Source organism: Physella acuta, unplaced genomic scaffold, assembly GCF_028476545.2.
Source record: "Physella acuta isolate Inbredline_101_S28 unplaced genomic scaffold, ASM2847654v3 ptg000219l, whole genome shotgun sequence".
In the NCBI taxonomy this organism is placed as follows: Eukaryota; Metazoa; Mollusca; class Gastropoda; family Physidae; genus Physella; species Physella acuta.
Genome location: NW_026731738.1, coordinates 2708 through 291065, shown reverse-complemented (window position 1 = coordinate 291065; position 288358 = coordinate 2708). Strand labels below are relative to the sequence as shown.

At 39.1% G+C, this 288358-nt stretch overlaps 8 protein-coding genes and 1 long non-coding RNA gene across 18 annotated transcripts; 5 read left to right on the top strand and 4 right to left on the bottom strand.

The window, feature by feature from the left end:
- Positions 1 to 90008: 90008 nt before the first annotated feature.
- LOC131937718 (uncharacterized) lies at positions 90009 to 107969 on the top strand. 3 transcript variants are annotated; one of them, XM_059295328.1, is made up of 11 exons: positions 90009 to 90141; positions 91725 to 91915; positions 91986 to 92020; positions 93311 to 93481; positions 94937 to 95068; positions 98878 to 99075; positions 99917 to 100041; positions 100978 to 101032; positions 102463 to 102547; positions 104773 to 104910; positions 107626 to 107969. In XM_059295328.1, the coding sequence occupies exons 4-11, from the start codon at positions 93322 to 93324 to the stop codon at positions 107840 to 107842; spliced, it is 1110 nt and encodes a 369-aa protein (XP_059151311.1). In that variant the 5' UTR covers positions 90009 to 90141; positions 91725 to 91915; positions 91986 to 92020; positions 93311 to 93321; the 3' UTR covers positions 107843 to 107969. The 3 variants fall into 3 exon arrangements, with proteins under 3 accessions (XP_059151311.1, XP_059151309.1, XP_059151310.1); XM_059295326.1 differs by having other exon boundaries at positions 98875 to 99075; XM_059295327.1 differs by lacking the exon at positions 90009 to 90141 and having other exon boundaries at positions 91915 to 92020; positions 98875 to 99075.
- A 2010-nt stretch (positions 107970 to 109979) lies between these two features.
- On the bottom strand, positions 109980 to 140863 carry LOC131937708 (uncharacterized). The gene is made up of 9 exons (XM_059295309.1): positions 140022 to 140863; positions 138770 to 138924; positions 137038 to 137117; positions 136330 to 136476; positions 134210 to 134402; positions 130771 to 130905; positions 130596 to 130611; positions 129802 to 129954; positions 109980 to 110293 (listed from the first exon to the last, which is right to left on the bottom strand). Exons 1-9 carry the CDS (start codon positions 140861 to 140863, stop codon positions 110122 to 110124), a joined length of 1893 nt encoding a protein of 630 aa, XP_059151292.1. The 3' UTR covers positions 109980 to 110121.
- LOC131937713 (tubulin alpha-2/alpha-4 chain) lies at positions 111739 to 120190 on the top strand. 3 transcript variants are annotated; one of them, XM_059295316.1, is made up of 3 exons: positions 111739 to 112187; positions 117471 to 118407; positions 119082 to 120190. In XM_059295316.1, exons 1-3 carry the CDS (start codon positions 111905 to 111907, stop codon positions 119215 to 119217), a joined length of 1356 nt encoding a protein of 451 aa, XP_059151299.1. In that variant the 5' UTR covers positions 111739 to 111904; the 3' UTR covers positions 119218 to 120190. The 3 variants fall into 3 exon arrangements, with proteins under 3 accessions (XP_059151299.1, XP_059151300.1, XP_059151301.1); XM_059295317.1 differs by lacking the exon at positions 111739 to 112187 and adding an exon at positions 112405 to 112421; XM_059295318.1 differs by lacking the exon at positions 111739 to 112187 and adding an exon at positions 112536 to 112556.
- On the bottom strand, positions 121260 to 129082 carry LOC131937712 (tubulin alpha-1 chain). Its single transcript, XM_059295315.1, has 3 exons — positions 128576 to 129082; positions 123260 to 124196; positions 121260 to 122179 (listed from the first exon to the last, which is right to left on the bottom strand). The coding sequence occupies exons 1-3, from the start codon at positions 128856 to 128858 to the stop codon at positions 122041 to 122043; spliced, it is 1359 nt and encodes a 452-aa protein (XP_059151298.1). The 5' UTR covers positions 128859 to 129082; the 3' UTR covers positions 121260 to 122040.
- Positions 140864 to 142832: 1969 nt separating the features above from the next.
- LOC131937716 (golgin subfamily A member 6-like protein 2) lies at positions 142833 to 154502 on the bottom strand. Of its 2 annotated transcripts, none has more exons than XM_059295321.1 (8): positions 154379 to 154502; positions 151708 to 151803; positions 151199 to 151348; positions 149898 to 150086; positions 148894 to 149008; positions 148419 to 148513; positions 144721 to 144867; positions 142833 to 143141 (listed from the first exon to the last, which is right to left on the bottom strand). In XM_059295321.1, the coding sequence occupies exons 2-8, from the start codon at positions 151732 to 151734 to the stop codon at positions 142899 to 142901; spliced, it is 966 nt and encodes a 321-aa protein (XP_059151304.1). In that variant the 5' UTR covers positions 151735 to 151803; positions 154379 to 154502; the 3' UTR covers positions 142833 to 142898. The 2 variants fall into 2 exon arrangements, with proteins under 2 accessions (XP_059151304.1, XP_059151306.1); XM_059295323.1 differs by having other exon boundaries at positions 154387 to 154475.
- Positions 154503 to 154550: 48 nt separating this feature from the next.
- LOC131937715 (calponin homology domain-containing protein DDB_G0272472-like) lies at positions 154551 to 173725 on the top strand. Of its 2 annotated transcripts, none has more exons than XM_059295319.1 (7): positions 154551 to 154796; positions 163659 to 163706; positions 164991 to 165145; positions 169203 to 169506; positions 170020 to 170169; positions 171196 to 171324; positions 172323 to 173725. In XM_059295319.1, the coding sequence occupies exons 2-7, from the start codon at positions 163677 to 163679 to the stop codon at positions 172896 to 172898; spliced, it is 1344 nt and encodes a 447-aa protein (XP_059151302.1). In that variant the 5' UTR covers positions 154551 to 154796; positions 163659 to 163676; the 3' UTR covers positions 172899 to 173725. The 2 variants fall into 2 exon arrangements, with proteins under 2 accessions (XP_059151302.1, XP_059151303.1); XM_059295320.1 differs by lacking the exon at positions 154551 to 154796 and adding an exon at positions 157677 to 157799.
- Positions 173726 to 174769: 1044 nt separating this feature from the next.
- LOC131937710 (uncharacterized) lies at positions 174770 to 233892 on the bottom strand. 3 transcript variants are annotated; one of them, XM_059295312.1, is made up of 11 exons: positions 233712 to 233892; positions 198306 to 198417; positions 184472 to 184569; positions 183619 to 183762; positions 182561 to 182621; positions 182197 to 182396; positions 180517 to 180705; positions 179742 to 179933; positions 178986 to 179288; positions 178536 to 178586; positions 174770 to 178184 (listed from the first exon to the last, which is right to left on the bottom strand). In XM_059295312.1, the coding sequence occupies exons 2-11, from the start codon at positions 198404 to 198406 to the stop codon at positions 178087 to 178089; spliced, it is 1437 nt and encodes a 478-aa protein (XP_059151295.1). In that variant the 5' UTR covers positions 198407 to 198417; positions 233712 to 233892; the 3' UTR covers positions 174770 to 178086. The 3 variants fall into 3 exon arrangements, with proteins under 3 accessions (XP_059151295.1, XP_059151296.1, XP_059151297.1); XM_059295313.1 differs by lacking the exon at positions 233712 to 233892 and adding an exon at positions 227899 to 228076; XM_059295314.1 differs by lacking the exon at positions 233712 to 233892 and adding an exon at positions 200318 to 200342.
- On the top strand, positions 190163 to 193512 carry LOC131937711 (uncharacterized). Its single transcript, XR_009386246.1, has 5 exons — positions 190163 to 190526; positions 191068 to 191211; positions 191659 to 191771; positions 192059 to 192116; positions 192355 to 193512. It is a non-coding gene; the product is annotated as an uncharacterized LOC131937711 (long non-coding RNA).
- Positions 233893 to 258048: 24156 nt separating the features above from the next.
- Positions 258049 to 267935, top strand: LOC131937717 (putative serine/threonine-protein kinase samkC). Of its 2 annotated transcripts, none has more exons than XM_059295324.1 (7): positions 258049 to 258154; positions 259108 to 259300; positions 259757 to 259886; positions 260409 to 261959; positions 262535 to 262641; positions 264067 to 264094; positions 264403 to 267935. In XM_059295324.1, the coding sequence occupies exons 4-7, from the start codon at positions 260921 to 260923 to the stop codon at positions 264630 to 264632; spliced, it is 1404 nt and encodes a 467-aa protein (XP_059151307.1). In that variant the 5' UTR covers positions 258049 to 258154; positions 259108 to 259300; positions 259757 to 259886; positions 260409 to 260920; the 3' UTR covers positions 264633 to 267935. The 2 variants fall into 2 exon arrangements, with proteins under 2 accessions (XP_059151307.1, XP_059151308.1); XM_059295325.1 differs by having other exon boundaries at positions 258049 to 258183.
- Positions 267936 to 288358: the final 20423 nt, after the last annotated feature.

Here is a 288358-nt window from a genome sequence, read left to right as displayed (position 1 = left end):
CCACGATGCCAGCGCCGTTGCCGTCTTTGTTTAGCGTGGACGCCCGTGCGACCTGTGATTATTGCTCACTCGAGTTATCGCGGTGCTCACGGGGCAGTGGCTGAACGTGCGGCACGTGCGAGGATTGGAGTATCAGCACGGCCTGAATGATCGCTGCATGTTTGTTGTTTGTGTTTTTTACGTCAAGCTCACCTCCAAGGTAAGCGTGTACTACATTTTTACCTGATCATGTCTACACAACCTTACCTGTATTCCCGTAACCAAACTTCCAATAGGTCCGTTTATCTACATTTAATTTCGCCATTTCTACACAACTTTACCTGTTTTCCAAATTCCAATAGGTTCGTTTAGCTCTATTTAATTTCGCCATTTCTACACAACTTTACCTGTATTCCATTAACCAAACTTTCAATTTGTCCGTTCAGCTCTATTTAATTTTGCCATTTCTACACAACTTTACCTGTAATCCATTAACCAAACTTTCAATAGGTCCGTTTAGCTCTATTTAGTTTTGCCATTTCTACACAACTTTACCTGTATTCCATAAACCAAACTTTCAATTTGTCCGTTTAGCTCTATTTAATTTCGCCATTTCTACACAACTTTACCTGTATTCCTTTAACCAAACTTTCAATAGGTCCGTTTAGCTCTATTTAATTTCGCCATTTCTACACAACTTTACCTGTATTCCATTAACCAAACTTTCAATTTGTCCGTTCAGCTCTATTTAATTTTGCCATTTCTACACAACTTTACCTGTAATCCATTAACCAAACTTTCAATAGGTCCGTTTAGCTATATTTAGTTTTGCCATTGCTACACAACTTTACCTGTATTCCATAAACCAAACTTTCAATTTGTCCGTTTAGCTCTATTTAATTTCGCCATTTCTACACAACTTTACCTGTATTCCTTTAACCAAACTTTCAATAGGTCCGTTTAGCTCTAATTAATTTCGCCATTTCTACACAACTTTACCTGTATTCCATTAACCAAACTGTCAATTTGTCCGTTCAGCTCTATTTAATTTCGCCATTTCTACACAACTTTACCTGTATTCCATTAACCAAACTTTCAATTTGTCCGTTCAGCTCTATTTAGTTTCGCCATTTCTACACAACTTTAACTGTATTCCCATAACCAAACCTTCAATTTGTCCGTTTAGCTCTATTTAATTTCGCCATCATTTATCATAATACAACACCTGAACTGTATTAAAAGCTTAAGCATGAGCTTAACATAAAAAACGTATTAAGCTTAATTAATTTGAACAACTCTGCGAAATTTGAACAACATTTGTAATTATCTTTAAAACATGTGTAAATTATTCAGCGAGTAGACGGGTTTAGCTGTGGTAGTAGATGTGTGAGTACTTCAATAATGTGTGGCTTTGTGATGCTGTAAACAACGATAAATTGTCACATCAGAAGGCCATCGATCGATTTAAGTCTGAGAACGTTGATAAAATATGAAAGTCTGAGAACGATGATAAAAAGTAAGTCTATGAATGATGATAAAAAGTAAATGAGAACGTTGATAAAAAGTAAAAGTCTGAGAACGATGATAAAAGGTAAAAGTCTAAGAACGATGATAAAAAGTAAAAGTCTAAGAATGATGACAAAAAGTAAAAGTCTGAGAACGATGATAAAATGTAAAAAAAAAAGTCTAAGAACGATGATAAAAAGTAAAAGTCTGAGAACGATGATAAAAAGTAAAAGTCTGAGAACGATGATAAAAAGTAAAAGTCTGAGAACGATGATAAAAAGTAAAAAAAAAGTCTGAGAACGATGACAAAAAGTAAAAGTCTGAGAACGATGATAAAAAGTAAAAGTCTGTGAACGATGATAAAAAGTAAAAGTCTGAGAACGATGATAAAAAGTAAAAAAAAAGTCTGAGAACGATGACAAAAAGTAAAAGTCTGAGAACGATGATAAAAAGTAAAAGTCTGAGAACGATGATAAAAAGTAAAAGTCTAAGAACGATGATAAAAAGTAAAAGTCTAAGAACGATGGTAAAAAGTAAAAGTTTAAGAACGATGATAAAAAATTAAAAGTTTAAGAACGATGATAAAAAGTAAAAGTCTGAGAACGATGATAAAAAGTAAAAGTCTGAGAACGATGATAAAAAGTAAAAGTCTAAGAACGATGATAAAAAGTAAAAGTCTGAGAACGATGATAAAAAGTAAAAGTCTAAGAACGATGATAAAAAGTAAAAGTCTAAGAACGATGGTAAAAAGTAAAAGTTTAAGAACGATGATAAAAAATTAAAAGTTTAAGAACGATGATAAAAAGTAAAAGACTGTGAACGATAATCAAAAAAAAAATTTAAAAAAAAACTGAAACCGATGAGAAAAAGTAAAAGTCTAAGAACAATGATAAAACAAATAAAAAAAAAAACCCACTGAAACTGATGATAAAAAATTAAAGTCTGCGACCGATAATAACAAATAATGATCCGAAACAAAAGTCTGGGCCAATTATTATAAAATAAAAGTTCAAGCCTTTTGTGTTTTTGAGAAATTTCCTAGAACTTTACGTTAGACGGAAACAATTCAGTTTCACTGGATTCACAAGTAAACAACTTAATTTGCGCGAAACTTCTGTTTGTTCTTCAACAACACTTAACGAAGTTGACGTGTTTAGCTTTTACCAAAAACATAGATTTATGTAGTTTCACAATATCATTTATTAGTTTTTAAAGGCGTTTTTTTTTTAAAACAAAATAAGCAACTGGATTAGAGAATATGTAAATACATTTATCAGCAGTTGCTCTTATAACATGTCTTAAAACATTTAAACAGCAATACTAGAATATGCGTAAGCCAAAGTAAAGTAAAAGTTCCCTTATGGTAAAAGTAAATATGGCAGATAAAGCAGAGTTCATATGTTTCTTGACTTCTGCACATGAAGGGGATGGAGCGGTCAGCACTATGCCCCAGAGGCGTAGCGACGGGGAGGGGTGGTTGGGCAGGGGGGGGGGTACATATGTACCCGGGCGCCGACCCTAGGGTCGCTATGCCTCTGCTATGCCCAGTCGCATTACCTGTCGCTAACGTGAGTCAAAAACTCATCCGATTTGAGGGGGGGGGGATGACCCAGGAACATCGTACAAAGACCGGAGCGAAATTTGAGCTTGAGACCTTGAGTTAGAAGCCGCACCAAAATATATGCATATGACCTATACGGCTTTAGTAAAACACTCAAGGGTGTCCATTCTCCCTGAAATGATTTTATCCTAAACAACTTTGATAACGTTTTATTTTCCGTCCCCTATTTGATTAAAATAAGTATTTTAGTCGTTATATTTCTATGTTAACTAAATCGACTTCGCCTATGAAATCTAATTGATATTTATAAGTCAATACACGCCAGTCAAACGATGTCTTATTTACCTAATTATCGTGTAGGTATTTTAGTAGTTGTATTTCCTTGTTAACTAAATCAACTTCGGCTATGAAATCTATTTATTAGTCAGTACACGTCAGTCAAATGATATCTTATTTATCTAATGGTCGTGATAAGTATTTTAGTCGTTATATTTTCTTGTTAACTAAATCAACTTCGGCTATGAAATCTATTTGATATTTATAAGTCGTTACACATCAGTCATCTGACATCTTGTTTACCTAAATGTCGTGGCTGTTGAGATTTCTACATGAACAAGTTCCGCCGTCCATCATCTTTCTCCGTCAGAGCACAGGACCCTTAGGGCCGTCCACAGAGAGTTAGTTTTCATATCAACCGGTCTCCGTCAACTTTCTTTGGCATTTCTCCAAGACGGTCCGCATCTTACCGGTTCCAGAGTAATGATCAGAGAAAAATATTTTCAAAAGCTCAGGGCCATTGATTTAGCAAACTGGACAAAAAATAAAAAAATACGTGTAATTAATTAATTATTCTGAAACAATATTGTAATTAGTTTTCTTTGATCGGCTGTCTTGTTGCTATAAATAAATCATTTTTTTTCTCCGAATTTTTAGAAAATTGTATTCCATTCTTGTTGATCGGGAAGTTTGTATTCCTGACGTAATTATATTTTCTAAGCGGAACTCACCTGCAGAAAAATTAATTAATCACTATCTTACCCTGCGGTGATAATAAATCCCAATTATGATTTCTCTTTTGAGCTATACGATTCCAGTTTAGAATGCTTGTGTATGGGACTACCACACTACCCCCCTCCCACTCACAAAAGGACTGTTTTAAAAACAACTACATTGATTTTTTAATTTGTGTCAAAATTACTGTGTTGTTGTTTTTTCTGCTTTGGTGGACAATACAATTGACTTTAAAATTATGATAGCCGGTTAAAGTTACAATCGTAACTAAAACTTCATTGTATTTTATCACCCCCCCCCCCCACCATCCCGATATAACTGTGCACAAAAGTGACGTTATGTACCTGATAAAGCTTATACAATAAGTCACATTTACCTGGTAGAACTATCACGTCAGTAACACGACCGGGAATGTACTACACGCACGATCTATTAGAGAAATACAATTTTGTATGATATTTTTTTCCCATTCTATTGGAGTTGAGCGATCTCTCTTTCTTTTATTTTTTTTCCCAACCCTAAATCTAAAATTTGACCCCAAACGAAAATGTATATAAAGGTTAACAGTGATACTGTACATAACATCCATTGCATCACACAATGCAATCCCCTACTAAAGACCCCCCACCCCCGGCCATCGCCATCGCCAACACCAACTAACCTGCATACGTTAATAAGCTATCCTTAACCCAGAGAATCTTTACCTTTCCTTCGGAATTTCCCCGTAATAGTTAGTTACTCATCTAGCACGAGCTTCTCACCCCTCACCAAATATCACGTGATAACCCCCCCCACCAATATCCAGTATCACATGACACTCACCCTTAACCACCCCTACCCACCCCCCCCCCCCCCCCCCCCCACCGTGTGAACCTGTAATGAGCGAACACAAACCTGGCATTAAAAATGTAGCGAGGGCATATCGCGGGGGCATCCATCATACATCATGCAGAAAATTTGCGACAACAATGCGCCAAGTCTAATGGAATACCAAAAAAAAACCTTCGCTTCTACTGGGGTCTGAACTTGGCATCTTAGATAGCAGCTTTACATGTAGGGATAGAGGGTGAAATAGAATACGACCGTATCAAATATATAAACGTTTAAACTGCCGTATCAAATAAATAAACGTTTTAAACTGTTGTATCAAATAAATAAACGTTTAAGACAGTATCGTCTATATATATATATATATATATATATATATATATATATATATATATATATATATATATACATATATATATATATATATATATACATATATATATATATATATATATATATATATATATATATATATATATATATATATATACATATATGTATATATATATATATATATATATATATATATATATATATATATATATATATATATATATTAAAGACCCTTAAGATATATATTAGTTTAAAATACCATATAATAAAGAGTCTGCAAAGAAAACCTGCAATAAGAACCTGTAATAAGAACCTGTAATAAGAACCTGCAATAAGAACCTGCAATAAAAACCTGCAATAAAAACCTGCAATAAGAACCTGCAATAAGAACATGTAATAAGAACATGCTATGACAACCGGCAATGAGAACCTGCAATGAAACCCCTAAACGAGAACCTGACTAGAAAACCTGCAATAAGAACCTGCAACGAGAACCTGCCATGATAACCTGCCAGTGGAAACCTGCAGTGGAAACCTGCACCACTTAAGGACAAGGTAACCCATTAACAGGGACACCGACAAATAATTGCCTGGACTGCTGATCGATTTTTTCCATCACGTGATTCCCGACTAATACGCACGGATTAGTAATCAGCGCGCTAAAATTGTTACTAGCGCGTGAAATTTCAACACTTTTTATTTTTTAACACCGTCAATCCAGCCTTGTGACTTTAGACAAAGATGCAGAATCTAAACAAAATTACCTTGCTGAATAATTTTTGTTTGTTTTTATTCTGCTGAATCAGGCTTAAAAAATAAATAAATTTCTTTTTTCAGGAGCCTAAAAAACTATATAAAAAACAGGATTGCGGAGTAAATTGTATTGCTTTAATTTCAATCCAAAATTATTTTTGTGTCAATAAAAGACGAAATTCTAAGAAAGCAATTTGCCATTTTTATTTTTGGAAAATTCAACCAGTGGTAACAATTTCTGTATTTGTTTACACTTGCCAGGCCGTATCACGTGGTACAGAAGATGTAGCTAATAGGGGTCGGCGTGGTCGAGTTGGTAAAGCTCATGGTTGCTAAACCGAAAAGTCTCGAGTTCGAACCCTCGGGCAGATGAGGCTCGTTAGCTGGGGACAGCCACTCTTCTAGGAGAGACAACTCCAAAATTAAACAACTTCTGCCTTGTAGTTTGTTCTTGGTTGGACAAAGGCTATGGAAGCAAATCCAAAAAGAAAAGCAGGCTGAAATCGGAGTCAATGGCCTCAATGGCGCAAAACCAGTTGACACGTAACGCTTAATTGTGTTGGAGGCGTGGTCGAGTCGGCAAAAAGCTCATGGTTGATAAATTCGATAAATCTCGATCCCCTTCAACACTAATAATTAAGAACGAAGAAGAAGAAGAAGAGGATGCCACGATGTCGTGTACAAGGGGACACGACTAGCATCACTCTAGGTCAGGAATCGGCAACCTTTTGTGTCGGAAGAGCCAAAAGTTACAATTTATCAAAGTTCCCAGTTTTTAAAGAGCCACCAACATTCTTATTTCAATAGTATATTTGATTAGTACTAGGTATATATATATATATATATATATATATATATATATATATATATATATATATATATATATATATATATATATATATATATATATATATATAATACAAGGGTGTGTATCACCGTACTTTACTAACATTATCATTGCGTTAAGTAATAATTAACGAATTGTTGATATGTTATATGTTTCTTATTTTTAAAATATTTATCTACATTTTCGTACACTAAGAGAAAAAGCTGCAAATGTAATTTTAAATTTTGGAAAAAGAAAAAATCCGCTTTGTAATTAAGCATTGGGAATAATTAAATCTAATTAAGGCTAATGGAGATCGGGAAGATTCAATCCTTGCTCTCCGTCCAACCTAGAGCGAGATTCTTTTCTTCCGTCGCCGCGATCTCTCATTCTCGTTACCATGACAACCATTGTTATCAGTGAGCCCGACCCGCACTGATAGTAATAATAAAAATAAAAAAAAGCAAAGCGACAATGCAAATAAATTATAAGATTTTTTCGACGTTCGTTCAGTACTCATTCACAGGGGCAGACGACTTTGAGATTAGTTTTCATTGTGTGTGGTGTGCATTTATTTTCCTTACTGGTAACTCACTTAGCCTGTAATAACAACAGACGCAATACAATTTTATTTTTTTAATGGCAAGTTGAAGTTAAAAAAATACAATTAAAAATGACATTTTAAAAGTGCATTATTCACTAACATTTATAAAAATTGCTACTTCATTCAAATAAGCTGGCAGACATTAACATAAGAGAGGTAATGTCGTGGGGGGAGGGGGCTGAAGGGGTGATATCACTAGTTTCATCTTCTCCTTTTCGTGCTTTAGACACTTGAGGCAGATGAAGTAGAGTTCATCTGATTCAATGACCTCCATATGGTGAAGTGATAGTGTGATCAGCCCTATGACCAGACGCCTTTGTTTTCCCTAACTTGAGTCAGGTACCCATAAGAGCTGGGTGGTCTCAGGGACGCCCTACAGAATGGTCAAAACAATTGTAGTATAAACTTTAGCCCACAAATTAAGTGAAAAACCATGTATGTAAATCAATAAATAATTAGTACCAGCTTCTACCGAATGTACTAATGTAAACGCGAAACATTTGTGATTAAACTAATACACACATTTTTCTCAATTACATCATGAATTAAATAATTGTAACATAAACGACAAATACAGAAAAGCATGAGATAATGATAATACAAAGTGATTTCAGCTTAGTAAAATACCCACAAGAATACAAATTACAGGCTACCCCTCCTTAGATTTAAGGATACAATGTACAGTCTACATACCTGTTCTACATCTCAACATCTGACCAGGAATTATAAACCGTCCTCACTGTCCTCCCGCTCACACTCACTATCCACCCATCCACCCACACTCCCCTCCAGAGGCGTAGTGACCTCTCCCGGCGCCACGGGACGGACGAACTTTCGATTTGCACCCCCCCCCCTCAAACTTTTGATTTGCACTCCCCTCTCAAACTTTCGATTTGCACCCACCCCCCTCGAACTTTCAATTTGTTTTTCCAACCCATTTTGGCGCCCCCTAAGGTCAACACCCGGGGACATATGTCTCCCCGCCCCCCCCCTCGCTACACCTCTGCTTCCCTCCCACCCACATTCCCTCTCCTCCAGACCCTCACAAACTTAAGTATTATCTTTGAAGTGGTTTTATTTTTATTTATTTTTTATTTTTTATACGCCATAAAAGTTAACGTTAAGTTTTCCATCTTCGGATAGTAAAGTTCATTTCCATTTGTCGACAAACAGATTTAACCTTTAATACAATCAATGATTTGACCTTCTCCATTTGTTGAATATTTTTCAAGTACACATTACAGTAAAGTTGCACTTTCGGAACTGATGATTAATTAGCTAGATTTCTCCAATTTAAGTGATCTCAGAATATGAATAAATGGTGTGTGACGCTCTATCTCCATCCGCATTAGTTTTTCTTCTAACTTGAGCTGGGTATGTTTCTGAGCTGGATAGACTCAGCGATGTCTGAGAACTGAACTCGATACTCGTGGACAGTGGTGAACTGGCTACGTCCACGGGGCCTGGAAAATTTTAACTGGGTCCCCCATCAACAGAATGATGATTTTTTTATGCATTATTCCTTTATCAAAGCCTGCATTCTTTGCCTTTTTGTGAAGGAAAAAAATAGTATGTTGTTAAAATACTAAAACATTATTTTTTTAAAAATCAAAACAGTTATAGGACTATTAGAACACTATTCATGTTGGCCCACGGAGATTTTTTTTCCTGGTGGCCCACCGGGACTTTTTTCCGATAGATCGGCGGGCCAGTCCACACCTGCATGTGGAATAGTCGATATAGCCACCACACACCACCCACCACACACCACCCACCACACACCGCACACCACACACCACCCACCACCCACCACACACCACACACCACACACCACACACCACACACCACACACCACACACCACAATAATGCGTGTAAAAAAAAAAGATTTGATTAGTTCTAAAATTATACCCCCCCCCCCCGGGTGTCAGAAGATCGATTGTTTTAAAAACTTAGTTCTGTTGATTCAAATACTGTGCCCTGTTTTATCGCTCCCGCCTGCGTTCGATGATAAAGTATTGAGCACCATCGCTCGACAATATCTAATGTAATAATGAAGGCAACACCACAGCTTATACGATTCTACGGATGTCCGTTCATAAGCTTAACTGGTATCGCCAGTCTTCAATCAATTGTTTAGACGGTAGGCTGACTCAACAATCTTTTCATTCCGTCAAGATTAAACTTGAGCCTTTTTTTTTTACATAAAATATCACGTTGAAATAACAGCATATTCATAACATTTCAGTTAAAATTCTACAGCAGACAACTCGCTCCCCCTCACCACCCCGTTGGCGCTTATAGTATACTTTCATATATTACAAATCCAGATTTTACCAAAACAAATATTTAAAAACAAAGATGCGTCTTTGTTAATATCGACCTGTTTCATTAGTCTTCTGAATTAAGCATGCATATGTACTCACTCAACTGATGAGCACTGAATACTCCAATCACACAAACAATAGTTCAGCGCATAAATACTTCAATCAAAGATTCAATGATTGAGTGCCTGAAAACTATTATCACATATCAAATGGATGCGTGCCTAAAAACTCCAATCACATGTCCAGTTGATGAGCGCCTAAAAACTCCAATCACATGTCCAGTTGATGAGCGCCTAAAAACTCCAATCACATGTCCAGTTGATGAGCGCCTAAAAACTCCAATCACATCCAGTTGATGAGCGCCTAAAAACTCCAATCACATGTCCAGTTGATGAGCGCCTAAAAACTCCAATCACATGTCCAGTTGATGAGCGCCTAAAAACTCCAATCACATGTCCAGTTGATGAGCGCCTAAAAACTCCAATCACATGTCCAGTTGATGAGCGCCTAAAAACTCCAATCACATCCAGTTGATGAGCGCCTAAAAACTCCAATCACATGTCCAGTTGATGAGCGCCTAAAAACTCCAATCACATGTCCAGTTGATGAGCGCCTAAAAACTCCAATCACATGTCCAGTTGATGAGCACCTAAAAACTCCAATCACATGTCCAGTTGATGAGCGCCTAAAAACTCCAATCACATGTCCAGTTGATGAGCGCCTAAAAACTCCAATCACATGTCCAGTTGATGAGCGCCTAAAAACTCCAATCACATGTCCAGTTGATGAGCGCCTAAAAACTCCAATCACATGTCCAGTTGATGAGCGCCTAAAAACTCCAATCACATGTCCAGTTGATGAGCGCCTAAAAACTCCAATCACATGTCCAGTTGATGAGCGCCTAAAAACTCCAATCACATGTCCAGTTGATGAGCGCCTAAAAACTCCAATCACATGTCCAGTTGATGAGCGCCTAAAAACTCCAATCACATGTCCAGTTGATGAGCACCTAAAAACTCCAATCACATGTCCAGTTGATGAGCGCCTAAAAACTCCAATCACATGTCCAGTTGATGAGCGCCTAAAAACTCCAATCACATGTCCAGTTGATGAGTGCCTAAAAACTCCAATCACATGTCCAGTTGATGAGCGCCTAAAAACTCCAATCACATGTCCAGTTGATGAGCGCCTAAAAACTCCAATCACATGTCCAGTTGATGAGCGCCTAAAAACTCCAATCACATGTCCAGTTGATGAGCGCCTAAAAACTCCAATCACATGTCCAGTTGATGAGCGCCTAAAAACTCCAATCACATGTCCAGTTGATGAGCGCCTAAAAACTCCAATCACATGTCCAGTTGATGAGCGCCTAAAAACTCCAATCACATGTCCAGTTGATGAGCGCCTAAAAACTCCAATCACATGTCCAGTTGATGAGCGCCTAAAAACTCCAATCACATGTCCAGTTGATGAGCGCCTAAAAACTCCAATCACATGTCCAGTTGATGAGCGCCTAAAAACTCCAATCACATGTCCAGTTGATGAGCACCTAAAGACTTCAACCACTTGACCACGTACTTTACGAATCAGCAACTTAAACTATACATTGGCCCCCTCACACTAACAAATGACGACTTACACTGCAGCAATTGTCCTTAAACAACTTGATGTTATATCTTTAAACTCCCTGTATTTTTTTCCCCCAACAAGTGACCCAAATTTCTATTCTGTTCTCTCTCCAGTCTTCAACAAATTGTACACCACATTATTCTTTGTTCCTCAGTGTTCCTTGTTCCCCAACCATTGTTCCTTGTTCTGCTATCATAGTTCCCTAACCTATAAACTTTGTTTTCTGTAGGATTTATTGAATACGATTATTTATTAGGTTGTTTTTTTCAATAGAAAAACAAATCCAAATGTCCGTTCGATATTAGTTTTATGAATTGGTCTTTTATTTGTGCATCGTGTGTATATGTTGTAATCGTTTGACATCCGCTCTTAACCTGACTAAGAGAAAGGGGGGCGGTGGTACTATCCGACCATTAATCTCTGTGAAGACCCCTCAAGAGAGATGGAACTTTGTGTATACTGTGCAAAGATATTCCGCTCTTTCAACAAATGCTAAGGTCAACCCATTTGGCACCATACACACAGTGTTGGTGAAGATCAGATATACAGACTTAGGGCACACAGAGACGGGTACAGCTAAGTTACTTACTTCCACACAAGCAAAGCTATAGCGCTTTGTGTGATCCTTTTACATTTCTCACTCTTTCTGTCCCTCTTTCTCCCCCTCTTTCCCCCATTAATTTTCACTATTCCTCTCTCCCTCTTTCTCTCTCACCTCCTATCTGTCTCTCTCTTTCCGTCTAAATTTTGTCTCTCTCTTTTTTCTTCTCTCTACCCCACTCTCACTCTCCCTCTCTCTGTCCCCCATCTTTCTCTCTCTCTCTCTAACTAAATACTATCTCTCCATTACCTCTCTTTTTGTCTCACCCTCCACTCTCTCACCATTCCCTACTGTCTCTCTCTTCCTCCCCTCCCACGCGCTCACTCATTCTTCCTCTATCTCCACCTCCCTCCCTTTTTCTCTACCAAATTCATTTCTCCTCTTACCCCCCCCCCCCTCCCCCCGCCCTCTCTAGATGAACGGCCACCCACCCACCAAAGAGACGGAGACCACAAGAATCTCCAATCAACCGCACGTGAATTTCTCGGCTGGTTGCCCATCAGAGCCCAACTCTCGACAAACTCTGACCAAATCAACTTGACTGACTTCTCAGTGAACTTGACATAATCAACTTGACATACAACTCAGTACAATTTAGTACAAGTTAGTACACTTGACAGAGACACGAAGACAACAAAGTTCTCTTTTCTACGCTAATTTCTGTTACGTTTTTTGTCAATTAGCTCTATTTCGCGCAACCCAATGAATAATGGAAAATTATTTCGCTGACTGAACATGGGATGTTCCTAGTCCTAAATCGGATATCCCCTATCTTAAATGGGGGTATTCCCCATATCGCCTAACCATATATAGTTGTTTATTTAGCATCTGTTATTGATTGAGTTAATGAGTTACTTCCAATGAGTTCTCACCATTATCATGAAGCGGTCTAAAATGGCAAAAAAAAAAGGGCATCGCCTTACCCCCTACCACCACACTCACAGCTCCATACCTCCCCTTACCAACACCACCACACTTACAGCTTCTTACCTCCCCTACCATCACACTAACAGCTTCTTACCTCCCCTAACTACCAAACTAACAGCTGCTTACCTTCCCTTAAAACCACACTAACAACTACTTACCTCCCCTACCACCACACTAACAGCTCCTTACCTCCCCTCACTACCACACTAACAGCTCCTTACCTCCCCTACCACACTAACAGCTCCTTACCTCCCCTTACTACCACACAAAAAAACCTTCCTTTCTTAACGCATGCGCACTCTCCATTCGGCTTTTAGGGGATTTAGCATTTCCTGTTTAAGACTTTATATTGGGACAGTTGAGGATTGGCTCAGATTTGGATCGGATATTTTCCCCCATATCACGTTTGTCGCATTAAAACAAAATATCTCCACTAATCCAGATCACTAAGACGTGTTATTTCTTAGATTGATTAGTTGTTTTTTCTAAAGTAACGAAAACAAAAACATGTTTACTGTTTTTTTAGAAATTCAAAACATACATCAAACACACTCTATCGTCATTACAATATTGCAATATCAATCTTTAAATTTTTAATATCAATTCATTTAACGTCAAACACATGTTTTATGAAAAGATAATGTATTGAAATATAATGCAAATTGAGATGTTGAGTAAACAAAAATAATTCCAGATATTAATTTGAAGCTCTAAAATTTTAAACAATGTTGAACAATAATTTTTTTTTTTTAATCTCCACAGGTTTTGGTATTAATTCGTCAATTCATAATTTTTAAATCAACTTAATTAAAAAAATTGTAATTAAATTAACCTTATAATTTCATGTTATTTTTAGATCAAATTTAGCCTTAAAGAAAACAATTTTATTGCTTTAAAAAACAAAATCGTTTTTTTTTTGTATAATCTGGAGATTTTAATCATAAGAATTTTTATAAAGTAACACCGCCCCCCCCCCCCCCTAAAGATGATTGGCAGGTCAGTTACACGACCTGTTGACTACGTCACAGCTGAGTCGCGCGCGGCGCTACTTTTTGTTTATGCGCCACGCGCCATAATTTACATCCATTCGTCTAATGAGCTTTGTGATTGGTCCATAAAAATAACTTTTTTTTTTAACCCATGTCGTGCCACCGCTAGAGTTAAAGAATTCCCCAGATATCCGTCAAATTATTTCTGGATTTAGCTTGTCTTTCTAGGGAAATTCTTCTTTTTGTGAGTTGTTTTTTTTTGTGGTCACATTTATGTATATTTAGTCAATGGATTTGATTTCAGTTAGATTTCACGTTAGCATTACCGAATTAATTGAATACACAATCCTCATCTTTTCCATTTTGTCCCAAAAGTCACACAGGGCAGGTGAGATAGAGTTGATCTGTTTCAATGATCTCGGCATACAGCTGTGCAGTGTTTCATCCTGACTCTTTTCTCCGAAGAGATGCCTGGAAGAAACTCTGCAGTTGTGATAGTTTAGTCAACACTATGCCCAGCCGCCGTAACTTTCCATAACGTATGTTTGACAAGACACCAGAGTTAGATAGACTCAGGCACAAGCGTAGCAACCCATTCCGGAGCCCTGGGAGAACTATCTAATTCCCCCCCCCCCCCCCATTTATATTCATTTATTCCACCATTTATTACCCTTATGAAATAGGCACCCTTCCCACTCTAAATGGTAAACTTGGGGCGCTTTTTACCAGTTACATTATCTTTTTATTACTTTGTCACCTAACTGATTAAAAAAAAAACAGTTCGAAAGGTCTGTAAAACTAAATAGAAGTCAATTTTCTTGACATCGACTGTGGATTTATTCAGTAATTCATCTTAGAATGAGCTTTTAATCTATTTTTATACCCTATTTGACAGCTCCAAAAAAAAGGGGGGGGGGGGGTTAGGGGCGGCTACTTCCCCCCCCCCCCTCCCCCCCCCCCCCCCCTCCCCCGCTACGTCACTGAGAGGTTTAATTTGTAATTGACTTTACAGCAATTTTAGACCGTTGAAGTAATTGCCCAATGTTGTAAACAAGCTGACGTAAGCTCTCGTCCACTAGACTAATTCTCTAATGTAGAAAACACCATAATGTAAGTTCTCGTCCACTAGACTAATTCTCTAATGTAGAAAACACCATAATGTAAGCTCTCGTCCACTAGACTAATTGTCTAATGTAGAAAACACCCTAATGTAAGTTCTCGTCCACTAGACTAATTGTCCAATGTAGAAAACACCCTAAAGTAAACTGTCCACTAGACTAATTGTTTAATGTAGAAAACAGTCTAAACTCTCGTCCACTAGACTAATTGTTTAATGTAGAAAACACCCTAATGTAAGTTCTCGTCCACTAGACTAATTGTCTAATGTAGAAAACACCCTAAAGTAAACTGTCCACTAGACTAATTGTTTAATGTAGAAAACAGTCTAATGTAAGCTCCCCTCCACTAGACTAACCGCCCAATGTCCCCGTGTGATTGTTGGCACGTATATAATGGACATCCAGACACCGAGCCTAATGGGAGACAACTCTCTGGGACTAATTTCTCCGTCAACTTCAGGGATCAGAGAGCGGGTAATAGAAAATCTGCGTCGCTGTGTAGGCGATCACTAGACTACATTTTCATTCGAATGTCGTTGGTCAGAAAATGAACTAGGGCTGGCGTGGGCGATTTTATAGGTGTTTGGGACTCAGGGTGTCTCACCAAAAAGACTTTTTTTTTATCACAGGGGACGGCGTGGTCGAGCGAGAGAGCGTAGGTTCGGATCCTAGTGAGGTGGGTCAGTAAATTTGGGAACAGCAAACTATCTAGGAGAAAAAATTAGGCCGTTGACTCCAATTTCAGCCTGCTATTCTTCTTTCTGGATTTGCTTACATATCATGTGTCCAACCAAGAACAAACTACAAGGCAGCAGTGGGTTTTTTTTAATTTCGGAGTTGTCTCTCCTAGAAAAGTTACTGTCCCAAGCTATCGAGCCTTATCTGCCAGACCATGAGCTTTACCAACTCGACCATGACGACCCATCCTCAAATATAAAATATCTCAAATTTTAGTTTATTCTTCTAATTACAATGTATTATCTATTTTCGTCAGTATCTAATGAAAAAGTAGTTATTCTAAACAAAAAATGGAGGGAAGGGGTTAAAAATGTTTTGTTGACATTGAATTGTGATCATGCGCCCTGTTGCTAAACTGACTATCAGTAATTATCTATTTATCGTTAGATCTTACAGACCAATGTTTACATTTTTTTTTCCAAAATTCTTAACTCGGCATCCTAAACAGTGTTTCTTTCATGCATCTCTTCAGTGAAGCACGTCTACCACCCTCCCAACGAACGAAATATGTATAGAAAATATATACTTTTACTCGTGTTCGGCCCCGCCCCCTCCTCTCCGGATAGTTTAGCCACACCCCCCCCCCACCCCGAAAGTTTCAAGTAAACCCCCACCCCATGATAAAAAAAAAGTCTGAAAGAAACACTGATCCTAAATATTCCATCTAAACCTTCTCGTCACCAGAAAACCTAAGGCGTTCCATCTCCATTAACTGTCATCAACAACAGCAAACATCAGCCATCACGTGTAATTTTTTTCTCTTAACATTCGATTAATTAACATCACAAATGATGCGATAATTATTTTCACCAAGTACAACCTAAAGTACAGGCATATTTTTATCCATGTGTGATGGCATCTCAGTAATTAGATTCTAAACAAGCGTCTAATTCGTGCCGTGGGCAAAATCTCGATGAGCTCACGTCAATGGCACCCTGCTGGACATTTCTATTGTAGCTTTACAAGAGAGCTGCTCTTGTTCCAGAGTTTTTTATCTCATTGTTCCAGTCAAGGAGTCAGAGATCTCGTCTTGTTTCGTTATTTTTATCGCCTTATTCGATTCTAGTTATACTTTTTAAAGTGAATCAGGGATATCGCATTGTTTCGTTTTTTTTTAAATCTAATTCATTATTCTAGTCATACTTTTAAAGGAATAAGATATATTGCATTGTTTCGTTGTTTTTATTTTTTTTAACTCATGATTCTAGTCATACTTTTATAAGTGAATCAAAGATGTCGCATTGTTTCGTTGTTTTTTTTTATCTAATTCATTATTCTAGTCATACTTTTATAAGTGATAAGATATATTGCATTGTTTCGTTGTTGTTGTTTTTTATCTAATTCATTATTCTAGTCATACTTTTATAAGTGATAAGATATATTGCATTGTTTCGTTGTTGTTGTTTTTTATCTAATTCATTATTCTAGTCATACTTTTAAAGGAATAAGATATATTGCATTGTTTCGTTGTTTTTATTTTTTTAACTCATAATTCTAGTCATACTTTTATAAGTGAATCAAAGATGTCGGCTTGTTTCGTTGTTTTTTTTTTTTTTCTAATTCGTGATTGTAGTCATACTTTTTAAAGGAATCAAAGATGTATTTCCTTATTCGATTCGATACTTTGAAGGGAACCAGATATTTTGTCTTGTTTCGTTTTTTTTTTCTACCTCATGATTCCAGTTTAAAGGGTACTTGAAATTAATTACTTAAACATTCCATTAATGACCCGTGTTAGAGCCAATAATGACCCATGTATGTTCCTATACTTACCCATATCCGTTCATAGCTGTGTACATTCCAAAAATGACTACCGATAAAAGCATATTCTGTCTATATAAATTCTATTTCGTGGGGGGGGGGGGGGGGGTAAAGGCAGGGTGGTAGACGTGCTTCCCCCACCCCCTTCCCCCACCTCCACTCGAAGCGATGCCTGAAAGAAACTCTAGCTGCATGTACGTTTTTCCTGCAGCACTACCCGGATCTGGGTGTCTTGTTTTGTTTAGTTGTTCTAGATCACGTGGGCCGTGATAAGAGAGCCTGGGTTATCTAACCTCCCACCCCGCGAGACAGGAATCAGTCTGGCACTGACCGTCCCCCTCCCCCCCCCCTGATGATAGTGGGGTGTAGCTGTCTAGGAGGGCGCACGTCCTTAGGTCACGGTGTGGGTCAGGTCAACCCAGAGGTCATTTCCTTATTCCTTATTTCATCTTACCCTTGTTTTTGTTGATTTCGTTTTTTTTTTTGTTGTTTTTTTATGAGTGTGTGCGCTGAAAATGTCTGGTCCCTAAAACTACAATTTAATTTCCTGTTACACAAAAAAAAGTGTTTGAACTGGATGAAAAAACAAGTTTTAAAAAAATAAACGGAAAAAAAAGAAAATACAGTTCAAAGAATAAAATCTAAATTAATAGAAAATTTATTCAAATTTTCATTTCCTTGACTGTGAGAAATCCAGAGTACAAATAAGGAATACTTCATTTTACAGACTATCTTCATTCCTATTTCGTTGTTCCTTTTTAAAAAAAAAAAACTATCGACCTTTTGCTTTTAAAATAAATATCGACCTAACCTTTTGATTTTAAATTATCTCAGTTTTTAAAAGTGATTGCGTAATTTTTAAAAAGGCTCATTGAAATTCAGATACAGAATATCATTAGCCGATCAATAAACGTCAATGACTGTAAAAAAAATGTTTAAAAGACAAATGAAGTCGATAGTTCAATAAAGTGGGGCGATGGATAAAAAAGGGTCTATAATTAATGCAGAAATTTGACACGTATTTCGAGGAAAAAGGTTATCGGATGAAGAGATTGCGAAACACTTCAGAAACTCACTTAAATCACTTTCCAAATAATTTAGCGGCACGAGAACTCACTCCAATCAACAAGACAAATCTTGTGCCATTGATCTAAAAATTTCAAGAATAAAATTAGAATTCTTGTCAGGATTCGTCAAAAATAGTTTTTTTTATTCTTTTAGACAACGCGGGTCATTAACACAGTTATCTTTAATTAAGTTATGGACCCGACTAAGCTGATTGAAGAAAGTAATTAACGTTAAGTTTGTAATTATAGAAACTCGGTTAATTTGATTTGACCGGTGGTATCCAAATCTGGGGCCACTTCGGGTTGTAATAACTTATTCACAAGCTTAATTGTTCGAGATATTTTTCCCCAGAAGTTGCTGGCTACAATATGGATTCTTAACTCTTGTGGTTCTAGGAGAAAGTATAGAAATGCAACGGGCTTGAATGATAAAGATATTTTTTTTTAAAATCGATTACGATTGCATTTTAGCAAAGGAATAATTAAGCGTACTGAGAAGAAACAATGCCGAGATTGCAAGGCAAGAGTTGGACTGGAACCCACACAGTTTCTTCCAGACGTTTTTTGTCCAGGGGGGAGGGGGGTGAGGGTGGCACATGAAATTTTCGGAGGCCGGACTAAAATTTTCGGGGGGGGGGGGGGGGGAGGAAGAAGAGGGAGGACACTGTTAAACATATGTATTTTTCTATATAATTAAAAAAATATGTATTTTTCTATATAAATTCCATTTCGTTCGAAGAGATGCTTGCTGTCCTTAGTTAAAGATCTAGCTGCTGCCCTTGGCTAAGGCTAAATATGTAGCTGCTGCCCTTGGCTAAGGCTAAATATGTAGCTGCTGCCCTTGGCTAAAGATGAAGCAGCTGCCCTTGGCTAAGGCTAAATATGTAACTGCTGCCCTTGGTTAAGGCTAAAGGTGTAGCAGCTGCCCTTGGCTAAGGCTAAAGGTGTAGCTGCTGCCCTTGGCTAAGGCTAAATATGTAGCTGCTGCCCTTGGTTAAGGCTAAAGGTGTAGCTGCTGCCCTTGGCTAAGGCTAAATATGTAGCTGCTGCCCTTTGCTAAAGATGTAGCTGCTGCCTTGGCTAAAGATGTAGCTGCTGCCTTGGCTAAGGCTAAATATGTAGCTGCTGCCCTTGGCTAAAGATGTAGCTGCTGCCCTTGGCTAAAGATTTAACTGCTGCCCTTGGCTAAAGATTTAACTGCTGCCCTTGTCTAAATATGTAGCAGCTGCCCTTGGCTAAAGATGTAGCTGCTGCCCTTGGCTAAAGATGTAGCTGCTGCCCTTGGCTAAAGATTTAACTGCTGCCCTTGGCTAAAGATTTAACTGCTGCCCTTGTCTAAATATGTAGCAGCTGCCCTTGGCTAAAGATGTAGCTGCTGCCCTTGGCTAAAGATGTAGCTGCTGCCCTTGGCTAAAGATTTAACTGCTGCCCTTGGCTAAAGATTTAACTGCTGCCCTTGTCTAAATATGTAGCAGCTGCCCTTGGTTAAAGATGTAGCTGCTGCCCTTGGCTAAAGATGTAGCTGCTGCCCTTGGCTAAAGATTTAACTGCTGCCCTTGGCTAAAGATTTAACTGCTGCCCTTGTCTAAATATGTAGCAGCTGCCCTTGGCTAAAGATGTAGCTGCTGCCCTTGGCTAAGGCTAAAGATGTAGCTGCTGCCCTTGGCTAAAGATGTAGCTGCTGCCCTTGTCTAAATATGTAGCTGCTGCCCCTGGCTAAAGATTTAACTGCTGCCCTTGTCTAAATATGTAGCTGCTGCCCTTGGCTAAAGATGTAGCTGCTGCCCTTGTCTAAAGATGTAGCTGCTGCCCTTGTCTAAATATGTAGCTGCTGCCCTTGCCTAAAGATGTAGCTGCTGCCCTTGTCTAAATATGTAGCTGCTGCCCTTGTCTAAAGATGTAGCTGCTGCCCTTGTCTAAATATGTAGCTGCTGCCCTTGGCTAAGGCTAAATATGTAGCTGCTGCCCTTGGTTAAGGCTAAAGGTGTAGCTGCTGCCCTTGGCTAAGGCTAAATATGTAGCTGCTGCCCTTGGCTAAAGATGTAGCTTCTGCCTTGGCTAAGGCTAAAGATGTAGCTGCTGCCCTTGGCTAAAGATGTAGCTGCTGCCTTGGCTAAGGCTAAATATGTAGCTGCTGCCCTTGGCTAAAGATGTAGCTGCTGCCCTTGGCTAAAGATTTAACTGCTGCCCTTGGCTAAAGATTTAACTGCTGCCCTTGGCTAAAGATTTAACTGCTGCCCTTGTCTAAATATGTAGCTGCTGCCTTGGCTAAAGATGTAGCTGCTGCCTTGGCTAAGGCTAAATATGTAGCTGCTGCCCTTGGCTAAAGATGTAGCTGCTGCCTTGGCTAAGGCTAAAGATGTAGCTGCTGCCCTTGGCTAAAGATGTAGCTGCTGCCTTGGCTAAGGCTAAATATGTAGCTGCTGCCCCTGGCTAAAGATTTAACTGCTGCCCTTGTCTAAAGATGTAGCTGCTGCCCTTGTCTAAAGATGTAGCTGCTGCCCTTGTCTAAAGATGTAGCTGCTGCCCTTGTCTAAAGATGTAGCTGCTGCCCTTGGCTAAAGATGTAGCTGCTGCCCTTGTCGAAATATGTAGCTGCTGCCCCTGGCTAAAGATTTAACTGCTGCCCTTGTCTAAATATGTAGCTGCTGCCCTTGGCTAAAGATGTAGCTGCTGCCCTTGTCTAAAGGTCTAGCTGCTTCCCTTGTCTAAATATGTAGCTGCTGCCCTTGTCTAAAGGTCTAGCTGCTTCCCTTGGCTAAATATGTAGCTGCTGCCCTTGTCTAAATATGTAGCTGATGCCCTTGTCTAAAGGTCTAGCTGCTTCCCTTGTCTAAATATGTAGCTGCTGCCCTTGTCTAAAGGTCTAGCTGCTTCCCTTGGCTAAATATATAGCTGCTGCCCTTGTCTAAATATGTAGCTGCTGCCCTTGGCTAAAGAGGCATTTGCTGCCCTTTGCTCCTGAAAGCTTTCACAAAATTTAGTTTGAATGCCAATTAAGCGTCCATCGACTTGAATGTATAGAAAATGCACTATAACCCGTAAACCGTTTAATTATACATCACCGCCACGCTCATAAATTTCACCTGTTTTTTTTACTTCACTAATTAAAAAAAAAACCCAAGCCGTGGGCCAAAGCGTCATTATCCTGTTCCTAATGAGGGACTAGCACGTGACAACCGTAATTACGTCAGCAGATCGGGCGACTCTTTAACTAAAGACGAAATTAATATCTCAGTAATTATAGATCGTTGTCACGCACCTCAGTTATTTAAAATTGAAACGTTTTTCACACAGCTATCTGGTTCTATTTTTTTGTGTTTTCCAGTCTTGAGGACTTCGTTTGTTACTTAAAAGAACGTATTTTAATAGATAAATGTGAAAAAAAAGTTTTAATATTATAAGGTTTATTATTTTCTAACGAGGGCAGTAGAAGAGAAGAGGTAGAAGAGAGAGGTAGAAGAGAAGAGGTAGAAGAGAAGAGGTAGAACGTGTTGTTGCTATATGGATGGTCTAGTTCGGCTCTCGCGCTTGTTTGTGGTTGAGTTTACTCAGCATCTGATGCGCACCTGGCTCGGATTAGGGAAGGTCCACACCATTCATATGTCGAGGTCACAGAAACAGGTGAACTCTACCTCATCTGCCCTATTCACGTTTCGGATCACCGATGCCGTGTTACTCTAGCTTAAGCTCGAAAATGGCCTATAAATTATATAATTGTGATTCTGGCCACACTACCTGTAAGTATGGAGGGTTGTTCAGTGGTTTATGCGGGGGTCCCACTACATCGGGGTTCATCGTGTGCTGGGGTCGAGTTAGTACAGGGTTTGTTTTGTACTGGGAGTTTATTTTTATACCTTGGGCTATTTTGTGCTTGGTGTCCAATATGTGTTGGTCTCCATTTTCTGCCTGGTTCTACCGCTTTATTTTGCACTGTCGTCAATGTTTTACCGGGTCCCATTTTGTGCCGGGTCCCATTTTGTACCGGGTCCCTTTTTGTGCCGGTTCTCATTTTTACTGGGTCCCATTTTGTACCGGGTCCAATTTTGTACCATGTTCCATTTTGTACCAGGTCCAATTTTGTACCATGTTCCATTTTGTACCGGTTCCCATTTTGTACCAGGTCTCATTTTGTACCGGGTCCCATTTTGTACCAGGTCCCATTTTTGTACCGGGTCCCATTTTGTACCGGGTCCCATTTTAGTACTAGGTCCCATTTTTGTACCGGGTCCCATTTTTGTACTGGGTCCCATGTTTGTACCGGGTCCCATTTGGTACAGTGTTCAAGTCTAAACCGTGGCCCAGTCTGTACTGGGCCTAGATCTATTTCACCCCCCCCCCCTCACCACTTCTCCCCACCACAGTGTACGACCGAGTTTAATCCCCAAGATTTTCATCCCAGTAATAGAACGACCAAGTTGTACATTCCAGACATGCGCAGCGAGCAGACAGACTGCCGGACCGGCATCGATCGTCGGTAATGAAATTTGTCACCGTCAGGTCGGGGGGGGGGGACTACGTTGGTTAAGAGAAAACGGAAGTGATGTAGCAAGTCGGTCGGGGGGGGGGGGGGTGCTCGCAAAAAAAGATTACGGTAACACTTCAACATTTTTTATTTTACTCGTAAGGATTATTGTTCTCTCTCCAAGAACAATCATCTGTTTTATTCTACAAACTTTAAGAAACAGACTTCGTTTTTTTTTAAATATATTTAATCACGGTTAAAAATATGAAACTTTTGGCTACAGTACACGGATAAAGTAGAGCAAAAGACAGTGCTTTAATATTAAAGCAAATACATATTGATTTTATATTGATTATTGCAACGTTAAAGTCTTTTATTGTCAGATAAACCAGTGTCAACCCCCCCCCCCCCCCTGAATACATTTCGAGTGCCCCCCACCCATCCCCCCACGAGAAAAAATGTCTTAAAGAAACCCGTTTAAAAGAAATGCTTTTCTCAAGGTTTGACTGATGGTTCTATACGTGTAATTATTATTTACATATTCTTTTTAATTTCAAGATAGGAATGGTGAGGTAGGCATGGTGAGGTAGGAATGGTGAGGTAGGCATGGTGAGGTAGGCATGGTGAGGTAGGAATGGAGGTTTAGGCATGGTGAGGTAGGCATGGTGAGATAGGAATGGTGAGGTAGGCATGGTGAGGTAGGCATGGTGAGGTAGGCATGGTGAGATAGGAATGGTGAGGTAGGCATGGTGAGGTAGGAATGGTGAGGTAGGCATGGTGAGATAGGAATGGTGAGGTAGGCATGGTGAGGTAGGCATGGTGAGGTAGGAATGGTGAGGTAGGCATGGTGAGGTAAGAAGGGTGAGGTAGGCATGGTGAGATAGGAATGGTGAGGTAGGCATGGTGAGGTAGGAATGGTGAGGTAGGCATGGTGAGGTAGGAATGGTGAGGTAGGCATGGTGAGGTAGGCATGGTGAGGTAGGCATGGTGAAATAGGAATGGTGAGGTAGGCATGGTGAGGTAGTCATGATAAGGTAGGCATGGTGAGGTAGGCATGGTGAGGTAGGCATGGTGAGGTAGGCATGGTGAGGTAGGAATGGTGAGGTAGGAATGGTGAGGTAGGAATGGTGAGGTAGGCATGGTGAGGTAGGCATGGTGAGGTAGGCATGGTGAGTTAGGCATGGTGAGGTAGGCATGGTGAGGTAGGCATGGTGAGGTAGGAATGGTGGGTTAGGCATGGTGAGGTAGGCATGGTGAGGTAGGCATGGTGAGGTAGACATGGTGAGATAGGAATGGTGAGGTAGGCATGGTGAGGTAGGAATGGTGAGGTAGGCATGGTGAGGTAGGAATGGTGAGGTAGGCATGGTGAGGTAGGAATGGTGAGCTAGGAATGGTGAGTTAGGCATGGTGAGGTAGGAATGGTGAGGTAGGCATGGTGAGGTAGGCATGGTGAGGTAGGCATGGTGAGGTAGGAGTGGTGAGGTAGCTATAGTGAGGTAGGCTTGTTGAGGTAGGAATGGTGAGGTAGGCATGGTGAGGTAGGCATGGTGAGGTAGGAATGGTGAGGTAAGCATGGTGAGGTAGGAATGGTGAGGTAGGAATGGTGAGTTAGGCATGGTGAGGTAGGAATGGTGAGGTAGGCATGGTGAGGTAGGAATGGTGAGGTAGGAATGGTGAGGTAGGCATGGTTAGGTAGGCATGGTGAGGTAGGCATGGTGAGGTAGGCATGGTGAGGTAGGCATGGTGAGGTAGGCATGGTGAGGTAGGCATGGTGAGGTAGGAATAGTGAGGTAGGAATGGTGAGTTAGGCATGGTGAGGTAGGAATGGTGAGGTAGGCATGGTGAGGTAGGCATGGTGAGGTAGGCATGGTGAGGTAGGCATGGTGAGGTAGGCATGGTGAGGTAGGAATGGTGAGGTAGGCATGGTGAGGTAGGCATGATGAGGTAGGCATGGTGAGGTAGGAATGGTGAGGTAGGCATGGTGAGGTTGGCATGGTGAGGTAGGAATGGTGAGGTAGGCATGGTGAGGTAGGAATGGTGAGGTAGGCATGGTGAGGTAGGAATGGTGAGGTAGGCATGGTGAGGTAGGCATGGTGAGGTAGGAATGGTGAGGTTGGCATGGTGAGGTAGGAATGGTGAGCTAGGAATGGTGAGTTAGGCATGGTGAGGTAGGAATGGTGAGGTAGGAATGGTGAGGTAGGCATGGTGAGGTAGGCATGGTGAGGTAGGCATGGTGAGGTAGGAATGTTGAGTTAGGCATGGTGAGGTAGGAATGGTGAGGTAGGCATGGTGAGGTAGGAGTGGTGAGGTAGCTATAGTGAGGTAGGCTTGTTGAGGTAGGAATGGTGATTTAGGCATGGTGAGGTAGGCATGGTGAGGTAGGAATGGTGAGGTAGGCATGGTGAGGTAGGAATGGTGAGGTAGGAATGGTGAGTTAGGCATGGTGAGGTAGAAATGGTGAGGTAGGCATGGTGAGGTAGGCATGGTGAGGTAGGCATGGTGAGTTAGGCATGGTGAGGTAGGAATGGTGAGTTAGGCATGGTGAGGTAGGAATGGTGAGGTAGGCATGGTGAGGTAGGAGTGGTGAGGTAGCAATAGTGAGGTAGGCTTGGTAAGGTAGGGTTGGTGAGGTAGGCATGGTGAGTTAGGAGTGGTGAGGTAGCTATAGTGAGGTAGGCATGGTATAGACATCAAACAAACGTATGCAAACAATAAGTGCTTTAATCGATATAATATCGGCGTGACTTTCCATTATCAGAAGGCGTAACTGTAGCACTGTCTCAATTCTCTGTCATTTGTTGGTGTGATGTGACTCTTCATGTTAGGTTGCAATGTCGATGTGACTCTTCATTTTAGGTTGCAATGTGGACGTGACTCTTCATTATAAGTGCGCAGTTAGGCGTTACACGGACACACGCGGCATGACTTTTCACCATAGAATGCATGTCTGTATGACTCTTTACCATAAATACACATTTCGGCATGACTCTTCATTATAAGTGCGCAGTTAGATGTGACTCTTCATTACGAGACGCAGTGAGACACAACTCTGCACGTCTAGATGCCTCTTCACTATAATGACTCATGTTGGCATGACTCTTCACTATAGAGACACACATCAACACGACTCTTCATTATCGGGACGCATTTTCATATCGCATTTTGGCTTGACTCTTAAATTTTAGGACGCAATACCGGCACAATTTCACATTAAGTACGCATTATGGCGTGACGCTTTATTTTCCAGCCCTGAGATTGACTTAACTTCGGTGTCCACGTTTGATACTGTGCAGGCATCAGCTAATGGTCTCATGTGCTCCTTGCCGTGAGTAAATAAACATCTAACTCGCCCACCGAGGCTGAGTTCCTGACCCAGACTGTATTGGACATTAAGCAGATTTGTGGTCAGATAATGAGGTTAACCAAAGGTCGAGCTGACCTTACCGGCGTTATGATTCACCTGCCTGGTGTCTGTGATCCACTCGCTACCTGTAGCCAATGATCCCCTACCTGTAATCAATGAACCCTATCTGAAGTCAATGATCCCCATGTAGTCAATGATCCCCTACCTGTAGTCAATGATCCCCTACCTGTAGTAAATGATCCCCTACCTGTAGTCAGTGATCACCTACCTGTAGTCAATGATCCCCTAACTTTAGTCAATTATCCCATACCTGTAGTCAATTATCCTAAACTTGTAGTCAATGATTCCGTACCTGTAGTCTTCTTCTTCTTCGTTCTTAATTTTTGATTATAGTGGAGGATTCAGACAACAAGTCCAACTTCGTGGACAAACCGGACTGTGGTCTCCAGTTTGTCAGGTGATCCATATAATTTTTCCCTGAGTGGGGTGGGCTGGGGCCAGTGTCTGACTCTTGCCTGGCCATACAGAGTACATTCCTGGAGTACGTGCTCCGTGTTTTCCGGGGCCTTGCCACAAGGGCACATTTCGCTACACCCAACCTTCAGTTTTTTGTGCATGTGTTGATTAAGTCTGTAGTCAATGATCCCCTATCTGTAGTCAATGATCCCCTATCTGTAGTCAATGATCCCCTACCTGTAGTCAATGATCCCTAACCTGTAGTCAATGATTCCGTACCTGTAGTCAATGATCCCCTATCTGTAGTCAATGATCCCCTACCTGTAGTCAATGATCCCCTACCTGTAGTCAGTGATCCCCTACCTGTAGTCAATGATCCCCTAACTTTAGTCAATTATCCCTTACCTGTAGTCAATTATCCTAAACTTGTAGTCAATGATTCCGTACCTGTAGTCAATGATCCCCTATCTGTAGTCAATGATCCCCTATCTGTAGTCAATGATCCCCTACCTGTAGTCAGTGATCCCCTACCTGTAGTCAATGATCCCCTACCTGTAATCAATGATCCCCTACCTGCAGTCAATGATCCCCTACCTGTAGTCAATGATTCCGTACCTGTAGTCAATGATCCCCTACCTGTAGTCAGTGATCCCCTACCTGTAGTCAATGATCCCCTACCTGTAGTCAATGATCCCCTACCTGTTGTCAGTGATCCCCTACCTGTAGTCAATGATCCACTACCTGTAGTCAATGATCCCCTACCTGTAGTCAGTGATCCCCTACCTGTAGTCAATGATCCCCTACCTGTAGTCAATGATCCCCTACCTGTAATCAATGATCCCCTACCTGCAGTCAATGATCCCTTACCTGTAGTCAATGATCCCCTACCTGTAGTCAATGATCCCCTAATCAATGATCCCCTACCTGTAGTCAATGATCCCCTACCTGTAGTCAATGATTCCGTACCTGTAGTCAATGATCCCCTACCTGTAGTCAATGATCCCCTAGTCAATGATCCCCTACCTGCAGTCAATGATCCCCTACCTGTAGTCAATGATCCCCTACCTGTAGTCAATGATTCCGTACCTGTAGTCAATGATCCCCTACCTGTAGTCAATGATCCCCTATCTGTAGTCAATGATCCCCTACCTGTAGTCAATGATTCCCTACCTGTAGTCAATGATCCCCTACCTGTTGTCCATTATCCCCTACCTGTAGTCAATTATCCTAAACTTGTAGTCAATGATTCCGTACCTGTAGTCAATGATCCCCTATCTGTAGTCAGTGATCCCCTACCTGTAATCAATGATCCCCTACCTGTAATCAATGATCCCCTACCTGTAGTCAATAATCCCTTACCTGTAGTCAATGATCCCCTACCTGTAGTCAATGATCCCCTAGTCAATGATCCCCTACCTGTAGTCAATGATTCCGTACCTGTAGTCAATGATCCCCTACCTGTAGTCAATGATCCCCTATCTGTAGTCAATGATCCCCTACCTGTAGTCAATGATTCCCTACCTGTAGTCAATGATCCCCTACCTGTTGTCAATTATCCCCTACCTGTAGTCAATTATCCTAAACTTGTAGTCAATGATTCCGTACCTGTAGTCAATGATCCCCTATCTGTAGTCAGTGATCCCCTACCTGTAATCAATGATCCCCTACCTGTAATCAATGATCCCCTACCTGTAGTCAATAATCCCTTACCTGTAGTCAATGATCCCCTACCTGTAGTCAATGATCCCCTAGTCAATGATCCCCTACTTGTAGTCAATGATTCCGTACCTGTAGTCAATGATTCCGTACCTGTAGTCAATGATCCCCTATCTGTAGTCAATGATCCCCTATCTGTAGTCAATGATCCCCTACCTGTATTCAATGATCCCCTACGTGTAGTCAATGTTCCCCTACATGTAGTCAATGATCCCCTAGTCAATGATCCCCTACCTGTAGTCAATGATCCCTTACCTGTAGTCAATGACCCCCTACCTGTAGTCAATGATCCCCTAGTCAATGATCCCCTACCTGTAGTCAATGATTCCGTACCTGCAGTCAATGATCCCCTACCTGTAGTCAATGATCCCCTACCTGTAGTCAATGATCCCCTACCTGTAGTCAATGATCCCCTACCTGTAGTCAATGATCCCCTACCTGTAGTCAATGATCCCCTACCTGTAGTCAATGACCCCCTACCTGTAGTCAATGATCCCCTACCTGTAGTCAATGATTCCGTACCTGTAGTCAATGATCCCCTATCTGTAGTCAATGATCCCCTACCTGTAGTCAATGATCCCCTACCTGTAGTCAATGATCCCCTACCTGTAGTCAATGATCCCCTAGTCAATGATCCCCTACCTGTAGTCAATGATCCCCTACCTGTAGTCAATGATCCCCTAGTCAATGATCCCCTACCTGTAGTCAATGATCCCCTACCTGTAGTCAATGATCTCCTAGTCAATGATCCCCTACCTGTAGTCAATGACCCCCTACCTGTAGTCAATGATCCCCTAGTCAATGACCCCCTACCTGTAGTCAATGATCCCCTACCTGTAGTCAATGATCCCCTAGTTAATGATCCCCTACATGTAGTCAATGATCCCCTACCTGTAGTCAATGATTCTTAACTTGTAGTCAATGATCCCCTACGTCAATGATCCCCTATCTGTAATCAATGATCCCATACCTGTAGGCAATGATCCACTACCCTTAGTCAATAATCCCTTAATCCTCTAGTTAATGATTCATTACCTGTAGTCTGTGATCCACTTAAAGACTAAATAATTATAGAAAATGTAGAAAGCAACAGTCTTTTAGATAACTACTTTATTTTAATACCAATAGCACCCTATATCTGTATTAAAAAAAAAACATACTATAAGAATGATTCTATGAATAATTTTAACGACGAAAATTCTGGTAATGCACTGTTTTTTTTTCCCGTTCATTTGATGATGCTGCTAAGTCACACTACAAAAACGTGTACCAATCTTCTCAATCTCTCTTAACTAATGTAACAACGGCTCTTCTTCCCTGATTTAGTCCCTGTAACATCCCACACACCCTCCCCCTCCCCAAATTTCCAAGTGACCAGACGTAATAAATCAGGGCGACGATTGAGTGGGGGCAAGTCGCTCACTTTGATGTAGATTTCCATTTTTTACTGCTGCTCTTACATGTGCATCAGAGGTCATTGACCTGGCGAGAGGAAATTGGATTTCTGATGGTGCCTTGTATCCGTGAAGTGGTTAGTAGTTTTAGTTCTTTTAGTAGTTTTAGTTCTTTTAGTAGTTTTAGTTCTTTTAGTAGTTTTAGTTCTTTTAGCAAGTGTAGTGTTTCTAGCAAGTGTAGTGTTTCAGCAAGTGTAGTGTTTCTAGCAAGTGTAGTGTTTTAGCAAGTGTAGTGTTTCTAGCAAGTGTAGCGTTTTAGCAAGTGTAGTGTTTCTTGCAAGTGTAGCGTTTTAGCAAGTGTAGTGTTTCTAGTAAGTGTAGTGTTTCTAGTAAGTGTAGTGTTTCTAGCAAGTGTAGTGCTTCTATATGTGTAGTGCTTCAAGCAAGTTTAACTGGTAGATTGAGTTAGTGCAACTTGAAAGTTTAACATTGGATGAGCTAGCGCGTCTAGAAAGTTTAACATTGGATAAGTTAGTGAGTCTAGAAAATTTAACGTAGAATAAGTCGGGTAGAAAGTTTGGGTGGTAGAATTAGTTAGCTCTAATAGAAAGTTTAAGTGATGTAGTAACTTTGGAGTTTTACCTGTAGAAATAATGATAATAGCCAGTTTTTTTCTAGATATTCTTAATTTACTAACTAGTGTAATAGTCAATATTAGTAAGTAGTTTTAGCTAGTTTAACAGGTGAGTTGAAGCGATCAGTACCAGAGGTGAAGCGACCCATCCCGGCGCCCGGGGACAAACTTTCAATTTTGCGCCCCCCTCCCCCACCCCCATATATTTTTAAATTTATGATTCAAAATATCAGCTAAAATGAGCTTATTTCGGCGCACCTAGGGTCGGCGGCCGGAGATATATATATCCCCCCCATCTCTCACCCCTCCCGTCGCTACGCCTCTGATCAGTACATGGATTTGGTGTGTACTTCGACGTATTGCTAGGAAGTATCGATACTCCAACACTCTAGCTAACCCTTAACCTAATCCTAACTCGCGAAAGACAGAAAACAACTGTTTACGATATGACCTGGAATTCCCACAAGTCCCATCAATACTACTAGACAGTACTTAACGTCAGTGTCATTGGTTACTATCGGGTGTCCGTGTTGCCGTCAGAAAAAAAAATAGTAACCATTTTCTGTCAACACCAGCTAAGTGGTATTTCTGGTCAATTATGTAGTTTGGTTTCCATTGGTTGTTACTGTTGAGGTACGGTGTGGTTGGGTAGTAGAGTACACGACCGCGAACCCGAATATCTCGGGTTCGGATCCCGGGCTTGAATCCGTAGGACTTTCCTCAGTACACCCATCTCTGATGGGCACGTGAATTATTTTATGGAAAATGTAGCGGCATCTGGGCATCGTGTTGATCACAATATCCTTTCATATGCCGAGGTCAATGAAGACTATGAATTTTAATTTGCCAGCCGTAAGAACCGATACTTTCAAAAAGATACTGTATCACATCAGTCAACATTGCTGATGAGACAGGACGACACTCAGCTGATGAAGTGAAGAAACGTCACGTCGCTCAGTTTACATTTCAACCTGGTCAATGCTAGAATTTTCACGCGGTGTTGTCTTATTTTTTTAAAGTTAGTTCCCTTGATGTATCAAATGGGAGACAATTCGTGCCTGCTTGTAGATTCCTTAGATAAAGACGACTCAGCGAGCTGTTGGCAATCGGGGTCGTCCTGCCCATACACACAACATAATGTTGGCAGTTGGGGTCGTCATACCCATAGACACAACGTAATGTTGACAATTGGGGGTCGTCATGCCCATAGACACAACGTAATGTTGACAATTGGGGGTCGTCATACCCATAGACACAACGTAATGTTGACAATTGGGGGTCGTCATACCCGTAGACACAACGTATTTGATTATTGGTGGTCGTCATACCCATACACACAACTGAACCTTGTACTATACACTAGGTAAATAACACTGCTCTAAAATTCTACTAAAAAACACACCACTGCTGATTCCTCACAACTCATCTCATGTAAAATTCCCCCCCCCCTCCCACACACACACACCTACACACACTCACACCACTGCTGAATCCCCACAACTTAACCAACGTAAAACCCCACAACCCCCACTCACACACATCCAACTGCTGAATCGCCACAACTTAACCCACAACCCCCACACCCACTTCTGAACGCCCATTCCCAACTAAACACACAAACCCACCCCCCTTCCCCCACTTTTAAAGCTGAATCCAGACAACTTAACCCACTTAAAAAACACCACTAAAAAAACCACGGATAAATCGAACTTTAAACGAAAAAAAAATTAAACCGAACGTTCTATATTGCAACTCAACATAGACTTGTTTTTATCAATTCGGATATAATTTGTTTCTCTTTTAATTAAACGTTGATGCCACTTCTCCCCCCCCCCCCCCCTCTCCCTTGTTGGAGAATAATTTTGGCGTCTATTGCGCAACCCAGTCATGAAACATAGACATCCGCCAGGAACGTTAACCCATATCAAAGTTTTTTTCGATTACGGAAAGGGCCGCTACTCGGTGATGAAATGCTAGTCATCTAGAAAAAAAACACACAGAATGCCATCAAGGTGAAGGCCGTACCAATCTGGGTCCGGAGATATGGTCAGCTGGTCACCATGACAACACGGCAGCTTAGGCCGTAGATGGTCTAGATGTAACCAGGGTTAATATAAGATTCTAAACATTCAGGCCCTATTGTTACCTTTCTGTAACAGTTATTCCGCAGTAAACGTAAGATTATAAACATTCAGTCCATATAGTAGACATTCTGTATACATAAGTTCATAAATATTCAATCCCTATAGTAAATATTCTGTAAACATAAGATGCATGCAATCCCTTTAGTTTTTGTATACATAACATTATAAACACTCAATCCCTTTAGTAAACGTTCTATTTACATAAGATGATAAGCATTCGACCTCTCTAGTAAACAGTATTCACAAAAAATATAAACATTCAATCCCTCTAGTCTACATTATGTATACGAAAGATTATCACCATTCAATCCTTCTAGAAAACAATCTCTAAGCAAAAGATTATAAATGTTCAGTCTCTCTTGTAAGCCATCTGTATATGTGGGTATATAAACATTTAATCTTTGTAGTAAACATACTGTATGCAATCAGCCCTCAAGTTAAAAGTAAAAAGTAAAGTTCCCCTTCCAAACCTGACGGTCTATGTGGCAAGTGAATTAGAGTTCCCCGCGTTCAGTTGATCGCGGCATATGAAGAGATAGTGTGGTCAGCCTTATGCCCAGCCGCCTTTTCTTTCTCTAACGGGTGGACTCAGGGACTGCCGTACTGACTTGATCCCGGATTCGAACTCGAGACTTTAACGTTAGAAATCTAGCTCTCTACCGCCACTCCGTCCCATACCCCCCCCCCCTAGTTACCGTTAAGTAAACCAAGAATCACTAAATATAACATTTTATCCTATAATGTTTAACCGTGGCTTTACCAGACAAAAACCACAAGAACTGAGAGACAGCTACAACTTCTGAATGAGATCAACTCGGGTACTGAATAAAGCTGCTGACACTAAGCTCAGCTGGCAGTGTTCTCCTCCACCCTACCCACCCACCCCACCCCAGAGATTGATGAAAGATGTAGATGATCTAACCTAACCTACACTAAAGCCGAACATGTCCTAGATCAACCAGAAACTTTACACACAATACCACAATAAATCAGCTTAATCACCTGTAACTACGGTAGATGGATCCCACACATTGTATAGCTTCGTTGTTTAAAGCATTCGTATAATGAACTACTAAAATGTTGGATTAAATAATCGTAGAGGGTATTTATCTCGTTATCTCGGTGAATCATCGCTTTGTGATTGGTTGCTAACGACAACAAGCTTCAGCAGTAAACATCCGGTGCCATTCAGTCTCTAATGCCTTTAACGTCTCCACGTTAAAGTGCATATGTCTGCCTCCTCTGCTATCAATATGTCACCCCCCTCCACCAGCCCCACTCCAACTTACCCTCACATACCCACGTCTCCCATTAGACACCAAACCTCCACCCACACCAAACCCTCACTCAAACCAACCCTCCACCCACACAACACCACACACACACCAAACCTCCACCCACACCAGACCCCAACCCACACCACACCACCACCCACCCCAAACCTCCACCCACACCAGACCCCCACCCACCCACACCACCACCCACACCAAACCTCCACCTCCACCAAACCTACACCTACACTAAACCCCCACCCACACCACGCCACCACCCACACCAAACCTACACCCACACCAAACCTCTACCCACACCACGCCACCACCCACACCAAACCACCACCCACACCAAACCTACACCCACACCACGCCACCACCCACACCAAACCTACACCCACACCCACACCAAACCTACACCCACATCACACCACCACCCATACTAAACCCTTCCTCATACCAAACCTCCATCCACACCACATTTCACTTCACACCACACCTCCACCCATATCAAACCTCCACCCACACCAAATCCCCACCCCCACCACACCATCCCTCACACCAACCATGTAACTATTTTACTCCCTGATCTGCCCTTTATTCCAACACACGGTCGGCGTCATGTTTTTTCTCCATCGCCCCGGTCCTCGTTACACCAGAGGTCAAGGTCGATCTTTCAACTTGCTAGTCGATCTCTACAGCTTAAAATAACGTCGTCTGAGTGGCGATACTTTAGCCGAATTCAGTTACAATTATTTTTTTTAAATCTGCCTTGTCACTAAACCCATCCCAAGTAACTTAACACGCCATGGTACTTTTATTAAGTAGTACCGTATTATTTTTTAAGCTGCTTTAAGAAGATTAAAGAAGTAAAACACACGGCTTATCCAAAGGGATTAAAGTAAGTGTTAACATTTCTTGTTATTCATCACTTGGAATAAACAGAAGACCTCGAGTTAACTTGAAAATTTTATCCTACCTACATCACAGACTTAATATCACACGTCGTGTCTCAAGCTTTCGTCTTAGACAACTCACCTGACATAAAAAAAAACACAGCTATCAAATACACTGACACTACACAGTCAAGATAAATATTATACAAGGGACGTAACAATAACTACCAAGACACAACAATAAATAAGTAAAGTTCCTTTTCGATCCTGGCGGTCTATGGGACAAGTAAAGTAGAGTTCGTTTGTTTCTGTGACCTCGGCATATGAAGAGATAGTGTGATCAGCCTTATGTCCAGCCGCCTTTACTTTCCCTAACGTGAGTCAGGTACCCATCAGAGCCCACTAAGGGGCGTTTTACTGACAAAAACCCGGGATTCGAATTCCATGTTAGCAGTCGTATGCTCTACCACCCGACCACGCGTTCTTTCGTTTAGTAGAACCGCATTATTTTTTTAAGTTGCTTTGTGAAGATCAGAGTGGTAAAAAATATAGACTTAACCAATAGCGTAGCCAGGATCGTCAGATGGGTGGGGGGGGGGGGTTCAAATTTGTACCCGGGGACAAACTTTCGATTTGCACCCCCCCCCCCCCCGCCTCAAACTTTCGATTTACACCCCCCCATAATTTATATATATACTGAGGGGTCTATGGGGGGGGGGGGTTATGACTCCCCTAACCCCCCCCCCTTGCCTACGCCACTGGACTTAACATAAGAAACTAAACCTGCAACATGTAAAGTTAACAAGCACACACATATAACACACATGTATTACCGTAACAGACCACATGAAACGAACACACATATAGGCAAGTCTACACACTCTACACATCGTTGTTATTGCCATTATCCTCCTGGACACAAAAATAGATTTTGACATTCTCGTTGAAGGCGACGGTAACATTTATTGAACAAAGTCGGTTTAAAATTGATTTTTTTCAAAATTATTTTAATTTTCTCTCAGCACTGTATACTGAAAATATACCAGACAGGGTTTTATTTATAATTATCTCTTTTATTTTTAGCAGTATTCAGTTGTTCAAATCTTTAGTTTGTTCATACATTATTTGGTGTGTTTTTCACGGTATACAGCGACCCTTTTCATCTTTCAGCTAATTCTGTATAAAGATACTGTTTGTAAAATTATTATTTTAAAATTAACCCGGCATGCAATCTCTCACATTTATAAAATAAAAATTCTAACAGTAACAGTGGTAAAAAATGGATGATCCTTGAAGAAAAACGTTAAGAATTAAAACATGTGGGGTCCGCGTTGTCGTCAGTGAAGCTTATGGTTGCTAAACCGAAAAGTCTCGAGTTCCAACCCTCGGACAGATGAGGCTCGTTAGCTGGGGACAGCCACTCTTCTAGGAGAGACTACTCCAAATTCAAACAACTGCTTCCTTGTAGTCTGTTCTTGGTTGGACAAAGGCTATGGAAGCAAATCCAAATAGAAAATCAGGCTGAAGTCAGAGTCAATGAGACGTATCCTTAATTGTGTTGAAGGGGACCTTCCAACACTAAAATTAAGAACGAAAAAGAAGAAGAAGAAAACATAAGTGGTAAAAAGTGGATGGCAATTGAAGAAAAAAGTTAAGAAGAATGAAAACAGACAGGCGGATAAAAAGCGTATTATTTTAGTAAAAACAAAAGGAGAGCTTTGAAGTATCGGAAATTTCCATAAAACCAGCAGTCTGTCATGTGATTTGTCATGTGATCTGACAAGCGCGGGAAAGATTTCCATCGGACATCTCAGAAATATTGACGTATGCTAAGTGGCAGAAGATCCCTTGTCCGCTTTTAGAAACCAAAAGAAATAGATTCTATCCTGACATTGAGCTTTTTATTTTTACTTTTGGGAATTGAAAACATGACGCATTTAGATTTATTTTTTTAACAGACCTGAGACATGGTATATTTCTCTGTACAACGTGATGCCCTGTTGATTGGGTAACTTGGTACAAACTAACACAAACAATTTGATTGTACCGAAGTTTTCCCTGAGTCTAGATCAAGTGTAAACGTAAAGCAATTAGAGATTAATCACATTAACTCGTAGAATAGACATACCAAAGTTTGCCCGGAGTCTAAATCTAGTATAAATGTAAAGCCATTAGAGATCAATCACATTAACTAGTAGAATAGACATACAAAGTAGAAAAAATATTTTTTACATGGACTGAACTAGTTATATGATAGGGGTTGAATCAAGACTGATGTGCAGGGGGTGGGGATGGGGACAGGGGAGCAATTAACGAGTTTTAAAATGTATAATTTCAAAGCGTTTTCAAAATCATGCAAATTTTAAAATACACATTTTGTCTTGTTTTGAAAATACTTTTTCGTTTTGTGTAACATACACAAGTGCTACAGAAACGTAACTTTTAAAAACCAAAATTCTATTCTGCATCGAATCATTTCTTATGGGGTGGTGTGGCCTAGTGGTAGAGCTAACTGGAAAGTTCGAATCCCGGTTCAAGTCAGTAGAACTTCCTTGACGCCACCCAGCTCTTATGGGTACCTAAGACATGTTATTACAAGGATATTAAAGTCAGCTGGGCATATTGCTGACCATCCCTTCACATACCGAGGTCGAGAAACATGAAATGTACATCATCTGCCCAATGGCTCGCTAGGTTTAAAAGGAAATCTTTACTTTAAAAAAATAATCAAATCTTAAAGCTTAGAATCCGCTAATTTAAATAAAATACTTTTCTATTCTAAATAACATATGTTCTAAATTACAACTAAATCACTTGAAAACAACGTATATAAACCTGTATTTACTAAACCTACAATGTCTTAAAACCGATCTGAAGTCAAAAGTCACAAGCTAGTTATCAAATTAAAAATAAAAGATTTTTTTTTCAAAGTAACTTTTTTTTCAACAACCTTTACCGCTTTTATATTTAGTGGTGTGTCAACAAGCAGAATAAGAAGGTGGAAGGAGAAGGGGAAGGGTGGAGGAAGGGGTCAAATCTAGCGAACGTGAGTTGTTTATTGAATGCTGCTCAAAGTTTTGTCAGGGCAGTTCCTCCGGTGCGGCGTGGTGCTACACGGTCCCCGAGGAAATTCCACCTAGTGCCGGTGGCTAGAGAACTCTCGTAGACTCGCAGAACGTCTAGACATCACACGAGGGCTGCAGTCACATGGGGGGGGGGGGGGGGGGGGGTGGGGGGGGGGCGCAAGACAAGGGGAGTAGGATTTTGGGCTTAGGTCGGATACACGGAGTTAAGTCATCATCGGTACAAAAGTGCATACATACATACTCACACGATACATACATATTTACATATTTACACACACACACACACACACAATATATATATATATATATATATATATATATATATATATATATATATATATATATATATATATATATATATATATATATATATATATATATAACATTTTGACTTTGGTTTATCCGAAGAAAACAAAATATTTACGTCACCCCCCCCCCCCCCCCAAATTGTTTTCAAAATTCAAATTTACATATTTACACACACACACACAATATATATATATATATATATATATATATATATATATATATATATATATATATATATATATATATATATATATATATATATATATATATATAACATTTTGACTTTGGTTTATCCGAAGAAAACAAAATATTTACGTCACCCCCCCCCCCCCCCCCCAAATTGTTTTCAAAATTCAAATTTGTCATGCAGAATCGCGATGACATCCATACAAACCAGACCTGGTAGATGTAAATGTCTTAATGTGTGATCCCCCCTTCATCCTGAACAGGTCTGCTGCCAATGAAATTTGAATACTGAGATTAAAGTAATCCAAGTGGTTTTCAGACAGAAGCGCATGCGCGGCACGAGACAGTTGAAAATTGCAACAACAACAAAAAAAGGGGGAATCACTCTACATAGATTTGTGAGGTAATCAGGGAAAACTCGGGAGATCGCTGGTTGTCTGTCCCTATGTAAGGATCTGCTGAGTCGAGATTTTTTTTTTAGTTTGTGGTTGGGGCAGCTTGACTTGTCAAACGTCAACAGCAGCTACATCAACAACAACAAATGCAACGACAACAACAGCAGCTACACCAACAACAACAACAACAGCAGCTACAACAACAACAACAACTGCAACAACAACAACAGCAGCTACACCAAAAACAAACAACAACAGCAGCTACAACAACATCAACAGCAACAGCAGCTACACCACCACAAACAACAACAGCAACTACAACAACAACAACAGCAACAGCAACAACAACAACAACAGCAGCTACACCAAAAAAAAACAACAACAGCAGCTACAACAGCATCAACAGCACCAGCAGCTACACCACCACCACCAACAACAACAGCTACAACAACAACAACTGAGACGACAACAACAACAACAACAGCAGCTACACCAACAACAACAGCAGCTACACCAACAACAACAGCAGCAGCAACAAATACAACAACATCTACAACAACAACATCAACTGCGACGACGACAACAACAACAACAGCAGCTACACCAACAACAACAGCAGCTACACCAACAACAACAACAGCAGCTACACCAACAACAACAACAGCAGCTACACCAACAACAGCAGCAGCAACAGCTACACCAACAACAACAACAACAGCAGCTACACCAACAACAACAGCAGCTACACCAACAACAACAACAGCAGCTACACCAACAACAACAACAGCAGCTACACCAACAACAACAACAGCAGCTACACCAACAACAACAACAACAGCTACACCACCAACAACAACAACAGCTACACCAACAAAAACAACAGCAGCTACAACAACAACCGCTACAACAACAACAACAACAACAGTAGCTACACCACCACCATCACCAACAACAACAGCTGCTAAACCACCACCACCAACAACAACAGCAGCTACAACAACAACAACAAAAGCAGCTACAACAACAACAACAACAGCAGCTACAACAACAACAAAAGCAGCTACAACAACAACAACAGCAGCTAAACCAACAACAACAGCAGCAGTTACAACAACAACAACAACAACTCTGACGACAACAATTCGGCACGACATAAACTATTAGACACCCACGTATCTGAAGAGTGTTGGGGGTAGCTTTAAAGTGCAGTGAGAATCTGATGAGGATAAAATGTAAGATAGAAGACTGTTCTTTTAGATGGAACGGGGCTTCAGTGCGCTGCGAGACAGAACGCACTGTTGCGGCCCTTATCACATAATCTAACGCGTGCTAGTCTTGAAGTTTATCTTTGCCTGACTTAAGCTTTTTGCGTGTCACATATACAGTTATGCTTTGTCTAATATACCTTGTATAGAACTTGACTTTAAGTGGAACAAAACATAAAAATTTCCTGCCATTTATGGTTCGACCTGAAATGTATTGCTTTATTTTTGGCTTTCTGCGACAGTGTCAGGTGAATGATTTGAACAGTTTCCAGATGTCTCTAAAACACGACAAAAATTGTCTAGCACATGACACATGACTCTAGCACATTACTGTGAGACACTTTTTTTACACATCGCTTAACTATTACGTCTCTGACATATACCTCTTACACATGACTCTAACACATGACAGATGACTCTAACACATTACAGATGACTCTAACACATGACTGGTGACTCTGACACATGACAGGTGACTCTAACACTTGACAGATGACTCTAACACATTACAGATGTCCCTTACACATTACAAATGACTCTAACACATTACAGATGACTCTAACACATGACAGATGACTCTAACACATGACAGATGACTCTAACACATGACAGATGACTCTAACACATGACAGATGACTCTAACACATGACAGATGACTCTAACACATGACAGATGACTCTAACACATTACAGATGACTCTAATAGCTGACAATCATATACATTACAGTCACAAATCCGGTACATGAAACTGAAATTTACCCTTTCAAGTGGTGTACCCTGAGTTTTAGCTATTATTTTTACTCATGGCTGATTCATGACTTTGACTTTGGCTGCTCTTCATAACAGTCATGACTTCCAGTGACGCACATGAATTTAGTTTTCCCACATAACTTCAGATGACATTTCCGACTTTAGATGACATTTAGGACATTACATGACATGCATGACATCGACTGGCACACAAGACCTGTCATCCCAATGACATGTGACACGGTACACAAGCTAAAACTTCAGACAGACTGTCAAATGCCACTTAATTTAAGACAAACATTCAATTGGAATCGGTCACGTGTGAGCAACAAGCCCCACCCACCCGTCTCTCCCTCCCCACCCCACCCAAAACAGCATCGTAAACAATATTCGTTTTTTTTTTCCACCTCTCTTTAATTCAATTTCAAAATAATTGCTTGCCACGCGGAGGGAAAATTAGGTCACGCGGTTCTATTTTTATCTTTTCGTCATATTTGTTTTGATCAAAATTTTAAACACAGCGCGGCTTATAGCTTATGGAAACGCATGTGTTGTCGTAATGTCGACAAAACCCTAGAGACGTAATGACGAACATTTTTTTCGTTAACAAGGGACGCCATATTTTTTTTTTGCTGACCGGACGTGACGTGGATGTTGTTTACTTGTCTGCGGTTTTATTTTTGTGTGTTTACATCTAGGGTGTAAAGGTCAGGATTGGAGAGATGGATTTTTTAAAAACGGGGTAAAGTTGTTGGGTGACAGAAACACGTATGGGGTTAGGGAAAAGTGTATACAAACTAGAATCTAGCAATGGTTGCCAATCGTTTAGTCTGTGATTCGATGGAGGGGGGGGGGGGGTGAAAACGAGGCTGACGACGTATAGTACAGGAGAAAGCCAACTTGGATGGTGTTTGGTTTGCCTAGAAGAACAAAATCCTGCTTTCACGATCCATGGAGCAGATGAAGTAGAGTTAATCTGTTTCACCGATTTTCGGTTATTCTTATCAGTAGTATGCCAAAAAAACTTGACTATGACCGACTCGAACCAGGTACACATAATGGCTGAGTGTGCTCAGTGAAATCCTAAAGACTCAAACTCGTGAATTGAACTCAAAACTTGCAAACTAGCAACCGAGTACTCTACGACTCGACCACACCGCCCCATGTCTCCATTGCGATATCCCTAATGTAATGTTATTTTATTGTTGTTTTTTTTTTGTAATTTAATGAGATTTACGCTCTATCAACCAGCTAATTTAACAACACCGAATGTTTGATTTAACCTTAAGGCTCATATTTCGACATGCACCACACCACCGGCAATCTCAAAACACTTTCATTCTATCTACCTGTCAAAATGATTGTATGTAAAGGCAATTTACCCTCACTTAACACAGTTCACCCATAAATCTCCCAAATTACGATACCTCAGCAAGATAAAGAAACATCTTTCATTTCACCAAAATCAACACGTTAAAAGCTGATCCCCCACCCACACAACCCCCACCCCCGCTCTCCAAACAACGTGATACCTTTTGTTACGATTATTGACCCACTCTCGTCTGCCACACGCCATTAACGCGCCAAATATAACGGTGTTTGCCAGGTCACAAAAATGGGGTCAACACCAGTAACACGGCCAGGTTGGACTATTATCTCCCTTCTTCAACTATTATCTCCCTTCTTTAACTATTATCTCCCTTCTTTAACTATTATCTCCCTTCTTCAACTATTATCTCCCTTCTTTAACAGTTCGTAAGGTCAGGGAAGTAACCGAACACGTCTTCTTCATTGGAGATTTGTTTTCGTTTTAATTAGGCGCCACCTTTTTAAGGAAACACCTTTTCCACTAAACAATCAGTCGGTACATTTTGGGCAACAGGGTGTTTCCGCTTCATCAGCTAGCACGTGGATACATTCACATCACGACATTTTTCACTTCATCAAATAGCAAGTCCCTATATTCATGAAAACATTGTTTTTGCTTAATCAGCTATTCAGTTTTTTACAACAATCATCATGACAGCGTGCACTTGATTTTATATGTCAATAAAACTACTGACAAAAACTAATACCTAGTTAAAAATTATATGCATTATTTTAAATACACGTATAGTACATAATTCTCGAAGAAATCAACCCCCCCCCCCTTTTATCATCTTCTCCCGTTCGTGCCCAAAACTTATAGGTTTAGTAGTCTAGCTCTCTACCGCAAGGCTACGTCGTTCCATCCTTCTTCCTTTATTAAACTAGAAATACACTGTATAAAATTAACTTATGTATGTTTCTAAAACAGAAAAACAGCCATAGCTACGGTATAATATTTGATCTTAGACAAGCAACAGACATAAACCCCCGACCCACCCAGAGAATTCCACGCCAGACAAATTTGCTGGCATCTCGAGGTAAGGGCGGTGCTTGCATCGTCGCGATAATTTACCGTTTTGTCTGGTGGCCTCCCCTGCTTGAACGCCGACACTTCTAAATTTAGCCGTGACGTCATTGGCTGAATTGTTGATCTACGTCCGTCACAACTCAGCCGGCGCGTCATCATTCCTCTGTAAAGGCGCTGGACTCTTTTCTATAGTGTATAGCTAGTATGTGGTAATGTAACTTTTTGGACCTAAAACTCCATTAGGGTAGGTGAAGTAGAGCTCACCTGTGATATCGGCGTATGAAGGGGTAGTGTGAACAGCACTATGCCCAGCCGTCTTTATATTCCTTAACATGTGTAAGGTACCCATAAGACGATGAGTGTGAGTGGACTCACAAACTTAAAGCAACAGTCGAACGATCAACCATTCGACCACGCCGACTCCAGTTTATATATATATATATATATATATATATATATATATATATATATATATATATATATATATATATATATATATATATATATATATATATATATATATATATATATATATATATATATATATATATATATATTTATTTATTTATTTATATATATAAAGTGTAAGTATAGAGTAACAAGCTCCGCTTATTTTAAGCTAATGAAGGCTAGTATAGCCCAGCTGGTTTCTGTTGATATGGATTGTAAATTCAATAAAGCATACAGAAAGCTTAGTGTCCAACAAAAGCTGGTGTTTGTCTTTTATCCAACTTTATACGATTTCTCCAACTTTGTCATTTTAAAATCTAAATTTGTTTAGTTTTATCACATCAATAAATCTTTCAAAAAAAAAAAAATCCCACACCAGTCCCACAATTATCACAATACTCGCTTTATCGTCTGTTAGCTCCGAGCTAAATTATCGAGGATTTAGCTCCTTCTCAGGCCGGGCCGTGTAGAGATAAGCTGGCCTGTTGGCACTTGAATACCTCCACTTCCCTGGCCACTAAGACTTGCCGGAAGTTGCGTACTGCCATTTTAAAAATAAATCACCATATATCGATTTAAAAAACTAAAATAAAATACTAAAGGACTAACATATAAGAATTTGGAGTTGATGTTTTTCTTCTCACATCAATTAACCAATAAAAAAGTTCTCATTTCTTGAAAGGATTTTTACTTTGGTCACAATATCTTCAATGTTTTTGGTAAAATTTCGTAATTCAACGAATTCTGACTCATTTCTAATGAATCGATTTTTTCCAAACCCTCCAGATAAGTTTCTTTCGATTTCCTATTACTAGAAAATTTTATATAATTAGATATCTAATTAGTTATATAATATTGATTTAAAGATTACATTGGTCAATATCAAAAAGGGGAAAGAACTTGTCAGTACCGATAACTTGTTCTCGTCAAATATTGACAAATCTTAGAATGGAGATAAGGAGCAGAGATTTTATATAAAAGACTATTTTGTACTTTTTTCTCTCTCATATATTGATTTTTAAGAGTATCTATGTGACATTTAGTCGATCGAGTATAATACAAACAATTAGTCTAGACACGAGGGCTATCGTCTCAAGAACTGCTCACCTGAAAAAATAAATACAGTAAACATATTATTTTTTTTTTTTAAATGTTACGTTTTGACTTACTTTTATATCCCTACATCTATATACTAAAATGTATATATATATATATATATATATATATATATATATATATATATATATATATATATATATATATATATATATATATACATGTATATATATATATATACAATTTTTAAAAAATTATAATATTTATTTGAAAATTTAAAGCACTTCAAAATAAGAAATAAGGTTTTTTATTTTATTTTGCTTTATTTTCTCTGATTTAAAAAAAAAATTAATTGACAAAACGGACGTTTAATTTTTACATTATTTTTGATAACCCTTGTAAGGAAATATGTCTGGCGTTGTGTGGGGGGCGGGGGGGGGGGGCGGTTTGGCAAAGACAGAAGGCCCATAAAGTACAGGCGTTCTTGACCGTCACTGAGTTATGGCCGCGTTGCCATGTCAACAGGACGCAACGACGCTTCCCACGGGTCGGGCGTGTGTGTTAGAGAGAGAGAGAGAAGGGGGTGTGGGGGAGACGGTGGATGTGTGAGAACAAATTTTGTTTATCATTAATATAAGGAGAGAATTGGCTCTCCGTTAAGTTCTTTATAAGCCCGAGACGGATGGAACACGATATAGAGGAAGAGTGCATTGCTTTCTAGTTTTCGAATCCGCCTTGTCTATAGAACAGACCGGGAATAGACAAGATTTTGAACATTGTCAGAACAAGCTGCTACACGAGGAACAGAATATTTTTGATGGGTAAAGAATTGCTGCTCGGCTATTCTGGACATGGTAAAGAGATGGGCAGCTGACATAAAACACGAGTTAATGGTGGAGCCGATTGGCAGTAATGGAAACCCGGCCGTAAAAGGAAGACAACGGGTGGTCGCTAATTAGTGGATAATTCGGTGAGACTAGACTAGTGCAAGAAGAAAGATTGTCGGATGTTTAAGGCGTGTTGTTGATTTTTTTTTTTTTTGGGTCATATGTTGTCAGCCAATGGTAATTTTTGTGCAACCTCTTCCGGTAAGACATGGTCGTGTGGTTTTAAGGATTGTGTTTTTAGGGAATTGTGTTTTAGGGGAATGGGTTATAAGGGATTGAGTTTTAGGGTAATGTGTTTTAAGGGAATAGGTTTTAAGGGAATGGGGTTTAAGGGAATTATTTAAAGGAGGTTGGTTTTAAGCTAATAGATTTTAAGGAAATGGGTTATAAGGGACTGTGCTTTAAGGGTATGGATTTTAAGGGAATAGGTTTTAAATGAATGGGATTTAAGCGAATGGATTTTAGGGAAATGGGTTTCAAGGAAATGGAATTTAAAGGTATAGATTTCAAGGGAATGGGTTTTAAGGGAATGGATGTTAAAGAAAAGGGTTTTAAATTAGCTTTAAAAGTAAGGGAATTCATTTGAATGGAATAGGGTTTCAAGGGAATGGGTTTAAAGATTGTTTTAATTTTTAAAATGCAGCAGTGAATCCTCACGACACTGTCCTGTACAACCTTTTAAACACATCAGCACCAACATCACGCGCTGAAGAGAATTTAATTGTTACGTTTTTCTTCCAGATTACAAGAATTCATGATCTAAAAATACATTCATCACCCCCCCCCCCCCTCCCCCACCCTTTCAACCTATATTGTCGGACATTCAACCCAATAACCCGGACAAAAAAAAACCCGGTCATTTGCCGGTTTGGCCTACAGGGACACAGGCCGAGTCCAGTGATTGTTATGACTAATTGCGCGGCGAATATCCCCTCCCCCCCCCCCCCATGTAGCCTGTAAGATACTCATCATGACCTAATGTTTGGGATCAAGAACTCAATTCATCTAGTCCAGGGGTCTCCAAACTACGGCCCGCGAGGTCCTCTCATCCGGCCCACGGAGATCTTTTTGTCCACGGAAAAAACGTTTGTTGGTGATGGCTGAGAAACTTTGCTAAGAAAAATCAAAGACATGTCTGGAAGAAACTGGCCCCCGAACTGAAATTTGATAGTTAATGCGGCCCTCGGACTGAAAAGTTTGGAGACCCCTGATCTAGTCCATCTCTCTAGGGTTATTTATAGGAACGGTCTTTGATGGCGATGTATAAAGTTTGGTTTAAATCAGCTTTCATAGAGCTGAAATTGTTGTTTTTTTCTTCTTTGTTATTGTTATAATACTTGAGAGGATTTCCTCCTATACAATAAAGTTTTGCGTGTCAATATGTTATGCACCATATAACCAGTCGAATCCGATTTCAGCCTGATTTTCTTTCTGGGTTTGCTTCCGTAGACTTTGTTACATAACAATATGCAGTGCGGCAGTTTTTCTTTTCATTTTAGAGTTTTTCTCTCCTAGATGGGATGCTGTCCCCAGCTATCGAGCCTCATTTACCCTGGGGACACAACTCAGACGGGGGGGGGGGGGGGGGGGTTTGAACACGAGCAACTATAATACAAAGACATGCTTGTCATTTGGAAAACATGGGGATAGGTATCGTAAATATCGATAAAGGTGAAATACTGATAAAGGTGAAATATCGATAAAGGTGAAATATCGATAAAGATAAAATATCAATTAAGGTGAAATATCGATAAAGATAAAATATCAATAAAGGTGAAATATCGATAAAGGTGAAATATCGATAAAGATGAAATATCAGTAAAGGTGAAATATCGATAAAGATAAAATATCAATAAAGGTGAAATATCAATAAAGGTGAAATATCAGCAAAAGTGAAATATCGATAAAGATAAAATATCAATAAAGGTGAAATATCGATAAAGGTGAAATATCGATAAAGGTGAAATATCGATAAAGATAAAATATCAATTAAGGTGAAATATCGATAAAGATAAAATATCAATAAAGGTGAAATATCGATAAAGGTGAAATATCGATAAAGATGAAATATCAGTAAAGGTGAAATATCGATAAAGATAAAATATCAATAAAGGTGAAATATCAATAAAGGTGAAATATCAGCAAAAGTGAAATATCGATAAAGATAAAATATCAATAAAGGTGAAATATCGATAAAGGTGAAATATCGATAAAGGTGAGATATCGATAAAGATAAAATATCAATTAAGGTGAAATATCGATAAAGATAAAATATCAATAAAGGTGAAATATCAACAAAGGTGAAATATCCATAAAGATAAAATATCAATAAAGGTGAAATATCGATAAAGGTGAAATATCGATAAAGATAAAATATCAATAAAGGTGAAATAGCGATAAAGGTGAAATATTGATAAAGGTCAAATATCGATAAAGGTGAAATATCGATAAAGGTGAAATATCGATAAAGGTGAAATATCGATAAAGGTGAAATATCGTTAAAGGTGAAATATTGATAAAGATAAAATATAAATAAAGGTGAAATATCGATAAAGATAAAATATCAATAAAGGTGAAATATCAATAAAGGTGAAATATCGATAAAGATAAAATATCAATAAAGGTGAAATATCAATAAAGGTGAAATATCAACTAAAGTGAAATATCGATAAAGATAAAATATCAATAAAGGTGAAATATCGATAAAGGTGAAATATCGATAAAGGTGAAATATCGATAAAGATAAAATATCAATTAAGGTGAAATATCGATAAAGATAAAATATCAATAAAGGTGAAATATCAACAAAGGTGAAATATCGATAAAGATAAAATATCAATAAAGGTGAAATATCGATAAAGGTGAAATATCGATAAAGATAAAATATCAATAAAGGTGAAATACCAATAAAGGTGAAATTTCGATAAAGGTGAAATATCGATAAAGATAAAATATCAGTAAATGTGAAATATCGATAAAGATAAAATATCAATAAAGGTGAAATATCAACAAAGGTGAAATATCGATAAAGATAAAATATTAATAAAGGTGAAATATCGATAAAGGTGAAATATCGATAAAGGTGAAATATCGATAAAGATAAAATATCAATTAAGGTGAAATATCGATAAAGATAAAATATCGATAAAGATAAAATATTAATAAAGGTGAAATATCAACAAAGGTGAAATATCCATAAAGATAAAATATCAATAAAGGTGAAATATCGATAAAGGTGAAATATCGATAAAGATAAAATATCAATAAAGGTGAAATATCGAAAAAGGTGAAATATCGATAAAGATGAAATATCAGTAAAGGTGAAATATCGATAAAGATAAAATATCAATAAAGGTGAAATATCAATAAAGGTGAAATACTGATAAAGGTGAAATATCGATAAAGGTGAAATATCGATAAAGATAAAATATCAGTAAAGATGAAATATCGATAAAGATAAAATATCAATAAAGGTGAAATATCAATAAAGGTGAAATATCGATAAAGATAAAATACCAATAAAGGTGAAATATCGATAAAGGTGAAATATCGATAAAGGTGAAATATCGATAAAGGTGAAATATCGATAAAGGTGAAGTATCGATAAAGGTAAAATATCGATAAAGGTGAAATATCGATAAAGGTGAAATATCGATAAAGGTGAAATATCGATAAAGGTGAAATATCGATAAAGGTGAAATATCGATAAAGGTGAAATATTCCACCAATAATGAAGGGTGTGCGGAAATAAAGGTTAGTGAAACGATTTTGACCGTATCGACTACATTTCAACGTTTGTTTGATTCAGCACCATTAACAATGTTTTTAAAATTAAGACTGTGTGGTCATACAGTAGAGCTCACCATTGCTAACGTGAAAGTCTCGAGTTCAGATCCCTGACTTAAGTCCGTAAGAATTCCATGAAATCGCATAGTAATGATGGGCACCGGTCTCGCGTTAGGGAAAAATCAAGTGGCTGACCATACTACCAATGTTCCCTCTAGGCTGTGCGGTTGCGCGGCCGCGCAGCACTTTTGAGCTGCCGCGCAGTCATTTTATAGCACGCATTTGGCCTTACATAAGACCTTTAGAACGACACACTACCCTACTGTAAGCAGAGGTAATTAAAACAGACAAACTCTACTTCATCTGCGCCATGATGATGATGATGAATATTTTTAATACCAACATGCCTATTTCAAAAGCTTAGGATGGACGCACTTGTAGAAACTTATTCCACTTAGTGTAGTACTTTATTTTTTTTTTAATCAGCCTAATTAAAAAGGAGATATTACTTTGCCACATATGCGAGTAAGAGCATTAACACCGGCCAACATATTCATCTTTCAGACATAGACATCGCATTGAAGCGAGATTTTAAAATCTAAGACGTGTAATTAGTGTTCTGTCGCTTTTCTAGGAAGAAATGTTCACTTTTCCCCACCATAATGAATCCTATCTCAGCAAGCCTATGTTTATCTGTCCGCGCATGCGTAAGGGATTATTTTCTACATTCATTTCCGCTTCCGCCCAGTCGGCCATCGACGTTGAAAGGCTACCGTAATGTCATCTAATCTCTCTATCTTGTCTGCTCTTTTATTTCTTGTTTCTTTTCTAACCATTTTTTATTATAATCTCATTCACTGGGTCTTCTCGATAGAGTCACATGGTTCCTCTCTTTCTCACTCCAAATTGTACTCACTTACTCACTCCAACGCTCTTTTACTTCGTCACTTAGGGTCATTCATTCATTCATTCATTCAATCTATCACTTCACCTTTAATCGCCCAGTTCAACCTACAATCACTCACTCCGACGTGCACTAATTCTGTCACTCTAACTTTTCCTTCCTCACTGTCCAGCTTTCTCCAGAGTTTCTTCCAAGCATCTCTTCGGGGGGGGGGGGGGGGGGGGGCAAAGCCCCCACCGAAAAAATTCTACCGCCTCCCCACCCCCCGAACAAAATGAAATTTATATAATTTATATAGAAAATATATACTTTTAACAGTGTCCGCCCCCCTTCACTCACTCACTCCAACCTCAATTCACTCACTCCAACCTCCACTCACTCACTCCTTCACTCACTAAAGTCCCTCTCATCTCCCGCTCTGCCTCTGTATCTTTCACTCCTTCTCCTCTCATCCCCTCTCACCAAAACTATCCATCCCCACCCCCACATACCCACCACACAGTTCACCCAATCCTATACCCCGACACAGCCAAGACGCAAACATTAAAGCCGACCTTGATGAAATTATTGCCACGACCTCAAACATCGCCAGCTATACAAGTAGCTTAGAGACTTCACCGAGATAATTTACAAGAAATATTTGTGTAGGAAAATACAACGCTGGTATTTTCACAAAAAAGTTGTAGGAAAATGTGTATTTTTGCCTTTAAAAATACTGAACCCTACGAGCGTTATTGTCTATTTGTTTTCCTCTCGGAAAAGTGCAAACAGTCACAACATAAACAATGACCCAAAAAAATGGAAGAAATGAAGAGAATTTATAAAAAAAATTTATAAAAATACGCTGAGGGTGTGAATATTCGACTTGATGATTTGATAGCTGTAGCCACCTTTTAGTGGGCAATTTTTCAGGCAATTTATCAGTGGTCATTAATATAGGCTCTCTTTTAGTGACCAACCTAAGCATATTACCAAATAGTGGTCAATATTTTAGCTATTTTATACCGGTCAACATTTCAGCTATCTTATACTGGTCAACATTTCAGCTATCTTATAGTGGTCAACATTTCAGCCATCTTATAGTGGTCAACATTTCAGCTACCCTACAGTGGTCAACATTGCAGATACATTATAGTGGTCAACATTTCAAGCTGACTTACTTTGGTAGACTTTTTATGCTATTTTGTTGTGTTGATTACACCTTACTACCTTCTTACAGTAGTCAATACCTCAGGCCAACATTTCAGAATAAATTGTAGCAGTTGGCATTTATTGCTATCTTTTACTGGTCAATACTTCAGACTACACTTTACTGACCAATATTTCGGGGAAAGCCTGGCCCAGCAGTAGAGCCCTAAATTGCGTACACGAAAGTCTCGAGTTCGAATCCCTAGCTCAAGTCCCTAGAACGTCCCCAAGTCCACCCAGCTCTGATGCGTACCCAACTCACGTTAGGGAAACAAAGGCGATTGGGCATAGCACTGACCTCATAATCTACTTGTATGCCGAGGTCATTAAACCAGATGAACTCTACTTCATCTGCTCCAGATATGTTGGGCACGAACGGGGAAAAAATGATGATTTCAGGTTCCCTTAATAATTTTTTAACATTTCACGTACGTTTTGAGTTGTCAACGTTTTAGATTAACTTGTATTGGTCAAAATTCCACGCTAAATTTCAGTGGTCAATATTTTATATTGTATTTAGTGATATTGATTTCATGCTAAAGAAATATGTTTCAACATTTTCGCCTGCATGTTACATAACAGAAATCGTCATCTTAAACTGTCTGGAAGCCATCTGGATGACGTCTCACCTCCACTCATTAACTTGCCAATTAGCCTGTGCTATGTCGTGGAATGCGGTAGTGTGTGCTAAAATGGAAATACTGATCCCCAAAGCATCCACGGATAATCCAGCGTGGATTAGCAGCCCGGCCAAACGTAATGACCTTACTTTTTTAAAACAAAAAAACCTGCTTCATTAGCATGCGTTCCCAATTGTCAACACATCGATCTTCCACTTGAGAACGTGTCATGAGATTGTGAGGTTAAACGCCTAAGTGTGGGGGTGGGAGTGGGGGTGGGGGTGGGGGGGGGGGGTGCAGAAGAGCACCCTGACATTTCATCAAAAATAAATAAAATAATAAAAAATACATCGTTCCCAGAATTCCATCTGATTTTTTTCAAAAAAGAAAAAAAAAGGTGGTTGAAGTAGAGGTCAAGCTATAGAGATGAATTAAGATATACATTATCTGATCAACTTAGGTCACGTGACATAGTCAATACGAGCAAACGAAGGCTTAGAGTTATAAATGACCTATCCCCCCCCCCCCTCCTCTTCCATGTAAGACGCGGCCATGGCAACATGGGCGATGTTCAATGGTCAGACGGAAATGATGTTGCGTTTATTCCGTTTTTTGTTACTTATATTTCAGTTCTTTTCTTGTTCTATACTTTCCATTTCATTTAATGGCCATTCTCTTTTTTTTTACTTTCTCGTATTATATTTATATATTTTCCATATCGGTAGGACTTCCTTTTTGGTTCTTTCCATTTCTGTACTTTATTTCAATATCCATTTTGATAGATTTCATTTTTGTCCTTTCCATTCCGATACTTAAAATGTAACGAGACACCCGCGGCGTAGCATACGCCGCTATTTAGTGACGGGTGAAGACTTCCTGAAAGACACAGTTGTCCAAATGACACAGTTGTCTGATATATATATATATATATATATATATATATATATATATATATATATATATATATATATATATATATATATATATACATTTCAACACAGATAGCTACAGATATACCCCCATGGCATTTTATGTATAAAATTATACTTGCAACGTGATGGTTCATAAGTAGAGTTCACTTGTTTTTGTAGTCAGCACCATGCCAAGCCGCCTTTACTTTCCCTAACGTGAGTTAGGTACCCATAAGATTGGGTGGACTCAGGGATGGTCTATTGACTTGAACCCGGATTCGACCTCGATACTTTTGTGTAAGCCGTCGCATGATATCGCCATAATGGTCAAATAATCCGGAGAAAGATTGAATATTTCCCAACATTAAATCATGTTTTTAATCACAATCTGATTCAATATTTTACAATAAAAAAATAGCTCTTTGATCCGGCCTGCTGAATACCGCTAATGACAGCGAATCGATTGTTATAAAATACAATTCGCAATTAAATAGTTGAAAGCGACATAATTAGAGCCACATCAAAGAATAGCAAATTAAAATTCTGGATCTGTGGATGATATGATGTTGTTTGTTGTAAGCATGTTGTGATCAGGTACACTGCATGATGAGTTGTAGCAAAGCATGTTGGCTCAATAATTTGTGAATCGTAGATTTAATAAATGTTTGTGGGGGGAAAAAGGGTGGGTAGTGGCGTCACTGAATGAATAAATAAATAACTGCGTCAGTAGGTTGGAGAGAAGAGAGTGGTGTCTCAAGATCGGCGATGGGGTAGTGGCGAAATAGGTTGGATAGGGTGCAGTGGCGTCACTGCGGCACTAGGTTCGAGAGAGTGAGATGATGGGTAATAAAACAGTTTGCGTCACTAGGTCGAAGATGGAGTAGTAGCGTCAGTATTCCGAGAGAGGGGGTATGGGCTTCACAATGGTTTGAGAGAGAGAAAAGTGGCGTCACCAAAGTGGAAATGGAATAGTGGCGTCACTATGTTGAGGAGAGCGGGTAGTGGCGTCACTATGTTGATGAGAGCGGGTAGTGGCGTCACTATGTTGATGAGAGCGGGTAGTGGCGTCACTATGTTGAGGACAGCGAGTAGTGGCGTCACTATGTTGAGGACAGCGAGTAGTGGCGTCACTATGTTGAGGACAGCGAGTAGTGGCGTCACTATGTTGAGGACAGCGAGTAGTGGCGTCACTATGTTGATGAGAGCGGGTAGTGGCGTCACTATGTTGATGAGAGCGGGTAGTGGCGTCACTATGTTGATGAGAGCGGGTAGTGGCGTCACTATGTTGATGAGAGCGGGTAGTGGCGTCACTATGTTGAGGAGAGCGGGTAGTGGCGTCACTATGTTGATGAGAGCGGGTAGTGGCGTCACTATGTTGAGGAGAGCGGGTAGTGGCGTCACTTTCTGTGTTGAAATCTGATTGTTTTCCTCTCTAAGACATGTAGTCATTACTTGGGCAGTGCAATATCCGCCTGTTTTCTCTGGCGTCCAACAACCACACACACACAAAACTGGCTTGGACCTGGAATAACTTTCAGGCACAAGACTGAAACCAGAGCTGACACTTCCGGTTCAGCAATTGTCAGCATTCTCCGCGACCGCAGCTGATTATTACCAATCACCCAACGCCGCTGAAATACGGAAATATTAACGCATTTTCCGGCTAAGCCTAAAGTGCAATTTAACATTGACCAATTTGTAATGAACTTGCAGCCATAATTTGGTCGCAATAAACAGCCGTGTTAATCTAGAATGCGTGGGTATGGTGGACTGTGATTGGTCCGTACCTCTGCCAATGCGGTAAGGGGGTCATTGGGCTAGAGGGGTTGTAGTGGCGTCACTGGGGGTGGTAGTAGCGTAACTGGGTTACAGGGGTGGTAGTGGCGTCACTGGGTTAGAGGGGTGATAGTGGCGTCACTAGGTTGGAGAAGGGGTAGTAGAGTGTACACGTTTAGGCCGAGTCCTTAGACGTGTTTTATAACCATCGCGAAATCGCTGATACATCGCGTGTTACTTATATTATACTTTAAACATTTACATTTAAAAAGCTATTTTTAAACTTATTTCTTGTAATTCGTTCTTATTGAAGTTCTCACGACACCATAAACGACTACAACAATTTGTTTTAAACCCCGGCCAATTGCCGGTGATCTCTAAAATATAATCATCTGCACTGTCTTAGTACATAGTCGGCACTGCTAGTATTTTGTTATCCCCCTTTTTATCGTAAATTTTAGGAATTATTTAATTACATTTTAATTACTTGTCTAATGTCTAATTAGATTAAAATGAGATATTTTCATTGTCATCTGAGACTAATTTATATGGAGAATTTGAACGAAATTGCTGCATTAGACATGGGTTAAAACTGATTTACACGTTTTGCCATAAATCCAAAAACAAACAAACAGACTGTGAACTAAACTAAAGCTTATAATAAAAATGTCTGAAACGCAGAACACAATCAGGAGATTATCTGCGCACTAGGCACTAAATGTGACACGATCAGTTGCATTGTTTTTGTTGTACAAATAAATGTCTGTAATCCCCTTTTAAAGTCAACAACTCTGAAGTATCGATTCCTCGTCACACATTGGACATAGTCGATTCGTATCGTCGATACTCAAGCTAACGGTATCGTAATAACCTTTTTGTTTTACTTTGCCCACCTCACGAATACACGCTTTACACAGCTTACAAATACCACCTTTACACAATTTATAAATTCCACCTTTCCCTGAATACAAATATAAACTTTACCCAGATTACAAAAGCTACCTCATAGTTAATTTACAAATCCCACATTTACCCGACTTACACATATAAACTCTACCCAGATTACAAATACCAACTTTACTCAATTTACAAATCCCACTTTTCCCAGAACAAAAAATATAAACTTTACCCAGCTTTTAAAAACTACCTCTACTTAATTTACAAATCCCTTCTTTTCACGGTTTTTACACATTTAAACAGAAACCACTTTACAAATCCCTCTTTTACACATACCCCCATCCCCCTCCCCCACTCCCCCCTCCCCGAAGAAAAGTCTACCACCTCCCCCCCCCCTCCCCGAACGAAATGGAATTTATATAGAAAACATACTTTTACCAATGTCCAACCCCCCCCCCCCTGAAAATAACAAGTGCGCCCCCCCCCCCCTTCCCGAAGCAAAATGTCTGGAAGAAACACAACACTTGCTCGCTGCTATAGTTAACTTTTCTAGCGTACCTTTGAACCAAAATGTTATTGGACTTCCCTTATATTTCGACACAGTGCTAGATCTAATTTAGTTTGTTTTGCTCGCTCCACACTGTTTTCCTTTGGGACCCATGACTTTGAAAGTGAGAAGTAATGTATTATTTCTATTGCTCAATGAAGATTCGAGACTTGACATGCTGGCGCGCTATTTTTGTAGTGTTTAATTAGCTTGACCGCTAGTTTAGTTTATCTTCTCTATTGTAGTTTGTACTTTATCTCAGAGTTAAAGGTTGATGCTTTATATAAGACATCAATCCTAGTGGTTTATTTATTAAGTTTTCATTGAAACTACCACTTTTGTGAATTTATTAATTGTTGCTTTTATCATCAACACTTGTTTAATGTTTTTCGCCGCTATTTTCTTCAAAGTTTTTAACTTTTTGTTTTCATCTTAAGTATCAAGGGTTTGTTCATGTTAATTTGATCAGTTTGTTCAATACTATCGTCAAGTCTGATTTGTCAAATATAGTAACGAAAATAATTCCTTCACAAATACAGTTCCACTATCTTGGCTGTATCACTTCCTTTTATCGTCACAATAGATCCAATCTATTACTTGCTATATGTGTGGCTTCAAAGGCACTAATGGTTATGTGTATTTACGTCCTCTCAATATGCATATATATATATATATATATATATATATATATATATATATATATATATATATATATATATATATATATATATATATATATATATATATATATATATATATATATATATATATATATATATATATATATATATATATATATATATATATATATATATATATATATATATATATATTGTATTTGTATTTTCCGGCGAAAAAAAATAGCTCCATTGACAGACAGTCGATTAAATGACTGGGCCTTGCAAAACAAAACACAAAGCCTGGGTAGCAAGATCAGAAGAGCTAAGACTGAGATAGCTCCTATGTACCTAGATCCACCCGAAAGGGCCAGAATGAGTGGCATTTTGGCTGTACATACCTTGTGTACAAGACGACTTTTTAAACCCAGGAACATTTTCTTGGAAGTCGAAGTTCTTCTTATGGGGGGGGGGGGAGATCTTATTTCCCAAACGCTATAATTTACCTGAGAAAGTCGTATACGCCCAGTCCACGTCTGGCATAAGAAACTTGACCAGACCATTACGTTCTGATTACCTTTATTCGGGAAGATCCACGAAAATCCCACATCGTCTAAGCTTTCTTTTATATCACATCATCGATACTTCCGGAACTCTTTTGCTTTTCGAATATTCAACGTTCCTATTAGCCATGTACTATGAGGTATTTTTAGTTTAAAAAGATAATAACTACCAAATAGAAATGGGAAATAAATATGAAATATTTGTATTTATTTGTATGAGAAATGGAGTAACTAAATCCAGCCAATCTTGTGAATTATCTCCCTATTAGACCAACCCTGGTTGGGTTACATCCCTTTTGAATAAATATGATTGGGTTGTGTCCGGTCCTCGGTCAATTATTCAGTCGACGGGAGTCACGTGATTCGCCTTCATCATCCTGACCGTTGCTTGACCTTTGTCCCGAGGTGCTTACTTCGCTGTCAATAATCTCCATTCACTTGGCTACTGCTGGTTGCTGCTAGTTACTGCTGGTTACTGCTGCTTACTTCTGGTTACTTCAGGTTACTGCTACTTACTGATGCTTACCGCTGTTACTGCTGGTTACTGCTTGTTACTGCTGGTTACTGCTGCTTACTTCTGGTTACTTCAGGTTACTGCTGGTTAAAGCTGGTTACTTCTGGTTACTTCAGGTTACTGCTACTTACTGCTGACTACCGCTATTACTGCTGGTTACTGCTGCTTACTGCTGCTTACTTCTGGTTACTTCAGGTTACTTCAGGTTACTGCTGGTAACAGCTGGTTACTGCTGGTTACTTCAGGTTAAAGTTGCTTACTGCTGCTTACTGTTGGTTACTGCTGGTGGATAAATGGGTGTTTATTGACCGACTAGAGTGTAGCATGCTGGTATTGGTGCCGGGGAGAGTTAAAAAAAAACACTTGTATGTTGTTGTAATTCCTGTCACGTGGTTCTAAAACAGCTGCTAAAAAAAGTGCTAGTAGTCAGTGGTTCTAAAAATATCACATAAAATGGGACATGGGGCCAGTAGTTTTAGAACTATGTTTTTTCTCGCTAAATGCCTTACATGCTACAGTCTCTAGAGAAAAAAAAACGCTTGATTAAAATTATTTTTCATTAGCTTAATTGATGATTTTATCATGCAGATAATTAATCTTCCAATACTATTTAAATAACAAGATCACACAATCATCGTGTATTTAAAAAAATAATATCCGATGACGTACAGTCTCTTCCTGGTTTTCATTTTTCTTTTCATCAATGCCTGCATTGACGGTACTCTATAACAATTCAGTTCGTCCCTTAGCTAAAGACAGTTCACGTAAACTCGGCCGTTTTTATTTACTCTGCACCCCACCAGACAAACTTGGCTCACGTTCGATGTGTTAAATTAAAAAAAAACGTTTCTTTATCAGACGCCCCCCCCCCCCACCAGTCGGCGGCTGGCACCGTGTTTGTCCAGCACTCGAGTCTCTGATGGTCTTAGAATTGTGACGTGGGTCCACACGACTTCGAATCTTGGCCAGGGTTGGGTTCTCGCTGGGTGGACAGTCGCCTTGCTACGTCACGTGATCACACTAGGTCGTTGTCCGTGTTCTCTACCCCCCCCCCCCCCCAGGTCACTGCCGAACCCCCCCCCCCCCCCCCCCCACACTAGGTCACAGCTGACCCTCCCCCCCTCCACCACACCAGGCCTTCCCCTTCACACAAACTCATTACGCACTGCAGATATATTATGACTTCTCACACAAGACTATCCCCACACACAAGACCATCCCCACACACAAGACTATCCCCACACACAAACCATCCCCACACAAAAGAACTTCGCTACACATAAGACTATCCCTCCACACACAAGACCACCCACACACAAAAGACCTTCCACCACACACAAGACCATCCCCACACACAAGACCATCCCCACACACAAGACCATCCCCACGCATAAGACCATCCCCAAACACAAGACCATCCCCACACACATGACCATCCCCACACACAAGACCATCCCCACACACAAGACCATCCCCACACACAAGACCATCCTCACACACAAGACCATCCCCACACACATGACCATCCCCACACAGAAGACCATCCCCAAACTCAAGACCACCCGCATACACAAGAACATCCCCACACACAAGACCATCCCCACACACAAGACCATCCCCACACACGAGACCATCCCCACACACAAGAACATCCCCATACACAAGAACATCTCCACACACGAGACCATCCCCACACACAAGACCATCCCCATACACAAGACCATCCCCATACACGAGACCATCCCCACACACAAGACCATCCCCACACACAAGGCCATCCCCACACACAAGACCATCCCACACACAAGACCATCCCCACACACAAGACCATCCCCACACACAAGACCATCCCCACACACAAACCATCCCCGCACACAAGACCATCCCACACACAAGACCATCCCCACACACAAGACCATCCCCACACACAAGACCATCCCCACGCATAAGACCATCCCCAAACACAAGACCATCCCCACACACATGACCATCCCCACACACAAGACCATCCCCACACACAAGACCATCCCCACACACAAGACCATCCCCACACACAAGACCATCCCCACACACATGACCATCCCCACACACAAGACCATCCCCACACACAAGACCACCCGCATACACAAGAACATCCCCACACAAAAGACCATCCCACACACAAGACCATCCCACACAAGACCATCCCACACACAAGGCCATCCCACACACAAGACCATCCCCACACACAAGACCATCCCACACACAAGACCATCCCCACACACAAGAACATCTCCAGGTCACCCCGGGTCACGACCACCCTGTCCAATGCTACAGGCCAATCATCATCACAACAGTTCAGTATCTATCTCCTTACAACCCTCCCCCACACCCAGCCATGTCCACCCCCAGGGCCGGCGCTACGTATAAGGCAACCTAGGCAGTCGCCTAGGGCACCATCCCTAAGGGGGCGCAAAAAGGTTGAATTGCTATTATCAGAAAGTACCTAATAATTAATAACTTTGATTATCTTTATAAACTATAGATGGTAATATACAGAGGAGTAGCGAACTATTTTTGCGCCCAGGACGAACTATCAATTTTGCACCCACTTATTTGCGATGGTGAGAATGCAACAACCCCCACCTCCCTAATTTAGAAAGGTCGGGAAGTGTCGTATTTTTTATTTGGCTGTTATGTAGATTAAGGTCTAGTGGAATCTGATTTGTATTAGAGAAATGGGAATGTAGGCAATGAGGTATCGTTGTTCTGGAGTCTGAGAGTATCGAGTTTTGCGGTATTTAAGTATCCAAGTGTGATGGCTGTTATCGTGTAGTAGTAGGTCCAGTGAAATCGTTGTTGATTGGGAGTATCGTTTATAGAGCTTGGTAAAGTTAAGCGAGTTGGTGTCGTAGTTCTGGAGCATCAAATTCAGTTATGTTTCGGTATCGAAGATTGATATGTGTTGTGAATGTAATAGAGTATATCGAGTAGTCGAGTTTATCGTAAGTTAGATAATTTCAATTCAGGACGGAACACACTACAAAGAAAGGTAGGCGTTCTTTAGCTGAAAAATCTTTAGTTTTTTAGAAAGTTATATTACCACTCTTTAAGTATTGATATATAATATTATATAGGCTGGATTTATAACTAACTGTAAACTTTGTTTTTTTTTTCCAAAAATATTTTTTGTTATATTTAATCAATATATATATATATATATCAATGTCTTAATCAGTTACTCGTATTTGATACTTTTGAAGGGTGTCCCTTTAATAATTTTTTTTTTTTACAAAAAGAGTATGAAATAATTTTATTATACCAGTATAAAATGTTTTTTGTTTTTTTTAACATGGCAAGTTACAGATCCTTGTGAATCATTAGAGTTTACTAGTGCTAATTAATCAATTAGAAGATATTGTAACCATTTTAACTTTTATAAATAAGTGAGGACAAAGGCATAACTGATTCATGTAAAATTTAAAAAATAATTCACTTCTAAATCTAGCAATCAGTTCATACCATGTCTGTTGTTCTCCCTTTAATAAGGGGATCCAAAATTATTAAAGAATTTGAATTGTTGATGTAAATTATAAATGATGTCATCAAAATAGACCAGAACTATGTTAAAATAAAGCTACCGTGTTTTGACTTTCAAACAACACCTACAGTTAAGTGGTCAAGCAGTAAAATATATATTTTGACACGGTTTCTTAGCTAAAATATAAAAGAATTATTACTTTATTACTATTACCACGTAATGAAATTTAAAGCTTTTTATTGTGTTTTTCAAGCATGTCTTAGTTACACTTAATTAATTTAGCATTTTTTGTGAAAGTTATTTCCCTTAAAAGAAATTTTGTTATTTGGATTTCCAAATGGGAGATAAAATATAAAAGATTTATTACTATTACCACATAATGAAATTTAAATCGTTTTATTGTGTTTTTCAAGCATGTCTTAGTTACACTTAATTAATTTAGCATTTCTTGTGAAAGTTATTTCCCTTGAAAAAAAATTTGTTATTTGGATTTCCCAATGGGAGATAATTCGTTGCTTAACTTTAAGTTCAAATTCCTGCACCTTAGGTTTACCGCTTTCTTATAAATACAACTTTAAATTATCATTTACTATTGTAAAAATTATGTAGAGCAAAAGTTCTAAACAAAATAGTTTGGTAGTTTTTTTTTAGCATTATCAAGTTGAAAAATAAATACATCAGTAGCCGTTGTAGATTGCAGTACTTACTGTTAGTAGACATTCAGTATAAAATATTGCAAAAATTGCGCCTAAAATCGTCTTAGTCGCTAGTTAATCATCTAATTAATTAAGTATCTTTCTCATATTTTTCACCCTCTGCTAAAGGATTCATATATAACAATTTTAGACTGGAATCTATAACATTTATAACCTTTTATCACACAATATAGACATTTTACAATAATAACTAAAGACATTCAAACTTAAAACATGTAAGTTCCATTGTGGAACTCACCTTGGGAGGTCTTCAGAGAGACCAACACTACAAGAACTTTGGTTTTTTTTTTCAGTGTTTTTTTTTCATACTTTTTTCTCGCGGGAAGGGGGGGGGGAAGCACTTTACATTTTCTAAGGGGGGGGGGGGGGGCTATATCATAAAGTACATAATAGACTCGTGGCCTTACAAACAAATCTAATAGCATGTGATTACGGTTGCAAACTGGAATTGAAGGAATTAGTACAAACTTTTGTGACGAATGAGGCAAGTAAAATTTGATTTCGATGTCTACTTATAACGTGTAAGCAATTGATAATAATTTGATATGTCACTTTTAATCAATTGTTTTCTGTAATTAATTTGTGTGAAAGGGGGCGTTTTAATAAGTTTTGCTAGGGCGCTAATTAACTTGGCGCCGGCATTAGCTACCCCACACTACGCCCACCCCTCTCTACACGGGAACAGGGCATTACCCCCCCCCCCCCCCCCGTCAATTACCCCCCGGACACCCCTCCGTCATTACCCCCTGGAGTAATTATCCCCCTGTCAATTACCCCCCCCCCCCCCCCACCCAGTAGGACATTACCCCCCGGTCATAGCTTAAGGTTCAGTTAGGGTTAGAGCTAGGGTTTGAGTTTGGGCTAGGTCTAGATCTAGGTCTAAAGTTAGCGCTAGGGTTAGGGTTAGGGCTATGGCTAGGGTTAGGGCTGGAGTTTGTGTTAGGATCAGGGTTAGGCTTAAATCGATGTCTAGAGTTGGGTTTGGTTTTGGGTTTATGTTAGAGTGAGTAGAATTCTTAGGTATTTCGTCTTTGTCTTAAGGTTAGGATTAAGGTAATATATAGGTATAGAGTTGGAGTTAGAATCAGGATTCTTTCTTAGTTGATAGGGGGGGGGGGGTAATTCCCCAGGGGGGTAATTGCTCCGGGGGTAAATACGGGGGGATGTCCGAGGGAAAATGTCCAGGGGGGTAATGTCCTGTAGCCCTCTACACAGTGCTGTAGATAAGCGGTTCTTGTTTTCTTGCTTCCCTCATTTCAATCTGTGGGACGGAATGGTCTAGCGGTAGAGAGCTGGACAGGTCGAATCCAGGTTCAAGCCAGTAGACCCTCATTGGTACCTAACTCACGTTAGGGAAAGTAAAGGCGGCTGGGCATAGTGCTGACTACACTATCTCTTCATTTGCCGAGTAAACTCTTCTTCACTTGCCCTATGGGCCGTTAGGTTTGAAGTGGGATCGTTAACTGTTGCAACTTACGATCTTAAGCTTGCTGATTAATAACATTTTTAAAGTGTGCAATATTTAAACTCGCCGACTTTGCCGTTTAATACAATATCTCTCTCTTGCATTCATGGTCTACCTTTCTTAATATCTTAGGACCATCTCAGTACCCCCATCTCTGATTTTTCTGTAAACCGACCCGCTAGTAAAAAAAACAGCAAAGATTCCTAGCGATCCATTGTGTAGGTGAAGTAGAAATCATGTGTATCTTGAACTTGGCAAATGAAGGGAAGGTGTGGTAAGCACTTTGCCTAGCCGCCTTTACTTTCCCCAACATGAGTTAGGTACCCATCAGAGCTGGGCGGACTCAGTCACGTTCTACTGACTTGAACCCGGATTCGAACTCGAGACTTTCGGGTGAGCAGTCTAGCGCTCTACTTCTTAGGCCACGCCGTCCCATGACCCAAAGTAGGTTCTGGCTTTTCTTGATTTCTATTGTAATTAGATTCGATGCAGTATAGTGACCGATCTTTACTGTTAAAAGCAGTAGTCACGGTGATATTGATTGTAGTTTGTTCTACCTGTTGTTTTTTTTTTTAATTTAGTAATTAGTTTCGTAATTATTGGACTTATGTCTCAGTAGTTTCGATTTGTTAATTTATTTTCAGAATCTCCCCATGTATCTATATAGTCTTTCTCCAACCACTCTCCAAGGGTACCCATTTTAACAATTTAAGAACCATTGGTGAGAGAGATAAAGAGAGGAGGGAGGGGGGAAAAAGAAGAACAGCGTGGGAATATTTATTCCCACAAGAAAGGGAAGTAAGTGAGATGTATCGCTGGTCAATTTATGGTCACCCTGACCCTGAAAGGACTGGTCAATATCCAATCACCGGACACCAGTAACGTGGTATCGTGTAGGCAAAGTAGGCAATGGCTCGTGGGTCATTTGCCTAACCCAGGGCATGTGACCCACCTGTTATACGGTGAGGGGGGTCTTTGCCTAGCCCGGGGCATGTGACCCACCTGTTATACGGTGATGGGGGTCTTTGCCTAGCCCGGGGCATGTGACCCACCTGTTATACGGTGATGGGGCTCTTTGCCTAGCCCGGGGCATGTGACCCACCTGTTATACGGTGATGGGGGTCTTTGCCTAGCCCGGGGCATGTGACCCACCTGTTATACGGTGATGGGGGTCTTTGCCTAGCCCGGGGCATGTGACCCACCTGTTATACGGTGATGGGGGTCTTTGCCTAGCCCGGGGCATGTGACTCACCTGTTATCAGAGTTTCTTCCAGGCATCTCTTCGGGGGGGCGAAGCCCCCTCGAAAAATTTTTACCGCCCCCCCCCCCCCCCCCGAACGAAATGAAATTTATATAATTTATATAGAAAATATATACTTTTAACAGTGTCCGCCCCCCCGAAGAAAGTTTACCGCCCCCCCCGAAGATTTCAAGTGCCCCCCCCGGAGAAAAAAGTCTGGAAAAAACACTGCCTGTTATCCGGTGATGGGGGTCTTTGCCTAGCCCGGAGCATGTGACCCACCTGTTATACAGTGATGGGGGTCTTTTGCCTAGCCCGGGGGTTATGACTTGCTTGACTTGGGGCAGTGTGTATCCATCAGGGATAAGAATTACTTACTGACGCCTTGAAACTTAAGACATTGACAAAAGGGAAAAAAAAAACTTAAGGTTGTAATAGACATACTTTTCATTTTAGCGGATACGTGTAAATGCAATCATCATCTTTTTCCAGTTCGTGCCGAAGACACAATGAGGCAGATGAAGTAGAGTTTATCTGTTTCAGAAACCTCGGATAGTGTGGTCTGCACTATGTCCAGACGCCTTTGCTTTCCTTACCGTGAGTCCCCCATCAGAGCTGGGTGGATTCAAGGACGTTCTACTGACTTGAACCCGGATTCGAACTTTCGGATTAGCAGTCTAGCGCTCTACCGCTAGGCCACGCAGCCCCCGTGAATGCATTACATTACCTATTTTCGTTGATATAAATTCTTTTATTTTAACCTTCTTGGAGACAATCACATGTACACAAACATACACACACACACAAACACACAAACACACACACGGATCACCACGCCGGCAAAACACGCGAGATTTGATTACTAATTAGCCACGGCCAGTGAAATAATGGAAAAACAATCCCGGCCAGATCGTCTCATTATTTCTCCATGTCCACGGCAAATCAGGGGCGGATATCGGGTCCCGGGACGGCGCTTGTCTGGTAACCATGGCGACGGGAAAAACAACCGAAGATAATGCAAGATGATGCGATTTGCAGGTTTTGATGGAAGGATAAGCCTTACGATTCAAAGTTTGTGTTGTCTAGGGTAATACTATTTGGAATTTGACATTTCTTTAACTGTTTCATAATATTTGCGTATTATATAACCTGATTTATATTCCTAATTTTATATGTGCATACAAGTTTGTTTCTACCTTTCTTGCTTATACGCTCACCTAGGAAATTGAATACTTGATATATTTTTTTAAAAGTAAAAATATCAGGAAATAAATTAAATTATATAGTTTAGGTTAGTTTAGCCTGTCTCCAGTGCCGGCGCCAGGTTATTTAGCGCCCTAGGCCAAACTTATTAAAACGCCCCCTTTCACTTAAATTACTAAAACATATGTATAAGAAAACAATTCATTAAAAGTGACATATTAATTTTGTTCTCAATAGCATAAACGTTAAATGTAAACATTAAAATCAAATTTTACTTGCCTCCTTCGTCTCAAAAAGTTGTACTAATTCCTCCAATTCCAGTTTGCAAGCGTAATCACATTTTATTGAAAGTGTTGCTTAGTCCACAAGTCTACTTTGTACTTTACAACATTGTGTGATTATAATAGGTTTTCTTTTTGTTTTGAAAAATAAAAGGTTATAAATGTTAAAGATTCCAGCGTAAAAAAATGTTATATATGAATCCTTTAGAAGAGGGTGAAAAAAATGAAAAGACACTTAATTGTTCAATTTTCGAATAAGACTGTATGTCTACTAGCATTAAGTATTGCAATCAACAGCGGCTACTGATGTATTTGTTTTTCAACTTGCTAACGCTAAGGAAACCTACCAAATTATTTTGTTTAAAACATAAGCTCTATATAATTTTTTACAGTAGCAAATAATAACTTAAAATTGTATTGATATGTAAGCGGCCAACCTAAGGTGTAGGAATTTGAAATGAACGTAAAGTTAAGCAATGAATTATCTCCCATTTCAAAATCAAAATAACAAAATTTTATTCAAGGGAAATAACAAGATTTGCTAAGTTAACCAAAAGTAACTAAGACATGTTTGAAAACACAATAAAACGCTCTAAATTTCATTACGTAATATTTAAAACAAATCTTTTTTTAGCTATGTAATCTTGTAAAACAATATATTTTACTTATTGAATACTTAACTGTAGGTTTTGATTGAAAGTCTAAAAACGGTAGCTTTATTATAGCATACTTCTATCCAATTTAGTTGACATACAATTATGTACACTTCAGAGCTGTCTCTAAAAACTTTTAATTTTGGATCCCCTCAAAATAAAGGGACGCTTTTCAAAAAATTCAAACACGGGTAACTGTAATTAACTGTAATAGACATTGCTAGAATTATTGATTAAATATAAAAAAAATTGATTTGATAAAACAAAGTTTACGGTTAGTTATAAATTCCATCCCATCTAATAAATAATAATACTTTAAGAGTGGTAATATAGATTCCTAAAAATCTAAAGATTTTTCAACTAGAGAACGCCTACCTTTCTTTTTAGCGTGTTCCGTACTGAATTGAAATAAACTTACGATAAACTCGACTACTCGACTTACTCTACTACATTCACAACACATATCAAACTTCGATACCTAAACATAACGAGACTCGATGCTCCGGAACTACGATACCAACTCGCTTAACTTCACCAAGCTCTACAAACGGTACTCTCAATCAACAACGATTTCACTAGACCTACTACTACACTTTGACAGTCAATATAATTCAATACTTTAATACCACAAGAATCAATACTCCCAAACTCCAGAACTGCGATACCTCATCACCTACATTCTCATTCCTCTATTACCAATCAGATTCCACTGGATCTACAACAACAGCCAAATAGAAAATACGACACTTTAACACTTCGATATTTTTTTACCTACGAAGCCATATCAGCAAGAGCCTTCCGCCGTTACTTTCAAATCTAAACGATTCACCAAAACGAACCAAACAAGTGACAATACTTAGAACACCCCGTCATTACAAAACTCTATACACCAGGACAGATTTCTGATTTAAAGTCAGAAAAAAACGAGACTTACAAGCCCTATTAAAATGTTCGAAATTTAAATTACGAACTTATTTAATCATTTTCTACATAAATTATCTGACACCAAATTAAAATGTCAAAGTGACTGGTAAAAGCGCCCCGACCTTTCCAAAATAGGGAGGTGGGGTTGCATTCTCACCATAGCGAATAAATATAGGCCTATAAAGACCTAACTTTGGGGTGGGGGTGCAAAATTGATAGTTCGTCTTGGGTGCCGAAATAGATCGCTACTCCTTTATAAAAGTTATTAATTATTAGTTTAGGTACTTTCTGATAATAGCGATTAAACCTTTTGCGCCCCCCCCCAGGGATGGCGCCCTAGGTGACCGCCTAGTTTGTCTTATATGTAGCGCCGCCCCTGCCCGTCACCCCTCCTGGGAGATAGGCAGCTGACAAGGTGCTTTCTAGTTTGTTTGTTTTTCAACATCCTCAACATAAACTATTTAAATAAACCGGGAATGATCCCCCCTAAACTTTCTCGAATATTCTTATATAACTTGGAATATAGACACCAAGGGAACGCCAAATAAAGATGTGCGCAATATTATTAGTACTTTATAAATTTACATGCGTTTTTTGAGAAATCAGAAATAGCGTAAATTAGTACTTCCGGTCAACGGAAATTACTCAAAATTTGATAGAAGGTAGAGGATTAGATCTTTTACTTACGTGTGAAATTTCATCTATCTATCAAAAATTGTACTCAAGTTATAGGCTTTTGAAAAATTCAAAGTGAAAAAAGTACCACTTCCGGTTATCGGAAATCGCTCAAATGTTGATCCAGATCTACGATTTTGATAAAATACTTATATATGAAACTTCATCAACCTAGCTGTAACGGTACTCAAGTTATCGTGTTTACACACACACACACAGACACACACACACACACACACACACAGACAGACACACAGACAGACACACAGACATACGGACAAGATTGCAAAATTATGTTTTTTCCGTATCAGTGAGATGTAAAACGTCGAGATTTGCAAAAATCTCGATTTTTTTTTGCACGATTACAAGACTTTCTCTATAGGGGCCTACTTCGTATATACGAGAAAGTAAAAATGTACCTATAGATTATTTATTTAGTCTATAATTTTAAGAGCGCCTTAACATGAATTGTATACAGGTATAGACGCAAATAGCTTGTGTACCCCCATGACCCCAAGAGCTATACTAGCGGAGTGTTAACTAGCGGAGTGTTAACTAGCGGATTGTTAACTAGCTGAGCGTTAACTAGCGGGATGTTAACTCCTGGCAGGTTCAACCAAGCTGATTGATATTATGTTTTTCCGTATCAGTGAGGTGTAAAACGTAAAGATTTGTAAAAATCTCGATTTTTTTTTTTTGCACGATTACAATACTTTCTCTATACTTCGTATTTACGAGAAAGTAAAAAGCAATTAATAAAATCTTAGCATATTGTCTATTTCAGAAAAAAAAAACATGAATACGTTGAGAAATAAATCTTTTATAAACAATGATTATTCCTTATCTTAGTGTAACCAATGATGTCATTCCCTGCGTTGTATTATCGACATTGCTATGAAAAAACTCGATCTTTATCTTTTTTAAACTATAAAAAAACACACAATATTTTATGTTCTGTTTTCACCTAAATGTTATCGAGATGGATCGGTGACCTCAAATATTCTCAATGAGCTTTGTCTAGACTCAATAAAAATCCCTTGCAATTACTTTCATTTCGTGTTTTATTCCTTTAATTTGTTTCTTATTTCCGGCCATGTCATTCCTGCATTTCCTATCTTCCTCTCAAAAGATCTCCCCCCCCCCCCACCCCCTATCCAGGGGCGGAACTACAGTGCCGCCAGACCCCGCAATGCGGGGGGGGGGGGGGGGACCAGGCCGTTTAGGGGCCCACGGCCGACCATAATCAATTTTTTAATAGATAAAAAAATAATTTTCTTGTAAAAAAACAAACAGATCTACTACAGTAGTGATGTACTACAGTAGCTACCACACGCTGTTTTGTAAAGGAAAAAAAATATATAAGCTACATGAATTGTGTTATGAAAGATAGGCAAACCCGTTCAAACCACTTCCATGACTCATTTCCCTTTTTAAATAGTCAAATATGTGTGCTCTTAAGAAACTTTTAATAGATTTGCACTTAACAAATTAAAAAGCAATTACTTCTCTTAATTATTTAAAAAAAACATAATAAAGAATTACATAGTACAAAAAGGAAATGTATTAAAAACTAATAATGTAAATACATAAAAACATAAAAGTAAACATAAGGGGAGAAACCATTACACATACAAAGCTTTCATGCTTCATATTCTTTTGACCGACTTATAAATTATAAAGCACTACGGCAGACATCAAAACACAGAATTTCAAAACAGACTTAATAGCACTCGCACAAATGATGTGTTGTTGTAACATATTTTAATTAATACTTAAAAACTAAATTTTTTAATGTTTTCAAGTTTCGAATAAGCCCGTAATGAGTTTTCAATGTTCATATTTTCGTATTTAGTTTATATATATATATATATATATATATATATATATATATATATATATATATATATATATATATATATATATATATATATATATATATATATATATATATATATATATATATATATATATATATATATATATATATATGGGGCCCAAAAAAATTTTTTGCAGGGTGGCCCTTTTTTTCTAGTTCCGCCACTGCCCCTATCTCCTATTATTTGTCACCCTCACTTTATTTTCTCGTATGCGTTATAGTAACTTATCACATCGACCGTCTCAGTACAATCTTAGTCATAGAATTATGTTCCCTCATGCTGATATATTACATAAGATTTAAGGTGTTCAAATCTTATTTAAAAGTATCTCTCACTCTCTCTCTAAAGGTCTAATAAAAACAATGGCTCTACTTATAAACGTGTTTTATTTTATCAAGTAATTCATTTGTTTATTCGATTTTAATGAATTTTTTTTTACAATAGCCAACACCTCGGTTCACCAGTAACACCGTCAACATAATGGACGCATGACAAGTCTGTCAGAAGAATTCTGATCACGTGCGTGTCCTTGACCCCACGATATTTTTACCTTGATCTAAGATTGGCCGGCTAATGTAATCTTTCTATCCCCACATCCGTTCCCCACTCGGCCTCTGTGTACTCACTCAGCCAATGTATTCCCCACACATTCCTCCCTCACTCAGCCAATGTATTCCCCACACATTCCTCCCTCACTCAGTCAATGTATTCCTCACACATTCTTTCCCCACTCGACCTCTGCGTTCCCCCCACATTCGTCCCTCACTTGGCCTCCTTGTCCCCACACATTCGTCCCCCACTAGGCCTCTGTGTCCCCACACATTCGTCCCCCACTTGGCCTCTGTGTCCCCACACATTCATCCCCCACTTGGCATCTGTGTCCCCACACATTCGTCCCCCACTTGGCATCTGTGTCCCCACACATTCATCCCTCACTCGGCCTGTGTCCTCACATTTGTCCCCCACTCAGCCAGTGTATTCCCACACATATTCCTCCCTCACTCGGCCTCTATGTTCCCCAGATTCGTTCCTCACGGCCCCTGTACTCCCAACACAATTGTCCCTCCCTGGACCTGTGGTTCCCCACACATTCGTTTCTCATTCAGTTTTTGTGTCCCCCCACACATCTCTCCTTCACCCAGCCTCTATATTCCACACACATTCATCCCTCACGGCCTTCTTGTCCCTCCCCTCCCCCACATTTGTCTATACTCAACCTCCGGGGCCAATTTCGTCCAGTTTTTTTACAGTTCAACATTAAATCTTCGACACAGTCACAATAAACTGATTGTTCTATCCCACTTATCTCTCTCCTCTCCCCCCCTCTCTAGTAGCTATCTATAACTTAAAGCCAATACACGACACGAACATCAACTATTGCTTTCATTACGTGCTGACACTTCAAATGTTTTCTTTTAATTGGCCATCTGCTGATGAAACATTACATTGTTGCCGAGATCTGTGGATTGTGATTGCTGTGGCACTAATGCAACCCAAACACTTGAAGACCTTTGTTCATTGTGTGGCCGTGTACAGCTCCAGATAGAGGCTCATGTAGGGTCGAGCCAAAGGTATCAGAGACTTTCGAGTCTTTGTTCTTTCACACTTTGATGATAGGTGAAAAACGTGTGATGGCCTTAATCTCAAACACTTCCCTAGAACAACTAACCTCCCAACCCCCGCACACACGCACACATATACACAATCACACGCACTCACACTCGCACACGCACACACATCAACCCCCCCCCCCCCCCACACACACACACACCGTTCTCCCACATTAACATCTTAGCCTCCTCCCCACCCCACCCCACCTCAACATATACCCATTTCACCACATACATGAACCGAACTCCCACCCCTCCCCGTTTTTTTTTGTCCCACACAGCAGCCAACCACCCAGCTATATATACCGACACCACTCCACTCCACGCTTCAACACTACAACACTTCACGCTACTACACTCCAAGGCAGTGGCGTAGCGAGGTCGGGTGTCACCCGGTGCGGCACTTAATGGTGTCACCCCCACAGAGGCGTAGCGACCCTTCCCGGGGACAAACTTTCAAATTTTCGATTTTGCACCCCCCCCCCCCCCCCTCAAGTTTTCGATTTGCACCCCCCCCCCCTCGAACTTTCGATTTTGCTTTTTTTTGCCTTGGTGTCACCCCCCTAAATGGTGTCACCCGGTGCGGTCCGCACCCCCCGCCCCCCCCCCCCCCCTCGCTACGCCCCTGCTCCAAGGTACTACTTCTTTTTTCTTCTTCATCGTTCTTAATTTTAGTGTTGGGAGAGATTCTCCAGGTATGCTGTCAACTGTATATGCGCAATTCAGGCCGTGGATTCCGATCTCAGCCTGTTTTTCTTTTTGATTAGGCCTTTGTCCAACCGAGAACAAACTACACGGCAGCAGCTGTTTTATTTTGGAGTTGTCTCTCCACAGCTGACGAGCCTCATCGAGCTTTACCGACTCGACCACGCCGAACCCCCCCCCCCCCCCCTCTCCTGAAGAGATGCCTGGAAGAAACTCTGCTTCCATGCTGCTAAACTCAGCGATACTCCACTCCACGGCGCTATATCCCACGCTACTCAACTCCACACTAAAACACTCTGCCTCTACACTCCACGCTACTATACTCCACGCTTCCCATCACCACCTCCGCATATAAATTCTACGACGCGACGACAAATCGGAAATTCCCGTGCGAAACTCTCATAAGGCCGCCAACACCAGGGGGGGTTTTATCATTTATTTGCAGTTTTTTTTTTGTTTTTTTTTTTTTTAAACCTTCAAGAAAACCATCATGACGTAAGCGGTAAAAATAAAACCATTCTTCCACGCCCCACGTGACTGCGTGTGTTTCCGGTCCTCTCCACCTGATCCGCTTTTTCAATGTGACATGCGCCAAATAATACGATAGGCAGCTTTAAAAATAGCGCAATCTGAATACAATCATGTAAGGGAGATAATAGGGAAAAATGTATAAAGGGAAAGAACTCGATTGCTGCTTTTTGTCCTTTGTTCGATTCGAGTTAGGATTTCTCCAGCTTCGTGCTCGTACAGTAAAGATATTTTGGAATCTTACTCGCGGTGGAGAATCAAATATGCTTTAAACACGAGTCGTCGAAATCAAGATATAAATGGAATTGTTTTGATTTTATGTTTCTATGTGGAGAGCAAATTATGCATTGACTGTTGGACTACGGGTGAATTGTGAAACAATGAGATTTTTTTTTTTTTTTTTTTTGCATCTCAGGGTTAGATTATTTAGACAGATTGAGTGCTTAATAAACAGGGGGGAGGGGGGACGTGCTCTGGTGATCTAGATGGTGGTTTTGCTGACCCGACGACCGCGATTCCTGTTTATGTGTGGGTGGGTGTGTGGTCGAATCTTGTAACTCCTTTTGAGATGTTTAACTTTACACGCCATAACATATAAGACGGGGGATGGAGTGGTCTAGCGGTAGAGAGCTAGACTGCTAACCCGTAAGTCTCGAGTTCAAGTCAGTAGACCCTCCCTGAGTCCACCCAACTCTGATGGGCACCTAACTCACGTTAGGGAAAGTAAAGGCGGCTGGGCATAGTGCTGACCAGTTTATCCCTTCATATGCCGAGGTCACAGAAACAAGTGAACTCTACTTCACTTAACCCATAGACCGTCAAGTTTGAAAGGGATACATTACTTTACTTTTTACATATAAGACGACAAAGCAATAATATCTGATTTTCAAACAAAATAAGATATTAAATTAGTTATAAAAATGTACCTATAGATTATTTATTTAGACTATAATTTTAAGAGCGCCTAAACATGAATTGTATACAGGTATAGACGCAAATAGCGTGTACCCCATGACCCCAAGAGCTATACTAGCGGAGTGTTAACTAGCGGAGTGTTAACTAGCGGAGTGTTAACTAGCGGAGCGTTAACTAGCGGAGCGTTAACTAGCGGAGTGTTAACTAGCAGAGTGTTAACTCCTGGCAGGTTCAACCAAGCTGATTGATAACAAACATTAAATAGCACCGCAAAAAAGCATGAAAATAATTTATTTTATTTAGTATAAAAGTAAACAGTTTTAATCAGATTATTTTGATTATTTTTCAGGTAATAAAAGCCTTGAGAGTAGCCTCCCTTCAATGTCTATCCGAGATTCAAACTATAAGGTCTAAATGGCGACATGAAGACTACTATCTTCAGGTTTTCTGAGATCTATTGATGAAAGAGTAGACGGGTGGAAATACATTGATGGTCAGCTTGTTGGATATTTATCATATTTGGCTCTTTTCACTGTTATATATTTCAATTGCGGGTTTGCTTACCTATAATGTCGTATTGAGTTTCAATACCAGTGGAATATATAATTACAGTGAAAGGGCAAATTGATGATTAGTATGAAGCTGGTTAGTAGCACCGTGGTGAATTTTGTCTTGGTGATACGTAAAGTTGAATGATGAATTTTGGAAGTGCGAAACATAGCACTCAATGAACAGCTTTGTGATGTTGGCACAAATATTTGAAAGGTGAATAATTTTAATGATGACTCAAAAAGTTGAAAGGTGAACTTTTGTAGAATCGACACGAATAACTAAATGATGAATCTCGTGATGTCAACAAACACATTGGAATTAAGAATTTTCCGATGGTGACACCCAAATTTGAATGATAAGTTTTCTGATGGTGACACCCAAATTGGAATGATAAGTTTTCCGATGGTGACACCCAGATTTGAATGATAAGTTTTCCGATGGTGACACCCAAATTTGAATGATAAGTTTTCTGATGGTGACACACATATAAGTGAAGAATTTCCGGATGGTGACACATATTTGAGTGATGAATTTTCTGATGGTGACACACATATATAAGTGATGAATCTTCTGATGGTGACACACATATATAAGTGATGAATCTTCTGATGGTGACACACATATATAAGTGATGAATCTTCTGATGGTGACACACATATATAAGTGATGAACATTCTGATGGTGACACACATATATGAACGATGAGTGCTGATCAGCAGGTGATGTCGAGATGGCTGAGAGTAATTCAACTTTAATCAAGCACACACGGTGAGTTTAAATCATAATTTTTAAATTAAAAAAAAATAATTGTTAGTTTCAATTGTTAGAAAATGTCCAATTTGTTTTTATAATGAAAAATTAACAACAAACAGATTTTTCCTGCAGACAAAAGTCTGACTATCTGAACTTCACCTGCTTGAAAAAAAAAAACCTCAAGGCAACATAAGTAAAATGTGTCATGAAAATGGCATTGTACAGATAAGCCCGCCACTAACGCAAAAAGTGCGAAAAGTTAACCCCACCACCAACCACTTTTGGCCAGCTCCAATTTAATGCTCGCACTCAACTTTAAACGCTAGGATTAGGGTTAAAGTAAGGATTTGGTTTAGGTTTAGGTTTCTGTTTAGTTTTAAGTTTAGGCTTAGGTTTAGGTTTAGGGTTAGGGTTAGGGTTATGGTTAGGGTGAGGGTGAGGGTGAGGGTGAGGGTTAGGGTGAGGGTTAGGGTTAGGGTTAGGGTTAAGTTTAGGGTTAGGGTTAGGGTTAGGGTTAGGGATAGGGATAGGGATAGGGATAGGGATAGGGATAGGGATAGGGATATGGATAGGGATAGGGATAGGGATAGGGATAGGGATAGGGATAGGGATAGGGATAGGGATAGGGATAGGGATAGGGATAGGGATAGGGATAGGGATAGGGATAGGGATAGGGATAGGGATAGGGATAGGGATAGGGATAGGGATAGGGATAGGGATAGGGATAGGGATAGGGTTTGGATTTGGATTTGGATTTGGGTTCAGGTTCGGATTTGGATTTGGATTTGGGTTAAGGTTAGGTTTTGGATTAGGGTTAGGTTTAAAGTTTTAAAAAAAATACTGGTCTGTTCACAATAATTAAAAATGACACGTCCCAATTTCACCCTCTTCATTAGAATCTACAAGTACAAGTTTCTTTACCCACTTTCTGATAATCATTTTTTTTTCTTTGTGTTGCGGGTGTTTTATTTTTTTAACGGAGCTTTTTATCTGGTCGAGAACCCACAAAATGCCTGAGCACTACATCTGCAGTGATGGCCCCTTATTTTGTAGGTTCACAGTCACACCAAATTTTTTTTACTCCATAGCTCCTCAATGTTTTGGGTCTCTAGGCTTAATGTGCGAACCTATCGTGAAAGTGTGTCGTAGGTGGGAAGGGGGGGTGGGTATCGTTCCTTAAAATTCTATTTAACTCAATGTTTAAAAAAAAATAATCACAATCATTGATAGTTATGAAGTTATTCAAACTCGTTTACTTTTTTTAGAAAATAGTATGTGTGCCCGTGAGTAGGTATTAATTAAGGTGATGTGCTTTGTCAATCAGACTGTGTAAATTTTTCTGTGATATACTAAACAACAATGTTTAAATAAATCAAGAAACACATTGTAACTTATTGAACACTGTTTTTCTAGCTAATATACATCGGTTGTTGATTAGTAAGAACCAATTCGTGCTCAATGTTATGACAAACTAAAATTATATATATATATATATATATATATATATATATATCTATAATATAAGCGGGCTGAGCGTGTGTCAGTCCTTCCTTCCTTCTGTCATCGCTATAGCATTTGGAACCATAAAAGTAAACATCGCACTAAGCTGTGCTTTTCAGTGCACCGCAGTGTCTTATTAGAAGTAATAGAGTAGGGTTTGTTTATATAACGACATAGAGTTATTTTATAATTGCCACTGTGTTTACTCTTTTGCATAACTTAAAGAAAATATTAAATACACGCACATTGCTAAAACATATTAAAAGGATCAATGTCAAATATCATTTTAGTTTATATTCTTAGAAAAAATGGATACATTTCCATAAAAGTAGGTCGAAAAAACTAATTAATTCAACTTTTTTTTTGGTAATTTTTTCAAGGGAGGTAATTTGAAAATATATTTAACTCAACAATAATTTAAGTTAATCTTTTTTTTTATTACTACCGCATTGATTAGTCTATGTTAAGGTTCATAATTAAAAGAGAAAAATGTTAAGATTATTTATATTATTTTCTAATTAGTCTATGATTTCTCAAAATCACTATTTTTTGTTTTTGTTTTTTGGTGTTAACAGATGGTGAAATTTTATAATTATAGTATAGAGAATGCTGGAAAGACTCTCTCTAGGCGCGGACGTCTGGGAAAAGCGTGTTTTTCGGTGGTAATTCTAATTACATTGCCAATGTGTTTTCTTAGAACCATAAAAGTAAACACCACTTGCCGTACATTCATTTGCATCGCATTGTTTTATTGTAAGTTATGGAGTAGGATCTATTTATGTGACTTAAATTTTTAATGTTGGAAAGGCTCTCTTTGGGCGCGGACGCCTAAAAAAGCGTGTTGTTTGGTGGTGATTCTAATGTTGTGGTTGTGTTGTTTGTTTTTTTTTGGTTGTGTTGTGGTTGTGTTTTGGTTGTTTTTTGGTTGTGTTGTGGTTGTGTTGTGTTGTGGTTGTGTTGTGGCTGTGTTGTGGTTGTGTTTTTGTTGTGGTTGTGTTGTAGTTGTGGTTGTGGTTGTGGTTGTGTTGTGGTTGTGTTTTGTTTGTGTTTGTGGTTGTGTTGTGGTTGTGTTGTGGTTGTGTTGTGGTTGTGTTGTGGTTGTGTTGTGGTTGTGTTGTGGTTGTGTTGTGGTTGTTTTTTGGTTGTGTTGTGGTTGTGTTGTGGCTGTGTTGTGGTTGTGTTGAAGTTGTGGTTGTGTTGTGGTTGTGGTTGTGTTGTAGTTTTGTTGTGGTTGTGTTGTGGTTGTGTTGTGGTTGTGTTGTGTTGTGGTTGTGTTGTGGTTGTGTTGTGGTTGTGTTGTGGTTGTGTTGTGGTTGTGTTGTGGTTGTGTTGTGGTTGTGTTGTGGTTGTGTTGTGGTTGTGTTGTGGTTGTGTTGTGGTTGTGTTGTGGTTGTGTTGTGGTTGTGTTGTGGTTGTGTTGTGGTTGTGGTTGTGTTGTGGTTGTGTTGTGGTTGTGGTTGTGTTTTTTGTGTTTGTGTTGTTTTTGTTTGTTTGGTTCTGTTCCAAAGTTGGTACATTTAAAAAAGATTTACCGTGGCGGAGCACGGGATGCAGCTAGTATATATATATATATATATATATGTGTATGTATGTATATATATATATATATATGTGTGTGTGTGTGTGTGTGTGTATGTGTATGTGTGCGTGTGTGTGTGTGTGTGTGTGTGTGTGTGTTTAAAAATAGATTACTTTTATAAATTGTTAGCTATTTCCATTTTTTTCTTTTACAAGGGAGGTAACATTAATTCTATATTGTGAAATTGTAATAAAAATTTTGGTAAATTCAGTATAGGAAACACATAATAAACTGTTGTTTTTTTTATTTTTAATTAATAGTTAGCTAAATTTTGCAGTCGTTTATGCTGTGTTGTTTCCGTATATTATAAACTATATTTTTGTTTTTGCCTATATGATAAATAGAAAACTATTAATGTATAACAAAATATGTTGGTAATGTAAGCGAAAGTTACATCTAAATAACATAGAGTAAAAAATAACCTTATACGCTTTTTTTTGAAAATCATTAGTAAATCTGTTTCCCAGGTTTTTAAAAGTGCACAACCTGAATGGTAGAAAGAGATACACACCTCACCCTCCCCCCCCCCCCCACACACTTCCCTCCACTCAACCGGACTGGCGGATTTTTCAAGGTAGCGTGCCCTCTTTGCCAAGGGTCAATTTTATGTCATGGAAAGTTTTGGAATGATAGATCAGTAATGTGTATTACAGAGACACTTCTCCCACGGTGGTTTCTATTTCTGTCTACAATGTGAACTTTTGACTCCTCAGCTAAGGACAGAGCACAGTAAACTAAGCAGTCAACTAGATAATGATATATTCTAGACTAAGATCTAGATTTCTAGATCTAGGCTAGATGTCTAGATTTATGTCCGGAAGTAGCCAGAACATCTACAAAAAGGGAAGTTTTTAAGTTTAAGATAAGCCATTTCTTTTCTGAAACGTTATTTTTAGATCTAGACTAGATCTAGATCTAGAATCTACATAATCTATGTCTATCTGAGTCTAGAATTAGATCTAGAACTGAATTCTAGATTAAATGCATAAGTAACAAACACAAAAATTATTCTTTATAAAACGTAGTTAGATTTGTAAAAATAAAATAATGTAGATCTAGAAATCTAGATCTATGATCATTATGATGCCATCGATCGAAGTCTTTATCAATTTGATGTTTCTTATTTTGGAAAGTGCAAGATTATTGGAAGGACAGTCTGTAACATTGTCTTACAGTGCAACCCCCAACTCATGCACTGATGGCGATCTTCTGGAGGGAGTTGATGTCATCACACTCACTGGGGAAATAAATCTGGAAGGTCAAAATTCAACTGACTGGAACCTTGATATTCCATTTCAGTTTAGAAAGAATGGTGCTCTTCAGTTTCAAACTCTGTGCACAGTTCATATGAGCAGCTACTGCCAGACTGACGGCAGTGAGTGCTACTGCACGTCACATTCAGGGAATGTTTACCACTTCACATTCACCAGGTTAGCTGCTCTGTGGCTGAGTAACTCCACAGCAATGACTGAGCTGGCAAAGTTAAACACAACTGATGTGATAAGGGCTTACACTGATGTCCCTGTTATTCATGGGAAATAAGTTGTTCGTCTCTCCAAGGATGGTAAACCATTCCACTTATACAAATCATCTATTGAGCTGGATCAGAACAAGGACCACACGTTTGAGTTCTGTGTGGCTAATTTAAAAAACCCTGTACTTAAGATGCAATTTGGTTCAGAAATTATACCAAGCCAGCATTCCCAGTGCATATTACATCGCATAGAAGCTAATGCTGAATGGTCTAATAAGACTTGCATAATCAGCTACACTGATGATTGTCATAGAAGTAGATTTTTTGCTTATCGGATTGCTTCTGATGATCCAGTAAAGCCTCCCAAAAATTTAATGCTTCTGGCTATGGGTTTAGGGTTAGGTTTTACCATATTGATTTTTATTGGCAGTGTAATGATAATGAAAAAAAAGGTCACAGCAATAGATGAACTCTACTTCATCTTCCACACGGATTACCAAGTTCAAAGAGGATCTGTTGACTGACTGCAGCAAGATAGATGATGATGATGATGATGATAAACAATAGAATGAATTCACCAACTAGCTGGTAGATGTTTTTAGAGAATAGCCACACTGACAACCCAAATGTGCTGAAATCCATATTGACTATCCAAATGTGCTGATAGAACTATTGCCAAACTGACATCCATAAATGTGCTTCTAATTCCATTGTACTACATCTTCAAGACACTGACAACCCAAATGTGCTGATAGAACTATTGCCACACTGACAACCTATATGTGTTAATAGACCTATTTCCACACTGATAACTAAAATGTGCTGATAGAGCTATTGTCACACCAACAACCGAAGTGTGCTGATAGAGCTATTGCCACACTGACAACCCAAATGTGCTCCTATTTCTTTTGTACTACATCTTGTATATACTGAATTAACTCTATTAAACAGCAGTTTAGAATTTATCACAAAACTTTGCCCTCAAATGTTGCTTCATATCATGAATAAATCTTTAGGAAATGCAAATTACACCTGATAAAGTAATCAAAATCATTTATATATTGCTTCAGTCAAGAAGATATTCCCAGGGACATTTCATTAGCTATAGGAATATTTCAGTTTTGTAAATCTTATTTTGAGCGTTGATGTCTAACTATCAAAAAATATATAGTGAACTTATAACATACTACAAAAAATATAATTAAAGTATTATGTAAACATTAAAAAAAAAAAAAAAAAAAAAAATTAGTATCCACAAAAGAAACAAGCTAACAACTTGTAGGCCTACAGTTTACACATAAAATAAAAAAAAAAAAATTATAACCCATCAACCCGCCCCATCGAAAAAGAAAAAAAAAGCTCTCCTTACAGATCGTTGAATAACCATTCGATTACACAATTGCGTGTTCTCGTTAAAAACTAAAATTATAATCAGACTTTTTGTATAATGTATAAGTAATTCAGTATTAAACAAGTATTACCATTGTAATCTGTATCAGTCCTTATAAGCCGATGATGAAAACTGTACTACCAAAAAGAAAATGGCAAGGCAAACTGACGCTGTAAAATACATGTCTGAGGCAAAACAGTAATAGTGTTTAATAGTAGCAATAGCTACTATTTATAGATCGACTGGGTTGTTTTTTTTTTTTGTTTTTTTTTTTTTTGTAATAAAAGAAATTTAATTTATGATATTTACTTTGACAGAGACCAAAAAGACATATAATTAAAGCAAAACCTGACATAGACTGGGAATTCTCACCTAATTAAATAAAGAGAGGGAAATTATTAATTTTAAGTAAGACAATCTCACGCAAAACAGTACAAGATTAATCTCGTGAAAATTAACGCAGGAAGAGTGCTTGGGTGTCTTTAGTAGTTGAAGTGTGCATGTCTGAATGTTAGGAAGAGACACACCTCTACACGACTCGGTCTGGGCTGGCAGATTGGTCAAGCCAGGTGTCAAATTTGGGTCATGGACAAGTGTATGGGCGATGTTAAAGACAATTGTGATGACGAAGTGTATGTGTGATGCTAACGACCATTGTGATGACGAAGTGTATGGGCGGTGCTAACGACATTTCTGATGTTGATTGCGAAGTACATGGGTGTTTTTAACGACAGCTTTGATGTTGAAGTGTAAGGACAACTCTGTTGTTGATTACAGGAGCACCATCGCCCCTGAGCTGTGGATTCCTTACGTTCTCATTGGCGTGAGTTGTGTGACGTTCTTGGCCGTGCACTTCTGGTGCTACCACAAGCGGAACCGTGAAAGGTGGGTGGTAGAGTCACGTGACGGGTGGTAGAGTCACGCGGGTGGGGGGGGGGGGGGGGGGGGGTGACACAATGACATTATGGGCGACACATAAATATGGTGGTTGACACATCGATGGGACGGTTGACACAATCACGTGATCTGTGATACTGTCACGAGACGGGTGACAAAAGCACGTGATGGGTGACACAATCACGTGAGTTTATTGTAAATAATCCCACAATACCCCTGTGTTTCAAATAATCCCACTTTGCCCCTGTGTATTTTAAAAAATCCCACAATCCCCCTGTTTCAACTAATCCCACAATGCCCCTGTGTTAAATAATCACACAATCCCCCTGTTTTAAATAATCACACAATCCCCCTGTTTTAAATAATCACACAATCCCCCTGTTTTAAATAATCCCACAATCCCCCTATTTTAAATAATCTCACAATCCCCCTGTTTTAAATAATCCCACAATGCCCCTGTGTGTTTCAACTAATCCCACAATCCCCCTGTTTAAAATAATCCCACAATCCCTGTTTGTTAGAAATAATCCCATAATGCCCCTGTGTTAAATAATCCCACAATGCCCCTGTGTTGCAGGTACCTGAGAAAGCGAGACGAGAAACGCGTCAAGTCAGGGCTGATTGAGAGACGCAGGATAACCACTCTCATGGTGGCCAGGTACCAGTCCCAGTTAGGTCAGACATTTTGTCTCGTGGACATTTTAATTTATTGACATTTTGTATAGTGGACATTTTGTCTTGTGGATATTTTAATTTGTGGATATTTTGTCTAGTGGACATTTTGTCTAGTGAACATTTTAGCTCGTGGACATTTTGTCTAGTGGACATTTTAACTTGTGGACATTTTGTCTAGTGGACATTTTAATTTGTTGACATTTTGTCTAGTAGACATTTTAACTCGTGGACATTTTAACTTGTGGACATTTTGTCTAGCGGACATTGTAGTTTTTGGACATTTTGTCTCGTTGATATTTTAACTTATGGACATTTTGTGTAATGTACATTGTAACTCGTAGACATTTTAACTTGTAAGCAATTTAACTTGTGGATATTTTAGCTTTTAGACATTTTGTCTCGTGGACATTTTAATTTGTCGGCATTTTGTCTAGTGGCCATTTTAACTTGTGGATATTTTTGTCTCGATGACATTTTTACTCTTGGACATTTAAACTCGCAGACACTTTACAATGTGGACTTTTTTTTTTAATTTCGTATTTAATTTTTCCAGTCTGAAAGACAAATTGTTTTGATATTTAGTTTGTTTCAACAAATAAAAAATACTAATCATGGTAAGATAATTTCACACTACAAGTCAAACAGCTGAAAATTAATCCACGTCAATATTCTGGCAAAGACAGAGATTATCTATGAGCTTAATCCATTAAAACATAATTTGGCTTATATCTGAACAGCAACAGGTTATATTCCAATACGATAAAGAAAGTATGTGGTGTGGGAATGGGAGGTAGATTAGATGCCATACCATTTTAGTAAGTCAGGAGAAGAATAGTTATATATAGATGGTGTGGTCAGTTCTATGACCATCAGGCTTTATTTTCTATAAAGTAAGCCAGGTACGTCCATGGACGAGCCACGGATTCGAACCCGCGACTTTCGGGATATTAATAGTGCGCCATAAACAATGCACTCCTTTTCTAATCAATAACATCTCTTTGCACAACTTTAACCATACACCACTTTCCCCGATAGATCAGAAATCTACACCAACTCACGGAAACAATGTTTAATAAACCGGGAGTGATCTCCCCTAAACTTTCTCGAATATTCTAATATAACACTACGGGGGATGGCAACTCGGGATATAGACTTCTAGACATGATTTTTAATCCATTTTAAATACTCAAATTTTTTAAAATAGAATATAATCTCGTAGAAAAAAGAAATGCACACCAAGTGAACGCTAAATAAAGATGTGCATAATAGTGCGCAATATTATTAGTACTTTATAAATTTACATGCGTTTTTGAGAAATCGGAAGTAGCGTAAATAAGTACTTCCGATAAACGAAAATTACTCAAAATTTGACAGAAGGTAGAGAATTAGATCTTCTACTTACATATCAAATTTCATTTATCTATCTAAAATAGAACTCTAGTTATAGGCTTTTGACAAATTCAAAGTAGAAAAAGTACCACTTCCGATTATCGGAAATCGCTCAAAAGTTGATACTGATCTACGATTTTGATAAAATACTTATATATGAAATTTCATCAACCTAGCTGTAACGGTACTCAAGTTATCGTGTTTACACACGGACACACACACGGACAGAATTGGATAATCCAGTTTTTCCGACTCCATTACGCATAAAACGCCAAAATTTTTATATATCTGGGTTTATGATTTTTACCCGATTGAAATAAGTCTTCTATATCCCGGATGTGATGAAGGACTGAGGAGTAAAACGGTGAAAACTGTCCAAATTTAATGTGATTTTTGTGCACGATTACAGGACTTTCTCTATACTTCGTATATACGAGAAAGTAAAAATACTTCTATCAAATAAATACCCGGCTGTAGTAGCTGTTTTACCACGCGCAAAACAACGGATGTAACAACATTAAACCAACACTGCGCATCAACATTTAACTATTCCTCAACAACGCACGAAATCTACTGTTTACATCAGTGTATCTGCTGTGCGTATTCAAGGGAAATAACTCGGCTTTTAATTACTCAAATTATATTTTAAAATAATTATTACTTATTCATATCGCATTATATTAAGTAAATAGAAACCAAAAGCAAAACCTGATGTTTTGTTACATGTGTTTTGAATATTCTGACTCTAATTTAGCCAATTATAAGTAAACTACTTAATTTTACATAATAAAACATAATTGCAGACCATTCGGTTTAATTATTTTCTTTTGTATAAATAATATATTTTTCATCGTTACATTTAATTCATGTTTCTTACATATGGCGGAATAGTTATTTTCAATTTAAAACATTAATTATAATATTAATTAATTAAAAATAGAAATAAAAATAATTCCTTTTTAATTAAAATCTACTATTTTAAATGTCAAGTAGGGCATTACTGTAATTATGTTCAAGTAAAATAAACGCAACATTATCTATCGAAATATTAAATTCCTTTTTTTTTCATATTTCAGGTATCGGCAAACATGAGACAACGTCTGAAATTATCAAAAAGTCTTTCTTCAACAACAACCCAGTCATAATGTTCGACATTCACGAAAACCCCAGGGGAGAGTACCAAGAATATTACAACAACGCGGCAAGCGTTTCCCGGTCATCTCCCATCCCGACCAGCGGCGCAGCGTTATCTTCCCTGACAAACAGATCTTACGCCGCCGACAGCCGAGCCACGAAGACCATCACAAGCTCCCAGACATGGCCGCAGATTTCTGAGCGAAACGCTGTCGCCATCAACGCCCACTGCATCGTTACCAACGATCAGAAGTCCAACGCGTATGAAAACGAGACTCATTACGAAGATCACCATGGTAACGCTACCCAAACAATGAACCACGAAAAAAATTGGTACGGTGACGAGGAAGACGATTTATACTGCCAGCAAGTTTACAAGCCCGGGTACCCCCCGGGGAGTAATTTTTCCCAACGCCGCTACTCCCCGAGCCATCACGGGTACCGCGCCACGCCCCCTGTACACCCGACCTACCCCAACGTTCTGTACACCAACTTAACCACGCCCTTCACCTCCCCGTCCCCGCTCTTCTTCAAACCCAAACAGAAAAAGCGCCGGTACGACGGGATTCCCGTAGACGACATGCACGAATGCTACAAGCCACCGGACCACCACCACCTCACCCACGACCGCGGGGAGGTTAGCTCCCCGTTCTACGACGACGCCGACGTCTCCCAGCCCTACATCCTCTCCGACCCCAACGACGACGGCTTCGGCTACGGCAGCAAGGGACACAACTACTACCACCACACTATCCTCGACGCCTCCGGTTTCGCCGTGTCCGAAGAAGAAGCGTACCCGTTCGAGGAAGAAGATATCTCCACTTTCCGTAGCCGGAACAACCCGTATGCCGACCAACCCTCGTCGTACCACAACAGAGCCTACGCCAAAGACAACCTAGATCCGACAACCCGCGGGTTCAACCCTAGATTAAACCATAACTCAAACTGCTTACCAATATCGGGTAACTTTCTTTCAATCCCTAACTCAGTCCATACCAAACACCAGCATTCCAATCATTACTCGGAGTTTAAAAATGACTTTTACCTCTCGCATGGTCTCCAGAGAACCTTTCAACACAACACTCACCATAATACGAGTCACATAAACTCGGACAAACAGCGGAAGTCTACGATAACTCCTACTATAAATTCCAACGCGAATCTTATAATTTGTCAAGGAAATAATGAACATCTACATACAAACACTGAAAAACTAATAGGATTTTCTTCAACACAACCCAAGTACATGTTGAACTGCAAACCTCACCCTCATGGTTATTTAGATACAGAGGTCAACGCAGGTTCAAATCCCAACCAGAATGACACAAAACCACAACACAATTGTGTTAACTCCTTAACCCCGTCCCTCCCAGGGAACGCATCCACCCCTACATTACACCCCCCAACGTTGCACCCCCCACCGGTACAGTCCCCACCTCTACACACCCCACCTTTGAGGACGCTAGACCCGAGTCTTGTCTTTCAACATCAGAAGAAAAAACTGGTGAGCAACTCAAACCACACAAGGGACACGCACTTGTAGTTGGATTGATTTGCTTGGGTAGCAGGGTCAGGGGATAGTGGGGGAGGGGGGGTGTTCATGTAAAATCTGTATTTGTTTATATTTTTTGAAAATGTCATTATAAGATTTGGCATTTATTAGTAGGTTTTTTTCATTCTTTTTTTTTTTTTTTTTTTTTTTTTTTTTTGTAAAATTAAGTCGGTACGGAAACATTGATAAATTGCTTCTAATAAATTATTATCACGGGTTTATTATGAAGTTTTAACCACTTTCACATAAAAAATTTGGAAATATCAATGCCCGACATCCCCCCACCCAACTTTTCGGCGCATACCCATAATATTTGCTTTGCAATCTGGAATACCGGAAAGTGATTACTGGACCTTCGGAAAATGGTTGCTGGACCTTCGGAAAGTGGTTACTCGACCTTCGGAAAGTGGTTACTGGACCTTCGGAAAGTGTTTCTTGTGCTGAATGAACATGCCCTAACGCATCGTATTAAGGTGAACACAGTCGACATTTTAAACTGCTGGTTTTAATAACTAGAACGGTATAATATGCAACATGATATTAGTTAGTTTTATTTGGCTGGCAAGCCATCTTTTTCTAGTTAGTCTAAAGCACACGATTGATTAGCAATTCAATGTAGAATACGTATATGTATATGTATATGTATATATCTATATAACTATATATATATATATATATATATATATATATATATATATATATATATATATATATATATATATATATATATATATATATATATATCAGCACAACCAATTCGTTGCAAAACAATGTCTATGTGAAATTATTATATTAGGATTGAGCGTTCAATTTTTAATATTCATGTGATATCGAATGTTATATTTGCCTAATTCAGTCTGTGTTGGCAAAGAATGCTGTATGTAGGTACATCATTGACATGCCTTATCAGTAGTTCATGTGTTTATCTTTGATGTTTGGGGTCGTGTTTTTTTCTTTCTCTCTTACCATTGGCCTTCATGTTCGCCTTCAAAGTTCAAGTGACGTGGCGAATTTTGTTTTGTTGATAACAGAACTGTCCAGTTGTGTTCAGTTGTGTGAACGTGTGTGGGGGTGGAGGGGGGGGGGGTGGAGTTTTTTGAAAGTCAAAGTCCTCAAGTCAAAGTATCAAGTAAATGTATGTGTGAGGGAGATGGGGATGAGGGGTTGCCCTGAGTAAGAAGATGACTTAATGTCACTGTGAGTGTGTGTGTGGGGGGTGGGGGGTGGGGGGGGGGGTAATGAGACTTATATGGTCAAATAACAAGTCAGAGAATATAGAGGGGGGATAGATGTGGGAGCATATGGCGGTCGATTCAGGTTATATGTTTATTTAATTTAGATGACCAGTTCAGACATATATGTATATGATGTGTGAGGGGGAGGTAGATTAGATGCCATATCGGGTTAGTGTGTGTGTGTGTGTTCGGGAGGGGGGGGAGAGATGACTGTATGTTCAGATTATGTGAGTGCTTTATCATGTGTTCTGATATATATGTATGTATATGTTGGTCAAGGAGATCGATCCGCCGGTTATATGAGTATGTAGTTAGCTGACCTTTTCAGCCAACCAATGTGTGTATGGGTGAGACAGAGGGTGGGGGTGGGGGGGAGGAGTCAGCTGGATGCCATGCCCATCCACAGATCTAAGGTTGACGTGAGAGACATGCAGGTATCAACATGAGCACAGCATGTACTCACCATCTACCACAGACAGCATCAACCAAAGATTGCTAGAGATGTTATCATCACATTCATAATATAATCACATGTATGGTATCATTACATTTATGGTACCCTTAGACATTTGGTATTATTACATTAATGATATAATTACACTTATGATATCATAATATGTGTGATATCATTACATTTATGACATCATTACATGTATGATATCATTACATGTATGATATCATAACATTTGTGATATCATTACATTTGTGATATCATTACATTTGTGATATCATGTTATTTATTATATCATTACATTTATGATATCATTACATTTAAGCTATCAAAATATTTATGTTATCATAATATTTGTTTTATCATTACATTTCACAGCTAACATTGAAGAATAAAAAAAATTGCCATCACATTGAGAAGATTTTTGTCTGACTAAAACATCTTTGTTGATTTGTTATTGTCACGTGAAATTGTTTCAATTAAAGTTTCCAAAATGGCGTCGACATAAAACATATACTATTAACTTATGATGTATCATTAGCACGTCATACCGATTTTGTTTAGATAAATATCCTTGCACAATTGTCGTTTATAAAATTTTAAAAATGATATTCTATATATAATATCGGGATTCACCAGTTCTACGGATATCTACACATCATTTCTAATGACTCCTTCACATTCATTCTACTGACTTCTTCACAATCATTTTAATAACAAATTCACATTCATTCTACTGACTCCTTCCCATTCATTCTGATGACTCCTTCCCATTCATTCTAATGACTCCTTCACATTCATTCTAATGACTCCTTCCCATTCATTCTACTGACTCCTTCACATTCATTCTACTGACTCCTAAATACATTCCAACTGACACCCACAAACCATTTCTACTGACCAATACACACTATTTCTATCCACACGTACAGACTATTTAAACTGACACACACCATTTACACTGACACTTACACACCATTTACACTGAAACCTCTACACCATTTAATTTTTCTACCCTTACCTACGCACCATTGAAACGGGAAAAAAATGCATTCCACTAACACTGCCAAAATTTCCATTACTTCGCACCGCTTAGCACCAGTGCCGCACCAATCCACACCTGTCTGATTCTCTGTTCTCAACACGGCCCCGTCAGTAACAACATCAGCGACACCAGCAACAACATTGGCACGAGATATCTAAACGACCGTAGTGGGCAGCACGCGGTGGTGACCTGTGTCCGAGAACAAGTTGGTTTCTAATTAGAATTATGTATTTATACTAATTATTAATTACCGCATTGCTGATTAATTTTAACATTTGTATTACATGAAGTTTGTGAGTAGTTGGAGTTTTTAAAGGTTGCGCAGTTGATGGCGCATCCGGTTAGGACGTGAAGGGGAGCCGGAAATGTCATGTAAACATTAGTTACTGTCAGAGGCGTCGCGAGGCGGGGTGGGGGGTGCGGACCGCACCGGGTGACACCATTTAGGGGGTTGACTCCATGGCGAAAAACTGCAAAATATATGGAAGAAAAATGGTTTTTGCCAGTTCAATTAATGATTAATAATAATTACCCATCTTTACTATTAATTGTGCACGGTATAAAATTATCACCCGGGAGGGTGACACCAACTGCAAAATTTAGAGAGGAATAAAGGCTTGTTGAGTATTTTGAATAACAGATAAGTCAATCAACGACAGTAGAGTGGGTGATTAAAAACGATGCTTTTTCCACATGAATTAATTGGTGGATTCTTCGCACACATTAATGCCATTAGGCTAAATGGGAAGGGGGTGTCAATTGCAACTCTACATATAGTATATATGCCTATGTTGAACTTTATATATATATATATATATATATATATATATATATATATATATATATATATATATATATATATATATATATATATATATATATATATATATATATATATATATATATATTCGGGGGGGGGGGTTGACACCATGAGTTCCCGCACCGGGTGACGCCCAACCTCGCGACGCTACTGGTTACTGTAAACCATTATTTATTCGACCGGTGAAATACAAGTAAAGTCGAGTGTTCTAATTATTGTTTTAAGTTTAATTGACCTAAGGAAACATGAATAAAACAACGTGCAGAACATTAGCAGCAATTTGTAGATCTAATTATAGATTTTTAAAAGTAAAATGCAGAAATGTATGTTTTTTAAAGATGCACAGAAGTAAAAACTTGCAGAAAATTTGCCCCAATTAGATCTAGATGTAGATCTCTAGATATAGATAAAAATAATCAATAAATTAGTAAAAAAAAAAGACTAGAACAATGATTAGTGAAAATTGATTAGCAACAATAATTAGCATACACACAAAAACAAATTATTAGCAATAGAAATTATTAGCGAAACAGTATTTAGCATGCTACTACAATCAATCGATACAAATGTGTGAATGCTATGAATTATTTAAAGATCACGCCAAATAAAATATGTTTTACAGTACTATCGGTGTGAGATATTTTGTCTCAGATAGTTTGTCATGGAGCCGCGTATTTAGATAACTTTTATTTTTAAAAAAGTATATTACACAGAATTGGGTTTTCTTTTATACCGGCCGCTCCAGATCATTGCAATTATCTTTCAAAGCCACCATTTTTTAAGCTGTAATAAATTTGCTTCAAGCTTGTGAAACTATAAATGCATCTATGTGGGTACGGTAAATACCTGACGTAATGTTTCACAATGTGCCAGTAAATGTTGACAGTAAGGAAGGTGTAGGTGGAGTAGGTATATCTGTGTTGTTTGATTACGTTAAATACCTGACGTAATGTTTCACAATGTATCAGGACATGTGGACTGTAAGGAAGGTGTAGGTGGAGTAGGTCACGTGGTCTACAAGTGTACCAGGACAGTCGGCACCGAGCACGCTCCGAATAGACGAGGACTCCTGATAGAAGATTGACTCCGTTTAGACGAGGTCTCCTGATAGACGATTGACTCCGTGTAGGCGAGGACTCTTGATAGAAGATTGGCTCCGTTTAGACAAGGACTCCGGATAGAAGATCGGCTTCATAAAGATAAGGATTCCGGATAGAAGATTGGCTCCGGGCAGAAAAGGACTCCGAATAGAATAACGCTGCTGGTAAGACACTGTGTCATTGAGTCATCTAAATCAATTCGCTCTCAAACGTTGTCCCAATATTTAATGTCCACACGGTAACCGATCAGAGTTTCTTTCATACATTTTGTCTCGTGAGGGGTGGGGGGGGGGGGGGCTAATACGCCTTCATCGAGGTGACGACGCTGTTTAAAGTAAGTATATATTTTCTTTATAGCTTTTTTTTTCATTTTGGTGGGGAAGGGGGGAAGAGAGATCACCGAAGAGAATGCCTGAAAGAAACTCTGGCCGCTCTAAACCATGGGTTTTTAGTTGCGAGAAATCAACCCAAAATAAAGGTAAAATAACAGCAGTATTGACAAAATGACAGGGTAAAGTTCCCTGCAATATGTTCTCAATCAAGGGTTTTTTAGACATTTTTACTTGATCGTGTGGTTAGAGAAATACAAAGTTATTGTCAATGTCAACCATAGGATTTCAGGTTAGTTTAAGGGGTCTTTACTTACGGTCTAATGGGCTCATTAGGTGATGGTGACACAGGATTAAAAGAGGTAGCACAGAATTTCAACATAGTGCACATGAGTGTTTGTTATAGTGCAAATGGATGCTTGCATGGTACAAGTGAATGTTTGTATGGTACAAGTGAATTTCACAGGTTAAACAGATTTTTAAACAGTTCTCTGCGTTTTACTGTCCTAATACAATATTGCATTACTTTATCGGTGATCTCGCAAAAACTCACGGGACTTGTCATATGAAAAACTTGCATGGCAAAACCTATTTCTGGAAGAGTCAATTATCGGACATGGCTAGTACAAGTTATCCAACCAGTGTTTCTTCCATACTTTATTCCCTCGGGGGGGGGGGGGGGCACTTGAGACTTTCGGGGGGGGGGGGGCAATTGAAATGTTCGTGGGGAGGGGGAGGGAATGTTCGGGGGGGGGGGGGGCGGACACTGTTAAAAGTATATTTTCTATATAAATTCCATTTTGTTCATGGGGGCTGTAGACTCTCTTTTGTGAAGGGGGTGGGATCAAAAAATGCCTGGAAGAAACACTGCATCTAACACATGTGTTTTAGTTTAAGCTGACGTGGCAATGAACAGGGGATGACAAAATGTTGGGTCACTCTAGTTAAGTTCCGCTTTAGACCTAGTAATCCTTTAGGCACATAAAGTAGAGTTCATTTGTTACTTGACCTCGGCATATGAAGGGATGGTGTTCCCAGCCGCCTTGCTTTACATTCCCCAACCTAAGTCAAGAATTCATCACGTTGTATATATTTTTTTAAAAAAGTAATGTGTCTCCTGACTAGGCTAAAGAAAAATGAGCAATGACGGCTCTGATCACAACGAGGATGAGCCCGAGGAGCAGTTGGCCCGTGTGGCCTCGGCTAAGGAAGTGGTGGAGCAGGTCATCTCGAACGCCCAGCTCATCGTCAAGGAGTCGGAGAACAGCGCGGACAACACGGCGGAGGAAGATGCAAGTTAGTTGAGTTGTTATGTGTGCTGCCGCTATTGTGGTGCCGCCATTGTGGTGCCTCGTTTCCAAGTTAGTTGAGTTGTTATGTGTGCTGCCGCCATTGTGGTGCCTCGTTTCCAAGTTAGTTGAGTTGTTATGTGTGCTGCCGCCATTGTGGTGCCTCGTTTCCAAGTTAGTTGAGTTGTTATGTGTGCTGCCGCCATTGTGGTGCCTCGTTTCCAAGTTAGTTGAGTTGTTATGTGTGCTGCCGCCATTGTGGTGCCTCGTTTCCAAGTATATACATATATATATATATATATATAATATTACTAGCCGTCCCGGCCAGGCCCTGCTCTGGCTTCTGTGAAAAACCTTCCTGTTAAAGACCATTACCTGTGTGTTTAGTAATCATCATAAACCCGGCATTGCCCACCCAAACCACAACCAACCAAAACCAAAACAACAAAACGCAAACATAACGCTAACACAATTACAAATACAAACGAAAACAAAAACCTAACAACAAACCCAACCACAACCACAAACACCAATACAAACACAAAGAAAAAACAAACAAAAAAGCAAACGGAAACAAAAACCTAACAACAAACCCAACCACAAACACCAATACCAACAAAAAAAAAAAAAAAACAACGAAAAAGCAAACGAAAACAAACCAAATTCAAACGCAAAACCAACCAAAAACACAAATACAAACCCAAAAAAAAAAAACACAAACAAAAACGAAAAAAGAAAGAACAAAAACGAACCAAATCAAAACGCAACCACTAACGCAAACCCACCTAAACACAAAGAAAACACTAACGCGAACATAAACGCCCGGGGCGGAATCACCTGTTTTAGCTTAATGAACGACTATAGTACCCCAACTTATTCATAGTCTTTTGCACTCACTTAAACGAACGCGCCTGTTTCAATTTGATGAACAATTTTAATACTCCAAGCTTATCCGTAAAATACCTACAACATTTGCACTTGATCAATCCCCGCTAATTATGTAATTATTTTTTTTCCCAACACCAAAACAAAGTAATTAAAAAGTAAATTATTTTCACGGAATGCAATGGGTTTATAAAGGGAAGTAATTGTGTTTTTCCTAATTTATCAAAGGGAAGTAAGTGCTATAGGACTAAATAAAGACATAATTAGAATTTTTGTAAAAGATGATATTTTTTTTAAAACTTGTGTATAATGAACATGCCGACAATTATTACTGTAATTTGAAAAATGAAAATTATTTCCCAACACTTTCAATAGTAATTTTTTAGCTCATAAATTTAGACAAATGCGCACGATAATTTTTTAACACTTAAATTCGTACAATTCCAACGATATACAAATGCATTACATACAGAACTGAGCTTTATATATTAGATATGTATAAAAGTATGTATAATGTCTCCCACTTCCCTGTATGAGTGTAATTGAAGTTTTGATGAGAGGTCTCTTGTACCAACAGGCGTCGGATCGGAAAAAGTGTCATCCGTCAAGGAACTGGTGGAGAGGGTCATATCCAATGCTCAGCTGATCGTCAGTGAGGGCGAGCAAGAGCCCGAGCCTGAGCCCGACCATGAGCCCGATGCTACAATAGGTAAGGGTAGTGAGTAGCAGTTTGAGAATTCTGGAAACTTACATCAGGGCTTGTGTTTGAAGAGATGCTTGAATCTCAAACTGGAGAAAATTGACTTCTCAGTCTAGTAGAAGTTGTGAGTTCCGACTTTGATACTTGATGCATACACATTTGGCAACATTTGGTGATGGGATAGTGTGGTCATGATGGGATAGTGTGGTCATGATGGTATAGTGTGGTCATGATGGGATATGATGGGATAGTGTGGTCATGATGGGATATGATGGGATAGTGTGGTCATGATGGGATATGATGGTATAGTGTGGTCATGATGGGATATGATGGGATAGTGTGGTCATGGTGGGATATGATGGGATAGTGTGGTCATGATGGGATAGTGTGGTCATGATGGGATAGTGTGGTCATGATGGTATAGGGTGGTCATGATGGGATAGTGTGGTCATGATGGGATAGTGTGGTCATGATGGGATAGTGTGGTCATGATGGGATATGATGGGATAGTGTGGTCATGATGGGATAGTGTGGTCATGATGGGATAGTGTGGTCATGATGGGATATGATGGGATAGTGTGGTCATGATGGGATATGATGGGATAGTGTGGTCATGATGGGATATGATGGGATAGTGTGGTCATGATGGGATATGATGGGATAGTGTGGTCATGATGGGATATGATGGGATAGTGTGGTCATGATGGGATATGATGGGATAGTGTGGTCATGATGGGATAGTGTGGTCATGATGGTATAGGGTGGTCATGATGGGATAGTGTGGTCATGATGGGATATGATGGGATAGTGTGGTCATGATGGGATATGATGGGATAGTGTGGTCATGATGGGATATGATGGGATAGTGTGGTCAGGATGGGATATGATGGGATAGTGTGGTCATGATGGTATAGTGTTGTCATGATGGGATAGTGTGGTCATGATGGGATATGATGGGATAGTGTGGTCATGATGGGATATGATGGGATAGTGTGGTCAGAATGGGATATGATGGGATATGATGGGATAGTGTGGTCAGAATGGGATATGATGGGATATAATGGGATAGTGTGGTCATGATGGGATATGATGGGATAGTGGGGTCATGATTGGATAGTGTGGTCATGATGGGATAGGGTGGTCATGATGGGATATGATGGGATAGTGTGGTCATGATGGGATATGATGGGATAGTGTGGTCATGATGGGATATGATGGGATAGTGTGGTCATGATGGGATATGATGGGATAGTGTGGTCATGATGGGATATGATGGGATAGTGTGGTCATGATGGTATAGTGTGGTCATGATGGTATAGTGTGGTCATGATGGTATAGTGTGGTCATGATGGTATAGTGTGGTCATGATGGTATAGTGTGGTCAGAATGGGATATGATGGGATAGTGTGGTCATGATGGTATAGTGTGGTCATGATGGGATATGATGGGATAGTGTGGTCATGATGGGATAGTGTGGTCAGAATGGGATATGATGGGATAGTGTGGTCATGATGGTATAGTGTGGTCATGATGGGATATGATGGGATAGTGTGGTCATGATGGGATATGATGGGATAGTGTGGTCATGATGGGATATGATGGGATAGTGTGGTCAGAATGGGATATGATGGGATATGATGGGATAGTGTGGTCAGAATGGGATATGATGGGATAGTGTGGTCAGAATGGGATATGATGGGATAGAGTGGTCAAGATGGGATAGTGTGGTCATGATGGGATAGTGTGGTCAGAATGGGATAGTGTGGTCAGAATGGGATATGATGGGATATGATGGGATAGTGTGGTCATGATGGGATATGATGGGATAGTGTGGTCAGAATGGGATAGTGTGGTCAGAATGGGATATGATGGGATAGTGTGGTCAGAATGGGATATGATGGGATAGAGTGGTCAAGATGGGATAGTGTGGTCATGATGGGATAGTGTGGTCAGAATGGGATAGTGTGGTCAGAATGGGATATGATGGGATATGATGGGATAGTGTGGTCATGATGGGATATGATGGGATAGTGGGGTCATGATGGGATAGTGTGGTCATGATGGGATAGGGTGGTCATGATGGGATATGATGGGATAGTGTGGTCATGATGGGATATGATGGGATAGTGTGGTCATGATGGGATATGATGGGATAGTGTGGTCATGATGGGATATGATGGGATAGTGTGGTCATGATGGGATATGATGGGATAGTGTGGTCATGATGGTATAGTGTGGTCATGATGGTATAGTGTGGTCATGATGGTATAGTGTGGTCATGATGGTATAGTGTGGTCATGATGGTATAGTGTGGTCAGAATGGGATATGATGGGATAGTGTGGTCATGATGGTATAGTGTGGTCATGATGGGATATGATGGGATAGTGTGGTCATGATGGGATAGTGTGGTCAGAATGGGATATGATGGGATAGTGTGGTCATGATGGTATAGTGTGGTCATGATGGGATATGATGGGATAGTGTGGTCATGATGGGATATGATGGGATAGTGTGGTCATGATGGGATATGATGGGATAGTGTGGTCATGATGGGATATGATGGGATAGTGTGGTCATGATGGGATATGATGGGATAGTGTGGTCATGATGGGATATGATGGGATAGTGTGGTCATGATGGGATAGTGTGGTCATGATGGGATAGTGTGGTCATGATGGGATAGTGTGGTCATGATGGGATATGATGGGATAGTGTGGTCATGATGGGATATGATGGGATAGTGTGGTCATGATGGGATATGATGGGATAGTGTGGTCAGAATGGGATATGATGGGATATGATGGGATAGTGTGGTCAGAATGGGATATGATGGGATAGTGTGGTCAGAATGGGATAGTGTGGTCATGATGGGATAGTGTGGTCATGATGGGATAGTGTGGTCAGAATGGGATAGTGTGGTCAGAATGGGATATGATGGGATAGTGTGGTCAGAATGGGATATGATGGGATAGAGTGGTCAAGATGGGATAGTGTGGTCATGATGGGATAGTGTGGTCAGAATGGGATAGTGTGGTCAGAATGGGATATGATGGGATAGTGTGGTCAGAATGGGATATGATGGTATAGTGTTGTCATGATGGGATAGTGTGGTCATGATGGGATAGTGTGGTCAGAATGGGATAGTGTGGTCAGAATGGGATATGATGGGATAGTGTGGTCAGAATGGGATATGATGGGATAGAGTGGTCAAGATGGGATAGTGTGGTCATGATGGGATAGTGTGGTCAGAATGGGATAGTGTGGTCAGAATGGGATATGATGGGATAGTGTGGTCAGAATGGGATATGATGGGATAGTGTGGTCATGATGGGATAGTGTGGTCAGAATGGGATATGATGGGATAGTGTGGTCAGAATGGGATATGATGGGATAGTGTGGTCAAGATGGGATAGTGTGGTCATGATGGGATAGTGTGGTCATGAGAGGATAGTGTGGTCAGCACTATGCCCAGCCGCCTTTACTTTCCCTAACGTGAGTTAGGTACCCATCAGAGTTGGGTGGACTCATGGAAGCTGTACTAAAACTCGAGAGTCGAACTTTCGGGTCAGCAGTCTTATGCTCTACCGCTCGACAACGCCGTCCTTAATTAAGAATGATAAACGAGTACTAATTAACTAAATCATCATAGTGGTATTTTAAACTACTTTTACTCTAAGCTTTTAGTTATCTATAAAGTTCCGGCATTACCCTGGGAAACACAGTTGACTAATCATGTAATGACGTGTTGCTCTAGAGAACTACCACTCTCAACAGTTACACAGTTCACTAATCATGTAATGCCGTGATGTTCTAGAAGACTACCAGTCCCAACAGAGTTACCCGACGGGAGAGACCGACCAACCTGACCAGGACGAAGCTGAACGTGGCACCACCGTTGTCTCCACCAAGCCTTCAGAGAAATCCGTGGAGCAGATCTCTGGAGATGTGGAGTCCACGCCCAGTGAACCACAGAAGGCACCAAGTGTCAAGGACAGTGTCAAGCTGAAGGAGAAGGGTGAGTCATGGGGTGAATGTATCAGGTGGGGTGGCGTGATAGGTGAGGTAGTGGTGACAGGTGAGGTATCGGTGACAGGTGAGGTAGTGGTGAGGTAGTGGTGACAGGAGAGGTAGCGGTGACACGTGAGGTAGTGGTGAGGTAGTGGTGACAGGTGAGGTAGCGGTGACACGTGAGGTAGTGGTGAGGTGGTGGTGACAGGTGAGGTAGCGGTGACACGTGAGGTAGTGGTGAGGTGGTGGTGACAGGTGAGGTAGTGGTGAGGTAGTGGTGACAAGTGAGGTAGTGGTGAGCTAATGGTGACAGGTGAGGTAGTGGTGAGGTATTGGTGACAGGTGAGGTAGCGGTGAGGTAGTGGTGACAGGTGAGGTAGTGGTGAGGTAGTGGTGAGGTAGTAGTGACAACAGTGGTGTTATATTGTGACTTGTGAAGTGTGGCTTACTTGGACCAAAATTATAGAATCTGCTTATGTGTGAACTATTCATCAAGTTCAAACTTCGCTCGTTTCTATTTTATAACAATCTTGTAAATTTCAAAAGGTCCTAATATTTGGTCGTGTTTTCTTTTACAAAAACTGGCCTGCTGATATAAGTTAGTAAAATGAGGATCAATGATTAAATTATCAATATAAATGTTAATTTCCAACCTTTAGACCTCCAGAAAAGTTGTTTTTTTTAAACAAGGCCACAGTTGCTATGATAACCATACTTTCAGAAGAGTCCCTGATGCATTTAAATATTTTCCTTTAAGTACCCTAAGATACACACAAATAAATAATTAAGGCTATTAATTAAGAAGTTATCCCTAAGCCTACCCCTTTATTAAAAATTTGTATCCTCAGAAGTCAAAATCAAGATCGTCCGCACACCGGAGTCCGTTAAAGCCAAGATGAAAAAGCCCGACAACCCTAACGGTCCGTTTCATGCTAGACCGGTGGACGAGCGCGCTATCATCAAGGCCATGCAGGTACCGGGGTGTCCTGGGCTGGTTAGGTGTCGTCCCCCCTTCCCCAAAATCAATGGCGTCATACACTTCTAAGGGGGTCGGGGATCAGAGTATAGAGATACTATGGAATGGTGTGTGGGGGGGGGGGGGGGGGGGGAGTGTGTTAAAGTATATGACGTAACAAATATTAAGTATTTTTAAAATTAAAGTTGACGTGGAAACTAATTATTGATAGAATCATATATAGTTATATTAAGGGGGAGGGATGGAACGTCATGTACGGTGCTTTGGGAGTGGGGAATCTATTGATTTTTTTTACGTCTTCTAGGTCGAGAGAGAAGGTGCTAAAATTACATGACGCCTTTTATAATGGTGTACTCCTACGATGGGTACTTTCTTAGATGTAGTACTGGTCTGATGTGTTCTGTTGTTTTGTACGTGCTACATCTTATATATGGAAGTATGTGGTCTAACGACCAAATGTTTATCATAGCGTGGCTCATTTAGCTACAGCGTACGATACGTCAGTGTTGTATGTCAATATTTTATCATACTAACGTGGAAAATAAATTAATAATCAATTCATAAAGAATTAATTAGGCATCCAATTAAGTCAAATTTAATGTCATAATGCATTGTCTTCATGTCTTGACGTACCAATTACGAACCGTATCTGTCAGTTAGAAGTGTCCGAATTTTCGCTCCGGTGTTTTTATCTAGACAGACAGACAGACAGACAGAGGAAGTGAGTGTAATTAAAGCTTGTAAAAATAACCCCATCGCTCAAGTGTTTATTACTTGAAAAATAGTTCTACAAGAGTTGAAAATATTCATCTTCCTGTATATTTTTGGAGATTTCTGACCAGATTATAAAAGAAACTTGATTATTGTGCAATATTGAAAGTTGATGTTTGTAAACATTTGATTGCTGTGTAACACTGAGATCTTATATTTCAGAAAGTTCCTCCGCGACACGAATATGTGGGATATTTATATTCAGCTCAGTCCCAAAGTGAGTCTTATTTTATTTTTATTTTTTATTATAGCGCATTAATTATTTTTAGCGCACCTCACTGTCGCGTTAGACGCTGTATCTCGTTATTCCTTCCAGACAGAAAAAATACGTGAACGTTATTCATAACACAAAAACCTTTGAATAGTATTCCTAACACAAATAAGAAATACGAGTCGACCCGCGGTGTATCATACGCTGCTATTTAGCTGTTGTTTTTTCTACTTTTCAGTAATTCATAATTTGTGAATTCGACAGTATCAATGCTGCCACTGAAAATATTTGCTTTAAAACACTAAACCCCCCTTCCCTCCCCCCATCCCGCCCCCCACCCCCGTGAAAGCAGCCTCCTCATAGTTACCTCCTCTAAGTTTAAAGTTAAAATCGTTTCAAACTAAATTATCTGCCCCTAATAGCCGTCACCAAACCCGGCTCTACGAGTGTAAAATGTAAACATTTAGCGTAAACCACAGCTCACCAGACCATGTGAGGGGGGTGGGGGGTGGTAGCGATAGAGAGAAAGAGAGGGGACTGCAAGGCGCGCTTGCAGCTTGCTTTCTAACGTCTCCCAGAAGAGAATTATATATGAACATTATTTTAATGGCTCCCGGGAAAATGCGAAAAACTGAAAACTGCGCAACGGAAAACAGCTAAAACAGCACAGTGCGCAAAAAAAGCTAATTATACCAATACACTTTGATTTTGTAATAATCTGTGTAAAATTGTTTTATTATGATAAAATGTGCATGTGATATGATAATGTGCATGTGACCTATCCTACGGATGCTTGATTTACAAAAATGTAAATTTCCCATGCGCACATTTGTGTGCGCAGTTTTCCGTTGCGCATGTTTCCAGTCACCATTTTAACACACACACACACAAACACACACACACACACTCAAAACATGGACATTAGTCCTAACACACGAAAAAATGTACATGTGAACATTGTCTCTACCTCATAGAAATTCATATGAACATTGTTCATAACACACGGTGGGAATAAAAATGTGTGAACCATTATTCATAAAGCACATAAAAAACATGTGAACATTATTTCTATCACACATAAAAACATGAGTGCAATTTTTAACACACTTAAAAACCTGTAAAAGTTATTCATCCTACTCAGAACAAAACGCATGAACAAGATTCCTCACACACAGAGAAAACGTGCAAAAAGTATTCCTGTTACTCAGAACAAAATGCGTGAACACGACTAATACACAGAGAAATCGTGTGGAAATTATTCCTGCTACTCAGAAAAACAAAATGTGAATGTTATTCCTAACACAGAATTTGATAACATCATCTATCTATCTATACGTAATCTATGTCTCTCTACCTGCTTGTTGATGTGTCCACACAGCCCCCCCCCCCAACTACTACCGCCATTACCATTTGCCATGTTTGTTACCTTCACACAGGGCCCCCCAACTACTACCGTCACTACCACTTGCCGATCTACAAACAACCCCAGCCCAGACAGCATGTAATCATCACAGGAGAGGTGTGAGTAGCCCTTAGTATAGGTGGGGTGGGGTAACCCAACCCTCCGACCCCACTTTATTGAAATGACTAAAGTAGAGATATTTAGTTATTCAAGCGTATCAACCCAGTAAAAATTTGAAAAGTATGAAACAGCTAGACTGTAAAATAAAGTAAGTGTTTTTAATTTTCAACGACTCTACTAATTAATTTAATTAGTCATTGTTGCTGTGATTACTCGAGTGACTTGAACTGCAGCTGGCCCCCTTTATGTAATCATGACCTACACACCATTTCTAAACATAGTGTAGTAGTTTAACGCATACTTTGGCCAAGGGAAAGAGACCAGATATACGACAACTCCCGTATTACAGAGTAATACAATGTAAATCAACACATGTAGCCCTCCCCCCCCCCCCCCATACATCTCTTAAGGCTACAACACCTAATTCCCAGCCATCTTACAAAGCTTACATAAAATTCCCCAGAACATTGCAAACTTATACCTAACTTCCCATAAGCTTACACCTTGTCCCCAACATTTTACAAAGATTACACCTTATTCCTTAATATCTTACAAAGCTTACACCTTATTCCTTAACATCTTACAAAGATTACACCTTATTCCTTAACATCTTACAAAGATTTCACCTTATTCCTTAATATCTTACAAAGCTTACACCTTATTCCTTAACATCTTACAAAGATTTCACCTTATTCCTTAATATCTTACAAAGCTTACACCTTATTCCTTAACATCTTACAAAGATTACACCTTATTCCCCAACATCTTACAAAGCTTACACCTTATTCCTAAACATCTTACAGAGATTACACCTAATCCTCCAACATCTTACAAAGCTTACACCTTATTCCTTAATATCTTACAAAGATTTCACCTTATTCCTTAATATCTTACAAAGCTTACACCTTATTCCTTAACATCTTACAAAGATTACACCTTATTCCTTAACATCTTACAAAGCTTACACCTTATTCCCCAACATCTTACAAAGCTTACACCTTATTCCTTAACATCTTACAAAGCTTACACCTTATTCCCCAACATCTTACAAAGCTTACACCTTATTCCTTAACATCTTACAAAGATTACACCTTATTCCTTAACACCTTACAAAGATTACACCTTATTCCCCAACATCTTACAAAGCTTACACCTTATTCCCCAACATCTTACAAAGCTTACACCTTATTCCATAAAATCTTACAAAGCTTACACCTTATTCCTTAACATATTACAAAGATTACACCTCATTCCCAACATCTTACAAAGCTTACACCTTATTCCTTAACTTATTACAAAGATTACACCTTATTTCCCGACATATTACAAAGCTTACACCTTATTCCTTAACTTATTACAAAGATTACACCTTATTTCCCGACATCTTACAAAGCTTACACCTTATTCCTTAACATCTTACAAAGATTACACCTTATTCCTTAACAACTTACAAAGCTTACACCTTATTCCTTAACATCTTACAAAGATTACACCTTATTCCTTAATATCTTACAAAGCTTACACCTTATTCCTTAACATCTTACAAAGATTACACCTTATTCCTTAATATCTTACAAAGCTTACACCTTATTCCTTAACATCTTACAAAGATTACACCTTATTCCTTAACATCTTACAAAGCTTACACCTTATTCCTTAACATCTTACAAAGATTACACCTTATTCCTTAATATCTTACAAAGCTTACACTTTATTCCTTAACATCTTACAAAGCTTACACCTTATTCCCCAACATCTTACAAAGCTTATCGCCCGATTCCCTACAATGCTATAAAGCTTAGACTTTATTCCCCAACATCTTACAAAGTTAACTACCTATTCCCCAACATCTTACAAAGTTAACTCCCTATTCCCCAACATCTTACAAAGTTAACTCCCGATTCCCCAACATCTTACAAATCTTACCCGTTATTCCCCAACATCTTACAAAGCTTAACCTCCGATTCCCCAACATCTTACAACGTTAACTCCCTATTCCCCAACATCTTACAAAGCTTACCTCCCGATTCCCCAGCATCTTACAAAGTTAACTCCCTATTCCCCAACATCTTACAAATCTTACCTCCCGATTCCCCAGCATCTTACAAAGTTAACTCCCTATTCCCCAACATCTTACAAATCTTACCTCCCGATTCCCCAGCATCTTACAAAGTTAACTCCCTATTCCCCAACATCTTACAAATCTTACCTCCCGATTCCCCAGCATCCCGCCCATGAAGATCTTCAAGAACATCCGCCCCCTAAAGAACTACATCCCACTGAGCGCAGTCAAGGTTAAATGGAGAAGTAACAGGCTGAGTACTGTCTATAAGCTGGAGGACATCTACGCCTACCTCGCCTCGTGAGTACACACACAACTACTCTCTGGTCCACTCCTCTCCACTCACCACTCACACGCCTTACGTAAGCAACTTCTTTATACTCGCCTCGTGAGTACACACACAACTACTCTCTGGTCCACTACTCTCCACTCACCACTCACACGCCTCACGTAAGCAACTTCTTTATACTCGCCTCGTGAGTACACACACAACTACCCTCTGGTCCACTCCTCTCCACTCACCACTCACACGCCTCACGTAAGCAACTTCTTTATACTCGCCTCGTGAGTACACACACAACTACCCTCTGGTCCACTACTCTCCACTCACCACTCACACGCCTCACGTAAGCAACTTCTTTATACTCGCCTCGTGAGTACACACACAACTACCCTCTGGTCCACTCCTCTCCACTCACCACTCACACGCCTCACGTAAGCAACTTCTTTATACTCGCCTCGTGAGTACACACACAACTACCCTCTGGTCCACTACTCTCCACTCACCACTCAAACGCCTCACGTAAGCAACTTCTTTATACTCGCCTCGTGAGTACACACACAACTACCCTCTGGTCCACTCCTCTCCACTCACCACTCACACGCCTCACGTAAGCAACTTCTTTATACTCGCCTCGTGAGTACACACACAACTACCCTCTGGTCCACTCCTCTCCACTCACCACTCACACGCATCACGTAAGCAACTTCTTTATACTTATACCCAGAGGCGTAGCGAGGGGGGGTGCGGACCGCACCGGGTGACACCATTTAGGGGGGGGGGGGGGGGGTAACACCAAGGCAAAAAATAGCAAAAAATATAGAGAAAAACTTGAGGGGGGGGGGGTGCAAATCGAAAGTTTGAGGGGGGGGGGGGTGCAAATTTAGAGTTTGAGGGAGGGGGTGCAAATCGAAAATTTGAAAGTTTGTCCCCGGGAAGGGTCGCTATACGCCTCTGGGGGGGGGGGGGGACACCATTAAGTGCGCACCGGGTGACACCCGACCTCGCTACGCCATTGCTTATACCCCTTGTGGCGTTATTACGTGGGGTGATACCCCCGGCGGTAACAAAATGTGCCATCTTCACCTGGCTACAGGACATTACCCCCCTGGATATTTCCCCCCCCCCCCCGGACATTTCCCCCCAGTATTTACCCCCCGGAGCAATTACCCCCCTGTCAATTACCCCCCCCCCCGGGGAATTACCCCCCCCCCCCTCTCAAGTTAAAATCCTAACTCTAACTCGAATTTTATACCTATATACTACTTTAATCCAAACCTTAAGAAAAAGACCAAAACCTAAGCATCCACCTTAGCCTAAAACTTCACACAAAACCAAAACCAAAGCTAGACACAACCCTAACCATAACACTAGCTCTAACCCTAACCCTAGCCCTAACTTTAATCTTAACCCTAACCCTAACCCTGGCCCTAGCCCTAACCCTAATCCTAATCCTAACCCTAGCCCTAACCCTACCCCTAAACCTAGCCCTAAAACCTAACCCTAACCCTAATCCTAATCCTAACCCTAACCCTAGCCCTAACCCTAACCCTAAACCTAAACCTAAACCTAAACCTAAACCTAAACCTAAACCTAAACCTAAACCTAACCCTAACCCTAACCCTAACCCTAACCCTAACCCTAACCCTAACCCTAGCCCTAGCCCTAAACCTAACCCTAAACCTAGCCCTAACCCTAACCCTAACCCTAACTCTAACCCTGTCCATGGGGTAATGTCCTACTGGGCGGGGGGTAATTGACAGGGGGGTAATTGACAGGGGGGATAATTACTCTGGGGGGTAATGTCGGGGGGGGGAAATATCCGGGGGGTAATTGACAGGGGGGAAATGCCCTGTTCCCCTTCACCTACACCAACAGCTACATACATCGTGTACTAAAATTATAGGAGAGGTCATTGCCCTTGGTTTCACATTGAGCCTTATGATGTACATGTTTGATATAGTGTTTAAATAAGTAATTAAACGCAATGGAAAATCAAACGTTCAAAAATTAGTATTTTCTTTTTTTTTTCGTGGGATTCCCATTAGATGGGATCACCCGGATGCTACCCGCACCCGCGCCCTTCCCGCTTTCTGACGCTACTGCTTTACCCCCCTCCAGTCGATCTCCTCACCCCCAGGTTTGGTCCTACACACGGAGTGCGTGGCTTTTTCGCACAAAGGTGCTGTCAGCACCCCTTCCCCGCACCTTATGGTGCTACTGTTTTACCCAACTCCCACCCCCCCCCCCCCACTTCTACCCCACGTTCGGCACTACACACAGATTGCACGTCATTTTCACACAACGCTGCGGTAAACATCGTCCCCCCGCCCCCCCCCCCCCCCCCCACACACGCTACTTCTTTAACCCCTCCCCCACTTCTACCCCCCCCCCCCCAAGTTTGGCCCTACACACGGAGTACACGTCATTTTCACACAACGCTGCGGTCTGCACCCGCACCCCCCAACTTCTTTACCTCTCCCCATTTCTACCCCCCAGGTTTGGCCCTACAAAACGCTGTTGTCAGCACCCCCCCCCCACGTCACTTCTTTACCCCCCCCCCTTCTACCCCCCAGGTTTGGCCCTATAGACGGCGTGTACGGCATCTCACCCAACTCGCTATTTCTTTACCCCTCCCCCTTCTACCCCCCCCAGATTTGGCCCTATAGACGGCGTGTACGGCATCTCACCCAACTCGCTATTTCTTTACCCCTCCCCCCACTTCTACCCCCCAGGTTTGGCCCTATAGACGGCGTGTACGGCATCTCACCCAACTCGGCCATGGTCATCTTCACCGACGTGGAGGCGGCGCGGTCCGCCGTCATGAGCCCGTGCCTGGGGTTCCCCTGGGACCCCCTCCTGGCCACATGGATGGACCTGCGCATGTACAACCACGCCTTCTACAGCAAGTACCTCGTCATGGAGGAGACCTCTGTCCGTGTCAGAATATAGAGCCGCCCCTGTACCTGGAGGAGACCTCTGTCCGTGTCAGGATATAGAGCCGCCCCTGTACCTCGTCATGGAGGAGACCTGTCCGTGTCAGAATATAGAGCCGCCCCTGTATCCGTGTCAGAATATAGAGCCGCCCCTGTACCTGTACCTGGAGGAGACCTCTGTCCGTGTCAGAATATAGAGTCGCCCCTGTACCTGTACCTGGAGGAGACGTCTGTCCGTGTCAGAATATAGAGCCGCCCCTGTACCTCGTCATGGAGGAGACCTGTCCGTGTCAGAATATAGAGCCGCCCCTGTACCTGTACCTGGAGGAGACCTGTCCGTGTCAGAATATAGAGCCGCCCCTGTACCTCGTCATGGAGGAGACCTCTGTCCGTGTCAGAATATAGAGCCGCCCCTGTACCTGTACCTGGAGGAGACCTGTCCGTGTCAGAATATAGAGCCGCCCCTGTACCTCGTCATGGAGGAGACCTGTCCGTGTCAGAATATAGAGCCGCCCCTGTACCTGGAGGAGACGTCTGTCCGTGTCAGAATATAGAGCCGCCCCTGTATCTCTTCATGGAGGAGACCTCTATCCGTGTCAGAATATAGAGCCGCCCCTGTACCTCGTCATGGAGGAGACCTCTATCCGTGTCAGAATATAGAGCCGCCCCTGTACCTGGAGGAGACGTCTGTCCGTGTCAGAATATAGAGCCGCCCCTGTATCTCTTCATGGAGGAGACCTCTATCCGTGTCAGAATATAGAGCCGCCCCTGTACCTCGTCATGGAGGAGACCTCTGTCCGTGTCAGAATATAGAGCCGCCCCTGTACCTCGTCATGGAGGAGACCTCTGTCCGTGTCAGAATATAGAGCCGCCCCTGTACCTGGAGGAGACCTCTGTCCGTGTCAGAATATAGAGCCGCCCCTGTACCTGGAGGAGACCTGTCCGTGTCAGAATATAGAGCCGCCCCTGTACCTGGAGGAGACCTGTCCGTGTCAGAATATAGAGCCGCCCCTGTACCTGGTCATGGAGGAGACCTCTATCCGTGTCAGAATATAGAGCCGCCCCTGGGCTAACATCACCGGGCGGAAAGACCACAGCAACATCACAACAACATCAACCAATAAACGAAATGTGTTGCCAATGTGATAAATCAGTTTTACGTTTTAATTTTAAAGACGACGGACATCATCAAAACATGTAACGTGTGGAAAATATTAACGCTAAAACGAAAAGGGCTTAAACTATTAACGCTATAAAAAATTTTACTATTTAAAAAAAAATAACGTTTAAACTTAAAAACTTAATGGTTAACTGATTTGAACTTAAAATATCATGCATGCCCGTTAGGTCCTTAAATAATCATATAACAAAAAAACATGATTATGTTGCAGCTCGTATGAAAACTGATTTCAAGGTCAAGATATATGTCAGTCATTCTTCTTTTAAGTCAAGCAATCCTTCTGGCATTCTTGTCCAAGGTGAAGTAATTTATCTGGCATTATTGTCCTAGGTCTCTCTGGCATTCATATCCTAGGTCAAACAATCTCTCTGGCATTCATATCCTACGTCAAACAATCTCTCTGACATTCTTATCCTAGGTCAAACAATCTATCTGGCATTCATATCCTAGGTCAAACAATCTCTCTGGCATTCATATCCTAGGTCAAACAATCTCTCTGGCATTCATATCCTAGGTCAAACAATCTCTCTGGCATTCATATCCTAGGTCAAACAATCTCTCTGGCATTCATATCCTAGGTCAAACAATCTCTCTGGCATTCATATCCTAGGTCAAACAATCTCTCTGGCATTCATATCCTAGGTCAAACAATCTCTCTGGCATTCATATTCTAGGTCAAACAATCTCTCTGGCATTCATATCCTAGGTCAAACAATCACTCTGGCATTCATATTCTAGGTCAAACAATCTCTCTGGCATTCATATCCTAGGTCAAACAATCTCTCTGGCATTCATATCCTACGTCAAACAATCTCTCTGGCATTCATATCCTAGGTCAAGCAATCTCTCTGGCATTCTTGTTCTAGGTCAATGATTCTACCTGGCATTTGTGGCCAATCCATTTATTCTGGCATTCTGTCAGTTTTTTTTTGCAACAAATCTATCTTGCATTCTTGTCACTTTTCTTGCAACAAATCTATCTGGCATTCTTGTCCTGTTCAGTGAATCTATCTGGCATTCTTGTCACTTTTCTTGCAACAAATCTATCTGGCATTCTTGTCATTTTTCTTGCAACAAATCTATCTGGCGTTCTTGTCATTTTTCTTGCAACAAATCTATCTGGCGTTCTTGTCACTTTTCTTGCAACAAATGCAGAAGACGAAGAGGAAAGAACCGAAGCAAGTGGTGATGAGGCCACAGAAGGAGATGTAGTGCTTGATCTTCTTGTTGCTCTCATTGACCACCAGTACCTTGATGGACGCCACACGACGTTTCTTGCACCAGCAACTGGGGACACACAAACAACAGGCATTAATGGGGGAGATAGGGAGGGGGGATAGGGAGGGGAGATAGGGAGGGGGAGATAGAGAGGGGGAGATAGGGAGGGGGGATAGGGAGGGGGAGGTAGGGAGGGGGGGAGATAGGGAGGGGGGATAGGGAGGAGGAGATAGGGAGGGGGAGATAGGGAGGGGGAGATAGGGAAGAGGAGATAGGGAGGGGGAGATAGGGAGGGGGAGATAGGGAGGGGGATAGGGAGGGGGAGATAGGGAGGGGGAGATAGGGAGGGGGAGATAGGGAGGGGGGAGATAGGGAGGGGGAGATAGGGAGGGGGAGATAGGGAGGGGGAGATAGGGAGGGGGAGATAGGGAGGGGGGATAGGGAGGGGGAGATAGGGAGTGGGAGGGGAGATAGGGAGGGAAGATAGGGAGGGGGAGGAAATGAAGGAGAAGACATGGAGGGGAAGATGGGAAGGGGGAGAAATGAAGGGGAATATAGAAACGTTTGGATAGTCAAGGGGAGATATTATGTGGATTATACGAAATGGAAGATATGAAAAGGGAGAATAGAGTCGGGAATTCCCAAATTCATTGCAACTAAAACTGAAAATACTCAAGACTGTTAACTAAAACAAAATTTACTTCTAGCTTTAACTATCCAGCGTTCTTTTCTCATTTGTATCTCGCCATTAAGAAATACATAAGCACGTTTATGAGTCTGGCCGTCAGGGCTTAGACAAGGCGTGTTGGGGGGGGGGGGGGGGGAAGGGGGATAGAACTCCCCCATGAAAATATCCTGGTTTTAATATTAAATTAAAACAGCGCAAACTTTATTTGTGGGAGGGAGTCGCAGATTTTTAATTTTGATATGATGTAAGATCATCTATTTCATCGTCAGTCAATAATGATTCACTATGAAGGTAACCCCTCCTCTCTCAACCCTTGGCTACGCCACTGATATAACACCACGGTATTGGTGACGTTTTCCCGAAAGACACCGAATGTGAAAAACGCCCGAATGGGACAAATGCCCGAATGTAAAAAACGCCCGAATGAACACTGCCCGAGCTTTCGTGCAAGTGTCTTTCGTGAATTTGTCGTAGACATTATAAAATACGTTGTAGCCCATTTGATCGATTAAAGAACATTTAAAATATTAGTTTAAAAAAATTATAATAACTAAGTCACAAACGTCATTCTCAAAAAATGTAATTATGTTCATAATTTATTGTAATCTATTTTTCTTATTCTTTAATCAAGAAGCTGCATGGCCAGTTAATGAGTTACGGAAATAGATCTAAATATCTACACTAACTTTCCTAAGTTGTGAATACAATACAATTAATCTCCAACTTCAAGTAAAATAAAACAAGTGTTAAATTTCCCTCCTTCATAAATTTGCGTACATACTCTCCAAAACCTTTCTTCTTTCACCTAATTCTAATCAAAACATGACGTGACGGAAATAGAATGACGTCACCCCTGCCAACCGAGCCATCATAAATACAGAAGGTCGCGGTGATAGACCGAGAACTGTCGTTTCCGTCCTTTCCAACGGTCACACGACATCCAGCCATCTGAGGTCAGATCTAGCTCCCGAACCAACACACCAGCAAACACCATGAGGGAAGTGATCAACATACATTTGGGCCAAGGCGGCGTCCAAATCGGCAACGCCTGCTGGGAATTGTTCTGCCTCGAGCACGGTATACAGCCCGACGGGCAGATGCCCTCCGATAAGACGATTGGCGGTGGGGACGATTCGTTCAACACCTTCTTCAGCGAGACGGGCGCGGGGAAGCACGTGCCGCGGGTCGTCATGCTTGACCTGGAGCCCACGGTGATAGACGAGGTGAGAACAGGAACATACCGACAGCTCTTCCACCCCGAGCAGCTCATATCAGGTTAGTACCTCAGTTTAATTTTCTGTCCCCACCCCCACCCCGAGCAGCTCATATCAGGTCAGTACCTCGGGTTGTTTAAGTCTCTGTCCCCACCCCCACCCTCCAACCCCACCGTGCTAGTTTATGGGATACATCCCCCCCCCGTGCAGCTCACATCAGGTCAGTACCTCGGTTTGTTTAAGTCTCTGTCCCCACCCCCACCCTCCAACCCCCACCCTGAGCAGCTCATATCAGGTCAGTACCTCGGTTGGTTTAAGTCTCTGTCCCCCCCCCCCCACCCCGAGCAGCTCATATCAGGTCAGTACCTCGGGTTGTTTAAGTCTCTGTCCCCCCACCCCCCCCCCCCCCACCCCGAGCAGCTCATATCAGGTCAGTACCTCGGGTTGTTTAAGTCTCTGTCCCCACCCCCACCCTCCAACCCCCACCGTGCTATTTTATAGGATCTAATAATAATCCCGAGCTGCTCATGTCAGGCAAGTACCTCGATACATTTCTGTCCAAACCCCCACCCTCCAACCCCCACCCCCACCCACCAATCCCATCGTGCTATTTTATGGGATATGTCCCACCCCGAACAGCTCATAACAGGTCAGTACCCCTCTCCATCCCCCGCCCCCCTCCATCCCCGCCCCCCTCCCCCCCCCCCACTCCACCCACCAGCATTGTGATTTTATTGAATAGAATTTTCATCCACATTCCATCTCAAACAGCTTATGTTAGCTGAATTCCTGTGTCCGTCCCCCCCCCCTCCAATACACACACCACCTTATAGTGTAATTACATATTCATGCACATTCCACTTAGATCTAAATTTTAGATTTATTCCAGGTGAGTGCCTGGCTAAGTCCAAGTAGCTCTACGCATCAGCCCCCCCCTCCCACACCCCACCCCCACCCACCCCATTGTTTAATGCATATCCCTGTTAGATCTAAAGTAGAGTATTTCTAGTGAATGCCCAGCTTTACCCAAGGGTAACCTCCCTTTTACCCCCCACCCCCACCCCACCCCAACCACACACATACCTTGTCATTTTATACAATATAATGTTCATGCACATTACAATTTGATCTAGATTCTAGAACTAGCCTATATCTAGCTTAACACAAGGATTACCTCCCCCACCCCTACCTAGCCACGCCTTGCCGTTTTATAGAAAATAATTGTTGCACATCGCAGTTAGATCTAGAATATTTCTGGTAACTACCCAGCTTATCAAAGCTTTAGATCCGCCCCCACCCTTCCCCCACCCTCCATTTCACATATTTTGTTCTCTATTATTGTTTGCTACTTCACCGTATATCTAAGAATAGCCATGTTACCCTAGCTTTTACTCCAATTGTGACCTTAACTCTGACCCAACTTTTGACTGGAAATCTGACCCATACTCTGACCCATACTCTGACCCATACTCTGACCCATACTCTGACCCATACTCTGACCCATACTCTGACCCACACTCTGACCCATACTCTGACCCATACTCTGACCCTAACTCTGACCCATACTCTGACCCACACTCTGACCCTAACTCTGACCCATACTCTGACCCTAACTCTGACCCATACTCTGACCCATACTCTGACCCATACTCTGACCCTAACTCTGACCCTAACTCTGACCCATACTCTGACCCTAACTCTGACCCATACTCTGACCCTAACTCTGACCCTAACTCTGACCCATACTCTGACCCTAACTCTGAACCAACTTCTGACTGGTACTCTGACCCATACTCTGACCCATAATCTGACCCATACTCTGACCCACACTCTGACCCAACCTCTGTCTTATACTCTGACCCTAACTCTTACCCATACTCTGACCCTAAGTCTGACCCAACTTCTGACTGGTACTCTGACCCATACTCTGACCCATACTCTGACCCACACTCTGACCCATACTCTGACTTATACTACGACCCATACTCTGACTTATACTCTGACCCTAACTCTGACCCATACTCTGACCCACACTCTGACCCACACTCTGACCCTAACTCTGACCCATAGTCTAACTTATACTCTGACCCATACTCTGACTACCCTGACCCACACTTTGACCCATAAGCTGACCCTAACTCTGACCCTTATGTACTAGAGACAAAACCCCATCAGTCGTACCAACATGAAAATGTATCCCAGCTCTAAACGTATATCTGATCCTAAACAGTAGTAACAATAATCCTAAACCTAGCCGACCTTGACTCAGACCATAGCTTTAACCCTATGAAAAAAGTTCTGACACAATTTCTTATCTTAATCGACTTAAACCTTAACCTTAAATCAGACACTAACTAGAACGGACCCTTACTTTTACTTTAAATCTAAAGTTAGTTCTGGTGGTATATATGATACTATCTGATCCTAACTCTGGCCCTAACTAGTACTAACACGATTCCCATAATTCTCCAAGCCTCACAGAACCCACAAACTAGAAACAACCGCAGTCTACCCCTAGTTGATGCTGGTGTTAACTGATCAAATCGGACAAATCAGGAATTACAGCATTCTAAACCTTTGAAAACTATTCTGGATCTAACTAGTATTGACAATAGTCCTAGACAAACCTGCGCTGATCCCAACGTTAACACGATAAATCTAGCATGTGTAATAGCTTTCTTAATCCACCACCCGACCTAACTTTGACTCCATGATCCTAGCTAGTACTCACGGTATTTCTTACGTTAGCCGAAGCTAGCTCAGACCCTAATTTAGACCCTAACTAGAATGGAGGACAGTTTCTCTGACCGTAAATAACACCTACATAGAACCGACCCTAAATCAGACCCTACCACTGCCCCATACTCTGACCCATAGACCCTAATTAGAACTGACCTGTCCCCAAACCCGTATAAAAAACCCTAACTACAAACCAAACTAAAACTGACACTTAATTCGACCATACTTCCGACCCTTAAATAGAACCGACCCCAACTCAATCCCTAACTACCTGACCCATATTCTGACCCTACTTCTGATCCTTAAATACAACTGACCCATACTCTGACCCCAAGGAGCCTAAGTAGCTCTGAATCTTAAATTTATCAGTTACTAGTACTGGCGGTATTTCTAACCCTAACTATCACCCTAACTCTAATCCCAACCGACTTTAACTATGACCATAACTTTAACCATGACGGTATTTCTTATCTTAGCCGACTGACTTTAATTCAGACACTAACTAGAACGTACCCTAACGTTTAGCCTAAATCTGAACCTAGTTCTGATGATATTCATGATGCTATCTGACCTTAACTGATAGTAACTTATTCCAAACCCTTCCAACCCTAAAAAAGCCCCAAAAACTGATTAACTAGATGTTGATGTTAACTTTGACCAAATCTGACTGATCAGGAATTACAGCATTATACCATAGCTCATGCTTAATCTGAAAATAATCCTGGACCTAACTAGTACTGACCCTAACTGACAGTTACTAGTACTGACAATAGTCCTAGACCTACCTACTATTAGCATTACCTTAACGCGCTTAGTCATACGTATTTAATAGCTTACTTAATCCACCACCCGACCTAACTTTGACTCTATGACCCAAACTAATACTGATGGTATTTCTTACCTTAGCCGACGCTAACTCTAACCTTAACTTAGATCCTAACTTAGTCATTAACTAGAACGGGCATTTAATATGACCTTAAATGACCCTACTTCTCATCCTTAAATAGAACTGACCCTAAATCAAACCATAACTACATATGCCCCATACTCTAACCCTTAGATCCTAACTAGAACTGACCTATACTCTAACCCTTAGATCCTAACTAGAACTGACCTATACTCTAAACCTTAGATCCTAACTAGAACTGACCTATACTCTAAACCTTAGATCCTAACTAGAACTGACCTATACTCTAAACCTTAGATCCTAACTAGAACTGACCTATACTCTAAACCTTAGATCCTAACTAGAACTGACCTATACTCTAAACCTTAGATCCTAACTAGAACTGACCCATACTCTGACCCTACATCCGACCCTTAAATACAACTGACCCATACTCTAACCCTACATCTGACCCTTTAATACAATTGACCCATACTCTGACCCTAGTTCTGACCCTTAAATAGAACCGACCCTAAATCAGACCATAACTACATGTGTCTAATACCCTGACCCTTAGACCCTGCCTGTAAGGAACCCATACTAGCTCAAACCTTACATATATCACTAACTAGTACGGACGGTATTTTGGCCGAACTCTGGCCCTAACTCTTACCATAACAGTGACCTTAGCTCTGACAACGGAGTTTAACTGTAACTGTTGACTAAATCTGACCCTAGCTCTTACCATAACAGTGACCTTAGCTCTGTTATCGGAATTTAACTGTAACTGTTGACTAAATCTGACCTTAGCTCTTACCATAACAGTGACCTTAGCTCTGTTATCGGAATTTAACTGTAACTGTTGACTAAATCTGACCCTAGCTCTTACCATAACAGTGACTTAAGCTCTGATAACGGAGTTTAACTGTAACTGTTGACTAAATATGACCTTAGCTCTGACATAAACTTTAATTTTGACCCTAACTGTGGCCCTTACTGTGACCCTAAGATCCTAGCTCTGACCTTAGCTCTAACCCTAGCTCTTACAACTCGAACTATAACTGTGGTTGACTTTAAACCTGACTACGCCATGGGCGACATGCATCTAATGCCCTATATGAATACGTAAACTGGACTAAGGTTAGGGTCTTCATTTGGTTTATAGTAGCGATACCAGTAGAATGTAGCATCGATACGACCCTGTTGTGACGCTACACAAATATTAACGACGTGATCGCCATTTGTAAAGACATTATAATGCACGTAAAAATAAAACTACATTACAATTGCTGTAGTTCGGTTCTCGATCTGAATTCCGCCGGATGTAATATGCTCTTGATAGGTACCTGACTAGTAGGGGAAAAGTAAAGACCGCCAGTCATAGCAACAGATGAGCTCTACTTCATCTACCATATGGATCACAAACAACAACTGTATCGCCCTAAAGGCAGTGCATTAGTGGCTAGGGTTGGTGTCGAAAACTGGGATCACGAATCAAAGTCTTAGAGCCAGGAATAGTCAGTCGCTGGGAATAACAGAATGAAAATCCATTTTTTAAGTTCTTTACTCGTGTCTTATAAAAAGTATCCGGAAATAAAATTAACCAACCAAATTATCCCTACTATGCCTTCAATGCTGTTAGCTTTAGGCAAGTTTATATTGTAATCACTAATTATCTCTTTGAAACAGTATTGTTGGCAATGTCTATTTCTTCCCCAGCCAAAGAGGACGCCGCTAACAACTACGCAAGAGGCCACTACACAGTCGGGAAAGAAGTTGTCGATCTTGTCTTGGACAGAATCCGGAAGCTGGCGGACATGTGCACGGGCCTCCAAGGATTTTTCGTATATCACAGTTTTGGCGGCGGCACCGGCTCCGGCTTCACCTCCCTCCTTATGGAACGGCTCTCCGTCGACTACGGCAAGAAATCCAAACTTGAGTTCGCCATCTACCCCGCCCCTCAGATCTCCACAGCCATCGTGGAGCCGTACAACTCCATCTTGGTCACACACACCACACTGGAGCACTCGGACTGCGCGTTCATCTTCGACAACGAAGCCATGTATGACGTGTGCAGGCGCAACCTTGACATTGAACGCCCGACGTACACGAATCTGAACCGTATCCTGGCCCAGGCCGTGTCGTCCATCACGGCACCGCTCAGATTTGACGGGGCGTTAAACGTGGACTTGATAGAGTTCCAGACCAACTTGGTGCCATACCCCCGAATCCATTTCCCAGCTATCATCCACTCTCCTTTGATCTCAGCCGAGAAAGCGTACCACGAACAGTTGACTGTCGCGGAGATAACCAACGCGTGTTTCGAACCAGCGAACCAGCTGGTCAAATGCGACCCTCGCCACGGCAAGTACATGTCCTGCTGTCTACTGTACAGAGGGGACGTCGTGCCCAAAGACGTCAACGCTGCCATCGCCACCATCAAGACCAAACGTACCATACAATTCGTAGACTGGTGCCCGACGGGTTTTAAAGTAGGCATCAACTACCAGCCTCCGACGGTCGTGCCCGGGGGTGACCTGGCCAAAGTTCAACGTGCCGTCTGTATGTTAGCCAGCACCACTGCCATCGCTGAGGCATTTGCTCGACTGGACCACAAGTTTGATTTGCTGTATGCCAAGAGAGCGTTCGTGCATTGGTGAGTACCATAGTTAGATACTAGACGACCTCTGACCCTAAAAAAGGTAGCCTATGTATACCCGACAAACAAAATGACAATAGTCTCTAGAGGCAAATATTCGTACAAACCCATGCCATTGTTAGCGCTCAAGCCTTAAACACTTATCCAAATCTTAGTTTACTTTAACTAAGATGGAAAACTGCACTAGCAAAGACTTCTTTCAACGTCGTGGTCTAGAGATAGACCGCGCGCTTGCTAACCCGGAAGTCCCAAGTTAGAAACTCGGGCTCGAGATCGTACTTCGTACCCGAACCGAACTGTCCTATATGTCCAATCTTGGTATTCCAAAGCTCTAGGTGAAGAAAGCAAAAAACTATCGGAATCCCACCTTTCTAGCAGCATATGCTCTAGTCTACCTGGCTAATAAGCAAAAGTTTGTGCCGGTAATGTCCGTATACCAGAAATAAATGACGGCAATCTGTGTAGTATGGCGTATGAACGATTCTATGATTGCTGCTTTTATTTCAAAACATATTTAAACAAAAATATACATTTACCTCAATTAAATAATTCATTTATTGCATGCATTTTACTTATGTACTATTTCTTTTTATTTCAATGATTGTTCTATGTTTGTAATATTTCCATTATAATGTCAATGTGTTGAACCATTTTCTCTGTGTGACCAACAGGTATGTAGGAGAGGGAATGGAGGAGGGAGAATTCGGCGAGGCGAGAGAAGATCTGGCGGCTCTGGAGAAAGACTACGAGGAGGTCGGACTCGACTCCGTAGCCGGAGAGGAGGAGGGAGGAGAGGAAGAATTCTAAGTCCCCCACACTCCCCCTCCCCTAGGGTCTTTTGCTGGAACTGGACGCTCCATAATCGGTTGGTCAATACCCATGTTTTTTTTTTCACCCCTACTGGCGTTCGTAACATCTGACCATCAACGCCAAGACGTTTTTGTCCATTTTTTGCCGGATACTGAAAGATGTCGAACCTACCCACACGATTGCCGGTTGGTTTGAAATATAACGACGGCAGCTACGTGAAAAATTATCAACGGGATTCAACGTTACTCTCGGCATCTTTCAACGTCGGCGACACATGCGGTAACCGGACATTACTTCATCGGATGAACTGTTTACCTCATCGTATGAACTATGTTTTACATCATCGGATGAACTGTGTTCACATAATGGACGCGACGGGGCTAATCCCAACAGGGGCAGCGACCTGACTAAAGAATAACGGACACGGTTGAGAATAAAAAAACAAGGTGCCTTAACCAGATTGGCTGTGAAGCGTTCACTAAAGCAATGAAGACCTGAACTTTACCCAGATAAGGACTTCAACTTACCCTCTTAGGGAGACCTCGATCAACCCTTATGAAACAAAGACCTCAATTAACCTTTATAAGACCTTAATTATACCTTTATAAGACCTTAATTATACCTTTAGGAAAACACCACATTACCTTTTATAGAAAAGACCTAGATTATCCACAACAAGAACAAAAAACAGACTCTCATACATTGACACATCAATTTACAATCAACATACCGTCATCGTGTATGACGTAACTACATCACATATAACATATATGCAACATGACACAAATACAATACAAAGCTGCATCACAAAACATGTTCAACATTCTACACCGTAGACTCTATGATGGATGCCTAATAGATCCAGTTTGAATGTAGATTGTAGCGAAAGGAACACATTTACAATTGGACATGGAGTGTACACATTGTATATTGTAATGAAAGGAACAAATAAAAGAAAACACAACAGACATTCTGCGCAGTATGTTTTAAATCTCATGTCTATTTTATATGTATGTACTTCAGTTTTTAAATCTCATGTCTATTTTATATGTATGTGCTTCAGTTGTTAAATCTCATGTCTATTTTATATGTATGTACTTCAGTTTTTAAATCTCATGTCTATTTTATATGTATGTACTTCAGTTTTTAAATCTCATGTCTGTTTTATATGTATGTACTTCAGTTTTTAAATCTCACGTCTGTTTTATATGTATGTACTTCAGTTTTTAAATCTCATGTCTATTTTATATGTATATTCTTCAGTTTTTAAATGTCATGTTTATTTTATACGTATGTACTTCAGTTTTTAAATGTCATGTCTATTTTAGTTTCATATAGGCCCATTACTTCAGGTCTCACCGAATACAAGTTTACTAGATCAAGTCCGATATGGGTTTTTTCACTAGAACTTTTATCGCAAGTTTCGACACAGTAGACAAAGTATTAAGACAATAAGGAAACAAGGAAAACAATTAGAGGGTCTAAATTACAAACTTTTAAAAGCACTAAAAGAAAACTATAAAGAAAAAAAAATCCAAATATTTTTTGTAGTGTAGGCTTATATTTTTTAGAAAGTAATAGAATAGAGGTTAGCTAATAAAAATTGCGCACTAAACTAGCATTTTTTTTATAAGTATCTAATAAACTAAACAACTTAGTCAAGTAGGTTTTATTTTTTAAAAACTGTTTAAATATATAATGCACTTTTGTTAAATGACTAGATCTATAAAGAAAAGAGCAGATTGCTTATAAAAAATGATTTAGATCTAGTAATTTCTACCCACACTTTTCATAAAGAAAGTTAATTAATGCACTTTAATTTTAAGAAAATCCTGGTGTAGGCTTATATTTTTAGAAAGCAATAGAATAGAGGTGAACTTGTAATTGCGCACCAAATTAGCATTTTTATAAGAATCTAATAAACTAAACAACTAAGTCATTTTTACAGGTTTTACAATTAATAAACAAAAATAAATATAAATTCAAATCAGTCATACAGTAAGGTAAATAAGAAAAAAACCAACACCAACTTCTTTTTAAACGACTTTTCTTTTATGGATGTATTATGGATGTCATTTACATAAATGGAATACAAATTTCATACTACTCAATCGTATTTTGATGACAATACTAAAAGTACAAAATATACCTCTGCATTTTTTTCTGTATTCTTTGACATTTAAACCCCTGTATTCCTTTGGATGTTTTCTTAAACTATGCTAAAACAATTTCTTAGCTATTTCTTTGCAGAGATATAAAGTAATCAAATATTAAAGTATATTTCATGCAAGCTATGCCTGCTGTAGAACTGCTTCTAGTTAAGGAACAACCAGATCAACTCATTCGTGCCACTAGTACCATTGCTCAGTAGTGACATCCTACGACTAAGGCTACGATTTGATCATCAACAAATCCCTACAACTTGTTCCCCCAACTGTCTAATTAATTAATCCCTACAATAAGGTCACTAGACAAATCCCAGCAACTTGTATAACAATTTAGTTCAAACAGAAAATCCCAGCAACTTGTGCCCACAAAGTTAAGTCAAAAGATAAAAATCCCAGCTATTTGTACAACATATAAACCCCTGAAAATTGCCTCACATTGATGGTGAATCTCCTCTGAGCCATCCTAACCATTCCCAGACCTGAATTACCCACACCCCTAGTAAAACCCACCTGCCAACCAAACGACAACCCCACCCTACCAACCACACGACAACCCAGCTACTTGTTCCACTTCACTCGATGATATGATCTTTATACATTAGTATTTGTGGCAAGCCTCCGCCACAAAAAAGTTTCTTTTGATGCCAGTTTTTTAAAACTCCTCCACCTCCTCTTCTCCCTCTCCTCCCAGCAAGGAGTCCAGACCCACTTCCTCATAGTCCTTCTCCAGCGCTGCTAGATCCTCCCTGGCCTCAGTGAACTCACCCTCCTCCATCCCCTCACCGACGTACCTGGGGAGGACATATTGGACAAGGTTATTTTTAGACACAAACTGTTCAATAACATTTCACTTAAACAGAACCTAAAAAAAAGTATATGTTGAGGACAATGGGAAAGAAATTTTGTAATAAATATCCTAAGTGATTAGTTAACGACTGTCATGGCATATCAAAATTTTACAACATGACTTATTGACTATGTATAGGAAGGCGTGATTAAATGCTAGAGCGCATGAGAGCTAAGCCGAAAGTTTCAAGTTCTGATTCCGGGTTAGAGTCTCTAGGACGTCCCCGAGTCCACTCAGCTCTGATGGGTACCTGACTCACAGGGTATGTAAAGGCGGCTGAGCATAGTGTTGACCACACCCTCCCTTCATAGGAATGAAACAGGTGAACACCACATTTGGCCCGGTGTTCGCTATCTTTGAAACGGTAACTACTTTCTGTTCTTTTTTTTTTGACAGTCTGCATCCAGCGTTTACATACTAAAGGCTACTTACTGAGTATAATACATCTACATGAATCATGATACAACTTAAAATGTTACTGGCAACATATAGATATACTTATCAATACAGCAACGTTTCCTATTACATACGAGATACAACTTACCAATGAACGAAAGCTCTCTTGGCATAGAGTAAATCAAACTTAAAATGTTACTGGCAACATATAGATATACTTATCAATACAGTAACGTTTCCTTACCAATGAACGAAAGCTCTCTTGGCATAGAGTAAATCAAACTTAAAATGTTACTGGCAACATATAGATATACTTATCAATACAGTAACGTTTCCTTACCAATGAACGAAAGCTCTCTTGGCATAGAGTAAATCAAACTTAAAATGTTACTGGCAACATATAGATATACTTATCAATACAGTAACGTTTCCTTACCAATGAACGAAAGCTCTCTTGGCATAGAGTAAATCAAACTTAAAATGTTACTGGCAACATATAGATATACTTATCAATACAGTAACGTTTCCTTACCAATGAACGAAAGCTCTCTTGGCATAGAGTAAATCAAACTTAAAATGTTACTGGCAACATATAGATATACTTATCAATACAGTAACGTTTTCTTACCAATGAACGAAAGCTCTCTTGGCGTAGAGTAAATCAAACTTGTGGTCAAGCCTGGCCCAAGCCTCAGCAATAGCTGTCGTGTTGGCCAGCATACAAAGCGACCTCTGGACCTTGGCCAAATCACCCCCGGGCACGACCGTCGGAGGCTGGTAGTTGATGCCTACTTTAAAACCCGTCGGGCACCAGTCTACGAATTGTATGGTACGTTTGGTCTTGATGGTGGCGATAGCAGCATTGACGTCTTTGGGCACGACGTCCCCTCTGTATAACAGACAGCAGGCCATATATTTCCCGTGGCGGGGGTCGCATTTGACCATCTGGTTCGCCGGTTCAAATCCTGAATTTGTGATCTCAGCCACGGTCAACTGTTCGTGATACGCTTTCTCCGCTGATACGATCGGCGCGCAGACTATGAGCGGGAAATGAATTCGAGGATACGGAACCAGGTTCGTCTGGAACTCCATGAGATCGACGTTAACAGCACCGTCGAAACGTAAGGAAGCGGTCAACGAGGAGACGGCTTGACCCAGCAGACGGTTCAGATTCGTGTACGTCGGCCTCTCGATATCCAAATTACGACGGCAGATGTCGTAGAGGGCTTCGTTGTCGACGAGAAAGGCGCAGTCGGAATGTTCCAGAGTGGTGTGGGTTACAAGCAGGGAGTTGTACGGCTCCACCACGGCCGTGCAGATTTGGGGGGCGGGGTAGATGGAGAACTCCAGCTTGGTTTTCTTGCCGTAGTCGATGGACAGCCGCTCCATGAGCAGGGAGGTGAACCCCGAGCCCGTACCCCCGCCGAAGCTGTGATACACAAAGAACCCCTGCAGGCCCGTGCACTGGTCGGCACATTTCCGGATCCGGTCCAAGACCAGATCGACGACTTCTTTCCCGACGGTGTAGTGGCCCCTGGCGTAGTTGTTGGCAGCATCTTCTTTACCTGCGTGAAGAAATTTTACATTAAGTTATCTAAAACTACATCATCTTTAATAATGTAACTCATTATAATAATTAATCCCTAAACAAATACTTAACGTCCATAGGCAAGTATAGGTCCTACCATTAAAATGGTAATTAATATTAATTTAATACAATGCACTATTGTAGTTAAGATTAAACACTGCGTCGAACTTAGATCTAATCTTATATCTAAGCCATAGGGTCGGTGAATTATTCATGTATACGTGGTACCTGACTGTTTACAAAAGTTACCCTTTACCAGTGGTGTAGCGAGGGGGGGGGGGGGCGGGTTGCGGACCGCACCGGGTGACACCATTTAGGGGGGTGACACCAAGGCAAGAAATAGAAAAATATATAGAGAAAAGTGATAATTCCATTTAATTGATTAATTCGGGAGTTAAAAAGTCTTTTGAGAGCAAATTTGACAAATCCCGACAAGTGTGAAATGGGGGGTGCAAATCGAAAGTTTGAGGGGGGAGGTGAAAATCGAAAATTGAAAGTTTGTCCCCGGGCGCCGGGAAGGTTCGCTACGCCTCTGGGGAGTGACACCATTAAGTGCCGCACCGGGAAACACCCGCCCTCGCTACGCCACTGTCCTTTACAACCCTAGTTTATTAACAAAGTTTACTATTAACAATTTCTAGTTTATTAACAAAGTTTACTATTAACAATTTCTAGTTTATTAACAAAGTTTACCATTAACAATTGCTAGTTTATTAACAAAGTTTACCATTAACAATTGCTAGTTTATTAACAATGTTTACCATTAACAATTGTTAGTATATTAACAAAAGTCACTTTCGACAATTCCTATTTTTATAACAAAGTTAACTGTTAATGAAAGAATAATTGTTAGTTTTAAGGTGGGCTTTAGAAGTTATAGTTAGCGTAGATTATGGCTTCAATTTCAATATGGGGAATAATGCAGTACATCCTGTATGCGGATGAGAGCTCAATATTTAGTGCCAGCTTGATAAGAAACAACTTTCCATGTGGACATTACATTCTGGTGTAGCTTATTGAGGTAGGTCTGACAAAGAAGACATTACATTATAGTGCAGCTTAATGAGGTAGGTCTGACAAAGAAGACATTACATTCTAGTGTAGCTAAATGAGGTAGGTCTGACAAAGTAGACATTACATTCTGATGTAGCTTATTGAGGTAGGTCTGACAAAGTAGACATTACATTCTGGTGTAGCTAAATGAGGTAGGTCTGACAAAGTAGACATTACATTCTGATGTAGCTTATTGAGGTAGGTCTGACAAAGTAGACATTACATTCTGATGTAGCTTATTGAGGTAGGTCTGACAAAGTAGACATTACATTCTAGTGTAGCTAAATGAGGTAGGTCTGACAAAGTAGACATTACATTCTGATGTAGCTTATTGAGGTAGGTCTGACAAAGTAGACATTACATTCTGATGTAGCTTATTGAGGTAGGTCTGACAAAGTAGACATTACATTCTGATGTAGCTAAATGAGGTAGGTCTGACAAAGTAGACATTACATTCTGATGTAGCTTATTGAGGTAGGTCTGACAAAGTAGACATTACATTCTGATGTAGCTTATTGAGGTAGGTCTGACAAAGTAGACATTACATTCTGATGTAGCTTATTGAGGTAGGTCTGACAAAGTAGACATTACATTCTGATGTAGCTAAATGAGGTAGGTCTGACAAAGTAGACATTACATTCTGATGTAGCTTATTGAGGTAGGTCTGACAAAGTAGACATTACATTCTGATGTAGCTTATTGAGGTAGGTCTGACAAAGTAGACATTACATTCTGATGTAGCTTAATGAGGTACTTCTGGCAGGCATTACACCCTAGTCCAGCTTATCATGGTACGTCTGGCAAAATAGACATTACACTTTAGTGTAGCTTAATGAGTGATGTCTTGCAAATTAGACTTTACCCTTGAGTATAGCCCTAATGATGTAGTTGTCTGACAAGGCAGACATTACACCTTAGTGTAACTTAATGAATTGTGTCTGACAAATCAAACATCACCCATGTATAGCAGCTCACTTAAAAGCAATGTAAACCATCGATACTACTAAATAAGATCAATCACACAATATATGTATCCTAAAAAGAGATGAAATGTGAGGAAGGGAGGGAGAGAGTGGGTGTGTCCACGTCATTTGACCCCTATAAAGTTACACGTTGCTTCCTATAAACCAGACTGTTTTAACGCCTTTTTTTTTAGTTTTCCAATACAAAGTTTTAAAGTTTCGTGTTTTTGTATCTTTGGTTTTTAATTTTACCGATACGTGGACTAAACTTACTTGTGTGTACACTAAGTCAAAAGTGCTCATAAAAGAAATGTATTTTCCCTTAGAATACTTAGATACGATTCATAACATAGATACGAGGTATCTTTAGAGTTAGAATAACTTATCGGGACGAAAGCAGAATTTCTATGTTCTAATTTTGGCTTGATATCGGTCTAACGTGTTTTTAGACTATACATGAAATACAAACATAAAAACACTATAATGTGTCAGCATTTATTTCCATTGTGTTTGTACACCACTATACAATTTTTATTCAGTTATTTTAACTGGACACAGTCATTACTAATAATAATTTAAAATACCTTAATAATAGGATTTCGCACAATTACGCGATGGTTAAATAGAACATTGACTAAAACTGGAACATATTAAAGTTATCTACGCATTTCACACTTATAAACAAATGGAAACCATCACAGAAATAATTGTTGGTGTAAATTATATCTCGGACCTTATGTTTGTCAATACTAAATTTTTTCTTGATAACTTTACTATAGGGTATTAATGTGTTTCCCTACGCATTACGTGTTATTTCTGGAACTCAACAGACTGTATAGGTGTATCTTGTCGCATGGATGTCCCGTACAGAACGACATATGTTTCTCTTTTTTTGTACCCAGAGTGCTCGACTTGACAAAATGTAACTTGTTTTGAAAGATTTTTTTTTTCTGTGACACAGTTTGGAAATATTTACACGTCTCTTTCTGAAATCGTTTCTGAACTTGTTCGATTTCAAATTTCATTTAGCAATAGCTTCGATTACCTCAAAAGGACTATAAAACCTCTAATTTTTTTCAAGTCTTTTTAGGACACAGATGTGCCATTGATATTTTTTTTCAATTTGACAAACACTATGCTGTTCTTTATACAAAAATCTCGTTACGGAAGAGGACATTATTGCATTCTTACTGTGGGTAATGCATAAATCGAACATTTTAAAAATATTTTTATGCTTGGCTTATTTGATACCATTTTGTGTAATATCATTACAAAAACTCTAGCTACATCATTAACACTTGTTCAAGCGAACCCATCATGGCAAGCAAAACAGAATCCTTATTTTATTTACTATTTCAGAGACTGTTAACAAAATTAGTTTCGTAGTAAAAAAAAAATCGATGTTTTGGATTAAGCCACTTAAACACTTATGCATATTAAAACATTCCAGACAGTTTCTTTCATCAACAATTGATTACTTGTCTTCGACTCAATCCTGCCCTGTATATTTCTTTCTTACGCTTGTCTACTCGTATCTGCTAAATGTTCCTCTAATGTATATCTGCACACTAACATAGGCTACATAGATATTTTAGGTGCAAACAAATAAAAATTAAACTCAACATAATATATGTTTGTGTCCTGCCTTTTCTTCTTCTCTAGAACAACCCTATTCTCAAACTATTATTTTTGTGCAACCCTTACATAACAGATAAATGTACAAATTTAAGAAAACAAACACACACATCAGCATATTGTATATTCTATTAACATGTAAACAAGTAAGCTGTCATACTGCACGTGACCTCATAAAGCTTTTTAATTGGACGCTGGAGTCTCGGAACCGAATAGTTGTTTCGGAGTACGAACAAAGTTGCATGCCATTGCGTAATAATCACGCAATGGTATGATCACATGTTTTTAAAACTAGACATTTTGGTAGATTAATAACACAATGGCACTATTAACTCAAAAAATCTAAGTGGAGTTAGAACAGTCTGGTTCTAGTGAAGCGACATGCCTGCAATGACGTTAACCTACCCACAAACCTTAGCCGATTGTGTATGGTTTGTATGATGAGTTCATCATACCAAAACTGCATAGGTTAGATAATAGATATTTGTGATAATCGGAAGTGCTAACGGTAACTATGTATAAGGTCAGTTTAAGTCTAGATCTAGATCAAGACATAGTTTTAAGTTTAGTTTGTTGCTATTAATAGACTTAACATGGCCCTTACTATTAATATTCGATGTCTAACTATCAAGGCAAAAGAATGTAATTTCCAAGCCCAGGATATAGATCTTAATCCCGTACGATAAACCGGATTACCAGCACTAACCTGATATAAGCTGCTCGGGGTGAAACAGCTGTCTGTAGGTGCCAGTTCGAATCTCATCAATCACCGTCGGTTCCAGGTCCACAAACACCGCTCTCGGCACGTGCTTCCCGGCGCCGGTTTCCGCGAAGAAAGTGTTGAAGGAATCATCGCCGCCCCCTATCGTCTGATCCGATGGAACCAAGCCGTCGGGCTGAATCCCATGTTCCAGACAGAAGAGCTCCCAGCAGGCATTGCCGACTTGGCAACCACATTGACCGAGATGGATGTTAATAACCTCCCTCATTTTTCGATGTTCCTATCAATCAACGTATTGAGTTATTTTTTATTTTTTTTTAACTTTTTGATACCTGTTTATAATTTATATTGGCCGATGGTCAAGATGGAATCCGTCTCAGGTTACCGTGCGATCGTGAGGATAGGTCGGAGGTAACACTACACAAATATTTTTTCTTCAAAATGGTTCCAAAGGCCTTGTGTTGCTACTGCCTGCTGTGACGTCATTGTAATGTGCAGAGTTTATTTTTAGGTTTAGGTTTTTTAGTTAGAGAGTTCTGCGCAAATGCGAAACTAAAAATAGAACGGGACTACGGATAGTTCAATAATTATTACATCAAGACTATTTGTGTGTGTTGAGATTTAGACGGGCTATGTATGCAAAACGACATCGTTTTTACAAGCTAGACTATTATATCTCTGTAATAACTTTATTTTTCTACGGAAACGTATAAAATTACAAAATAAAAAGTAAAAGAAAAATTCTTGCTTTTTGTCAGAGAGCGCTACGAAACAAAACGCAAAAAAAAAAACACAAATAGCAAAATAAGAAAATAGAGAAGAACTCAGAATCTAGTTTAAAAAAAAAAGAAATACAAACAGGCTGATGTTTAAAAAGTGACAAATGTTTAAAAAGTGAAAAATTATTTAATTCACCCATTAATTGGTCAGAGCGGTAATCAGTTTTCTTCGTGGGGGGGGGGGGGGGGGGGAGAATATTTCCGGGGGATGGGGGACGCTGATTTCTTTATAAATTATAAATTATTTCGTTCGGGGGAAGGGGGGAGGTAGACGTGTTTTATGGCTGGGGCGGGGAGTGTCGATTTCCCCCTCCCTCCCCCCCCCCCCCACACTTCCTCCCCACTCCCCATCCACGAAGAGATGCCTGAAAGTAACACTGCTTATTATGTACCGCTTTAAAAGTATGACGGATGCCAGTCAACATAACCTACTTGTAGACCGCTGTGTCACTGAGAATCAGAGGGTTGATGTGCAGACGGCTCAGGGAATCCACCCACACCCGACCTTTGGTTTGATGACGTATGCTGGCTGGGTCAACCCCACGCTCACCCCGGGCCCAGTGTACAACCGAAACATCAAGGTCTCTGTGAGAAAAATAGACAGACATCAAGTTCTCCATAATGAGGTAAATGTCAAGAAATAGACAAGAAAATAATGGACAAATAGCAAGACCCTTGCAAGAAAATAGACAATAGACTAACATCAAGCACCAAAAAAAATTAAAAAATATTAAGATATCTGCCAATAAATAGGCTAACATCAAGTTCTCCAAGAAAGCAAATATCAAGATCTCTTCAAGAAAATAGACACATCAAGCTCTCCAAAAAGAGGCAAATATCAAGATCTCTTCAAGAAAATAGACACATCAAGCTCTCCAAAAAGAGGCAAATATCAAGATCTCTTCAAGAAAATAGACACATCAAGCTCTCCAAAAAGAGGCATATATCAAGATCTCTGAAAGAAAATATACTTCATCAAGTTCTCTAAAAAAGAAGCAAATGTTAAGATCTTTGCAAGAAAATAGACCCACATCAAATTCTCCATAAAACAAGGCAAATATCAAGGTATCAGTAAGATAAAAGACAAATATCAAGATCAGGAGACAAACAAAGATATCTGCAAGAATTTAGTAACACGTAACAACATGGATGCCGAGATCCAGTTTCTACCAACGTGTTTGACGTCAGACTGACGAGAACTCCAACTTGCTGCAGGTAGGACTCACCCAGGACAGTGTAGGACTCACCCAGGACAGTGCAGGACTCACCCAGGACAGTGTAGGACTCACCCAGGACAGTGCAGGACTCACCCAGGACAGTGTAGGACTCACCCAGGACAGTGTAGGACTCACCCAGGACAGTGCAGGACTCACCCAGGACAGTGTAGGACTCACCCAGGACAGTGTAGGACCAGGTGTGACTGGAGCGGCTCGTACAGGACTTTACGCTTGACCAGTGGGGGCAGCTGGGGTTTGGCGTCCAGCGGGAAGTAACCTGGCTCTAGCACCTCAATCACCTTACCCGTCTCGTCAGTAACTGGGAGGGATGTACAGGGTTACAGCTTGTGGGGTGGGGTTGTGTGGAGTATGGGGGTGGGGTTTGTGTGGAACATGGGGGTGGGGTTTGTGTGGAACATGGGGTGGGGCTTGCCGTCCAGCGGAAAGTAGCCTGGCTCTAGCACCTCAATCACCTTACCCGTCTCGTCCGTGACTGGGAGGGATGTACAGTGTTACAGCATAGGGGGTGGGGTTTGTGTGGAGCATGGGGGGGTGGGATTGTGTGGAGCATGGGGGTGGGGTTTGTGTGGAGCATGGGGGGGTGGGATTGTGTGGAGCATGGGGGTGGGGTTTGTGTGGAGCATGGGGGGGTGGGATTGTGTGGAGCATTGGGGTGGGGTTTGTGTGGAGCATGGGAGTGGGGTTTGTGTGGAGCATGGGGGTGGGGTTTGTGTGGAGCATGGGGGTGGGGTTTGTGTGGAGCATGGGGGGGTGGGATTGTGTGGAGCATTGGGGTGGGGTTTGTGTGGAGCATGGGGTAGGGTTTGTGTGGAGCATGGGAGTGGGGTTTGTGTGGAGCATGGGAGTGGGGTTTGTGTGGAGCATGGGGGTGGGAATTGTGTGGAGCATGTGGGGTTTGTGGGGTTTGTGTGGAGCATGGGGGTGGGGTTTGTGTGGAGCATGGGGGTGGGGTTTGTGTGGAGCATGGGGGTGGGGTTTGTGTGGAGCATGGGGGTGGGAATTGTGTGGAGCATGTGGGGTTTGTGGGGTTTGTGTGGAGCATGGGGGTGGGGTTTGTGTGGAGCATGGGGGTGGGGTTTGTGTGGAGCATGGGGGTGGGAATTGTGTGGAGCATGTGGGGTTTGTGGGGTTTGTGTGGAGCATGGGGGTGGGGTTTGTGTGGAGCATGGGGGTGGGGTTTGTGTGGAGCATGGGAGTGGGGTTTGTGTGGAGCATGGGGTAGGGTTTGTGTGGAGCATGGGGGTGGGGTTTGTGTGGAGCATGCGGGGGATTGTGTGGATCATGGGGGTGGGGATGTGTGGAGCATGGGGGTGGGAATTGTGTGGAGCATGTGGGGTTTGTGGGGTTTGTGTGGAGCATGGGGTAGGGTTTGTGTGGAGCATGGGGGTGGGGTTTGTGTGGAGCATGGGGGTGAGGTTTGTGTGGAGCATGGGGTAGGGTTTGTGTGGAGCATGGGGGTGGGGTTTGTGTGGAGCATGGGGGTGAGGTTTGTGTGGAGCATGGGGTAGGGTTTGTGTGGAGCATGGGGGTGGGGTTTGTGTGGAGCATGGGGGTGGGGTTTGTGTGGAGCATGGGGGTGGGGTTTGTGTGGAGCATGGGGGTGGGGTTTGTGTGGAGCATGGGGGTGGGGTTTGTGTGGAGCATGGGGGTGGGGTTTGTGTGGAGCATGGGGGTGGGGTTTGTGTGGAGCATGGGGGTGGGGTTTGTGTGGAGCATGTGGGGTTTGTGGGGTTTGTGTGGAGCATGGGGTAGGGTTTGTGTGGAGCATGGGGTGGGGTTTGTGTGGAGCATGGGGGTGGGGTTTGTGTGGAGCATGGGGGTGGGGTTTGTGTGGAGCATGGGGGTGGGAATTGTGTGGAGCATGTGGGGTTTGTGGGGTTTGTGTGGAGCATGGGGGTGGGGTTTGTGTGGAGCATGGGGGTGGGGTTTGTGTGAAGCATGGGGGTGGGGTTTGTGTGGAGCATGGGGGTGGGGTTTGTGTGAAGCATGGGGGTGGGAATTGTGTGGAGCATGTGGGGTTTGTGGGGTTTGTGTGGAGCATGGGGGTGGGGTTTGTGTGGAGCATGGGGGTGGGAATTGTGTGGAGCATGGGGGTGGGGTTTGTGTGAAGCATGGGGGTGGGAATTGTGTGGAGCATGTGGGGTTTGTGGGGTTTGTGTGGAGCATGGGGGTGGGGTTTGTGTGGAGCATGGGGGTGGGGTTTGTGTGGAGCATGGGGGTGGGGTTTGTGTGGAGCATGGGGGTGGGGTTTGTGTGGAGCATGGGGGTGGGAATTGTGTGGAGCATGTGGGGTTTGTGGGGTTTGTGTGGAGCATGGGGGTGGGGTTTGTGTGGAGCATGGGGGTGGGGTTTGTGTGAAGCATGGGGGTGGGAATTGTGTGGAGCATGGGGGTGGGGTTTGTGTGGAGCATGGGGGTGGGAATTGTGTGGAGCATGGGGGTGGGGTTTGTGTGAAGCATGGGGGTGGGAATTGTGTGGAGCATGTGGGGTTTGTGGGGTTTGTGTGGAGCATGGGGGTGGGGTTTGTGTGGAGCATGGGGGTGGGAATTGTGTGGAGCATGGGGGTGGGGTTTGTGTGAAGCATGGGGGTGGGAATTGTGTGGAGCATGTGGGGTTTGTGGGGTTTGTGTGGAGCATGGGGGTGGGGTTTGTGTGGAGCATGGGGGTGGGGTTTGTGTGGAGCATGGGGGTGGGGTTTGTGTGGAGCATGGGGGTGGGAATTGTGTGGAGCATGGGGGTAGGGTTTGTGTGGAGCATGGGGGTGGGGTTTGTGTGAAGCATGGGGGTGGGAATTGTGTGGAGCATGTGGGGTTTGTGGGGTTTGTGTGGAGCATGGGGGTGGGGTTTGTGTGGAGCATGGGGGTGGGGTTTGTGTGGAGCATGGGGTAGGGTTTGTGTGGAGCATGGGGGTGGGGATTGTGTGGAGCATGGGGGTGGGGTTTGTGTGGAGCATGGGGTAGGGTTTGTGTGGAGCATGGGGGTGGGGATTGTGTGGAGCATGGGGGTGGGAATTGTGTGGAGCATGTGGGGTTTGTGGGGTTTGTGTGGAGCATGGGGGTGGGGTTGTGTCGATCATGGGGGTGGGGTTTGTGTGGTTTTGGACTAGGTGGATGGGAGGGATGAACAGAGTTACAGCATGCGGGGTGGGGTTTCTGGGTTTGAAATAAGTTGATGGGGGTTATGAGTAGTGTCTTGTTGGTGAGGAGGTGGGGGCATAGAATCAAAGTTAATTGGATTATTGTTATCAAATGTCATGATGATAGATGGTGTGATAGTAGGACATGGGTTATGTTAGCACTTACTTGACACAGCGGAGATGGTAGGACAGAGGTCATGTCATCACTTACTTGACACAGATGGTGGGATGGTAGGACACAGATGGTAGGACACGTGTCATCACTTACTTGACACAGATGGTGGGATGGTAGGACACCGATGGTAGGACACAGATGGTACGACACCGATGGTAGGACACAGATGGTAGGACACGTGTCATCACTTACTTGACACAGATGGTGGGATGGTAGGACATAGATGGTAGGACACAGATGGTAGGACATAAATGGTAGGACACAGATGATAGGACACGTGTTAGAACTTACTTGACACAGATGGTGGGATGGTGGGGCACGGCTCCATACAGAAGGTCACTTGAGTCTCGCTGTACCGTAGCCCGATCTCTGGAAGGTTCCTGAGATGCCGGGGTACGGCTGTAGAGTGGCACGGTACCCCCTCCTTGTAGAACATCATGATGGGGTAGTCACGTGGGAACACAGGGGTGTCCTGGTACAGTTTCTGGTGAGGTAAGATGGTAGAGGTTTAACTCACTGCTGTGTTTATATTAGAATAACTTCTGGTGAGGTAAGATGGTAGAAGTTTAACTCACTGCTGTGTTTATATTAGAATAATTTTTGGTGAGGTAAGATGGCAAAGGTTTAACTCACTGCTGTGTTTATATTAGAATAATTTCTGGTGAGGTAAGATGGTAGAGGTTTAACTCACTGCTGTGTTTATATTAGAATAATTTTTGGTGAGGTAAGATGGCAGAGGTTTAACTCACTGCTGTGTTTATATTAGAATAATTTCTGGTGAGGTAAGTTGGCAGAGGTTTAACTCACTGCTGTGTTTATATTAGAATAATTTCTGGTGAGGTAAGTTGGTAGAGGTTTAACTCACTGCTGTGTTTATATTAGAATAATTTCTGGTGAGGTAAGATGGTAGAGGTTTAACTCACTGCTGTGTTTATATTAGAATAACATCTGGTGAGGTAAGATGGCAGAGGTTTAACTCACTGCTGTGTGTATTAGAATAATTTCTGGTGAGGTAAGATGGCAGAGGTTTAACTCACTGCTGTGTGTATTAGAATAACATCTGGTGAGGTAAGATGGCAAATGTTTAACTCACGGCTGTGTGTTTATTAGAATAACTTCTGGTGAGGTAAGATGGTAGAGGTTTAACTCACTGCTGTGTGTATTAAAATAATTTCTGGTGAGGTAAGATGGCAGAGGTTTAACTCACTGCTGTGTGTATTAGAATAACATCTGGTGAGGTAAGATGGTAGAGGTTTAACTCACTGCTGTGTGTATTAGAATAACATCTGGTGAGGTAAGATGGTAGAGGTTTAACTCACTGCTGTGTGTATTAAAATAATTTCTGGTGAGGTAAGATGGCAGAGGTTTAACTCACTGCTGTGTTTATATTAGAATAATTTCTGGTGAGGTAAGATGGTAGAGGTTTAACTCACTGCTGTGTTTATATTAGAATAATTTTTGGTGAGGTAAGATGGCAGAGGTTTAACTCACTGCTGTGTGTATATTAAAATAATTTCTGGCGAGGTAAGATGGTAGAGGTTTAACTCACTGCTGTGTGTATATTAGAATAATTTCTGGTGAGGTAAGATGGCAGAGGTTTAACTCACTGCTGTGTGTATTAAAATAATTTCTGGTGAGGTAAGATGGTAGAGGTTTAACTCACTGCTGTGTGTATATTAGAATAATTTCTTGTGAGGTTAGTTGGCAGAGGTTTAACTCACTGCTGTGTGTATATTAGAATAATTTCTGGTGAGGTTAGATGGCAGATTTTAACTCACTGCTGTGTGTATATTAACTTCTGGTGAGGTAAGACGGCAGAGGTTTAACTCACTGCCGTGTTTATATTAGAATAGTTTCTGGTGAGGTTAGTTGGCAGAGGTTTAACTCCTTGCTGTGTTTATTAAAATAATTTTAATACTATTAATACTACCTTAGACATACCTCATAGTAGACTGTCCTCGATAGAGTCCCGCATCTTGACATTACGTTAGACTTTGGTCTACGATTCATCTTGACAGTACAGGAGTCTCACTTTGATAACTGAGTTGAATTAACATTAAGACTCACCTTGTACAGCACGTTAATCTCACCTTGACATTGCTCTCACCTTGACATTAGAATCACCTTGTCATTAGACTTACATTGACAATTACTCACCTTGACATCGCTCACTTTGACATTTAACTCATCTAGGCATTGCTAATGCATCTCGACAGTACGTAAGACTCACTTGACATTCTCACCTTGACCTTGGGCTCACCTCGATAGTGCTCTAGTCTCATCTTCACATTTAACCTAACTTGACAGCACACTAGCACACTAGTCTCACCTTGACCTTGGGCTCATCAGATTCACCTTGACCTTGGACTCATCTCGGCAGTACACTAGTCTCACCTTGACCTTGGACTCACCTTGACAGTGCACTGCCCCACACGAAACTTCTGCCCCTGCCTGTCGCAAGTGTTGCACTCACTCCAGGCTGCCCACATGGTGAACACCTGGAGGTTCTGCTGGACCAGGTACACGTCAGCCTGAGGAACATCCTGACCCAGCTTGATCTAGCCACGCCCAGGTCAGGTACAGCAGCCAGACGAAGAAGCCAAGATTGGAGTTAAATGAAAGTTCTACAACATTTAACAAGTAGACTTACGCGATTTCTGAGTTGTCCATAGGTGCTGTCACGCATTTAAACCCAGTCTCTCCCATGCTTTCAAACCCTCCCACCCCCCCCCCCCCCCCAGCTAGCCCATTGCACGTTATAAAATCCAACTTTTTCTAACAAAAAAAATAGTTTAAATCTAATAATTAATTTGTAACTATCTGAGCTGTAGCTAATTATTAGTTTTAAACTATCAGTCAAGCAGTAACTAATTAAGCAGTAACTAATTAAGTTGTAATTAATTAAAGACTTTAGAATTTCTGTCAAGCTTTAACTAAATAAGCTGTAACTAATTAAGGTGCAACTAATTAAACTGCAACTAATTAAACTGTAACTAATTAAAGTGTAACTAATTAAAGGCTTTAGAATTTTGGTCAAGTTGAAATTAATTAAGCCGTTACTAGCAAAGTTGTATCTAATTAACGACTTAAGACTGTTGGTGAAGCCGTAATTAACTCACATGCTTCCTGCGATCTGTGAGAAAGACATCGACCTGATATACAGCAGCGTAATCCATCTCCTCCACACAGAAGTACTGACCTGTTTGAGTATTGATATGCTAGTTATTGTTATGTATCGAAACGTCTCTGTCAATGTTATGTTTTTGTTTTTTTACCAACATCTATTAGGGAGTGTTAACTGTATCGCACGTGTATTACATGAGTGATTAATATTTGTACTTTGACAACGTGTCAGCATTATTAGCGTCTATACCATCAGCATGTACTTGCATCATTAACATATGTTTAGATTACATACCTGCATCATTCACGTCAATGCCATCACTAATTACATACATCATTCACGTCAATGCCATCTCTACATACCTGCATCACTCACCTCAATACCATCCCTACCTACCTGCATCATTCACGTCATCTCTACATACCCGCATCATTCACGTCAATACCATCCCTACCTACCTGCATTATTCACGTCAATATCATCACTACCTACCCGCATCATTCACGTCAATACCATCCCTACCTACCTGCATTATTCACGTCAATATCATCTCTACATACCCGCATCATTCACGTCAATACCATCCCTACCTACCTGCATTATTCACGTCAATATCATCACTACCTACCCGCATCATTCACCTCACTACCATCACTACCTACACCCGCATCATTCACCTCACTATCATCACTACCTACCCGCATCATTCACCTCACTACCATCACTACCTACCCGCACCATTCACCTCACTATCATCACTACCTACCCGCATCATTCACCTCACTACCATCACTACCTACCCGCATCATTCACCTCACTACCATCACTACCTACCCGCATCATTCACCTCACTATCATCACTACCTACCCGCATCATTCACGTCATCACTACCTACCCGCACCATTCACCTCACTACCATCACTACCTACCTGCATCATTCACCTCACTACCATCACTACCTACCCGCATCATTCACCTCACTACCATCCCTACCTACCTGCATCATTGACGTCAATACCATCCCTACCTACCCGTATCATTCACCTCACTATCATCACTACCTACCCGCATCATTCACGTCATCACTACCTACCCGCACCATTCACCTCACTACCATCACTACCTACCTGCATCATTCACCTCACTACCATCACTACCTACCCGCATCATTCACCTCACTACCATCCCTACCTACCTGCATCATTGACGTCAATACCATCCCTACCTACCCGTATCATTCACCTCACTACCATCACTACTACCCGCATCATTCACGTCATCCCTACCTACCCGCACCATTCACCTCACTACCATCACTACCTACCTGCATCATTCACCTCACTACCATCACTACCTACCCGCACCATTCACCTCACTATCATCACTACCTAACCGCATCATTCACGTCATCACTACCTACCCGCACCATTCACCTCACTACCATCACTACCTACCCGCATCATTCACCTCACTACCATCCCTACCTACCCGCATCATTCACCTCACTACCATCCCTACCTACCTGCATCATTGATGTCAATACCATCCCTACCTACCCGCACCATTCACCTCACTACCATCACTACCTACCCGCACCATTCACCTCACTACCATCCCTACCTACCTGCATCATTGATGTCAATACCATCCCTACCTACCTGCATCATTGACGTCAATACCATCCCTACCTACCCGCACCATTCACCTCACTACCATCACTACCTACCTGCATCATTGACGTCAATGCCCGTGATGACGAGTGAGCTGTCTTTAGTCACGTGAAACTTTCCCCCAACATGCACACGCTGTAGTGCCGTATCCTCGTGTCTCAGCACCTGCCAGTTGGCCCTCTGGGATTCCTCGTCCCGGTCAGGCCTGAAGCTGATCAAGACAGGAGGGTGGGGGAGGAGGGGGGGGGGTGTACTCAGTTGATTAATTCTTTGAACGTCGAAGCAAAAGGTAATTTATAGTTCTAGACTAGAAGATCGGTAATGTCACACAAAAACCTATGTATATATAGCCCTAGTTTTAATATCCCTCATTTGCAGAGGTCAATGAATCAGATATACTCTACTCCATCTGCCCTATGTGTCTTGGGCACGAACGGGATTAAGAAGAAGAAGTAGTTTGATTCTGGTATGCTAACAGAGTTTGTATTGAAACGTATCTAGTAAACAATAACCCTTCATAAGTAAATGACACTTAATTAGCATTAAAAAAATTAAACATGTCCAAAGATGTCAAAAATTACCACTTAAAATTTAAACACTTCATAAAAACACAGGTATGATGCAGCCTCTTCGGGGTATGGATTAAAATTATGGTCAGAACAAAAGTTGGGTTAAGAGTAGCTTCACTAAAAAGAGGCCTGGATTAGGGGCAGGATTAGGGTCAGGATTAGCGATACAAACAGGAACACTGCTTCAATGTGACTTGTCATGAAAATATAATTTTCTGGTTCTATTACGTCATGGATCGAGAGCATTGTCTGAGATATAATATATCAAAGAGAAAAACAAAGACTGAACTAACATTAATGTTTTGATTTTTTTTAAAGGAAACAATAAAAGAAAAGGAACGGCGTGCTCGAATACTAGAAAATCTCAAGTTATGATTTCGGAGAAGTCTGTAAAAGGTCTGAGTCCACTCAGCTCCAATGGGTACCTTAATCACGTTAAGGAACAAAGGCGTCTGGGCATAAATCTAATCACATTATCCCCCTGTATACCGAGGTCAGGAACGGAGTGGCCTAGTGGTGGAGCTCTAGGCGGTACGTCTCGAGTTCGCATCCGGGCACAAGTTAGTAAAACGTCCCTGAGTCCACCCAGTTAGGGAAACAAAAGTGGCTGGGCATAGTGATGACCACACTATCCCCTTGTATGCCGAGATCATTGAAACAGATGAACTGTATTTCATCTGCCCCACGTTTCTTGGGCACAAGCGAGACAATATAACGATGATAAATTAAAGAAAATTACCAAACTTTGCAGTCCATCATCACTTTTTCCCCTTCAATCGCCATGACCGTCTTTATCGGAAACTCTTCCGACTTCAAAGCGGCCAGCTTGTCCTGTAGACAGGTATAATAGACCTCAAAGAGTTCCCCCGCTTCCTTCTTGCTCATAGCCCAGTCTTCAGCATTCTTGATGTGATGCTTGAGTGAGGCATGCACATTGCTGAGGAACCGACGATGCATGTTCTTGAGCAGGCCCTTGTCGGTGCTCATCGTGGTCCCGTTTGAGTAATTTTTCACGGTACTGAGATTCACTTCTAAAATATCAGTTGAGCTACTTATATCTAGACTCTTTTCTAATGTTCTGTTTACATTTTTGCCACTTGTACTTAGAACTTCATATGTTGGATTTAAACTTTTGGTACTAATACTTAGAATCTCATCTTTTAGATTTAATCCGTTGCTACCAGTACTTAGAAACCCATCTATCGAATGTGAACCTTTGCCGCTAGTACTTAGAACTTCATCGGTCAGACTTAGAACCCCATTTGTCGGATTTGAACCTTTGCCACTAGTACTAAAGTTATACTCTACAACTCCATTCAATCTGTCCTTATTGCTACTTAAAGTTTTCTCTTTCATCTTCTCACTGTTTGCGCCATTGTTTTTCTTGTCACTATGAAAAAGAGGAAATATCTTCTCTTCTTGGGCTTGTATCATACTTAAGAAAGACGAAAGCAAAGCAGCACGAGAATTCGTGTTTGGGATATTTCGACCATTAAACTCTTCTAAATCTTGATCATCTTTTACTAGATCTAGAGCTACTTCCTCAACATTTTGAGAAAATCCAAAATTGGTTTGATTCATGCAGCGAAACCCATCGAAAAAATAGGCACTTGTTAAGTAGAGAAGGGCTATCGTAGACGTAATGTGCATCTTAGAATATTATTAATTCAGTAAGTTCATTGTTGTTGTTATGATAACCGACCTTTGACTTGTAATTTTAAATAAATGTTGGAGTTTTCATCAGTTTTAAAATGAGGAACTCACATAGAACGCTGTGTTGAAGTCTGCTGTGTTTATTTTTAAATCAGAGTTACGTTTCCTTGCCGCGAGATCACTTCCGCATGAAAACTTCGAAAACAATTTGGTTTGAGAGTATCGTCAAAAAAAAAATCAATAACAAAGGTAACTCTAAATAACAAGCTTAACAAAAAATAAACTCGCGCTTTTTAGGACTAGTGTTTCTTCTAGGCATATCTCGATGGGGGGGGGGTGGTAGTCCGGTAAATGTTCACCGCCCCCCCCCCCCCCCCCCCAAGATATATTTTTTAAATTATTAAATTAAAATAGAAATTATGGGCTGCAACCATTCCTATAAGTGCCTCCCACCCACCCTGCTTCCCCTGGCTTTTCGTTGCACAATTACATACAACCCTTCCAGAGAGTCAAAAGTCTGGAAGAAACACTGAACCCTTCTCGCATTTTTCAGATTTTTAGATAAAATGTGTTAACGAAAATCAACACAGAAACAGTCGTCTCATTTAATTATTAATTTTATTTTACATTTTTTTTTAATCTTACATCTGATGACTACATTCAAACAGAATACAAAACAATATCATTGGTTATATACATTAATACTTCAGTAATATAATACTGTTACACAAATGTACACACTTTTTACAATGGGTGCAGTTGAATGAGCATATTAATACAATAGACGAGCTGTTGTTCTCTTTTGCAAAATACAGTAGCATAACAGTATCAGCTTACTTTACTCTGGTAGTTTATAAGCACATTCATTGACTCAGCCAGTAATTTTTACCAGCATATATTGGGGGAGGTCACACTGTAGAAGTGAATACATTGAAGCAACCATCCGATGTTCTAGCTTTCTTTCAGCCGAGTGTGTTCAATGTCTTGATGTTATAATTTTATTAATGACGTTCGTGCTTTGACTGAGCAATTACACCCGAATAAATTAGGAAGAACATTTTTTTAAAAACTACACTACTGTCAATGCTACTCTCAAAAGCAATGTGTAGGTTAAATAATTTTTTCTCACTTTTTTTAAATTAACGTGTGTGTAATACAGCCCCCCCCCCCCCCCCTCCCGCCATCCTAATATCGCCTCCGATTGTTAAAACAACGATGCCTATAAAGCTGCTCTTATACTGAGTGAAATGTGGATACTGTCAAGGGGATGATGAAAATCAAAGGTTTATTTCCCCTTACAAGTCAGCTATTGTGTAGTTCCAGGACTAAAAGACGTTACATTTGTCTGTTTAATATACACCACATAGATCATCTCTTTATGATGAGGAGTAAATTGGTGACGTAATGGAAGTACGTACATATGTGTTTAGTATCTTTAATGAATTATATCATAACTATCTTACATCATTAGCTAAATGATTGTGTTCAACGGTATTTACTAGCTAGCTATATTATATATAGGCGGCATTATAGAGACGACTAACACATGATTGGCTTTTGGGTGTTTTTTTCAAAACTTCTAAAAATAGAAAGATAATCTAGTTTTCAAAACGTCTATTATTAAAGCACATCATTATAAATAAATCACACTTTAATTTTTAAAAAGGTACATTTTTAAACATATTTTGAAAAAAAAAGCTGTCGGAATGTAGGGGTCAACGTCCCAGTAACCTAAAGATACTTTTGTTCGGAATTCTTCATCAAATAACACTACACACCATTCTACACAGTGAAGACATTTCTCACTGTACAAAGAATACACACTACACACCATCCTACACACCGAAGACTGTGCTCACGACACTCCACTGTACACAATGTTCACACATTCCCGTACACACCGCACACACAGTACACACTATCTTCATGTTACCAAGTACACACCCCATCTTGTACACATCTTCTACTTCTTCCTCCTCGCGTTCCCCGCCAGCGCTGGCAGGGACGGACCGTACTTGTGGGGGGTTTGGTCACCCGGCAGGGCCCCGCTCTGGTCAGCCGGCTGCACCCCACGCAACAGCTCGCGGATCTCCTTGATGTCGCTCCTCATGCCCTCATTCTGTTGCCTCAGTTCTCTCATCTCCTCCCATTGCTTCCTCATCACCTCCCTGAGTTTCTCCACCTCCATGCGCATGCTCTGGGAGGCCTTGTTGAACATAGTAGGATAACTCAATTAACATAAGTAGTGCATATATTAAATAAAATTTTACCAGAGTTATCCTACAATAACATAACAAAAACTCAAAGGATTTGAGAAAGTAGAACGTATCTTTGAAATTTGTTCATCGGTGGATATCGCTTCTACCAGAATACGTTTACACTTCTAAATATTAATGATTAATTTGTTTTGTTATAAGCTTTTCAAAACCGTTATCTTTCGTCATTTCTGATAGAGTTATGAGCCGCTAACTACAGTCTTCCAGAGTTCTCTCTCCTGCTAGAGTTTTGGGCAGCTAACTACAGCTCTCCAGAGTTCTCTGTCCTGCTGGAGTATGGGCCACCAACTACAGATCTCCAGAGTTCTCTGTCCTGCTGGAGTATGGGCCACCAACTACAGATCTCCAGAGTTCTCTGTCCTGCTGGAGTATGGGCCACCAACTACAGATCTCCAGAGTTCTCTGTCCTGCTGGAGTATGGGCCACCAACTACAGATCTCCAGAGTTCTCTGTCCTGCTGGAGTATGGGCCACCAACTACAGATCTCCAGAGTTCTCTGTCCTGCTGGAGTATGGGCCACCAACTACAGATCTCCAGAGTTCTCTGTCCTGCTGGAGTATGGGCCACCAACTTCAGCTCTCCAGAGTTCTCTGTCCTGCTGGAGTATGGGCCACCAACTACAGATCTCCAGAGTTCTCTGTCCTGCTGGAGTATGGGCCACCAACTTCAGCTCTCCAGAGTTCTCTGTCCTGCTGGAGTATGGGCCACCAACTACAGATCTTCAGAGTTCTCTGTCCTGCTGGAGTATGGGTCAGTAGCGTAGCGAGGGGGGGGGGGACATATGTCCCCGGGCGCCGACCTTAGGGGGCGCCAAAATGGGTTGGAAAAATAAATTGAAAGGTTGAGGGGGTGCAAATCGAAAGTTTGAGGAGGGGGTGCAGATCGAAATCTCGAGGGGGGTGCAAATCGAAAGTTTTGAGGGGGGGTGCTAATCGAAATCTCGAGGGGGGTGCAAATCGAAAAGTTTGTCCCCGGGCGCCGGGAAGGGTCGCTACGCCTCTGGTATGGGCCACCAACTACAGCTTTAAAGTTCTCTGTCCTGCTGGAGTATGGGCCACCAACTACTTCTTTAAAGTTCTCTGTCCTGCTGGAGTATGGGCCACCAACTACAGCTCTCCAGAGTTCTCTGTCCTGCTGGAGTTATGGGCCGCTAACTACAGCTCTCCAGAGTTCTCTGTCCTGCTGGAGTATGGGCCACCAACTACAGCTCTCCAGAGTTCTCTGTCCTGCTGGAGTTATGGGCCGTTAACTACAGTCCTATAAAGTCATGTTAATATCGGCCACCAGCTCTAGCTCTCCTGCAGTTAAACTAGTTTCTTGATTGTTTTATCTATATTTTACATGTGCATGTTTTATTTACTTAACCTGACTAAAGTCCGATCTAAACTGCCAATTAGAATGTGTATACCTACACTGCAATGGACATATAAAAACAAACATGACACATTCTTCACAAATGGGTATCAGAGACTGCTCAAGCCTAAATTAAAATTTTATTTAAGTACTCACCTTAGCCAGTTCTTCTTTGAACTTGACCTTCTCGTTTCCCCTGTCAAGTTCTGCAAACCTGAGTTTTGCCCCTTGTTGGGTTATCTTCTCTTTCGCGATCGACAGCTCTTTGTCTAGAGTCGCTAGATGTTCCTTAAGGGAGGTCACCTAAGAAAATCACACAGAATTCATGAGTGAAATGTAAAATATAAAGCTGGTGGTATTGGCTTAGTTAACAAACTCTGATCTGTGATAGAGGCTGCCATCCCTCAACTACTATGCAAATGTTGTGGGATAAATAAAACTATTAAATAACAAATACAGAGGAATATTACGTTTTTTGTGTGTCAGTTTTCGGAACACTACATAAAACCTGTTCACATTAAGTAAACATGACTTCATCAAACAAACAGCTCATAGATTAAGTCTAGCAACAAATTAAGCCTTGTCAAACCAACTACTCGTAGGGTTAGTCCTTCATCTACTCACCACCGTCTGTAGACTAAGTCAACCAACTACTCACCACCGTCTGTAGACTAAGTCAACCAACTACTCACCTTCGTCTGTAGACTAAGTCAACCAACTACTCACCTCGGTCTTTAGACTAAGTCAACCAACTATTCACCTCCGTCTTTAGACTAAGTCAACCAACTACTCACCTCCGTCTTTAGACTAAGTCAACCAACTACTCACCTCCATCTGTAGATTACGTCAACCAACTACTCACCTCCGTCTGTAGACTAAGTCAACCATCTACTCACCTCCGTCTTTAGACTAAGTCAACCAACTACTCACCTCCGTCTTTAGACTAAGTCAACCAACTACTCACCTCCGTCTGTAGACTAAGTCAACCACCTACTCACCTCCGTCTTTAGACTAAGTCAACCAACTACTCACCTCCGTCTGTAGACTAAGTCCACCACCTACTCACCTCCGTCTTTAGACTAAGTCAACCAACTACTCACCTCCGTCTGTAGACTAAGTCAACCACCTACTCACCTCCGTCTTTAGACTAAGTCAACCAACTACTCACCTCCGTCTGTAGACTAAGTCAACCAACTACTCACCTCCGTCTTTAGACTAAGTCCACCACCTACTCACCTCCGTCTGTAGACTAAGTCAACCAACTACTCACCTCCGTCTTTAGACTAAGTCAACCAACTACTCACCACCGTCTGTAGAATAAGTCAACCAACTACTCACCTCCGTCTGTAGACTAAGTCAACCAACTACTCACCACCGTCTTTAGACTAAGTCAACCATCTACTCACCTCCGTCTGTAGACTAAGTCAACCAACTACTCACCTCCGTCTGTAGACTAAGTCAACCAACTACTCACCACCGTCTGTAGACTAAGTCAACCAACTACTCACCACCGTCTGTAGACTAAGTCAACCATCTACACACCTCCGTCTTTAGACTAAGTCAACCAACTACTCACCTCCGTCTTTAGACTAAGTCAACCAACTACTCACCACCGTCTGTAGACTAAGTCAACCATCTACTCACCTCCGTCTTTAGACTAAGTCAACCAACTACTCACCTCCGTCTTTAGACTAAGTCAACCAACTACTCACCTCCGTCTTTAGACTAAGTCAACCACCTACTCACCTCCGTCTGTAGACTAAGTCAACCACCTACTCACCTCCGTCTTTAGACTAAGTCCACCACCTACTCACCTCCGTCTGTAGACTAAGTCAACCAACTACTCACCACCGTCTTTAGACTAAGTCCACCACCTACTCACCTCCGTCTGTAGACTAAGTCAACCATCTACTCACCTCCGTCTGTAGACTAAGTCAACCAACTACTCACCTCCGTCTTTAGACTAAGTCAACCAACTACTCACCTCCGTCTTTAGACTAAGTCAACCACCTACTCACCTCCGTCTTTAGACTAAGTCAACCACCTACTCACCTCCGTCTGTAGACTAAGTCAACCAACTACTCACCTTCGTCTGTAGACTAAGTCAACCATCTATTCACCTCCGTCTGTAGACTAAGTCAACCACCTACTCACCTCCGTCTGTAGACTAAGTCAACCATCTACTCACCTCCGTCTGTAGACTAAGTCAACCATCTACTCACCTCCGTCTGTAGACTAAGTCAACCACCTACTCACCTCCGTCTTTAGACTAAGTCCACCACCTACTCACCTCCGTCTTTAGACTAAGTCAACCACCTACTCACCACCGTCTGTAGACTAAGTCAACCACCTACTCACCACCGTCTGTAGACTAAGTCAACCACCTACTCACCACCGTCTGTAGACTAAGTCAACCACCTACTCACCACCGTCTGTAGACTAAGTCAACCACCTACTCACCACCGTCTGTAGACTAAGTCAACCACCTACTCACCACCGTCTGTAGACTAAGTCAACCACCTACTCACCACCGTCTGTAGACTAAGTCCACCATCTACTCACCACCGTCTGTAGACTAAGTCAACCATCTACTCACCACCGTCTGTAGACTAAGTCAACCACCTACTCACCACCGTCTGTAGACTAAGTCCACCATCTACTCACCACCGTCTGTAGACTAAGTCAACCACCTACTCACCACCGTCTGTAGACTAAGTCAACCACCTACTCACCACCGTCTGTAGACTAAGTCCACCATCTACTCACCTCCGTCTGTAGACTAAGTCAACCAACTACTCACCACCGTCTGTAGACTAAGTCCACCATCTACTCACCACCGTCTGTAGACTAAGTCAACCACCTACTCACCACCGTCTGTAGACTAAGTCAACCAACTACTCACCACCGTCTGTAGACTAAGTCCACCATCTACTCACCACCGTCTGTAGACTAAGTCAACCAACTACTCACCACCGTCTGTAGACTAAGTCCACCATCTACTCACCACCGTCTGTAGACTAAGTCCACCATCTACTCACCACCGTCTGTAGACTAAGTCAACCAACTACTCACCACCGTCTGTAGACTAAGTCAACCAACTACTCACCTCCGTCTGTAGACTAAGTCCACCAACTACTCACCTCCGTCTGTAGACTAAGTCCACCAACTACTCACCACCGTCTGTAGAATAAGTCAACCAACTACTCACCTCCGTCTGTAGACTAAGTCAACCAACTACTCACCACCGTCTGTAGACTAAGTCCACCAACTACTCACCACCGTCTGTAGACTAAGTCAACCAACTACTCACCACCGTCTGTAGACTAAGTCAACCATCTACTCACCTCCGTCTTTAGACTAAGTCCACCAACTACTCACCACCGTCTTTAGACTAAGTCCACCAACTACTCACCTCCGTCTTTAGACTAAGTCAACCAACTACTCACCACCGTCTGTAGACTAAGTCAACCAACTACTCACCTCCGTCTGTAGACTAAGTCCACCAACTACTCACCACCGTCTGTAGACTAAGTCAACCAACTACTCACCTCCGTCTGTAGACTAAGTCAACCAACTACTCACCTCCGTCTGTAGACTAAGTCAACCAACTACTCACCTCCGTCTGTAGACTAAGTCAACCAACTACTCACCACCGTCTGTAGACTAAGTCCACCAACTACTCACCACCGTCTTTAGACTAAGTCTACCAACTACTCACCACCGTCTGTAGACTAAGTCAACCAACTACTCACCTCCGTCTTTAGACTAAGTCAACCAACTACTCACCACCGTCTTTAGACTAAGTCAACCAACTACTCACCTCCGTCTGTAGACTAAGTCAACCAACTACTCACCTCCTTCTGTAGTCTGTTTATGTGCTCATCTTTCTCCCTGTACACTGTCCCACATTCCAGTTCCGTTTTATCTAAGGTCAGCTGGTCCAGTTGCCCTAAGGGAGAGATCGATAAATCAATCAATCAATAACATGGAAGATGCTATTCATTTCAAATATATAATCTCTCATACATAAAAACACAGCAACACCCAGAATACTTCCATTGTGAAAACTCAAATAACAAGAACGATTGAAGTCATTTAATGGCTGGATTTTGAAGAACAATGTGAGTTCTAGCTAGCAGAACTGAGAATTTAATGTAAGTGCGCTAAATCACAATTTTGCAGTCACACCTCCCATACACACACAAACACATACACACAACACACAAACATACACAGGAACACAAACACACACATACACACGCATCACACAAACACACACACATACACATTATACACACACACATACACAAACACACACAAATGTCTCACTCTGAATCTCCTGAGCGTATTCCTTGGACACCGCAACATCCTCCTTCAGCTCGTCCAACTGCTGCTGCAGGTTCTGTATCTCAATATCTTTCTTGGCGTTCTCCTCCACCAGTTTCTGCACCATCGGGACGCACATTTGAACAATTTTAAAACCAACGCAACAAGCAATTTCGTATGAAAACAAATCACTCATGTTTTTGATTCTTATGATTATTTTATGTTTTAACGTTACAAAAACTTTAATATGAATACAAAGGTTGTATATAAGACAAACTCTTGTAGGAGACTTTGGTAACTAGCACTGAATACAAGACTTTAAAATGTGTAACCCTTCCGTACCAATCTATCACAACACTCAGCTTCCCCTAAGCCCCGAGCTGTGTCGTTTATTATCAGAAATTTAGATACATAAAAATCAATCAAGATCCCCTGGACCTGACCAACCCCCTGACCCGGACCTAACCAAAGAAGTTCCGCCCCTATCTTGTGCCTAACCAACAAAGCGTGTCCCCCCCCCCCCCCACCTTGGACCAAGCTAACCAAGCCCCCCCCCCCCATTTTAGATCTAAGCAATTATAAAATCCCCCTCTACCCTGAACCTAACCAACCCATTCCCCCCCCCCCCACCTTGGACTAACCAACCAAGTTTCTCCACCCCCCTACAGTCCACATTAGACACAACCAAGTCCCCCCCCCCCACCTTGGACTAACCAACCCAGTTTCTACCACCCCTCCCACACCTCGTACTAACCAACCCTGTCTTCCCCCCCCCCCCCCACCTTGGAGCTAGCCTACCAAGTCCACTCACTCCACCCCCACCTCGGACTAACCAACCAAGTTTCTCCACCCCTCCCCCCACCTTGGAGCTAGCCCATTAAGTCCACTTACCCCCCCCCCCCAACTTGGAGCTAGGTCCACTCACCCCCCCTCCATCTCGGACTAACCAACCCTGTCTTCCCCTCCCCCACCTTGGAGCTAGCCTACCAAGCCACCCCCTCCCCTACCTTGGCACTCTCCTCCCTCTCCGCCAGATCCGTCTTGAGTTCGTCAATCTCCGCCTGCCTGACCTGGAGCTCGCTGTTGGTGCTGTTGATGAGGGTGTTCTTGGACCGCTCGTGGTTGTTGGTGTCCACCTCCACCTTCAACCTCAGCGTCTCGATCTGGGTCACCAGACGTCGGTTGATGCTCATCACCTGGGGAGGGGGGGGGGGTGGAGGGGGGGGGGGGGGGGCGGTTAAAGTAGATTTCTTAGTCCTGACAATATGTGGAAGAAAAAAATAATCCGACCAGAGCAATCTTGGAGAAAGACTGTGGAAAGAGTAGCAAAGGCTTCTGGGCTTACGTGGGCTCCAAGAGAGAGAGAGAGAGAGAGAGAGAGAAAGAGAGAGAGAGAGAGAGAGAGATATGTACAAAACAGATTTCTGTTGAGGGATTTAGCTGCAGCTGTTTGCTGCACTAGGGGCAGCAAAGGAATAAGGCAAAATAGATCTATGTGGAATAGATTACGTCCAATGTACCTGTTTTCTCGTGACTGCGGTATTGCATATACATTTTGGTTATTTCTACGGCCGACGCGTCAGGTACTTTTAAGAGTTGAGTAAACTACATGCGGACACTAGCACTGCAACCACCACCCCACACACACACACACTACACACACACACGAGACGTGGAGGGAGGATATTTTTTGACAACGAAATAGATTAACATTTTTAGTAGACCTAGTCAATAACCATCGCTGAAAGTAAAACCTCAGCACAACACAAAGCTGGCTCTATCGAAGACAGCAACCACAAAACAGGCTGCATTAAAGACAATAACCAACCATCACATCACTGACTGCATTGAAGGCAATAACCAATCATGAAACTACAAAATGCACCCCACTGAAAACATGAACCAACCATTACACCACAAAACTGACTGTACTGAAAACAAAACACCCTACTGAAGATATTAACCACAAAACTCACCCTACTGAAGATATTAACCACAAAACTCACCCTACTGAAGACATGAACCACAAAACTCACCCTACTGAAGACAAAACCTCACCCTACTGAAGATATTAACCACAAAACTCCCCCTCATGAAGACATTAACCAACGATCACACCACAAAACTCACCCTACTGAAGACAAAAACTCACCCTACTGAAGACAAAAACCCACCCTACTGAAGACGTGAACCAACCATTACACCACAGAACTGACTTTACTGAAGACAAAAACCCACCCTACTGAAGACAAAAACCCACCCTACTGAAGACATGAACCAACCATTCCTTCAAACAAAACAACATTACCTGCTCCACGGTGTCGCTTGATGGTGTGTGTGGTTGACTACCAACACTATCTCTATCATCATCGTTGATCACGTAGCTGTTGTTGTTGTTGGTAGTGGTGGTTGTGATGGTGTTGACCAACTTTGTACCATGTATCTTTATATCCGCCGGCTGGGGAGTTGGACCAAGTTATATTTTAGGCGTACAAAAACGGGAACTACTCAAACTTTGGGTTTAGACTAGATCATAATTCGTTGCGTGCTACTTAATTTACTTGTTACGTTTTAAAAAAGAAACCGTTTTAACTTTGGGTTTGGGTTAAACCAGCATGAATTGTACCCCACTTAATTAACACGTTAAGTTTAAGGTAGGAGAATCCCAAAAGCCTACTCAAGACTGAATATTATTAAGTGCTGATACTAACGTTTTTTTAATAAACAAACAAAAAAGGTAAAAAAAAAGTACTCCTTATTTTTCTTTACTTTGTTTTTGTTTTTGTTAATTATATAACAACAGTTCAACTTATATACCTTTGAATTTCTTGACTTTCCAGACATGTTAACGTTTATAACTCTCCTTGCCGTCACATATTGTTCATTATAAATCTACCACACAGACGTACCAGCCTGTACCATTTGGAGGATTACAGTAATTACAACGTGTATTGATCAAACAATTTGTCATACCTATACAAAACGTATTTTAATACAAATGGAAAAACCTGTCTAAAAACATATCTAGAAATCTCCCAACAGAAAGGCTGTCTGAAAAAAATTCTTCCAGTCAACAAAGATCCTACTATCTACGAATGTCTGGTAGGTTGGTAGTGGGGTGCCAATCACTTGAAGAGATCAATAGAATCACGTGACGGCACCCGATAAGATCAATGCATATTTGAATTTTCATTATATCTTTACAATCATGCATTGGTCTAGCTATGAAGTTATCTTGGGAATGGTGGGGGGTGTTCAATATATATATATATATATATATATATATATATATATATATATATATATATATATATATATATATATATATATATATATATATATATATATACATAAGGCTAGGTGTTGTATGATACTTTAGATCCATGGTAATTGTTGTCCTGAGATATTTTGTCCATGGGTTGCATTTGTCCTGAGATCACGTTTAATAAAGTATATACGCCACTACATTGGTTCCAGTAATAGACACTGTGAGGCTAGCAGTGTTTCTCGAACAAAAACGAAAGTGTGACGTTCTGTTCTGTTTAATACTAGAATTATTAAACCCCCCCCCCCCCCACCTCCTCCTTATTCGGAATGCCATTGTGTGTCTAAAAGGATTGTGGGACGGTGAGGCCTAGCGGTAGAGCGCTAGACTCGTAACCCAAAGTCTTGAGTTCGAATCCGGGTTCAAGTCAGAGGAACGTCCATGAGTCCACCCAATTCTGAGGGGTACCTTGCTGCACGTAAGGGGAAAACAAAGGCGACTGGGCAAAGTGCTGACCAAACAATCTCCTTGAATGTACAAATCTTCGAAATCTACCAAATTAAACGGAAAATGTAGGGTTTTTCCCGGTAAAAAAGTGTATGGCTTAGTATAAAACTGTACCCGGTAAAAAGTGTATGGCTTAGTATAAAACTGTACCCGGTAAAAAGTGTATGGCTTAGTATAAAACTGTACCTGGTAAAAAGTGTATGCCTCAGTATAAAACTGTACCCGGTAAAGATATATGCTCCTGTAGGGTTATTTTAGTACATCTAGATGTGTAAGAAGAACTGTAACAGTGCCTAGGTCTTCCTACTGTATGTCGTTGTAAGTCTGTACCTGATATAACTGTATGTAAACGGTACAACCAGTGGCGTAGCCAGGATCGTCTCAAGGGGGGGGGGGGGAGGTTCCAATTTTTACCCGGGGACAAACTTTCGATTTGCACCCCCCCCCCCCCTTTAACTTTCGATTTGCACCCCCCTCCCCTCAAACTTTCGATTTGCACCCCCCCCCCCCTCAAACTTTCGATTTGCACCCCCCCCCCTCAAACTTTCGATTTGCACCCCCCCCCTCATACTTTTTATATTTATATACCGAGGGGTCTATGGGGGGTTATGACCCCCCTAACCCCCCCCCTGCCTACGCCACTGGGTACAACTGTATGTGCATGTATGTGTGTACCCGGTACAACTGTATGTGCATGTATGTGTGTACCCGGTACAACTGTATGTACATCTAAGTCTGTACCTGCTACAAATATATTGTGCCTTGACTTGACTACTTTATCGATTTAGCCTTAAGACGCAGTTTTCTTGCCTGTCAGAACAGTTCCCACTTAACCTTGACATGTTTATGGCTATCTGTTCTCATTGTACTTGACGTAATAGTTACACAGAAAGATTTTTTTTTTATAAACTCAATGCAACGATTACATTTTTGTAATCTATTTTTAGACGGTAACTTTTCGGAACATTTACTACTTGTTAAACGCACTCTAAGGCAGGAAGTGTCACAAGACCTTATTTAACAAAATAAAGACTTGTCTAATATCCCCCCCAACCCCCCCCCCCCCCTCCCCAAACCCCAACCCTTACGTCATAATACCAGAATAGACCTTGGGGTTTCCGACGATCGGATTTAACAATAAATCCAGTGACGTCACGGAGGGTAAAGGGCGACAACTGGGATACTTTATCCCTTTCTAATAACCCTAAAAGATAAACCCAATTGTTCGGAGTTACGTCTCCCCAATTTGTGTTTTGAGCTTAGGACCTTAGATATCAAAGATCATAACAAATCGGGTCATACGGTGTTTACGATTGATAAGATCCCTAAAAAAAACTTCTTATAGATTAGTGAACGCACGCAGGTGAAATATAAATCCCCTGTTTTGTTATAGGCGATTTATTAACAGTAGGTTTGCTTGTTCACTGGGTTTTTAAAGTACCTTGTAATGGGTTATTGTTTTTATATTAATATGTAGCTAAACCCTGATAACAAATAAATGTTTAATCAATAACTGTATTAATCAATAAGCTTTATAGACTTCGCAGAATGCTTGTATGTTTTAAGTGATAGTCTTGGCGTAAGAAAAAGTATCAACAAATACATAATACGCTGCTGGTGTAAATTTAAAGAAATTCAAAACATACATGTATGTAGGAACTTCTGTAAATACTACAAACTATCACTCACAAAATAAATAAATAAAATGTGTGTTACCTTCTTACCTCGCAAGTCAACTGTTCGCGTCTTGTGCGCACCTAAAAGAAATCTTTCCCTGTTTCCGATATGGGGCCAAAGTCTCGTCTTCGATCTCTCGCGTCTCGATTGGTTTTATAGATTCCCCGTGGGGTGATATGTCTCCCCTCTAGCGGTGCCTGCCTATTGTGCCGTGTACAAAAGTTAATCTGTGTCGTGTCGTGTGATATGTTGGCAACACACTTCTGGGTTTCTGATAGAGACCTCAAATCGTTTTAAACAGACGTGTGGGTTTAGTTCTGTGTTACTGGTTACCACAATTTAATAGAGTATGCTACAGATATGAGATAAAACATTTTTTTTTCTTGTTTTGAAACCAAAAATTTTTATGGAATTCAAATACGGATGACAGGTTTTTTTCTAATCAGAGCGAAACAAGGTAATAAAATTCACATATTTATAAACCGTGTTTGTGTGTGCATGTTATTGTTTCAGCTGGACCGCGGGCCATTTCCTGACAATGTGGTTTCTCCTCAAGAGGTTAATATGCGATCTGGTTAGGTTGAAGTTATTTTCTTTACTTTCTTTATTTCCAAGTTCACGTTTATATGTCTAAGGCTTATTACTGAGCTAATTTTTAACTCTGTTAAAAATATAATACTTTATTACGGCCGCAACATATAAGTTAGGCTACACTCAGCTCTTATATAAAATGGTGTAGTCGGGCTGTACTGAATCCACCCAACTCTGATATAAGACAAAACACCCAGCTCTTATATAAGCCAGTGTACTAGGGCAGTGCCGAATCCACCAAGGTCTGATACAAGAAAATCCGCCCAGCTCGGATAGCTAACCGCTTCCAGTGAGGAAATGTAAAATCAGCTCAGCATTTCCTCATCAAAGTTCCCTTGATTGTACGAGGTCACTGAAACAAACGGACGTATACTATCAGGACATGACCAAGTTAATGTCATATTCACTCAAAGGGTCGTCTATAAATGACGTCACACTCTATGAGGAATGGGGGGGTCCGTAATTTTGTGACGGTGTGTGATGAGGGGGAGGGGGGGTTCGGATGGTGCGACGTCACACTTTTGCATTATAAAAAAAGCAATGTTAGAAAACGAATTTTAGAAGTTATTTCGCGTTTTTGAAGATTGTTTTAATAAATTGTAATAGGAATTGATTAAAATACTATATTTTGACAGAGTTCAGACACGATTTTGAGGGGGGTTGTAGGCTGAGTTGTGACGTCATTTTAGGGGGGGGGGTCTGGCTTTTTGTGACGAGGGGGGGGGAGGTAAAAATCGTCCAAAAAGCGTGACGGCATTTACGGATGACCCGCAAAGGGAAATGTTTTACATAACTCTCATTCTTTCTTTTGCTTATACTTCATTTATTTTACCAGCGCGGTTTGTTGTGTATGTTAGTGTATTTGTATCTTTGTATGAATCCGTTATAAGCCTAGCTCCGTCTGACCGTCGTTAGTTATACCTGACGTCTCATTATCGATAACAGCGCACTCTGTCGATTTAGACATTTTCAATAACACACCAACTGTGTAGTAGTACTAATATCATATCAGAAAAAAAATGCATATCTCTGTAAATATTCAATAAACATCTTAACAATCTACTCATAATGATTGAAATACTTTTTTAATAAAAAACCCGAACTTATTTATAGAGGCTTTTTAGCATTACTATAAATAGAATATACGCAAGTAACCACCAATCAAAAACTCTTTACATTAACAACTGACCGACTCGCGCGTGGCGTTAATGTAACCTGAATTCAATGACTTATTGACCTGCGTATAGATTATAGATCAATCTCTGTCAAGATTGTCCCCGTTACCTCCCGATATACCTGTGTATTGATCACAAACTTCTTCCAGCAAATCTTGAACCCGGGTCTAAGGAATCTGAAACAAACCAGCTACACAACACGGTCACCGTAGCGTTACATTTTTTTATTCTTTGTTTGACTGAACCACAAGTATTTCATTATGCTTTTTAATGGGTAAATGTATTTACTTGAAGGTGCTAAATTATTGAAGTAAATCCAATCATTCAGACAAAAACGGATTCAAACCATATTCTCGCTTCTGAGTCAAACTATAAGTCTTTATTGTAGATAAATTTAATTGTTCAAATACTAAACGATACCTCTTTTTTCTTCATCATCTTTTGAATTGTAATTTTGGAGGTGATTGCCTTCAACTCTAGTTTCAGCCTGCCTTTCTTTATTTTTCCATATAAGAACAATCTGCAAAGCCGCAGTTGTTTTGATTTTTGAGCTTTCTCTTCTATACTGGTTGCTATCCCCAGCTATAGAGCCTCATCTGCCCGGAGTTCAAGCTCGAGACTTTTGGAGTTAGCAGCTATGAGCTCTCCGGTCCGACCAAGCCGTCCTCTTTAACGGATTCGAACCATGTAAGATTGAGTGACAAACAAAGAACAAATCACCTAATTGTGCACATATCACATATCAAATGTAAATACGCTCTTAATTTTGCAAGCCGGGACAAATTATAGGGACGTCTGCTACTTAACAGGACGTCCTATGACGTCAATGACGTCCTATCTAATCTAGAGAACTCAGACCTTTAACCTACTTTTGACTCGGAACCACGATACCTCTTTGTTTGTTTCCCTAAATCGATTTATTTTTACAAAGGTGATTTTTTAATATCCTAACCCCCCCCCCCCCCCCAACCTGTCAATTAGCACCCACAAAACACCCAATAAAAACATAATAAAGTTAAGTTTTCAACATGTTTCATTTATGTTGTGATATATTTTATCTAATATTAAATTTACATTAATGTGTAAAATCCGATTTCTGTAACACGATCAGTTAAAATCCCATGTTTTCAAGTCAGTCTAAAACATAGACTTAGCTATTCCCACACCTATCCTTTCAATTTAAATGTTAAAGTTCTATCGCAAGAAATACACATATTAATATTCTATTCGATTATTTTGCGTGAAATTTTTACAAAGTAGCACAACCCGATCGATTAAGCAGATCTTTTCTTAAGCCTTATAACCAATCAATATTCTATATCGATCTTCCTCCAAATCCGTGAAGTGATTTAATACGTTTTTTTTTAAACAGCCGGTGACAGACTGCAACCTACTGTTCCCCCCGTTAAACAGTTCAACTGTCTGGCGTTCCAATGTGTTTTTTGTCTCCCTTATTGAATCGTGCAGGGTGATCTCCCTTTGACGGGAATTTTTTTTTTTTATAATTATTTTGGGGGGAAATCGGGGTGATTTTTTCTTGTCCTTGTATGTTAGGCACCGCATATTGCTAGTGTATGGAGTTTTCATGTCACTGGATGTGTTTTTACTGAGGAACCGGTGTTTCAAGCAGATTAACCTTTAGCAGGGAAATTAGCTTTCATTTTTTTTTTATTCAAGTCTTTACTATGTAGGAGGTGAGCAGTTTTCTATCTACTTGTATAAAAATGTTATACTTTTTTTTTTCTTTCTTTTTTTCCATCTTTTTTTTTCGCCTCAGACACGTAATTTATAGCGTCAGTTGTGTGTTCGCTTTAGTATTACAGTTTTCATCATCGGCTTGTGAGGACTGATACAGATTTACAATAGTAATATTTCTTTCTTACTTGTAGCCTGCTTTCATGCATTTAAGATGGTTTACTTATACGTAGATCTAATACAAAACGTCTAAATATAAAGAAAAAATAAAAATTAAAAACCAACCTGAAACTGAAAATGCAAATGTGTAATTAAATGATGATTCAAGGGATTTTTTTTTCTCGGCGTGCGTGGTGGGCTGAGTATACAAACTCCAAAGTGAATAAGTATTTGATACAACCCATAGTTTTAATATCATGTTTTGGTTTAAGACTAGAGTTGTGTTTACTAGGGTAGGTTCAGTGTTAAGCTTAATACATGTTGCTGGATTTTGAAATGTTTTGTTTTAAATAGTATGTGTTGGTGAAGGTGTTTCAGTTCATGGAGAAGTTCGTTATTTACTTACAACACCCAACGATTGTTATTTTGGGTAATTAATAATTGTACCACTAATGGTATGGATTGAAATTTTTTTTTAATGTATTTAATTTACCTCCCTTTACGTTAGCAACTACATTCGAGCGCCACCTGTCGTATTGGATTATCTTGATTACGTCATAACACGTTCATTAGACACATTGATTTCACGCTGTTGGCTGGGGGGGAGGGCAGTACACAACGTTCAAACAAGTGCTGTTGTTGTTTTGTTTTGTTTTTAATAAAAACTGCACCGCACAAAGAGTTTATGGACGGAGTAGCCTAGCGGTAGAGAGCTAGAGAGCTAGACTGCTAACCGATAAGTCAGTAGAACGTCCCTTAGTCTACCCAGCTCTGATGGGTACCTAACTCAAGTTAGCCAAGGTAGAGCTGGCTGAGCATAGTGCTGACAACACTATCCCTTCATATGCCGAGGTCACAGAAACAGGGTGAGCATGACCCATAGACTGTCAGGTTTGGAAGGGGAACTTTGAATAGAGTTCACCTTTAAGATGTGTTGTTGTTGGGTTTAGGATTAAGGATGAGAGGATGAACAGGATTAGATTAATTAACGAAATTTTGTTACCAGTCTTCATTCTAAAAGCTTCAGTTACGGGTTATCAAGAGGTTTCTAGGGTTTTAGAAAATTAAGAGAGGTTCATTTTTGTAAACGTTACATGCAGTTAGAGTTAGGATTTGGTTAGAATACGAATATTAGACAGCACGAATATTATAATCTAACAAACAATATCACGAACTTTACAACACACAACACAAAATAAAACACGGAAAATACAACACACATTACAACAAACCAGGCATACCAACACCCCATATTATAACACCACATATTACAACACCCCATATTATAACACCCCATATTATAACACCACATATTATAGCACCCCATATTATAACACCCCATATTATAACACCACATATTATAACACCCCATATTATAACACCACATATTATAACACCCCATGTTATAACACCACATATTATATCACCACATATTATAACACCCCATATTATAACACCACATATTATAACACCTCATATTATAACACCTCATATTATAACACCCCATATTATAACACCCCATATTATAACACCCCATATTATAACACCACATATTACAGCACCACATATTTCAGCACCACATATTATAACACTCCATATCATAACACCACATATTATAACACAAAATATTATAACACCACATATTATAACACAAAATATCATAACGCCACATATTATAACACCACCTATTATAACACTACATATTATGTTAATAACACCACATTTTATTACACCACATATTACAGCACCACATATTATAACACCTCATATTATAACACCACATATTATAACACCCCATATTATAACACCACATATTATAGCCCCCCCCCATGTTATAACACCACATATTATATCACCACATATTATAACACCCCATATTATAACACCACATATTATAACACCTCATATTATAACACCTCATATTATAACACCCCATATTATAACACCCCATATTATAACACCACATTTTATTAAACCACATATTACAGCACCACATATTATAACACCTCATATTATAACACCCCATATTATAACACCCCATATTATAACACCACATATTACAGCACCACATATTACAGCACCACATATTTCAGCACCACATATTATAACACTCCATATCATAACACCACATATTATAACACAAAATATCATAACACCACATATTATAACACTACCTATTATAACACTACATATTATGTTAATAACACCACATTTATTATACCACATATTACAGCACCACATATTATAACACCACATATTATAACACCACATATTATAACACCACATATTACAACACCACATATTACAACTCACCACACATTTAGACATGATGTATTACAGCACATCATACGTTAAAAACAAAACAAAACACATTACAACATGTTACACATAACACATTACAATATGTTACACATCATAATGCACCACACTTTTAAACACACCATACATTACAACACATTACACACAGAAAGAACTCTTAAGCATATAATGTGTATACAATGATTACAACGTGAAAAAGACACGCGATGTAAACAAGATCACAACAAACATCTCATTTTTGTTCGACAAACGAGCCGCTCACAAAGCTAACATGGTTCGTAAATCGAATCACAGATCGTAACCCGAACTACTGTTTACAATACTCCAGGAAACACATCTAAAATGAAACTACGGAAACACTTAATTTGACAAATCATCAACCTACTAATCACCAACACCACGTCAAATTACTCCACAACCACACAATTTTATATCTGAACTCTGTGGTTCTGCATTTTCAAATACATTTTCTTAATTTGCTTTTTATTACGTGAGTTGTTAACGGAATTTTCTTGTTAAAACCACAAATACAAAAAGATCTCAATACCTGCTATTGAAATCGTTACAACATAACGATTCATTTGGTATAAAAACTTGTCTTTTTAAATTAGATGTAGGCCTATCTACCAGATATGCTAAAACTAACTTCCGCCTTTGGTTCATACAAATCTTAGATAATTCTAAACGTCATATTATTATTATGTCAAAGCCAGGCCTTGCCGTACGTGTTATGTATGACTATCTGTTTGAACAACATAAAAGATTTGTCTCAAGTGTCAATATACTTAACAATCTACCCCATACACCAACCGCATACTTCGTCTCTACGGGGCGAACTAGACGGCTGGTTGATAAGTCTTGGCGCTACGCTGATATACACTGGCAGTGTTATTATGCCTGTATAAACCTATATGTTGTAAGGGCGGTTTAAACCTGCAGGTTCTAAAGACGGTTTGAACCTGTAGGTTCTAAAGACAGTTTAAACCTGGATGTCCTAATCTAAAGACAGTTTGAACTTGTAGTATCTGAGAACAATTTCAAACTCAGGTTCCCGGAAAACATAATGATGTATGTGTGCTATTTGTAAATCAGGGTGTTAATGATGACACTTATGGTGTCCAGGTAGTGTTGGTGACGTTTATGGTGTAAGGGTGTTGTTGGGGACTTAAATGGTGGCAAGGTGTTGTTGGTGACTATAATCGTGTCAGGGTGTTGCTGGTGACTGTAATGGTCAGGGTGTTGTTGGTGTCTTTAATGGTCAGGGTGTTGTTGGTGACTTAAATGGTGTCTTTGTGTTGCTGGTGACTAAATGGTGTCATGACGATGTTGGTGACTTATGGTGTCAGGATGTTGTTCGTGACTTCAGTGGTGTTAGATTGTTGTTGGTGACTTTAATTGTGTCATGATGTTGTTGGTGTCTTTAATGGTGTCATGATGTTGTTGGTGTCTTTAATGGTGTCATGATGTTGTTGATGACTGATGGTGTCGGGTTGTTATTAGCGACGCCAAAGTTGTTTGGGTGTTGTTGGTGGTTTTAATGGTGTCAGGGTTTGCTGGTGGTTTTTAATGGTGTCTGTGTTTGCTGGTGGTTTTAATGGTGTCTGTGTTTGCTGGTGGTTTTAATGGTGTCAGGGTTTGCTGGTGGTTTTAATGGTGTCTGTGTTTGCTGGTGGTTTTTAATGGTGTCTGTGTTTGCTGGTGGTTTTAATGGTGTCTGTGTTTGCTGGTGGTTTTAATGGTGTCTGTGTTTGCTGGTGGTTTTAATGGTGTCTGTGTTTGCTGGTGGTTTTAATGGTGTCAGGGTTTGCTGGCGATTTTAATGGTGTTGCTGGTGACTTTACTGGTACATTTAAAGACGGTACGGCCATCTAATTTCTCTCTACCCATGTAGCCTCTCTACCTATGTAGCCATTTGCTACCTATGTAACCCCCTCGCCACCTATTTAGCCTCTCGCTACCTATATAGTCCACATGACATTTGAATGTTTATAAATAGCACACACAAAAATCACTTATGACAATTGTTTGTTTTTTACGTAACCAGCCAATATCAGGAGACACTCTGTAACTAGGAACCAATATTACAATCGATCGCCCAACGGTACACACACAATGAACATTCGACTTCCAAACGTTCTTTCTTTTTTCGGCACTAAAAAAAAACTTTGTGGGGTGGGTTATGGTCGAAATATGGAAATCTCCCTCGAGTACCTTTGTCTCTGGCCAACGAAAGTGACAATAAAAAAATGTCTCCGTCGTAAAATGTGACGTCGCTCGGGGATTTAATTGTAAAATCGGACTCAACGCCCGGATCACTATACGGCTCTAGTTTGTAGATATTAAATGACGCATAAAGCTTATCTCCAGGATATGTCTTTGTATCCGTCTCAGATAGTATGCCAGTGTATCAGGTGGCTTTCAAAACTTAGAAAATAATTACGAAACAAGTTTAAATTACAGGTCGATTTCTGTTTCATTCTCAATAGATTTTTTTTTTTTTTTTGCTGCCTTACGAGTAACGGGCCTTGAATAATAAAAAGTGATCTAAAGCTGATTTACCTATTCCGACATTTAAAATTAATAGCATGCAGAATATACATGCTCGATTGTGAAGCTCGGCTACAAAAAGAAAAGATTCAAATGAATTTTTTAAACAATTTTTATTCAAATATAAATCCCACAGACGTAGGCCTACGTCTATACTACCTTTAGATGATTCATAAGGATTAAACATAATGAATAGTGAAAGATAATTCGAGTCACATTCAAACATCATCAATACAATATTGTATCCTTGCAGTTCGGTTTTTTTTTGTTTAGATATTGGTTTCTAGCGTTACTGTTTTTAGAAGTCTTTATAATGACAGTATGTTCACAGATTATACTTAGACTTCCTGTTTTCATGACGACAGTATGTTGACATAAATTATACTCAGACTTCGGTCTTCAAGAAGACAGTTTGTTGACATAGATTAAACTGAGACCGCATGTCTTCGTGAAGACAACTTGTTGACATAGATTAAACTGAGACATTATGTCTTCGTGAAGACAGTTCGTTGACCTAAAATTATCTCCCAAAAACCCACTGAATTTAACACAATAAACAGAGATAAAAGTTTACTTCCTGGTTTGAGACGAATGCGCAAAAGGCACTAATCCATATTTTAGCTTGATTTGGTACCGTGAAGAGCTTGTTTAACTCATGTATTTAATCCATATCTCATCTTGAGTCGTACCGTGTCGTGTGTTAGGTATTTAATCCATATAACAGCTTGATTCCAGATCGCGTATTGTTAAACCCATGTATTTAATCTGTATCTCATCTTGATTCCATGTCGCATGTTGGTAAACTCATGTATTTAAATGTGTTTTGGTTCCAGTGGACAAGCTGACCCCACATGATGCCAGGCAGGGAGCTACATGTTCCAGTAAGTTGATCACATAATACACCTCACATCCGAAAAAAACAATTATTGTAACGACAGAAATTGATCATGACTACGGAGTTGATCACATAATACACCTCACTGCCGCAACAAACAACTATTGTAACGACAGAAATTGATCATGTAGAACCTGGAACCTTAGTTTATTACAAACATATAATAACTGTAACAATTAACTGGTTAGATTGTATAATTGATTTAGCGAGCAGTACTCAGTACCCAGCATTGGTTTAAGCAGTCAGTTGAAGAAAATATATTAGTTTTGGCATCATTTAAAGAGCTTATCATTAAAGTCCTTTAATAGTGTGGTCAACAATGTTTATGTAAATTGTATTTTTTAATTAGTTATTAACTTACCATAATATACGTTTTAGTCTGTGATTAATTAATTAAATTTATTTAAGAAAAAATAAAGGTACCGATGATTTGAAGGAGTGAAAAGTAAAATTAGGTCCAATATTGTATGTCGGTGGGACGGCTTGGCCTAAGCGGTAGAGCGCTAGACTGCTAACCCGAAAGTCTAGAGTTCGTATCGGGGTCCAAGTCAGTAGAACGTACATGATTCCACCTAGCTCTGATAGGTACCTAACTCAGGTTAGGAAAAGTAAAGGCGGCTGGGCAAAGTGTTGACCACACCTTCCCTTCATATGCCGAGGTAAAAAAAACACAGTGACTCTACTTCAGCAGTCCGTTGCATCGCTAGGCCTAAAGAGGATTCTTTACTTTTTTTTTACTTAATATATGTGGGAAATAAATGTTCTATTGAAATTAGATCTAGTAATGTGTGTCGGAAATAAATGTTGATGTGTTGAAATTATATGTAGTTCTGTGTGTTGAAAATAAATGTTCTTGTGTTGAAATTAGATGTAGTTCTGTGTGTTGAAAATTTTTGTTAAAATTAGATGTAGTTCTGTGTGTTGAAAATAAATGTTCTTGTGTTGAAATTAGATGTAGTTCTGTGTGTTGAAAATTTTTGTTAAAATTAGATTTAGTTCTGTGTGTTGAAAATAAATGTACTTGTGTTGGAATTAGATGTAGTTCTGTGTGTTGAAAATAAATGTACTTGTGTTGGAATTAGATGTAGTTCTGTGTGTTGAAAATAAATGTTCTTGTGTTAAAATTAGATGTAGTTTTGTGTGTTGAAAATAAATGTTCTTGTGTTGAAATTAGATGTAGTTCTGTGTGTTGAAAATAAATGTTCTTGTGTTGAAATTAGATGTAGTTCTGTGTGTTGTAAATAAATGTTCCCGTGTTTTGTGTGACTAGGATAACCTGAGAGTCACAGGGCGTGGCCTGTCCCCAACCCCCAACGGTTCGACTGCTAGCTCTGACGACGTGGCCATGTCGCTGACATCTAGGAGCTCCATGTCGGAGGACGAGGATCAGAAGAGTGACGACTACACCGTTCTGGATGGCGTCAGGTGGGTACCACGTGACATTTTGGGCGGCGGCAGGTGGATGGGTTGTACCATGTCACTTTATGGGTGTCTGTTGGGTGGGTTGTACCACGTGACTTTATGGTTGGCGTCAGGTGGGTGGGTTGTATCACGTGACTTTATGGACGGCGTCAGGTGGGTTGTACCACGTGATTTTATGGACGGCGTCAGGTGGGTTGTACCACGTGATTTTATGGACGGCGTCAGGTGGGTTGTACCACGTGATTTTATGGACGGCGTTAGGTGGGTTGTACCACGTGATTTTATGGACGGCGTCAGGTAGGTGGGTTGTACCACGTGACTTTATGGACGGCGTCAGGTGGGTTGTACCACGTGATTTTATGGACGGCGTCAGGTGGGTTGTACCACGTGATTTTATGGACGGCGTTAGGTGGGTTGTATCACGTGACTTTATGGACGGCGTCAGGTAGGTGGGTTGTACCACGTGACTTTATGGACGGCGTCAGGTGGGTTGTACCACGTGACTTTATGGACGTCAGGTGGGTGGGTTGTACCACGTGACTTTATGGACGTCAGGTGGGTGGGTTGTATCACGTGACTTTATGGGCGACGTCAGGTGAGTGGATTTGTACCACGTGATTTCATGAACGGCGTCCAGTGGGTGAGAAAAAAAGAAAATGAAATAAACTTTCTTTCGTTGATAAAAGCATTGGACGCTTATGAGATCTCTTACATATTTTAGCGATCACATCTTTTTACTGTTATCAATGCATTTGAAAGCTTATTATTATAATTTTTTTTCAATTTGTTGATTTAAATTTGAAAACCGCTGCTGAAAATTACGTCGTTATTTTTAAAGTTTTAATTAATTATTATAAAGAAACGTTATTCTGAAACTGAGGTTAGCTGTAAATCTTGATCAAATTAGCAGATTTGTTATGGTAAAGGGGAGAGGTGGTACGTCCAGTTAGGCATATTTTACTAAATAGAATATTTGACCTCATAAGTTTTAAAGTTATTTTTTACCACGTAAATACAACATCGTGTTTTGTGTTGTATGACCCTATTTACCAAGTAAAATACAACATTATATTGTATGTTGTTGGCCATGGCCCTACGTCTTAAATACAGATCGTAGCTGGATGCACTAATGTCACAAGGCGGAGAAGGGGTGGGGTGCGGTCCGCACAGGTGACACCAAATCGAAAAAAAAAAAGTGTCGGATGTACGGTCAAATAAATGTTTTACCCAGTTAAAGTAGTAAAATAGAAGCTTCTTCCATACTATTTTGTATTTCCGTTTTGGTGTCAAGCTTTTTCCATAAACACCAAACCGAAAATACAATTTTTTTGGAGATCGAGGGGCTGGGGGGGGGGGATTGTCAGTTACCGTACTGAGTGATACTCACTGAACATGTATGTTATGATGCATGTTTGACTAGGGCAATGGGTGCGCATGATTGATGGTGCGGCCGTATATTGAACGAGTGAGTATGTGACGCTGTACGCAAGAAAGTGACGTTTTAGTGTGAGTTCGTTGTTGCCAGGGAAGAAGATTGAAGTTAGTCTTGTCCGTGTTATGTTAGAGTTAGGTTGTCTAGTTGTAGTATCGTTTATCCAAGCTGTCCGATGTCCATTTCTTATTGTGCAATAAATAGAGTTAGTAATCGATGTCGTTCTGTCAAATCCTTCGTAAGCGTTGATGTCGTCGTGTCTCAAGATATACTGTAGCATAGCTAAACATAATCAAATGGTAGTGATATGGAAAGATGGTAGTGGATCAGGTAGTTGTACCCTCTCACTGCATAACTGTGGTACACATATATAGAACACAGCAGTTATAACATGGTGGAGCAGTATTAACGTGAAACAGCTATAGTAACACGAAGCAGCTATAACAGAATGAAGACAGCTCAAGCAGTATAACAGCATGAAGTAGTATTGCAAGGCGAAGTAACTTAAAAGCACTTAGAAGCTAGTCGACGGAAATAACATCTAGAATCTAGTCAGAAAACGCTATCAGTGTCTAATCAGTCAAGTTCCATCGACATAATTTTCGTACGGACTATGTCTCTGTGATATATGAACTGTTATTGTGAAAATCGTGTGTGAAAACCCATGTTGAAGACTCGTGTGTGAAGACCCGTGCTAATAAGACTCGTGTGTGAAGACCCGTGCTAAGAAGACCCGTGTTTGAAGACATATGTATGAAGACCAGTTCTATGAAGACACGTACCCTGTGAGGACCCGTGCCATGAAGAACCGTGTGGGGAGAACATGTGATGACCGTGTTGTGAGGACCCTGACGTGAAGACCGTGCTGAGAGGACCTGTGTTGTGAAGGACAAGGGGACCTGTGTGGGAAGTGTGTGTTGTGTGATGAAGCCGACGATGATACCCAAGTTCTACAAACTAGATAAGTAGTACCTCTTCATATATTTTTTAAGTAGTAGGCATGTACATGAATTTTTTTTTTCTCTATTACGTCTTAGTGGAACCAAAAACTGTAGTGATTAAGCAGAGGCTGTGAGTATTGTGAGCCCATTGCTGTGTTATGCTAATGAGGGTTGTTGTATGATAAGTAAGAGATCAGTATTAGTGATAATTGATATTGTTATAGTTAATGTAGACACGCCGGTTTGAGGGCGGTGTTATGTTGTTGACAAGATGATGCCACTATGATCTGGATTTGATTTATTATAATGATATGATTTTCAATGTATTATATGTGATGATATGTTATCCTATGAGGTTTGTTTTCTTAGCGTAAGGAACCCAGTAGATTAGGATAATGTTGTTTAATGATAATTTGGTGTCGTCACCCGGCCAGCAGGGGTATAGTTCGTTGGTCGGTTGCTTCATCGGTAGTTAGTTGATTTCAAGACTGAGGATGCAGTCAGATTTTTTTTTTGTGTGGGTAGCTCGAGGATGTACCGAGTACCTGGACATGGATTTAAGGGTTCTAGGGAAAATATTCCTCTATGTGATATCGTATTTGGTTACTGAAGATGTTAAGAATTATTATTGGTACATGTCATTGTAACAGGAGATGAATATATGCAGGTGATAAAGTGATTTATGAAATTTGACGTGGCTACTTAATTACTTAGCACTAAATTAACACGTGAAATGTGATTTGTTGTATAAATAATGTATCGTAATTAACAGAAGAGGTACTACATTAGATTAAGTCTAATACATTAGGTTAGAGAGACTATGTTAGATTATGATAACCGAGTAGTAGTGACATGTTGTTTTCCGTTAGAAATAATTTCTTTTCAGTACAACTAAGGTGATGTTTGGGTCGACATTGTGTGGAATCCTGGCCTTACGTGAAGTATGATTGTAGGATGTGTACCCAACTGGTGATCTGAGATGTATACTTTGCAGAATCGTCAAAATATGTTTGTGCGCACGGAGACATGAACTGAACTGGAACTTCAAGAATTAGTTAAAATTGTTTAGCCTTTAAGGTCTATGTGTGAAAGCTACCATAGTTGCTATTGTTAGGTAAAACAGAATGTTGTATTATTGAAGTAATAAATAAAGCTAATGTGATTAGCTTAAAGGGAGAGGGGGGTAATGTTATGATGCATGTTTGACTAGGGCAATGGGTGCGCATGATTGATGGTGCGGCCGTATATTGAACGAGTGAGTGTGTGACGCTGTACGCAAGAAAGTGACGTTTTAGTGTGAGTTCGTTGTTGCCAGGGAAGAAGATTGAAGTTAGTCTTGTCCGTGTTATGTTAGGGTTAGGTTGTCTAGTTGTAGTATCGTTTATCCAAGCTGTCCGATGTCCATTTCTTATTGTGCAATAAATAGAGTTAGTAATCGATGTCGTTCTGTCAAATCCTTCGTAAGCGTTGATGTCGTCGTGTCTCAAGATATACTGTAGCATAGCTAAACATAATCAAATGGTAGTGATATGGAAAGATGGTAGTGGATCAGGTAGTTGTACCCTCTCACTGCATAACTGTGGTACACATATAGAGAGCTCAGCAGTTATAACAATGTATATTATTTACTGTGACCTTACCACGTTAAGCCACAACAGTGTTTAATGTTTTTCTATCCCCCCACCAGAGAGATGAACATGATACTCAACCGACAGATCGAAGTCCTCAGGGACAAAATCCGCATCGACGAGAGAAACTACTGCAGCGACCGGGCTGTGCTGCTAGAGAAAAAAGAGAAGGAGCTGGACGAGAAGGAGCAGAAGATAGAGGAGCTGAGAGAGTCGGTTAGCAGCCGAGATGAGCAGATCCACAAGCTGAGCCGCGCGGGGGTGGAGAAGGACAGGATCATCGCCATGAAGCATCAGGAGATCGAGGCGCTCAGGAAGGCGGTGAAAGAAACACGGGAGTTCGCGCAGAAAATTCAAAGACAGGTGTTATTTTGTGTGTTGATATCTTGGTTTAGGTGTTGTAATCTCTAGTCTGATATGCTGAGGTACAAGCTGTTCATTTTCACAAGAGTTTTCAGACTTAGGGCAATTCTTTTCGTGATTCTGTCTCTGTGTGATGAAGATTTGACCGGCAGCGCTTAAATATTTAAGTAAATCCTTTGACTTTGAGACTTAACGACCTGTAGATTGTAACTCCTCTGACACGATGAAGCTAAAAACGAAGTTATGTCCCTTATTTTATTAGGTTTAACTTTGTTGTCAAAAACAGTATTAAGTAAATAACTTTGTGGTCTATAAACGCAATGGTTAGAATTTGGTTTTAGTATTAGAACAATACTATAAATATTCGCATGTTTCTGAGAAAAAAATTGAATATAATACTCCGTGTATAATTGGAATCCAAAAATTATTCTAAATCAGTATAATAATTTAGTAACTTAAGTCAATAAAACACAGGCCTATACTGAAGGGGTAAACATTTGTCTTTTGCATAAGGTGACAAAAGTTCGCCAGCAGAAGACAAAGTTGGCGGCTGATCCCATGTACCAGAAGCAGAACGAGGAGATCGTTCAGCTTAATGAGGAGATGGATATGCTCAAGGACAAGGTCGTTACCATGGAGATGGAGCTAGAGCGGGCCATGAAGGTGGGTCAGGTCAAGGGCGTTGTTGGGGTGGGGTGATGTAGGTGGGCCAGGGGCGTTATTGGGGTGAGGTGATGTAAGTGGGTCAGGTCAAGGTGTTGTTGGGGTGGGGTGATGAAGGTGGGTCAGGTCAAGGTGTTGTTGGGGTGAGGTGATGTAGGTGGGTCAGGTCAAGGTGTTGTTGGGGTGGGGTGATGTAGGTGGGTCAGGTCAAGGTGTTGTTGGGGTGGGGTGATGTAGGTGGGTCAGGTCAAGGTGTTGTTGGGGTGGGGTGATGTAGGTGGGTCAGGTCAAGGTGTTGTTGGGGTGGGGTGATGTAGGTGGGTCAGGTCAAGGTGTTGTTGGGGTGGGGTGATGTAGGTGGGTCAGGTCAAGGTGTTGTTGGGGTGGGGTGATGTAGGTGGGTCAGGGCGTTGTTAGGGTGAGGTGTTGAAGGTGGCTCAGGTCAAGGTGTTGTTGGGGTGGGGTGATGTGGGTCAGGGGCGTTGTTAGGGTGAGGTGTTGAAGGTGGCTCAGGTCAAGGTGTTGTTGGGGTGGGGTGATGTAGGTGGGTCAGGTCAAGGTGTTGTTGGGGTGGGGTGATGTAGATGGGTCAGGTCAAGGTGTTGTTGGGGTGGGGTGATGTAGATGGGTCAGGTCAAGGTGTTGTTGGGGTGGGGTGATGTAGATGGGTCAGGTCAAGGTGTTGTTGGGGTGGGGTGATGTAGGTGGGTCAGGGGCGATGTTAGGGTGAGGTGTTGAAGGTGGGTCAGGTCAAGGTGTTGTTGGGGTGGGGTGATGTAGGTGGATCAGGGGCGATGTTAGGGTGAGGTGTTGAAGGTGGGTCAGGTCAAGGTGTTGTTGGGGTGGGGTGATGTAGGTGGACCAGTGGCGTTGTTAGGGTAGGATGATGAAGGTCAGTCAGGTAAAGGGCGGTTTTTTTTTTGGTGTGGGGAGAGGAAGGTGATCACATCAGAGGCGTTGTTAGGGTAGGCTTAGGGTGATTGGCATAAATTAGGATTGTATTTAATGTCTATTGTGTCTGATTAGGTGATAGATCAACAGAGCGCCCTGCTCAAGAGCATGGACACAGAAAGACAGGCAGCACAGGCTAAACTCAGAGAGGACCTGGATAAGGCAACCAAGTCCATGCGACATGAGGTTGAGAGGATGAGAGAGGTAGGTAATGAGGTGTTGAGTGGGTGAGTGGTGAATGGTGAGTGGTGAGGTGGTGAGGTGGTGATGGGTGAGTGGTGAGGTGGTGAGGTGGTGATGGGTGAGTTGTGAGGTGGTGAGGTGATGAGTGATGAGGTGGTTAGTGGTGAGGTGGTGAGTGGTGAGGTGGTGAGGTGGAGAGGCAGCACAGGCTAAACTTAGAGAGGACCTGGATAAGGCTACCAAGTCCATGCGACATGAGGTTGAGAGGATGAGAGAGGTAAGTGGTGAGGTAGTGAGGTGTTGAAGTGGTGAGGTAGTGAGGTGATGAGTGGTGAGGTGGTGAGAGGTGAGGTGGTGAGGTAGTGAGGTAGTGAGGTAGTGAGGGGGTGAGGTGGTGAGGTAGTGAGGTAGTGAGGGGGTGAGGTAGTGAGGTAGAGAGGTAGTGAGGTAGTGAGGTAGTGAGGTAGTGAGGTAGTGAGGTGGTGAGGGGGTGAGGGGGTGAGGTAGTGAGGTAGTGAGGTAGTGAGGTGGTGAGGTAGTGAGGTAGTGAGGTGGTGAGGTAGTGAGGTAGTTAGGGGGTGAGGTGGTGAGGTGGTGAGGTAGTTAGGTAGTGAGGTGGTGAGGTAGTGAGGTAGTGAGGTGGTGAGGTGGTGAGGTAGAGAGGCAGCACAGGCTAAACTCAGAGAGGACCTGGATAAGGCTACCAAGTCCATGCGCCATGAGGTTGAGAGGATGAGAGAGGTAAGTGACGTACTAGGGGTAGGTAAGTGGGGGGGTATGAAAAATGTAAACAAAGATAGAGGCATGTAGGAGACGAAGGACGCGGAGATAAATAAGAAGAGAATTTACATAAGGATATAGGTGAACTTGCACTTTACTCAAAAACAGCGTTTCTTTTATATCATTTTTGTGTGAAATATATGTGTCAGTTTATGACAACTGCCGCAGTAGAAAATGTACATAACATGAGAGGCTGGTATTTTATCAAACAGTTTTCCAATTATATGTCGTTCCGTCAGGTGATGAAGCACAACTACGATGAGATGCGGGACATGAAGCGGCAGAACGAGCAGATGAGGGACGACGTCCGGGAAATCAAGGAGATCCTCCGGGGGAACCAGGCGCTCACCGCACGGGAACCGCCGGAAACGAAACCCCCTATAACGCGATCCCGAACTGTCGTTGATGATCGCCTGTTCACACAGCGACCCCAGCCCGAAAACGATTTCGTCGGTCCTGGAAAAATGGTGGGGAAAAGTATGGGGCCCAAATCGAACCGAAACGTTTCAAATATAAACAGCCAGTCTCTGGAGCCTGTTAGGGGAACCTCCCCCGTGAAGGCCCAGCCCAAGACAAACACCCACCAGGCTCAAAGATCTCAGCCAAATTTCCCGGGTGCTCGGCTTGAACCCCAGGCTAGAAGCTCCGTCCGAGCTGTTACGCCAGGGGGCGCTGCCACCTCATCTAATTTAAACTCCAACACAACCAGGAATCTGCTGCCCCCTATCATCTGCTCTGTGCAAGAAGGGGGGATCCTACCCGCGGGTAAGGCTAAAACAACAACTGTAAAGCGAGCTACTACATTTAAAAAATAATGTGCCTCGAAGCATAGTTTCTTAAATTCCAGAGAAACGTGTGTGTGCTTTAAAATAAACCATGCTGATGTTTACCCAAAACGGAACATTTTTTCAACGTTATGGTTTCATTCGGCAGTCCAGAGCTCGCTAGTGACTCAATCTCAGTTCTCATAAAATGACAATCATGATACTTTAGTTTCGTAAGATTCAAGTGCTCGACAAAACTACGAGCTGAAAACGAAACAAAACTTAAATTAGTTTCTTAAGTGCCTTAAATGTCTTGTTGTTCTTTTATATATAAGTCAATTAAGTAGGACCGTTTATTCTTACCGACCTCCTACAAAGCATAAAAAAATAATAATAAACTGACCGTATGATTCCTTAAATATGGCTGACCAAGCATGGATCATTAGTTTATAAATAAGTGGCCACAGAGAATTTAAGGCTTTAAAAGATGGCCCAGCAGTGACTTAGAAATGGCCACGGTCAACAACAGAATGTGGCCAAAGATTAAACGCAGTCTCTGGCCAGCATGTTTAACTTTCACAACATTTCACTAGACAGAGAGGCCATTTTAAGACCCTTTATAGCTTCCCCATTTTTTCTCAGACTGCTGTCTGATAATGCTGAAGACAGTTGTCCCACACACAAGTAAGACATGGGGACTGTCTTACCCATAGTTCCCTAATTTCATGTTGATCATTTTTCATCAGTATTACACAAACAAGAGGCCCGAATTTTTAAAATATATTATTGTCGAAGTAGAAATGTATTTTTTTTTTATTTTCACATAAAAACAATCAACAGAGCATAATTCTTCGATTTATTATGCATTGTTGTTTTTTTTTTTAAATAACTCTTATTCTGAGTTTTATTATTTATTTTTCTATTTGATTTGGTGTTGAATCTGTTGGACCATTTATCACAATGATATTTCAGCATGTCATGTGTTTCAGTATTTTATTATATTTTTATATGAGCACACATGTTTATTGATTACAACTTTGTCACATTGAATGTACCTTGTAAATACAACTTCATGCAAGTGTGTGTAAAGTACAGAAGCGATGTTTGTAGCTGATCCTTAAGAGTATAAGTAGTTTTAATTATTCCGTAAATTTGATTGTCAAACATTAAACAAAATTCCTAATATCTTTCATGTGTTGTGGATTTTTTTTAAACAAGATTATATTTAACTTGCTTCCTCTTCGTAGGTCATGGATGGAAACTTGCGAATGGAGTTTCACCCTCTTCTTGACTTCACTTAGTCTTCTTATGCAATATAGGGCCTCTACTATATCCTTCCATTTCGCCCGATCCCCGGCTATTAGTTTTGCTATCTCCTTAAGACATCCCAGTTGGCTTCAGTTCTTCGCAGGTTAGTATTCTGAACCCTCCCCCCCCCCGAAGAAAGTCTAAAAGTCTACCGACATATACTTTTACTAGTGTCCGCCCCGCCCCCCCCCCCCCCCCCCTCTCATCTACCGAACCGATTTGCGTTAAACTTGGCATGTAGGTCAAGACTCATTAGCAATTCAGTGTGATATAAAACTGTCAATTTTTTTTAAAGTGAGATGTTGAATAAAATGTTGAAAAAGTCGAATGTTATGTCAAGGTGCTAAATGTCATGCTGAAGAAATTAAATGTCATGTTGAAGAATTGAATGTCACTTTGAAGAAATTTAATGTCACGATGAATTGAATGATATGTTTTTGTCAATAAATATAAATAATTATTATCTGTCTGTTGCACTACACTTCCGAAAAGCTATAAATCAAACAAAATGCCTGTAATCTTGTTGTTTGTTCTGTAACCGAGGTACTTATTTCCCCATTAATTTATTTATTTACCATTATATTTTGGTGGACAAAAAAAAAAAACAATTTAAATTCATAACACAACCATTCTTTTTATTTAAAAAATATTGGAACAATTATTTATCATTGATACAGGTTTAATTTTCAAATCGATACATAATAAGACACATTAAGTCTAGTAGTCCTGCAATGAAGATGATTTTAAAATTAAATTTAAAAAGCAAAAAATGAAGCAATTTAAATATAGGCCAATCTGCAGTTTTTTAAATGCATATCTATCTTATCCTTGCTTGTCATTTTAATGCATTACCAAGTGTGCTCCCAAAAAAAATATTGTAAAGCATTAATCCGTCATTAAAATATTTTATACAATACCAAATTTTATAAATTACTTTTGTTCATGAATTCGAAATTTGTCATATAAAACTTGATAACATGCTGAATATTATTTATAAGTGATTCTATCAATTTACCTACAGATATACTTACACTAAAACCAAAATTTCCCAAAAATGTTTCCATGTTTATTTTTTACATATCCTATTGATTAGCGAGGAAATAAAGTTACTATGTAAACTTTAAGGGGTAACAGGTCATCAGCTAAAAGCTATCTTTCAAAAAGATAAGATTTTTTTTTTAAAATCCTAAAATAAAGTAGATTTTTCAATCTAATTTGATGGAAATAAAATTTAAATTGTTCCAGTGGTGAAAAAAAAGAACGTAAAACTAATATAATAATATATTAGTTAATTTGTTGAGCATACATGAACTAATTTGCTTCAAAAATGATTGCTTACAATGCATGGTATTGTCAAAATTAAAAACAAAACATTTGAATTTAATTAAGTATTTTAAAATGGGACACACCTGATTGCTTGTTTTATAGGCTTTATTTTCATGAGCATGGTTTAATGCTAGACGACATATAATTGCATTATTGTTTTACAAAATAATGAGATGATTACATAAAGTATTTATTTGTCTAATCCTGATCTATCCTTATCTAATCCTTGATTGAACAGTTTGCTTTTTGGCTGTGTTCATTATGATGTCTGCTTTATAACATGACTCACACAACTTTTTAAAAAAATAAAAATTTATAAAACAATTCACACAACTTTCGTAAAAAGTGTGAGGTCATTATAAATTACATTTTTGACTCTTGAAACAAAGTCAGGTTTTTTTTTTTTTAAATATGTAAAATTAATTCATAAACTGAAGCATAAATCTACAATGTTCATGACCTATAAAACTATATATTCTATATATTGCTTTAAACAATACAGACAAGAAATCCCACCAATAGTAAGAATTATTTGTACTATTGCTAGCTAGCGTAAAGAATGCATAAACATGTAGTTTTATTTGTATTGAGTAGAAATTTTGCTTTTCAAATGTACATCTTATTGCAAAACATTCAACAATAAATCACACTTCACTTGTTTTCAAGTCAGTGAAAATATTTCATACAAATAAATAGCTATACAAAATGAAAATATTATAACCTATACAATATATCTATCATAGAAATTTGTTTTAAAAGATGATTTAAAATATATTATTACATAATTGCAGACCTAATTAAAATTTGTGTAATATAAATTTCAAAACCTCTGCCTGCCTTTTGAAAGTAAAAAAATAAGTTTCTTAAAAACTATTATTTTATACTATCCAATTAACAGGTACAGGATTTAGAAGCTAATAAAAACCTAATGTTTAAAAAAAAAAATGTTTTTCATTAAACTAAGCAACAACAGCAAGCACCTCTAAAACATAAACAAACAATATACATTACAATTTAGGTCTAACACATTTAATTTATATTTCTTACCTAAAGTGTAAATCAATTACATATTCATCACTAATCTATATATCATAAGCCGTATTAGCTATATAATAATACTTTTTAAACAGTTTACTATAATTTGAGATTCTTCAATTCAAAATATTAATATCATTTTAAGTGAGTAATCATCATGAAATAAAACTATTTTCAATACTCAATTTAAAACATCAAATCAAGTTTATAAAGCACTTCATGAATAAAACTTAATTCATCTTTATAAAATCTTTCACATTATATGCATCAATATATTCATTATGCTAAATATATAATACTCATCTCTCTCTATTATTCTATCTATGAATTATATCCAAGGTTGTAAATTAAATACTGTTTTACCTGAATAGAAATAAATACAAAATAAGTCCAGCGGTAACGATTTATTTAAATAAATAATATAAGATCTATCAAACATATAACCTACAAGAAAGTAGAGTAATAATCCTTTTTTAACCATAACCTTTATGCTTTTGTGGAAATAATAATGTATGCATATGATGCTAATCCACAAACAACATATAAAAATATTTTAAAAGTGGAGAACAATTTTTATGTATTTATTATTTATTTTATATACATCCCTTTATCTACATATCAATTCAAAGTTGATTAAAGATCAATTATATAGGACTGAAATGTTTTTGATAACATTGTGTATTTCATCTCCATTTTCCAATAATTAACACCATTTTACTTCACTAAGTTAATATATAATTACTGTGTATTACTGTAAACTTTATTTCAGTGTAGAGTACTAGCATAGCGATTGTTTATTCAATTTTAGACCGGCTCTGATATTATTGGCTGATGAAGGAGATCAGGTCAAACTCAAGCCTATGACATCATTAGGACTGATCGAAAAAAAAGTACTATCTTTCTTTTAGGTGAAATAATTTCATCAACAATGAGTAACACATTTTAAACAACAGGTTCACAATTTATTACAAAGTAAACATGTGTTGAAGATAGCTAATACATGTCTATTAAACTCTAGCTACTTTTGAAACAATAAAAAAATAAAAAAATTTGGGAGGTTTGACTATCTTTAAAATAAAAGTGAATTAATAGATTTTTAAACAAAATTTTACAATACTCCAGAAATAAATAAGTATTGCTGTTTAAATTCCATGAAATCACTCAAAACAACAGCCACTGAAATACACATTTTAATATATTGGCATTTTTTTTCAATAAAGCACAATTTTTTGTATTTATTGCGAAGCATTGTAAAAATGTTTTTTTTTTACAAAAGTATGGTAAGTACATTCAATTTACAATATAAGACAGTCAATGACAATATTATGTATCTTAAATGGAAATATGACAATAAGGAATGTATGTCATGTGCAATTTTTCACTGAATTGTCCGTAAATTCAGCATAGATATCACAAACAGCTAATTTAGCTTGGCCGTTTCTGTGTGCTTGTAAATAATTTCTGTCTGACAGTACACTGTCTATGGGCACTAAAGGCACATATCTCGGGGCACAGAAGAGTTTTATTGCAAGAAAATCTGGGACTGGGAACAAAATCTGTACGCATGCGGTCAGACAATATACAATGGGTGTTTACGTCCAAGCCACGTGTCAATCCGCATGTACGAAACAACAATGGCGGCAAGTGACATGACCAGCAATCCACCACCTGGTCAAAAAGAGGTCGAGTTAATTCAGGTTTTATTTAGTTTAACTGTATAAATTAAAATAGCTACACATATTTCAATTATTCATTTTCTAATTATTTTTTTTTCAGGTTTTATTTAGTTTAACTGTATAAATTAAAATAGCTACACATATTTTAATTATTCACTTTCTAATATTTTTTTTCAGGTTCTATTTAGTTAAAAATAAAAATAAATATACATATTTTTATTTTCTTTCTAATTTTTTTTTTCAGATTTGAACAAGGTTTATTGTATAAATAAACAAAATATACAGATAAATATTTCACATTATTCAATTTATAATTTATTTGTTTTATAAGAGAAATACTCACGACTGAATAAGTAAGTTAATGGACAAAATGTTGACAAGTATCCAATGATATCTGTGAATAAAAATTTAAAAATTTGAATAATTCAAATTTTATCAAATTTTTATTTACACCAATCAAAAATGTTTCTTATTAAAATTTACAGAAGTTTACCACAATATCAAAATAAAGACTTAAATTTCACTAAAATGTTTAAAATGTAATGGGTAAATAATTTTTTTTATTAAATAAACAAATACACAAGATTAAACTTAATATTTCATTTAATTTAGGTTACATTAAATAAATTTCAAGACATTCACTATTTTTATACTTAATAACAAATACAAAACATTTTAATACTATGGGCTGTATCGAATTTTCAGCACACTATTTCAGCATGGACTATACCCAGATTTAGCTTGTATTTTTTTTTACCAATGTACAACTATAAAAAAAAAACTGGTTACTTACTTGCCAGCTGCACTCCAAGAATCATGGCCAAACATGACATCAACAAGAGGGACAGCATGTGGCATACCAGGCAACAGATGCCCCAGACTGGATTGTACTTGGTGCCCCCCTCCTTGGTCAGTAAGGTGATCTTATACTTGACCAGTTGGAACTGGTTGGTCGGGAGGGCCAGGCTGCTGTTGGGGATCATGTACAGGTCGCTGAGGTCATCGTACTGTAGGGCCAGGCCGACAGTGAAGAGGAGGTGGTTGTGGAATGGGTGGCTGTGGTCAGGGAACAGGTATAAAATTATCCCTCCTACACCTGCAATGTAAAAGATTCAGTTTATCAAATACAGTTATTTTTTTTAACTGGTAAAATGTTTTTATTTAAGATCTTACACAAAGTAAGAATTTAAAAATTTTGCCCTTTAAAAATAAGACTTTAAAAGGCATGATAAATAATAGAGGGATTAACTAATCTATTGTTACTATTTTGTCAATTAAAAACACATTGTATAAAAGTTAATCAGTGTTTTTTTCAGACATTTGGGTCAAGGAAAAAGAGGGGGGTGCAAAAAGTTGTTAAAGTATGCCTATATATTTATATATATATATTCTATGTAAATTTAATTTTTTTTTTTTTCCTTTGTCAGTTTATTTTTAGTTTCATAAAAAAATTTGTTTAGAGGATTTTTTTATAGTATTTTAAAACATGTACAAGTAAAAATGCAGTGTAGATTTTTAAAAGTTTTTTTTTATAAATATTATAACTTACCCAGAAGCCCGAGGTGCATGTAGTTACTGGCCAGATTGGGCTGGCTGTGAGACGTGCCCTGGCGAGTCATCTCCGTGCCAATCTTGAAGGCCAAGAGCACCAAACAAAGAAACAACTGTAAGGCAGCTAGCCCAGTTGTGGTCTCAAAATACTGGAACCTCCAGCCCAGCAACAGCCAGGTTGTGTCAATACCTGGGGGTAAATGAGAAGAGGACTGTTAGTGTAAGGACATTTTTGTACAGGACAATACTGTTTTAAAATTAGAAATCTAGAAACCCTTTGCTGGTATTTACAGTTTTTATATCAGTCTTAATAACCCAGCAAGTTATATTTAGAATAAAAACTGTTCATAAGGGGAAAGAGGAAAATGTTTTTTTTTCAAGTGAGTTGTTACAAGGATTTGACAAGGGAGGTAATTTAGCATCAATAGTATTGATCTTATGTTTTTGTGGTTGTCTCCCTGAGGTGAGAGTTTACCTAACTATTAAAATCTAAGCCAGTGAAAAAAATCTTTAGTAAGAAACAGCTAATTCCTGGTAAAGAAACTTTTTTCTAGAACTGTTTGGTGGTATCAAAAACATTGCAAATTATAACCTAAATGATAATTGTGACATAGTCTAAAACTAATTAGCACAGACGAATACTGTGTTGTGTAATCTAGGGATTTTACCTATTTAAAGAAGATTAGTAACAATATTAAATAAACATAGACCTGTTTTAATTTTATAGTTAATAAAATCTGTTTCCATAGACTGTTAAGTTCTTGTCTACTCACTTGCACCCCAGGACAGCCAAACAAAAACTGAGATAATGGAGGCTCCCCAGCCATCCTCCGAGCAGAAGATTTTAAACCCATGCCTCAGACCTTTACAGACATTGTCACCAACTGGTCCCTTGGTGTCTGACGCCATCTCCAGGTCTGGTATTAGGAGTTCATCGTCTGAGTCCTGCATCACGTCTGTATCTGGTTATAGAAGGGTGGGAAATATTTTACTTGGTTATAGAGGGGTGGGAAATATTTAACTTGGTTTGAGAGGGGTGGGAAATATTTTACTTGGTTTTAGAGGGGTGGGAAATATTTTACTTGGTTTTAGAGGGGTGGGAAATATTTAACTTGGTTTTAAAGGGGTGGGAAATATTTTACTTGGTTTTAGAGGGGTGGGAAATGTTTTACTTGGTTTTAGAGGGGTGGGAGATATTTTACTTGGTTTTAGAGGGGTGGGAAATATTTCACTTGGTTTTAGAGGGGTTGGAAATATTTCACTTGGTTATAGAGGGGTGGGAAATATTTCACTTGGTTATAGAGGGGTGGGAAATATTTTACTTGGTTGTAGAGGGGTGGGAAATATTTTACTTGGTTTTAGAGGGGTGGGAAATATTTTACTTGGTTTTAGAGAGGTTGGAAATATTTTACTTGGTTTTAGAGGGGTGGGAAATGTTTTACTTGGTTTTAGAGGGGTGGGAGATATTTTACTTGGTTTTATAGGGGTGGGAAATAATTTACTTGGTTTTAGAGGGGTGGAAAATATTTTACTTGGTTTTAAAGGGGTGGGAAATATTTTACTTGGTTTTAGAGGGGTTGGAAATATTTTACTTGGTTTTAGAGGGGTTGGAAATATTTTACTTGGTTTTAGAGATTGGGAAATATTTTACTTGGTTTTAGAGGGGTGGGAAATATTTCACTTGGTTTTAGAGGGGTTGGAAATATTTTACTTGGTTTTAGAGGGGTGGGAAATATTTCACTTGGTTATAGAGGGGTGGGAAATATTTTACTTGGTTGTAGAGGGGTGGGAAATATTTTACTTGGTTTTAGAGGGGTGGGAAATATTTTACTTGGTTTTAGAGGGGTGGGAAATATTTTACTTGGTTTTAGAGATTGGGAAATATTTTACTTGGTTTTAGAGGGGTGGGAAATATTTCACTTGGTTTTAGAGGGGTTGGAAATATTTTACTTGGTTTTAGAGGGGTGGGAAATATTTTACTTGGTTTTAGAATGGTGGGAAATACTTATCTTTAGGAAAAAAAAATGGGAAATATTGAATTTGTGTTTAGAAAAGTGAAAATATTGATCTTGATTTTAGAGTAGCCTTGTATAAGGTTTTAAATAGTTTATAAAATATTATTTTTGTAAAACAGATTTGAATTCATTTTTTTTCAAAATGTTTTGCTTTTTTAGAAAAGTTTGATTCATAATTAGACACTACTGTCTGGCACTTTTTTTTACTTTAATAAAAAATAATTCTCATAGCTGTTTTTTAAAACAAATATATGAATAATTGTTTGATTTTTTTTTAATAACTTGTTAAAAAACTATATATAATAAAATATAAGGAATGGTAATCTATGTTAATATTGTATAATGATATGTTTGTTAAGGGAACAAGTAAAAACAATGGCCATCTATTCTGAAGAAAATTTGCGCATGATCTATTAGCACAGGTATAACTGTACCTACCTTTCTTATCACCAGTCTCCAAACACTGTGACCTCAAGAACATGAGAAATGGTGGCAGGGAACTGACGACCACCACTGGGGACAGGTACAGGAAGATATTGTTGGACGCCATCTTTGTTGCGAATGCCATGAGGGGGTACAGGCCTACCATGAGAACTGTGCTCAGCATCAGAGTGACCACGGAGCCCCAGGAACCATCCCTGGTGAGAAATTCAGTGTGAACGTATTCAAAGTTCAGAAGTTCAAAGTTTAATCTATTTGGCTGTTTTTTTTAATTGTAGGGGAGGTCACTCTACTTTTGTTAAATTTAATGGGCTTTACTTTTACCATGAAAACTATAATGGCTTACATGAAAGTACCTTACCTGATGAAATAAGGGGAGATTGCCATACATAAAGCTTGTAAAGAAAAAGACAGACCAGCTCCTGATGAATAAAAAAAACAAAAATTCTTACATATTACAGTGGGAAAGATTTTTATTAACCTATAACAACAGGAGGGGACATCGTGACCTAGTGGTAGATAGCTAGACGGTTACTCCGTAAGAATGGAGTTTGAATTTGGATTCAAATCTTTAAAACGTCCCTGAGTCCACCCGGCTCTGATGGGTACCTAACTTACGTTAGGGAAACAAAGGAATCTGGGCATAGTGCTGACCATATTTTTCCCTTATACACGAGGTCATTAAATCAGATGAACTCTACTTCATCTGCCCCATGTGTCTTGGGTACATACTGGAAGAAGATTATGTAATAACAACAGGAAAAAGAAAGTAATTACTCTACAATAAATTAAATTAAAAAAATATGTCTTCTATAAAAATAAGAACACTCAACAGTATTTCTGCAAGTATGTTTTTTCTTTTTTGAAATTGCATGTAGGCATAGGGTGTACTTTGGTCTAGCGGTAGAGAGCTGGAATGCTAACCCGTAAGTCTCGAGTTCGAATCCGGGTTCAAGTCAGTAGACCGTCCCCGACTCCACCCAACTCTGATGGGTACCTAACTCACGTTAGGGAAAGTAAAGGCGGCAGGGCATAGTGCTGACCACACTATCTCTTTATATGCCGAGGTCACAGAAACAAGTGAACTCTACTTCACTTGCCCCATAGACCGTCAGGTTTGAAAGGGAAACTTTACTATAGGGTGTACTTAATAATAGGTTTTTTAAACTTCCTTAAAATTTGCTAAGTTATTTCCATGTTGAGCTTTAATCATTGATAATGTAAATTTAAAGTAAATTACTTTAAATGATCAAACTTTGTACATTTATGCTGATTAAGGGCTTAATTATTGAAATAAATTTTTATGCCTTACTCTGACTTGCTCTGTACCCTGTAAGGCTTTAAGTTACAGATAAATTTGATCTTGGTCAAAAGACTCAGACTTAAAATGTAATTAGTAATTAGATCCATCCAACCAACCTGTAATAACCCCAAAGGAAATCATTTGCATTGTGCCATTCTCTAGTCCTGTCCACAACAGACCCGCTGAAGAAATTAAACTCCCAATAAAAAGAGCAACAGAGGGGTCTGGTAACAATCTACTTCCTGCTAGAGACGTCGGAGCTGAAAGAAATGGATGGTCTCGGTTAATAATGTCTGGTCATTTTCACAGTTTAAAATTTTTAAACATTCACATTTAATTAAGAAAGCTGTTTCGGAATTTTAATTATTTAATTTCTATTTCATATAGGCTTAGTAATTTATTTATTTTATTGCATATCTCTAATACATAAAAAAATTTAATGGTAGATTTTTAATGCCGTTTTTATGATTTAAAAAAAATAATGCAAAAAAATAGGAGTTTACAGTAGATCAACTGAACGGGACTACTGATTAATTTTAATTACAAAAACAAATGTCTTTAAAAATAGGAAATAGGCCTACTGATAAAAATTGAGTTTTAAAAAAATGAAAGTATACATAATTATATATGTACAATAATGATTGTGTTCAGGCTTGATAACTATTCATAATTCTAATTAAGTGAACTTTTTCCTATTACTATTAACCATAATGATCTTTTAACTTCTAACCCTAAACTCTCTAGTTCGGATTCTTGGCTTGAGCCAGTAGCATCCCTAAGTCCACACAGCTGTTATGGGTACCTGACTCACGTTAGGGAAACAAAGGAGGCTGGGCATAGTGCTGACCACACTATCCCCCTGTATGTCGAGGTCATTAAAGCAGATGAACTCTAATTCATCTGCCCCATAGGTCTTAGGCACTTGACATGGAGGGTACGGCAAACCAACAAGTTCTGTTCTGAACTTACTGACAACGGCGATGGTGGCATAGAGGATCCAGCTTGGCAGAGAAAACAGTGTCTCTTCCATGACATTCTGGTCAATGATGTTCACAAGATGGGTGGCACTGGAGGTAAAAATAGAAACAATGTCATGTGACAGGCATTGGAGATAAAATATATTAAAACAATTTGATGTGAGTGAGTCACAGAAACAATGTGATCAAGTTTTCCTTCATCTTTCTCCGGGTGAGGGGTAGGGAGGTTCGCATTTGAAACGTTCTGGGAGGAGGGGGTGCACTTAAAACTTCCGGGGGAGCTGACACTGCTTAAAGTATTTATTTTCTATCAAATGTAGGCCTTATAGGAATTTATAGGCCTATGATATATTTATATTTTGTCAGGGTGGGGCGGTGGACCTGATCCATGGAGAGCTAATGTCTCCACCACCCACCCTCGGAGAGATTCATGAAAAAAATAACTCTGGACTCATAGATCTACTTCACTACTTCAGGATACGGAGTAGATGGTTTTAGTTAGATGTTAGATCGACTGTAAAGAGGAAAGACTCCGAAAGACTCAAGGTCTCCTTGAGTCAAGAGGATTCCGCAGTAGCGTGCAGTAGACAGTATATAAACAAAGCATACGTTGACAACTAAAACTAAGCACCTTTATTTTACAGACACCAGAGAGTTGGGGTGAAGGCAATTGACACTGGCAGCTTCATGAGAATAAAAAAAAGTTTGTAGAATTAAGCGACGTGGTAACCGTATATCGGCTGCTGCGCGGCGTTCCTAACAACCGCCATTGCTAAGGAAATTATGGCGAGCACATCGAAGTGATTAGGCCGGCTTCCGGTTTAACTCTAGGTCCGTGTAATCTATAAATAAATGCAGGTCAACCTGGATGCACCTGGTCGCTTTTACACCACGGTGTGTACCTTTGAAAAATCGACGAGACATAAGGGCATTCTCAAGCCTCTAAAAAAAAAGGCCTCTTGTGGAATATAAATACTAGATTTCTATTCCACACACAAAATCCACCCAACATTTTAAAATATAGGCGATTTTTTTTTTTTTAAATATTATGTCTAGAAAAATTTCTTTTGACCAAAATAAGTTAAGACATTTTTTTTAATTCCACGAACGGATCGTTTTCTTTAAAAAATTAGGGGCTTAAGTTACTTTAAGAGTACATAAACGACTAAGAATAAACCAACATTACACTTTTTTTTTATTTCACAAACGGTCGTTTTCTAAACAAACAAAACTCAAGGGCTTAAGGTACTAAGTGTAAGAGTACACAAACGACAAAAGAATGAAGCGACGCTGCACTTTTAAAAAAAATCACATTGGATCAATAAGAATTATTATATCTAAGCTGTCCACAGAACGTTTTACATTGCTTTCGTTTTTAGACAGCCCTTGGCGTTGAAGAACATTTTATTGTCTTGTATCTAGATCTAGAACGAGCCCCAAGGCCGTCACAGGGTGTACTGCTGGTACAACATTAAAAGAAAATGAAACCTAAAGTTTTTTTTTTTTAGATTTTTTTAATGCGCGTTAAGTCGTCAAGACCCACTTAACACAGCTGTGTTTTCTTTAGACACTGCTATCTGATCACGTCAAATATTGTGGGTCACTTGTACTTTTGTTTCAGCCTAAATATTTTGATCCGAGTTGATCTTGATAGCTCCTGTCACTGTCTGAAATAGTAGGCAATTTTTTTTTTCTGTTTACTTAAAGATCAATATGTGTGTTTGTAGTTGGTAAGCCCCCCCCCCCCCCCCCGAAGAAAGTCTACAGCACCCCCCCCCCCTGAACGACATGGAATTTGTATAGAAAAACATATACTTTCATCAGAATATCAAGTGCCCCCACGGAGAAAAAAAAGTCTGTACGAAACACTGGGTAAGTGTATGTGTGTATGAAGTCATGTACTTATATTTCACAAAAGTAAAAACAAATAGGGGGGGGGGGGGGGTAAGGGCGACTTAGTACACAGTTTTCTACCCCCCAATTCAAGTAAAAAGCACTGCAGACCCTACTGTTCCAATTACACGATCAAAACGTTGTAACAACAAAGGATCAGCTCAAAGAGCCAGTCTTCGTGCTGGCGATTGTGGACGGGAACCCCTGCTCAGGCGGTGAGCTTATGTGTATGGTATGTGACCCCCATGTGTTTGGGATGTGACCCCCATGTGTTTGGGATGTGACCCCCATGTGTTTGGGATGTGACCCCATGTGTTTGGGATGTGACCCCCATGTGTTTGGGATGTGACCCCCATGTGTTTGGGATGTGACCCCATGTGTTTGGGATGTGACCCCCATGTGTTTGGGATGTGACCCCCATGTGTTTGGGATGTGACCCCTTTTGTGATATGACCCCTTGTGTTTGGGATGTACCCCATGTTTTTATGGGACCCCGTGTGTTTGGGATGTGACCCCATGTATTTGGGATGTGACCCCATGTGTTTGGGATGTGACCCCATGTGTTTGGGATGTGACCCCATGTGTTTGGGATGTGATCCCGTGTGTTTGGGATGTGACCCCATGTGTTTTTATGGGACCCCATGTGTTTGGGACGTGACCCCATGTGTTTGGGATGTGACCCCCATGTGTTTGGGATGTGACCCCTTTTGTGATATGACCCCATGTGTTTGGGATGTACCCCATGTTTTTATGGGACCCCGTGTGTTTGGGATGTGCCCCCATGTATTTGGGATGTGACCCCATGTATTTGGGATGTGACCGCATTTGTTTGGGATGTGACCCCATGTGTTTGGGATGTGACCCCATGTATTTGGGATGTGACCCCATGTGTTTGGGATGTGACTCCATGTGTTTGGGATGTGACCCCATGTATTTGGGATGTGACCGCATTTGTTTGGGATGTGACCCCATGTATTTGGGATGTGCTTGGGATGTGACCCCATGTGTTTTGGATGTGACCCCATGAGTACGGGAAGTGACCAATGTTGTTTTTTGTGTTGTTTTTTTTTTTTTTTTTTTTTTTTTTTTGTTTTTTTTTTTTTGACGAAGTAACTTCGCATGTTTGGTGAATATTGCAGTCTTAAAAATAATTGTAGTGGCTAGTATAATATTTGCCTGAATAGTAGATATTCATATGTTATCATCGGATAGTGTAAATCAAATCACTGCATTAGATTTTAGTCTAAATTAATAAGACCAATCCACACACGTCTTCAAATCGACTGAAGGATGAACGGAGGGACAGTCGGACCGAAAGAAAGACAGACAAACGGAGGAACGGATGGACAGACTGACGGATGCACGAACGAACAGACAGACGGACATACAGAATTTTTTATATAAAAACAAAACTTGCAGCCTGTTTTGTAGAGATAAAAAAAATGGGAGGAAAACTAAATGACTATTTTGTATCTAGAGCTAACCTACTTAAGGCAAGTACCTTGGTGACTTCACTCTTATAGGGTCTTTTTGTTTCACGAGGCTAAAAAAACAACACCATGATTCCACCCTACCCCCACCCCCTCATCTACCCGTACCTCGTACCACCATTTTTACATCTGCTAGAAGGCTGACACCGGATACGCAAGTTAGCCCAAAAGAAATATATCAGAGGCTACAAAAACAATGCACCGTAACAGCAAAGGCCAGATATTATTACACAACCTGGCAAGTGGTCTGGGGGGGGGTGTCTTCCATCATTGCGTGTAGGGTAAACACCTGTATCTTATAACTAGATCTAGGTCTAAAATTACGAAAAGAAATTTGTATCCGTTGAAATGTAGAGAGAGAAGACGCTACATTTAAAAGGCCTGTAACTTGGTGCTAAAAGATGATTGGTTTACCTTATGTGACCATCACATTATTTACGTTTGGATGGACTTACATAAGTAAATATTCTTCAGTTTTTGTTCTATTTTTTTTTTAAATTAAATCTGACGATACCTGTTTGATTTTTTTCTGTTTCTATAGACACGGAAATGACCAGACATTAAGTCAGAGGCGCAGCGACCCTTCCCGGCGCCCGGGGACAAACTTTTCGATTTGCAACCCCCCCCCCCCCCCCCCCCCTCACGATTTCAATTTACACCACCCCCCCCCCCTCAAACTTTCAATTTGCACCCCCCTCAACCTTTCAATTTATTTTTCCAACCCAAGGCATAGCCAAAGCCAAGGTTCAGTCGAACGTGCCAACCAAGATGTTCAAAACATGATGATGACATGGATGCAAACAAATGAATCAGCTCATTGGGCTGAGAGTCTCATTCAATTTATGAAAAATCGTTCTTTTCATCAAGGAATCCAACAATCACCATACGAAGCCTTGTTTAAATGCAAAGCTAAAGTGGGACTTAGCACTTCAAATCTACTAAGAGAGGCTCTCAATAAAATAGTTACTTAAAACATCAAATACAAAATTTAAAGATGTTGAAGTGGGTGACAATGTACGCATCCGTGTTCCAGATGTTGACAGAGGTCGCGGTGATCCCCGAAGCGTGATTGCGGTTGTCATGAGCGTCGAGGACGGTTTCTACAAATTAGGAACGGAATATGGTGTTCTAAAACAACTGTATGCTAGAAGTGAGTTTTTAATTCTTCACGAAAAACTGCTCTTACTGTCGTCAGTTGGCACTGAGGAAAAATCTCTACGAACCATCGCATCTTCACAATCATTGAATGGGGGCCAAGGCTACACTCGCTGATATTGCACAACCAAGTGCACAACAAATCGCTGCAAGTGTAAAAATAACAAGCTGCTGTGTAATTTTAAATGCCATAAAAGTTTAACTTGTTGTAACAAATGATAATATTGATTGATTGAGACTATAGTACAATAAAAAATGTGAATGTATCTGTCATTTACTTTAATTAATAATCAATAAAGACTTTCATGATCCTTACGGCATTAAAAAACCTAAAATCTGCTCATGATTTTCTAATTCGGACTTTGGCCGGTCGTCCCTAGCCAGATGATCTTCGAATTAAGACTTTGGCCGGTCCACCATGGCAAGTCTGCGGATTGGCCGGCCAAAAGCCGAAATCGAGCAAAGTTTCGGACTTTGACCGACCTACGGGAGGCGATATTGGCCAATGCGCGGATTGGCCGGGCTTTGACCGTAAGATATATATAATATAATGTATATATATATATATATATATATATATATATATATATATATATATATATATATATATATATATATATATATATATATATATATATATATATATATATATATATGCAAGGGTCGTCCAGTGGGCGAGCTGCCTTTGCTAAACAAAATTCACGGATTCACGGCATACAAATGGTGTAATAGGGCCGTGTAAAGTAGAATGCGGCTATTTATTGTATCCCCGTGGCGCAGAGCGGGGCTGACAACAGTGGCCCACTAATGGGCGCTTGTTGTTGCTGACACGCTCCCCTGCACAGCCACACTCTGGTGATCAATACCTGACAGGTGAAAGAATATCTGGTTCTGGTGGGGTGGTCGAGGTGGGGTGATTGTGGGAAGTGGGGTGGGAGGTGAAGTTCGATGCAAAATCTGAGCAGAATTTTTTTAAAGTGTTAATTATTGCTGTGTGATACGTGTGTTCAAGGGTGTAATTGTTTACTGTGGCTAGCGTCTCCCTCTCTCTCTCTCTCTCTCTCTCTCTCTATATATATATATATATATATATATATATACACCCCATGCGAATGGCTATCTCTGTATCTGTCAATGATCGGATCACTGAGTAACTAATAGATATACGGTCACTTCCTGTGTGGATCAGCCGACAAACTCAATGATAATTGCTCCGACTTTTGAATCTATAAATAGAATAACAAAAGGAAGGAAACGAAATTTTAAACTGATTTCCGCCATTACAAAAATAACATGAAACCTACAGTTCACGACACATCGCATAGGAATTTAAAATAAATATTAAGCCTATAGGTTTAATACATATTTCTTAGAATATAGAAATTTAGATCTAGTGTTCTGGTTAGTAGTTATTTCATGTTTATTAGAATATAGTCTAGACTCTTGATTCTAGAATCTAATCATACGGCTGCATAAAAAGAAAACCCATCTAGATCTAGAGAAGTGGAGGTAAGAAGGTTAAATTAGTAATTTACATGATTTTTATTGTAGTTTCACTGTTTGTTAGGCCCAATTATTAAATCTTTAGATCAGAGGTCCAGCTTGATCATGTGTGGTATCTATTGTGGTGCATTGGAATGAAAAGCCCACATACTTAAATATAGAATCTAGTAGGCCTATACTATAACTGTACTGCCCTATACTTTAAATTTGTTACCACAAGAAAAAAGCCTATTTACTATTATTAGTTATAATTAAATTAAATTGAAATATTTGTTTATCTTTATAGTTTATAGTGAATGCATGCTAATGAGCATTATTCAAGCTGCTGTTATATTTAGGCTTATAGGCCTATATACTCTATAGCTTAGGCTATATACTATAGACTATATATTATATACCAATATTGTGCATAAAACTTAAAGCATGTAAGCATACACAATAATAATTATCATTAGACCTATAGTAACTAAGACTCATACTATTTAGTACTACTTTAATACTACCTTTAAACTATTAGGCATAATGAAATAATGATTAATAATTTCAGTGTTTTCCGCACTCAAGAGGAAGGAGATTGCAGGGAACTTAGAGACTAATCTTTGCCAACATACTGGATTTCTGGTGATGACAATAGCAGCAGATAGTATTCGGCTCAGTTAATACTAAAAACAATTGATTTTAGTAATTAGTGGTAAGCTCTTTTTTAAAATAATATATTATAACATGGTATCGCAAAGATTCAGGTTGTCCGATAAATGATAATTAGAGTCAGGTTTAGGACTATAGTTTAATGCTTGGTTAGTAATATGCATCAAGTTGGGAAAGACATAGAAATGGAAATACATAGAATTTAATGTGTTCATTCGCAAACGTTACTATTTAAATTTTTTTAGGCCTGCTATTTATTGCTGAATAATAAAATCACTATACTTATCCACTATATTATGTTTAAATAAAGTGAGTTTAGATCAGTCGAGTAAATAAATTTAATAGCAAGACATAACTAAAATTACTTTGTATTTTGTCTACAACTTAACAAAAATGCTACTACTTTGATGGATTGCACTAAATAGGGGTTAGCTTTAATTTAATAATTTGTGAGATATTCTTGCTAATCTATGTGTAAATTGCTTTTCAGGACTATGAGTGTGTGTTTGGCCATCCAGATTTCATAACTACAACTGATGTTCAATTACAAGGGATATTAATCAGTCTCCGTGGACTATACACTGTGCCTAGTTTCATCCTCAGGTAACTGTACTATAGGCATAACCCATTTTTTAAAGTAATTATTATAGCAAGAGATAGCATTATATGTTAAAATAAATATAATGGATTTTAATCCAAAATATTTTATTAATTATTGTCTTTTCTTAAATTCTAATAAATCAGTGAGTTGTACAACATAGAGGGTATTATATTTGAATGATAATTGAAACACATATTGTTATAGAGCTCAAAACTATGTACTTATCTAATATAATTAATATACTGAAACAGTTTTATTGAAGCATATTATTTCATATTTTACCACACAGAGACTGATGTGTAAGCTTAAAGTAAAGACATCAAATCAAAGTATCAGCCATCAAGAGGGTAAATATTGATAGTCTACTTCATTAATCTTCAATATGAATGAACACAATTTTAAATCTATAATATTTGCTGATAATGTTTGTTTCTTGTTATTCATCATGTTCAGTGCTTTATCTTTTCAAAGTAATTAGAGATAGTAAAGAAATAGTAGAGATAGTAATATAAATTTGTAATGTATTTCTCTTGCTAGTTCCACAAAAGAATATTTCAAAATATTTTGTCTTTATTTCATTTACAGAAGAACATTCAAAATCATATTGTGATACACAAATCAAGCAAGTCTATAACCAGCAATATGATACAGGCCAAGAAAAAGCTGGATATTTGATTGGAAGGGTGGCACAAAAAAGATGGGTTATCACTAGGGAAACAAGCTCGGAATACAGTTCACTGTTGGGACATCAAGCCAAATACTTCTAAACTTATTTGAATCATTTTTGCTGTTTATTATAATTCATCCAATTGTCTTATTAAATATATAAATTTATATATATACACAATTCCTAATATAGAATTTCTAAAAATGTTTTATTATAATATTTAAAAATGAAACAAACATGTTCCCAGAACACAGCCACATAATTTCAACATGTTCCCAGAACACACAAAATGGCAACATGTTCCCAGAACACACAAAATGGCAACATGTTCCCAGAACACAGCCAAATAATGGCAACATGTTCCCAGAACACAGCCAAACAATGTCAACATGTTCCATGAACTCACAAAATGGCAACATGTTCCCAGAACACAGCCAAATAATGGCAACATGTTCCCAGAACACAGCCAAACAATGTCAACATGTTCCATGAACTCACAAAATGGCAACATGTTCCCAGAACACACAAAATGTCATTATGTGCCCAGAACACACAAAATGGCAACATGTTCCCAGAACACACAAAATGGCAACATGTGCCGAGAACACAAAAAATGACAACATGTGCCGTTAACAATACTTCACTTTTTCCTTAACAATTTTACAAGCAGGTAATAAAGCCATAAATCTTTACTGTGTATATAGCCAATAAATAGGGTAACCTTCACTTTATGCAATTTGTAGTTTTCAATGCCTGTCCCATGCATAGTATTTAGCCTAGTGTTTTGGGCCTTGCTTCATTTACTCAATAAATTATATAGGCATGAGAATTTTCATTTTAATCTGCAAAAGCTACATTCTGTACATTATTATTTTCAAACTACATCATATATTTTTCTCCTCTCTGATAAAAAATATTCCTCATATTGTTTGTGTCAAGTATTTTATTTTTATCTATGCAATGCTATATTCTTATTTTATAATAATTACTTTTATACAAATTCTTTTGAAAACTGTTCTTTATTGATTTGTATCATTTTCTTTATTTCTGAAAAATAAAACTTTGTTTGGGAATCCTTTTTTTGTTTCTGTACAAATTAATAAACATAAATACCTACCAGGCTTAATATCCAGCAACATTAAACAATTAAGTAAGGCCTATTGTTAGTAATGGTAAATTTTATACTAATTAATGTGATTACTCCTGGCCACCTTGTTCTGAATACCTTCAACTGTGTCAATGTTGCTACCAACTCCAATAATTAAAACTGAAGTCATTTACTATGAAGTAAAACTTGGGTGTAATCCAAATCCACCCAGTTGCCGGGGGCAAGGTACCAAACATGATGTCCAGTAGAGGGTTAAGAAAGTATCATTATTAAATCACTATTAAACCCCTCCTCGCCTACGCCATTGCTTGTACGCATATGGAAGTTATCGGAATTTACTGTATTGCTTATAAGTCGAAAATGCGAAAAAGACACGTTTAACATTACTAGTTTGAAGAATAACATTCATGTTAGCCGAAACAGGTGTATTCTAAAGGTGTTTAAATTCATTTTATTGTTCATTACGATTATGATGTCGTAAAATATAGACCTATTTAAAAAAAAGCATAACTAAAAAGTGTTTAAACGCATTTTCTTCTTAGAAAAGCCGCACATGCATGATATCATTAACATTACGGCAAATCAAACCCTTGAAGAAGCCCCATCAACCATTTAATTATTACGATGGGCATCAAGGTACAATCCTTATGCTATCGACATTAGCTCAACCCCGGCAACTAACGTGTCCCAAAACCAAGAATTGAAATCTTGACCCATTATTCTGATTAATTAGTGGTTAAACATCTTTAGGCATCTGAAAACGTTAGTTTTTAATCTAGTGTACTCAAAAAGGAACAACATAAAGCTTTATGCCGCCTTAAAAACCCAATCCCATGTTACGCAAGGCGTCGATAGAGAAAGAATAAGGCTTTGAGTCAGAACAGGCAAGGGCTTAGATAACTGCCAAAATACCTAATCTGTAGACCTCACAAGTCTAGACGATATATTTGTGCCTCTGTTTTTAGACTTTCAGAACAAATGCATGTGATGTGGTCAGTAGGCACATAAAAGAGAAAAGTAGTTTTAATCTAGAGACTTCAAACATTTCTGAAGGACCGAATTTGAACTTGTAGGCCGTGGTGTCGATGCCAAAGTTTAGCGTCGTCCGCAAAGATAAGCTATCGTTATATCATCTCTATGCCCATATTGTGACAGATATTTTGAAATGTGTCTAATATAGGACAGAATACATAGCTACTCAACAGAGATAAGCGCAATCACTTGTCCACGACTTAAGAAACCACTGTACTGCAAAACCCACCTAAATGGAAAATGTCTTAGATGTGTGTTTTAATACAAATGTGTACCTCGTCGCGAGTTAGGACCTGTAGGTAGTCTGTTACTACTCTATATATAAAAACAATAAAAAGATAACGTGAATTTTATTTGTTCAATTTCTTGGCTAACTGTATTTGTTGCATCTTGTTCAATTTTGTTAATATTGATTAACCTAAAGGGTTCAAATGTAACAAAGAAATTGTGACTAAGTTTCCGGGTGCGGGTATGCGGACACTAGTTAAAGTAGGCCCTATATATCTATTTATATTTATAGAAATGAAAGTATGCTTATCTGTTTGTCCTATATGAATTACTACATCTTTTTCATCGGATCGCCATAAAACTATGTGAACAGAGTTTTTTTCCAGGAATCTATTCGGAGGGGGGGGGGGGGGGGGAAGCAGAGCCCCCCACCCCCCCGAAGAAAGTCTATCGAACGAAACGGAATATTTATATAGAAAAAAATACTTTTAACAGTGTCCGCACGCCCCCCCCCCCCCCCCGGAAAGATTTCGCCAGGGCGGCACCCTAGCAGGAAGCAGAAGCGTAGCAACCTATTCCGGCGCCCGGGGCGAACTATCAATTATGTGCCAACCCTATTCAAACGCTGGCAAAAAGGCGCCCATCCCTACATACACTCCCCTATATAAAATAATTGAGGATATCAGCCATGTATAAATCTGTTTCCTTAAATTTTAATGAAGAATGAGGATTTTTTAAAAAAATTGTCTACCCCTTTTGGCGCCCCATTCGATCTGGGGTCTCTGACAGGAAGCAATGCAATTTTTCTCCATAAAAATAAAAGCCAGATGCAATTTGACACTGTTCGTACGAGAGTCATAAAATTTTGGGTAGTTGGTGAAAAGGGTTTCTAGAAAGAAAAAAATTCTTAAGTGTGGCACCCTGGGAGGGTTCGATTTTTCTAATTATACGATTATGAGCTCAGAATCCAGAGGGGAATCCAGAGGGGCTATCTCATCAATTGCGGTCATAGGTAATACTAGATTCAGCAGAGGCGCAGCGAGGGGGCGGGGGGTACATATGTCACCGGGAGCCAACCCTAGGGGCGCCAAAATGGTTGGAAAAATTTAAAAGCTCATTTTAGCTACAGTTTTGCATTATAAATATTTAAAAAATACGGGGGGGGGGCGCCAAATTGAAAGTTTGTCTCCGGCGGGAGGGGGGGGGCGCCAAATTGAAAATTTGTCCCCAGGCGCCAGGAATGGTGCTACGCCTCTGAGATTCAGTGATAAAACTACACCAGGTTCATCCGCCAGCTCCCCGGCGGTTGAGTGGCCCAGAGCGGTCAAGACCCATCTCGGGCGACCCTACGGTTTAGATGGGCTACTATAAATGTTCACTAAGTAGAATAATGAGCGCCCGCCGGCGCCCTGGCAGTTGGCGACAGCGAGCGCCCCGGCAGTTGGCGACAGCGAGCGCCCCGGGCTCTACAGAGAGTGCCTCTTTAAAGAGCACCCTACAATAGGGACACGGTGGCACACGACATTTTATAATTAAACCGAATTAGGGGCGCCCCTGCGGAAATATAACCAGTGGCTCCCTGGAGCGCCAAGGGACGCGTCTCTAACACATGGGCGGTCGCCAATGTGTGTTCTACCTCACTATTACAGAGGTTGATTAACGTACACTCAAGGCTTTCATACAGTGAGCCTTGGTGCGTCTAGGCGGCAGTGGAGACAAACCCGCGCCCCAAAAACGAATATGTGGGTTTGTTTGTTTAAGCATTATCAAAGATTTCATTCGTTTGTCATTCAAATTTGAGAAGTTAATGCTAATACCCCTGTGATGGTTTCTACGAAAAAAATTCGATTTGGTGGCGCCCTGGCAGGGTTCCATTTAGCTCCCCGGGTTTTCCCGTGAGTACTATGGTACCTTTGTTCGTTTTAATAATTGCGAAACGCTATGAATATGATGGGCTACTATAATCGCTCACTATACCGAGTGAGGCGCCTTCCTACCTACGCCCACCTACCTACATACCTAACTCCCTGCCTACGTACCTACCTATCTACTAACCTGCCTGCGCTGCTGCCTGCCTACCTACTTTCCTACCTACCGTTATTCCTGCCAAACTGCTTTCCTTCCACCCCGCCTGTCTACACACCTCACATCCTACTTACACACACACACATATCTTCGTATGTATATATGTATGTGTTAGTGTGCTCTAGGACTATGTATTTTTACATTTTTGTTGTTACGTAGAACTATTCAGTATAAAGGAGTTTCCTTTTTTTTTTTGACGTTGTAACTGCCGCTAAAATATTCTTTTTTGTATGTGTGCATAAAATAGTGTAGGTTTATTAACAAAAGTAAATTTTAGTATGTATTTAAGTGTATATAATCATTTTCGTCAAGCCAATGTGTTCATAATCTTAAATTTAAAAACCCATGAAACTCGATAGCCAAAGATTTAGAATGAGAATAATTGCTATTTAACCAGTAACACCTATTCTGATTATTGTAATAATATTTTTTTTAAATAAATATACACAGAGATAGATTGTTTTCTTATATAATTTATTTAAAAAGTCAACTGTATTTCATAACGAAAATTAACACAAAATACATTCGAATAGAAACTGTCAAGGGAGACTACTCTAATATTTGTAGGAATAATAGTTTTTATTTAGAGTTTTTTTTTTATTATTAGAAGAAAAGTTAATCATGTAGGTTCTATAAAAGATTACCTTGCATTTAAAAAAAAAGATATTCGGCAGGTTTAGAATGAGAAATAGTCAAAATTATTTATTATATTCATTAGTTGTTTTTTTTTAATAATATAGTACAAAGACCTGTTTTAATTATTTTTTTAAAATCTTATTTTAATTAATAAATTATAAATGAAGATCGAGGATCTAAATTTTAAAAAAAATAGTTTAACTGTCCCTAAACAATTGTATCAATCGCTGAGAAATTAAGAATTAATAATTACGTTTAACGCTTTATTAATTAAACGAGTTGAATTATTTCCGTTTTGATAAACTCGCTCTCTCTTTATAACTACTAACGCTTTATCATTGAGTTTCTTAAGAGAAAAATACAGGAGAGCGGTAATTATCATTGACTCTGTCATTGATAATTTCATTGAGTCTTTCATAGAAAATAGTGTTTGATCGGCTGATATATATATATATATATATATATATATATATATATATATATATATATATATATAACGTCTCTAAGGCCTTCCCTCATAGTTCAAGCTACACTTGCTGCCACGCCCTCTACATCGGGCGGCTATACCTGTATATGTAAATGTATTATGTTCTAGCTGGTTTTGACAATCGACATGGCGTTTAAAACCAATGCATAACGCGCATTACCCCTCTCATAGATAAACAGCGTGCAGGTCCTTGAATCTTAATCTCGGTCTCTCTGCATGAATGTAACCCGACACAACAACAACCCTGCAAACTCTGACTCGCTAAACTGTATGCCACGTGATGCCCGACTTACCTGAACACCAGGGCCAGGTTGACCAGGAAGGGCAGCAGGTACCAGGGTCTGGCATTTCTCATGGCCTTGCTGGACTCGGCTGAGCTGTACATCTGGATCATGGTGTTGGCTTCTGTAGGCAAACAAACAAAACAGAACATTAAAAAAAAACTTAACCCGAGTTTTTTTTATTTCATATATATATATATATATATATATATATATATATATATATATATATATATATATATATATATATATATATATATACACCCAAATCAGAAACACCATTCATCTGACCTTTATCTATCCCTAGACGACACTCAGATTTGAAACACCAGTAAACACCAATTCACCTGATTGATCGAATAATCGCTGCCATATAATTATATTATCTCCCCTTTTGTTATTGGGTATTGTGGCCTATCTAAAGCTTGTTAACGAACGGCTATACAATACTGTATTGTTTTACCGCCGATTTGATTAAAAAGCCCAAAAACTAAAATCACTGACCGAAAAATCGGCAGAGAACAAAACAAAACAAATGTGACGTCAGCAATGTGAGCAACTTAAAAACAAGGAAGTATTTTTAAACAACACGAAACAAAACTGTACAACGGATAGGAATAATAATGGGCTAATCCAAAAGCCAATGAATTATGTTTATGGTTACAAAAGTCGATGGGGAAACAGCTTGTAATTTTTTTTTAAACACGGTCGCCTCGTAAAGAAAATATGCTAGTAGATTCTATGTTTACTCAAACTTTTGCCTCAATCGTAGACCTGTCACTGCCTTACTTTGATACTAACAAAGATGCCGCTATATAATAAAAATGGATGTGGTACTCTCCTAGCCTATGGGGGAGGTAAAGTTCCCTTTCAAACCTGACGGTCCATGGGGCAAGTGAAGTAGAGTCCACTTATTTCTGTGACCTCGGCATATGAAGGGATAATGTGGTCAGCACTATGCCCAGTCGCCTTTACTTTCCCTAACGTGAGTTAGGTACAGTAGCGTGGCGAGGGGGGGGGGGGGGGACATATTTCCCCGGGTGCCGACCTTAGGGGGCGCCAAAATGGGTTGGAAAAATAAATTGAAAGGTTGAGGGGGGGTGCAAATCGAAATCTTGAGGGGGGGGGGGGGGGGCTGCAAATCGATAGTTTGAGAAGGGGGTGCAAATCGAAAAGTTCGTCCCCGGGCGCCGGGAAGGGTCGCTACGCCTCTGATTAGGTACCCATCAGAGTTGGGCGGACTCAGGGACGGTCTGCTGACTTGAACCCGGATTCGAACTCGAGTCTTACGGGTTAGCAGTCCAGCTGTGGGTTAATTAAAAAGTAGACAGATGAGTTCAGGTTTTCCACATGGGGGTTTGAAGTTTGGCAGCACATAGTTGGTTGCTGGTGCGTATGTGTTGCTGCAATGTCCGTACATTGGCTACACAGTATCGTAGCACGGTCGGAGGGGGTAGGTTGGGTGGAGGTTTGTGGTAGGTTGGGTTGATATTTGGTAGGTAGGGTGGACGTCTTGGGGTAGGTTGGTTGGAGGTTTGTGGTAGGTTGGGTGGAGGTCTTGGGGTAGGTTGGGTAGTGGTTTGGGGGGAGGTTTGGTAATTGTTTGTATGGAGATTTGGGGGTAGGTTGGTTGGAGGTTTTGGGAGTAGGTTGGTGGAGGTATGGGGTAGGTTGGGTGAAGGTTTTAGGGTAGGTTGGGTGGATATTTGGTAGGTTGGTTGGGCGTCTATGGGGTAGGTATAGTTGTGGTTTTGGGGTAGGTTGGTGGAGGCTTGAGGTATGTTGGGTTGAGTCTTAGGATAGGTTGAGTGGGGTTTAGATGAGGCTTTGTGAAGGTTTTGAAGTAGGTTGGGTCAAGGTGGCAGAGGTTGAGGGGAGGTTTGTGGGTAGATTTGAACGTTACGGTACTCGCAGATTTACCTTCACCATCCACCCACAGTTAAACAAAACAACAGCAGGCTTAACGACAGCCCCGCTAACTAAATACTTGTTACAAATGTTTCAGTTGCAAAAACTATCGGTACCTCTAATCGATTTTACGTGACTTTAATCCACCAGCTCTCAAAAGACTTCCCTCTGCCAGAATACTATCATCGTATGTAAGATGTAGGTCTAATACCAAAGGAAACCATTACTAAGTAAAATTTAAAAAAACGTAAATTGTTCTTCTTCCGGTGGAAAGAAATAAAACAAAATCTTAGTCGGTGGGGGGGGGGGGGGGGATAATAACTCGTTGTATTAATTTAAGTACTGTTCTCATCCGTTAAATAAATGTAATTCCGACATTCGAAAAACTTTATTTTAACGCAACGATCTTTTCGGTGATTTAAAAAAGAAAAAGTATTTTTAAAATGCATTACCTTAGTATTTACGCTTGATCGGTAATTCCCTTTGATTTGTGTAATCAAACTGCATTTGTATTTATTTCCGTAAGTATATAATTTCTTAAAGTGTGTAGCGTTAATGTGTCATTATCTAGCTGAACGGTCTCAACATGAAACTAGCTCACCCATGACTAAACCAACCCCCTACGGTTTGTTGTAATAATCCCTCATCTAATCTTCCTCTTAAATTCAAAGAAAAGCTAAGCCTCTTAAAATGACGTCAAAACCTAGCATTTATTTTGTTTGTTGTTGTTTTTTAAAAATGTAAAGCGAGTTTTTAAACCAAAATCGGCTTTACCGAATATTTATTTAAAGCGTGAGTTTTAGCCACACAACGCGTGCATGTTTAAGTATTGCTGTGGTCGCTTAACTTATACCTGGAACTTTTTTAATACCCTAAAGACTACCGTGTACACCGGGTTATTTTTAGCTCTCGGTCACGTGACGTAAACAAACAAAAAAAACAAAGGCATAAAAGTATTTGGTTCCCTACCAAATCAAATTAATTGATTGTTTTGATTGATTTTACTAGGAAAGGTCCGGTTTCCATATTTAAAAGCCGAAAACAGATTCGCTTGGTAATAGTGTAAACCACAGTTTTATTCAGTGGATAAATAAAACTGTTTACTAAACGGACGATTGACCATTCTAACTACAGAAAGTGAACATGTTTGGGTTGTTGTTTTTTAAGTAAACACTGCTATATCTGGCTACAAGTATAATGCGGGGGAGTGACGGTGGGGTATTGGCTACTGGCATTGAAATCGATTAACGATATTTAATCGATCAAATCTAACATTTTAAAGAAAAATGTTCGCCCCGATCTTTCAGCCAACAGAAGTCGGCCCGTGATTGGTTGAATATAGCCACGTGACTTCTAGAGTTAATCAGCTCATGTACTCCATTTAAAATTAATTACATGAAACCTCTTCCTCCCTGCACTTCCTCGTTTTCTCACTCCTTCCTCAAAACATTTCTCTAAATCAATTATCGTCTGTTGTCTCCAACCTATTATGTCAGTGTCATGCAAGAAAGATTCAAACCCTCCTCACCCCCCCCCCCCCCCCCACACACACAGAGGTTATAAATGATCGCAAAATATTCCTGATAATTCTCTGAGGTATAACAATGATGACCCCAACCCTGACCTAGACCCCTAGAATTCCTTCCAGGAAATTAAAAGTACTCTTAATCAGCACACCACGCAATCAACCATAACGGCTAAAAGTACACTTGCCCTATCGTGAGTAGAGATTTTAAAAAATACGACTCACTGCATAGATTAGGGGCGGAACAAAGCAAAACAAAAGGTGGCTTTAAACCCTGTTTTTGTGTTCGGTCAAGAGTTCATGTCACGCGTCAATAAATATAGGGCAGGGGTAAAGTTTACGTTTAGACTAAAGTACTTAATTCTAATTATTAATGAACTGCTGAATGAGGACTGAAGTACTTAATGTAAGTTAGAACAGAAATACAGAATGCATGTTAGCAATGAAGTACTGAATACATGTTAGCAATGAAGTACTGAATACATGTTAGGAATGAAGTACTGAATGCAAGATAGGAATGAAGTACTGAATGTAAGATAGGAATGCAGTATCAAATGAGGACGTACTTAACGCAAGTTAGGACTGAATTTTAAGACAAAAGTACTAAATGAAGACAGAAGTACTGAATGAAGACAGAAGTACTGAATGAAGACAGAAGTACTGAATGAAGACAGAAGTACTGAATGAAGACAGAAGTACTGAATGAAGACAGAAGTAAAGGCAGAAGTACTGAATAAAGACAGAAGTAAAGACAGAAGTATTGAATGAAGACAGAAGTACTGAATGAAGACAGAAGTACTGAATGAAGACAGAAGTAAAGACAGAAGTACTGAATGAAGCAAGTCAGAAAAGATTACTAATCTCGTTGATGTGATCCGCAGTGAATCTATTCCTCAATATCGATTGGCCGGTTGTTGTTTTATTTTGAAATGTATTTAAAACGATATTGTTGTGGTCTCGTGTGCATGGAAACAGGAGACGTAACTCTCGAGCAAACCGCCAGGGATTAAACAGTGACGTTTAGTAATTAAACTAGATGGGTCATGGTCAATCCAGCCTCCCCCCCCCCCCCTTTACAGCCAAATACAATACTAGGTACCAAAGACACGAGGATAATACGACACCATGTGTTTGTGAGAGAGAGAGAGAATGTGTGTTTGTGGATGGTTATATATATATATATATATATATATATATATATATATATATATATATATATATATATATATATATATATATATATATAATTAAAAACACTTTTATGATGTGCTAATTAAGGTTATCCATCCTACGAGTTAATCAAATAATCCATGTCTCCTCGCCTATTGTTTGTGTGAGCTATACCTACCAGATGTCGAGCACGCGAACACAAATGATATGTAAATGATATGTAAATGATACGTAAAACACAGACAGGCAGCCCTAGTAGAGCCTGCTGCAAGGTGTTACACAGATTATGATTGTGGAGGTTGATTACAATTTTTCTACCAAGCAAATACAGAACGGTGAGCAGACCTGGTTGTTGAAACTGAAGAGTGAGTCAATAGGAAGGTCACCGTTACAGAAGTCATTCAGAAAGTCAGGATTATGAATATGATGGGTGTTTAAGTTTGTTAAGGAAGTCTTTATTTAGGCCACTAAGGAAGCCAGTATTTAGCTGTACGGTTGCTAAGAAAGCCAGTATTTAGATGTATGGTTACTATGAGAGCCAGTATTTAGATTTTCGGTCACTAATGAAGCTTATATAAATATAGACTTACAGTTTCTTGAGGATCATGTAACGGCAATGAAACTATAAAAATGTATTTGGAGTTTAAAGAATACGAGCCGGCCCGCGGCATAACATACGCCGCTATTTAGTTGTTGTTTTTTCTACTTTTCAGTAATTCATAATTTGTGAATTCAACAGTACCAAAGCTGACACTGAAAATATTTCTTTTAAACAGTATAAGTAGCTCTTTAAGGACCATAACCCCCCCCCCCCCCTTTCCTTCCCCCCCCCCCCCCCCCCCCCCCCCCAACGTTTAAAATCGTTTCAAACTAAATAATCTGCCCCTAATAGCCGTCACTAAACCCGACTCCACGAAGGTAAACATAGCGTGAACCACAGCTCACTAAGACCATGTAGGGGTGGGGATGGTAGGGAGCGCGTTTACAGCTTGTTTTCTAGCGTCTCCCAGAAGAGAATTATATATATAGATAGATAGATAATTCTATTGCATAACTTGTAATCGTGTATATTAATTGAACTCGATTCAGCCTAAATGTTGTGAATGCTACACGAATGTAAAGTAGATTGTTGTTGTTTTGATATGAGTGTTACGGTTTAACCAAGGCACAATGATGAATGAGATTATCATTATTAGGTCAAATACGGTAATTACCTTGAGTGGGGACACATAGGGGCCGATAGGGCGGTGTTTTGATGGATTAATTGAACAGTAACTCTGGGCAGGTGTAAAAGGGAATAATGGATCAGCCCATAGGTGATGGATGAACTGTTGAGGCTGGCGTAGACTGAAAGTTGTTTACGGTGAATGGAGCGTGGGGATGAAGTTTACTATGTTCATTGAGTATTAACTTTATATTTTAAATACTGTATAGTAAAAAATATATTGCTAAAATTATATAAAATCAAATAAATGTACATCGTGTGATTGATGAGGTGTAATTCTAATTATAATTTTATGGTGGAATAAATTAGTAAACAGTTTTATTCCAATCCAACATTTCGCGTGTTTTTTAACGTGTGCTCGAGCCAGCATGATTAAGATTCTAATTAGTCTAATTACTCATCATAAAGCTATTTACTATGCACGGGGGCGTTATAAATGACGTCACACTCCTAGTGGGGAGGGGGGGAGGGTTGGATTTGTGGCGAGGGGGGGGGGGTCGAGGGTTCAGAAAATGTAACATCGATTTTTGCATTATACAAACACGTTTTGGAATTTGAATTTTATAGTTTGAATTTGTTTATTACACATTAAAATTGTTTATGTTGTAGTAAAAATTGATCAGTATACCTAATCTATAAAAATTAAAAATAATTATTGCTATGGTGGGAGGGGTAGGCTTAAGTCTGACGTCATTTAACGGTCTTGGTCTGAATGAATGTATTTATATGTTAAGTATGTATGGGAGGGGAGGGGTCGTAAAACAGAAAAGCGTGACGTCATTTACGGAAGACCCAGTAGTATCAACAGAAAACAGATTTATTTGAAGGCCGTGACACAAAAACTAATCCTAAACGCCTGGAACAGACGGACTAAAAATAAACATCGCTTCGTTTCCTCTACATCCGATTCTCTAGCAATGAATACATATTTTATGCAGTAAACAATAGACTCGTTTTTTTTTTGTTATACATTTTACCCTGACCTACTTGTCAGCGGGGTGTTTCTCTGTGTTTTATTTTCCGTTTCACGAAACAACGAATCAATAATCATGGCTTCAGTTGGCTGGTGACTTGAGCGGGCTGGTTTGAAAAAAATTAGCTGGGAGAACATGGCTATATTGCTAGCTGCCTCTGGCTGTCGTCGTTACAGTAATGGTCGTTTGACTGCCGTCTTTACAATCTGATAACAGTCAAGTGTCGCATTGGGTTTTGGGTTTCGTTATTATTATTTTATTTTGAGTGTGGGGTGGAGAGGGAGCGGACCGGCGATAAAAGAAAAATATGCTTCAAGAATTGTTTGTTGAACTTTTACAAGTGTGGTTTCGTGACCAAGGACTTCTTCAAAATGTGGCGATTGGTACTAAAGATTGGATCAACAGTGCTTTGAAATGGAAAGTGAAACCTATTCGGTATAATAATGTACGGGTTATCGCGCTTTATGATAGTCAACTTCGTGTTACTAAAAATAGTCGACTTCCTGTTACTAAGATAATCAACGAAGCCGACATCGTGTGTTTATAAAAAATTAAAGTTTGGTAAGCCGATAAAGAAATCTTTTTTTTTCTTTTTTTTTTTAATTATGCAACGGATCTTGGAGCCGTGTCAATCTCAATACCAAGTGGAGCAGAACAAAGAATGTCAGATAAACTGAAATGCTGCTTCTCTTGGGATTTTCTGTTGTTTGCATAAAGTAATGTCCCATTCTTGTTGTAAAGCATTTGTAGACGGATTATTACTTTGAAAAACCACCGCAACACATGAAAAGAGCATTAAAACACGTAGATCGGGGTGTCGTAATCAGTTGTAGAATACATGTCGACATTCTGGATATCTTGGCATGTACAACGGGCAGATGGTAGAAGACCCACAGGCAGATGGTAGAAGACACACAGACAGATGGTATAAGACACACAGACAGATGGTATAAGACACACAGACAGATGGTAGAAGACCCACAGACAGATGGTAGAAGACCCACAGAGAGCGGTAGAAGACCCACAGGCAGATGGTAGAAGACCCACAGGCAGATGGTAGAAGATACACAGGCAGATGGTAGAAGACCCACAGAGAGCGGTAGAAGACCCACAGACAGATGGTAGAAGACCCACAGAGAGCGGTAGAAGACCCACAGGCAGATGGTAGAAGACCCACAGGCAGATAGTAGAAGACCCACAGATGGTAGAAGACCCAAATACAGATGGTAGAAGACCCACAGGCAGATGGTAGAAGACCCGCAGGCAGATGGTAGAAGACCCGCAGGCAGATGGTAGAAGACCCACAGGCAGATATCTTGGTATGTATAACAGGCAGATGGTAGAAGACCCACAGGCAGATAGTAGAAGACCCACAGATGGGTAGAAGACCCACATATAGATGGTAGAAGACCCACAGGCAGATGGTAGAAGACCCGCAGGCAGATGGTAGAAGACCCGCAGGCAGATGGTAGAAGACCCACAGGCAGATATCTTGGTATGTATAACAGGCAGATGGTAGAAGACCCGCAGGCAGATGGTAGAAGACCCGCATATAAATGGTAGAAGACCCACAGGCAGATGGTAGAAGACCCACAGGCAGATATCTTGGTATGTATAACAGGCAGATGGTAGAAGACCCACAGGCAGATAGTAGAAGACCCACAGATGGGTAGAAGACCCACATATAGATGGTAGAAGACCCACAGGCAGATGGTAGAAGACCCGCAGGCAGATGGTAGAAGACCCGCAGGCAGATGGTAGAAGACCCACAGGCAGATATCTTGGTATGTATAACAGGCAGATGGTAGAAGACCCGCAGGCAGATGGTAGAAGACCCGCATATAAATGGTAGAAGACCCACAGGCAGATGGTAGAAGACCCACAGGCAGATATCTTGGTATGTATAACAGGCAGATGGTAGAAGACCCACAGGCAGATAGTAGAAGACCCACAGATGGGTAGAAGACCCACATATAGATGGTAGAAGACCCACAGGCAGATGGTAGAAGATCCACATACAGATGGTAGAAGACCTGGCTCCAGTATATGAACACCATATTATGTGACCAATGCTTGCCCATCTTTTTAACACATCTCAAAGCGAGGCTTCTGATTTCCTGTCTTTTGTTAAAATGGTGTGTGTATGTGTGTTCGGACCTTCATGGTTGTGGTATCGTCCATATTGTCAAACCGTTTGCGTGTGTGAATGTTTGTTTTGAAGTTAAGCTGCCTTAAAGGATACATTAATGGGGGTAGGGGGGACAGCAGCTGGTGCTTGTTTACGTGTCTGAATGTAAGGGGGAGGGGTGGGGGGAGGCTAAAGATATCAATTAAAACATAACATCGGCATATTTAATCCGCTCAGTATTAGCGAACAACAGATGTACGTGTGTTTGCTGTTTTCTAGTTTCAATCTCAAACAGTTAAAAAAAAACAAAATCAGATTATACAACGCGGCGGAGAATCAACATCGAAATCAATAAACCTTGTAGGCAATAAACGCGCAAACACACATACAAATTATCAGTAGGCTATACTGAAGTAATGGAAAACTAAATGTAGATTGGGTAGATTAGAGTATTTAGAGTTACCGAACCTGTTATCTAACTTTTAGAACGTCTCCTGAATATGTAGAGCAAAAATGAATTGGTAGGCGCCTTTCCTCAAAAAGGTTGTTTCGACCTAGAGCTAACCTGTAGGCCTATATATCGCCTCACCAATAGCTGATGTAGATCTTAAAGTATTGATTTATTTGCAAAGTAAAAAAAAAAATAACAAAAGATTGTATTTTGGAAACTGAACGTTGCTAGGCGACCAGAGTTTCTTCCAGGCATCTCTTCGGGGGGGCGAAGCCCCCCCGAAAAATTTTTACCGCCCCCCCCGAACGAAATGAAATTTATATAATTTATATAGAAAATATATACTTTTAACAGTGTCCGCCCCCCCGAAGAAAGTTTACCGCCCCCCCGAAGATTTCAAGTGCCCCCCCGGAGAAAAAAGTCTGGAAGAAACACTGTAGGCGACGCTCGTAAACATGGGGGGGGGGGGGGGGTAAATTACACAATAAATACAGTCTGTAAACTGAGTAAATAGGAAACGCAGGCGAAATAAATTTAGTTCAAGGTTCATTGCTTTTTAATTCTCTAAATATTAAATAGTTCGAATATGTCCAGAATTTAGGCTGGAGTGTCACTATCCACATACTAGGGAAACTAGGTCAAGGTCAGGGTCTTATCATGAGGTTTAAGACCACGTTTGTTTACTGTTGGCAACAATTTTCCAGGTCTCTTATCAAAAGTATAACTCTTTAACGGCTTCCAGAATACTTTTTAGTATGTTTTTTTTTTACTTAATGACAGTTTATTTAAAAATATTTGCAAATCCCTGGTCTACGTCAAGTATTTGATCAAACACGAACCATACAATAGCTTGCCTCCAAAACAACATATCCGATTAACCTTTAATCCACCTATAATCCCACGTCGTAGCAGGAAGCAAACGGTTAATTAACAGCGAGCATGAGGCTTTTGTTTTTTCTTTTTTTTTCTTTTTTCCACAAACCCTAAGCCTCGATTTGAAAACCGATGTTGTATTGATCCGTCATAGGCCACCCCAGGCTGAACCAGTAACAGAGGCGTAGCGAAGGGGGACGGCGGGGGGGGGACATATGTCCCCGGGCGCCGGGAAGGGTCGCTACGCCTCTGCCCAGTAATTTTTATTTCGTCTGAAGAAGTTTACAGGGTACTTGGAATCAGGGGTACATGCTGTAAGACAAGGCAAAGGCGTATGTCAGAGGGTGGTATAGGTTCTAGAACTTTAAACACCTGGGAACATAAAGACAATTTGTCAGAGGGTTGTATAGGTTCTAGAACTTTAAACATCTGGGAACATTAGGACAATTTGTCAGAGGGTTGTATAGGTTCTAGAACTTTAAACATCTGGGAACATTAAGACAATTTGTCAGAGGGTTGTATAGGTTCTAGAACTTTAAACATCTGGGAACATTAAGACAATTTGTCAGAGGGTTGTATAGGTTCTAGAACTTTAAACATCTGGGAACATTAAGACAATTTGTCAGAGGGTTGTATAGGTTCTAGTACTTTAAACACCTGGGAACTTTAAACACCTGGGAACATAAAGACATTTTGTCAGAAGGTGGTATAGGATCTAGAACTTTAAACACCTGGGAACATAAAGACAATTTGTCAGAGGGTGGTATAGGTTCTAGAACTTTAAACACCTGGTAACATAAAGACAATTTGTCAGAGGGTGGTATAGGTTCTAGAACTTTAAACACCTGGGAACATAAAGACAATTTGTCAGAGGGTTGTATAGGTTCTAGTACTTTAAACACCTGGGAACTTTAAACACCTGGGAACATAAAGACATTTTGTCAGAAGGTGGTATAGGTTCTAGAACTTTAAACACCTGGGAACATAAAGACAATTTGTCAGAGGGTGGTATAGGTTCTAGAACTTTAAACACCTAAGATTCATGGGAACATCAAAAACAAAGTCAGAGGGTGATATCCGCTCTCTAACAGCAAACACGTTATATTTACTAGGCACAATAGCAACATCATCTGTGTTGTTGCTTTGTGGGGGAAAAAAGTTCTTTTAAAACACAAAAAAAACTAACCATCGTTTATTAGATCGATGGCGCTTGCATTTAGTGACGTCACAGATCTATCGATTAGCGCTGTGATTTGATTTTCGCGTCTAGATTATCTAAAAAAAAAAGCGGCGATGTTTTGAAAGACCTGATGAGATATGTACTCACGGGATGAACGCTCTGTAGCATTGAACTCATTGGGTGTCTTATCTTAAGTACCGAGCACACTGTCAACATCAAATCGCTCCAGTGATTCAATATTTTTATAGGAAATTAAAGACTGGGTTTTTTTGTTTTGTTTATCAAAACAGGATTAAGAAAGTGCAGAGCTACCAATACTGCAGACAAGAAAACAGCACGACCAAGGGCTCAATGATTTAGTTCAGTGTAGGTCGTTGACCACATTCAGGTGGGTGGGTTTTAGAGTGGGTGTGGGGGGTGGGGTAGAGTTACGGTGGATCCATTGACACGATCTGACCTCAAGTACATATGATATTCGAACCAGGTACTTTAGTGTGTCGCTGCATGCACTAGATAAACAAAACCCAAAGTTGAATTGTCCAAATGAACTCAGCAAATTTGGGTACCAGCCTCTACGATTAGGATATACATAAATGTATATATATATATATATATATATATATATATATATATATATATATATATATATATATATATATATGGTATTGCAGGGATTCATTTTAACACTTCATTAGGTTTCGATATTTTCAGAAATACAAGAATATTAAGGGCATGTTTATGTTAAAAGTAAAATGCTACTCTTTTGAATCTGGATGAATTGAACTACTATTTATAGAACGCAAAAGAAAAGTAAGTGTGGGTTGCAATATTATGTATTAATACTTTTACTGGAATTCTAGTAAAAGTTTTGCTATTAAGCATCAAATTAACTCAAATTCGATGACAGATTGCATAATCATCGGATCCTAACCCACGTGCCAAGTTTCAGATAAATCGGTCGGTCAGAAGTGGTCGATAGTTTGCTCGCCAGTTTTGATCCATAGAGATAAAAGACACAAGCACGACAGACAGACAGAGGGAGCACTTTAAATAAAAGCTTGTAAAAAGCCAAACGTAACTTATAAAAAAAATTAAACAATTTAACAATCCGAATTTAATTTACAAAACGATTTTTTTTAATCACAATAGAAACGCAATTGCTTTGAACAAAAGCCCAGAACCGCAGATAAAAGTACCGGGACTGAAATAAGATACTGCAGATAAACACCAACTTACATGGTTAACGTGCAATTAAAAAAATCTTAGTGTTGTTATTTTTTTCTTCCAATCTAACACGGCGCAGATCAAAGTCGTCTAGCACTGTTGCTACCAACGCGGGGAAAACACCACTCAACCGTTAAAAAAAAAAACAACATGCCTCACCCTTTTTTTTTTTTTTTTTTTTTTTTTTGCCAACTGCGCCTATTTACCAGTCTCAAATTTTCTTTTAAAAAATCGGCCACTACAATTACCCTTCTTTAAATAATCCAAAAAAAATATGCAGGTAAAAATTATTACACAGGTATAAAATCAATAAAATGCCAATCACGGGCCCAAATGTGAAACGCCATACGCTGTTTAGGAAAGGCGTGTAATATTATACAAACACTCTCCAAAAGTCGAGCCGTGGATTACAAATCCATAGCCTCTAAGTAGGCAGCCAATAATGTCAAAGTTTTTTTTTTTTCTCAAATGAGACGAATCGTTGAGTAATACTGTAGGCCTATAATAATAAGAAGGGGAGGGGGGAGAAAGGGTGTTCTTCAGGGAAGAGAGGTCAAATTTATTGAACAGGTCAAGTTGACCTGAGATACGGTGAGGTAGTATATCCAGTATCCAGTATCAAGGTAGAAATATCATGTTCCTGTTGTGAGATCTTACTCAGGTAGAAATATCCTGTTCTTATGGTAGAAATATCACGTTCCTATGGTAGAAATATCATGTTTCTATTATAGAATATCATATATCCGTTGAAATATCAAGCCATGACAATAACGCCCTACTAAAATATCAAGTCGAGTCAGAAATATCATGTAACCGTGAAATGTCATATCCTGAACGAAATTTCATGCAACAACGCAACAAAGACAAGAACAAGTAAAACTTCAATTTATTCCAGCCATGTGCTTAAAACATTTCTATTTTTTTTTATATATTTCTATGTTTAATTTAAATTATATTGATTTACTTGCGTTAAACGAATCGATCTAGTTCCTTTGCAGACAACAAAAAACTGAAACTGAAATTACCGTAGCCATTTCAAATAAATAAATTTCTTAATACTTCTCGACAGCTTTGAAGGATTTTTAGACTTTTCTTTAATCTTTCAACGAAGGTTCAAGTGTGTCAATGTTTGTTTGTTTTTTTTTGTAAAATGGGCTACATAGTGTGATAGCTGTTTTGAGGACAGAAGTAAATATTAACAATAACTTAATCTTTTAAAAAATGTTAACAATAACTTAAGCTTTTTTTAAATGTTAACAATAATTTAATCTTTTTTTAATGTTAACAATAACTTAATCTTTTTTAAAAATGTTAACAATAACTAAGCTTAAAAATGAAAATGGTAACATTGACTTAAATTTAAGAAGAGTAAATGTTAATAATGACTTTTAAAATGTTAACAATGCCTTATTCTGAGAAATAAATGTTAACACTGTCTTAAGTTTTAAAAAATAAATCTCAATTCGACTTCGTTACTAGTGATAGGATACAAGACAACACAAACCAACGACACATATCGCTGAGTTCCTCATCAACCAATATGGCGACATGTTAAAACTAACTTACCTGGACAGCGAGTAGGGGAGAAAAAATCCGTCAAAACAGTTTTCACGCATGAAAGACTTTTCCTAAGGGGGGCAGACCGTGTCAAGGCTAGAGCGAGAACTGTATAGAAGCGGTATGACAACCCGCTCTAGTGAAATGACAACCCGCTCTAGCGGTATGACAACCAGTTCTAGCGGGTTGTAGGAAAGAAAAACCAGACAGGTCTAAGTTCAATAAAAGGTTAGGTCAGTAGAAAGTAGATCTAGTTTTGAATATAGAACCTATTTGAAGGGAAGCCAAACTCTAGCTTTATTTTTTTTTTAACTTCAGTGAAGTATTAAAAGATCTAGGGCCGAGCCTATTTGAAATGAAAGAAACTTTTAGTTTAAATATATTTTAGTGAAGTCTGGTTAATATAAGACTTATTTGAAGAGAATCAAATTTCTAGTTTTCATCTATTTGTAGTGAATCCCATGGGTCTCATTTTAGATGTAGGTTTATTTGTTGTGGTGCAAATGGGTCTAGTTAAAAGAAAAGTTATGTCAATACAAAATAGGTCTAGTTTTAGTATATTAGAAATGAAGCCAACTACTTGTTTTAACATATTTTTATTGAAACTAAAGGTTCTTCTTTTAATGTATTTGAAATGGAGCAAATGGGTCTAGTTTTAATATATTTGTAGTTGGGTTAACAATTATGCTGTTTTAATTTAATTCAGTTTAGCCAGGGGATGTAGGGTTTTCATTTATTTGAGGTTTGACCGAAAAACTTCTCTTTTGTGTAATTTGTTTTATACCAAGAGGTTTACATTTAATTAAATGATACTTCAAGTCAAACAAAGGAGAAGGAAAATTAAAGCAACACAAATTACACTAAAAGATCTGTATTTTAGAGACAGCTTCTTCAGCATTAAAAGTTACACTATCGTAGATTCTAGAAACCATCAAGCTAACCCCACTCCCCCCCCACACACACACAAATCTCTAATCCCCCACTCAACATTAGAAGTTACCCGATTATAGATTACGGCGATTATCTCAGCATGGAACGTTAACTTCTCAGGAAGTGTGGGGCTAGAGATTTGGTGTGGAATGGCGACCTGGGAGTTAACAAAAGATAACAAATAAAATAATTCAACACAAGAACTCACACCCCAGCAGGGTTCTATCCAGCGTGTTTGTATTTGTTAAAATCGTTCTGAATCATCTGCTCCGACCCCCACCCCACATAACACCCGCATATACATTGACGATCCCCTTCTCCCATAATGACACACCCAGACACATATTGCAGACCCCCCCCCACCCCACAACCCTCTCCTCACCCCCCCCCCCCCCACACACACACACAAACCCTCCCTACACACACAAAACCAGCTTTGTTAGCTGCCTCTTGTATAAACGAATCAGATCTATAATTATGTTTTTATTCAATCAGTACTTCACACACGCCCTCCCCCTTTTTCTCCCCCCCCCCCCAACACCCCCCCCCCCCCACCCTTAGCTACCGCCCATAGACGCGCCAAACTCTCCACTCGGTGATTCCTTAAAGACGTAACTAAAAAATTAAACACCGCACGAAGCACCACACACAACACTATATATATACACCTGACACCATTCAAAGCCTCACCGGGTGGGGTAGGACTTGAAGCTACTTCGCTAACCCTTTGGTTCAAACCGTGTTTAACCGTTTGTGTTCAATCGTGTTCAACCCTCTATGTATCCTAGGGTGAACCGCTACTTAGCCACTAGACTAGATATTATTTACGCTGTTTCTTTCAGCCTCCCCACCCACCCCTCACCCCCATTCCGAAACATGATTACCCCCACCCCGGACGATAAAAAAAACTATTAAATTTAATTTAAATATAAAATAATACTTCAACCCCCCCCCCCCAACCACCATCACAACCTCTTCAACGATAAAAAAACTATTAAATTTAAATGTAAAATATATACTTCAACCCCCCCCCCCCCCACCCAACCCCCCAACTATTAATTTAAAAAAAATTTAATATAAAATAGCCACCCAACCCTCAACCCCCGAACCCTTTCTATAAAGGGGGAAAATAATTTAAATATAAAATGTAAAGTTCAACCATTATCCCGGGACACCCCCCCCCCTCTCTCCCCCCCCCCCCCCCCTAAAGAAAAAAGAATATAAAATACTATATATATATTTCAACCATTATCCCCCCCCCCCTTCTTCCCCCAACACTCACACATACATACACAAAGGAAGTTTTAAGAGGACCACAAGGATTAAGATTGTAAAGTTAACAAATTAGCATGGGCTGCAGAGGACAAGACCGCTGACGTTTCTGGGCGCTTGTTGTAGACATAAATTCGCTCGTGCGAGCCAAAATCGATACTTTCTGGTCAACCTGCCCCCCGCTATTGTGTCTATTTATAGCGATCTATTAAAGGGAATGCGCAAACAAGAGTGCGCAAAAGCTGAAGCAACAACGTAAACAAACTGCGTTGCTAATGAAGTCTGGGGATCTATAAAACTTCTTTGTTTCAATGTTCAAAACTTTCAGGCTTTACGATTATTTATTTTTAATCACGACATTCGTATTTTGAAATCGTATTTTAAAATATTCTATTTTTCTAAAAATTATTTTTACAACTTATAATCTCTCCATTACCAATTAACTCCGTCTACTTTATACATTAACTCCTTTTGCTTTATCTAAAAATTAACTCCGCTTACTTTATCTATACATTAACTCTGCTTACTTTATCTATACATTAACTCCGCTTACTTTATCTATACATTAACTCTGCTTACTTTATCTATACATTAACTCCGCTTACTTTATCTATACATTAACTCCACTTACTTTATCTATATATTAACTCCGTTTACTTTATCTAAATATTAACTCCGTTTACTTTATCTATATATTAACTCCGTTTACTTTATCTAAATATTAACTCCGCTTACTTTATCTATACATTAACTCCACTTACTTTATCTATATATTAACTCCGTTTACTTTATCTAAATATTAACTCCGTTTACTTTATCTAAATATTAACTTCGTTTACTTTATCTAAATATTAACTCCGTTTACTTTATCTATACAACAAAGACATCAGTACTCTACTATGCATCTATTTATCCCTCATAAACCATCTTCTATCTTTCAAAATCAATCAAAATTTTTACATACACAAAAATTGTTTGTCAAGTTAATTTTTTTTTTAAATATACTCCTTTCACACCAGCAACAAGTAAAAAATGGAAGAGACATTCTATCAAGGTATACCAACACCCCAAAACCATATACCACAAACAAATAAATGGAGACCATCAAGGCAGTGGCGTAGCTAGGATTTTTGGGCCCCTATGCAAAAAGTGTTAGTGGGCCCCCTCAGAGGCCCCCTCCCGGCGACCGGGGACAAACTTTCGATTTGCATCCCCCCCCCCCCCCTCAGACTTTCGATTTGCACCCCCCCCCCTCAAACTTTCGAAAAAGGGCCCCTATTTGCCTTGGGCCCCTATGCCTTGCTTACGCTAGCTTTACGGTAGCTACGCCACTGCATCAAGGCATACCAACACCCTAACACCTCAAGACCATCTACCACAAACAAATCGAGACCATCATTGCAAACCAATACGCCAAGACCATCTACCACAAACAAAGAAATGGAGACTACAAGACATACCAACACGCCTTTAGACAACAAAACTAAGTCGTGACCCAGTACCCAACATGTGTAACCACATCGTGAAACAATTATCGATACACCCAATCACTTCGTGATCGACTAACTCAATTATTTAAACTCTGTATCGAACCAGCCAAGTCTAGAGGTCGCATATTAAGCGGTATAACACATTATTATTATCTTTAAAAACATAGCATTGCAAGATAGCCAATAATATTTACACACTACCATTTATTAATTAATCTTCCAGTAATTAATTAACTATATCTAAAGGTCACGGTCGTATGTTTTAAAATTTAAAAAAAATAACACTAAGCTCCCAGTTTCTGTAATCGATTTGTTTGTTATGTCCTATGTACCTTTAGAATTCCCCGCTAAATACCAACTGGCATAATTATAAGAACTACATTTAATTAGCCAGATTTTTACCCCCTGGGAAGTCTATTTAGCATCAAACAGCCAGGCAGAATGTTTACAATATGTAAACAGAATTAATACGATGTGAAAACTCATTATTAATGTTATTTTTTGCAATACATGATTTTACAGCAAATGGGGAGAGAGAGAGAGGGGGGGGGGGGGGAATCGTTAGAGAATTAATTAAAAGAATGAGGCATTTTTTTTTCTTTCTTCATGAAAACTTGATGTCGTCACAATCTATTCCTTTAGTGTTCAAATGAATTTTTTTTTAAAGTGCATTTCGTTTAATTTGTCTACTATTTTTTCTATTAGTTGCTAAAAACAAAAATAGATAGGTTAGTGACCTTGCAATCAATACTCACTCAGAATAAGTGGCATTCTGTTCAATTAGGTATAACTGCCTAATGTTCCTTTGATCGAATGCAGGATTTTTTTATATATTTTTTTTTCTTTTGTGATGTTTTGAAGAAAAGATCAATGGGTTTTGAAAGATAAATGTGATATAATAGATTATGTGATATGAAGGAAGGGCGGATTTGGAATAATTGGTGGATTTTGAAGAATAGATACATTTTGGGTTTGAAGGATTGGTTTGAAGAATAGTTTGATTTTGAATAATGAGTTTCGAAAGATAGATGGTCTTAGAAAAATAGATAGGCTTTTAGATAGATGGGTTTTAATGGGTAGATGGATTTTAAAGGTTAAATGGATTTTAAATAGATTGATTTTAAAGGCTAGTTGGATATATTTTAAAGGATAGTTAGATAGATTTTAAAGAATAGCTAGATAGATTTTAAAGGATAGTTAGATATATTTTAAAGTATAGTTAGGTCGGTTTTAAAGTATAGTTAGGTCGGTTTTAAAGTATAGTTAGATGGATAGATCGTTCAAATCAAGACTTGACCTTGAGCATTGATGTCTGTGTTTGTTATTGTTCTCTCTGGCGCGGAAATGTTGAACAGTGAATGAAGGGTACTGGTGGGTAACACAGAATATAATGAATAATTAATACATTAACTAACTAATGGCGTACAGAATATATAAAGCGTAGCAGTTACTGATGGTACTTTATATCTGTATATATATATATATATATATATATATATATATATATATATATATATATATATATATATAATTCAACTGTATAGACTGAAACCCAACTCTATCCTCTCTATTTGTAAACTTTCCTAAAGGTTTAGGAACCATTTTCATTTGTATGAACACCGATGTTGAACATAAAGCATGCTAGGTAATAAAAAACAATTGGCGTAATAGTGCGCTTGTACAGTTTTTTTTTATACATGTTGAAATGATTTCTTTAATAATTGTGTTCGGGGGGTGGGACTGTTGCAATTTCCGGGAGGTGGCACTTCTGAGAATTGTGGCGTAACAGGAAGGCGACGAGCCATGTGACTTGGAATTTGTGATTGCGCGGCTGCCACAGTACAATACATTGTCATCTGCCCCCTGCCCACAAGATTGTGTAAAGACAAGTGTTGCGCAAATAACGCGAAATCAAGAAAAAAGTCTGTACATACACACCCACACACAACCATATCACTAAATGTACTAAACAGAGACAGCGCATGCGCATACAAACCAGAGCTTCTTTCAGGCACCTTATTGAGAAGAGGAACACAGGCTCACACACCCCCCCCCCCCCCCACCGGAAGCTGCTTCCACCGCCCACCCCTCCTTCCGAACATAAAAAGAAGAAAAAAATAATTTCACATAGAAATTATATGTAGACATATTTCAATAAGTATCCGCCCACCACATGGACATTTAAGTGCGGCCCCACGAAACGTTTTAGTACCCCCCCCTCCTCCACGAAAAAAATGTCTGAAAGAAACACTGATACAAACCTACCCACCAATTTAAGACTGATATTGTACCTACAGAATTAGTAATGGTGGAAACTACCTAGATCTATATAATAAGCGGTACATATTGTCGTGACGCTAAATTTAAAAAAAGACTGAAGTCGTACCCAAAATGCTGAACAAAGTTGACAGCTATGAGTAGGTCAGAAGTATCCATTGAGTGTTAGAGTTCGATATAAAGATCTTAACACTTTCCAGCCACTGTCAATTCATTGGTTTTTTTATGGTTTAAAAAAAAATTCGATCAAGGGAGGTAAATCTGTCAAACTGAACCAATAACCATAAACTAGATGTATTCGGGCACAGGGGCGACTACTTGAGTACGTTGTTACGAAAAAAAATATACATATTGTATGTAAAAAAAAAAACAAAAAAAAAGTATTTTATATTTGCCAACGGAAATTAAGCTTTCATTAAGGACAGGATCAAGCGACAAGTAAAGAAGGAGTAAATCACGTGACAAGACAAGTTAGAAGAAATCATGTTTACTGGGGTGCATACATTCTGTAATAAATCAATATATCTCAATATTCTGTAAATAAACGAGGGTGAAACTAATAGGAAAAAAAATAATAATAATAAATTCTTCAGTGATTTTGTTTACCCTAATCCGTTCACTGTAATATTTTATTTCGTGGCTTTATTTCCCTAACGACTGTTTTTTTTTTTTTTTAATTGAACTTCTAAAAATAGGAAGAGATGGCTAATTAAAAACAAGTTTACAGTATCGTTGATTTAGGCATTGGGTTAAGATCATGGTTAAGGTTAAGAGTGGTGCTTTATTTATAAATTTTACTCAATTTAATTATTGGTTTTAGGACTAAAATTATAATCCCCTCTCCTTTTTTGAGAGTCATTCGTCGAATATTTGTGAGAGTAAATAAACCTATTATTTTAATACTTCACTTTTTAACACGGATTAAAAGTTTCAAAAGTTAATATTTCACGGAATACCGTTAAACCACAACATATCATTTGTAACTATAAACACGGTGTATGGCATTAGTTCTCAATATATTTCCCACAAATACCCAAAATAATCATCACGTAATTGGTTTACCCCACGATGTCCATTCTGTTTTGTTTAAGAACTATGGAGTAAAGTCTAAAACAACTAAACAAATGTTTATTTATACAGACGGCTTGTTCTGGGAAGTACTCGAACACAAAGTCAACACGGGTCCGGTGTGGGTCGGTGTGGGTCACGTAGGCTAGGGTCAAGATGGACTCAGCTCATTACAAAAGTAAACAGTAAAGAAAGGTAAACCTCGTTTAAACCCTCGTAGGTCAAATGATGAACGTGGTGTAAACTAAACTTGGCAAATAGACTTGACACAAGATTGACACACATACTTGACGTGCTAGTTACAAACATATTGGAAACAGATGCACATACACATAACCTGATACATAACGTGACACATTAAAAAATGACATACAAACGTGACACACAAACGTGACACACTGATGTGACACATAACATGTCACACAAAACTGATACTTAAACGTGACACATAATAAAATGAAAAATATACGTGACATATAGACGTGACTTACTTTGACGTTACACAACATGTCACACAAACATGATACGCAAGCGTGACTGACACAAAAATATGACACACAAACGTGACTTTTAAAATTTACCCACACGTGAAACACAAACGTGACACATAACATGACCCACAGATGTGACAAACACCTGTGACGTTTAAACTTTACACACACATGTGACATACAAACGTGACACACAAATATGACACACACAAAACTGACACACAAACATGACACACAGACGTGGCACACTTTGATGTGACACAACATGTCACACAAATATGATACGCAAACGTGACACAAACGTGGCACACACAAAAAACTAACACACAAACATGACACACAAATATGACACACACATGTGACACATAACATGACACACATACCAGACACAGTCTTCACACAAAAACGAGACGTTTAAAGTTGACACACTGAACGTGACACACAAACGTACAGATAAAACCTTGACACAAAAACCGTGACCCAAAAATGACCTACCACATACAACCACCAACCAGTGAATCAGAACAAGGGGAGGTAAATTAAACGACGGTATCTCGTGAGATCAAATACCACGTGACTAGGGCGTGGTTACATAACATCACAATGGCGGTGATTTACATCAATGAAATTCTACTCCCCGTCGGGCAGTTCAATGGTTAAATATTCAAATAGAATTGCATTAAGTCGTCATAAAAAGCAAAACTGTTGTCTAAGCCACACACAGACACACTCACACACACACACAAAAGTAGAAAAACAAAAACAAAAAAAGCCTCATTTTGTCCACAATTCCATCTTTGCCTTTGTATGTCAGAATTCAATAAATCAATTTAAAAATGTATAATTTAACCAAGATATATTTTTTTTCAATCAGTGCCAATTGGTTTTTTTTCTCGCATTAGCTACTAGTTAAAATAAATTATGCTTTCACATTGAAAGTAAAACTTATAATTCAAAAAAGCTATTCCTCAGCAATGTTCCCTCTAAGCTGCGCGGTTGCGCGGTTGCGCGGCCGCACAGTAGTTTTCAGCTTCCGCGCAATCAGTTAGTAGAACACAAAATTCACGTTGCTCACTACCTTTTCCCTTTAGATGGATCTTTGTTCCTCAGTCATGATACATAACATAGTAAAGAAAATCCACTTGTCCGAGCTCGGGTTAAATAAAAAAAAAATTGCACAGCACGTTTTAAAGACAAAGAAAATAATCCACTACTAATGCGTACCGTTTTAATGACAGGGCCCTAGGGCTAAGCTAGGCAACCTCGTCGATAGTATGTGTTCAATTGTGTTCAGTTGTTGGGAGGAGAGAGCGGGAGGGGGGAGGAGTTGGGGGAAGAGAGGGGGTGGGGGCATTCCTGTCACCTGCATGATACAGCCCCCATTGAGCAGGACGCTGGTTTTCTTAAGTTTTGTCAAGTAGTTGTCACGTCTGCTTTCGTTAAACATGGAAGATTAGGACCCTAAAAATTGCCAAGAAAGTGGTATTTTTATAGCTCTCATACTGTATATAATATATATATATATATATATATATATATATATATATATATATATATATATATATATATATATATATATATATATATATATATACATATATATACATATATATAGTGTTTTTTTCCAGGTTGTAGATAGGGAGTTAACCAGCTGTTCAATGCCCATGTCAGTCAAGCATTTGGTCAGGTCTTATCCTAATAGCCGTCAGAGAATTTTTAAAAAAATTTTTAGTCACTGTTATATTAAAATAACGATGTTTAGGTTTATGAGCCATACAGGCGCATTGTTAACATCAGAGTTGAAATGTTAACAAACTAAAAACTGGTATGCTAACCCCGATGTGACTCTCTCGGCGCTAATTGTGAGCACTGTTTCAAACTAGACACACTACTACTGTGTTTTATTTATTTTACAATTAAACTATTTTGATCAAAAGCTTATTTATTTCATTTACCAAAAATAAATAAATAAATAAAGTCAATTTAAATTTTCTAATGCCATTGTTTTCATTTATTTAAATACTGTATGTTAAAATTTGGAATGACGTACTGTGTATATGCTATACAGAAAAGGTCATTGATTTATAAACTGACATTTTTGCTAAAGGTTAATGACCTGGATGGCACTGGGCGAGGTACAAATAAAAGTGGTCAGGGAGAGTCCAGCTAAGGCCACTATGTGCGGTCAGAGTGTCCATGCATATTGTATGAGGTATACTGGCAGCGGAAATGGTGCCAGAAGAACAAGTCAGTCAGTGACGTCACTAGATGACCAGAGAATATGAGAAAATGGGAGAAAGATCATTAAAGTAAAGAGGGTGGGGGGGGGGGGGGGCGGGGTGAGGTGGGGGGGAGGTGGAGGGTGTCAGTGATAGACGAACGACTGCAGACAAGAGAAAATGGACAAATTTTATTTACGTTCCGTTATTCTAGTCAAAATGAATGCCGTTTCAATTCTGAATAATCTTGTTTTTCAACAATCAAAATGACAAAAAAGAAAAAGAAATGATTGATAGGGCTTTTTGTTTTAGATTATGAAAATACTAAGCTTACGATATATCATAACACACGGTACTTAATCCAATCCAGAAATAATGTGTTGTTTTGTTTTTTTTTTCAAAAGTACCACAGTCTTACGTCCTCAAGGTAGCCCACGCCAATATTTACAAAACTCTCATGTACAGCGCATGCGCAGAACACTACAAACAACAATTTTTCCCCAACAGCAAAAACCCATTAAAACCACCCCAGTCGAAACTTCCTTCAAGCTTTTCTTCTTTCTCTCTTCCAAAAAATAAAAAAAATAATGTTTTAATCAATTAGCAAATAATTAGCGAAGTCGCAACTTGATCAATACCCGCTGTTCGCGAAAACCTTGTTTCCATCGTTCTCACAGCGCCCCCTGTCTCCCAGCATCTTGCGCCATTATTTGCGTGTCGATTAATTTTTTTTACCCGCGCATAATTTGAAGGTAAGACTGCAAGACACAAGAAGCGCAGCTCTTTGAATCAATGCGACAAAGACCGTCTTTCAAATGTCAAAGTCGTTGGAATCCAACTCGGAATAAAAGAGCGTTGGTTTTTTTTACTCCGGCTATTTTATATTTTGCGGGCATTCATATTTTATTCTAATGATTGTATTGTTCTTATCATTATTTTAGTTCCATGTTTCAGTACTTTAGTTATCATTTTGTTACTTACATTTCTGTATATTTATTATCATTATTTTACTCCAGTTGTATAACTATTATCATTACTTTACTCCTGTAGTAGTATAACTGTTATCATTATTTTACTACAATGGTTGTAAAGTTGTTATCATTGCTTTACTCTTGTAGTTTTATAGCTGTTATTTATTATTTTACTTACGTAGTTATATAGCTGTTATTATTTTACTCCTGTAGTTGTATAGCTGCTATTATTATTTTACTACCATGGCTGTAGGCCTATATCTGTTATGATTATAAATGATGTAAATTCATATTCAAAGCTATCAACATAAATCAATCAAGTTAGCACTCTCAGATCCCCCGATATCGGGATCCCTAACACTCTCAGGTCCCCAAGTATCGGATCCCTTTCACTCTCAGATACCCCCTAATCATTGGTAACTGACTCTCATGGACCCACTGTTCTGGCACCTCTATCAGGCACATTACCCCCTCCCAAATCCACCCCAGTTGCTTTGTTGTCCACCCCATTTTTCCCCCCCCTCTAAAGCTTTGTCCTCTTATAGATATTGTCCCGATGTATTTGTCCCCTCCAGTCCTGGTCCTAATTCGGCGTTCCCGAAGATTTTTTATATTTTTTTGCTTTGACCAAACGTAAAGAATTGAACAGCTCTACTCTAACCCAAATTCAAAGCGAGGGAGTATTCAATTCTCAATGGTAAAGATCTACAAAATAGTCGAAAAGGTCCATTCATTTTACCAACCCTCGCCTACAGATCTAGATGGAAAGAAATGGAAATAGGCCAATGGGACTATTTGATGTCAGGTACGGACACGCTTGAATGGGCTTTTTTCACCCATGTTTTTTTTGTGTGTGTTATAGATTGAAAAAGATTTAACGCGAATAGTCGCTGTTTAACCATTTCATATATAGGTATATTATAGATCTACTTATAGATATACAGTAGACCAATTTCAGTTAATTGTTTGTCTAGATATACCATAGACCAATTTACAGCTAATTGGTTGTCTAGATATACAGTTGACCAATTTACAGCTAATTGGTTGTCTATATATGCAGTAGACCAATTTCATTGTCTAGATATTTTGTAGACAGACGTACATATAATTACTTATCTAGAAGTTTTGTACCTTCGACTACGGCTCATCTAAATATGTTATTGACGAATCAACAACTTATGTCTACTCTATCTACGTGTAATCGGTATCGGTACCTAAATGTAAGATGACAGTCTACACCAAATTACATGAGACCTTAATGTAAGCTGACAGCATATACCAAATTACATGAGACTTAAACGTAAGCTAAAAGTATACAAAAATCTCATGACCTAAATGTAATCTGACAGTATAGGACCTACACCAAAATACATGAGACCTAAATATATATATATATATATATATATATATATATATATATATATATATATATATATATATATATATATATATATATATATATATATATAAAACATGTCATAAAATGTTCACTGATATTAATTTGGCAAGAGAGTTAAAATACGCTTAGTTGTGTATCAAGCAGCTGTCTTATTTAGCTATCTGATTTTAAATCTTTACCACCTTATGATAAAAATCCATTCGAAAATGAAGAAGGAACTAAAGGAGCAGGATATCAAGAAATATGTCCAAGTTTGTGTGATATCAGTTTATGTGATCCATCCAATGATCACATGCAGGATCTGACAATGTAGGCTAGGCCTAGTCTAATGTTATTTACTCACTGGTTGTGTTTGATAAGCGAGGTCAAACAATTTTTTTTTAATCCAGTGCCACACGTTTCATTATTTTAAGTACAGCTCTCTTTAATAAACATTGTCTTACGGGAAGCGATGAAAGCAATGTACAGCTTGTGCGTGTGTCTGTCTTAAGGACAAACGTAAATTTTCATTGGAGAATAAATGTCGAGTTTATGAGTTTGTAAAAAAAACAAGCTTATGATTTGAACCTTAAAACATTCATTGAGATAGTGAAAACAAAAATCGACATGAAACTTAACGAATTGTGTGTATTATTGTTAAAAAGTGAAAATTTGGGAGCCCTTAAAAATTGGGGACGAGCTAAGGCCAGTGTTTCTTCCAGACTTTTTTCTCCGGGGGGGCACTTGAAATCTTCGGGGGGGCGGTAAACTTTCTTCGGGGGGGCGGACACTGTTAAAAGTATATATTTTCTATATAAATTATATAAATTTCATTTCGTTCGGGGGGGCGGTAAAAAATTTTCGGGGGGGCTTCGCCCCCCCGAAGAGATGCCTGGAAGAAACTCTGGCTAAGGCCTCACGACTTCAATTTCGGTATACTTGAGATAAACCCTACCATGTAATTTATTGCAAACACTTGGCGTCTAGATTTGGTTTTAATTATTGTTAACTTGGTACATACAAACATTGTTGCTATCCAAACTGTCACCTCCAATAACACTCTAAAACACAATTCTTACCTTACAAAAACGTTGTGTTTTCGAACGCACAGACAGCCGGATCAGTAGGGATATACGATTTTCTATTTTCTTGGGGCTGTAGTGCTCTCAAGACCTTTGCGAATGGAGCAGAGCTAGAAGAGGTCGAAGACTTAAAGTACCTCGGCAGCTATATATCAGCAAATGGCAGCATGGAGAAAGAAATTGCCACCAGAATAGCAATGGCAGCACAAGCTTTCAACAGACTCGCTAAGATCTGGAAATCATCCTCACTGCAGCAGGGAACTAAAATAAGGATCTACAAGTCTAATGTACGTTCTGTACTCATCTATGCTGCAGAGTCATGGAAACTAAACAAGAAAGGAGAGAGCCGACTCAGAGGTTTTGAAAGAAGATCCCTCCAACGCATCCTCAGAATAAAGTGGGACGACAAAGTCCCGAACAAGGAATTATGGCGAAGGACAGGATTAAACGACACTGTGTCAGAAGTTCGAACGAGGAGATGGAGATGGCTGGGCCATGTCCTACGCATGAGCAAAAGAAGACTCCCCAACATGACGCTGAAGTGGACTCCGCCTGGAAAGCGAAAGAGAGGAAGACCAATGGGAACATGGAGGACAGAGATAGAAGAAGAAGTGCAGGCTACTGGCAAGACCTGGCATGAACTAAAGTGGCTCGCCCAAGACAGAGTGGAATGCCGGAGATATGTTGTTGCCCTATACTCCACAGGGAGTGATGAGGATTAAGTGTAAGAGTATAGGGCTAAAGGGTACGGTCTATCACTAGCTGGTCATTTCTTGTTAACAATTAGGCGGATTAGTCATAAACAAACGTGTAGTAAAACTTGTTTTTTAGTTTGTTTTGATGAGATTTAGTTTTTTTTTTCTGACACAGGCTGATGAACCCATTTATGTGCTAGAAAAAGTATTACCCTCAGCCCCCCCCCCCCCCCCTCTCCCCCTTAATCCGCCACTGCACCAAGCCTCGTGAATTTTGTGAAGGCGTCGAAAACGCCAAAAGACGCGAACAGCACTGGTATATAAAAGCTACACAATCACTCCACTAAACGGTAACGTTCAATCGTGTACCTTCTTGCACTAACTTTTGTAAACAAAATATTATTCGCACGCAGCTATTGAGCTGGCATATCATTAAAAATAAATATGTATGTGAATCGTTCTGAAATCCTGTTTAATGTTGTTCTTTTTTTTTCGAATCACAATCACCGGTGCGTGAAAATTGATTTCTAATTACTAAACATGTTAATGCCGGATCGACGCTAAACCCCTGTTTTTAATTCCGTTTCACGACCTGATTTTCTGGAATTTGTCTGAGCCCGTCCAGTTTTATGGGTCCCAGAGCTGGGGTCTACAACCCCTCGACATTACCTCGACAGACCCCCTGTCTGTACACCCCCCCCCCCCGATGATGAGGAAAAGTAAAAGTAAAGTTTCCTTTTCAAACCTGACGGTCTATGGGGCAAGTGAAGTAGAGATCACTTGTTTATGTGACCTCGGCATATGAAGAGATAGTGTGGTCAGCACTATGCCCAGCCGCCTTTACTCTCCCTAACGTGAGTTAGGTACCCATCAGAGTTGGGTGGACTCAAGGACGGTCTACTGACTTGAACCCGGATTCGAAGTCGAGAGTTACGGGTTAACAGTCCAGCTCTCTCCCACAGATGAGGAACCTAACCCCAAACCTAAACACAAACATATAGCTAGCCCTAACCCCATCTCTAAACATACATCTAACGCTAACCCTAACCCTGAACCTGACCCTAGCCCTAACCCTCACCCTAACCCTCACATTAACCCTAACCCAACAGTAACACTAACCTGAACCTTAACTTATCCTTAACTGGGTGGGGGAGGGGGGGGGGTAATTAACATGGGGGTAATTGCCGGGGAGAGTAATGTCCTGCTCCCACTAAAACTCTAACGGGTACCTAACGGGTCCCAGAGCCCACCGAGTGTGTATGTGTCCAGAGCCCACCCAGCTCTCCCGGGTCCCCCACCCATCAGAACGGATATATTATAGTACAGCAGCCTTTCATACAAGGTCGTACTATCTTTAATACCTCGAGGTCACATAAACATTTCTTCGTCTTCTTTATTAACTGTAAGTTAAACTGGACTTCATCAAACGCAATTAATTTTTAAATGTTTAATTTATATAACTAATGAATAAACAGAACGTGTCTAAATTTTATAAATAAAACACAATGAAGTCTTACCTTCAAATAGTTGTCAGTATCGCTGAGTCCAAACAAAATTAACGTTGTTAATAGTTCCACAATTTAGACTTGTTGTTTTACAACAGTCCAAGATATAGGTCTAGGTGAGCGGCTAATCTTAAACGTTTCCACAATCTCTCCCACTAGATCGATATGATTGATTCCATTGATTCACTGGTTAAAAGGGGTAGGGGTCCAGCTGATCGATCATTGGTCGGTGCCAGCACGCCACCCTACTCAGGTGATGTTTACGGGCTGGGGTAGGTTCCATTAGTCACATTACTCCCCCACACCCCCACACACCCCACTCCAAGATCAACGAACTGTGCCCGTGCATATCATACGATTTATTTTTCATGCCATGCCGAACCTTGGCCCGGTTGTATCCACGTCTACCCCAGTCACGAAGTTTCGCAATTGAATTAGTTTCAAAGTCACGTGACGACAATAAAAAAAACAAATCACGATTATTTATAAATAGAACCAAGCTGGGACGTGGGGTCATCCATCGGTCCTATCTTTCTGGATCAAGGTTACCCCATCCATCTATCCACCCATTCACCCACTTCATATCCGTGAGACATTCAGACACATCGGGTTTTTTTTTACAATAAACACATTCTTCTGCTCTAGCAGACGGACAGTTTCTTTCAGGCCTTTTTCCATTTCTCCAGGGAGAGGGAGGGGGTGGGTAGGGAGGAGAACACGTTCGCCCCCCCCCCCCTGCTCTCCATTTATTCACTTCCCATTCATGATACATTCCAACACAGTTGTTTGTTTTGTTTTTACAATAAATTTATTTTTCTGTTCTAGCTAACGGACATTATATTTTTCATTTCTCCGATTAGGGGGGAGGGGGGACACGTTCACCCCCAACCCAACCCCGCACGAAAAAAACATACGTTTTTAAAAAAATAATAATATACTTTACTAGTGACTAGTGACTCCCCCACCCCCTAGGTGTTCCTCCCCCTGCCTGGCAGTTTCAAGTACCTCCTCCCCTGGGGTGGGGGTGGGCGGTCGGGTAGAGGGAATATCTGAAAGAAACCCAAAATGGGCATGCCTGTTTGACACCGCAGTTATCTTTCAGTAATGACTGCGGTCAATGAAATAAAGTTGTAATTAAATAAGGAAATTGTTAGGAAATTATTGGAGCCCAACCGCTGATCATTGTAGGCAAACGACGTAATCGATATTATAGATCTACCATCGGTTCGTTACTGGTTGCAATTAATGTTAAGTGTATGGAGGGTATGTGAGTGGGCGTGTGTGTGGGTTTGGTGATGGGTGGGGCTTGGGTGGTGTATGTGTGGGTCGGGTGATGGGTGGGGGTCGGGTATGGGTTGCGTGGTGTGTGTAGGGGGGGGTCGGGTGAAGGGTGTGAGTTGGTTGGTGTGTGGGGGTCGGGTGGTGTGCTCGGGAGGGGGGTCGGGTGATGGGTAGAGGTTGGATGGTGTGTGTGGGGGTCGGGTGATGGGTGAGGGTTAGGTGCTGTGGGGGTGGGGTCGGGTGATGGGTGTGAGTTGGGTGGAGTGTGGGGGTCGGGTGATGGGTGATGGGTGGGAGTTATGTGGTGTAGGGGTCGGGGTCGGGTGATGGGTGTGGGTTGGGTGGTGGGCATGTGGGTCGGGGTGGTGGATGGACCTGGTGGTGGGTGTTGGTGCGATACGGGTGGTGGGGCATGTGGGTCGGGGTGGTGGGGCATGTGGGTCGGGGTGTGGGGCATGTGAATCGTGACAACAGCCTTACAGACACGACATGAGTGTGTGTGTTGTTTCTGGTGTCACATGACCCGCGTGTCATCACGCCCCGAGGTCACGTGATGAAGCCCCTATTCGAAATCATGGAACCATAATGTTTACGTCATACACCATACACCCCGCTGTCTAACACTTCAACCGCATTTTGGGCGTATAGAATAAAATAAAACGGCTGATTTGGTTCGATCTGCTATTGGGGATCGCCGTTAATGATTTTGCAATCTTGAGCAGGGGGGTGGGGGGCAGATTTGTGGCAGATATGTGGTGGGGGTTTAAATAATCGGTGATAGTGACGTGATATGACTAACCACATACGCTTGTTCATACGTTTACAGCAGGGGTCTCCAAACTACGGCCCGCGGGCCGGATGCGGCCCGCGAAGTCCTCTCATGATGTCTCATCCGGCCCGCGTAGATCTTTTTCTCCAAGGAAAAATCGTTTGTTGGTGATGGCTGAGGAAGTTTGCCCAGAAAAATCGTAGACATGCCTGGAAGAAACTGGCCCACGAACTGAAATTTGATAGTTAATGCGGCCCTCGGACTGAAAAGTTTGGAGACCCCTGGTTTACAGTGTAGTAAAAAAAATGTCAATAATAATCTTATAACGATCACCAGTACATTTAATATATCGACTAAGTCTCGCATATCATTAGAAACGTGTTACAAAATTGATCAAATAAAAAAAAATTTTATTGTTAATAGAACTAAGACAGCAGGGGTGGACTAGCCCGCCGTTCTAGCGGGTAAAATCCAGGTGGGCCCCCAGTAAAATATATCGGTGGGCCCCTGGAAAATTTCTCGGTGGGCCCCCAGGAAAATATCTCGGTGGGCCCCCAGGAATGGTCTTGTAATTGTCCTGTTAGTGATGATTTTTGTTATTGGTATCTTACTATTTCTTCATTCCAAGGCTTAAAATTCAGGATCTGATGGGGAAAAAAAGCACAATGAAAATTTCGATCTGGGGTGTGGGTGCCCTTTTAAATTTTCCCGGGCCCCTCGGACACATCGATTCAGTGTTTCATACAGACATTTCTGCGGGGAGGCACTTGAATATCTCGGGGGAAGGGGGGGTGGACTAAAATTTACGGGGGAGACGACGACGACACACACTGTTGAAAGTAAATATTTACTATATAAATTCCAGTTCGTCCGGAGGGGGGGGGGGGTAGATTTTCTTCGGGGGGGGGGGGGGGGGCTCCCGAAGAGATGCCTGGAAGAAACTCTGCATTGATTCCATCCCCAGTAAGACAGTCCTGCACACAAGTGATACGCACACTATGTGATCTCATTATTCTGATCTGCATACAGATTCTAGTTTACGACTTAACGATAAATGTCATTGTTCGTTAAACAACATGAAAGCAATAGCAGGTGGGAACATTCATTCACGCCATTTAAAGCAGACCGCTTCACAAAGCAAAAAACTGGACAAAATAGTTTTCTTTTTTTTTTTTTAATGTTACACTTTTGAATCTGACGGTCCTTGTCCGTAAACCAAAACAAAAAAAAAAGCCGTAAATTTTAAAAGTTTAGCTTGAAATATTACAATCTGGCAACTCATAAGATCACTGCTGTAGTAGAGCCAGCGACCAGCGCGCGCAGGTCACCACATGCGTGCCAGCGGTGCGCGCCAAACGTGATGTTGAATGTGTTGGTATAGAAACAAAAATGTCGGCTCCTTCACGTGATAATCTTGTGACCTTACGGCGGCGGTGTCGAGGTTTCTTCGTCATCCCTATTGTATTTTACCCCGGGGGGACAGGGGTGCTAGGGAGAATTACGTACACTACTATGTAGCTAAAGTTTCAAAGCGTAAGTTAAGAACAAAAATACCTTCCAACGCATGACTGATTTTCTTTTTAAAATATATAATGTAGGCAAGCAGGCCTATTCAACCCCCCCCCCCCTCACTACACACACATTTTCTCTTCAAAATGTGCACGTAGTTCCCCTGCACAGTCCGCAATCGTGCTAGGCTAACATGGCTAAATAAATGCAGACAGACACGCTTTATTCGTTGGTTATGAAAAGCAGTTACTTCGAGAAAAAGATTTAGTTCCCTTGCACATTAAAAAAAATAAACTGAATTTAAAATAGGTACCTGTCGAATACTACACGGAGATTTTTTAAAAAGCTTTTAAAAATTGTCTTTCATGTGATCATAGCCCGTTCGGTGGCTTATTTGAAAGTGAATTACAAAATGTCTATACGAGTGACTCAAAAGATTGCTTTTTCGTTTGCCGTAACTCTTGAATCAAAATGCAAAAAAGGTGAAAATAAATAGGTTTCTAGCTTAGGTACCGAAATATTGCGTACGATTTTAAAAAAATCAATTGCAACTCTAAATCATAGGCGAAGAGGTGAGGTGTTAAATTTGTTATGTCTGTAATCATTATTGTAGGTTTAGAGTAGACTGCCCTTTGTTTATATGTTAACCACTAAAGAATAGTCTGTTTCTTTTGTGTGAAGCATGAACTATGTGCGCAAACTTTTGTAGCGAAGAAACTAAAGGGGGAAGTGGCATATTCGGTAGGTTGGAAATAAAAAGGTTAATATAAGGGAGGTACGGGGTATATTACTACATTGCTAGTCTAGTGTGCATGGTATAACCATCATGTTTTCATGTCCGTTCCCAAAATATATGGGGCAAACGAAGTAGAGTTCATCTGTTTCAGAGACCTCTGCATATGAAGAGATGATGTGGTCAGCACTATGCCCAGCCGTCTTTGCTTTCCCTGACATAAGTTAGGTACCCATCAGAGCTGGGTGGACTCAGGGACGATCTTCTGACTTGAAACACACTCGCAACTTTCAGGATAGTGGTCAAGCTCTCTACCGCTAGGCCACGCCGTCCCATGCATCACATAATGTGATCATCAAAACAAGAATGTGTCCACGGACTGAATGTGTTGCATGTTGCAGTTGGTCCCAGCTGGAGTTGATCTTCACAGGTTGTAATAAATGACGTCATCGACGGTCCATGCCTGTAGCTCACTAAAAGTGTGGGGGGATGGGGGGATAATCTGAGAAGATCACTTAAACTATAGTATAGATAATACGAGAGTTTCAACAGTGTTGGATGGTTATTGCTGATCGTTTCTGTTGGACTTGCAAATAAGGCTTTATCACCCCCCACACACACACACACACATAGGTGTGACAGGAACGTGTGACTGGCTAATCCCTTTAACCGTTAGCCTGGTCACAGAGCCAAGTAAGATGGGTAGGTTTATAAGGTGGGTGAGTACACACAACACTACCAGATTTACGGTCACGTGATGTCTGCATTGTAGGTCTCGTGAGGGCTAACGGCAGAGGCGTAGCGATGGGGGGAGGGGTACATATGTCCCTGGGCGCCGACTCTAGGGGCGCCAAAATGGGTTGGGAAAAAAATTAAAAGCTCATTTTAGCTTTAGTTTTCAATTATAAATATAAATAATATATGGTGGGGCGCCAAATTGAAAGTTTGTACCTGGGCGCCGGGAGGGGTCGCTACACCTCTGGGCTAACGTCCTAATTCCAGAACACCTACACGACACAACGATATAGCGTCGTTATCTCTAATTGGCATTAAGTAGGTAATTGAGAAACGGATGGTAACGAAAGTATTACTTCCTGAGTTAAGTAGATTGTATTGTTATAAAAAGATACACTAGCATCCATATTACCTGAACGTTGGACTAGTTATTCTAGCAGAAGATTGTTGTGGGTTTTTTTATATATATATATATATATATATATATATATATATATATATATATATATATATATATATATATATATATATATATATATATATATATATATTCAGGTTTTGATAAACAATTTTAACAAAACAAAATAGCTAAAGATATGGATCGGTAGTTTAAAATAGGAAAATTGCTATAATGGTTAATGTTACCAGTAAGAATGGAAACGTAAACAAACGTAGTACATAATATAGATTATCCCCCTTTACCTACATTCCCCCCAAACACCGCAACACACTAAAAGCTCCAGCGTAAAATGTAAACAATGAAACCGTTCACTGAATGGCAACAATAAATGAACATACCTGAAGCACAGTCCCCTCGCGACACACCTTTATCTGCTCAAAGGGAGGAACAAACACACACAAAACAATAGAGGTGTGTAACAATAGTTGTGTGAATATCCAACACTATCAACAAGCGGCCGACCTCACGTGAGCTGCGAATGTTGTTATGCGCGATTCGCTTCAGTGACATGTGCTAATGCCGCGGCTTTAGTGGGGCACGCTGCGCCGGCAGGTTGCGCGGTGTATCGTCTCCGCTGGCTCGCTGCGTGCGGACGACACGATGCAGCTCTATTTATAGCTGGCGATAATTTAGAGTATCGATACTGAAAAGGTTGGGTTTCTTTGAAATTTCGGTTTTGCGTATTTTAAATATTGCAACGTAGTCATTCTCAAATGGACTTTTAAAGCATACACACAATAAAGTGAAAATACAATGGTTTAAAATACGTAAAGTATACCCCAACAATACTAAACGCATAAGTACATTAGGTCTATACCTGACTTATTGTTGTCCACATTTGGCGTCATATTGTAAGGTGACTTAAGTGCCAATGTGTGACAAGAAGAGGGGGAGTGTGCAGAAAGTGTGAACCTATATATATATATATATATATATATATATATATATATATATATATATATATATATATATATATATATATATATATATATATATATATGTATATATATATATATATAGTTATTTTTTGCTGTTGTAAATTGGGGGGGGGGGGGTAAATAAGATTTGTAAATTGTAATTAAATATACCAGTCCTATAATAGGGTTGGACTGGCTATGTCCGAGAGGTCCGGGAAATGTTAAAAGACGCCCACAACTCCAGATTAAAATTTTCATTGTGCATTTTTTCCCCCATCATAGCCTCATGATCACGCTCAGCTTGACGGAAACTATCGCGACAATTTTTTTAAAGCACTAATAGGCCTAGACCAGCACCGTTACGGGGGGGGGGGGGACTTCTTGCCAAAGGGGGGACCCACATGGGGTTTTTCAGGGATAGCCCACCCCTGCTTAAGTTCCAACTCTCATTTTAAAATGACGATGGGAGAAGGGGGGGGGAATCATCGGAATGGCGTCACGTTATTGAAGGAAGAATCCTCATGGGCCCATCCTTTCATCAGCCCTTTAGGGGCAGTCCATAGAGACAACACGTTTTGTAAAAATATATTTGCCTTCCCCCCCCCCCAATGATCCCTCCTTCTCGATATAATAACCTCCCTACAGTCTACCACTCTGACACCCCCCACCCCACCCCACCCCCCCACCCCACACACACACACACACACACACACACACACACACACACACACACAAATTGCAATTTTTGTTTTCAAAAAAAATTATCTTTAAATGACATATTTTTTAAAATAAAATTTAAAACAAAAAAGCAAAACTATGACGCCTCACTTTCTGAAACCTTCATTACCAAGCATCATTACCCCCCCCCCCCCCCACCACACACACACACAAATCCGAAAATAAACAACCCCTTTCTTCTATAAAGCAAATGGACGAAATGAAAAATATTCAAAATAATTAACTTTTAAAAATTCATCCATGATTGAAGTTTGCAGTTCATGTTATAAGACCACTAATTATTCGGATCTGCAAAGTTGTGCATCGCTACACACGGCACTCCGCATATTTTTTTTTAGAAAACTGTCTCATTAGCGGTCAAATGTGTCAAACAAAAAAAAATATTAATTGAATTAATTATTATAATTTTTTAATCTTAAATTTAATATTTTAAGAAAAAAGAAGAAACAGTCTATTAATATTTGTCGGTGCTAATGAGATGTATGCTCATTACTGAGTCCAGTTCATACGTCAAAGCTAAATCATTTTCCCATCATAGCCAGTATAGCGGTCAAATATTGCAAACAGAAAAAAATTAATTGAATTAATTATTATTCATATTGTTTAACCAAAATTAATATTTTAAGGAAAAAGAAACAATTTATTTATATATGTCGGTACAACTAGTGAGATGTGTGTCTTGTTCATACCTCAAACCAAATCAGTTTCCCGTCATGGATAGATGGATGTGGATGGGACCGGAAAGTGAACTCGGGATTTTAACAGGAACCCACGTTAGGATCACTTGTTGCATATTGTATCACTTCCTCTCCTCCCACCCCTACATTAACCCCCCCCCCACACACACACACACACACACACATACACACACCATTCCCTTAAAGTGGGGTACTTGAGACTTTTGGAATAGTGCACTTTAAATAAATTTCCAAGTGGATGGCGGGTGGGGGTGGGCTTGGTTAAAGTATGTATATATATATATATATATATATATATATATATATATATATATATATATATATATATATTGTATTTTTCTTTCTTGTCCGGTAAAGGACGTGCTCCAATGGTAGAGGGGGGGAGGGGGGTTTAGTGCCCCACCGAAAAGATGCCTAAAACAAACCCTGTATTTTTTTTCTGAGATTATCGGTTTTTTTTTCTCCTAGTAATCGGTTGGTTACAAAACAACCAGATGCACACAATAATCCTGTTGGTCGAGTATCGATACCATCCAGAAAAAGCTCACCGGCTGCTGCGATACACGAGTGAACCTTTATTGCGATCATCAGTGTAGACACCATATTTACTGCATTAGTAAAAAGGTAGTATCGATATTCTGTCAAAGAAAATATATTAAATCTTTTTTTTTTCAAAATTGTTTTTTTTTAAAGAATGACATAAGTGATATACGGCATTGAACAGGTCGCGAAAAATATGTGGATTTCATATCACATTCCATGGGACGCGTGGCCTAGCGGTAGAGCGCTTGACTCGAGTTCGATGCCGGGTTCAAGTCGGTAGAACGTTATGATGGGTACTTAATTCAAGTTAGGGAAAGTAATAGCAGCTGGGCATAGTGCTGACCACACGTATCTCTTCGTATGCCGAGGTCTCTGAAACAGGTCGTCCGTAAATGACGTCATACTCGTAGGGTGGAGGGGGGGGGGGGGGTAGGGGTTGATGGTCTGAAGTCTCATTTTTGCATTATAAAAAAGCAATATTAGAAAACGAATTTTAGCAGGGTTTTTTTTTGCGTTTTAGAAAACTGTTTTATTAAATTATTAGATAAATTAATTAAAATAGTCTATGTTGACAGAGTTCAGACAAGATTATATATATATATATATATATATATATATATATATATATATATATATATATATATATATATATATATATATGTGTGTGTGTGTATGTGTGTATGTATGTATATGTATGTAGGGAAAGGGAAAGCATTAAACCCCAAGACAGCATCCTGCCTACGCTACTGTTCAAGTGTAATGGAAGACTTGACTGGCATAGAGAGCCACCCAAATGGAACGGCCTACAGCACCGCTGGCCTGGGGGAGAGCTACATCTACCCACCTGTTGGGGTATACCAGGTACAAACCTGACCTACATCTAACCCACTATGTTGTACAAACCTGACCTACATCTAACCCACTATGTTGTACAAACCTGACCTACATCTAACCCACTATGTTGTACAAACCTGACCTACATCTAACCCACTATGTTGTACAAACCTGACCTACATCTACTTACCTGTTGTACAAACCTGACCTACCTACATCTACCCACCTGTTGTACAAACCTGACCTACATCTACCCACCTGTTGTACAAACCTGACCTACATCTACCCACCTGTAGTGATTTACCAGGTACAAACCTGACCTACATCTACCCACCTCTTGTACAAACCTGACCTACATCTACCCACCTGTTGTACAAACCTGACCTACATCTACCCGCCTGTGTTGTACAAACCTGACCTACATCTACCCACCTGTTGTACAAACCTGACCTACTTCTACCCGCCTGTTGGGAAATACCAGGTACAAACCTGACCTACATCTACCCGCCTGTTGTACAAACCTGACCTACATCTACCCACCTGTTGTACAAACCTGACCTACATCTACCCACCTGTTGTACAAACCTGACCAACATCTACCCACCTGTTGTACAAACCTGACTTACATCTACCCACCTGTTGTACAAACCTGACCTACATCTACCCGCCTGTCACGCTACACTGGGTACAAAACGAATCTACATCTATTTGGCTGTTGTGCTGTAATGTAACACTATAAGCTGCATACCTCAACAATAGACGACTTGGTGAACTATACGTTTATCATCCTTGACCTCATTTTTTAAGTTTGTGTATTTATGGCTTCACTTGTGGCTTGGGGATTATAACTCAGACGAGATTATCTCTGTTAATCCGATTAACGGATTTTTTTTTAAATCGTGAAAAAGTTCAATTTCAAAACTCGAATTCATTATTTTTAAGGGGTCATCCATTTATGACGTCCACACAGGTGGGGGGGGGGGGGGGGGTCCGAAAAAATTAACTTTTGTGGACGCGTGTGGACTAGTGGAGGGGGGGGGGGGGGTTCGGTCAATGTGAACGTCCACTTTCAAAATTAAACCACAAAATACTTACATTTGATAATTTAAAAATAATTTTTTAAATGATAGAAAATGTAGATTATACATTAAATCCACAGTTCTCGTGGTAAATGTATCAGAAATGTAGCTGTTTACCGCCCAAGAAAAAAGCTTTTTTCTTTTACAAGCGGAAGGGGATGGGGCAGTGACAGCGGCAATTTTCTAAAACAATTCGTGGTATTTCAAGTTTATTTTTTAACATTCAAACAACTGTAACTAAATCATAGTAGGCCTACATCTTTATTTTGTGTCAAAGCCGAAGATGATATAGATCTAGTCACTTTTTCAAAGTAACCACGTTACAATTAGATATTGAAATATCAGCGCGTGTATAATGTGCTCGCTTGTTCAGGTGTGTAGGGTTAACTGTCAGCGCGACCACACAAACATAGGGGAGAGGTGGTTTGTTATGGAAACACATGCAGCGTAAAGTTGAGTAAAAGTAATATAATGAAATCACGTTGATTACCCGAATTTACCCGAACCCATATAGTCGTTGATAGCTAGAAAGCCACACATGACGATAAAAAGTTCGGTTTAAAGTAAAAAAGTTCAATATAAAAAAAACTATGACTGCCTGCAATCTCTGACTATGAAAAATGGTGGGTAAAAAAACCTTTAAAATCGTGAGGCAGCTTTCACAGCGTCCATGAGCGATCACTCTTCAATAAAGAACAATTTTAGATTGTCTTTAGATAGTCTTAGCACATTCACACGAAACGTTTACACGCCGTAGACTTAAGGACATCTTGGAAAAGTTATTATTTAGGCCTAGTAATAGATGTTAGCAAAAATAACAAATCCCTATATTACATTATCAGTTAATGTACACATTGCATGTAAATGAATTACTGATTTTGCAACATGTTTGGAGAGGTCTACTAATTTTTTGTGGACGTACAGATTTAGGGGGGGGGGTGTTCGTCGAAAATGGACGCGTGTGGAAGGGGGGAAGGGGGTTCTAAAAATCCAAATGTGTGTGACGTCATAAGTGGATGACGACTAAACGTGTTTGTTGACGGAAGTCGCCACGATGAATTAATTATAAATAAAGATGACGTAGTGTACACTTGATTCTCCGAATGATTTCCACTGGCTGGGGGTTGGGAATCACCGACTCAGCGTGTCCTACACACGTCGTGTAGCCAGTAGCCCCAATGTATTGTGACGTCAAAATGTCGACCTCCTAACCCAGAGGCGTAGCGACCCTTCCCGGCGCCCGGGGACAAACTTTTCGATTTGCACCCCCCCCCCCCTCGAGATTTCAATTTGCACCCCCCTCAACCTTTCAATTTATTTTTCCAACATGCCCCCCCTCGCCCCCCCCCCCCCCCTCGCTACGCTACTGTCCTAACCCCCACCATTCAAACACCCTTTCCTCAAGTTAAAAAAAAAGTTCATTTTCGAATCTGATGGCCCACACAGCAAGCGAAATAGAGTTCACTTTTCTATGTGACCTCGGCATATGGTAGTATGTATGGTCAGCACTATGCTTTATTTTCTTTAAAGTGAGTCAGGTACCCATCAAAGCTGGATGGACGAAGGGGGTGTTCAACGGACTTGAACCCGGATTCAAACTCGTCCCTTTCGGGTTAGCAGTCGCGTGCTCTACCATTCGACCACCACGTCACATCCCCCAAATATAAACAATCGTAATTCTAACGAAAATTTGAAATTTTAAAACTATTATTTTAGTTTGCGTCAAAGTTTTCAAGCTCCATCCAACTTCAACACTGCCCCCCCCCTTCCCCCCCCCCCTCCACTTCCCGTACTTCATCAAACAAAGAGTCAGACCCCGGGCCCTCAAAAGTGAGTACTAACAGCTGGTTATCTCAAGCTACACCAAAAGTACCAAACTTTAAAACCGCGAAACATCAACAACAAACTGTTTTTACAGAAACATTTATCCAACTCTCGATACTTTGGATTAATGTTGGATTACGTCAATCGCCACCACAAGAATTAGAACACGGTATCGATTGAATGTGGCTAAAGTAAATCCGAGCTAAAGTCTGCATGGAGTTTATCTACTTTACATCCACGAAGAAAAACTCTTACACGAAAAATGTCTTAACTAGGAAAATGTACTTGTAGCTGTTAAATATGTACTAGCCATAAAGTTGTATTTGTATCTGATAAAGATGTACTAGCCAGAAAGATGTAGCTTTTAAAGATGGACTAGCCATAAAGCTGTACTTGTAGCTGTTAAAGATGTACAGGCAGAAAATTGTACTTGTGTCTGTTAAAGATGTACTTGTAGCTGTTAAAGAAGTACTTTTAGCTTTTAAAGATGAACTTGTAGCTATTAAAGATGGACTAGCCATAAAGATGTACTTGTAGCTGTTAAAGATGTACTTGTAGCTGTTAATGATGTACTTGTATCTGCTAAAGATGGACTAGCCGTAAAGAAGTACTTTTAGCTTTTAAAGATGAACTTGCTAGAAAGATGTACTTGTAGCTGCTAAAGATGGACTAGCCATAAAGAAGTACTTATAGCTGTTGAAGATGAACTTGCTAGAAAGATGTACTTATAGCTGTTGAAGATGAACTTGCTAGAAAGATGTACTTGTAGCTGTTAATGATGTACAAGCCAGAAAGATGTAAGCTACCAGCTCACCTATCAGAAAGAAATGTGTTGCCCTAAGGCAGGGGTTCCCAACCTTTTTAGCGCAATTTCCATTCTGGAGTATTGCGTTTATTAACCCGTCATTTCTGGATGGATGGGTGGATGTGTGTTCGCAGCTTTAAGTTGTATCTCCTCCTCAACGAAGCAATATCGAGGACTAGCTCCAAAAGCAATTATGTTAAGCAAGTGACGAGGATGATAGTGGGCCAAAAAAATTCCGGAATTCCTTCCTGGATTTCCCAGAAAAGCCAAAAAACCTCGAAAAAATGAAGTTTTTTGTTCATATCTCGGCAACCAGACCACTTAGCGACTTGAAACATTTACCAATTGATTCCTGCCATAATTTAAAACAATATTGCCGAAAAAGTTTTCAAAAATATCCTTTCGTTCGGTCACAAAAAAAATTTTAAACTTACATTATACATAATACACTACAGTACCATATAGCAATATAGTTATATGACTAAAAACCATTGCGCGCCTACTGAACGTGATGGCGCAGCCATGGAACGTGATGACGCATCTATTGAACGTGATGACGATTTAAAATTGTTATGGATAACATAAGGAAATTGCGCTTAAATTGTCACTAGACTTTTTAATTAACTTATTTTACTCTAGAGCACATTCTAAAATATCGGTAGGGTGGCGGGCACCACCTATTTTAAATCGACAAACTCCTTCCAGAGGCGTAGTGACCTTTCTCGGCGCCCGGGTTCTAAACTTTCGATTTGCACCCACCCCTCAAACTTTCGATTTGCACCCCCCCCCCCTCAAACTTTCGATTTGCACCCCTCCCCTCAAACTTTCGATTTGCACCCCCCCCCCTCAAACTTTCAATTTCCATCCCCTTCAACCTTTCAATTATGTTTATGAAAAAAATCTGTCTCTGTCGAATAGTGAGAGGCGGGCACATACGAATCGTTGAGAACCCCTGCCCTGAGGTGTACCAATAATGTGTACTATCTGGAAAGATATCTCACAAATAATGATGTTATGGCGTTCCAAATACCTTAGCTGTTTAAGACTGCAGGCAATAGTGCATAACTTAACAATAAAAATGTTTTATATGTGACTGAAGTTATATATATATATATATATATATATATATATATATATATATATATATATATATATATATATATATATATATATATATATATATATATATATATATATATATATATATATATATATACACGAATGTAAAATGTTATTTAAATGGCTAACCCACAAATTTGAAATAAATCATGTTAATTCCCATGTGAATTATTGTGAATGACAGTCTCATGAGTTTTTCATAAAAGGAAATCCACTATTTTAAAGGGTAAATGGTTTCGGAGTTATGTGACGATAGTGATGTTGTTTTCTTGTTGTTGCTTTTTTTGTGGTTGGTGGAAAAAAATCAGAAGATGTGACGTCCTAATTTTGCAATCATAATTTTAAAATATGTTTTTTTAAATTAATATTGTTGAAGTAATTACGTTTTTTTTTAATTCGATTTCTTGTATTTAAAAAAAAATTTGAATGACCTAAATTTAAAACTCGTGAAAAAGCATGAGGCTATTTTAAGGACCAACCCAACTTGTAAATCATTAATTAAATGTCATTAGCCCCAGTTTCTATTGTAATGTAAATGTCATTAGCCCCAGATTCAATTGTCAAGTAAATTTCATTAGCCCCAGATTATATTGTCAAGCAAATGTCATTAGCATCAGATTCTATTGTCAAGTAAATGCCATTAGCCCCAGATTCTAATGTCAAGTAAATGTCATTAGCCCCAGATTTTATTGTCAAGTAAATGTCATTAGATTCTATTGTCAAGTAAATGTCATTAGTCCCAGATTTTATTTGTCAAGCAAATGTCATTAGGCCTAGATTCTATTGTCAAGTAAATGTCATTAGCCCCAGATTATATTGTCAAGCAAATGTCATTAGCCTCAGATCCTAATGTCAAGTAAATGTCATTAGCCCCAGATTCTATTGTCAAGTAAATGTCATTAGCCCCAGATTCTATTGTCAAGTAAATGTCATTAGCCCCACGAAGAAATGTATGTACTGTAAAGCTGTTTATGAGCAACCCACTCCTTATATCGACCAGACTATTATGGTGTACGTGTATGTGTAGAACGCTGTACATAAAATCTACATAAAACCTATTTGTGCCTACGGTTCACAACACTGTACTATACTTGTTTTTATACGCATAAGAGTCAACATTCTTATACTGTGTAAATCGAGACACATATCAATTAAAAACACTAGATCATGCTTTAAAGTACTTGTCAAAATGCTCACGGCTTGAATATCTTAATTTGCATTTTTTTTTTGTACTTTTATTTAATTTTTTATTACTACTAAAAACTGGAAAAACTGGTTGGTTTTTTTTTTAATTTAAAGAAGGATCATCACAGAACGCAGATTTAACAATGCTAATTGAAAATCCAATTACAGGAATTAACTCAATATCTGTTCAAAATCAAATTGGTCATGTCATTCAAGCTAACTATCTCAGTGTCTAATTACTAGTAATAAATTAGGGTTTGGGATTAAAACATCTTTTTAGGTGTATACTATATGAATTAACGAGCTAACAGAACACATGAAATTACCATAAGAAAGCAAATTACGAATGAGTGTTATCAGTTTTTAACCACGCATGTATACTTTCTAGTATATAGAGCATAGAGACTGTATTGTAAGGTGCAAAAAAAAGAGATTTAAACAGTTTTCGCCGTTTTATACCTCCCCACCTTATCGCATACGGAATTTCAAGGATGCAATGCAATCGTGCAATAATCTAAATCGATATTTTGACACATTTTGGCGTTTTATAACCTTTTGAATCCAGAAAAACGTATGTTTTTCATTCATGTCCGTCTTTGTTTGTGTTTGTGTATGTAAACACGGAAACGTTTTTACCGTTACAGTTAGTTTGACGAAATTTCATAATCATATATAAGTAGCCTTTTGGGCGATTTCCTGTAACCGGAAGTGATACGAACTCTTCTTCCGTTATCTCAAAAGCTGATAACTTGAGTAACATTAAAGCAAGGCAGACAAATTTTATAAGTTTCGTTTATAGAGTTTTTGAAAAGAACAACATAAGCGGCATAAAACTCCAAATTGCGTTATACTTATAGCTCAAAGGTATAACAATTCTTCTTGTTTGTTATTTTTTTTTAAATTTCAAGTAGCGTCCGCAGGTCAATGGCATTTCAATAAGATAACAATCAGTTGACACAACGATGGTGTATGAGGGGAGGGGGGGGTGCGCATTAAGCCACTAGCCTGATATGTAGCCGTTAATCCCACTCTCGTCTCATGCACGTGCTCATCAAATCGGTGTTGATTACACACAGATTACACTCCTGATTACACGCCAGATTACACTACAGATTACATGATCAATCCGTAATCTTAAAACGTTACCTTGAAGGGCTGATTTTTTTTTTCCTTATTTATTAATTCATTTTGGACATGCACACAACATGAAGCATTTTACTGAAATAATCAAGTTGAATATCTGATTTTAGTTTTATCTCTTGTTTATTTTATTGTTGTATCTCTCCGCCTGGTTTTACAATCAATGAAATATATGCGTTTTTAGAACACCGTTCAGATGCGTAGCGACCCTTCCCGGGGACAAGTTTTCGATTTACACCCCCCCCCCTACTTCAAACTTTCGATTTGCAACCCCCCCCCCCCCTCAAACTTTCGATTTGCACCCCCCCCTCAAACTTTCGATTTGCACCCCCCCCCCCCCCGAACTTTTGATTTGTTTTTCAAAACCATTTTGGCGCCCAGAGACATATGCCCCCCCCCCGCCCCCCCCCTCGCTACGCCTCTGACACCATGTTACTAAACTGTCAAGTTTGACTGCTGAAGAGTTGACTCAGTTATCGTTCTTGTTGTTGCCCTTTACACTGAACCGCTTCTTTTCACGATTCATCATCTTCTACCGTTTGTGCCCAAGACACATGGAATAGATGAGACAGAGTTCGTCTATTTCATTGACCTCGGCATACTTAAGGATAATGTGGTCAGCAATTTTACCGATAGACGACGAACATATTCTTAAATAATTAATACAGTCCTGTGATGAATGGTCTTGACTTAAACACACTGTCATTATTAACTCACCAACGTACGGACACGACCTTCGAAACCATTGATCGATGTAATAAAGATTGATCCCTAATTAAAAATACTCATCAATATTTTCCGCCGTAGAAAACCTGACACTGTATGTCCATGTTGACACGGGGGGGGGGAGGGGTACTTGGACATGATAAAGTGTCCAACACAGAGATGGGTCACGTGAAATGTTCTAGGGACCAAGTACGGCTTAGTTTTGGCCCTCCTAATTCATTTATAAGTAAAGTTCCCTTTCAAACCTAACGATCTGTGGCCGCTCCCCCTGTGGCCATTTTCAGCAAAGTGGCGCCTTTTTGGAAACTTTTTAAACTCAAAGTTTTAAACAATGATATTTGTTAAAAAAATATTTTTGGTCGGCACATCTATGTAAATCACAAGATTTCTTTTCATGCAGCAATTAACTTAAGCATTATTGTACTAGTCTAGTATAGTGTCTACGTTTACAACACGTATTAACAGCTGCATCAGTTTGCCATTCTAAAAATAACCATTACGATGCATTGCAATGTTTAAAAAACCTCTACGGTTAGTACCACTTGGCAAGAGCGTTGTTAAGTTTAAGGCAACTTTATAATGTATTTGCTTACGAATAATTGAATTAGAAAATGTTATACATAAAACTTCACATATAATTACTTTATGTATACAGTTTGAATCATGTGATTACAATGCAGAAACAAATACAACTGATGTGTCACCTCTATTTAAATTTACTTATGAGCAAACTGCGTAGTGGTGGGGAAATTTTGACAATGCCAACAACGTCATCACGATGAAGTAGTAGTATTCTTACAGTTTGGGCGATAGTGATTACGATTACAAATTATATGAAACAGTTACAACCCCCATCCTCCATGGACCCCTCTGTAAAAACAAATATTGTCATAATGCCACTGCTACTTATTTAAATCTATTTCTGTAATATATATTTATGTAATATATATTTGTGTAATATATATGTACGAGCCGACCCGCGGCATATCATACGCCGCTATTTAGTTGTTTTATTTTCTACTTTTCAGTAATTCATAATTTGTTAATTCGACAGTACCAATGCTGCCAATGAAAATATTTTCTTTAAAACACTATCAATAGGTCGTTAAGAACGATACTACCCGCACCCTCCTTTCCCCCAACCCCTAACCTACACCCCCCCCCCCCCGTGAAAGCAGCCTCTCCTTAGTTACCTCCCCTAAGTTTAAAATCGTTTCAAACTAAATTATCTGCCCTTAATAGCCGTCACTAAACCCGGCTCTACGATTGTAAACATTTAGCTTGAACCACAGCTCACCAGACCATGTAGGGGTGGGGTAGTAGGGAGCGCGCTTACAGCTTGTTTTCTAGCGTCTCCAAGAAGAGAATTATATATATATATATATATATATATATATATATATATATATATATATATATATATATATATATATATATATATATATAATATAGATGTTTAGAATAGTCATCTAAAAACTGACGCTCTGTTCACTCTGAGTTGGTTATCTCCCCCCCCCCCCCCACAGACACACACCTCACCACCACAATTGTGTAAAGCGACATTAATGTCACACCTAGGTATACACTGTGTTGGATAATTGACCTAAAGTGACCGGACAGGGGTGAATGAAGTTGAACCCCCCCCCCCCCAACCCACCCCGAACTGAGCTGTTAAGTACATGTACAAAAACGCGTAATGATGTACCAAAGTACCATGCCGCCAGAAAATTAGCTTTTTAAACGTAAAACTCTGTGAATATTGTTTTTGCAATTACCAGTAAAAAGGTGTGTGATCAATACAGTAATCTAACCCATACCTATCACTATGTTAAAAAATGACCTTTAAAGAACACAAAGCAGCAGTAGTTAATTAAAATATATGATCTGAACTAAAAGAACGATATTTGTTAATTGAAGGTTGTTGTTCTGAATACTTCACTACTGATTGAAAAGCGTGGTTTTATACCAACTCTGATTTTAAAAACTTTCATTATGCTGTAATACTTTAGCATTTTTGATGACAATATATTAATTTCTGATTATAGACAGAAATATGTTGTGAACAAGAATAGTGTTAAACAATTTTATTATATTCTAAAGTAATTATTTATTTGTTTTGACATTTATAATTAAATGTGTAGATATATACATATTTATATTAAGAGAGTGATTATTTCCCCTATTTCACTTGTCTTAAATAATTTCCCAGGAATTATTATGTAAGAAATTTTTTTTACAAGAATTACAAAACAGATTGTGTTACGTTCATTGCTTTTGGTTGTAGTGTGTGTATATTTCTTTTTTGTTTAGATTGATACAATTTTTATTTTATCGGCCTACATTGTGTGTTTTTTCTTATTTCTTCAGGGTGCTACTTTCAATTTATTTTATATCATAGCGAAGTAATGACATACAGCTAGTAATTATATATATATATATATATATATATATATATATATATATATATATATATATATATATATATATATATATATATATATATATATATATATATATATATATATATATATATATATATAATACACGTAAAAAATGTCGGCGCCTTTTTTTTATTTTTTCGCTCCCCTACAACGAAAACCTGGATACGCCTCTGCAGAGTTCACTTGTTTCTGTGACCTTGGCATATGAAAGAATAATGCGGTCAGCACTATGCTAACTCGCCTTTACTTTCCCTAACGTGAGAGCTGGTGTGGTCAGCACTATGCCCAGCCGCCTTTACTTTCCCTAACGTGAGTTAGGTAGCCATCAGAGTTGGGTGGACTCAGGGATGGTCTACTGACTTGAACCCGGATTCGAACTCGAGACTTACGGGTTAGCAGTCCAGTTCTCTACCGCAAGACCACTCCGTCCCACAATTCATATATAGGGGTCGCATTATTTTTACTATTGAGAAAGATTTGTTGAGTAAACATGGGGCAAATTATATGCAAAATGTATGTTGATTCTTGAGGTAAAATAAGATAAACATAGGGATTGGTGTTAATTTAAGGAATACCAGTTAAAACAGGGGTTCAGTGGGATTAATGCTGTTATAAAATAACGAGACCTTACTGTGAGAGTTGTGTTATTAAGTTCGGTTATTGGGTGAGATTCAAGCGCTAATTTGATGTAACCTTCAGAATTTGAATAATAAGATTCCAATCACAGTTTTCATGTTGGTGTTTGGTACGGGTGGACTGGTTGAACCCCCCCCCCCCCTCGAACTTTTCATTTCATTTGCACCCCCCCCCCCCCTCAAACTTTCAATTTGTTCTTCCAACCCATTTTGCGCCCCCCCCCTAAGGTCGGCGCCCGGGGACATATGTCCTCTCCCGCCTCCCCCCCTCGCTACGCCTCTGACTGGCTGTGTCCAAGAGTCCCAGGAAATTTTAAAACGGGCCCCCAACCCCATATTGAATTTTTTTTTTACTCCGTCAAAGCCTGAATTTTATACCTTGGTATGAAGGAATAAAATTGGTACAATTATTTTTTTTATTTAAACACCAATAGTACTATTACAGCACCATTTCTGTGGGCCCACCTAGATTTTATTCCTGGGAGTCCCAGGCCACTCCACCACTGTTTTCACGATTTGAGCGATAAGACAAAAGCCTAAGTTGGTGTTAAAGTCAATGATTATTGGTCAGGATTTCAAGCATTAACTTGATGTAAAGATCAGCGATTGACGACGCTTTTTGAACCGATGATCACCTGCCCACGTCACACAATCGTCACACAAAGCCAGAATCCACTCCCCTAAAATACCTTTACAAAGTTCAAAAAGGGTTGGGAATTAGGGATTTAATAACTGAAGAATATGAACTATAATAATAATTCAGCAATTAAAGTTACTTCTATTATTTTGATATCTAACAATGATAAACTTAGCATTGTGAAATTACTGACTAAAACAATTGCTGCCGAAAGTATACATAAAATGTAAACGCACCACTTTGGTCATGTTCGCTGTTTAAGAATGAATATGTACACAATCAGTTTAGGTCCTGCTAATTGCTTATTTTAATTAACTTGACCACTAATAATGGCCAGCGATAACCAACGATCAGGCGAACAAAGCCTTACACGTATCTGGCCAATCACTGACGTCACTAGCCCATACATGCCAGGCTTGTCAACCAAATATAATTGGTTTGGTAGGTTTTTTCTTCTCATTTGTCAAAAGTCGACCTTCGGAAAATTGCCTATTTTACAAATCGATCCAGTGATCTTTTTTAATTTAATTCTACGCTCTATTGTTAAAGGAGTTGATTATATTTATTTGCGAGTTATAAACATTTCATTAATAACTTGGTGAGTATATTTGGGGAATTTGAAAGGGGCAGAGGCGTAGCGAGGGGGGGGGGGGGGGCGGGGGGACACATGTCTCCGGCCGCCGACCTTAGGGGGCGCCAAAAAGGGTTGGAAAAACAAATTGAAAGTTCGAGGGGGGGGGCAAATCGAAAGTTTGAGGGGAGGGGGTGTAAATCGAAAGTTTGTCCCCGGGCGCCGGGAAGGGTCGCTACGCCTCTGGAAAGGGGTAGGGCGGTTTATCTATGAATTGCAGTCTAATAACATCCTACGTGCATGCGTCTTTTTGCAGCTGAAAGTATAGCCTATTAGCATTTAAGTATATACTGCCGACATTTAAGTATATACTGCTGACATCTAAGTAGCCTATATACTGCTGACATTTAAGTATAGCCTACTATAATTTAAGTATATACTGCCGACATTTAAGTATATATTTCCGATATTTAAGTATATACTGCTAACATTTAAGTAAATACAAAAGGAAAGGATCGTTCATAAATAGCAGCACGTAATTTTAGGCTGTTTAACCACTACGGCCTCACAAAACGTCCCGTCCCCCGTACTTAAAATGATGTCACTAGTTTCCACTTGAATTAATATCCCTTTATTCTCTAAGTTATAATACTTTAAGATTTCTTTTAAAATTTCAAAATTGTAAGGAATTTTTAGAGTAGAACTTGAATTATATCACATTATGTTGCAAAAATTTGCATTAAATACAACATGGAAACCGCTGATAGAAAACATTAAACAAGGTTTATATTTTAGACACTAATGTGTGATGTAAATCCCCCAAAAATAGCAGTAGCAAAGTCACAGAGGCGGGATATGAATGGGGGTCTAACAGCTACCCATGTCGTAAGGTTAGCTAGCTTATTTACGACAATATAATCTACTCCAGTAATAAAATAACATCTTCATTCTGAATTCGTTTTTAAATCCCTTCATATATTTTTAACCAACCGTGTCTATACACAACCCATTCCTTAAGCTTCACAAAACCTTACCACGCCACTGCCTCTGAGTTTGCCTTAGAGGCCTTAGACTCACTACTACAATTTATAACCCACATTACCGTTCCGTATCCCGTTACACGCGGCATAAAAAACAACTCCTGATCAGTGTCGGATTGTTTTCCCCCTGCCGGCCAGTGGTCTCGTATGTCGACCAAACAAAGGAACACAGACAGATAATACAGGCAGATTTCAGTGGCGCGGACGTACAAGAGGACTCAGAATGGCAGCGATTAGGTAGAGAAACCCACTGGAAAAAAAGTTATTGATCTGTTTCGATTGTGTCTAGCATGTGGTGACTGATTTGGTTAGGTTATTTACAGGGAGCGTATACATATGAGCATAGGCATCATCCCTTATATGCACATGTACTTGTGCAAACACAACACAGGTTCGTGAACATGCACTTGAACATACACATACGCATACGCGTGTGAGTACACGTAAACGAACACACATATACACATACGTATACCCATACTCATATCCATATCAATATTCCGACCCATTTCCATACCCCTACCACTACCCATAGTCATACCCATACACTAACCCATACTAATATACACGTACATGTCCACACAAAGCACATACAAGCACATAATGTTGGACCCATCTATATGGTCAGTGTTGGATCAGTACTGGCGTAATAGTGAAATTTATATATATATATATATATATATATATATATATATATATATACATATATATATATATATATATATATATATATATATATATATATATATATATATATATATATATATATATATAACGTGGACCTTCCACTGATCCTAGTTAAAGAAACACCCACTATGTAAGTATTGACAGTATGATATACTCAACTTTTCCACCAGTCATCTTTCTGACTTACACGTTAATAAATATAACTAGATCAAAGACGACTCAAGAAGTTTGTTCCGCATCGAATTGCATGTAGGGGGGGGGGGGTAAAACAAGAGCAATAGTTTCTTCCTTCCTGCATTTGAAACAGCTTAGAGCTAGTTACTTCTGTTGTTTAGACTAATTGCTGACATTTAAGTGTATGCTGCCGACATGTACGTATATACTACTAACATTTAAGTAAATACAAAAGGAAATAACATGACGTAATTTTAGGTTGTTTAACCACTACGGTCTCACAAAACGTCCCACCCCCCCACCCCCGGACCTTATAATGATGTCACAAATTTTAGACTAATTGTTGGGTATGGACATAGTTTGGACTCACTCAATATAAGAGATCATGTAGGCTAGGCCTATATACTATAATATATTACCAGAGGCGTAGCGACCCTTCCCGGAGCCCGGGGACAAACTTTCAATTGTGCGCCCCCTCGGGAGCAAATTTGGATTTGCATTCCCCCCCCCCCCCCCTCAAACTTTCGATTTGCACCCCCCTCCTCAAACTTTCGATTTGCACCCTCCATCTCAAACTGCAAAAATGCAGCTAAAATGACATTTTAATTTGTTTTTACAACCCATTTTAACGCCCCCTAAGGTCGGCGCCCGGGGACATATGTACCCCTCTGCCTCCCCATCGCTACGCCTCTGGTATGTTTGGTTGTCTGTTTGTCAGTGTGTCTGCTGTGGATTAAATAGCCTCACTCAGTTTACATTTATTTCTATTTGATGAATGTCTTCAAACTGCACTCGTACTTGATAACTGACAGTATATTGTTATATAGTTTGGAAAAAAAATGTCCGTCCAAAATAAATTATTTCAAACTCACTAAAATATGCGCCCACAAAATGAAACAAAAATTACATTTGACACTAAGAAGAAAAGTATAAAGAAAATCATTGCGCAATATACCATAATGTAAATTTAAGCTACGCTGTCGATGGTCTTTGATATATGTTTAATCCTTAGCCACTGTTTTTGTAATTAATATAGTCAATCATTTTTTAAAGACATTTATAAGAATACAGCTAAAACTGTTCCCGTGTATCAAAATAGTATGGTGATAATTGATTGTTTGAAACTATTAGCCTTTTTAGTACATAAAAAGAATATTCAATGATATTAAGTACTGTGGAAGCTATATTTTAGGTTATCGCCCTTGAAATAAGACGGTAGTATATTGGTACCATTCATTGTAGCCTAATTGCGTAATTACTTAATATATATATTGTGATATTTTCAATGAATGTAACACTGAATGATATTTATCACATTAGTAAGCCACGTCATTTCTACTGTTATTAAAATCCTACCAGTACTTAGCTAGGCGCTTGGAAAGTTAGAGCAGCTTGTCATTTTCCCGGTACAATCTCGTACGAAGTTGATGGTGCCCTGTCAAAACGGCCCGGGACAAATTGGCCCCGTTAAAACGGCCCCGTTAATTTGACCCCGTCAAATCGACCCCCGACAAAACGACCCAGTCAAAATAGCCCCTCAAAAGGACCCCGACTTATTGGCTCCCGTCAAATGGGCTCCCGTCATATTGACTTGCACATATAGGCTCCCGACAAAAGGGCTCCCGATATTTAGGCTCCCGACAAATGGACTCCCGACATAATAACCCCTGACAAATAGGCCCGACATATTGGCTCCCGACATAAGGGCTCAAGACAAATGCGCTGCCGACAAATAGGCTCACGACATATTGGCTACCGACAAATGGGCTCCCGACATATTGGCTCCCGGCAATTGGGCTCCCGACATATTAGCTTTTGACAAAATGACTCCCGACATATTGTCTCCAGACTAATGAATGGCTTGACCACTATTGGCATAAAAGTAACCATTTTGTCCTACCTCCAATACCACTATAAACTCTTTTAAATGCCCGAATGAAATCGTTTTTCATGAACCAACATTAATTCACAAACAAATCGAGCCCTTAACAGCAGTGGCGTGCAGACCTATGTAGATGCCCGGGGCAAAATCAAGCGGAAGATGCCCCCATAAATACTTATATATATATATATATATATATATATATATATATATATATATATATATATATATATATATATATATATATATATATATATCATTTATATTAAAAAATGTACTTATCTTAATTGAGATGAAAACGTTGACTACAGCCAGCTAAATCCAAATGGAATGAATGGTTGGAACTTGGGAGAAGGGGGGGGGGGGAGACAATTGCGGGACGGGTCGTGGTGGGGAGGGGGGGGGCTGTGATGCACTACAAAAGAGTCTCATCCGGTATTGTATTACCACAAGGGACCGCAGGGACAAAAACGCTGTCCGTGTCTGCAATTAGGGCGTCAGATACGCCTTTATTAATGGGATGTTTCTCTCTTGGCCTGTTTAGGAATTCCTGTAGTGTAACTAATACAGGTGAGAGTGTGCATTGAACTAGAGATGTTTCAGATTTTTCTCTCTAAACCACTTGGTCAAAACGTCAACTCTTTAAAGAGATGGGTGATGCTAGCTAGATACTCTCAAACTATCTTAACCTTGAATATAACAGAAGTGTACCTTGGTTGGCTAAGGGGTCATCCATTTATGACGTCCACACATTTTTGGGATTTTGGACCCCCCCCCCCTCTTCCCTGTCCACAAACGTCCACTTTTGACGGACCCCCCCCCCCCCCCATCCGGTGGACGTCCACACTGACTATAAGTTTTTGCATAATCTTCTTCCACTATTACTCAAGCTACTGCATTTAGTGTGTATATACTCTGAGTGTATATAGTATTACAAATACTGGTACAAATGTGTTTTATTGTCCTTCGTGTCCCACACCTGAACAGGGACAGCGTGCTAACCCTCCCCCCCCCCTCCCCCGTCTCACAACTGAACTGGGATGACCCAGCCTACCTAGAGAAGTGGTCGCCTGGTATTTGAACTGGGATGCAAATGTGGGAAACTTGTAATTGGATATCTTATTGTATTCCAGGTTAAGCCAGGGCATAGACCCAAGCTGGGTGGTTAAAGGGCCAGAGAGATAGGATAGTTGAACTTTAGCTTCGCTAGGAAATATTTTTCTTTCACACTACCAAAAATAATGTTAGATTTAATGTGTGGACGTCCACATTGGGCCAACCCCCCCCCCCTCCCCCTGTCCACACGCGTCCACAAAAGTCAATTTTTTTCGGACCCCCCCCCCCCCCCCCCCCCGTGTGGACGTCATAAATGGATGACCACTAAAGCTGCCAGCTTAAAAAACATTTCTAAATCGGACTGTGTTTAAAAATCCACTATGCTATGTCAGACCCTCCCTAGGCTTGGACGCGTTTTCACAAATTTAACACCCAAGTACGTCTGTCTAGTTCAGGTGGGGGATTATCCACTAACGGCTTCCATAGCCTAAAAACCCACACCGCATCCCCACATTTCATTACATCATTATGGGCTCAATAACTCTATAGATAGCTCTACTATTAACTGAAATAAAACTGGCTCTGCATGTGCTCCCAATTACTTTAAAGAAAGCTCTACTCAGAGTTAAAAACTTTAACTTTAACACTACTTAAAGCATGCTCCTCCTATTTGTAAAAATCAATATGGGCGCAATTATTCTGAATGATATCATTACAATGTATCGAAAACAATATGTTGATTCGTATTCTTAAGATTGTCGCTACAGTGTATCAAAAACATTATATGGGCATTCTTATTCTTAAGTATGCTTATATAATGCATGAAAAAAAAAATATACTAATGGCTGTCAGTGGCTTAGCTACCGTAAAGCTAGAGTAAGCAAGGCATAGGGGCCCAAGGCAAATAAGGGCCATTTTCCTTCTTTTAAAAAGTTAAAACTTTTACATTGGAATTTTGATATTTATTTTATATAAATAATTTTTAAAAAATTAATGAAATCAAGTTCTTTTTTTCTACTGTAGAAATAATTTAATTTAAAAAAGGCCCCAAGTCCTTTCTTAGTGTACAGGCAGTGGCATTCAGTGTGGGGGAGGGCGGGCGACTAACATTAACATTGTTAATTTTTGCATAGGGGACCGAAAATCCTAGCTACGCCACTGAATGCTGCCCATACAATTTAACAAAAAAAAGTTATTACACTGCAAATGGCCATATATTTCACCAAAGATGCCCCAAAAATTTATAATAATAATATGGGCATAATTACCCTTTGGATGCCCTTAAAATGGATAATAATGAAGAAGTACATTAAAAAATAGCTTTAGAGATGCCCCCAATGTTAACAACGATGATTGGTGTAATTACTGTTGCATGTCCTTCGAGTGTAATACATGAATATAAGCTTAATTACTTTCAAGATGCCCCTACAATATATAAAATGAAGATGGGCATGCTTACTGTATGGATGCCTTTAAAATGTATTATAAAGTGAAGTGGGCATATTAGTAAATGCTCATAAAATATATTATAATGAATATACGAATAATTACTTTAAAGATGCCCCTATAGTGTATAAAAATAAATATGATTTAATTACTCGACGGATGTCCTTGAAAATGAGTATAACGAATACGCGCATATTACTTTAAAGATGCCCTAATACAGTGCATGGGAATAACTTGGTCACAAGTACTCTAAACGATGCCCCTACACTATACTAAATAAATATGACACACATTTATTAATGGAATATCATTGACTTCCGCAGGACTACCCTTCACTGATGCCCGCTGTTTCTATATAAGTTTTGCCATACGGACAGTGTAATGTTAAAACGGCTGACAGACGATTGAGTGTTACAATTTTTTGAGTGAGATCGCAAAACATATGGAAAGTTACGATGACACCATGACACGACATATCACAACAGTTTTTAAATTACTAAAAAAAAAAAAAAAAAAAAAAAAAAAAAAAAAAAAAAAAAAAAAAAAATTAACTAATTAATTAAAAAAATTTTTTTTACCTCCGCTGGATGCCCCCCAGTGGTGGATGCCCGGGGCCTGGGCCCCGTCCGCCCCCCCCCCCTCTGCACGCCACTGCTTAACAGCTAAATTCCACCAATTCTAAAGTTTTGATCATGTTTAATTTACAAAAGAAAAGATCTGTTGCTTAAAAGCGAGCACGGAAGTGTAAATGTATGATATACATGATGTTTACATGATAACAGCATTTTGTTTTGATAACCTACACAAGCATACTGCAGGTAGGAAGGTACAGCGTGGACACTTCTCCCCACACACTGAGTTGGAACAGCCTATAACCGACTCAATTATGGATGTCATAGATAGATGACCCTTAAATTAAAAAATACTATATCTTTTAATAGATAAACTAATATAAAAATAAGGTTGCCGAACAAGAGATGCATACGTTGTATTACATAAGAGTGTTGCATAAGCTAAAACTAAAACGGTATTGTCAGCAGAGGCGTAGCGACCCTTCCCGGCGTCCGAGGACAAATTTTTCGATTTGCACACCCCCCCCCCCCTCAAGATTTTGATTTGCACCCCCCCCCCTCAAAGTTTCGATTTGCACCCCCTCCCCCCTCGAGATTTCGATTTGCACCTCCCCCTCAAACTTTCGATTTGCACCCCCCTCAACCTTTCAATTTATTTTTCCAACCCATATGTCCCCCGGGTACATATGTCCCCCCCCCCCCTCGCTACGCGACTGTATATTACACTTTCTTATACTACCTTGGTAAGTAAAGTACCGTTTCGAGGCTTATCGTACATGTTTAATTGTTTCAGTGATGGGATAGTGTGGTCAGCATTACTGCGAGACTTCTTCTTCGTTCTTAATTTTAGTATACGTGGCCGTAACGTGGCAACTGGTTATGCGCCATTGGGGCCAATGACTTCGATTTCAGCCTGCTTTTCTTTTTGGATTTACTTTACTCAACCAATAGCAAACTACAAGGCAACAGTTGTTTGATTTTGGAGTTGTCTCTCCTAGAAGAGTGGCTGTCCCCAGCTAACGAGCCTCACCTGCCCGAGGTTCGAACTCAACCATGAGCTTTACCGACTCGACCACGCCCCATATTGCGTTCCCTTTCATACCGTGAGTCGGGTACCCATCAGAAGACGAGGCTACCTAATAGATCCCAATATAACGAAATAAGAAAACACCATCCCCCTTTACGATGGTGTTGTATATTGTTGACGTCACGTCAATTCTAATTTTTGTGACAAACAATGTGATACATAGATGAAGGGTTTAAGAAATGTAACGTTCCATTTATTTTATTTTTATTATCAGTAATGATTTTCATTAGTCAATAGGGCCCCTATAGGGGTGGGGGTGACAACTGAGATGAGTTTTTGTTCAATGTGTATGAAAGGGAATTAATGCTGGATTTACAAAAATTGTTTTTTAAAATACCTTTTTGTCTCCCATTATTTAAAAATAAACAATTCTTTAAACTTAGCCTAAATCTAATTAATTATCCGTTGTTTTTTTTTTAATTTTATCCCCTACATGCTGGTAGTATGTGCTTAGTAAAAATGTTGGTTGTTTTAGAGTTGGGGCGTGACTTACTCTACATGTAGGTCTAAAATAATATAATTTGTAAAATTAGGTCTAGATTTTAATTAATTTAGGGCTACCGTTTAATTAATAAGTTCAATTACTCACTAGTCCTAGCCAATCATAATTCAGTTAATTATCACTTTTAAACTGCATTCTTCATATGCTTCTAGAATCGAGATAGATCTTCTAATTCTATTTGTAATTTGTGTGCATGGTCCGCTTAGATTGAAGAACGTTTGTATCAAGTTTTAATTTCTAATGTTTGTTCCGTTAGTTTAGCTAGAGATTTTAGTGAAGCTAAAAATAATATTGGGAATACCCTTTCAATTTCCCTAGAAAATCAGAGCTTGAGGCTGGTCACGATTTGACATACGTGGAAGTGGAAGTGGTCAAATTGCTGAAAATAATAAATAATATTAAATAAACCTTCGGGCCTCAGCTGTGACTTTCTACCACATTAAGTAAATAAGAAGTTGGAATCAGAATTCTTGTTAGTGTTAGATCTAGAACCTATTATTTACTTTGTGACTTGTGTTTAGTTTTAGTGTGGCCTTGCCTTATTATTTTAATTATTCTTATTAGGCCCTATTTTTAAGTAGTATTTTAGGCCTCAGAGTCGTAGCGACCCTTCCTGGGGCCCGGGTAGAAGCTTTCGATTGGGCACCCCCCCCCCCCTCAACCTTTCTATTTATTATTCCAACCCATTTTGGCGCCCTGCCCCCTCCCCCTCGCTACGCCTCTGTTAGGCCTAGGTCCCCTACAAAATTTATATTTGGTAATCTATCGTTTTAGGTACGTAAAATCGCCCGCGACTAGTAATGTGAAAAACAGGTGACTCCTTACATTTTAATAATTATTTCACATTTTGAGGAGGATTTATGTTTTGAAAAATACAAAAATGTTTCCTTGTTTCATTTATGTACCTGTTTTTAAACAATTGAATTAAAACTTTTCAGTAATAAATGAACACCAGCGATGTTTCCAACAGATGCAAACATGCTCATTTACTATAGCAGCCATCTTGTTAAATTTTTATTGACATATAGGCCTAGTGCAAGATTCAGGCGGAAGTCACTCTATTTTACAAATGGCCGCTGTTTATATAGCAAATCTTGCTTGCAGGCACTGCTGTTTAAAGTTAATTTCTGGCCTATATTGATATATTTAGCCATTGATTTAGGTTTATTATTCATTTATCTATAATATTTGACACAAACATATCACAATATACTTCTATTACAGCCTTGACAATGAGGTAACGTTTTCGTACATTAATAGCCGCGGGCGATTTTACGTACCCAAAACGATAGATTACCTTATATTTTTAATTATATAGTATAGGCCTATGATGGCGACCTAGGCCTATTTATTTATTATTAATTCATTTTTAAAACATTTTGTTTTTAATGTTTAGATACATTGGAGTCTGAGATTCAGATTTTTGTGTTCCAACTTGGACTCGACTAGTTAGGCCTGCGCTGCCTGCTGTAGCCTTCACTACTACTAGATCTAGATCTACTAATACTACTATTGCACCAACAGAACTGATTATGACAGCTCTACACAACAGACAACCATTTAAAGAACAGCAAATTTTTTGTGTTTTAGTAAGTATGAGATTTTGAATTCTTTATCTAATTATAATAACTAGCCTAATGAATGATGATTGGTAATAAAATTTCAGTTCATTGACCAATTATTCCATATATTTAAATAATTTAATTACGCTTATAGTATAAGATAGGCCTACAGCATAAAGTATTAAAGTAGAACAGGAAAATACAAATGTAAAATTGTTTTAAGCATTTTAACAAAAAATCTCACTTTCCATAAGAATTACACTTAACAAAAATAAGTTTTAACTGCATAAAAGCATTTTTTGTTTAAGACAAATAAAATGGTTTCTATATAGCCTACAAAAATACATAAATGCCGTAAAGATGAAAATAAACTAATTTTGAAAGTTGATATATCAAAAACTGCCTGGAGTAATAAAGATACACAATATTTAAACTATTTAGATTCAATAGCCATAAAAATTGCATTTAAACCCTACTCAACAGGCACAGGAGCTGTCGTGCTTGTTTCTCCACCACTCACCCACTATCGAGGAAAACAGTGTCTACGTGTATGAACCAACAAAAGGAAAACTGTGGTGGCTCGTTGTGGACTAAATTTAGCCATAAAAATTATGTGAGTTCTTTTTTACAATAATTTACGTAATCAGTTTATTAGCATTTGTTTAGGTACTTTTGTTGCTATTGTGATTGTCTCTTCAGTTTTTATACCAGCTACCAGCTAATTTCAAGTCTAGTTGGTTAAAAGTTAAGAAAAGTAAAGATTCCTCTTTACTAAAGCAATTCATATTGCAGATAAAAAGTAAAGTACGTGTTTCTTGACCTCAGCATATGAAGGGATGGTGTGGTCAGCACTATGCCCCACCACCTTTACTTTCCCCAATATAAGTCAGGTACCATCAGAGCTGAGTGGACTCAGGGACGTAGTACAGTCACAAGTCCAAACTTGATACCTTCTGGCTAGTAGCCCAACACTGCAAAGTATTTAGTTTAATTCTTAAAAGCATTAGAATTCTTGACATTAAAATACAATAGATTAGCAATGGATGGCATGCATTCCTTAAAATATATGTATGATAATTTTTATCTTAAAGTTGTAATTTTTTTTAAAAATACAAAGTTGTATTTGCAATCACAGGTAATGAAAGTACCAGCTGATATTAATCTTACAAAGTTTGATCGTCCGTGATTGGTCAAAGAACTTTCCAGTGTGTTGTTTTTTTCTGAGTTTGGGAAGAGTGACCAGCATAGCAAGTACTGATTAAACTCAACAACTGTTCAAATAATTCAACCCTAATGCTGGTTTGTGTGGACTTAAGTAACATTAGAAAAAAAAACACAATTATAATCATTTTATTCAAACATAATTGTGTGGGAATATAATTCATTGTGTATTACGTACTTCCTACAATCGGACTTCAAATACACATTTTCTAGCTCAAAAACATTTAGTTGTTCATGTAATTTCAAGTTTTCAAAAAAAAAAAATGTTGAATAGTTTTGTTTAATGAAAAAACTCATAAAAGAAAAAATATAAATTTCACAAGTTAATAACATCTAGTTTTGATAAGATCAAATTTACTCCAAAAACAAATTCTATAGACCCTCTTCAATACTGGGATTTTAAATAGCAAGAACTTTCCCTTCACAATGTCTGAACCTCAACAGACCCAGGCTAAGGAGCCAGAGGTTAAGAGAGCTAAGCTGGCTAAAGCAGGAGACATAGAGTCTGAACCTCAACAAACCCAGGATAATGAGTCAGAGGCTACAGCCAGTCTGTCTATAACAGGAGACGTAGAGTCTGAACCTCAACAGACCCAGGATAATGAGTCAGAGGCTACAGCCAGTCTGTCTATAGCAGGAGACGTAGAGTCTGAACCTCAACAAACCCAGGATAATGAGTCAGAGGCTACAGCCAGTCTGTCTATAGCAGGAGACGTAGAGTCTGAACCTCAACAAACCCAGGATAATGAGTCAGAGGCTACAGCCAGTCTGTCTATAGCAGGAGACGTAGAGTCTGAACCTCAACAAACCCAGGATAATGAGTCAGAGGCTACAGCCAGTCTGTCTATAGCAGGAGACGTAGAGTCTGAACCTCAACAGACCCAGGATAATGAGTCAGAGGCTACAGCCAGTCTGTCTATAGCAGGAGATGTAGAGTCTGGACCTCAACAAACCCAGGATAATGAGTCAGAGGCTACAGCCAGTCTGTCTATAGCAGGAGACGTAGAGTCTGAACCTCAACAGACCCAGGATAATGAGTCAGAGGCTACAGCCAGTCTGTCTATAGCAGGAGACGTAGAGTCTGAACCTCAACAGACCCAGGATAATGAGTCAGAGGCTACAGCCAGTTTGTCTATAGCAGGAGACGTAGAGTCTGAACCTCAACAGACCCAGGATAATGAGTCAGATGCTACGACATCCAGTCTGTCTATAGCAGGAGACGTAGAGTCTGAACCTCAACAGACCCAGGATAATGAGTCAGAGGCTACAGCCAACCTGTCTAAAGCAGGAGCCATAAAATACAAATCTAGCCCAAACGATCATTCAAAACTGGGAATGATAAAAATGCGTCGCTCTGTGTCGATTGACCACAACCACCATGATGCAATGGAACGTGAGAAAACATTCCCAGAGAATTTTGCTGATAAATCTCAACATGCCCAGTCGGGTTATATTTACCAAACAGGTAAATATAAAATTGCATTTATATAAGCAAGGTACTCTCTATAAATTAGAGAATTTTCCAATCAGGCTTTGGTTACTTCTCATTTATTTTGAAAAATCTATATTATATTGTAAGGGCTTAAAACAGCCTTCAGAAAAGGGCTATTACAGAAGGTTGTTTTTTTTTATTGAAAATTACCATTTTTATGTTTATTTAGTTGATACTGTGATTTTAGTTGAGTGAAGCTATTCTATTAAAGCTTAGTGCTTTAATTATAGATGTTACTTAAGTGATGTGCTATATGTATGTATATATATATATATATGTATATATGTGTGTATATATTTATATATATATATATAATATTTATTAGTGTTAATAAAAGTCCAATTCCTGATTGACACTGTTGTACGTACATAATAAAGAAATACAGTTAATTTTCAAAGAGTTAATTAATAGTCTATTAAGTAACATTATGTAACATTTTATGTCATAATACATTTTCTTTGGGTCTTGACCTACGTGAAATGTTTAAAATAACTTGGTCTGGTAGAAGTATTCAAAATTTCGTGTTAATGCCAGCCCTATTCCAACAGATGGCAACATCCAGTGCTACAGCTGTGGGTCTATGATAGAAGAATCGCATGATGAAGCTTGTGTGTTCACACAAATAACTACAAAAAGTGATAAAGAGAACTTCCAGGTATGCTTGCAAAAATAAATGTGTTACGTTAATTGGTGTATATTTGCTTAACTTAATATTATGTTAGGTATTATTTACTACAAATAAATAAAACTAAACAGAATTAGTTTTTAAATTTATGAATCATTATTCTTGTGGATGAAAACTTCCCAATTAAAATATTTGTTGTAAATTTTTGTAACAATGACTGATGCATTTTATAATTAATATATAATTACACTTTTATTTTCTTGCAAATATACAAATACAGTTTTTATTCAATGAGCTTCACAGAACCTACTTGAAGCCTCCCCTACAATAGCTGTTAGATTAAAATGATAATAAATGATGAAAATATGTTTATTGCTCTTTAAGGAGCTGGTTAAACTTTATAAGCAGGAAGTCGGGAAGGGGGATTAAAAAAATCCTCTAAAATTAAATCACTTGGCAGAGAAACAGTCTGCTAATATTGTTAATTTATTTTTTCTTCAACTTTATTATAAACATGTTAATTTTTCAGTTAGAGTTATTATTATTTGGAAGGAAATTAATTATTCTGCTATGTGATTTTTAGAGGAGTTGGGAAGTTATTTTGATTTATTTTTTTACTGCTCGTGCTGCTATTCTAGAAATAGCATTTTAAAAAATTGCCTTGCTTAATTTAAACATTCATAGAACTGCCTCATTAAATTTTTTTTCATCTTGTAATGTTTACTAATGCAAATAACTGCATAATATGTTTACAAAGTATTCTTTTTTAAGTAGACTGTTGACATATCCTTTAGTCAAAAAATTGTATCCTCATCTGAATTAAAATTATAGCCAAGGCTTTGAGTTACAGAATTTTAGGCACTTCCATCGATTTTTTACTTTCTTGTGTATGAAGTAAAGAGGAAGAACTGTAATCGTGCAAAAAAAAATTGAAATCGAGATTTTCACAGATCTTGATATTTTACCTCTCCCTGAGTAGGAAAGACTTAGTTTTGCAATTTTGTCGGAATGTCTGTGTGTGTGTGTGTCTGTGAACACGATAATTTGTGTACAATTACAGTTAGGTTGATGAAATTTCATATTATAAGTATAATATCAAATGTGTACTTCTGTATCAACTTCTCAGTAATTTCCAGTAACCGGAAGTGGAACTTATTCTACTTTCGGTTTTTCAAAAGCCTTTAACTTGAGTGCTGTTTCTGATAGACAAAATTTCACCATAAGTGAAAGATCTAATTCTGTTTTCTATGAAATTGGTGCACAATTTTTCTTTCTACAAGATTCTATTCTATTTTTTTTAAATTTAGTATTAAAAAATGGATTAAAAACATTTCTCATTCCGCATAGTGTTATATAAGAATATTCAAGAAACTTTATGGGAGGTCTCTCCCTCTTTATTTTAACAATGATAATAATAAAGTGCTATATTATATTTTATATTTTTGTATTTAACAGATCAATAATAACAAAATAGACACCAACGGTAAGAAATTAAAAATTATATTTGCATTGTGCTTAAATTAAACCATAGTATGTTGTTTTTAATAGTTTCTGACAGGAAAATACTATATTTAGTTTTCTTATGTTTTTAATTCTAGATAAATATTTTAAACTGCTATCTGTATTTATTTCTATTTGGTGGGCAATTCTTCTAATCATTAGTTTTTATAATAGTGTTTTACATGTAGCTTACATTAAATAATTGCTTTTCTTTTCAACTTCTCTTTTTTCTATATCATATTTGCTTACCAATACAATATTTTAAAGCATGTTTTTTAAATTTATTTTTAGGTGGACTAATTTGTCCTTGTAAGTCTGCTATTAAAGCTATCCTCTACTCCAACTGTGGCCATTTACTTTTCTGCTCTAAGTGTTTTCTACAACAAATCCAGAAGAATACTGCAGAAGACATTGTAAGATTTGGACATGAACAGGTTGAAAATAATTCAGAATTTAGCGTGAAGTGTCCGAGCTGCAGTCAAGACTCCAGCCATGTTGTGGTGGTGAAAGTAAAAGAATAAAATCAATGGACCAGAGACTTTTGGTTAACAGACTAAGATCATCTCCAGGGCCCTTTAGTGTACAAACTTAGATCCACTCAGGTGCCCTTAAATTATGAACTCTGATTGTGGGGGCCTTGGTTTACAAACTTTAGTCATTTCTTGGACAGTGAATATTTATTAAGGATGTACCATTGCAAGGCAAGCTTCCAGTGGTTCTAGGCTCACAAAAAAGTCAGTAGGGGATGAATCAGTCATGTATATTAGTGCATAAATATTTTAACAACATATGGAGTTGATGATGAATGCTGTAGATATCAAAATTATCCCACAAAAAATAAGATAAAGCAAATATATTTAGATGAAAAAATTAAAATATTTCAAGAAAGTTGACTGACCATCAGTCCCCCTTTAATCTGTTTATGTTTTAATAGCTTTTTGTAAATGTTTATCTTTGTTATACTTTTGCTTCTAAGTTGCTTTATCTTAGTGTAAGGTTTGCCAAACCCCACTTTCATTACATTGGGACCACTGTGTTTAAAAACAATGTTACCCAGCGAAACTGGAATTTTTCTAAAAATGTTGAAGGCAAATGAACTGATCTAAATTTATCTGTGGAATATCCTGAAATTTAAATATTGCACCTGAAGTCTCAGAAAAACAGCATATTTTTATAGCGTGATACTTACATAGTTTTACTTCGGCACAATCACACTGTGCCTATCTCCGGTGACTTCCTTTTTTTAAAAATTAGAATGTGTTGGTGTTGGGAAACTTTCGCTCAAGTCAATGATTGGGTGGATAGTGAACCAGTTCATGACTGAATAGTTGTTGTGGAAATTCACTCATTGTAAATTGAAAAGTTAACAAACTTGTAATTTGTTGTCATATGTCCATCCATAGGTACAACATACATTAAATAAATAGCTACTTAATTTACTTAGGCTCAGTATTGTTAAGAAAGAAAAATTTCAATTTATTTATAAAATTTGTTAAAAGTTTACATCCATTCCTTTTTGTGATATGTAAGTGTAATGAAATTGGAAAAAAACAAATTCAGGCAAGAGAAAATGTTTAGCCTGTAGTTAAAATAGATTCCATTAACATGATGCATATTATTTAATGTTTTAATATAATTCAACTGCTGTTCAAAGTATTTTTATTTTTTTTGTCATTTGTGAAAGCCCTTCTTTAAGTTTTGAAGTAAAATTAAAATGAGTTTAAGACCAGTTCAGTAAACCTAATAAAAATGTACATCAAATTTTTTATTATTAAGGAACAAAAGAAAACCATTTTCTAACTCTCTACAATAGTTATAATTATTTCGCACTATTACAATTTTGTGATAAAGCTAAAAACACATAACAATGGTATAAGTACAGTATAAGATTTGTATTCATTATTTTTGTTTTATGCACAAATTCTGCATTAAAAACTTTTCAAATACAAATTATTAACATGGTTGAGAAAGAAATTAACCTTTTACTTTTTAAAAGAAAATTTCATAAATATTTCCTTTGGTGGAGTTACACTTCTCTAAAAGTTCCATAGCTCAATTTGTCTGTCCTATTATTCAAATTTCACAATTGAAATAATATGATTTTTTACTTATTAGACTATAATAACTTAAAATAACATTGAGGTTCTACTTTCTTCATTTCATGGTGAAGGGCAATATTCATGTGAACTTGTTACTCATACATATGAAACACATTTCTAATTGTAAAAACCTCATTATAATTAATTAATTAGTAAAATTTGAGCCGTTTTTATGCTGTATTATTAATATGTTTTCATGAAAGCAAGAAATTGTTCTGCTGTTTATCATTATCAAAATTCCAATTAGGCTCCACTCTACTCATTTTGTTCTTTGCTTTAGTATGTTAATATTTGAGGCCCCACCAATAATGAAGGCTAGAAAAAAAAAATTATTTACACATTTTTTAGATCTATACTTCCACTAACAGTCCCTAAAACCAAACCACACTACTTTGTTTCACTTCTGGCTTAGCTTATTTCTTATTCACAGTTACTTCCATTTTTACCTCCCTTTATTCTTAGTTTACCTCCCTTGGTTAACAGTTCACTAAAAAAATGTTTACTCTTTATGGCTGTTTATGTATTGAGTTTACCTCATTTGATATGCAAATCACTCTTGTTGCAATTCACACTCATCTGTCACATAAATATTTTTTAATTTTCTATTAGCCTACTTTATGCAAAATTATTTTTTTTAATGTAGTATGTAGCCTAAGAATTTTGTCTATGCATTGTGTTGAAATGATAACAAACTTGACTGGGCGTTTAAACAAAATATGATCCTGATACAAAAACCATTATATTCCTTTTTCACAAGCAATTTAAAAAAACTCCAGCTATTATTATAGTGAGGTGGTTTATTCCAATTATAAAAGCAACACCCTTTCATAAAAAGAAAAAAAAATTGCCTGTTTAGAAAAGAAAATTTGTTTTCTTCTAATTTATTGTTTCCAAAACAATTTTAGAAGTTAATTATTTAGCTAAAAAAAATTTAGTCGTTTTTTCTGCCCTTATGGTGCTGTCCCCAAGGCCAGTAATATTTTGAAAATACATGTAACAGTTATCCATCCCTTTCACTTACAAAGGTGTTCACTTTAGCATGGTTTTGTAGACATGTATACATTTTTGTTGCTTCCTTATTATTTACACTTTTATAACAAGACCGATTGCTAAACTGTGTGATCTCTACCTCTTTTGTGCTATTTATATTGCAATACAGAGGGATTACCTAAAAAAAAAACTTTATTAATATAGTCAGGTTTTTTTTTTTTAATTGAATCTATAAATATTGCTTTTTATATATGTTAAATAAGTTAAATCTGCAAGCAAAATGAAAGTTAGTTTTTAGAATTTAACCATTGTTTTAAATTAAAGGAGGCCTATTTACATGTTTGTTTTTTGCTACTAGCTCAGAAGATTCCATTTAAGATCACAGGTTTGACTCAAGACTGTAGCATGACTCTGAGTCCACCCAACTCTGATGGGTACCTGAATTAAGTTGGGGAAAGTATAGGCAGCTGGGTAAAATACTGACCATACCATCCCTTCGTATGTCAAAGTCAAGAAACATGAACTCTACTTCATCTGCCCTATAACCTTTAGGTCAGAAAGTGGAACTTTACTTATTTACATGTTTAGAATAAATCTTTGACAGATTTAAGTATCTACCATCTTATCAAGCTAATTTTTTAACCTTTGTCGTAGTCTGATCACAAATATTAAAATAAGTTTATTATTTTTTTAAAGCTGTATACATGTTGATGCTGGTACCAAAATAAATATGAAATGGCGTTGTTATTATTATTGCAGTAAATGTATTAGGATGTTGCGTTTCTATCCATCCCTTGTGGTTTTACAGCTCTACAGGATTTAGCCTGCTTCAACAACTTCTTCTACTCAGACTTGGTCGTTTTTTTCTTCCAAGTCTGTCTCGAAATCATTTATACATCAGAGATAGTTCCTGCTTTGGGGCTGGGTCATACACCATCTCCACCCAGTGGCGTAGCGAGGTTGGGTGTCACCCGGTGCGGCACTTAATGGTGTCACCCCCCAGAGGCATAGAGGCCCTTCCCAGGGACAAACTTTCAAATTTTCGATTTGCACCCCCCCCCCGAGTTTTTCTCTATATATTTTGCTATTTTTTGCCTTGGTGTCAACCCCCTAAATGGTGTCACCCGGTGCGGTCCGCACCCCCCCTCGCTACGCCCCTGTCTCCACCCTTATATTTTGGTCATACACCACATGACAAATCCAGTTTTTGGTCTGGGTTCGATTTTTTATTTAATCAATAATGCTCTTGTGGTTATTTGATAGGCTTGACTTCATTCAACAAAAACTGAAATTTCTATACCCACTTGAGGTCAGTCCAGCATAACCCTCACTCATATCTTCACTCTAGTACTGTATTAAGAGAAGTAGTTGGGAAAAAATCTGTATATATAATTCTCTTCATGGGTACCTTTCTAGGGGATCCAGACGTTTTCCCGAGAGACGCTTGCCATAAGGCCGATTTGTCGCATTCGGGCAAGTGTCTTTCGAGAATTTGTCGTAGACCCCATTGCGAGACACCACGTTGTTACTCCCCCGCTCTCTAGGCATATCGCTACTACCCTCACCTCTCTGGTGAGCGATGGTTCACGACGAATGTTTACAATGTAGAGTCCGGTCGGATTAGTGACTGCTATTAGGGGCAGATAATTTTGTATCTAACGATTTGAAACTATGGGGAGGTAACTATTTCTGCTTGATATTTTCATTGTCTTCTGTAAACTGTCATCACGGACGGCTGCTTTGACCGGGTGGGGGAGGGTTTTATGTCGAATTTACAAATTGAGAATTACTGAAAAGTAAAAAATAAAACAATTAAATAGCGGCGTATGCTACGTTGCGGGTCGGCTAGTATAATTTAATCTTTATCATGTGAGCTGATTCTATCGTCAACACTGACATAACCTGATCGTGAATCCTATGAGTCTAGGTAAGTGTCTTGACCTCCGCCGAACCCATGAGACCGACACACCGAACCCCTAGGGTTCGATCGAACAGAGGTTAAGAACCACTGATCTAAATGTTCCATGACAACTTCCGTATAGCCGGTAGACTCTTGACTCAGGTTTGTTGTTTTGTATAACCCAACACATTGATTCATCGCGGTGACGTCAGTTTCTGTCGCACCACGGGAGATAACTCATACATTGATTGTCATCTCTATGACTCAGGGTCGAAATATCAATACAATGACTGGTTCGTCTAAATACCACAACCTGCAGTTACGTAACATGCGGTCTTAGATGCATATTTACAGCAAAATAGGTGGGCGTTGTAACTTCCATTTTCTCTGCTCCTAAAGCACATTTGAAAGCACAGAAAATATGTACTATAACCGACGTCCTCCCCGAGCAAAATGTCTGAAAGAAACTCTGGTTCCCTTAGACTTTTCCGTTAGTTTTTCCTGACCCATTCCAAGTACTAATTTGAGCTGAGTGGACTCATGTATGTTCTACAAACTCAAATAAATAACTTCCGGTTAACTTAAAGGCCCTACTTATCTACCACCACTCCCTTGCCTAAAAACTTGAGCCGCATATTGTGGCCAGATTTTTGTGTCATTATTTCTGTAGCTGCCAGTTTGTACACACGCACGCAGCCCTCTTCTTTTTCATTCAAGTCTAAATCGTCACAACTAAGAACGAGGGGATTTCCCCCAATACAATTAGTCCCAAATATTACATGTCAACATGTTGTGCGCCGTTGACGTCCTCTTTACTTTCTGGATAGCCTTTGTACCTTGAGTTCACCCAGCTCTTAATAGGTACCTGACTCGAGATTAATCAAAGGTGGCTGGACTTAAAATCAGTGTTTCTTCCAGACCTTTTTTCCCCGCGGGGGGGGGGGGGGGCACTGTTAAAAGTTTATATTTTCTATATAAATTCCATTTCATTCGCGGGGGGGGGGGGGGTGGATGCTCGAACTCTGCTTAGAATTAGAACCGACCACATAAACAGGCTACACTACACACGCTAAAAGTTGTTTTATTTAAGAGTCCCTGCCCCCCTCTCCTAGATGGATTGCTGTGTTCAGCTAAAAAGCCTAATCTACCCGAGGGTTCGAACTTGGGACTGTTTTGGTAAGCAGTCATACTACTCTCTACACCTGACGACGCCGTTCCTCCTCTCGCAACTGTTTTAAATCACTTGTCATTACGCCTCCCCATAAAACTACAAAGCGCCTCTCTAATCCTTTGTATTATTTGTAAGTATTTGAGTTAGGAACACATAGAAATTCAAATAGTAGGCAAAGATAAATTGAAAGATAAAAGAAGTATAACTAAATAAATAAAGACATCATTTTAATTGAGTTGTGAGTTTAAACCCTCTGGCAGATTAGGCTCGATCCCTCCCAACACTAAAAATTAAGAACGAAGAAGAAGAAGAATTGAGTTGTGCAGATAAAAGAGATATGTGTGCTGGGGTGTTGTTTGTTTTACTTTTATCCAACTAGAATAACACTGATCTTCCCGCATCTTCACTATTCAACACATTTTGTTTTGGTAATACAGTGATATCCTGATGGTTCCCAGAAAGAACCGCAACGGAAAAAAGCGCAACGGAAAAAAGCGCAAATCAAAAAGCGCAACGGAAAAAAGCGCACACGGAAAAAAGCGCAAAGAGAAAAAAGCGCACACAGAAAAAAGCGCAAAGAGAAAAAAGCGCAAACGGAAAAAAGCGCAAAGAGAAAAAAGCGCACACAGAAAAAGCGCAAACAGAAAAAAGCGCAAACGGAAAAAAGCGCAAACAGAAATAAGCGCACACAGAAAAAAGCGCAAAGAGAAAAAAGCGCAAAGAGAAAAAAGCGCAAACAGAAAAAAGCGCACACAGAAAAAAGCGCAAACAGAAAAAAGCGCAAACGGAAAAAAGCGCAAAGAGAAAAAAGCGCAAACAGAAAAAAGCGCAAACAGAAAAAAGCGCAAACGGAAAAAAGCGCAAAGAGAAAAAAGCGCAAACGGAAAAAAGCGCAAACGGAAAAAAGCGCACACTGAAAAAAGCGCAAACGGAAAAAAGCGCAAACGGAAAAAAGCGCAAACAGAAAAAAACGCAAACGGAAAAAAGCGCAAACAGAAATAAGCGCACACGGAAAAAAGCGCAAAGAGAAAAAAGCGCACACAGAAAAAAAGCGCAAAGAGAAAAAAGCGCAAACGGAAAAAAGCGCAAAGAGAAAAAAGCGCAAACGGAAAAAAGCGCAAACGGAAAAAAGCGCAAACAGGAAAAAACGCAAACGGAAAAAAGCGCAAACAGAAAAAAGCGCACACAGAAAAAAGCGCAAACGGAAAAAAGCGCAAACAGAAACAGAAAAATGCGTAACCAGAAAAAACACAACGAAAAATGTGCTAAAGAGAAATTTAGCACAAAGACCATATGGACTAGATGACACATTTATACATGACTGTTAGGGCTGCTGTGAGAGTGTCGTGTTTGATCACGTGATCTACTACCATTTAAAGCGTACCACTACCATCTGCATTCCCATCACCACGATACAGGCGATAATCACTTTACACAATGCCTATTATTTTCTTGGTCAATAATTATTCAACTACTATTCTCGTATAAACATAAAACTATCGACATTACACGAAGTATCTTTCACATTCTCCCTAGTCATCTAGTCCACATGGTCTTTGTGCTAAATTTCTCTTTTGCACATTTTTCTTTGTGTTTTTTCTGGTTGCGCATTTTTCTGTTTCTGTTTGCGCTTTTTTCCGTTTGCGCTTTTTTCTGTTTGCGCTTTTTTCTGTGTGCGCTTTTTTCTGTTTGCGCTTTTTTCCGTTTGCGCTTTTTTTTGTTTGCGCTTTTTTCTGTGTGCGCTTTTTTCTGTTTGCGCTTTTTTCCGTTTGCGCTTTTTTCTGTTTGCGTTTTTTTCCGTTTGCGCTTTTTTCCGTTTGCGCTTTTTTCAGTGTGCGCTTTTTTCTGTTTGCGCTTTTTTCCGTTTGCGCTTTTTTCTCTTTGCGCTTTTTTCCGTTTGCGCTTTTTTCTGTTTGCGCTTTTTTCTGTGTGTGCTTTTTTCTGTTTGCGCTTTTTTCTGTTTGCGCTTTTTTCTCTTTGCGCTTTTTTCCGTGTGCGCTTTTTTCTCTTTGCGCTTTTTTCCGTTTGCGCTTTTTTCTGTTTGCGCTTTTTTCTGTGTGCGCTTTTTTCTCTTTGCGCTTTTTTCCGTTTGCGCTTTTTTCTCTTTGCGCTTTTTTCTGTGTGCGCTTTTTTCTCTTTGCGCTTTTTTCCGTGTGCGCTTTTTTCCGTTGCGCTTTTTGTTTTGCGCTTTTTTCCGTTGCGCTTTTTTCCGTTGCGGTTCTATCCGGCCACCTATCCTGATATAGGAGATTTTTTTTCTAGAAACGAACCTTCGAGTGAGTGTTTTGTTTTGAAATACGATCAAAATTTGAAATACGAGGAAACTAATTAGCGGGTAACGAAATTGGTACTAAAGAAACATCCTGAACAAAAGTTGCAACCATTCATGCATCGGTGCTATTCAATGACACTAGTCTACTTCATTTTCACAACACTCGGAGAGGAAGAAGAAAACATTCTTGGGCATTTTTTTTTTTCTTTTTTGTAATTTTTTTTTTAAACGGCCTACTGGAGAAAGTAAGCAAAACGTGGCGAAAAAGGCAAAAGACAAGTGGATAAAAAAGGATGACGAAAATTAATTGAAACAGAACATTGTACCGTAGTTTCAATTACCGGTATGTTCAGTGAAGTTTAGTTAATCTCCATTAGGTTTGGGGGGAACGTGTAGCGTTAAGAGTGTATCAAGTAAGCGAATTAAATTTAATACTGACCGAAGGAGTTGAGTAAGTGAACGAAGTAAAGATCGACTGCCTACACTACTCAACCGTCAGCTGATCAAGTCGGCCGATTTCGAAGGTTAAAAAAAAATAATTGTGAAACTATTTTTTTAATCATTAATTTAATCTTTCTTATTCTCAAACGCATAACAAAAGCAACTGGAATGGCATCTGAGAGTGTATGGCTTATTAGTAGAATTTCAGTTTATTCCGGGGAAGGGGGAGTTGCTTTGAGATACGAGCGATTTGACATTCGAGCAACAAATCAATATTTGTATTTGGAGGCACAACTGTATTAATGTCAATCATTACAATGTCAAATATTTGAAACCCGTATGTGTTCTAAGTATTTATCCTTTATAGCTAATGTTTTTTGTTTAATTTAAACTTGATTCAAATGATAAATACAAATGTTATAATTATAAAAATGAAACTATGATATTAAGTTTATTAATGCCATGTTTGTAGAACATTATTATTTTTCTATTATTTTTTTACAGCTAAATACAGACTTTGAGGAGCATTAGTTGTATCCCTTGGCAATTTGATTCTTTAAATGGGAAGTAACTCAAACTATTTAATACTCAGCGTACAACCTGGAGCTAGTTTGTTTCTACCAGTTTTGATACCGCCGAGTTAGACTAGATCTAGAGAGATGTGTTATTGGTACACGCATTAGCTTACAGATGTTAACAATAGAACCGTCAAAAAAATACTGCTCGCTCGTGATGAGGGTTTAACTAGGTAAAAATACTGTTAGTGTTTAGGATTTAACTAGGTACAAATACTGCTAGTGTTTAGGATTTAACTAGGTACAAATACTGCTAGTGTTGATGATTTAACTAGGTACAAATACTGCAAGTGTTGAGGATTTAACTAGGTACAAATACTGCTAGTGTTGAGGATTTAACTAGGTACAAATACTGCTAGTGTTGATGATTTAACTATGTACAAATACTGCTAGTGTTGATGATTTAACTAGGTACAAATACTGCTAGTGATGAGGATTTAACTAGGGTACAAATACTGCTAGTGTTGATGATTTAACTAGGTACAAATACTGCTAGTGTTTAGGATTTAAGTAGGTACAAATACGGCAAGAGTTCATGATTTAACTAGGTACAAATACGGCAAGTGTTGATGATTTAACTAGGTACAAATACTAAGTGATGAGGATTTAACTAGGTACAAATGCTGCTAGTGTTAAGGATTTAAGTAGGTACAAATACGGCAAGAGTTCATGATTTAACTAGGTACAAATACTGCTAGTGTTGAGGATTTAACTAGGTACAAATACGGCAAGTGTTGAGGATTTAACTAGGTACAAATACTGCTAGTGTTGAGGATTTAACTAGGTACAAATACTGCTAGTGTTGATGATTTAACTAGGTACAAATACTGCTAGTGTTGAGGATTTAACTAGGGTACAAATACTGCTAGTGTTGATGATTTAACTAGTTTCAAATACGGCTCGTGATGAGGATTTAACTAGGTACAAATACTGCTAGTGTTGATGATTTAACTAGTTTCAAATACGGCTCGTGATGAGGATTTAACTAGGTACAAATACTGCTAGTGTTGATGATTTAACTAGTTTCAAATACGGCTCGTGATGAGGATTTAACTAGGTACAAATACTGCTAGTGTTGATGATTTAACTAGTTTCAAATACGGCTCGTGATGAGGATTTAACTAGGTACAAATACTGCTAGTGTTGATGATTTAACTAGTTTCAAATACGGCTCGTGATGAGGATTTAACTAGGTACAAATACTGCTAGTGTTGATGATTTAACTAGTTTCAAATACGGCTCGTGATGAGGATTTAACTAGGTACAAATACTGCTAGTGTTGATGATTTAACTAGTTTCAAATACGGCTCGTGATGAGGATTTAACTAGGGTACAAATACTGCTAGTGTTGATGATTTAACTAGTTTCAAATACGGCTCGTGATGAGGATTTAACTAGGGTACAAATACTGCTAGTGTTGATGATTTAACTAGTTTCAAATACGGCTCGTGATGAGGATTTAACTAGGTACAAATACTGCTAGTGTTGATGATTTAACTAGTTTCAAATACGGCTCGTGATGAGGATTTAACTAGGTACAAATACTGCTAGTGTTGATGATTTAACTAGTTTCAAATACGGCTCGTGATGAGGATTTAACTAGGGTACAAATACTGCTAGTGTTGATGATTTAACTAGTTTCAAATACGGCTCGTGATGAGGATTTAACTAGGGTACAAATACTGCTAGTGTTGAGGATTTAACTAGTTTCAAATACGGCTCGTGATGAGGATTTAACTAGGGTACAAATACTGCTAGTGTTGATGATTTAACTAGTTTCAAATACGGCTCGTGATGAGGATTTAACTAGGTACAAATACTGCTAGTGTTGATGATTTAACTAGTTTCAAATACGGCTCGTGATGAGGATTTAACTAGGTACAAATACTGCTAGTGTTGATGATTTAACTAGTTTCAAATACGGCTCGTGATGAGGATTTAACTAGGGTACAAATACTGCTAGTGTTGAGGATTTAACTAGTTTCAAATACGGCTCGTGATGAGGATTTAACTAGGTACAAATACTGCTAGTGTTGATGATTTAACTAGTTTCAAATACGGCTCGTGATGAGGATTTAACTAGGTACAAATACTGCTAGTGTTGATGATTTAACTAGTTTCAAATACGGCTCGTGATAAGGATTTAACTGGTTTACAACATTGTAAGGTAGTATTTGTTAAGTATGGTACGGGGAACCTTCTTTCTTCTTCTTCTACGTTCTCAATTGAGATAATGTTGGAGGAATTAAACAACAAGTCCAACTTCGTGGATGAACTGAACTGTCGTCTCCAGACCTGCGGGTGCCCCATATGGTTTTACCTTGAGTGGGGTGTATAGGGGTCAATGTACGCAGAACCTAAAATGCCTATTGTGAATATCTTGTGATCGAACACCGTCATTGGTGCAGAGGCGTAGCGACCCTTCTCGGCGCAACCTTTTCGATTTGCACCCCCCCCCCCCTCAAACTTTCGATTTTCACCCCCCCCCCCCCCTCAAGATTTTGATTTGCACCCCCCTCCCTTAAACTTTCGATTTGCACCCCCCTCGACCTTTCAATTTATTTTTCCAACCCATTTTGGCGCCCCCTAAGGTCGGCGCCCGGGGACATATGCCCCCCCCCCGCCCCTCCCTTCCCCCCCCCCCCCCCCCCCCCCGCTATGCTACTGCATTGGTGAGACCAGATGAATGAAAACATACCAATCGATAAAAATCACATTAATTACAAAAATCAATTTAAAAAAAAATAACACATATTAATGTAGGCCTATATTATTTTATATAGTGTAAAAATGTGAAACTACGACTTGGTTAATGGTTAGTTTCAGTTTCGTTTTCAATCATTTATTAACGTTTTTTTTTTATCTTTGGAAAAAATAGCAATGCAATGCGGAAGTTTGACATAATATCGGGTATTCCTTGACCAGCGTACTGACCAACTGCTCACAATTACACAGTTGGTCAAGGAGAAGGTGAGCAATTAGTACAAAACTTTGATTAACAAACCACCAATTATTGTTTTAATTAGAATATATTTATACGTTAACCAAAAACTATAGATTTTTGTTTGTCTTAATTTAGTTTCATTTTCAGTTTTGTTTTTGTTTCTAAGAACATTTACTTTTCTAAAACTTTTATTTTGGATAGGCTTAGATCTCTCTTGTTGTTGGGTAGGCTCGGCCGACCTGATTGGACTTTTTTCGTTTGGTAGGATTCTTTTATTTCTACAAACCTTGGATTACATTTCTGATACAATTAGAAAGTGTGATAATCATGAACATTAATGTTCATGTATGAGAATGCTGTGTTCTGTAACTTCAAGTGTTTAAAGAATGTCTTTAAGACTTAAGAGCTATTTATAATTTAACTGAACCGTAGGCCTACCTTGAATGCTGGAGGAAAAATTTTGGGCGTGGCATTTGCGATAGATGACGCAATTTTTTTTAAACGAATCTTTAGTTTAGTTTATTCAATTAAACGGTTATCTTTATATAAGTAGGAGATGTGGCTTTCTATATGATAAAGATGTTTTGCGGTCAGTTTTGAAAATGTAGCCATTGAAGAAGAGTCGATTTTTTTAAAAGCAGAAAAAAATTCCCTACATTCGGGAATTTCAGAATGTAGATAAATCAAATTTTATATTAATTAATATTATCGTTTCCTCAAGCTTCGAAGCTTGTAACTGTTTTAGTTTAGGTTAGGATTTAAGTTACAATGTTTTTATTTTTATTTCGTAATTAAAATCAAGTCACATGTGTACACTGTCTGTGTACATTTTCCGTTAGGCGTCACCTAGTCACCTTCCAACGGTATATGTTTATTAATTAGTCACTAAGTTTCTGCAAGAATTAATAAAGAATCGCTGTGATTCTCGGATCATGTTACTTTTAAAAAATATTGAGAAAAAAAAATATTTTTTGCGAAAATTCCGACGCAACATTTGTTGCTTATCAGAAATTAGGACAGCGTTTCATTATATCATGTGACGTCATAATCGGGAATCTTTGAAACCTGTCGAATCTCTGACCAAAAAAAAAACAACTGTTACTCGTGTTTCATTACATGTTCACGTGACTACTGACCAGACATATTAGGGTTAGTGTTGTTTTTTTGCTCAGTAATTCTAACACTAATAGGACTACTTTAAACTTTTTAACCCGCACACCAGTCTCATTAGCATATGTGGAACGATCGTGTCGCACCGTAGCATAACGGGAATACCGAGAAGGTAAGAGGAATTAATTTTTAAAATAATTTTTGGGATTATTTTTTAAGTTTTTATTTTGCATTGCTTAAAAAGGTGTGAACTGCAATCAAATTGAGCAACAAAATACCTAATGATGAACGAGAAAATTTATATTAAAAAAGAAATCGACTTTTTTTTTTAATTGAAATTGCGGAGTTTAGACTGCAGTGTTTCGTCTTTCGGGAGGAGGGGGTTAACTTTTGTTGAGAAATTGAGGCTAAAAATTGTCAAAGAAGACGTGACCTTGTGTGTGGCCACGCTTTATCGGTAGGAACTATAGAAACAATCACGCCAGTTACGTGAACCAATCAGCGTTACCGGTTGCTGAACTCCACCATTGCGCCGTAGAATGACGTCATAGTTATATTTATCTCACTTCGCTATTTCTTAAAAATAAAGTATAGTGGTTGCGTCGATTCCTACTCGCCTATGATAGTTGTTAGGCCCCTTAGCCTTTTTATTCTTTATACCATTAGCAATACGATTTAAATGTCCATTTAAATATTAACTATTCGTATTTTTTAATCTCGTGTTTTTAATGAAAAATGTAGGTAATAAAGCCCACCAATAGTTAACGGATTAATTTGTAAAGCGGATTATTTTTTTAAAGTACGTGATACACACCGAGCGCGGGAAAATGTAGAAATGTAGTGCCAGTTGCCCGATGACTTTCGATGTGTACAGATGTGGCTGACGTCTGGTTCACTCTAAATTAGCTGTTTGTTTCCGAGGTGCTTAAGACTAGTAAGTAAAGTACACGATAGAACCTGACGGTCCAGGGGCAGGTGAAGTGGTTTACCTGTGGCAGTGACCTCGGCATTAGAGGGAATACTGTGGTCTGCACTACGTCCAGCCGTCTTTACTTGAGTTAGATACACGTCAGTGCCGGTTGGGCTCAGGTTCGTTGTACTGACTGACATAAACCGGGGATACGAACTCGAGACTTTCGGGTTAGTATTCGTGTGCACTACCATCAGATCACGCCGTCCCCTTGTTTGTGGCTCTAGATTTAATTTTTTTTTTTATTTTTATTTTTTTTTTCTTTTTTATTTTTTTATTTATTTTTTTTTTTGATTAGGTTGGTTTGAGATATTCTAGTTATTAGTGTGAGCATTTTATTTTTATTTTACACACGTTACCTTAGCTAGTTAACAAGGTATTTTTTTTACGGTGTGCTTTCAAATCGTATTATTCTCGCCTTTTACATTGCATACTCTAAGATAAGTAGGTGCGATACTTTTGAATAGGTTAAGACAAATGCAGAGGCTACTTACAAATACGTAAGTGCTTATATTCGCCAACTATAGAGGAAATACGCAACGTGCTTATATCCTCCAGCATCCTGTGACTATATTTAGCTTCTATTTATAGGCATAGGCTACATATTTTTAGAATTTTTGAACGGAAGTGTGTATTCTTAGCATTTTAAGATTACTTGTTTTAGTATTTGAACTTTTTTTTGTGTGTGTATGAAAATGGCATGAATTTTTTTACGCTTTTTATCTTACTTGGGGTAGTCTTTTTTTTCAGAACAAATATTAAGATTTTTAAGTTAATTAATCTCTTGACATATAAATCTACATTTTATGTAGACGTGATTTTCTTTCTCCACAGACAGTTTCGTCATACTGTAGAGGAAATACACTTCGCTTATTTCCTCTCAGCCTTGAGAGGATATATATATATATATATATATATATATATATATATATATATATATATATATATATATATATATATACATATATATACACATATATACATATATATATACATACATATATATATATATATATATATATATATATATATATATATATATATATATATATATATATATATATATATATATATATATATATATATATATATATATATATATATATACATACATACACATATATACATATATATATATATATATATATATATATATATATATATATATATATATATATATATCCTCGACCGGATGTGAGAGGATCTCAGTACGTTGTGTAGTTTCTCTATCGTTCGCCAAAATAAGCAATACCTAAAAATACTACATCCTATTTTCTAAAATAGTCGAATAACTTTTTCGTGTTCTAAGAGAACTTATACAAATACTATTCTTTCTTTTGTTCATTATTTATTTGTGTATACATTTTTACCTAGCCTATATGTTATTACATCTTTGTAAACAGTTTTTTTTTTTAGATTGTAAAATAAAACATGTAAATACGCAAAACATTATTAATTTGAATGTATTTTTATGAGTGTTACATTTAATGTCTTTTTTTTTTTTGGCGTCTCTCATTTCTCGTGTTTGTTTTTTTTATCCTTTACATTTTTATGCAACTGTGGTTTTAAAGAAAATCTCTCGATTGTTGTTGATGGTTTGAAACATTTTCAAGATAAACAATCAGCTGCTGACAGAACTGGTGGCTACTTTTTGCTAAAGTTTATTTCTTACTATGATAGACGTACGCCGACCTTTAGTCAGAGATGAAATTTTGTAAATACAAAAACAGTATTGGGTTTGTGGCCTCAGAGTGGACAAGGACCATCAGCTACATAGACAAATATTAATAAGCCTACATGTATGTATATACATACATATATATATATATATATATATATATATATATATATATATATATATATATATACAGTGAGAGAGAGGGGTAGGTAGGTAGGTAGTTAGGGAGGTGTAGAGATAGAGATAAATAGGTATAGAGATAGTAGATATGATGTAGATATAGATATACATAAGCCAAAATATATGTCCAACAGGAGTTTACTTATTTTATCCACAAGAGACTATAAACTACCTAGTTTTTGTGCAACTCCGGATAAAACCAGAGGGGTTAACCCTAACCTTAATTTGAATTATTAAAAAAAAGATAATAAAAATGTTATTGTACTAAATGAGAAAAAAAAATGAATTCAAATTAACAGCACAAAATAAAACAGCGTAATTACTTAATTCTAAACTGACAAACATCATTTTAAGCTCAACCTTACAAGACATGCCACAAGTAACTGAAAGTAACAAAGATGAGTAAAAATCATGCAGGAAATTGAAAGCGTATTTCATCATCATCATTCCTTTGTGGCCTTTGGGGAGCAAAGGGCTGCAACCACACATTTCCAGCGGACTCGGTTTAGGGCTGCTCCCTTTATCTGTGCCCATGTGAGCCCAGCTGTTTTCGCCTCTTTAACCGTTCTTCTCCATGTCTTCCTTGGCCGGCCCACCCTCCTTTTACCCTGGGGATTCCAATCCAAAGCGTGTTTTGCGATGTTTTCTTTTTCTTTTCTTAATGTGTGTCCGATCCATCCCCATTTACGGGCCTTGATATCTGTCTCTATTGGCTGTTGCTTTAAAGTTCGCCACAGGTCTTTGTTTGATATTTTGTCTGGCCATCTTATTTTAAGTATATGCCGTAAGCATTTACATACATACAAATGTAGGCCCTGACGGCTACAGGACATTACCCCCCCCCCCCCGGACATTACACCCCTCCCCACCCCCCGCGGATTTACCAACGGAGCAATTAGCCCCCCCCCCCCCCCCAGCCCCCCTCTCAAGTTAGAATCCTAATTCTAACTAGAATTCTATAACTATATACTACTTTAATCCCAACCTTAAGAAAAAGACCAAAACCTAAGCATCCACCTTACCTAAAACTTATAACAAAACCAAAGCCAACGCTATACATTGGTTTAAGCCTAACCCTTGCCCTAAACCTAACTCTAACCCTATCCGGCGAGGGGGGTAATGTCCTACTGATCGGGGGATGGGTAATTGGCAGGGTGGAAATGCCCTGTTCCCGGCCATGACAGAAGAGGGGGCTCCTAATCTAATCGGTATATCCCTAATCCGTATATTAACTATACAGGCATCAGTGCAACCGTAGCTAAACCCATGGTGGTTAACATTTAACCATAGTCTATAATAAAACCAAAAAGGTAGGCTAATTATCTACGAAATTTAAAATTTAAATTTAATTTTTTTTAAATATGGAACCAAAATATTTATAAGTATAAGAAGAAAAAAACACTATAATCAAATTATTTTATTTTAAAACTAACACTACACAAATCTCAGGAAAATAAAAGAATTAAACACCCAATCAGACATTGTAATCTAAAAACATAGATACCATTGAGGAAAAAATCATAAAATAAATAAATTAGCACATTCATGTAAAAAAATCAAATGTATACAAATTTTAAAATAAAAGATGTATGTTACCAAGACCATAAGAAACTATTTGGAAATTAAAACATTTCATAGTCCTTGACTTTCCCTTTGAAAGTCCCTTAGACTTTCCCTCTGAAAGTCGCCTCCATGTGCCACACACCACGTTCACAAACAAAAAGAAAGTCAAAATCTGACTCTAAGTTCTAAGCCGAAGTACACACACATACCATACATTCCGCGTATGAAATAATCCCAGACAAACTGTTAACAAACAATACATTACTAAACATTATTTAAGACCATCCAATTATACAAGCTAAAAATAAATGGACAAAAACATTAACAAAACATACACAAACCTGCACTAAACAAAAGGTAAAAAAAAATGCCGGCGCCGTAAAACAGTACTATAAAGTGAAAAACAACAACTTGCATCTTTCGCTCTTTATCTCATCAAATTAATAATAATAAAACTAAATAACACACACACATACACGATTGGCAATGCATTGATGAAATCCTCTTAAAATATTTCGTAAGCCTTTTTCCTGCGACCGCAGCAACGCGCGGGTCGGGTATGGTAGTGTATATATATATATATATATATATATATATATATATATATATATATATATATATATATATATATATATATATATATATATATATATAATATACCGAACTACTAAAATATTAAAATAGATATGGAAGTAGGAAGAAGGCTCTGCTTAATTAAGAAGTAAAAATGAAGTGTGTGACACATTCACCCCAAATATTGTAGGTTCGGCTGAACTGTACGGTAGTCTCAGATCGGTGGTCTTTATTTAAAACAAATACAAACACCTCAGCTATTAAAATTGTTTGCCTTTACTTAGAAGTTAAATATAACCGTTGGCCGAAATAAGCACTTTCACAATTCTGAGTGTTTGTCGTTCCATTTTTTTGTACATTACTGTATTGAATACAATATGAGCTGACTGGCTCGGGTGTGTAACTTCACAATAGATCGTATCTAGGTGAATGTAATCATTGGGCCAATTAAACTAATTAACAGATGTGAATGTACGATCTCAAAAGCCACATGCTAATTACGGGGGACGGGGGGACTAACTCAAGCAGAGATAAGTATAACTGAAAATACATTAGCATATTGTAAAATCGTGTATCTCGTTTAATTTCTCGGCTTAGTACATAAGACACAAGCATGCAGACACAAATATGCAGACGACTTGGAAGACCCATACTCAAATGTCTGAGGATAAATACTTAATATCTCTTTCTTTTTTCGAATGGTAGATTTACTGAATGTTAGATATGTATACTTTATGAATTAAATTAAATTATATTAAATTCTTCTGTAAATCAAAATGGTTACAAATGTGGTAAAAATAATTAATATTAAAGAATAGATAAAGTGGACAACTTTAAACAGTAAAAAAATTACAAAGATTGTTTATACCCAAAGTATTCATTGAATCCTTATCTTCTCTTTAATTTTCGAATATTACGTAAACAAAATGCTTACAGAAGCGTGTAATCTATAGCCTACACATACAATCACAGGAACCGTAAACTTTCCTCTACAATACCAAGCTGACAACCAACCCTCACAATGGCTAGCTCACCTGAGTTTGTCGATGTCGTCTTCAAAAATTTTGCTCTCATGCGGACGAGACTTCAAACATTCACAGCTGTAAGAAATTCTTCCGATAAAAATCCTGAAGAATTTTTACAGTTTGCAGCTGATGGCTTTTTTCTGGATGGTGAGTTTATTTTTAGTTACAACTATTATTTTCGGAAACTCGAATTATATTTTCGTTGATTTCAGTTTATATTTTTGTTATGGGGGGGAGGGGGGGGGGCTCTAAAGGTTAAAGACGCAACTAAGTGTGAGAAAAAAAGAACTCTAATGAACTAACTACTACACTATTACAATGATTGTGCACTACTTCTTTAATATTTTGTAGATGGTACTCCGGCTTATTGAGGAGAGTGATTAGAACAACTAACAAATTCAATTTATTTAAAATCAATGAGAGAAGATTTATTATTACAGTAATCGTACGCTACTTCTTTAATAGTTTTAGATAATACTCCTTCTTATCGAGGAGAGTGATTACAACAACTAACAAATTCAATTTATTTAAAATCAAATGACATAAGTTTTTTTTTTTAAATCAAAACTTTCAAACATATAATAGTATTTCAAACTGAGAATGCGTAGCTCATTAAAGGCGATGCTATCTCTAAGGCTGGTTGAAATCGGTGTGTGTTTGATATGTATGGAATAAAAAAAGACATTGATATCCAATCTTGCACAAAATAATAGGGCAACTTGTGTTAAGTCTGCTGCTATCTGAGTTGTGTATGCTTGTGTTTATGACTTAACCATACGCTTCCCCCCAGATCTTAATATGCTGCAGTGCTTCGCGTGTGGCTTGAAAATTTGTCCCAGGTACGGAGTTGATCGTCTGCTGGGTATCAATTTACACAAGTACCAATCACCTCGCAATATTTGTCCTTATAACCTCGTTTCACAGGTAATAGCTTTATTTAATTTTTAACACATCTCTCATGAATCAACAACTACCATTGAAACCCACGAATTTTTTAACAAAACTATAGACTGTATCTAGTCGTTTTAGGCTTGAAAAATGATATTATGTATCCATATCATTTTTATTTCAACAAATAATTCTAAATCTATAACAATACAATGATAAGTTGAAAACTACTACCATCGAAATGTTGTGTACATTATAAATTTGCACTTTCAGATAAACAATCCAGACTTAGGAGCTAGGTCTATCGCAAGTAACTATATTTTTTAAAACGTGATCATATATTTAAGCCTAATTATTCTCAAATACATTTGCCTTTAGCATACCTGTAAATAATTGTGTTGTAAAACGGAAATATATTTAATGTTTTTGTTTACAAGACAATGTTCAGTCTAAAGTTACTATTAGGAAAAAAGGCAATATTATAAGGCATATGAAAGTCGGACAGTAGAGCACACGGCTGCTAACTTGAAAGTCTCGAGTTCGGATCCTGGGCTTGAGTCTCGAGTCCACCCAGCTTTGATGGGTACCTGACTCACTGAGTCCACTCAGCTTTGATGGGTACCTGACTCACTGAGTCCACCCAGCTTTGATGGGTACCTGACTCATGCGGCTCTGTTTATCGACCCCTCTTTCTCTCAATATGCTGAGGTCATAGAAATAGATGAACTCTACTTCACCTGCCCATGGACCGCCAAGTTCGAAAGGGTAACTTCTACACAAACTTTTTTTTCAAAACAGCTGCTTATAACTTGAAGATGATTAAGTTGTATTTTCTGTGAGCTAGCTGGTTTTTATAAATCAAATGGCAAATATACTTGCTACCTCCCAGTAAAAGAACTTTCAAGATTATTAATTTTACTAACCAACGAAATTCAATCCTAGCTGCATAGAAGACAGTAAACGACAGTTTGGCACATTATTATAAGTACCGTCACTAGAACATCTTCAGGCTTCAGACAGTGCCGGGTGACACAAATATTTTCTTTATGCACGGCACTTTCTTTTTACTCATTGTAGATCTACTCCTTCATTCTTAATTGTTAAAGTTGATGTCCCTCGGTACAACTAAGTATTACCTGTCAATATATTGTGCACCATATACCCCATTGACTCCGACTTCAGCATGCTTTATTTTTCCTAAACTTGATTCCATTTTGTGAAACGGTGTTTTACATTTACTCGAGTTCACTTCTGTGTTATGTTTTCGGACCTTTTTTTTTTAAAATTCACATCAATTTGATTTTTAAATTATTAAATTTCCAAACCGCAATTTCCTTGGTGGAATTAAACTTGGTCTGATAACACGCTTATTTTTTCTTTTATTCTATGGGGGGGGGGGGGATATCGAAATATTTGTTTCTTACATTTTAACCAAGCAATTAGACTTCAAAAGTCTAATTGGTTTCTTACATTTTAACCAAGCAATTAGGCTTCAAAAGTCTAACTTGTTTTACAGGATGCTACCGTGTGTCTTGCCATTGCCAAAATCGAACAGTTAAATTAGAATGCTGCCCTGACCAGCCAACAATTACAAAGTGTAATGTCGCCCTGTGGCAAGCAATGTCCAACTTACAAGACATTGACGTAGAGCAGGACTTTGATGATGACTTGCATGATGACGCAGCTGCTCCAGCTCTGGTACCAGTCACTGCTGGTGATGGCATCATGAAGTGTTTCTTGTGCAGAGGAAATCTGAGCTTCAAGGTGTTGAGTTAATGTGCCTGTTTCGACAAACGTTGATTGCATTTCATGTACAGTCAGATGTTTTACGAGCTTTACTAAGTTATCATATGATTTCTTTCTTTTCTGGAAATGCTTGTCATTTTTAGGATTGTAAAAAAAAAATATTCTTTCTGTGACATGGAAAGGTATATGGCGGTTTCCTTAAACTGTGGAAACAACAATTTAAGGGAGGGGTGAATATGAACCTCCCTTAACAAACGGACAGGATTCTATGTCATTGGCCTTTAATCCTGTCTGTCAAATCGAATACACAAAGTACAAAGCAAAATCAAGTGAAGAGGCGCAATCATGTCAGGAATTAGCTTTACGTATAAATATTAGGTTTAAAAAAAACTGACTGTTGAGGCTTAAATAGAAATACTAATTAATTAACAGTAATATTTCTTAAACTTAAACTTTATTTTAAATTTAGCCGTGTTTACAAAATGGTAATATTTTTTTTTCATAAGCTTATCTAGTTTAATTAAACAAAATTGCAGTCAGTTGAGTAATTCGAATATTTTTTCAAGTTTTTTTGGGTAGGTTAGGATTAGGGATGAGTAGTGGGGCGGGAGAGGGGGGGTTCTGACATGAGATGCGCAAATATTTCTCGCACATCCTCAAGTCACCGTGGAATCTCGTACACCACGCCGAGATTTCCAGAGACTTGGCGGGTGGGGCGAGAATGAACCAAACAGCGTTCAACCGGTCCAGCTGAAGAGGGCGAAAATTGTGTGCCTCGCGTTTCGTTTTCGCCTGGCCAGGACTTTTGTGCTGATTGGTCAAGGTCCTGTCGGGCTAGGGTGTAACGCGTGGTCAACGATGTCGCCAAAACAACCGGCAGAACCAACCGTGTGTGGATGTGTTACCAAGCTATCACTTACAGTCAACGTGAAGTGTTCTGGGTGGGATGTGATTAAGGGGGGGGGGGGGGATAGTATGAGATGATAAGAGCATACATTAAAATGGATTAACTATTTATTTAATTTATTTAACCAAAGTTAAGCAAGAAATTAGACTGTGACTTGCCCATTTTCTAAAAAATTTCATTGAAAATAAATCACAAGAAATGTTTATCTGTTACAGAAAAAGACGAAGCTAAGCAGGCCTCTATATTATAGATGTTTTTAAAGTAATAATACGAATCTAAAATTTCACGTTGGCTGTAATTGATAGTTTAATATAATCACTTTATCTGTGCATATCTTATTTTCAAAATTTCCCCCAAAAACTGTTTTGATAAAAGTTTTTTTTTCGAGTGTAGAAATAATTTTAAAATTATGCTAATTTCAAATATATAGCTACCTAGTCTGAAAATTATAGGTAAATATTTTTAAAATTAAGTTTGTCAATCTAGATTGAGTGAATGACTTGTGTGTGAGGTCTGATTTTGATTATCTGTCTCTGAGCGTAAAGTTTCTATCTTGATATTTTTAACTGCCACGACTAGTATATAAATCCACGTCACCTTAATCAATGTCTGGACCTTGTGTATGTTAGTGTTTCTGTGTGTGTATGTATGTGCGAGTGTGTGTGTATGTATGTGTGAGTGTGTGTGTATGTATGTGTGAGAGAGAGTGTGTGGTGTGTGTGTGTATGTGTGTTGTGTTGTGTTGAATGCCTGGACATAACGGTGGTTCTTCGCCTGCTCTCGATGAAGTTCATGGACCAAAACAGCTTCACTGCAGATTTCTCACCTAGCTGGTTGGATGTGACTAGTTAGCAACATTTGAAATATCGTGCTTTATTATAGTGTTACACCAGTTCACGTGTAGACATATCATTAACGTATTTAGGATGCTTAAAATAAAAGGTACATATACAGCGGCAGGGCAAGACTAAGATAATATGTGAGCAAGGTAAATAAAGCGAGATCCACTCCTTTTGGTGTCATTACATTTTTTTAATTCATAACCACGAGTTTGAAAAGTATTCTTTAAATAACTATATCTACACATCACTGCAACAGATTTCAAACTCAGAGTTAAAACATGGATGATTCCTCGATGTTATGACTAGACCAAATCTTATTGGGGTCTCATTAATGTGAGAACCTTCAATATGTAGGTAGATACCCACAATGCCC

Excerpts from the sequence above, each read along its gene's own strand:
- LOC131937718 (XM_059295326.1), top strand. The coding sequence starts at position 93,322 with ATGAGCAATGACGGCTCTGATCACAACGAGGATGAGCCCGAGGAGCAG. Across the intron at positions 95,069-98,874 it reads TGAGCCCGATGCTACAATAG|AAGACTACCAGTCCCAACAG; the intron begins GTAAGGGTAGTG and ends GTGATGTTCTAG. Across the intron at positions 100,042-100,977 it reads CTATCATCAAGGCCATGCAG|AAAGTTCCTCCGCGACACGA; the intron begins GTACCGGGGTGT and ends CTTATATTTCAG.
- LOC131937713 (XM_059295316.1), top strand. The coding sequence starts at position 111,905 with ATGAGGGAAGTGATCAACATACATTTGGGCCAAGGCGGCGTCCAAATC. Across the intron at positions 112,188-117,470 it reads CCCCGAGCAGCTCATATCAG|CCAAAGAGGACGCCGCTAAC; the intron begins GTTAGTACCTCA and ends TTTCTTCCCCAG. Across the intron at positions 118,408-119,081 it reads AAGAGAGCGTTCGTGCATTG|GTATGTAGGAGAGGGAATGG; the intron begins GTGAGTACCATA and ends TGTGACCAACAG.
- LOC131937712 (XM_059295315.1), bottom strand. The coding sequence starts at position 128,858 with ATGAGGGAGGTTATTAACATCCATCTCGGTCAATGTGGTTGCCAAGTC. Across the intron at positions 124,197-128,575 it reads CCCCGAGCAGCTTATATCAG|GTAAAGAAGATGCTGCCAAC; the intron begins GTTAGTGCTGGT and ends TTCTTCACGCAG. Across the intron at positions 122,180-123,259 it reads AAGAGAGCTTTCGTTCATTG|GTACGTCGGTGAGGGGATGG; the intron begins GTAAGAAAACGT and ends TGTCCTCCCCAG.
- LOC131937708 (XM_059295309.1), bottom strand. The coding sequence starts at position 140,863 with ATGAATCAAACCAATTTTGGATTTTCTCAAAATGTTGAGGAAGTAGCT. Across the intron at positions 136,477-137,037 it reads TCACAGATCGCAGGAAGCAT|ATCAAGCTGGGTCAGGATGT; the intron begins GTGAGTTAATTA and ends GGGCGTGGCTAG. Across the intron at positions 134,403-136,329 it reads TGGGGCAGTGCACTGTCAAG|AAACTGTACCAGGACACCCC; the intron begins GTGAGTCCAAGG and ends TTACCTCACCAG.
- LOC131937716 (XM_059295321.1), bottom strand. The coding sequence starts at position 151,734 with ATGTCTGGAAAGTCAAGAAATTCAAAG. Across the intron at positions 150,087-151,198 it reads CAAGCGACACCGTGGAGCAG|GTGATGAGCATCAACCGACG; the intron begins GTAATGTTGTTT and ends CCCCCTCCCCAG. Across the intron at positions 144,868-148,418 it reads TAAACAGACTACAGAAGGAG|GTGACCTCCCTTAAGGAACA; the intron begins GTGAGTAGTTGG and ends TGATTTTCTTAG.
- LOC131937715 (XM_059295319.1), top strand. The coding sequence starts at position 163,677 with ATGATGCCAGGCAGGGAGCTACATGTTCCA. Across the intron at positions 163,707-164,990 it reads GCAGGGAGCTACATGTTCCA|GATAACCTGAGAGTCACAGG; the intron begins GTAAGTTGATCA and ends TTGTGTGACTAG. Across the intron at positions 171,325-172,322 it reads AGGTTGAGAGGATGAGAGAG|GTGATGAAGCACAACTACGA; the intron begins GTAGGTAATGAG and ends TCGTTCCGTCAG.
- LOC131937710 (XM_059295312.1), bottom strand. The coding sequence starts at position 198,406 with ATGATCCAGATGTACAGCTCAGCCGAGTCCAGCAAGGCCATGAGAAAT. Across the intron at positions 184,570-198,305 it reads AACCTGGCCCTGGTGTTCAG|TGCCACCCATCTTGTGAACA; the intron begins GTAAGTCGGGCA and ends TTTTACCTCCAG. Across the intron at positions 178,185-178,535 it reads ATTAACTTACTTATTCAGTC|GTGGTGGATTGCTGGTCATG; the intron begins GTGAGTATTTCT and ends CTTTTTGACCAG.
- LOC131937717 (XM_059295324.1), top strand. The coding sequence starts at position 260,921 with ATGTCTGAACCTCAACAGACCCAGGCTAAGGAGCCAGAGGTTAAGAGA. Across the intron at positions 261,960-262,534 it reads GGGTTATATTTACCAAACAG|ATGGCAACATCCAGTGCTAC; the intron begins GTAAATATAAAA and ends CTATTCCAACAG. Across the intron at positions 264,095-264,402 it reads TAACAAAATAGACACCAACG|GTGGACTAATTTGTCCTTGT; the intron begins GTAAGAAATTAA and ends ATTTATTTTTAG.